The 248109-nt window shown below is 40.9% G+C and overlaps 5 protein-coding genes across 14 annotated transcripts in view; 1 reads left to right on the top strand and 4 right to left on the bottom strand.

The window, feature by feature from the left end:
• hivep2a (HIVEP zinc finger 2a) overlaps positions 1 to 27450 on the top strand; it is a 149560-nt gene extending 122110 nt beyond the window's left edge. For all 3 annotated transcript variants that reach the window (XM_075459596.1, XM_075459597.1, XM_075459598.1), the window contains 13 exons: positions 1 to 1097; positions 1665 to 3520; positions 4184 to 4444; positions 4647 to 4815; positions 5729 to 5816; positions 5904 to 7584; positions 7667 to 7824; positions 13602 to 13777; positions 14814 to 14915; positions 18781 to 19597; positions 20448 to 20553; positions 23510 to 23629; positions 24470 to 27450. The exon at positions 1 to 1097 is cut by the window's left edge and continues 228 nt beyond it. In XM_075459596.1, coding sequence (XP_075315711.1) covers positions 113 to 1097; positions 1665 to 3520; positions 4184 to 4444; positions 4647 to 4815; positions 5729 to 5816; positions 5904 to 7584; positions 7667 to 7824; positions 13602 to 13777; positions 14814 to 14915; positions 18781 to 19597; positions 20448 to 20553; positions 23510 to 23629; positions 24470 to 25105 — 7155 coding nt within the window. In that variant the 5' untranslated portion in view covers positions 1 to 112 and the 3' untranslated portion in view covers positions 25106 to 27450. The remainder of the gene's footprint in view (positions 1098 to 1664; positions 3521 to 4183; positions 4445 to 4646; positions 4816 to 5728; positions 5817 to 5903; positions 7585 to 7666; positions 7825 to 13601; positions 13778 to 14813; positions 14916 to 18780; positions 19598 to 20447; positions 20554 to 23509; positions 23630 to 24469) is intronic.
• Positions 27451 to 52982: 25532 nt separating this feature from the next.
• Positions 52983 to 64409, bottom strand: LOC142375637 (uncharacterized). Its single transcript, XM_075459781.1, has 13 exons — positions 64321 to 64409; positions 63956 to 64066; positions 63568 to 63678; positions 61035 to 61101; positions 60513 to 60735; positions 60168 to 60337; positions 58533 to 58963; positions 57840 to 58013; positions 56984 to 57157; positions 56012 to 56185; positions 55152 to 55325; positions 54925 to 54971; positions 52983 to 54777 (listed from the first exon to the last, which is right to left on the bottom strand). The coding sequence occupies exons 1-13, from the start codon at positions 64407 to 64409 to the stop codon at positions 54212 to 54214; spliced, it is 2511 nt and encodes an 836-aa protein (XP_075315896.1). The 3' UTR covers positions 52983 to 54211.
• Positions 64410 to 68651: 4242 nt separating this feature from the next.
• On the bottom strand, positions 68652 to 85616 carry LOC142375475 (protein NLRC3-like). Of its 2 annotated transcripts, XM_075459499.1 has the most exons (14): positions 85557 to 85616; positions 82100 to 82195; positions 81917 to 82009; positions 81551 to 81661; positions 81150 to 81260; positions 77055 to 77121; positions 76533 to 76755; positions 74543 to 76346; positions 74023 to 74196; positions 73212 to 73385; positions 72362 to 72535; positions 71311 to 71484; positions 71083 to 71129; positions 68652 to 70935 (listed from the first exon to the last, which is right to left on the bottom strand). In XM_075459499.1, exons 2-14 carry the CDS (start codon positions 82186 to 82188, stop codon positions 70370 to 70372), a joined length of 3807 nt encoding a protein of 1268 aa, XP_075315614.1. In that variant the 5' UTR covers positions 82189 to 82195; positions 85557 to 85616; the 3' UTR covers positions 68652 to 70369. The 2 variants fall into 2 exon arrangements, with proteins under 2 accessions (XP_075315614.1, XP_075315615.1); XM_075459500.1 differs by lacking the exons at positions 68652 to 70935; positions 71083 to 71129; positions 71311 to 71484; ... (1 more) ...; positions 73212 to 73385; positions 74023 to 74196 and having other exon boundaries at positions 74539 to 76346.
• Positions 85617 to 86642: 1026 nt separating this feature from the next.
• On the bottom strand, positions 86643 to 98104 carry e2f6 (E2F transcription factor 6). The gene is made up of 9 exons (XM_075459273.1): positions 97866 to 98104; positions 96731 to 97039; positions 96604 to 96647; positions 96461 to 96510; positions 95892 to 96078; positions 90958 to 91124; positions 89875 to 89990; positions 89541 to 89676; positions 86643 to 87107 (listed from the first exon to the last, which is right to left on the bottom strand). The coding sequence occupies exons 1-9, from the start codon at positions 97980 to 97982 to the stop codon at positions 87070 to 87072; spliced, it is 1164 nt and encodes a 387-aa protein (XP_075315388.1). The 5' UTR covers positions 97983 to 98104; the 3' UTR covers positions 86643 to 87069.
• A 784-nt stretch (positions 98105 to 98888) lies between these two features.
• Positions 98889 to 210290, bottom strand: myt1la (myelin transcription factor 1-like, a). Of its 7 annotated transcripts, none has more exons than XM_075459170.1 (25): positions 210210 to 210290; positions 179915 to 180020; positions 176605 to 176659; positions 174796 to 174829; positions 170744 to 170806; positions 152341 to 152849; positions 146627 to 147257; positions 144668 to 144778; positions 143099 to 143514; positions 138574 to 138708; positions 134696 to 134786; positions 130568 to 130681; positions 129011 to 129231; positions 127345 to 127625; positions 124748 to 124972; positions 119617 to 119768; positions 118367 to 118435; positions 116867 to 116929; positions 116425 to 116508; positions 113053 to 113274; positions 111778 to 111869; positions 111558 to 111661; positions 109573 to 109716; positions 107417 to 107479; positions 98889 to 102499 (listed from the first exon to the last, which is right to left on the bottom strand). In XM_075459170.1, exons 3-25 carry the CDS (start codon positions 176657 to 176659, stop codon positions 102359 to 102361), a joined length of 4020 nt encoding a protein of 1339 aa, XP_075315285.1. In that variant the 5' UTR covers positions 179915 to 180020; positions 210210 to 210290; the 3' UTR covers positions 98889 to 102358. The 7 variants fall into 7 exon arrangements, with proteins under 7 accessions (XP_075315285.1, XP_075315284.1, XP_075315288.1 ...); XM_075459169.1 differs by lacking the exon at positions 210210 to 210290 and adding an exon at positions 209893 to 210064; XM_075459173.1 differs by lacking the exon at positions 210210 to 210290 and adding an exon at positions 209893 to 210064 and having other exon boundaries at positions 119617 to 119741.
• Between the last annotated feature and the right edge of the window lie 37819 nt (positions 210291 to 248109).

Below are 248109 nucleotides of genomic sequence, written 5' to 3'. Positions count from 1 at the left end.
TCATGCTTGGTAGTTTTGGGACCTTGTAACCCTCCAGAACCTACCCTCCTAATCCCTCCCCATCGTGCCCTCTCTCCTCCCTCTTCTAAACTACAGAGGAGCTCCACTAAAAATGGAGTCGGCTGCTGCAGGGCAAAAGGGCTCAAATAAGGAACTGGGGAAGGAGAAGACGCCTCTGCAAAGAAAGTGGGCTTCTGAGCCTTCTGCAAACACCAAGCGAAGCACTTTTGCTGATCCAGAGGTTAAACACCGGGAGAGTTTGCCATGTGGTGCTACTGGGGGATCAGCACCCCAACAGAAGTACGCAGTCACAGGGAATTCTGCAAAGCTGCTATCTGGACCCTCTGCAGTTGGGGCCATAGGAGGTCCACCATCTCAAGACCCCCAAGGGCCCTTTGCACAGGGTTTTCCAAGGGGATACCCATACCAGCTGGGCCAGCCATATCCTCAACATCCCCAAACTGAGCGCTTTGTCTCAGGAGCCAAACCCCAGCCAGGCCTAGAGCCTCACGCCTGGCCATTTGCTGGCCAGTTGCCTTCAGATGACCTGTACCCCGTCGGACAACCGGGCCACACTCACGCACACGGGGCAGGGGCAGGGAGGTTTCCCCGGCAGAAATCTCCCAGTTTACCCAGCTCATTTGGACAGTATTCTCAGTCGAGCTCCGAGCGCGGAGAGGAGGGCTACGGCAAAAAAGAGCAAAAGCCAAAAAAGCCTGGGAAATACATCTGTCACTACTGTGGTCGAGCATGCGCCAAGCCCAGCGTACTGAAGAAGCACATCCGCTCACATACCGGAGAGCGGCCATATCCTTGCGTACCCTGTGGCTTTTCCTTCAAAACCAAGAGCAACCTTTACAAGCATCGCAAATCACACGCTCATGCCATCAAAGCTGGACTCGTCCCATTTTCATCGGAGCTGGCCGTCACCCGAAGTGGGGACATGGACCAGGCGTCCCCGGTGGGCGATGCGGAGGTGCCCTCGGATGGAGAGCAGAGCACAGACACAGATGAGGAAGGTGTGGATGGCTCCACCATGCTGACGGATAAGGACAGCCCCATCCCGCAGATCTCCTTTGAAGCCGACAAGAATGCAGGTAATTTCTCTTTTACAAGCCAGATTTTGAAAATCCTGAGAAAAAAAAAGTCAATTTTTTTTTATCAAAGACACCAATTCATGACATTTGGCTAATTTCAATAATCTATCACGGTAAACATATTATAGTGTTACAGTTTTTGGTGCAAAAACTACTGTTTGGTTTGGTTATTGTTGTTGTTGTGCGTTGCCCCTCTTCTCACTTGGTGTCTTATACTTTATATCCTTCTCACTATACTTTTATAGATATATATATTTTTTTATTTAGTCATTTATTATTATTATTATTAGTTAGTAGTAGTATTTTTATTAGAATTGGTATTATTGTTGTTGTTAATATACAATCATTGTAAATCTTAATAATTTTTTGAACATTACGGTCATTCTGCAGATGCTTTTATCCAAAGCCACTTACAATAAGTGTGTTCCACATCGGTAGGCAAAAGAACTTCAGGTCACATGAAATCATAAGTGCATTTTCTTCCAAAACCAAAACTAGTGCTAGAGTAAGTGTGGTAAGTTAGGTACCTGAATAAAGTATTTTTCTATTCTATTCTATTCTATACAGGTGGTGTCGAACCAGCATATGCCGACTCAGCTGAAGAACTCCCCCTTGGATCTATGAAAGTGCCTATCCTCATCTTTCCCAAGTCTGGGGGAGTCCCTCCCACAGGAATGGAGTGCCCCCCCTTTCATGACATTAAGGGGTCGCACCACATGTTGGCATCGCAGGCTGGTGGAAGAGCACATTCGCTGGATGAGTCCCCCACCATCAAACAACGTTTGGCCCTGAGGCTGAACGAGAAAAAAGGGCAGGACGCGGATCCCGGCATGTCCCAGTCCCTCAACCTCCTCAGTCCACATAGCAAAGGCAGCACGGACTCCGGCTACTTTTCACCGTTCGACAGTGCAGAGCTGCAGATCAGCACTCCGAATGCAAATGTCAAGACGTATGAAGAGATCATGTTCGGTCGGACTTGGTACAACCGACCCAGCTCCAGATCGAGACAACCCATCACAGTAGGCATTGCGGGCGCAGACCCCAACAGCCTAGCAAGCTTAATGCAACCAGGTGCTATTCCGGACATGGGAAAAATAGCTGAGGATCATGTCTCTTACAGGGGAAATCTAGGAATCTGTGGAGATGCCAAGCAGTATCCAACTGCCCCTTGTCAAAGCAGTACAGGACTTCTGGAGCCTCCGTCGGATTCTGGGCTTCTAATTAGGAGTAACTCAATGCCAACTCCATCCCCTCCTAACCTCAGCGCTCCTCCAGGAATTCGAGGCAGCGTGTCCTTCGATAACATGGCGGCACCAGACGAAGTGTTTTACCCACCAGGCCATCCCAGGCTCAAAAGACAGAGTGCATTTGAGCAATCGGTTAATGAAGCCCACGTAGGGGAGGCTGAGGGCTACGGACACATGACCAAGAATATAGCCCCATCTCTGGGTATGAAGATCGGTGAGCGCAGCCCGGGAGTCCCCGACCACGTTGCCTACAGCCCGTATGGTACTAAAGTTAGCATGTCGGAAATAGCCACAAGAAAAAGAAGGAAAGAGAAGAGTGTTGGGGATGATGAGGACAGTCCTGGGCATTGTGACAGTAGCTGTAGCGGCTCAGTTGAGATTATGGGGGATTTTGATGGGTCGAGAGCCACTCCGACAGGAAAAGGCTCTCTTCATAGTGCCCACAGCCAGTCTGACAGCTTTGATACTTGTGCCAGCATGTGCTCTGAGGACATTGCACTATATCCTGACTCTGAGAGCAGAAAGGCAGCTGGGAACGTCATATCAGTCATCCAGCACACCAACTCACTCAGCCGTCCAAATTCCTTTGACAAGTCGGAGTCCTTTGAACAGCCAGGATACCAGCCGTCGGACAAAGCCCCATCGAGTCAGTACTCCGAGCAGTCGGACACGGATATCTATGAAGATGCTCTAAGTCCAGAATCTGCCCTTCTGAGGACGGAGAGCATGGAGCAGCAGTTGCAAAGCGACAGCGACATGGCCTCCCTTTCATCCTCCTCAGCTGCAGCCTCACCTGGGCAGCCATATCACAAACTGGTCCGACAACCCAACATCCAGGTTCCTGAGATCAGGGTGACGGAAGAGCCAGACAAGCCCGAGAGAGATGCCGAAGCCCAAGTGACCAAGGAACCGGAAAAGCAGCTGCATGTTGAGGAGTTCCAACTGCCACAGAGGAGCGACACCCTCTCCCAGATGCCGACAGAAAAGCTCCCGCCGAAGAAGAAGAGGCTGCGCCTCGCCGACATGGAGCACTCATCTGGAGAGTCGAGCTTCGACTCAACCTGCACCAGCCTGTCTCGGAGTCCCAGTCAGGAGAGCAACCTTTCCCACTCCTCTTCCCTCTCCATGTCCTTCGACAGAGATGAAGCCGTCAAATCTTTTTCTCCGACCAAACAGGTACCCAGTTTTATGTTAATCCTCCAGCAGCTTACCTTTGAATCTATCAGAGGATGTCCTGTGCAATGTTCCCTCTACTTTTTCATGTGTCTGGGCTCCCTGAGCACACTGAGGACCACTGTGAGCAGCATCAGATGTGCACGCTGTGGCCACACACCTGTATCACACCTGTTCAAAACCTTGGATCATAGCCAGTTACATGGCTTATTAAAAGAATAAAATCACAGCATGGCTGCATAGCTAAGTAAACCGAATCGTATCATTGGCTGAACACCTGTCACTCACTGCGTTACATTGAAAAATGGTACAGAAAAACACATTATTGGTCTAATTAATTAGATTAGGTCTAGTATTAGATATTAATTAATAAGTTTATGGTGAATTTTATTTTATCCGCTGCATAGATTTTCTTGTGCGCTGAGAATGTGCGAGCAGCTTAGAGGGAACATTGGTCCTGTGCTAAATGATGAGGCATCCTTTGGGTTCTGTGAGGTCCTTGTGTGGAACAGCTTTGTAGCACAACATGTAGCAGATGTTAAATCAAATTAGGATCATTTTGTGGCTTATTAATTCATATTTATTTTGTCTGTAGCACGGCTGTGTTACCATGCAAAAAAACAGAATGTTCCGGAGCAAAATCCTGAAATGTTGTTTCTATACCAGGATGATTCGTTGGCCTCTGGTGGTGGAGCGAAGCCGTCCGAGTTTCTGACTGTGCCCGGCAGCGGCTACTCCAGCCACCATCAACAGAGGGAGATGAGGAGGTCTTCATCAGAACAGGCGCCATGCACGCTGCCCACAGAGTTGCCTGAAATGCGGAGCAAATCTTTTGACTATGGGAACTTGCCATCCTGCAGACAGGGGGAGCTCTACTCCAGTGCTTCTGCAAAGAAGGAACGAAGGCGTGGATTCCTTGTTCGACAGGTAGGACAAAGACACCATACAAGGTTATATTGTGCATTTGCACAGTAGGTAAAATAAGTGTTTAGGTGGAAAAGTATGTGTTGAAGCATCCTTGTTAATTCATCTAAATTTCTTTACAAAGTATCAGAATTACATTTTGGTTTTCTCCAAAAACCAATTCTGACAAACCCATTCTGCCTCCACACTTCTATACGTTTGGCAGGCTTCACTGAGTGTTTATCCAGAGGCAGTCCTTCAGGAGCCAGTCGGAGCTGAAATGTCAATTAAACAGGAGAGTTTGGAACACGGAGCATGGCCTGGTCCAACAGGATCCCCCCACAGCAGCAGCGACACTGCCAGCAGAACCAAGAGAGCTGGCAGTGGCACTGGTGGTAAGCCTCGCATCCCGACTGTAAAATCGTCTTCTCACATTGCAGTACTGTACGAACGTTTCGAGCCACCTCTCATTTCTTTATATTTTCCTCCAAGCACCCAGACTTTCTGAAGGGGTTTCTGAAAAGGTTTTCTTTGGACGTTTGCTGCTATTTTACTTATTTTCAGTCGGCTCCTTGTTCCTGACCATTTTAATAGAAATAATTCAACAATTATTGAAAAAAATAATAATTATGCACGTAACTCCAGTGTTGTCTATAATCTAACAGACAACTTAGCAAAGAAGCCGTTTTAAACTGGATCTTTAGGCACTTTGTTCCCAGCAGCCTGTCACAGAGACACATCATTTGTTCCCATTTCTTTAGCTGCATCTGTGAAAAACAGCTTCATAGTTTCAACTTTTTTGTACATTTATGTTAAAACTGCTTTCAGTTACCAAAAGAGTCAAATTAATATAAGAAATTCAGTTTAAAAAAATCCTAATCCCAAAAAAAAGAACGTTATCACGTCTAAAAGTAGGAAAAAAACAGAGAATTATAAGAATTATATGTTAAACAACATCAAGAAAAAGTAAAGAAGATTCAATTTAATTCAATATAATCTAATGACTAATTATGGAACAATTCATATAAATTAAATGATTAAACTGTTTTATGCCACCAGAAATGAATAATCTAGAAGCTCTTTGTGGGTTTTACACTGGAATTAAGATTTTAGTTGCAAAGATAACAGACAGAAAACAGGATTTTTGCAGCAACAAGGTGATTCCCAAAGAGCTGTTAGCTGAAAACTTGGCATATCTCAGAGTGGAGGACAAAAGAAGAAGTGTCAGGCCTAAAGAACTATCTACAGCAGATGAACAGGATCTGAAGGTGATGTCCTGAAAATATTTTCTCATGTTTTAATGCACAGGTGTAGGATCTTACCAACAGCACCACCAGCATATCCTCCAGCAGAGCATCAGTGAGGACAGCCTGCAAGATGAACCTCTCTATGGAAGGTAAGATGAATCTATCATCTTTAGACGTGTTACTTCCAATACTGTGATTTAAAAAAAGAAAAATTCACTCCACATCATTGTTCATAGATCCCAGCAGCATCGCCTCCAGACCCAGGGCTCCTCATCTGAGGGAGAACATCCAGGTCATGAGGCCATGAACAAGGATTTAATCCAACAGTACCACACCGGTGCCTCCTTTGGCTCCTTCTCGCAGCCAGGTCTGTTCTGGAGTCAGGAGCCCGCACAGACCCACAGACAGCAGCAGACCCTCCAGGCCCAACAGCAGCTCCAGAAACTGCACATCAGATCAGGCAGCCTGCCTGGACACCCGCCGCACAAACAGCTGCAGCAAAGCCACGATCCACAGCCGTACGATGGCAAACTAGAAAACCCAAGCTGTCAGATTTACGCCTCCTCTTTCCCATCTCGCGCCGCTCTTCTGTCCCAGCAACAGCAAAACTCCACGCTCCCCATGCTTCTGCAGCAGAATCAACCCATCTTTGCCACCCAGAACCTGGGCTCCCTGGGCTCCCAGGCCTCCTTCCCCGGCTTGATCGTTCCCGTGCGGATCCACACCCAGATGCCATCATTCGGCAGCGCTATGTACACGAGCGTCAGCCAGATGCCTTCCCACGGCGGTGCAGTGTTAGGGTTAGACAGCCCTGACAACAGCAACATGTCTCCTCCACTTGGAGCTGTGAGCATCAGCAAACCACCTGCAGGAGTCGGAGGAGGCATAAGCGGAACAGGTTTCAACTTGTCCCTCCTCCTGGGACAGACCGACGGCTCGTTGCTGCGCAACCCGCTCCGGAAGAGTCCAGATTCCCTGCCAGACCAACACCTGAACACGGGCATCCCCCTGTCACTCACCTCGGGCACCATTTCCACCACGGACGCTTCGGGATCTGGCATCGGAGGCGGCAAGCGCATGCTCTCCCCCGCCAGCTCACTGGAGCTCTTCATTGAGACCAAGACACAGAAAAGAGTGAAAGAAGAGAGGATGTATGGGCAGATTGTGAAGGAGATGAGCGCCGTGGAGCTGAGTGGAGCTGAAAGCGGCGCCAAGACGGAGCAGCAGGGAAGGGGTCAGAGGGTCCGTCTGAAGAGCGAAGGCTCCATGGACGAATCTGAGAGGATGTCCTCCTCTCCTCCACTCTCTGATTTCCCAGTTGCCACCAAGATTGCCATTCCTGTGCGTTCCTCAGCCCCCCACCTCTCCGATGTCACCCGCGCAGAGAGCTTCACGCCCCCTCTGCAGATAGTCACGGATCGTTCCCCGGTTTCAGGAGGCCGGGACTCCCCAGAAGAGCTCGACGTGGACGAAGCGGCCCCAGAACCCAACTCCAGCCCGGAGCCCATGCTCTCCTCCAATGAATTGGAGGACACCGACAGGAAGCCCGCGCAGGTACACCAGAGCGCAGGAATAACCGGGGCAGCTGGTCAGACCCTGCTTCTCACAAATGTGGCCGACGTCCAGCAGTTTTTCCAGTTCCCCAGCCTGCGCACCATAAGCAGAGTCAGCTGGTGTTTCCGAAACTACATCAAGCCCAACAGCACGCCGGCTGCTCAGCGCAGCTCCGTCTACAGTTCGTGGAGCGTCAGCTCGTACAACCCCAATCCTCTGAACCTCAGCACCAAGGCGGCGCTGGCTCTGCTCAGGTCTAAGCAGAGGAGGAACACCGATCTGATGTACACCATGGCAGCCATGTCCCCACACAGCTCAGGGAAACTGGTGTCATCTGTGGCCTGGAAGCTGAGGTTTGATCAGGTACGTGCTCAGGTTTTAAACGCAATCACGTGGCCCTCCGTGCAACTCTACTCGACTCATCCGTCTTCTTTCATCTCTGCAGCTGAAGCCGGAGCTGATGCCAGTCGATGTGAGTCATTTTGGGAGGAAGATGAAGGGAGTGGTGTCATGGGAGCGTTCAAAGGACGAGCAGGTGGAGAAGGAGGTCTCGGTCAAACAGCCCATCTCTGAACCGACACGCATCAAGATCTTCGAAGGCGGGTGCGTAAAGCGAAGCGACAGAAACAAACCACACACGGTTTATATTACATGTTAAAAGGTTTGCTTTTTACAGAACTTTAGTGAGATTTAAGTCTGTCAAAAGACAAAGTCACACTTAAAGGGATAGTTCGCCTCTTTTGACATGAAGCTGTGTAACATCCCATATCAGCAGCATCATTTCTGAACATCTTCTTCCCCCCTGCTGCGTCCTGTGAGCAGAGTTCCCTTTAAGTAGAAAACTGTGATTCAATATTTCAAAAGCTTAGTTTTTCCTCCAGATTTCTCAAAAATAAATAGAAGTGCATAAAGTCAAACGTGCCGACATGAAAACAAAGGACAACAACCGGAACATTATTGACTGAAATTGTGAGAAATGAAGTCAGACCGACACACCTGGATGATGCATTTGGAAGCAGAATCACGCCTGCATGAAGATGTTCAGCTGGACTGGCCAACGCATGCAGCTGATGCGCCATAGTTCCCATCCCAGAAGTAACCTGGTACACAGCAGAAGAACCGGCCACCAGAATAATCACAGAGGACACAGTGCATCTCATTTATTAAGATATATACACATGGTGCAAACTGTGCGGTTTCTTAATGAAAAACTTATATATAGAAACTCTACATTTAGTTTTCGACAAACTGACAACTTGGTCATGTTGACTTGTTGAAATCTGATGGTAGTTTATGTGTAAACTTGACCAGTCCCAGCTCCCCAGTTGGGATTGATGGTTTCCAGTCACTCAGATTAACACTACAGCTAGATCTTTAACAGGAATGGTTACACCCTTCCTTATGTGGCATCATTTGAAAAATAGGACAAAGGAAGAACTGGGATTGAGCTGGATTGAAAGCATACCTCTGCATCAGCACTGTTCTCAGAAGATGAATAGTTGGAATAGAAGCTGTGATTATGGTCACTTTAATGTTAAAACCAAAAATTTAGCGTCAAAAGAAGCCCGGCTTCACATGAAATATATCAGCAGAGCTTCAGAGTCGCAAAACAACAAGCTGTCTGATTACTTCTAGTTTTTTTCTTAATCCTAACAGCTGAATATTCAATAGAAATGAACACGGGCAGCCTTTGTATGAACTGTAAGGACATCTGTTTCATCACGGTTAGCCAGAAAAATCCTCTTAGATGTGAAAGAAAAGTCATCTTATCCTTTTACATCCTATGTTTGAGCTTAATTTGTGACTGAAAGTCAGGCCAAGAGCCCGAGTCTGGTAAGCCCATCACAGGCTAACGACTCGAGCTGCATCGCTGTAATTGGACGTCGGCCTTCATAATTCTCACTCAAGTTTATAGACTGATGTGAAGTGGGATCTGTCCCTCGTTAGTTGGACTTTAAAGGCTATTTCACAGTTTTTCACACAACAACGGCAGTGTTTTTGTGTTTTTTAAGCTGCTGAAAGTTTAAATTTAATCCTATAAGCTTACTTAATTACATGTGATGGTCTTTTAAGTCAAGATTGAAAACATAATGTGTCACACCCTGATGATGCTAAAGTCTTGTTTATGTACTGAGTTCATTTACTTCCATGCAGCCGATTTTCTTTGTGCAATAAGAAAAGATTTGAACAAAAAGAGCACAACGACCTGAAAACAGCACACTGGAAAAAATGCCCCTCAAAATAAATAAAAACATAACAAATACAAGACGTTTTTGCTTGAAATAAGCAAAAGTATCTGCCAATGGAACTAGTGAAAATCGGCTTGTCAAGATTTCTTGAAATAAAATGTGATATTTAGGACTTTTGAGATAAAAGTGATCTTGAAATTAGCTTAAAAACCTCTTCAAATGTAAAACAAAAAGCTTGTTTCAAATGATAGGTGACTTTTTCCAGATGTATTGTCTTCAAACAAGTCCCTATATCTGGCTGAAATGGTACATGTCAGGCAGTTGTGTCTTATATTAAGTGTAATGAGATATTTTGAATAGAAATGAGACAAATATACTTGGTAAGACTTTGATTTTTTTCCAGTGCAGCTAAACACTTTCTAGTTTACCAGCTGGGTAAATGGAACAAATATCCACAACCCTGAAAGCTGCAGGTTCATTTATCACCACTGGTTTCCAGTTAGCCGCTCCAGTACAAGTTATTTATCTGGGACCGAGCTTTAACACTTGATTTTGAATTGTTTTATTTGCTTGTTGAACACATTCATGATGAGCGAAATGCTCCTTTAACAGTCCCTGGATGCTTCCTCAGACTTTCATCCTACTTTTATCCATTTTCTACCTGCTTGAATGTAAAGATTACCATCTGATGCCAACAAAGAAAGATTTATATTACCTGCCAATACTGATCAGTTCCTGAGACATTTTAACTGACATAAAGCTGTATTTGTAGACATCTGGACGCGCTTTTTCCTAATTTTTAAAGGAAGAAAGTCCGGTTGTCACGAATCCTTTTTCATTTGTCGTCCGACCAGCTCTTTGTCGCCTCTGCTCTGAACTTAATTGACTTTTTTGCCACTGCTTCCTTTTTGCGAGCATTGTTCATTTGACCGATTCAAACTTGTTTCAATCAAATTTTCCTTTCTGGGATATCTAATAATTATAGATTAAGATTTGTAAAGTAACCTGCTTTAGAAGTGGGACAAAGCGCGCCCGTCTGAGTGGACACGCGGTTTTTTTAAACTACTCTGACGGGGGTTCATGCAGCCGGTTTTTACTGTGCGGTGAAAACATTTCAGGAGTTTGTTTTTTAATGTCATATGTGGACTGTGTCTATATGAACTCCTCACAGATCTGATAATAAAGCTCGTTTTCCACAGAGAAAGCCAGGGAATTTGCGCTAGCATGTATTTTTTTTCTTCTTCTGGTCAAACAAAAATTGTACGAGACTGTTCAAGCAAGAAATCCCCACATTGAGAGACATTCCTACGGCATCGAAATGTTTTATAGTCACAGCAGAGCTCGGAAGACCAAGGTTACTCAGTGGAACAGACACAGGCGCATACAGGGAGTTATTAAATGCAGCAGAGAGTGAAGTAATTCTCTTTTATCCCCAAAGGACACTTTAGAAGCAATAAGTGGATAAAAGCATATAATCGAGGCACACAGAAAAGGACACGCGTGCACTTTTCAGCGTGAAAATAGGCGCACAAAAGTCCTTCACACTAAACCTTAATATAAAAGAAAAAAAAGTATATATAGTAAATACACTGGAAAAAAAATCAAAGTCTTACCAAGTATATTCGTCTCATTTCTAGTCAAAATATCTCATTACACTTAATATAAGACACAACTGCCTAACAAGCACCATTTCAGCCAGATATAGGGACTTGTTTGAAGACAATACATCTGGAATATCTTGTTAAGTGAAAAAGTCTTGAAAACAAATTGTTTTGAGTCACATTTCACATGAAACAAGCTTTTTTTTTTACATTTGAAGAGGTTTTTAAGCTAATTTCAAGATCACTTTTATCTCAAAAATCACTTCTTATTTCAAGAAATCTTGACAAGCTGATTTTCACTAGTTCCATTGGCAGATTTATTTTTTTTTTTGCTTATTTCAAGCAAAAACGTCTTTTATTTGTTGTTTTTTTACTTATTTTTGGAGGGGCATTTTTTCCAGTGTAAGAAATCTTTTCGAATAAAAATGATCAATGTCGAGCAGGTTTCTGCAAACCAGCCAAAATGCAGCTCCTCAGTAGTTTGGAAAAAAGAATCTGCTTCATATTCTTACAGCGAATAACGTAAAATAAAAAAAAAAAATGCTCATCATAATTCATTTCCATAACTGGCCGCAGCTGTGTAAACGTCTCGACTCAGACGAGGTATTTCCCAAGCCGCGCCGCACATCAAAGACATTTCTCCTGCCCCGATTCAGACGGATTGTTTGATGTACCTGATATTTCAGCTCCTCCAACGCACGAGGCCCTGAACTACCATTTACCTCCAGCCGCTGCAGACGGGACAGGAAACGGCACGATTCCCCCGGCCGGTTTCATTATTCCATCTTCAGCTTCTTCCTTGACTCGTTAAAACAACATAAATGTTATGCTTCTGCAGCAAAGACGGAGAAAATTGAGCAGAATTTGAGTGACGGTTGGTGGTTATTTCTCTCCCCCCCCCCCCCCCCCATGACCGACGGACCTATGCAGACATGCACTGATCCTGCTGCCAAGCGTCTGCTGTTGTGGAATAGGAAAATCATGTCTGACTGTGAAGCTTAAAAAGAGTCTTGTAAAGGAATAAGTGGACTGTGGTCGTCTTATTTTAGAAGAGGAGGAGAAGCACAGAGATGATCCCAAGAGGAAGGAGGAGAATGGCTGCGCTGGTTTTAATTTGACCTTGACCAGGTCACAGGGAAAAACTATCTTCTCTGGTTTGTCTGTTTGATTCGAATGTTATTTTGAGGCTTGAACATACACTGGAAAAAATGCCCCTTCAAAAATAAGTAAGAAAAACAACAAATAAAAGACGTTTTTGCTTGAAATAAGCAAAAAAAATCTGCCAATGGAACTAGTGAAAATCGGCTTGTCAAGATTTCTTGAAATAAGATGTGATATTTAGGACTTTTGAGATAAAAGTGATCTTGAAATTAGCTTAAAAACCTCTTCAAATGTCAAAAAAAGCTTGTTTTATATGAAATGTGACTTTTTCATTTAACAAGATATTCCAGATGTATTGTATTAAAACAAGTCCCTATATCTGGCTGAAATGGTACTTGTTAGGCAGTTGTGTCTTATATTAAGTGTAATGAGATATTTTGACTAGAAATGAGACAAATATACTTGGTAAGACTTTGATTTTTTTCCTTTTTACACAGTTAACACACAGATGCTTTTAATCATTTTCACACTACAGACACTGGATCGAATGGCTTCAGACGGCACATTCATGCTAATTCTTCTGAGTTTTAAAGCTTTATTAGTTAAAACGTTTTCAGTTTGGTTATTCTTTCCATGCATCTGCCCTTCAGCCTGCAGTAACACAACAACCTCAGCTGTATTACACATAACCGTGTTTGATGAGATACCGATGCCCTTATTCTGCGTGGCACGTTTTATTGACCCACAACCTCTATTAGAATACATTTTCTTTACCCTCTGTTGTCATTGTATTTCCCATTAACATTTCCCTGCCCAGATTGATGTTGCACTCTGTGTGGGCACTTTCAGTTCTCCTTCCGTTTGGTGCGTTTAAGCAGAGAAAACCCAATTTCAGCTTTTATTTAAGCAGAACGTCTGCGTCAGCAGAGTCTGCGAGCTTCTGGGCTGCTGATCTTGACCTCTGACCTTTTCAGCAGAGGTAAGAGTTTCTATGACAACCATTGACCGTCCAACAAAGAAAGTAACCCTATCATCTCTGTACACTTACAGAGAATTCCCGGTGAGATATGACCTCACACTGGAAAAAATGCCCCTCCAAAAATAAGTAAAAAACAACAAATAAAAGACGTTTTTGCTTGAAATGAGCAAAAAAAATCTGCCAATGGAACTAGAGAAATCAGCTTGTCAAGATTTCTTGATATGAGATGTGATATTTAGGACTTTTGAGATAAAAGTGATCTTGAAATTAGCTTAAAAACCTCTTCAAATGTCAAAAAAAGCTTGTTTCATGTGAAATATGACTCAAAACAATTTGTTTTCAAGACTTTTTCATTTAACAAGATATTCCAGATGTATTGTCTTCAAACAAGTCCCTATATCTGGCTGAAATGGTGCTCGTGCACTTTTTGCTGCCTGTTTTAAAGAAGAAGCAAAGCGAAAAATGGAGAAAAAAAAAACTCACCATTCTGCATCGTTTTCTGTCTTCCAGGTACAAATCCAACGAGGACTACGTTTATGTTCGTGGTCGCGGTCGAGGGAAATACATCTGTGAGGAGTGCGGCATCCGCTGCAAGAAGCCCAGCATGCTGAAGAAACACATCCGAACACACACGGACGTCCGGCCGTTTGTCTGCAAGTTCTGCAACTTTGCATTCAAGACAAAAGGTACAACTGCTTTTTATCAAACTATAGACCCTTTGATGTTGCTCCACAATCGGCTGATAAAGACTCTTCGACAGAACAGCCTCTGGAATAAAAGTTTAAGCACATTTTTTAAGGCCTTAGTAGCTTTTAAAGTAATTTTTTGTACAAATAAAAAATGACTAGACTGGAGCTTCTCCTCACTCAGCTGAATAATTAAACCCTAAAATGTAGAAGTAAGCTGTTGAATGAATGAATAAGGCATCCAGAGAGGCTGTTCTCTGCGCCTGTGGGCAGACAGGAGCCTTTATCATGTCATAAATTAAAGTAGCCGATATCTGATCTTCCTGATACACTGGAAAAAATGCCCCTCCAAAAATAAGTAAGAAAAACAACAAATACGAGACGTTTTTGCTTGAAATAAGCAAAAAAAAAAAAAAAAATCTGCCAATGGAACTAGTGAAAATCGGCTTGTCAAGATTTCTTGAAATAAAATGTGATATTTGGGACTTTTGAGATAAAAGTGATCTTGAAATTAGCTTAAAAACCTCTTCAAATGAAAAAAAAAGCTTGTTTCATGTGAAATATGACTCAAAACAATTTGTTTTCAAGACTTTTTCATTTAACAAGATATTCCAGATGTATTGTCTTCAAACAAGTCCCTATATCTGGCTGAAATGGTACTTGTTAGGCAGTTGTGTCTTATATTAAGTGTAATGAGATACTTGGACTAGAAATGAGACAAATATACTTGGTAAGACTTTGATTTTTTTCCAGTGTAGCTTCTCAAACCAGTCAATGCAGTTGACACATCTGATTTTTTTTTTTTTTTTGGATTCTAACCAAAACGGAGGTCAGACCAGTTTGAGTCATTCAGCCGTTAAATTACATTACACAATAATAATATACAATTCTTAAAATATAATGCTGTGGTTTCACTCGCTCTTGAACCACTTTTTTTTCCTTCTTTATTCCGGCGTTGATGCAGCCAAACAAGCTCCGGTTTCCAGTAAGATGATCGCTGAGTCACTGAATTGTGTCTGTGTGTCTGTTTTTGAAGGAAACCTGACGAAGCACATGAAGTCTAAGGCTCATATGAAAAAGTGTCTGGAGCTGGGAGTCTCCATGTCCTCGGTTGAGGACACGGAGGCAGATGAAGGAGGTAAGGAAAGAAAAAAACACACACACACAGCCTGCCGAGAAATGAAGCCATCTTGTTTAGTGCTTTCTGTGGTTCTACAGGACTATTAGTGTAATGAAAAGCAGAGCTCATCCCCAGGGCCAGGACTCATGTTAAACAACCACTTCATCTTTAAAAAAAATAATAAAAAGAGACAGATAAAACCTCCGTCCACCCATCAGTTAAAATATCCCACAAATATCATCACCATCAGTTAAAGCCAAGTAATCCACCGTCCTATTCACGAGCCGATATGGAAATAATGAGAGAATTATTACAGGGGACGATGTTGTGGGCTGAGAGGGATGAAAATGATTCCCCATTAAATATTCACTAATGATAAATTCTCGTCAGCTGTCTCTCGAGGCTGTGACGGCTTCTGAACAGATGAGTGGATTTCGTTGTCCCGTTAATCTTCCCGTGACTTGATAATGAAGCTGGAAATTAGTGGGATTATTTTTACATCCTTTGAAGTTTTCTCCATTAACATCAACCGTGCCTGCGCCGCAACACAAGCGCGGTCGGTCATCGGATTACTTTACTCTGGCTAAAGAAAGAAAAAACCGGCTGCATCTATCCAATAGGGCTGGGCAACGATTAACATCTAATTAATCACATGATTTCCCTGATTAATCACGATTAATCACATTTGTACGCAGAATCCAAAAATGAATCCAAAAGTAGTGTATAGCTTTTAGCATTTAGCTTTATTTTAAATGTGCTGCCATATGAATGAAAGTGCCATAACATTTGTTGTGCAAACACACTTTTAACATCAGCATCTTTCTGTAGTTTTTATGTAGAAGCCTCGCTCCACTGTCTGTTTCCTTGAATGACTTGCTGCTATCAGTTGTGTGTTTTGCCTTTAAGTGATATTTTAGACTGGAACTACTACGCTGAGAAGACAATTCAACTTGGCAGTGTTTACAGATGACTTTGGTTCTGTCGACTCCGCCGTCTGGAAGAACTTTAAAATGAAAATGGCCGAGTAAAAGTTCCGTACCCTTCTCCACGTTTGGTGGATCCGCCGATTACTTTCTTTTCTGGTTCCGCAGCAACTGACTTTTACAAAATAATAATAATAATAGTCCTCGCTGCAGCTGGCCCCGGTTCGAGTCCGGCATTGGACGGCCCTGTGCTGCATGTCGTTCCCCCTCTCTCTGCCCCCTGCTTCCTGTCTCTCCGAACTTTCCTATCCATTAAAGGCACAAATACCCTAAAAAAAAAAAAATGTTTTTAAAAATTAAAAAAATAAAACATAAATAATATATAAAATATTATATTTTATAAATTATTTATACATTTTATAAATATATAAACATAAAATATTTATTGGCGTTATATAATTAATGTAATGTAATTACGAGTTAACTCGCCCAGCCCTACTATCCAAATAATGAAATATTAATTCTGTGTGCCGTAAAGCTCCATTGTTGCCCGAAACATCCAGGCGGTCACAACAAATACTCACTAAAACTTCAAATGTAGAATGAAATCTAGTAAAAACTACGGTACGGTGAAAGGGACAAAATTAACCCCTCTGACAATCTGGTTCAGGAGCTGGTAAGAGAGAAGCCAGCGGTGGGAGGAGGAAGAAGGCCACTTCTGATCGACCTAATGAAGTTAAATCCTCGTGTGCAGCGACAGTAATAAAGTTAAAGATTAAAAACTACACGATACTAAGAACTGAAGTGTTTTATTTATCCTCCGCACCACAAAAATGTGAGCTGGTTGCTCAGCTGAGGGACCAAAGACTGCAATTTAGGCCTCGGTCTCGGGAATATGTGGACCGATGTGAACTGTGGGCTGCTCTTAGTTGTGTCGTTGCCATTGTTGGTGCTTCAGCTTTGCAAAAATCAGTACGTAATAGATAATGAAAGTTGTTGAGTGAAGCTGTGGCTTTTGGCACTACCCAAATCGAGCTAAGTTTCGACCAATCGGCATTGGCTCAGCGCATAGCCTCATCTCTGGAACCTGAACGAGTGACGGATACCTCAGTGAAGCTATAAAACAGCCTTTAGTCTTTATTTTATCCTTCTAGGAGTAACCTTTAAAGATAAGGCTATGTGTTTGTGTGATCCATGACCAAAATTATCAGAACTGATAAACACATTATTGGTTAATCGTGGTTTTAATTGATCGTGAAATAGAATAGAAGAATATGTTGAATACCTCGTTTTTAAGAAGATGTGTGGCCAAATCTGTTGTAAAGTTGGTGGACTTTTGAATTATTGATGTAATTTAAATGTGTATTTTGGAGATTTGCTTGAATTAAAAAATATCATGGTAAAAATTAGGCTTTTTACATCTAAAATTAATGAAAAATAAGCGTTATGAAGGAATAAGTTGATAATTAGTTGCTTCACTTTCTTATTAGACCTAATCTTGAGCCTTCTTGGACATTTTTAGATTTAATTTGACTCAAATCCGATGGTCTCAGAGCCTTAAATGCACCGTAATGTGGTATGTTCCCGGCTTCCTTGACAACAGCAGCTAAAACGGGTTAAAAGGGCTCCAACCACTTTCTCTCGCTGTGAACAGGTGTTTAAAAAAAAACACCAGAGCTGTTAAAGTAGAGGAATTAAGCTATTACTTACCGGTATGGAACTGGTAGCTTGTAGTATTTTCCCACCAATCAGACCACCAAATTAAATTTTACTTCACTTGACCCCTGCTGTGTGTTTTGGCTCGACATTTAATTGGGACATGATCCCACACATGCACTGGGTTTTTGGGAAAGGGAGCGCTACAGTCAGTGAGTCAGACATAAACACTGGCGGTATAAAAAAAAAAAGTGTAGTATTTAAGAGACTAACGAGAAAAACAGCAGAGTGTTGCATCTCATTTCTGCTCATGCTCTAGTTTAAATATAAGTTATTTATCTGCGCTGCAGTTGGAGGATCCTAATTAATTTTATATTTATTTATTATATTATTATATTTATTCAGGAGTAATCTGAAACAGTTTTAGAAATCTCACCAGCTGCAGACTAAAGAGCAGACAAAACATGGTTTCCAATTTTTCAAATCTGAGGATAGTTTTCTCAGGTCTTCTTTTAGAAATGATATCAGATCTGAATGCAAAGAAGAATCCAAAGAGATGGTGACTAATTTGCATATTTATAAATGATAAGAAATTAAATTGTTTGTGGTATTATTATAGTTGTAAATAGTACTTCCTGCTAAAATGAATGGAATTTTACAATCTAAATGTAAAACTTTGTGATTGCACAAAGGCAACAATATGCATAAACTTCTCTTTTTGCCATATTAAGAAAATTGTGTGTACAGATGGTTATTTTCTATAAATCTATATAAATATGCACAAGCTTGATGCAAATGGGTGCAGGATTAATTATTCATTACATATTTAAAAAAAAAAAAAGAAATTTAGCAACAATTTGTTTTTATTTGGTGTCTCACGGACCAAATAAGACTTAAAAAAACTAATATTTGGGCTACTAAGGAGAGGGAAAATGGGTTCGCAGACCTACAGAAATAGGACGAACCCAGATTTTTACAGCATTGTGTGGAAGCCTAAAGCGGCATTTGAGCCAATCTTGTGCCAGAAAATCTGAATGATTTACCATATGGAAACAGTTTTATCGTGTTATCTGTCAATCATCTGCCTGGATGGTAAAATAAAGTCAGATTTAAAGTGTTGGTTACTTGCCAACATCAAGTGGTCTCAATTAGCTTTTGTTTTATTGGTGCGAGGTGGTGGGAATGAGGTTTTATTTCACATCTAAACTCCATGTTTGGTAAAACAAAAGGAAAAGACGTAGAATAAGGAAGCTTTCCCCGTGGCCCTCATCTTCTAACTCATTTTCTCTCTCCTCACCTTGAAGAAGAAGGCCAGAAATCCTCCGAGCAGACGGCCAGAGGCAGCATGGCAGAACACCAGTTCTCAGACGCAGACGACTCGGAGGGTGGCGAGGAAGATGGCGACGAGGTCGACGACGATGACGACGAGGAGGACGACTACGACGGCGACTCCACCCCTAAGACCCGTTCGCGCTCCACCAGCCCGCAGCCGTACATGTCCATCACAGCTGTGGCCGCCTCCCACTCTGCTCCTCACCTTTCTCACCACGCGGCGTCCGATGTTCTGGGACACTCCCACAAGCCACCTCTGTTTGGCTACTTCACCACCGTGCCGAGTATCCAGATCACGCCGCAGGCTCTGCCCAGCGACCCCGCCGAGAGGGAGCGCAGTCAGATGGAGTATCGGCAGCGTTGTCTGGGAAGCAGGCTGCTGGCTCCGCCTTCCTCCTCCTCCATGGACGAGGACTTCCCGGTCCCCTCCCCGGATCTCTCCTCCCCCTCCTCCCGTCTGTCCTCACCTGGGTTGGACCACGCCAGCTGCCCGTCTCCCATCTCCCCGTCCTCCTCGCCATCGGCCCGCCGTTACCTCTCCCCACGCCGCGACCTCTCGCCCCGGCGGGACATCTCTCCTCTGCGCCACATCTCTCCTAAGAGGGACCTGGGGGCCGTGGGGGGGTACCGCAGAGACCTCTCCCCCAGGACGGGCCACCTCTCCATGCTCTCCCCTCTGTCCCGGCCCACGTCTCCGGGAGGAAGAGACTACAAGCGAGACCTTTCACCACGAGGCCGCCACCGGATGATCCGAGCCGTGTCTCCTCGCCGAGGCCTCCATCATCAGAGGTGAGCTCCGGTCATGACTGTGGGCGTTTCTATGGCTTCATGCCGAGTTTTGCTCCACAGAAACCTGCATCCAGTTGGAGGATCCTTCTATTTAGAGAAGTAAACTGGATTTCTGCAACTATTTAGGGTCAAAAACATCCAGACTGAAGCTAATTGCTTTGTCCACAAACAATTTACAAGTCTGTTAACCTCTTATAATCAGAGATGGGACCAAGTCACACATGTGCAAGTCCCAAGTCTTAGCTTTCAAGTCTCAAGGAAGTCCTAAGTCATTTTTTTCTTGCTCAAGTCAAGTCACCTTATTATTGCAATTTTACCTGCAGAATCTGATCTTAATAAAGTGAAAACACAAAGATATAAGTAACTGTCAGTAAACATCATTGGCCAATGTGTCCAACCTGTCCACCCCGTATCATATCAAGCTAACGTTAGCTAACTACCGACTAGGCTAACAGGATAATATTAGCTAATTTGACGAGCACTTCCTGGTCAGAATGGATCTTCAAATGACGAACAAAGTTGGAAGTTATGCTAGATGCTTAACACTCAAGTCATTCAAGTCATCGTGTCTCAAGTCAAGTCAAGTGCCGAGTCTTTTATTTTTTATCAAGTCAAGTCACAAGTCATCAAAACAGCGACTCGAGGTGACTTGAGTCCCCATCTCTGCTTATAATCATGTACTGTAGGAAGAATCAGACCAAAGCAATTAAAAAAGGCAGCTCAACTAACTTTAAAAAGGTCCAATTCCCGATTTACTGGAACAGCAAAACTCACTCAGTTCAACTTGAATGAACTTTGTACGAGTGGAGAAGATTTAATGACACATTTCCCTCATATCTGTGACTCTCAGCCAGCAGAGCGGAGCACGAGGCCTGAGGGCGAGTCATCAGGCTGGAGCGTTGGGGCAGGGAGAGTTCCCCGGGGGACGACACCGAGTCGGAGCAGAAATGGAGACGGTAAGAGTCTGACCAGCTTTGGGTCTTTAAAGTTTTGTGTAAAGCTCCCACTCACATGTTCACACTGATGAATTCATGTTAATTTAATGAATTTTTTAAAGCTATATTGAGCTTTTTTTTGTTATTTTTGAAAAACAATTAAGCACCAAATTAAGAAATCTCACCAGCTGCAGACTAAAGAGCAGACAAAACATGGTTTCCAATTTTCAAATCTGAGGATAGTTTTCTCAGGTCTTCTTTTAGAAATTATATCAGATCTGAAAGCAAAGAAGAATCCAAAGAGATGGTGAATAATCTGCATATTTAGAAATTAAATTGTTTGTGGTATTATTATAGTTGTAAATGGTACTTCCTGCTAAAATGAATGGGATTTTACAATCTAACTGTAAAACTTTGGCAACAATAAGCATAAACTTCTCTTTTTGCCATATTAAGGAAATTGTGTGTACAGATGGTTATTTTCTATAAATCTATACAAACATGCACAAGACTGATACAAATGGATGCAGGATTAATTATTCATTGCATATTTGAAAAAAAAAAGACCGTTTGCGTCACAACAAGACGTAGAAATTTAGCAACAATTTGTTTTATTTTAGTCTCGACTCTGGAATGATGAACATGTAAAATAACTAAACCCAACAACTGTTGAGTCAGAGAATAGGACCTGACTAAATTAAAGGAATTTAATATTTGGGCTACTAAGGAGAGGGAAAAAAGGGTCGTAGACCTACAGGAATAGGACGAACAAAGAGTTTTACAGCATTGTGTGGGAGCCTAAAGCGGCAAATGAGCCAATCTTGTGCCAGAAAATCAGAATGCTTTACAAAATGTTCTTTTTTCTCATCAGAAAGGGTTTCCACAGCAATCACACATGACTGTGGCTTTTATAGCACTAACAATGTTTTTTAAAGGAAATATTACTATTTTATGTTATTCTAGTGAAATTGCATGTTTTGTTGTACGGAAAACAGTTTTTTTTGGAGCAATTTAGTCCATTTTGTGAGGTGGATGCAGGAAAAAACACACTTAATTTGTGCTCTGGACCCAGATCTTAAAAGTCTGTTCTGTCAAAGTTTGTTTTCCAGAAATCTTCACCAAAGTAGCACTTTTATTCCTTTTGTATGTTCTGAATAATTTACCTGAAGGGCTTCTTTACTGCAGTTTTGATAAGGTGGAGGATCAAGCTTTTTATATCTCACTGTATATCAAAGACACTCTGCGTCTCGTCTGCAGGAAGGACAGTTTTCTGGTGTGAATAAGGAATTATAAAAGGAGGTTAAGAAGAGGTTCTGTAAACCATGTTGGATTCAGTGCAGGGAACCTGAAGTACATGTGAGGATTGTGAAAGAGAAAGATGGAGAAAAGGCACAGGGGAATGGAACAAAACATCTGTCAGACAAAGCAGAAACACTTGGAGAGGATGAGGGAATAAAGACCGGCTCAGATGGACTGAGTGTAAGAGAAAAGGATGATTCAAGAAAGGGCTGCTGGGATTTGGTGGTAATGGGATCTTGGCTGGTGGTGATGTGGTTAATAACTCGGCTGTTTTTCTTCCTAAGAGCTTTTTTTTTTTTTATATAACTCTTGGTTCTACTGTGAGGCCACATTCAACAAAGCATGAAGCATTGAGCGAGACTCACGAGTGTTTACCCCCTTTTCCTGCACAAAAACTGGGATTTATAAAGAAAAAATGTAAATTTTTGGAGCAATTTCACCCTGATATGATGAAAAGCGACTCAATTTAAGACGAATAACGGTTTTTATGATGCACTCTTATTGGATTGTGGGTTGGTATGGAACAGTCCTGTGTAAGGATGGCTGCTCTGAGCTGCTAAAGGTTTTTTTTATTAACACATACCATCTGTGTTTCCCTCCTGATCATCTTCACACAAGGCTGCACGGCCCAGTATACATGTTACATGTTCATCCACTGCAGATTTAGCAGGAGTTGCCCGTCTCCCTCTTTTAGCCCCGATTCGTTTTTTGGCCCCTTGTTTGGAATATGACTTATTTTTTTACATCTGCAGGGTCCTTCGCTCCGAACTTGGAGCCGATGGCTTCTGCTACTTTTTTCCATTTAACCAAACTGAGACCTCTAAATGAAACAGATTTCCTTTTCTCTGCAATGAAGTTGCACTTCTGTACCGTTTCCATGAAAGGTGAATGGAAACAGTCAAATTTAATAAACGAAAAACATTTATACACTTGCTTGAGGGGGATTTTGCTTGTTTCAAGTTAGGCTCGATGAGTGTAAAGGGGGATGGAAACAACTATGCAAACACTGTCTGATCCGGCAGAAACCAAAACGACTGACTCACCAGCTGTTTCTCGTCCGAACCAACAAAAAAAAGTCACGTGTCGTCTTCCCAGATATTCTCAGAGATGAAAGTAATTCCTGAAGATGTGCCGTCTCCCTTTTTGTGGATTTGTTTCCAGCTAGGAAGAGTGTTGCCAGATCCTGTGAAAGAAACAAGCAACCAGGTTTAAAAAAAAGATAATTTTATCAACTTTATTTAATTCTAAGAATCTAAATCTGCAACATAAGGAGTTGCTGTACATTTTACAGCATTCAAACTACAGTGGGGTTGAATTAGGCCTGAAACAAACTGTTTGGTCCAGTATTTTGTTGGTTTTCATTATTTTTGAAGGAAAGGGGGCTAGACTAGATCGGGTTGCGATAGATTTCTTGTGCAAAATGCATCATTTTAAACAAGAACCAGGAAGCAACTAAAAAAAAAAGTTAAAAACAGTCCAAAAGTTGTTAAGAGATACAGCCGCATCGATTAAGTCAACTACTTCTTTTACTGAATTAAAACCAATAGCAAAGTCACCTAAATTCAAACCAGTCAACAGAAACTATAATTAAATTAAATTGAGCGACGGTTTAATCGGTTTAATACATTCGAGTCAATTCTCTCAGTGGTTAAGATTTTTTCTCCTCTTCTGCTTCCAGGAACAACCTCCTGGTTCTTCGTTGCCAGGGGAACGGGAGCAAGGCTTCGGCTGCGGGAACCAGCGCGGCCCACCCCATCAAGGCCTGTTCAGCCACCTTCCCCTCCATTCTCAGCTTCAGGTATTTTACTTCCCCCCCCCATCATGTTATCGATTTATTCCTCTAAATTTATCACATTTAATATACTTTTACCTTTTAAAAATTTGTCTGGTTTCTTTGTCATTTAATCAAGTTTCTGTAAATTTCAAGTAGGATTTTAGTCTAAAAGACGATTTACAGACAGTAAAACATCACTTACATTATCTTTCCCGACTTATTGGAGGAACAATTATGGAAATTACTTTGAATAAGTGATAATTGTCTCATTTACAGCTATTAAAAAAAGTTTAAAAGTCAACCAATTTCCTTAAAAGATCAAAACAATCTCCTGCTGGTGTCCTACATTTTAGCAGCTGTTACTGAAATAGGAGTGCATACATTTTGGGGGACTATTTTTGTTGGCGGACTTATACATATTGGCAGTCTTGTGAGCATTCCAGTTCAAATAAATATAGTAATATAGCTGCAAGCAGCAATGGGGGGGGGGGGGGGCTAGCAGCATTGCACAATAGGCAAGGCTCAGCTGCTCAGGAAGGCGTCATGAGTCCATGCACCAAGTTTGGCATCGATACATCAATGCATCGCAGAGATAAAGCCTAACGTAGAGAGTAGACTCTTGGGGCATGAAAATTCTTGAGGTTTACTTTGGCATGGTGCTGAATACGTGTGCCAAATTTCACAACTTTTTACCGTAGCGTTCATGGGGCTGCCATAGACTTCAATTACAGCGGAAACGGATCAATGATAATAGGATATATTACTATAATAATACTAACTTTGCCACAGATGACACATGGAGCAGTGCACCGATGGGATGTGTTTGTGATAACATGTGACTCGAAGTAAAACTTTGTCTTCCAGGTGCGTTCACCTTTCCCAATGATCCCTATCGGAGGGATCCAGATGGTACACTCCGTCCCCACCCCTCTGACCCAGCAGGGGGCGCATCTCGCCGCCACCCGCCTGTCACTGCAGAAGAGCGTGTCGGAGGACTCGGCCGGCAGCGAGGCCGCCGCCACCTCCTCGCATTTCACCTCCTTCCCCGAGAGGGAAGGACACAGAGGAGCTGTGGAGGAGAGGGCGAGGGAGGCGATGACCTCTCACCGGGAAGGGGGAGGAGCCAGGCACGAGCAGGAGGAGAGCATACAGACCTGCACCAAGGCCATCGCCTCGCTCTGCATCGACTCTGAGGAGTTCATCATCAGAGGGGATGAGGGGAGAGCTCCCTCCTCCTCTTCCTCCCCCGACTCCCATCAACAACGCTCAACACCCAGCGCCGTGTCATCGCCGCCGCCTCCCCTTTCCTCCCCATCTCCTCCTCAAGGTCCCGGGATTCAGCACTTTAGTGGCCTGGAGCGCAGGCCTCCCCACCCACCTTCACCCCACCCTCCCAGCCCCGGATCCGACGCCCTGCAGCCCCCAGCAGCCCCCAAGCCTGTCAAACAGGAAGGCGAGCAGGGGGCCCAAAGCACAAAAAGAAGCAAGGACGTGTCGTAGAACCCGAACACGGACAAACTATGGATGTCTGGTTTCTGGGAAAAATAGGAAGGGATGAAGTGCAACACCGAGAGGAAAAAGAAGACTTGCACACTTTACACGTTTCCTTGGATTTAAACGTTTCCTCTCGAAGAAAAACAGCTGGAACCTGAACAGGAATTCAGCGGTTTTTAACGTACATGCACAGCATGCCTGTTTGAACTGGGGCCTGCCCATCAGAGACTCTTATTTAAAGACATTAAACAGCATCTGCGTACACATGTACACGAGCCCGACCAAACTCCGGACTGATTTAAACGGTACATCAAAAAAGGAAAAAAAAACAAACAAAACAAAAGGACTTCTACGTGTGTGCCTTTTCTTTAATTGTTCTTATAAGCAAACAAAGCAGGAAGGTAAATGTAAATACAATACTATCACATTTTTGCGTATCAGCTTTGTAATAAATGCAACCCCCCCCCCTCCTCCTCCTGTTTTGTTGGTTTTTTTTGGACACCTTAAAAGTCGATGTGAAGTTATGGATATTACTATCACGTACGGTTGCACTAAAACATATTTTTATATGAGTGAAATTTCAAAAATGGCTTTTTTTTGTGTACAGCAGCAATTCTATAATACTATTTATTATTGTTACCATGTTTCATAAATTGTACATTTTTTTCTTAAATGTCGTGGATGCCTTTTTCTATGTGAAGCATGGGTTTTTGCTATTGCTTACAATAGGGCGAGGATATGTACACTGTAATATGGCTTTATATGTTAGACCTATTTATATACGTCTCTCCTTGGAGGTATATACACATAGATTTACTAGAATATTTACCCTGCATATGAATACATACAGTATATAGAATCTAACTATTTACCTATCTATCTGCACTTAACATGTAGAATGACATTCACATTAAGGTTTTTGGTAGTTTGCTTGTACATTTTCTCTGCTGCTCTTTGCCTGTCGCTGCTTGTGATTTTGTTTTATTTTTTTAAATACTTACATGGTATTATTTCTGGTTTTTGACTTTTATGAGGCGCAGATTTGCTCTCAGCATTAAGTGAATGAATAAGCCGTCTTGCACCGTGGCATTCTGCTTAAATGTTGTTTTTAAAAAACTCCACCCAGCCCTCACACACAAACACACACACACACACACACACACACACACACACACACACACACACACACTCCTGCTCTACAGCCACCTCCACCTCAAGATTTATAATGCTCAGAGTAAATGTAGCTCGACGTTCTTGAATGAGGCAACGGGAAAAACATTCCAGTTCATCTAAATATCCATTCACATACACCTTTCAGGCATGGATACACATCGTGGCCAAGGCAATCAACCCACCTGACACTCTTATTTGATGGCTTTTTGTTTCTGGGGACACATCCAAACTCAAATTATCTAACAATGCACCTTAAAGTCCCAGTAGTCCGATCAGGTTTTCTTTTTTTTTGTTGCAAGAAACGTCAAATGAGGCTCAAGTATTTAGGTGGAGAACTGATTTTTTTGCGCTTTAAAAGCCTAAAAAAACCCATTTAAATAGTAATAATAATCATGCTTTTAACGGTTGTGACATTGAGGCTCTGCACTGCTGTTTTTGGCCCTTCTGTGATTCCCTCCTGTCCTGCATATCCCTTTTTTTTGTAGCTAAGCAATATTTAGCCAAAACTCTGCTCACCAGCAGGGAGTGTATCTGTTGCAAGGCAACAATAGTGTACTTAAAAACCTTGAAATCAGGAGCAGAAGGGAGCAGTTGTGGTGATTTAAGTGGCAACTCTTTTCTCTTTCGGACAGTTTTGGGCTGAGTCGGGCAGGCTGCAATGAGAGTGTGTACGTCTGTATTCTGTATCGGTGTGTATTCGACAAATATATCCTCTTCTTACGACATTTTTCTATTTTGATCCTCCCTCTGTTATGTAAACCTATCATGACAACAATGATGTCTTTAAAAAAAAAAAATTTGTTTCTCTGAAAGCACAAGTCATTGCATAGAAATGATACAAAAAAAAAAAGTTAAAAAAAAAATAATGGTAAACGTGCATATAAAAGGGTAACTTTTGTGATGGTGTACTGTGGAATTAATACAAATATCATGTATGAACCAAGTTGCAACGAGGAATCGCAGTAGAAGTGAAAGAAATGGATTGTTGTTTCCAAATAAATATGAATATGTCTCCAATTCTTTTTTTCACTGTGTTACATGTTACCATCAAAATAATAATTGAATCTAGAGCTCGGGCCGTTATACAGTATGCATCCAGCAACAAGCAGCTGACCAACAGAACAAGTGTGAACACCTCAGTTCCATCCATTTCTGAGCTCCAGTCGGTTCATTCCTAAATGATCTTTTTTGTTTTCTCTTGTTTTTACCCCCTGTGATAAATTTATGGACGACCAAAACTGACAAAACCAAAAAAAGCCATCTAGAAATGCAGAAATAATTCTATAGAAATGTGCATTTCTAAAATTTTTTACCCATCGATTTATTAATTTCCTCATTTATCTATACCTATTTATGCATTTTCTTTATTTCTGTGTTTTTGTGTCTGTATGGTAATAGCACTGCTTACCTCTGGGACGTCCAGAGTCGGTCCTCCGGGGCCGCTGTCCTGCAGGTTTTAGATCTTTCCCTGCTTCAACACTCCTGAAAGTCAGATTAAATGGATCTCTTCAAAAGATTAAGTTCTTCAGCAACCTGCTAATGATGCATTGATCTGAATCAGGTGTGCTGAAGCAGGGAAACATCTAAAACCTGCAGGACAGCGGCCCTGGAGGACCGACTCCGGACATCTTTGGCTTACCTGAACCAACCAGAGGCAACTCTATTTCTGAATTCAGAATAAACTATCAAATTCTGCCAAACTTTCAGTCAGTAATGGTTTATACGTTCGCTAAAATTCATGAACTAAACCTGAAGAATGTAAACTGCCTCTCACGGTACATCTGCCAGCGGTCTTATTGGCCTATAATGATATAAGGCAGCTTGTTTTACATGGATTTATCATTTTAGACTTAGGTTAGGAACCCCCTCTTCATTATAAAAAAGTGTCCAAATAAAATAACTAAATGTAGAATTGCATCGATAAATGTGCATAGAAATAGATTTTAAAACATAGAATCGTCTGCAGTATCATATTTATTTCTGCATATGTTTTAGTTTTGGCAGTTTTGATCCTCCATATTAAGTTGCATTTTTAGCTTATTAGTCATAAAAGTGAAACAAAATGTTTGTTTTTTTACATCGAGTTCCGTTACTTCAACGCATCTTCCCGTCAGACATATTGACTATTTAAAAATAACTGTTTAAAAACTGAGCAGCTTCCTGTTAAACATGACAGCTTCTCAAAGGGAAACCATCTTTTTGAAAATCTAAAAGCTATTTTCCTTCGTATCGAGACATTTTCATGGCAGCCACTTGGATATTTTCCAGTCATTTCACTCTGTTGGAGACCGTCTGAAGCAAAAAAACATGTAGGAATCTGACTAATCATCATAATTATTTGATTATGACTATAGTAGGATTTTAATTCTGCCAACATGCAGCCTCAATTTGAGCACTTGCATCATTTTTTGGTGTTCTCGCTCCTACCGGCACCGATGTGAGACAGTTACACTGGAAAAAATGCCCCTCCAAAAATAAGTAAAAAAAATACAAATAAAAGACGTTTTTGCTTGAAAAAGGCAAAAAAAAAATCTGCCAATGGAACTAGTGAAAATCGGCTTGTAGAGTAGAGTAAGGTTGTCAAGATTTCTTGAAATAAAATGTGATATTTGGGACTTTTGAGTTAAAATTGATCTTGAAATTAGCTTAAAAACCTCTTCAAATGTAAAAAAAAGCTTGTTTCATATGAAATGTGACTCAAAACAATTTGTTTTCAAGACTTTTTCATTTAACAAGATATTCCAGATGTATTGCCTTCAAACAAGTCCCTATATCTGGCTGAAATGGTGCTTGTTAGGCAGTTGTGTCTTATATTAAGTGTAATGAGATATTTGGACTAGAAATGCTGCCAGATGAGAAATCTTTTGCCCCCAAACACAACAAACCATGTCTCCTCACGGTTCCTGCATATGGACAAGAGTCGCACTTGAATGCACAACAAAGATGACATTCAACTGCCAGCGTATGATCTAAACTGGCACAAGAGGATGTGGCAGCCTATGCTGGAAACTGGAAGTAAAGGGGGGAAACTACTCACATCAAGTCAGCTCCTTTTTAGGTCAATCTTTAGTATTCAGCAAGTTTACCGTGGTTAAATAACAGGTTATTTTGAGCATGAAAGCTCAGTAAATACGCGGTCCGACAGTGCCAGTGGTGTGGAGAACACCGGGGGGGTTTCACCACAATCCCAACCAACTGTCAGTTCGGTGCATCTGGGCCCGACGTCACTGTCAAAACATCTGGTAGCATGTGCCTCCGTGGGATTTATACTCAACAAAAGGCTTCCACAGGGGATCCACTTGTGTTTACTCACCATGGACTGAACCGGAGCCCCCCGTTCTCCTGATGTCAGGGAGATTCCAGGCTGAAGACACACCTGTTTTCAGCTGCATTTGAATAAAGCTCCAAATCTGAAGCTCGAGTTTCAAAACTTAATCACATTTTAACTCCTGATTTTATCTATTGTTCTTATTTCTTTCTTTTTCGTTTAAAACTTAAATCATGCTTTTTATTTCTACTGTTTTAATGTATCTGTAAAGCACTTTGAATCACCCTGTAGTTGAATTGTGCTGTACAGATAAAATTGCCTTGCCTTCACTGGAAAAAATGCCCCTCCAAAAATAAGTAAGTAAAACAACAAGTACAAGACGTTTTTGCTTGAAATAAGCAAAAAAATCTGCCAATGGAACTAGTGAAATTCGGCTTGTCAAGATTTCTTGAAATAAGATGTGATATTTAGGACTTTTGAGATAAAAGTGATCTTGAAATTAGCTTAAAAACCTCTTCAAATGTAAAAAAAAAGCTTGTTTCATATGAAATATGACTCAAAACAATTTGTTTTCAAGACATTTTCATTTAACAAGATATTCCAGATGTATTGTATTAAAACAAGTCCCTATATCTGGCTGAAATGGTGCTTGTTAGGCAGTTGTGTCTTATATTAAGTGTAATGAGATATTTGGACTAGAAATGAGACAAATATACTTGGTAAGACTTTGATTTTTTCCAGTGTTGCCTTGATGTGCATTCAGGAGACTGGATGATCCTGAAAGATGGAGGAGTGGGAATGATTTCCAATTGGCTGCAGAGAGGGAACAAGAAAGCGGAAGTTAGAGTAATTAAATGGATCCACTGTCACCCGATTTCCTGTTGCTTGTTGATCCCTCCTATGACGGTCATCTTCTACTTGCCCTTTGCCAGATAATCCATTATGTAACTTGTATTCCTACCACATTTTCTTTGGTTGGTTGGTTGTTCGATCTTTTCACTGCACTCTTAACCCCAAGCTCATACCTATATGCACTCCACTATTAGAAGTGACCAAGCAGAAACCACATTTGGATTCACCAGTGACACGAACACCGATTTCAACACAACAATATGTCCTGGAGAAAAAGTGGTTAAGCTCATTTCAAGATCACTTTTATATCAAAAGTCCCAAATATCACATCTTATTTCAAGAAATCTTGACAAGCCGATTTTCACTAGTTCCATTGGCAGATTTTTTTTACTTATTTCAAGCAAAAACGTCTTTTATTTGTTGTTTTTTTTACTTATTTTTGGAGGGGCATTTTTTCCAGTGCAGAACCAAAGTCATCTGTAAACACAGCCAAGTTGAATTGTCTTCTCAGCGTAGTAGTTCCAGTCTAAAATATCACTTAAAGGCAAAACACACAACTGATAGCAGCAAGTCATTCAAGGAAACAGACAGTGGAGCGAGGCTTCTACATAAAAACTACAGAAAGATGCTGATGTTAAAAGTGTGTTTGCACAACAAATGTTATGGCACTTTCATTCATATGGCAGCACATTTAAAATAAAGCTAAATGCTAAAAGCTATACACTACTTTTGGATTCATTTTTGGATTCTGCGTACAAATGCGATTAATCGTGATTAATCAGGGAAATCATGTGATTAATTAGATTAAACATTGTAATCGTTGCCCAGCCCTGGTTTTTACAGTTCCTGCTCTGAACGTTGTGTCTGTCATGTGACCGTTCTAACGAATTGAAATGAAACATTTCAAATTAAAGACAATAAAGCGCAGACTTTTCCCTCAGTGTCAGTTCCAGTCTTTTCACACATCAAAACTGACATTCTGCTGCTCGGCACGTCTTTCAGATTTGCTCACATTCTGTCTTGTGCCTCGGTGGATTCGACTGTCAATCAAACGTGTCCAAAGACGATCTGTCAGAGGCTTGAAGGCTACGGGATTATTTCTATTTTTTCCCTCTTCAAAAAAGGCAAATAAAAGCTCGACAGCAGAAGCAAAGAGCCTTATTATTTCAGCTGGGACGGTTATCTTGTTCTGAGTCATTACAGTAACATTAATATTGGTAATAATAAAATAAAGAATGGTGACGGCAGCTGTTCTAAAAGTCAACCCACCCGTCTGATTGAAAATACCTTTTGAATGAGGTCAGCTAATGCGTCCTTTGCACGTGTGACTTCAGCAGTATTCATGTCTTTATTCTGCCTTCACCCTCTTTTCCATCTTCCTCACATTTCTAATTTTAATGCAGTCCCTGTCATTAGCCATGTCCCACATATGTCTACCTGTCTACATCTTTCGGTGTGCTTTTTTTTCCTCATTGTTGACACAACTGGGTTGGTGTCACCTTACATTTATTCTGTCAGTCTGTCCACGTGTCGGTGAGTCCCGTGGCCTTTGATAGGAGATGATCAAGAGAGTTATTTTGGTCCTGATTAGCGTTTGGAGGAATCACTTTCATCACTGGTGTGTGAGGTGTGAGTGTGAGTGTGGTTTTCATGGTTCAGTGCTGCGAGCATATGGTGTCCCCCGGGACCCGAATGTGTTGATGTGAGTCTCTGTACGTGTCACTGCCTTTGTGTCTGTATTAGCGGGGCTGTCTGCATGTTGTTTGCATGGAGAGCTTTTCTTAAAAACATGGAAACATGTTTTATATTTTGTGCAAACAAGGCTTAAACAGCAACAAAGTCAGTCAGCATTTACACATCTATTCATGAGGCTGAAGGAAATTATCATCCGATTAAAGGGGAAGTTCGGGTTGTTTTTTTTTTTTTGTTTTTTTTTTTTTAAATCTGGGCCTTAATTCTGGCATAAAATACGTTCATCTACTCATTGATAACAGTTTGGTGAAAGTCGGCGTCCTTCGGAAGATATTTAGATCACTGGAGATCCGCGTATATCCATATGCACCGGAAAAAAATGCCCCTCCAAAATTAAGTAAAAAAACAACAAATACAAGACGTTTTTGCTTGAAATAAGCAAAAAAATCTGCCAATGGAACTAGTGAAAATCGGCTTGTCAAGATTTCTTGAAATAAAATGTGATATTTGAGACTTTTGAGATAAAAGTGATTTTGAAATTAGCTTAAAAACCTCTTCAAATGTAAAAAAAAAGCTTGTTTAAGGTCGTCTTTTAGTGCTCCGATTAGCTTTTTAGAATAGTTTTTTTTAGAATAAAATGAGTCGAGTGACTGCAAAAACAGTTGTCCCATGCAAAGATATATATATATATATATATATATATATATATGGGGTGTGATCTTGCGATATTAAACTCCGCGATATTTCTCGTCGCTTCAAAAATCTGTATCGTGAGTTTTTTTTTTTTTTGTTTGTTTTTTTTGCTTGATCACTTATTTATTTTCATTACACCAGAGACGGTGAAAACTAAGAAACTCTTTGATTAGGCCTACACTACAAAAAAAAAAAAAAAAAAAAAAAAAAAAAAAAAAAAACACCCAACAGGAAACAGGAAACGTGGACTTATCTGTCTCGCGAGATTTGTGATCCAGTAAGCAGCCAAAATGACGTCGGAAGATGCCCCCATTACTATTGAAGATGCCCCCGCCACTTTCAAATCCTTCGTTTGGAAGCATTTTGGCTACCCGGCAGTGAGCAACGCACTTCCGGTTATTTTCCCAAAATAAAATACCCGTTGCCTTTTATCATAGGGAAAAGCCATTACCATACAATTGGTGCTTTTGTTTTGAAAACAGGAAGTGAACCTACCCTCGTTGTAGCTAGCTTGAAACTGCCGTTTTGACAGGAAATGACGATCTGCGACGTCACGTTACGTTGCATCTTGGGTAGTTTGAGTATGAGTAGTAACCTCATGATGCATACCCAACATTTCAGAGAATCTAGTATCCGGGAAAAAAAGTCAGTATGAGTAGTAGAAGTATGCGGTTTCGAACACAGCCTGAGACTACAATTCACCCAGGCTCACCAGAACTGGGCAACAGAAGATCAGAAAAACGCTGCCTGGTCTGACAAATCTCGATTTCAGTCGCAGTCGATTTAGTGGCGGAACGGAAAAATGACATTTCCGCTGGTTCCGCTAACGGGTTCAATTAAATTTTGGGTAGATGCAGCTACCGGGTTCATTTGTTTAGTTATAACTAAATAACTGAAATTTACACCCTTTTTTTTACCCTTTTTACGCAAAATGAGCTTTGAAAGCACGTAGCGCTTATTGTTGAGGATGCGCACAAGGCATGCTCCAAACAAAGAGGCAGCCGGGATAAACACGTGCAATGTTCCCTCTAAGCTGCTCGCACAGTCTCAGCGCACAAGAAAATCTATGTAGCGCATAAAATAAAATTCACCATAAACGTATTAATTAATATCTAATACCAGACCTAATGTTTTTCTGTACCATTTTTCAATATAACACAGTGAGTGACAGGTGTTCAGCCAATGATACGATACGGTTTACTTACGCTATGCTGCCAATCAGAGCATTGATAGTGCAGGTTAGCTAGCTAACAACAGTGCGGCGGAGTTAGGAGTTAAGAGACGCCCCTTATCATGGCGAAACCAACGGGCGACACATCCACTCACCAAGCCAAAGTAAAAAAGAAATGCGGTTCTTTTAGGATGGAATGGCTGTCTGAGTGCAAATAGAAGAACAAGCGGTGAAACTGGGTGATATTTCTTCTTTTTCGAGTGAGAAAGATCTACTCTGCAAAACATGCAGGCTGCAAGCATGACTCTCACATATAACAGATAACATACTACACATCTCATGAACAACAAGATTTTTGTCTTTTTCATTTAAAGTGGGCCAAATCACTTATATTAAAAGTAAACTACTGAAAATTGCTGCTGTGATTTGATTCTTTTAATAAGCCGTGTAACCTGCTATGATCCAAGGTTTTGAACAGGTGTGATGCTGGTGTGTGGCCACAGCGTGCACATCTGTTGCTGCTCACAGTGTCCTCAGTGTGCTCAGGGAGCCCAGACACATGAAAAATTAGAGGGAACGTTGAACATGTGTATCCATGATCAAAAAGCAAGTATATTTCTGGCCTAAGAATGAATGAATAGAATCCTTAGACAACAAGCAACACTTTGCAGCCCTTTTTCTAGGTTTACATGAAGCTTGTGACACAGTGAATGTTAAAAGTTATTTAGACCTATTAGTGGAGGACTGTATGAGGGCTCAACGCTGGGACCACTGGAGGGTCTTAAACTTAAAACAAATTAACTGAAATTTACCCTTTTTATGCAAAATGAGCTTTTTACACATCATTAACGTGCGAACGTTCTATAATTATGTCAAATTTAACGCAGTGCAGCTGACCTTTAAATAACTCAGAAATTCATCAAACTTAAAAAAACTAACCATTTTCTGCTGTGGGGGGGTCACCACTTCTTCAATATATAATCTTGCTTTTCTTGTCATACACATTGTCCATTATGATTTGTTATAAAGCATTTAGCAGGCAATAATTACACCGAGCACATCATTTCACAACTGGGAGTTATTTTGCAAAGTCACGCTATCGCCGCCTCACTGTGAGAGCCACAGGCCAGCGGACACAGGACGGATCTGTGAGCGCACCCTGGGAAAGCTCTCATTTCTGTTTGTATGTCACCCAAATGGCTTGTTTACATGCCGTAATGGTTAGTAGTAAACAGCCTGTGGTGGGACTACCCGTGTGTGTGTGTGTGTGGGAGTGCGTGGGTGGGTGTGTGTGTGCAGAATGGGATACCACGTTTAGCTGCAGAGCTTTTCCCAGCTGTAATTAACTCTAAAGTAAAAGCAGGATTTTGTCCTCCAGCCAGGTTTTAGGAGATTTCTTAGGAAATGTTCGGGCTATAGATGTTTCACAATGAGCACGTGTTAGAAGACTTTTTGGAGAGCATTTTCTTCGAGTTCAGCACCCCGCTGGGATTTTATCTGGTCCCTCCACTTCCAAATATGGAATAATAATTCAAACTTTGACTTTGTTAAAGTCTGTAATTTCCAAATGCACAGCCTCATTTCAAAACCCCAGGACAGGGACATGTTTAACACCATGTTGCATCACCTCTTCCTGTGTTTGGGAGCTAAACTACTTTAGCTTGATGTCACATTTATGCTGCACAACAGTCAGAGATGTACGTCCAACCTCTGGAGGCCTCTAACTGTGCATCTGTAGAATATTAAAGTGTCTGTACTCGTTACATTTAGCCACACCATTCTGAATATAATTATCTATATATTCTGCACCTTACGCCTTCACAGAAGGCTCATTACTTTAGTTTGACTAAGAGTGTGCAGATCAGCAGAGATTTCCACTTTAAAGGGACAGTTCGCCTCTTCTGACATGAAGCTGTGTAACATCCCATATCAGCAGCATCATTTCTGAACATCTTCTTACCCCCTGCTGCGTCCTGTGAGCAGAGTTCCAGCCTCGTTTTGGTGTTGATGAAGGTAGTCCGGCTAGTTGGCTGGGGCTTAAAAAATAAAGCGTTTTGATTCTCAGAACAATATGCGTTCAACAGAGTAATACATTTGCATCACAAAATCGTTCTCCAGGAAAAAGTCAGACCTCACAATCGCTTGGCCCTATTTTCTCTCCCTTTGTATCACTGCCTGCTGTGCAGACCGAGCAGCAAACACCGTAACAGGCGCGGCAGGCAGTGATACGAAGGGAGAGAAAATAGGGCCAAGCGATTCTGAACCTCTCAGACCTCTCAGTTATTAAGCCATAACTCAGCAAGCTCAGAAGCAGTTACAGCAGTAAAACTTATCAAATAAATATATTTAAAATAAGCTAACCAATGAAACTTTTATAGACATGGTTTGCTATCATTTACAATGAATATTTCTTTTTATTTTGCCTCACTGTGAGTCTTAATGTCTGTGATAAAAGGAGGAGAAACAAGGATGAAAGTGAACCAGTCAAACTGCAGACGAAGCAGATTCAGGGTTCACAGACTTCTTACTTCATAGCTTTGAGCATGAAGTGAAAATGAATTGATCCTATGTTGCAAGGCTACAGTTCAGGTAAAGTTTCCCAGCTCGCTGCGTGTTAAAGTCTGCTCACTTTATAAGCTAAAAGCCTGGATTCTTTCATTCATCTCTGTTTTATGGCCCAGCTTCGGTGGCTTCTACTCCATCTTCCTGTCAGGCTTTGTCCCCAGGTCGGCCTTCAGCATTACTGACATACGACTTTGCTTCAGAGCCTCTCAGGGACGAGCTTTTCTTTTTGCATCTCACTCACGCTGAAAGGAAATGGAGATGGGAGTTTGAAAAGCGACCGAGAGGAGGTGAGCCCCACAAGGCCGAGCCAATGATGACTGAAGGATGCGTTTTGTGCCGAGGCTCTCTGATAAATGTTGAGTTGAAGAAATTTAATACGGTTTGTTCGCGCTACATCTGTTTAATGTGAGAGCAGACGCTTGGATCAGACTTAAACTTGCAACCTTCTTCGGTTACGTTGACAACTAAACTATCCTGAGAGTTTTTGGACATCGAGACTTCTCTTTCCTTTGCGTACGTGCACTAAAAATACAGTTAACAGACAAAAAAAGTCCATATTTGGAGGTTAAAGGCTAAACCGCCACCGTCATCCAGGAGTTGGCTCTCCCATCTGACCCAGAATATTACACACTGGCTCCTTTCAAACTCCACTCTGCTCACACCCCAACTGGTTAGTTGTAGGCATATAAAACACATTTTTAAAAGGTCGGGCATTAAAAACTCATAGGCTCAAACTTGTTGCTGGCACAAATGAATGAAAAACTCCCTGAAATACGTTATTCTGCTGGTGGGAAACAAATTAGATGTTTTTAGTTCAGCGACTGGGCCGACAAATCTCACACTTATGAAAAATAAGAAGCATTATGATGCGACAGTGTTGCGGTTACAGAGTTTGTTGGGTGTGAAGAAGGATCCCTTCCTGTTACCGTGCACATCTGTGAGTGCACGAGTGTGCAGATGGACGGACAAATCATAAGATATGCAAGGCTCTGTTGGGCCAAGTGCTTACACTGGAAAAAATCAAAGTCTTACCAAGTATATTTGTCTCATTTCTAATCAAAATATCTCATTACACTTAATATAAGACACAACTGCCAAACAAGTACTATTTCAGCCAGATATAGGGACTTGTTTGAAGGCAATACATCTGAAATATCTTGTTAAATGAAAAAGTCTTGAAAAAAATTGTTTGAGTCATATTTCACATGAAACAAGCTTTTTTTTTCATTTGAAGAGGTTTTTAAGCTAATTTCAAGATCACTTTTATCTCAAAAGTCCCAAATATCACATCTTATTTCAACAAATCTGGACAAGCCGATTTTCACTAGTTCCATTGGCAGATTTATTGTCTTTTATTTGTTGTTATTCTTACTTATTTTTGGAGGGGCATTTTTTCCAGAGTATGATGCTAATTTGTTGTGACTGTGCAGACTTATATTAAAATATATTGGCTGCATGTGTGGAAATCATTTTTTCACATGCAGATCTATAGAACAAGCATGTAGAGAACATGGTCCTCTAAGCCAATATAAAACTAAAACCTGGAGGTACATTTTTCTCTTTTAGCAAACAGGCCTGAGACATTATTGTAGTGGCTATTCGTCCTCTTGTGTCAATAATCAAAACTAAAAAAAAAATGTTAAAACCATAATAAACTAAATGAAATCAAACGGCCACTGAGACAGGGAGTGAATTTACGCAGGTAAAATGAGTCCATTGTCCAGGCAAAAAAAAAATGGTTTCTTTAACCACAAGCAAACCAACCAAGAACCATGGCCTTTGCCGCCTCTCTTGCCCTGGTAAAAAACTTTTAGCCCTCCCAGGTGCCTGCTCATCTAAATAAACTCCCAGTGCGCCCCAGCTAACCTTTCAAAATAAAAGCAGAATTAAATACCCAAATTAACTCAAACAATACTAAACATCATAAACAACCAAAAAAAGGTGTATTCCCCAAACTAAACCCCCAAAAGATAACTAAATAATAAGTAAGCCAAATATAAAAAATAACAAATAGCTCCTACATTTATAAAAGGACATATTTTAAAGGTCAGGAAAGATGCTTTATAGTTAAAAAACAATTACTTTTTGTAGTTTTCCTTGGCCTAGTTAGGAAAAATAAATACATAATCAACTAGATGAGGCTCAAAATAAGTTGTATAATTACAGTCTGATGTTTTCCTGACTTGTTTCCCTGATTAGATGCAGCTTTTTTTGTGCTAATGATGACGACTTGTGACGACCATAATACTAAATACAAGACAGCTGACCTCGTCAAATACACTTATAAGGAGGAGTTTGGCAGATGGGAACGTCTGGACTGTCATGCAACAGATGACTTTGTTTGACTTCCATTCTGCTCCTTCTTCGCCGTACTTTGACTCCTCTCTGTCCCCTCCAATGGGATTCATTGCTTTTCTACTTTGCTCTTAGCTGCGGATGGATCCTACTCTGCTGCGTTTTCCTCATGTGGACAGATGTTCATGTAGTTTTGCGACTCTGGGCTTAAAACATATGATACAACATACTTTGTTTTGGGCTCAAGAGCTGTCACATTAGCTTCCTTCACATGCAAAGAGGAGGAAAGAAAAACAACAAGAGGGATTGGGTTGTAGAATTCATCCATCCTTAATCCTTTTGGGACTTCTTGCCTTCAGTCAGAAGATAAGAACTAATAATCAGAACGGGGGATGTGTGACTGGTCTGATGACGCAATACAGACTGCTCATAGATGGATTGAAGTGGGAGGTTTTCAGTCCTCCAGGTCACCGGCTTGGCTGAGTTTATCAGAAACAGCAGCTAAGATTTGACTTATGCTGACAACACAGGAACATTAACACCAAAACAGTTGGCTGCAGAAATCCCAGAAGACTTCAGAAAAGACACGAGGCTCTGCTGCGTTTCTGTTGTAGCGAAACAACAAACCATCAAAAAGAAATCTTTACAAAAAGTGCCTCGGCTGCTTCTTTAGAAACATCAGTTTAAAACCATCTTAAAGATGTCTCGGGCTGCCAACGCTCACCTTCCCGTCTTCACGTTTCTTGAGTTGAATCCCAGTTAATGTGACTGTAAAAGCAATCGAGCATCACTTTGAATGCCGCGGCCCCTTTGAACCGCGGAACATAATCAGCTCTTTTGCGTTCATTAAGGATAGTTCGGTAAATCTTTTGCAAACGGAGATCATAAAGGAAGCATAAAAGCATTTAGAGAATCTGACCGGCTCATGTCGTGACTGCTATTCAGTCATTTCACTTAGTGAATGGAAGAAAATCTATTTGCCTTGAAATAGCCACTCAAGCCACTTTTATGGAAGCCCGTTTCCGCCACTTAATACAAGTACATTTTGAAATACTATATCATAATTAAGAGATACTAAGTCAAAGTCATAATTATGTATTGACTTAGTATCTCATAATTATTAGATAGGCTGTGTTCGAAACCGCATACTACATACTTCCATACTGCATACTCATCGATCAGACAGTATGCAGAGCATTTACCCACAATGCATTTCGCTCCTGCCCGAGCCGAAATCAGCCGGCCTGAAGCTGGTTTCGCTTAAGCTCTAAACTCTGTAAACTTTAGCAACATTTGAAACATTTTCAGGTGAGAAAGTAGTCGTTTAGATCCCCAACGTGTTGAAAACCTGACAAAATACCGGCTATTTACAATTTTGTTCCCACGAATTCGGCGCTACTAAAGCTAGCCGCAGTGAGCTAACGCACTTCCGGTTATTTTCACAAAATAAAATACCCATTGCCTTTTATCATAGGGAAAGCCATTAAGATACAATTGGTGCTTTTGTTTTGAAAACAGGAAGTGAACCTACCCTCGTTGTAGCTAGCTTGAAACTGCCGTTTTGACAGGAAATGACGATCGGCGACGTCACGTTACGTTGCATCTTGGGTAGTTTGAGTATGAGTAGTAACCTCATGATGCATACCCAACATTTCGGAGAATCTAGTATGCATCCGGGAACTTCTCGCTTACTCAAACTCGCATACTAACTCAAAAAGTTAGTATGAGTAGTAGGAGAAGTATGCGGTTTCGAACACAGCCATAGTATCTCATAATTTTGACTTAGTATCTCATAATTACGAGATAGTATCTCATAATTTCGACCAAAGTATCTCATGATTATGACTTAGTATCTCATTATTATGAGATAGTATTTCAAAATGTATTTTTATTAAGTGGCGGGAACAGGCTTCCATACCCTTTTCAGTGCTTCAATCTTATTAAACATCAAGTGAAAGCCAAACGAACCAGTAAGTGAAGACAAAAGACAAGTTTAACGGTTAAAAAGGGTAAAAAAAAAATGGTGAGAGAAACTCCAGTTTTCTGAAGGACAGCTCCACAAGCATCCTCAGACCTCAAAATGACTCATTTTCCACCAACGGATGCCCAAATTGCTGTCAGGGTATTCCTATAAGTGTCTGCTCTCATGTCAAAATGCACAAACACACAGAAAAAGTGTCAGTTTCACACAACCAGCTCTCGTCTGCGTCACTTTACGACACCGAGAAAACAAAATTGACAAACTCATAAAAGCAGAGCTCTGTAGCACCTCAGCATTTCCTTCTGAGTCTTCAGGAAGTCACTCACACACCTTTACCAACTGGGTAAAACAACCCAAACCTCTGACAAAATGTTACACAATTTATCAATTTGTGTCCACAGACACGATTTCTTTTCCATCTTTTCCTGCAACAACAAGCAAAATAAACAAACTAACTCCACAGAGAAACACAGGGTCACAGCATCCCATCAAATATTCACAAACTGACTGTTGAATCGCATTTAACAGGCGAAAAAGTCCCACATTTGCAGGCCGGGGGGGGTTAAAGGACGACATTTCACACGGCCGCCAAGTAGAAGAGCTAAGACCCAATCCTGTGGTGACCCCTCAGTCATAAAGACCAAGCAATAACCCAGCCCCATCATTTATTTTCAGCAAATCCAAGAATATTTTCATAGACCTTAACATCTACTTGTGTTTCAGATAATTTAACTGATTTATTGTCTGTGGGTCGGACCAAAAAAACTTCATCATTTTCCAATTCTTTTTCACACGAAAGACAAAAACGTGCATGTACGGATGAACAATTCAAATCATCTGCAAACGGCTAAACAATGCAGATCACGCCAAAGATAAATCAGAACCAACATTTCTGACCATTAACCCTCATACCTGATTTAAAACAACTTAATTTCTGAAAAGGGACATTTTGTCCCCTTTTAAAACGACCTAAAAACATCATGTTAATATTTTTTTCCACTTTTTTTTCATAGATCTTTTATTCCACTTCAGTTCTGATCATAACTACCAAGTTTTCAATTATTTTCAGAAATTTAACCCTTTAAACCCCGGCCCTTTTCAGAAATTAAGGAGGTTTTTTTTGTTTTTAAATCAGGCATAACAAAAAAAATTAAGAATCCCTAAAAATCAATGTTGTTGCTAATCATTGACATATCCCAGACCATAATTTTCCCTACCCAATAATTCCACTTTGCATTCCATATTTTAAAAAAACTGGCACCTAAAGGCTTAAAATCTGGGCTAAAAAGTTCAAATTGGCATCTAAAGGGTTAATTGTTTTTTAAATAATTGAAAACTTGGAGGTTATGATCAGAACTGAAGTGGAATAAAAGATTTATGGAAAAAAAAGTGGAAACAAATATTAATATATGATGTTTTTAGGTCATTTAAAAAAGGGGACAAAAATGTCTCTTTTCAGAAATGAAGGAGTTTTTTTTCTACACAATGAAAAATTGCATTGTATATGCACAACTGGACCAAATATGATGAGTATCACTATCTACAGTGTGAAATTAGAGGAGAAAGTACACCCCAAGTGGACAAAATCAAAGCCGGGGTGAGAAAGATTTACCTCTTTTCACCGCCGCAGTCAGAGCCGACCATGATACCAAAACCAGATTTCTAAACTTCTGGCTGAGTGGGGTGAAATTGAAATGCGAGTCAATTAAAGCAGCAGGTGTTTTCAATGGAGACGGACTCTGAGGTTATTGTTTGCCCCACTTAGCAACGGTAACCAAGGAGGACGGAGGAGAGGCCAGACATGACAAAAAAAGAGAAAATCTGCTCCTCTGAGCGATCCAGCATTTAAAATCTGCTCAGATCAATCTCACCCCCTCCACAAAAGCAGAAGGTCAGAGGAGGTTTGAAGTTTTTCCTCCCAGCAGGAGGCGGGAGACGTCACATCAAACAGCAGACTGGTGTTTCAGCTCATCACACATACTCCGGCGCCCGTGCACATGTGCAGTTTTTGGGCGTGTCCGTACAGGAACACAGCAATGGGTGGTCCGTGTGTGTGTGTGTTTTTTTTTTACTGGTGCATGTGCCTGGAAGTGCGTTTGTGTGGCATCTGTTCATCGGAGTAAACAACTTTCCATTTTTAGCTGCCAGGGAAACAAGGAAAGAGGTGGAATTAGAAATAAATGTGTGGTTAAATAGGAGAAAATAATACAAAATGAACCAAAGGTTTCGGCAGCAGTGATTCTAAAATGAACAAAATGTTGTTGTTTTTTTTTTGCACAGTATTTTTATTCGGTCTTTTTCCAAGTCGTGTAGGACATACAAGAGAAATGAGGATAATAGAAAAAATAATTAAATAATAGTAACAAAAAATAAGTATGCCTATATAAAAAATAAATTTAAAGAAAAATCATTAAAAAAAATAAATAAAATTAGCAAAACAACAGCACAAACTGAACTTCAAACTGTCACTTCAAGCAATGACAAACGTATTGCATCCCTAGTACTCTATTACGTGGACAAATTCTCAAAGAAGAGGTGAGTAGCCTGTTATGGGTCTTATTAATGATCATCGTACTGAGCTAGGTGATCTAAAAAAGGCTGCCACGTCTGGTAAAACTTCTTGGGGTTGTTTATCATGCTGTATCTAATTCTCTCCAACACAGAGGTAAGGTCTGAAGAGGGGTACGATTTCTGATTTCCATCAAAATCAATGAATTAGTCTTTAAAGGAAAGAGCAGAGGAGGTGAAATTAACCCAGAGAAAAAGGGGAAATGAAAGAAAAAGACCATGTCGTGCACAAGACAGTTAAATTAGAGACAAAGTGATGAAAGAAGGGAGGGAACCATCGTAGCCAAGGAAAAGATTAGGTGCAAACCAGGAGATTTAAGGTGAAAGACGAAACGATGAGCAGAAACGCAGCAAAGTCTCGATATCTGAAGAAAAGGTGGTTTCAGTCACTATAAAGAGACAAAGAGGCTGTGGGACCTTTTTCTTTTTTTTTCCTGGATCAAGACAAATGAGGAGAGAAAAGGAGGATGGAAGATGAGGGATTAGATGATCCTTCTTCCATAATGTGCAGAGCGAGATGAGAATAAAGGACAGCAGCACAGAAAAGACAAGATGGAGCACAGGAGCAGTCATAAAGCTTGATGCAATGATACTCGAGATGGATCAGAAAAAAGAAGAAGAAGAAGGTGATAGAAGTGGAGATATCTGCGATACAGGGAAGAAGAGGGGCTTACACACTGGAAAAAGGAGGAAAGGAAAGGAAACTGTATGTCACCGAAGAGAGAAAAATAAAACATTTGATGTGACGAGCTGAGAGGGAGTGAGGACAGGTGAAAGAAAGAAAGAAAGAAAGAAAGAAAGAAAGAAAGAGAAAATAGGGGTCAAATTCAGCAGAATGGTGAATAGAGACAATTCCACACGATAAAACATCTAAATTAACTGGATGAGGAAGACGTAGAATGGAAAATAAAGCCAAGGACACTCTTAACGTGTCCTTTGAGGAGACAGTTTCCAAAAGGGAAACCAGAAAAGAAGAGTTGAAATAAGATTGAAGAGGAGATTAAATTAGCTGAAAAACTATTTCAGGTGTTTGTCACAAATAAGACGAGAAGATAAAAATGACAGAGAGGGACAGAAAAGAACCACTGAAAAGGCAGGGAAATAACTGGTGTGGTCCAACAGAGGACCAAAAGAGCACAGGTATGCATCAGTAAGAAGATTAGATTTGTCAAAGACGACCAGAGAAGAAGAAAGAAAAAACAGAAAGTCTTCTTCCCCTTTATTCCACAAAAAATAAAAAATATTCCAATCTAATTTCCAATTTATAGAAGGATGAACAAATGGAAAGGCTTCATATTCAAGAAGAAAAAAACTATTTTATAATGATTAAAAAAAAAAGACGGAAGAGAAGCTAAATCTGAGAACAGTGACACACTGACCCCTGTTGGCCAGCTGAGGTACTGCATGCAGAGACGAAGGCATTTGGTAGAGATGACAAATGTTTTCCTTCCGTTTCCTGGAAGGACCTCAAGAAACTTGGAGCCCATGAAACACACTGAGTCAAGGGGATGCTGGGATTTATAAAAAGAAATCAGACATTATTCCGTGAGAGGGACCAAACCACACCTTAAAAATCCAAAACATGATGGCTCACTTTCAAACCAAGCCAAACACTTCCAGGTAGCAGCTGGCATCAGACCGCAGGGAAAACTGCTGATCGGCTGCTTTTACTTTTCCAGCTCTGGGTTGAACTGCACGGAAAACAAACAACAACCCTGAGAGTCAATTTTAATCTTTGCATCTCCGTTTTGTGCGAGTTGAACCGGTGCCAGATGTTGTTCACTGGAAAAAAAAATCAAAGTCTTACCAAGTATATTTGTCTCATTTTTAGTCCAAATATACACTTAATATAAGACACAACTGCCTAACAAGCACCATTTCAGCCAGATATAGGGACTTGTTTGAAGACAATACATCTGGAATATCTTGTTAAATGAAAAAGTCTTGAAAACAAATTGTTTTGAGTCACATATCATATGAAACAAGCTTTTTTTTTCATTTGAAGAGGTTTTTAAGCTAATTTCAAGATCACTTTTATCTCAAAAGTCCCAAATATCACATCTTATTTCAAGAAATCTTGACAAGCCGATTTTCACTAGTTCCATTGGCAGATTTTTTTGCTTATTTCAAGCAAAAACGTCTTTTATTTGTTGTTTTTTTTAACTTATTTTTGGAGGGGCATTTTTTCCAGTGTGTTCACTGGAACGTCCCATATTGTTTGTGGTGTGAGAACCACGGATCCACCTCAGCTGCAGAGATGATATTTTTGCTATTTATTGGCTGCACGTTGCCAAATGTTTGATCAAAACATGCTTCATCGTCTTAAACTCAAAGATCAAAGCTCCTCATTTGAGCAATTTAAACAGCAGTTATGTATGCGGCTTAAGTTGGAGGCCAGACTTTAACCAGATTTATTCTGCAACACTCAGAGGACTGAACGGCAGTTTTGCATATAAAACTATGGAGAATTACAAATGTGGTGGCATCTCACTTTTAAATGCATTCATAGCAGTGAAAGTGAAAGACCACCAAGTTAGGCAGTTGTGTCTTACATCAAGTGTAATGAGATACTCAATGAGAAAAATATACTTGGTAAGATTTAGATTTTTTCCAGTGTATTATTATTATTATTATTATTATAGACTTCCTTTGGAGCACCTAGGCCCATTTGAAACTAGTCGAGTGAATACAGACAGTGATTCGATCCTCAGTCGCATTATCTCCGTGTTATTCTGGTTTTTAGAAGCTTTCAGTCAGACTTAAATGTTTAGATGCATTTTAAAAGTTTGGTTTTGGCCAGACTAACAATAATTAGTTGGTTTTGTTGTCCTAGTGTCAATAAAATTAGATTTTATATACTTATATATTGACCTTGCCGGCTAGCTTTAGCTAGATGTAGTACATTCTTCTCCTGGTTACGTCAGATGGCAAGCATATTGGGCTTTTAATTCAATTTATTTTTGTTTGGAAGGAAAGATCTGATGATGGCTGATGCTAAACAGGATGTAGGTCAGTCCTTGTGGGTCTTTCCACTCCAGTCTCTGTACCACCTGCAGCCCTGCATGTTAGATCTGATGTCTTATTAGTCCTCACTGTGGGAATCCCTATATTTAGGCTTGGGCCGACCATGCAGAAAGCCTCGTCTGTTAGCTCTAATAGTCGGGGAGCCAAAGTCTCAAAAGCTCAATGAAATGGGTTGAACCTGACATGGTCTGCCATACTTTTTATTTGCGTTTTTTATGTTCACTTTGACCCTAAGAAGCAATAATCAGAGGGTCTGCACTGCCGGAAACATCGCGAAAACAAAATTGTGCCCATTTCAGTGTATGTACCCTTCATTTTTTGACAGAAAATGTTGGAAAATTTTGATTTTCCACAAATCCTCAGTGGGTTGGGTAAGCTGTCAATAAATGCATTCCAGATCCACAGAACACATGTGGAGACAACATCCAATGAAATTATAACTCTTAAAATACATTTCTACATGATTTTGGCTCGATTTAATGCAAAGAAATCAGGCGTTTTTTCACTTTTTTCCAATATTTTCATCTTTACTTCATTGGCAATCAATTATTCCCCCAAATTATGACATCAGTCAACATGCCATTCTGTTCACCAAACAGTATACTCATTCCACACAAAAAATTAGAAAAATCCATGTTGTCTCCACATGTGTTCTGTGCATCTGGAATGCATTTATTGATAGCTTACCCACTGAGGATTTGTGGAAAATTGTAATTTTCCAACATTTTCTATCAAAAAATGAAGGGTACATGCACTAAAATGGGCACAATTTTGTTTTCGCGATGTTTCCGGCAGAGCAGACCCTCTGATTATTGCTTCTTAGGGTCAAAGTGAACATAAAAAACACAAATAAAAAGTATGGCAGACCATGTCAGGTTCAACCCATTTTTAAGACTTTGGCTCCCTGGCTATAATGGAATTGACTGTTTTATAAGCAGCCTGGAACTGTAGTCATGCTCAAAACTGTCATTAATAGATGTTCAACTCCCCTGCACTCAAAATGTCCCCATATCCAGTGAAAAAGGCTGAGATGAGAATATTTTAAATGACGCCGATGAGGATCTAACTAACTTTGTGTTGATATACGTCGGGTATGATGCAAGTAAAACTGCCACAACTGAAGTGAAATGCATCTCTTCAGCCCACAGTCATTACCTTAATCTGTGTTCTTTGTTTACAGGCATCCAAAGAGTCCTAATGACGAGGTCTCTGGGATCCTCTCCACCTGGATGTCCCTCCAGGTGGCTGTGCATGTTGGCAGCTCCCCGATGTCCAGACTGTTCCTCACAGCCGATGTACTGTGGACGGTGCCAGTCCAAGCTCGCTGCCAAAAGCACACTCGTCACCCTCTGCAAAGGTTCTGTTTTATTTAAAGCTGTAAATGACATATGGCTGATGATCTAATCATCATGTAACACGCACTTCTGTCCAGTAAAAGATGCATGGAAATGAAGTGCCGTTTATTTATCTATTTTCTATCACAAATCCCAAACAAGGTTTTAATGAATCTACAGCCTCTTTAGAAGAATTCCATCCAGATTTGAGCAGTCTAACTATTGTAGTTTCCATACAGGACCTAGTTTAGGGCGATCAGAATGCAAAAAATGCAGTAAAATGACCATGTTCTGCATTTTCACAAATCAGAAAAAGGTTTCACAAATCCTAAACAAGGTATTAATGAATCTACAGCCTCTTTAGAAGAATTCCATCCAGATTTGAGCAGTCTAATTATTGTAGTTTCCATACAGGACCTAGTTTAGGGTGATCAAAATGCAAAAAAATGCAGTTTTGGAATCGGAAGCCAACTTCAGCGTCGTCTCAACAACAAAAACAACCTCCAGTGATATGAACTTTAATCACTTGAGACACATTTTCCTTCCTCCTCAGTTATTAGAAACCGCTAATGTAGCAAAGCTAATGTGCAAACACATCATTTAGCTGACCCTGCGATGGAGATTGTGAAGGTTCATCTCATATGGGTCTCAGCAATGAACTCTGCAATTAGTCTTCCAATCAAAATGATGTTTTTTTTTGTTCAAATCGTTAAAAACCACCAATACAGGCGTCTTCTAAACAATCAGCCCAACAGACGGCACAGACTCACATTTCCATTTTCACCTTTAAAAAGCCACAAAGTCCTCTAAGAGGAGGAAAGAAAGGGGGGTGGATGGCACGATTCTGTGCTTCAACACCCAGAAATAAGATGGCTTTCAGTCGATTATGACAAAAACTTCACTAAAACACTTTTATCACTTCCTGGTTCAGGCAATAAAACTACTTGTTTAAGTAAAACTATCAAAAATCAAAAATGGAACTAAAATACATTCTGAGTACTACACCGCCTCCTCTTTAACAAATGTTTTGACTCTGAATTTGTTGTCTGAGCCATTAGAAGTTGTTTTATTTAAATCTAATGGTACTATAGGCCGTCGTTGCCTGCAGATAATACTCGTAATTATTCCTTCAAATTTTGTGTATTAGTTGAGTTTATAAACTGCAGTCTTCTGTGGATATACTGTCTATGAGTTACTCTGATAAACAGTCAGACAGCTTATTCAGCCTGTGCCTTCACCAGTGACACAACCCACAATTCAGGCTGTGGAAACCCCGGTTTAACGCCATAAAGGACAGTTTTTATGTTCATCTGCTAAGCCTGAGAGACTGCTGTGGCTCAGGAGATTCAGGGGGTTATCCACTCACCTGAGGATCACGTTTGTATCTCATGCAGATGGGGTTTACCCGTCGAACCAGAAAAAAGGAGACTTTAATGTAGTGTTTTTTAGATTAAAACCCCAACCAGGTAGAATAGGAAATGGTCATATATGAAGCGCCGCCGTGTGTTAAATAGAATATCTGGCCGGCTAAAAGCCCCGTTCATCATAATATCAGAAAAATAATAAAGTCTCCACAGAGTGAGGCTGGTCCTGAATGTGTCGGGGGAGATTCGGGGAGGTGAAGATCAAACTGAGGCAAGAAGATTGTACAAAAGGAGGCTTACCTTTGCATCTGCAGCTCCGACCGATCCATGAGAATCCTCCTCTGTGGCCAAGCAGGTCAAAAGGTTAGTCGAGTCATCTTAATCCAAAATGTGTCGGACAGGAAAGACCATCAGCTCCAGCCATGTTGGATCAGTTTCTGCTCTAAACTCTTTGTTTTTATAGGTTTTATACGTGTTTTTTATGTTTTTGGAATAAAAAACGTCCATAAACTGTTTCAGGCTTTCAGTTATTTCCTTATTTTGTGGCTCTTTGCTCTCTTTCTGTCCTCTTCCCATGTCTTTGTTTGTGTTTTTCACCATGCTGCAGCTCACAGGTGTGTCTGATTTATCATCTCCCTCCAGGCCTGCCTGCCTGCCTGCCTGATAAAGGGCTATTCTGCGTTTTTTCCTGCTACAGCGTAAATCAAAGGAGAGTAAAACTAAATAGTGAAGTTGAATCTGAGGCCACAAACAACAATACTTATATTTTACGACATGTTTAAAGTATAAATGATGATATCAGGTGTTTAATCTCTGAACACATGAATTTTAGAACATCTTAATTTGTTTTTCTCCTTTAACAGCAGTGTTTCTGCTCCGTCTTCTTCACACATTATGACGAGAAGCTCCATAAACTACAGATAAAGAACACAAGTAGTCAAAAACTTAGATGTGGAAGAATAGTAAGAATCTTCCTTTATGCAACAGAAAAAGATAATAAGATCATTTAAAATGAAGGTCAGAACTGATTGGCTGATTTGTGCTGATTGCAAAGTGATTAAAGGGTTAAATTCAAGGAAAAGTTCTGATTACTTTCGATTCATTGGAATATATTTCGTGTTGAGCTCATGTGCATTTGTCCCCTGATAAAAACAGAAGCAGAGGGCATTTATTGCTAAATGAATGAATAAATAAACCTTCTTCATAGACCTCCGGATATTCAATATTTCTACCAAAATATGAACTGAAAGGTCACAAAATCTCATGAAATGAACCCAACAAGCTCAAGCACAAGACTGAGATTTTGCTTCTCTTTAAGATTATGTAGATTATGTATATATTACATAAATTAGGCCTTTTATTTTGAGGCGGGCTTCTCTTACATACAGCACAGGGACCACTTTGAGTGGAGAATGAAAGGATTATCGTGTGCATGTACAGCCTCAAAGAGGCCTAAGGTTCAGAGAGATTCTAAGCTGCTTTCTGCCTCGTAAAAATAATATTAGAAATGCGAAGGAGGTTTGCTTCAGACTTAAATCAAGTCGACATCGTTTGAAAATGACTTAACAAAACAGAGGCAACCTATCAGTGGAGATGTTTTACATGTTTTTGTCCTAACTGGAGAAAATGTGGAGAAATTCATTGAATGAAAGAACAGAGACGAACGACCGATGTTGTGGAGAGAAGCTGGTGGCATTTATAATCGATGACGCACAAGACTGACTCTTTTCTGTGTGTGTGTGTGTGTGTGTGTGTGTGTCTTATTCATAGTCCTGATTGGCGTCATCAGCTCTGAGCAACACGCTGCTGTTTCAGAAAGTCACACTGCGATGCAACATGTTAACCATCAGCACCGTCGTGGCTCGTGCCCAACTACACACCAGGCTGTGATAGTGCGTGTGCTTGTTTGTGTGTGTTGGTTCAATCCATGAATAAATGTCCTTCTCTGCAAACAAGATATTTACACCAACATAAATCAGTTAATTTGGGAATCAGATCAAAACCCATTGGTTAGCTTTTATCTTCTCTGATGTTTGATAAGTATTTAATTTAAATTCGGGGTATTTCTTTTGCTTTACTTGCTTCTTTCTGTTCAGTCATCAACATTAAAAGGTGGCTTTAAAATCTCTCATGGTCTCCTGTTCATACAGGCCAAGATCTCTTCCCGTTGTGCGTTTTCAGTTGAAGAGATGGGGACGAAATCCAGTAAAAAAGGAGGCTTCTACAATCACAATTAATACAACCAGCCCTCTATTTTCTTACTACTGCAGATCACCACAGAAACACAAGGGACGATGACTGTAACTCTGAAATGTTGCGTTTTCACTGACTCCAACGGTCTGATTTATATCTACACACCATCATAATGTGCAGAGCTGTACCTTGAAAATTGGTAACTTTTTATATCTACTTGTTTGTACTTTTAAAAGCAGCCTGAGTGACACAAATTTAAACAAATTTTTGGTACAGAAGTGTGTAAACTGTACAGCCATTTTAAAAACAGGTGGACCTGCATGTAAACGTGTGTTTAACAGGTAACAAGATTCACGTGCGCAGTTGGCCGTCCAACTGACTGCTCAACGTGGGTCTGATTTGTTTGCAGCTAGTTTTGTTTGTCCGACATAACAGAGCAACCAGAAATACTAAATACTAAATCACAATACTAACAAGTTGAAAAGGGGCGTATCAGAGTCGGACATATAAATTCATAAATTGTAGCCACACTATAACTGTAGCTCCTCTTCGCTGCGCACGTGAACGCTGGGACTGTATCCAGAGAGAGCCTTTAACATTTTTAGCTCCCAACCTTCACCTGCTCCTTTCAGAGCATTTAAAACAGCCAGCAGATCCCATGATGAGGAAATCTATTGAGGCAGCCACTGCAGTTATATGAGCCAAATGTGATCTCATAATATTTACTCGTACACAGAAATAAAAATGCAGTTATTCAGCATCTTACCGGGAGGTGTAGCTTTGTAGATTTAAGCCAATAAGGATTAAGTTAGAGTGAATAAATGTGAACTGTTATTGTATTGAATTAATTAATGTGTACATAAAGCTGTGGAGAGGAGGGCGTCTGGTTTGAGAACCTCAGGGTTGCATCTCTGCCTTTGCAGATGTGGTTCTGTTGGCCTCTTCACGACCTTCAGCTGCTCTGCAGCAGTTCGCAGTTGAGTGTCAAGCAGCCGGGATGAAAGTCAACTCTTCCAAATCCGAGGCCATGCGTCGTAACTTGAAAAAGGTGGAGTGCTCCCTCTGGGTCAGGGATTACACTCGCCTGCGAAGCTTTTCCCTGGTTGTAGCCTCAAACGAAGCATGGTTATTTTTTTGTGTATGTAGCTTAAAACCGAAGTGTTTTGTGCTTTTTCCAGCTTGAAGCCTAGATAAACGAAGCAGCGGGGTTTTTGTGAACCGTTATTAAAACGATATGACCAAAGACATGAACCTTAAAACAACCAGGAGAAATGCGTTGAATATGGGTGATTATATAAGAAACACTTAGTGAATTGAAAATAAAATATGGGGAATGGAGAGATACCGGATTTACTCAAATAGTCTAGTTTACTATTTAGGTCGGCATCGGGGAATTGTCCAGGTGTCGGAGTTGGTTTGGTTGCTGACCCACTCTGATGAGGTGAACTTAAATTCACAAAATATTAACATAAAATTGACAAGCTTAACGCTGGCTTTCCTGGTAAGAAAAGCTAACTATGTGATAACGTGTGCAGCAGCGGAGGTAAAAACGTGCAACGTAAAAAGACACGGACAAGATGAGGAATGAAAACACAAAAACGTATAACTTTCTACTACTTCATTCTGTTCCTTTGCTCGGATCTTCTTCCTCCTCATCTTTCTATCCTGTCATCTTTGTCAGTGAGGTTTGGGGAAGGGAGGACACGGATATTCAAAAAGCAAAGTAGATTTATTTAACAAAAACAAAGTATCAACAAAAGGCCGGATTCAAAAACCTGAACTGTGGAAAAATTATTTAACAAACACTTGGCATAACATGGAAACAGACTTAACTGTGGCGTGGCGTGGATGGTGACGGGGAAGGATCTCACAAAGACTGAAGGCAAACAGGGAACTTAAATACTGTGGGGAACTGATGAGTGCAGCTGATGGAAATGAGTGCAGGTGACGTGAATGAAACTAATTACAGGAAACTAAAACATGGGAAAACTAAGAACTAAACTAAGGCATGACTAAAACGTGATCTAAAACCAAACATGACCTAAAACATCAAACTCAAGACATGAGTCCATGGCGTGACAATCTTTCTATCTGTCTTAGTTATAAAAACTGAATCTAACTTTGGATCAAAGGTTCAGGGGTTTGACTCGCGGAGGCGGGGCATGACGTAGGCTTATGCTACACTTTCAGCCAATGATATGCCTGAAACTGTTGTGACGTCTGCCTGGGCGTGTTTGTAAGACGATCTAATTCTAACGTTTCTAACGCAACTCGATTTCTCCATTCCTGCGTTTCATAAAATATTTCTCTCAATAATTCTGAAAACACCACAATTTGTTAAGATATGAAGGTTCAAGATATAACATAGACTTATAATATATACATCAAATAACAACAAAACGTAACATAGGTCACGATTATGAGTCTCAAAATTCAGATGTATCTCTATAAAGTTATGGCATATGAATAACGAACCAAACAATATTATTTTCCTGTGTTAACCATGAAATACAAAAAAACACGACAGGAAACATCGGTTAACAGTTGCATTACTTGATATAAATGTCCAGTTTACTGACTTGCTTTGGATTTAACTATTTAATACTACAGACCACTAGAAGGCAATGTGGTTCCATAGGCAGGTTAGTCATTTTCCAGAATAATTATTTCTTCGTTATTCTTCAAAAGTTCAATGAGGTGTCCGACTCTCATCTGGCTGATGAGGGTAGATGCCACCTTTGATTTATTTTGCCCAGATAAGGTAGGGAGTGGGTTAGTCTGGGTTTTCTCCAATGTTCTCCTAAGAGGGTCCTTTGTTTGTTCAGCTTACTTCGCACTAATTTGGAGATTTTGAGTCAAAACTCTGAGATATCTTGGTTTCCTGGGTGAACTGTCACTTAAAGAGCTGCATTCACTCAGCAGTCTGAGGACAGTCTTTCTTACATCTTACAAAGAGACACGGAGGAGTTGAATCCCAATCCAAAGCAGAGGTGAAGGGGTTCAGTGAATGTGTCCCGGTAGGTGTAGAGTGGGAGAAGCTGGCCATGAGAGACTTGGTAGAAGGAAATAATGCCAGCAGGAAAGTCCACATAGACTGCGACTCTGTCAGACATAGATGATGCAGAGAATGGAAGCTGTACCACTTTCCTCTGGTTCCAGACAAAGTAGCCCCTTTTACAGCACTGCAGACTCCAGGACTGAGTACCTGGTTGAAAGTAATTGCGTTGTCCCAAGAACTCAGCAGCTCTCATTGTTTTAGTCCACTCTTTTCTTCTTCTCCACTCTATACTTGCATTACTCAGTGTTATGAGCACATCTCCCTTCCACTCAACCTCCCAGTAACAGTGAGCAGGCAGATGATCTGTGCATAGAACCTGACTGTAATCAGATGATACTGACATTCTCATTTTCTGTGTCGGGCCCAGGGATCTCACTTTAGTGTTCTTATCAGACAGCCGGAGGTCGCTGTGTGCTGTATGAGGGTCCAGATGGAGCTCACAAGCATCTGATTAAGAAAATATGGCAAAACAGAAGAGGCTTCATTTAGTTATAATGTTATATGTATTAGTTAATAAAGACATTTTCTGTTATTAAATGTAACTATAATATATTTTTTAGGTGTTTCTTTCTACATATTACTAAACACACTTACACTTTTTTGGGCCAGGTTTCAGTCTCTGCTCTCCATCATGGTCGGTCCTGTACGAATAAAACACAAGACCACATTTACCTTTATTTCTAGTAACTTATTTACATTCGAGAAGTGCAGCTTGATTGGAAACGGGTCAAGAACTTCTGCATCTTTTAATCAACCAACAACTACAGCGGCTTAATATGAACTTATCTGTCCCAGCCTGTCAGTATGTGAGTCTGACTAACCTGAGTTTTTCCAGTTTACAGGACGGATCGTCTATCCTAGCTGACAGCAGCTTCACCCCCGAGTTACTGAGATGATTGTAGCTCAAGTCCAGTTCTCTCAGGTGGAAGGGGTTAGATGTCAGAGCGGAAGCCAGAGAAGCACAGCCAACCTGTGTGACCTGACAGCCTGATAAACTACAAACACACACACACACACACACACACACTTTACCACGTTCTACTGTGAAATAAATATTAGTTTTTGAGATTTGCAAATCATTGCATTCTTATTTCACTTACATTTCACAAAGTGCCACAACATTTTTGCAGACAAGTTTGTAGTTAGAATTTAATTTCATTGCAGACGGTATGATTGAATCCCAATCCAAAGCAGGGGTTCAGGGAATGTGTTGTGGTACCTTCATACACCTTCATACTTAATACTCAGACCAGTATGAAGTTTGTTGGTTTCATTCCAGGTGTGAAGTTAGACAAATGTCGCAGAACAGTTCAAATTTAGATTCCTACCCGCTTGATACCCGAAGTTCTCAGCCAGGATTCAAACCAGGAACCCTCTTGCTGTGAGGCGATAATGCTAACCACTACACCACCGAACAGCCAGTTGAGTAAATAATTGGAAACAAGCTAGTTTTTTTTTTTTTTTTTAAGTTGCTAAAATATCTTTCATCAGATAAAACAGCATGTTCTCATAAAGAATTAAAACCCTGTAGAGAAAAAAGTGTTTGCAGTCCAACTAAAGAGCTCACAATCCCTGTTTTATTGATACTTTTAATGTGTTCCCTTTAACCCTCTGAGGTCTATGATCACACCGGCGTGATCAGATCCCATGACGTCAGAGGGTTAAACCTCTAATTCCTCACCTGAGATTTTCCAGAGCACAGTTCAGACTCTGCAGGCCTGAAGACAGCAGCTTCACTCCTGAGTCCTGCAGGTCATTATTACTCAGGTTCAGCTCTCTAAGACAAGAAGACGGGGAGCTGAGAACCGAGGCCAGGGCTTCACAGCTTCTCTCTGACAGATTACAACCACTCAGCCTATAGACAATAAAACATCTTCTCATCAGACAATGTTTACAGATTTGTAAAACTTTATTCAAGCTGGAAATAAGAATCTTGAGATTTAAAATCTCTTTTTCCAAGAGTGTCCAGAAAAACAAATTTTGCATTGCATAAGGTGTGCCGAGTAGTACTAACAGCTTGCTGTAGCTGACATAGAGCCTGATTAGATGTGGATGCATCACAGTTCATCAAAGTATCCTCAGCAGAAAAGATGATTTTGGTATTTGACATTCATCAACCATGGCTGTTAATATGTAAAAGGAAAAGAAGTGGCCCCACGATCAGCCCCTGGGGAACACCTTTGGATACACTAAAGTAGTTAGATATGATACCTTCTGGCTTCCCACATTTAGTACAGTTACATGTACAGTTGAGCTGAGTCCTGACTACAGCTCGACAATTTAATTAGACCATCGTCCTTTTATCAGTATACATGTATGGAGCGGAATCAAGTTATTGACCGAAGTTAGTCTGACGCCATGATGCTGTGGACTGTGAGAAAACCTTTAAGACATTTTGCTGCTTCTAACCTTCTCTGTGGCAGATCGTCATTAATATACGTCCAGCTGAAGTCACTGCACAGATGTTGACTTTAAGTTAGTTAATGGTAATTTTGTGAGATGATGCCAAGTCTGCTTTTCTGGGAATTAGGCTGTTTCAATGTACGCTTCACCTTTACTGTTTTGATAAAAAGATAGAACTTTGTGATTGTGCAGACTGCCTAATTGAATGCCCGATGGAGTCCAGCTGAGTTTATACATGTTAATTCCTCACCTGAGAGTTTTCAGAGCACAGTTCAGACTCTGCAGGCCTGAAGACAGCAGCTTTCCTCCTGAGTCCTGCAGGTCATTATAACTCAGGTTCAGCTTTCTAAGACAAGAAGACTGGGAGCTGAGAACCGAGGCCAGGGCTTCACAGCTTCTCTCTGACAGCTTACAATCACTCAGCCTATAGACAAAAAAACATCTTATCATCAGACAATGTTTACAGATTTGTAAAACTTTATTCAAGCTGGAAATAAGAATCTTGAGATTTAAAATCTCTTTTTCCAAGAGTGTCCAGAAAAATAACTTTTGCATTGCATAAGGTGTGCCGAGTAGTACTAACAGCTTGCTGTAGCTGACATGGAGCCTGATTAGATGTGGATGCATCACAGTTCATCAAAGTATCCTCAGCAGAAAAGATGATTTTGGTATTTGACATTTATTAATCATGACTGTTAATATGTAAAAGGAAAAGGAGTGGCCCCACGATCAGCCCCTGGGGAACACCTTTGGATACACTAAAGTAGTTAGACACGAGTTGCCCAATTGAGTCCAGCTGAGTGTGTACATGCAGGAGTGATGGGATTCACAACCACATTATCTGGGTGAAGTCGTCCAGTTGGGAGAAGTTCAATTTTATACAACTTTGGTTGGACTTACATGTTTATATGCACTTCAAAAGTTTGGTTTTGGTCAGACGAACACTATTTTTGTCATGTACACAGGTTTACTAGGGTCTGCCAGATAGTTCATTCTGAAACCAACAACATGTTAAAATCATCCAACGCGTAATGTAAAACATATAAAACATAAGCATAAAGAAACATAAAAAAAGAAGCATCGCTGACAAACTGTTAATTCCTCACCTGAGAGTTTCCAGAGCACAGTTCAGACTCTGCAGTCCTGAAGACAGCAGCTTCCCTCCTGAGTCCTGCAGGTCATTATTACTCAGGTCCAGCTCTCTAGGACAAGAAGACTGGGAGCTGAGAACCGAGGCCAGGGCTTCACAGCTTCTCTCTGACAGATTACAACCACTCAGCCTTTAAAGAAGTGAGGACAATAAAACATTTTCATTATGTGGAATGTAACTTTTTGCATGTAAGTTTTTGCCTGTGGATGCTAGTGTGTATTTGCTTGCCAAATGTTTGACTGACAGTGAATGTTATTGTGAACTCTTTTAAAACTCATCTGACAACTTGTGGGTCTCCTCAGAGGCCATATTTTCAAAGAACTTTGTGACTGAGACAGCTGTTGTTCTGTATTAAATGTTTGGCTTAGGTCTTTATGTGGGAGGGTCTGTCAGGTGTTGATCAGGTCTATATAACCCGGTTCTCCCTGCAGGAGGCGGACCTTTGGCAAGGGTGGTTTTTTTTCTGTTTGAATTTGTGCTTCCCAACTCTGACACACTTCATTCCCATCCACACCCTACACCACGCCATAGTTTTATCCTTCGATAATGAAAATTTGGTGAACGTAATAATCATTTCAAATGGCTGATATAATCGGTGTGGCTTAAGACTTTTGTATATTATAAGTTATAAGGAAACTCTTTAACTTACAGAGAGGTTTTGGAGGTTTTCACAAGCGGCAGCATCCTAAGAAGCACTTCTTCAGAGGCAGCATATTTCTTAAGGACAAACACATCCAGATCTTTTTCAGATGACAGTAACATAAAGACCAGAGCTGACCACTGGGCAGGGGAGAGATTCTGTTTGGTGAATCTTCCTGAATTTAAGGACTTCTGGATCTCCTCGATGAGAGAGTGATCCTTTAGCTCGTTCAGACAGTGGAACAAGTTCATGCTACTCTCTGGAGGAAGATCTTCACTGATCTTTGCCTTGATGTACTTCACTGTTGTTTCATGATTGGTTTCAGACCAGTTTCTCTTCTTTTTTTTCACTGTCACCAGGTGGTGTAGAGGACTCTCAGTGGATTGGTGTGAAAGCCCCAGGAGAAAGCGCAGGAACATGTCCAGGTGTCCATTTGGACTCTGTAAAGCCCTGTTCACAGCACTTTGGTGTAGATGCACCAAGTCTTTGTTTAGTTTGGGCAATGAGAGGGGTTTCTGTGGCTCTGCCAGCAGATTAACACCAAAGTTGATGAAGGTCAGATGGACATGAAGAGCAGCCAGAAACTCCTGAACACTCAGATGGACGAAGCAGAACACCCTGTCCAGGTACAGCCCTCTCTCCTCTCTAAAGATCTGTGTGAACACTCCTGAGTACACCGAGGCTGCTGTGATATCGATGCCACACTCTGTCAGGTCGGATTCATAGAAGATCAGGTTTCCTTTCTGCAGCTGCTCAAAAGCCAGTTTTCCCAGACTCAATCATCTTCCTGCTCTCTGGACTCCAGTGTGGATCTGTCTCAGCTCCTCCATCATACTTGAGTTTATTCACTTTTGTCTGAACCACCAGGAATTGGATGTACATGTCAGTCAGGGTCTTAGGAACTTCCCCTCCCTCTGTGGATTTCAACACATCCTCCAGAACTGTAGCAGTGATCCAGCAGAAGACCGGGATGTGGCACATGATGTGGAGGCTCCTTGTTGTCTTGACGTGGGAGATGATCCTGCTGGCCTGCTCCTCGTCTCTGAATCTCTTCCTGAAGTACTCCTCCTTCTGTGGGTCAGCAAATCCTCTGACCTCCGTCACCATGCCAACACAGTCAGCAGGGATCTGACTGGCTGCTGCAGGTCGTGTGGTTATCCAGAGGCGAGCAGAGGGAAGCAGCTCCCCCCTGATGAGGTTTGTCAGCAGCACATCCACTGAGGTGGACTCTGTAGCATCAGTCAGGAGCTCATTGTTGTGGAAGTCCAGAGGAAGTCGACACTCATCCAGACCGTCAAAGATGAACATAACCTGGAACTCCTCAAAAATAAAGGTTCCTGCTCGTTTGGTTTCATTAAAGAAGTGATGAACAAGCTCAACCAAGCTGAACTTTTTCTCTTTCAGCACATTCAACTCTCTGAAAGTGAATGGGAACATGAACTGGATGCCCTGGTTGGTTTTGCCTTCAGCCCAGTCCAGAGTGAACTTCTGTGTTAGGACCGTTTTCCCAATGCCAGCCACCCCTGTTGTTAGCACTGTTCTGACTGGTTGATCTCTGTGGGCTGCTGGTTTAAAGATGCTCTCACACTTGATAGTTTTTTCCAGCCCAGCTGGCTTCCTGGATGCCGTTTCAATCTGTCTGACCTCGTGTTCATCATTGACTGCTCCAGTCCCTCCCTCCGTGATGTAGAGCTCTGTATAGATCTGATTCAGAAATGATGGGTTTCCCGCTTTAGGAATCCCTTCAAACACAAGCTGGAACTTCTTCTTGAGATTTGATTTAAGTTTATGCTGGCACAATCCAGAGTAAGTTCCTGGATAAACAAATGACAGATTAAATCAAATAGTAAATGCTGGAAGCAATAAAAGTTTACTGTTTCCCCCTTTGTTAAATTCTATGTATTCAGATTATCTGTGTAAAGCTCATAAGAAGTCATAGTGTTGATACATACTATATATGTTATATATAAGTGTTTTAAAGCCTCTTACTGCTCTGCAGATCATCAGCCAGCTTCTCTTGCTTTATTCTTCTCAGGTGGTGCAGGGTAATCTTCAGCAATGCCTGTCTGAGGCTCCACTTCTCCTCCCTCTTCCCATCATCAACCTCCTCATCTTTCCACAGGCTCTTCGTGGATTCTTGGTCAGAACTCAAACAACTCTGGAACATCTTCAGCTCAGCCTTCACTGAAGTGAAAATGTTCTCCTCCAGCAGCTGTAATGAAACAAAACAGCTTCTAAACATCCCGTCTGTGTACTGTAGCTTTTCCTTTAAACCTAAAGCATAATCAGTGGAGCATAAAGGCCGATGAAGGTAACACCCACATTCTGTCTATTATAACTTAACTGATTCTGGCTCTGTGTGTGTTAATAAATGGTGTGAGACCCTGATAAATATTAGTTAAATAGCTCCACGCTCACAGCCAGTGTGTGTAGTCTCATAGGACCAGGATGATAGTTAATTATCGGGTTTGTGACTTTTCATTTTGTAGCTGGGCTTTAATGTTTACTCACCATAAAGACAGAGTCCAGGTCTCTGTGCTGCTCCTGAGAAGACCTATCCCTGGCAACTTCCTGAAGTCTTTGGAGAAACCAGGAGAGTTAATGTTAATTTTACAACTTTTATTTATTTTTCAGAGTGGGGGTGTCAAACTCAAATACACAGCGGGCGAAAATTAGAAACTTGGAGTTGCAGGCCAGCGACTACAACTGAGGAAGTTTTTCGATGAACGATTAACCTTTTCATAGGCCATCCATCCATCCATCATCTTCCGCTTCAACGGGGATCGGGTCGCGAGGCAGCAGCTTGAGCAGAGATACCCAGACGTCCCTGTCCTCGGCCACTTCCTCCAGCTCCTCTGGGGGGACCCCGAGGCGTTCCCAGGCCAGCCGAGAGACATAGTCTCTTCAACATGTCCTGGGTCTTCCCCGGGGTCTCCTCCCACTTGGAGTCGTCCAGGAGGCATCCTCACCAGATGCCCGAGCCCCTCATCTGCCTCCTCTCGATGCGGAGGAGCAGCAGTTCTACTCCGAGCCCCTCCCGGATGACCGAGCTTCTTACCCTATCTGTAAGGGAGAGCCCAGAGACCCTGTGGAGGAAACTCATTTTGGCCACTTGTATTCGCTATCTCGTTCTTTCGGTCACTACCCACAGCTCGAGACCATAGGTGAGGGTAGGAACGTAGATTGACCGGTAAATTCTTCCCCACGAAGGGCTCGTGCAGAGCCCGCATCACTGCAGGGTGATGCCCATTTTAAAGAGGGGGACCACCCCAATCTGCCAGTCCAGAGGAACTGTCCCCGCGATGCTGCAGAGGCGTGTCAACCAAGACAGCCCTACAACATCCAGAGCCTTGAGGAATTCCGGACGGACCTCATCCACCCCCGGGGCCTTGCCACCGAGGAGCTTTTTGACCACCTCGGCAACCTCAGCCTCAACCTCTTCGAGGCCATCCAGAAGTCTTCTCCATGGCCTCACTGAAGTCCTCCTAAGCCCAAGTTTTTGCCTCAGCAACTGCCGACGCTGCGTTCTGCTTGGCCTGTCGGTACCAATCAGCTGCTTCCAGACTCCCACTGGCCTAAAAGGCCCGATAGGACTCCTTCTTCAGCTTATCGGCATCCCTCACTGCTGGTGTCTACCAGCGGGTTCAGGGGTTGCCACCAGGACAACCTTATGGCCACAGCTCCGGTCGGCCGCCTCAACAATGGAGGCACGGAACATGGCCCATTCGGACTCAATGTCCCCTACTCCCCCGGGACATGGTTGAAGCTCTGTCGGAAGTGGGATTTAAAGCTCCTTCTGACAGGGGATTCCACCAGACATTCCCAGCAGACCCTCACAATACGTTTGGGGCTGCCAGGTCTTATCGGCTTCCTCCCCCACCAGCGGAGCCAACTCACCACCAGGTGGTGATCAGTTGACAGCTCCGCCCCTCTCTTCACCCGAGTGTCCAGGACAAACGGCCTCAAGTCCAACGATATAACCACAAAGTCGATCATCGAGCTGCGGTCTAGGGTGTCCTGGTTCCAAGTGCAAATTTGCACACCCTTATGCCTGAACATGCCGTTCTTTATGGACAGTCCATGACGAGCACAGAAGTCCAACAACAGAACACTCTGATTCAGATCGGGGGGGCCATTCCTCCCAATCACGCCCTTCCAGGTCTTACTGTCATTGCCCACGTGAGCATTGAAGTCCCCCAGCAGGACGAGGGAATCTCCTGCAGGAGCACTCTCCAGTGCCTCCTCCAGGGACTCCCAAAAGGGTGGGTACTCTGAACTGCTGTTTGGTGCATTAGCACAAACAACAGTCAGGACCCGTCCCCCCACCCTAAGGCGGAGGGAGGCTACCCTCTCGTCCACTGGGGTTAACCCCAATGTACAGGAGCACAGCCAGGGATCAATAAGTATGCCCACACCTGCTCTGCGCCTCTCACCATGGGCAACTCGAGAGTGAAAGAGAGTCCAACCCCTCTCAAGGAGACTGGTTCCTGAGCCCAAGCCATGCGTCACAGTGAGTCTGACTATATCTAGCCGGAACCGCTCAGCCTTGTGCACCAGCTCAGGCTCCTTCCCCAACAGAAAGGGGACGTTCCACGTCCCAAGAGCCAATTTCAGTAGCCGAGGATCAGACCACCAAGGTCCCTGCCTTCGGCTGCTACCCAGCTCGCATTGGACCCGAGCCCCTTGGCCCCTCCCACGAGAGGTGAGCCCATCGAAAGAGGGACCCAAATCGCATTTTTTATGTTGATATACTCTATTTGTTTGGGGTTTTGTCCTTTAAAATCAGTCCACCAGTATGTTTACATCCCAACAAGAGGAATAAATACTTTGGGTGTTCCTGGCAGCTATAAATCCCTCTCACATTCCCACTTTGGTCTGTCTGACCATTTTCCTGCTTTTACAACCAACTTCCTGTCTGTTTATGTTTAAAAACCTTCTCATGTTGACTAGGGGGTCCAGATCTACTTTTTTCTAATATTATCTTATGTCATGATTAATGAAACTTGGTGTAACAAGTTACAAGACTAAAATTATGTTTACTTACTCTGTTTCTGAGGGGTTTTGTCCTTTAAAATCAGGTGGTTCAAACATGGACCCATCACTCCTCATGGACACACAGCTGGGTACAGGAGAGTCTGGCCTCTGCTTCTCTGGGCTTCAACACAACACACACAGATCATGAATTTTACGATGATGATAGAATTAACTGAATAAAGAGGTGGTGGTGTCTAATGACAGTTAAATCATCAGCTACACAGTAGTTCTAACTAAAGTTCACCAGTATGTTTACATCCCAACTAGAGGAAGAGATACTTTGGCAATAAATCCCGCTCACATTCCCACTTTGGCCTGTCTGACCATTTTCCTGCTTTTACATCCAACTTCCTTTCTGTTTAGGTTTAAATAGTTTATTTTTCTATACTACGACTTACTCTGTTTCTGAGGGGTTTTGTCCTTTAAAATTAGGTGGATTGTACATGGACCCATCACTCCTCATGGACACACAGCTGGGTACAAGATGGTCTGGCCTCTGCTTCTCTGGGCTTCAACACAACACACAGAGCATGAATTTTATGATGATAATAGAATTAACTGAATAAAGATGTGGAGGTGTCTAATGAAAGTTAAATCATCAACTTCACAGTAGTTCTAACTAAAGTCCACCAGTATGTTTACATCCCAACAAGAGGAAGAGATACTTCAACACATACAGAGTATTCATTATTATGATGATAAAGTGATCTGAGTTTTGAAGTCTTTAATGAAGATCAGTCATGGACTGAGATAAAATCCTTACCTCTGAACTTTGTTCTTTATTTCATATTTCCCACTCAGAGTCGTATCAGAGGGAGGGAGTCCTCCCTCTGATTCCTTAAACCGATTCATAACAGAACTGGTAACAAAAGAAAGTAAAATAAGTTGTTAAATACCAGGAAATAAAAATCCAAACAGAAAACTATAACTGGAACCTAAACAAACGATAATCTAACTATAAAAAATTATGTCCTCCAGCCTGGAAGACTACTAAGGTAATTTAGTAAATAAAACCAAAGTCACTCAGAAATATTTAATCTGTTTGATTAATTTCAGCCCTGAAAATAAAAACGTATTTAAGCTCGAAGAAAGATTGGGGTTTGGGTCAAAATAGCCGATTATCGTTACAACAACAAACATGTTGTTCAGGTTGGGAAACATGTTTAAAAGAATAAATGACCCGTCTACTCATCTCCTCCCTACACAGAGTCAATGGGCCTTGTGCAAGAAGTTTGCTTGACTAATTGTCAGGGTTTGGAAAATTGAGACAGAGGAGGAGGAGGACCCAGATGCAGACACGGGACCGGAGCCAGGAGGAAACTTAAAGGGTTTATTATAAATATAAATGAAAATCACAGCCACTGCTGGAGAACCACAAAACTAAACTAGAAAAACAACAACACCTAAAGAAGAAACAACGAAAACTTAACTGTACCAAAAACAAGGAAGCTGAATCTATGGATGGGAAATATCATGGATAGTTTGACGGAGGACCTGAGACTGACTGAAAAGAACTGGAAGACTAAATACTGTGGGGAGAGTGATTAGTGAGTGGGTACAGCTGAGGATGATTGATACAGGTTAAGGGAGTGGAGCTGATGACCGGCAGGAGGGAACTGAGGAAAGGCAAGGAAATGGGAAGGCTAGACAAATAGGAAAACTAAACAGACAAACCAGAAAAATACAAGGTCAATGGGAATTGTAACCAGCGGCTGACTTATGCCTTTGCGTGTCAGGCTCTTGGAAGAGAGCGTGTGTTCCGAGACAAAGGTAGATATCCTTGCGGACACAGACGAACGGCTGACATCATGATTTAGATTGCCAAGAACTGTGCTGCTGCAAACATGCAGCTTGCTCGAGCCCCAACTCCAGAGAGAAACACGCCGACCAAACCCAATTCCACCACACGTCCAGGTCCTCACCACCCTTGGATTTTTGGGAGATTGGAGACAGATCGGGTGTCTCCCAGTCCTCTGTTTGTCATGCTCACTGAGCTGAAGGCCAGGTGTGTGTGTCTCGATACACACACTCTGCTTTTTGCACAGTATGAGGGTCTCCCACTACCTGAACCAGCCCAGGCAGACAACATGCCAGAAGACCCCCCTCATGGACCGCCCCATCAAAGAGCCTTCATGATGAGGCAACAACTGATTGCACGGCTTTAGTTGTAGCCATCGAACACCTGGCCATGGTGAAACAATTTTTTAAGCCATTTTCATATCAAACAATTTCTTCAGGGCTCTCAAGTCTCATGCATTGAGCGTGACAGTCACGCTTTTCGGTCTTTTGTCACGCACTCCCGCCACACAATGTATTTCTCACACTGAAAAAAAAGTGATGAGATAAATTTCTCAGGCGCGCCGCTATCGCTGGCAGGAAACAAGCATGTCTCCCATGAGTCTGAGCAGAGCGGTTAATAATAACAACAACATTCATAATAATATTATTCCCTTTAGCACGTCCCGTAATTCCACTGCTAAAAAATGACAGATTTTCTGAAAGCAGAACTTCAATCTCAGAGCACGTAAAGTTGTTCTTTTTGTGCCTTGATGCCATTCTCATGACTCAACACTCAACACTTCCTGGCACAGGAGAGAGGAAGCGTAGCCTTATATGGTATTATTTTGGGCGTGGAGTATGAAAATTTACTATCCTCGTGCACGTGAACTTAAATACGCACGAATGCTTTGAATGCTTCAAAGTTTAGAAAAGTAATTCGAAAATGCTCTTGAATGAGGCCCAATAACTTTACCCTCGGCTCGTATCTCCTTTGCTGCTGTTCTAATCACCCTGAATTGTCAGGTGCATCTGAGTCTTGTTTACTGTACATTCTGGATTTTCTGTTGCCTGGGCTCCTAGCAGGCCCAAAATGAATACACTCCACTTTAAACACATGCTTGCTGAAATACAGTTTTAAGATTCGGTTGAAAGTGAATCTAGATAACAGTCATTTCAGTCTTAATTAGGCATCTGTTTTTTTTTTTATCTGGGGGGAATGAGGGTAGAATGTCAACTTCGATTTATTGGTCCAGATAAGATAGGGAATTGATTAGTCTCCCATTTCTCCAAGAATGGTTCTTTGTTTATTCAGAAGTTTGTTCTCTCAATTTTATGGCAGATGTCTGTCTCTAAACCCACTCCCAAATGCTTTCACAGGTCGAAAAATGTCGTAAATTAGGCGATCTCTGTTTTATCAGAATCTCTGCTTCTGCTGCTAAAGACTTCACAGGGTTGTGGACAATCTTCACCAGCTTTGAGACGACTATACTATTTGGTACAGCCCCCTTTGTACACTGGACTTCCCCTGTGGGTCAGTGAGTTCAACAGAAACCTGCTATCTACTTATTTTTATTCTCAATGATCTTTTTACATTGAGACAAATGTATCCATGTGTTTCTTTCAGCTATTTTAACGGCTGTGGGAGTGGTGAGCAAAATCTGGTATGGACCTTCCCACTTGGGCGATTGCCAATGTTTCTTCTTTATACTCCTTATGAAATCTCCTGGTTCAACCAGCTGTGCTTCCTGCTGGGAGACAGAGGAACTCTGATCAGTTTTTTATTTTTATTTCTAGCGTTGGTCTCATATAATCAGCTAGATTACTCTCGTCATTTAATTCCCATGTATTTTGAAAATGAGGAATTCTATATGGCCTGCCAAACAGAGTTTCATAAGGTGTCAGTCTTGAGGAGCTAGTTATGTTTATATACATTTTCACCAGGTCCAAACACTGATAATGGTCTTCCTGTTTCCTCCATACATTTCTTTAGTCTGTTTTTAATTGTTCATTTCATCCTTTCTAATAATACCACACTTTGTGGATGGTACGCGCAGTGGTGTTTTAGGTCCTATTCACAATCTTGTTCACAAAATGAGTTCCATTATCACTGTATATTCTTTCAGGAATTCCATACCTAGGAATTATGTCCCTGCAAAGTGCTTTTGCCACTGTTAGTGCATCTGGATTCTTCGTTGGAAAGAGTTCTATCCATTTTGAAAATGCATCTATGATGACTAAACAAAACCTTTTTCCCTCCCTTCTGTTTAGTTCAATAAAATCCATATGATTTACTTGGAAGAGGAATTTAGGTTCTGGAAAGCGCCCTTGGCGTGGCCTTATATTACCCTGAAGATAATGCTTCGCGCATGTCAAACACGCTCTACAAAAAGTTTTTGAATAAGTATTAAATCCATAGGTAGTATAATGTTGATGTACCTGTCCTACCATCCCTCCTTTTGAGACATGCCTTACGCCATGGCTCAATATTGCAGCCCATCTGTATAGATTTTTTGGTAGGATAGGTTTATTTTCGGGTCATACATAGATGTCATTTTTCAGTGTAGCTCCCTTTTTTATCCAGCCATCTATTTCTGACTGTGGGCTTTTGCTGTTGCATATCTTTCAAAACTTCTGCTTGGAGTGGTACTCCTGGAGTTACATTAATTATTTCAATGTTCCCTGCTGCTGCTGCTTTAGCCGTTTCATCAGCGAATGCATTTCCTTTTGAGACAAAATCTGTGCTAGATGTATGCGCAGTGCATTTGCATATTGCTATTTTTTGTGGTAACATTACAGCTTCAATAGGTTGGTTAATAGTTCTGCATGTGTCACAGGTTTTCTGCTATGTTAACACTGAGGTCATGAAATGACCCTTGCAGTCTACCATTTGAACAAAAGGTCTGATGTAGGCTCTCACAACATCCCTGTGACAATCTGGTATATGTGTATATTTTCCCAATACTGACTGTTCTCATCTACTGGCACTGACTGATATCCACCACTGTGAACACTGTTGCATCTGCTCTGAGTGAATTCAGCAAAGTGTGAGGATCTGGAACACAGGGAGCTCTTTGCATCACAGCATGATTTACAGCCTGTAGGTCCTGCACATCCTCCACCCTGTGGATGGGGCCTGCTTTTTTACTGGGAATATTGGTGTATTACACGGTGAATCATTACACGGAACTATGACACCTGCTTTTATTAAATCTTCAAAACCTGGTTTTATCACTTTCCTCACTTGAAGCTCAAAACCGAAGTGTTTTGTGCTTTTTCCTGCTTGAAGCCTAAATAAACAAAGCAGCGGGGGTTTTTGATAACTGTTTATTAAAACGATATGACCAACAATATGACCATTGGTTGCTGACCAACTCTGATGAGGTAAACTTAAATTTACAAAATATTAACAAAAAATTGACAAGCTTAACGCTGGTTTTCCTGGTAAGAAAAGCTAAACTACGGTAAAAACGTGCAAGGTAAAAAGACATGGATGAGATGAGGAATGAAAACACAAAAACGTATAACTTTCTACTACTTCATTCTGTTTCATTCTTTTCTTGGAACTTCTTCTTCCTCCTCATCTTTCTATCTGTCTTAGTTATAAAAACTGAATCTAACTTTGGATCGCGGGATCCGGGGTTTGACTTGCGGAGGCGGGGCATCACGTAGGCTTACGCTACTCTTTCAGCCAATGATATGCCTGAAACTGTTGTGACGTCTGCCTGGGCGTGTTTGTAAGACGATCTAATTCTAACGTTTCTAATGAAACTCGATTTCTCCATTCCTCCTCATAAAACATTTCTCTCGATAATTCTGAAAACACCACAATTTGTTAAGATATGAAGGTTAAAGATATAACATAGACTTATGATATAAAGACAACAAATAACAACAGAACATAGGAAAAGATTATGAGTCTCAAAATTCAGATGGATATCTGTAAAGTTATGGTATATGAATAACGAACCAAACAATGTTATTTTCCTGTGTTAACCATGAAATACAAAAAAACACGACAGGAAACATCGGTTAACAGTTGCATTACTTGATATAAATGTCCAGTTTACTGACTTGATTTAGATTTAATTATTCAATACTACAGACCACTAGAGGGCAATGTGATTCCATAGGCAGGTTAGTCATTTTCCAGAATAATTATTATTTCTTTGTTATTCTTCCAGGTACGATCGTGTAAAAGGTCTTAAAATGCAGGTCGTGATTTCACTGAGAACCTCAAAAAACTTGTACAAAGATAGGAAACACATTTAATACAGTTTTAAGATTCGCCTGAAAGTGAATCTGAGTAAAGTAATTGTTAGAGTTCAATGAGGTGTCCGACTCTCATCTGGCTGATGAGGGTAGATATCACCTTTGATTTACTTTGTCCAGATAAGGTAGGGAGTGGGCTAGTCTGGGTTTTCTCCAATGTTCTCCTAAGAGGGTCCTTTGTTTGTTCAGCTTACTTAGCACTTAGTTATTAATGTTTTCCCATAGGTTTATGGACGCGGGTCTATGGAAAGAGGAACTCCTAAATACTTTCATAGGCCAAAGGTTGTTGTAAATTAGACGATCTCAGTCTCTTCCTTTGTGTAGAAGTCCCCATCTGATACCTACATAGAAAACATCCCCAACAGGATTGTTGGAGCCTTCCAAAGGTTTAAGTTTGTCTTAAATTCCACACTTGAGTTCACTACATTATGCTCAGCTGCTCCTTTCTGTAAACGGTGAACTCTTTCTGAGCCGGTGTGGTCAGGTTATTGGACTTAAAGCTATAGACTCTGAAAAAGCTTCAGTGGACAAGGACTGAAAACAAGGAGTATACAAGGCTGACTGTGTGATCTTTGTAGTACATACGTTTGCTTGGGTATACTTCAGGAGCGTAAACTTTGATTACTGCTTAACAATGACTATTTGAAGTAAATGAGTAAAACTTTTCAAGGGATTTTGAGTCAAAACTCTGAGATATCTTGGTTTCCTGGGTGAACTGTCACTGAAAGAGCTGCATTCACTCAGCAGTCTGAGGACAGTCTTTCTTACATCTTACAAAGAGACACGGAGGAGTTGAATCCCAATCCAAAGCAGAGGTGAAGGGGTTCAGTGAATGTGTCCCGGTAGGTGTAGAGTGGGAGAAGCTGGCCATGAGAGACTTGGTAGAAGGAAATGATGCCAGCAGGAAAGTCCACATAGACTGCGACTCTGTCAGACATAGATGATGCAGAGAATGGAAGCTGTACCAATTGAATCTGGTTCCAGACAAAGTAGCCCCTTTTACAGCACTGCAGACTCCAGGACTGAGTATCTGTTTGAAAGTAATTGCGTTGTCCCAAGAACTGAGGATGTCTCACTGTTTTAGTCCACTCTTTTCTTCTTCTCCACTCTCTACTTGCATAACTCAGTGTTATGAGCACATCTCCCTTCCACTCAACCTCCCAGTAACAGTGAGCAGGGAGAGGATCTGTGCACAGAACCTGACTGTAATCAGATGATACTGACATTCTCATTTTCTGTGTCGGGCCCAGGGATCTCACTTTAGTGTTGTCATCAGACAGCCGGAGGTCGCGGTATGCTGTATGAGGGTCCAGATGGAGCTCACAAGCATCTGATTAAGAAAATATGGCAAAACAGAAGAGGCTTCATTTAGTTATAATGTTATATGTATTAGTTAATAAAGACATTTTCTGTTATTAAATGTAACTATAATATATTTTTTAGGTGTTTCTTTCTAAATATTACTAAACACACTTACACTTTTTTGGGCCAGGTTTCAGTCTGTGCTCTCCATCAGGATCGGTCCTGTACGAATAAAACACAAGACCATATTTACCTTTATTTCTCGTAACTTATTTACATTCGAGAAGTGCAGCTTGATTGGAAACAAGGTTAAGAACTTCTGCATCTTTTAATCAACCATCAACTACAGCGGCTTAATATGAACTTATCTGTCCCAGCCTGTCAGTATGTGAGTCTGACTAACCTGAGTTTGTGCAGTTTACAGGACGGATCGTCTATCCTAGCTGACAGCAGCTTCACCCCCGAGTCACTGAGATGATTGTAGCTCAGGTCCAGTTCTCTCAGGTGGAAGGGGTTAGATGTCAGAGCGGAAGCCAGAGAAGCACAGCCAACCTGTGTGACCTGACAGCCTGATAAACTACAAACAAACACACACATACATACTTTACCACGTTCTACTGTGAAATAAATATTAGTTTTTGAGATTTGCAAATCATTACATTCTTTTTTCACTTACATTTCACAAAGTGTCACAACATTTTTGCAGTCAAGTTTGTAGTTAGACTTTAATTTCATTGCAGACGGTATGATTGAATCCCAATCCAAAGCAGGGGTTCAGGGAATGTGTTGTGGTACCTTCATACACCTTCAAACTTCATACTCAGACAGTATGAAGTTTGTTGGTTTCATTCCAGGTGTGAAGTTAGACAAATGTCGCAGAACAGTTCAAATTTAGAGTGCTGTGATCTGTGACTTAGCTACCACGTGTACCTTTGTCAGTTCTCAGTTACACTTATTCATCCATTTTCTGTACCGGCTTAATCCAACTCAGGGTCATGGGGGGGCTGGAGCCTATTCCACCCGTCATTTGGCCAGAGGAGGGGTACACCCTGGATACTCACTCCTTGGGTCAATTTAGAATCCCCGATTAACCTGACCTGCATGTTTTTGAGTGGTGGGAGAAAGCTGGAGAGAACCCACACATACACAGGAAGAACATGCAAACTCCACAGAAAGCTGTGTAGAGTTAGCATGGAGCTTGAATATTTAGAATCAGGAACCCTCTTGCTGTGAGGCGACGGTGCTAACATCTACACCACCGAGCAGCCCTCAGTTATTAGGGTCTCTCAATTGAGTAAATAATTGGAAATGAGCTTGTTCTTTTTCAAAAGCTGCTAAAATCACTTTCATCAGATAAAACTTTTAATGTGTTCTCTTTAACCCTCTGAGGTCTATGATCACACTGGCGTGATCAGATCCCATGACGTCAGAGGGTTAAACCTCTAATTCCTCACCTGAGATTTTCCAGAGCACAGTTCAGACTCTGCAGGCCTGAAGACAGCAGCTTCACTCCTGAGTCCTGCAGGTCATTATAACTCAGGTCCAGCTCTCTAAGACAAGAAGACTGGGAGCTGAGAACCGAGGCCAGGGCTTCACAGCTTCTCTCTGACAGCTTACAATCACTCAGCCTATAGACAATAAAACATCTTCTAATCAGACCATGTTTACAATTTTGTAAAACTTTATTCAAGCTGGAAATAAGAATCTTGAGATTTAAAATCTCTTTTTCCAAGAGTGTCCAGAAAAATAAGTTTTGCATTGCATAAGGTGTGCTGAGTAGTACTAACAGCTTGCTGTAGCTGACATAGAGCCTGATTAGATGTGGATGCATCACAGTTCATCAAAGTATCCTCAGCAGAAAAGATGATTTTGGTATTTGACATTTATCAACCATGACTGTTAATATGGAAAAGGAGTGGCCCCACGATCAGCCCCTGGGGAACACCTTTGGATACACTAAAGTAGTTAGACACGAGTTGCCCAACTGAGTCCAGCTGAGTGTGTACATGCAGGAGTGATGGGATTCACAACCACATTATCTGGGTGATGTCGTCCAGTTGGGAGAAGTTCAATTTTATACAACTTTGGTTGGACTCACATGTTTATATGCACTTTAAAAGTTTGGTTTTGGTCAGACGAACACTATTTTTGTCATGTACACAGGTTTACAGGAGTCTGCCAGATAGTTCATTCTGAAACAAACAACATGTTAAAACCATCCAACACGTAATGTAAAACATGTAAAACATAAGCATAAAGAAACATAAAAAAAGAAGCATCGCTACCAAAGTGTTAATTCCTCACCAGAGATTTTCCAGAGCACAGTTCAGACTCTGCAGTCCTGAAGACAGCAGCTTCCCTCCTGAGTCCAGCAGGTCATTATTACTCAGGTTCAGTTCTCTAAGACAAGAAGACTGGGAGCTGAGAACCGAGGCCAGGGCTTCACAGCTTCTCTCTGACAGCTTACAACCACTCAGCCTATAGACAATAAAACATCTTCTCATCAGACCATGTTTACAGATTTGTAAAACTTTATTCAAACTGGAAATAAAAATCTTGAGATTTAAAATCTCTTTTTCCAAGAGTGTCCAGAAAAATAAGTTTTGCATTGCATACGGTGTACAACTTGCTGTAGCTGACATCGCAGTTCATCAAAGTATCCTTCAGTAGAAAAGATGATTTTGGTATTTGACATTTATCAACCATGACTGTTAATATGTAAAAGGAAAAGGAGTGGCCCCACGATCAGCCCCTGGGGAACACCTTTGGAAACACTAAAGTAGTTGGACACGAGTTGCCCAACTGAGTCCAGCTGAGTGTGTACATGCAGGAGTGATGGGATTCACAACCACATTATCTGGGTGAATTAGTCCAGTTGGGAGAAGTTCAATTTTATACAACTTCGGTTGGACTCACATGTTTATATGCACTTCAAAAGTTTGGTTTTGGTCAGACGAACACTATTTTTGTCATGTACACAGGTTTACAAGAGTCTGCCAGATAGTTAATTCTGAAACAAACAACATGTTAAAACCAACCAACACGTAATGTAAAACATGTAAAACATAAGCATAAAGAAATAAAAAGCATTGCTGACAAACTGTTAATTCCTCACCAGAGAGTTTCCAGAGCACAGTTCAGACTCTGCAGTCCTGAAGACAGCAGCTTCCCTCCTGAGTCCTGCAGGTCATTATAACTCAGGTCCAGCTCTCTAAGACAAGAAGACTGGGAGCTGAGAACCGAGGCCAGGGCTTCACAGCTTCTCTCTGACAGGTCACAACCACTCAGCCTTTAAAGAAGTGAGGACAATAAAACATTTTCATTATGTGGAATGTAACTTTTTGCCTGTGGATTCTGGTGTGTATTTGCTTGCCAAATGTTTGACTGACAGTGAATGTGATTGTGAACTCTTCTTAACCCTTTGTGCGGTCTTAACATTGTGTTTACTCTCCTTGTCCTACGGGTCAAAAATGACCCGCCCTACCAAAGCCCCAAAATAAAGCAACTTAATTGAATTTTAAATCCAAAATCAAATTTGGTGAACGTAATAATCATTTCAAATGACTGATATAATCGGTGTGGCTCAAGACTTTTGTACAGTACTGTATCAGTGTTCAGTAAACTTTTTAACTTACAGAGAGGTTTTGGAGGTTTTCACAAGCGGCAGCATCCTAAGAAGCATTTCTTCAGAGGCAGCATAGTCCTTCAGGACAAACACATCCAGATTTTCTCCAGATGACAGTAACATAAAGACCAGAGCTGACCACTGGGCAGGGGAGAGATTCTGTTCTGTGAGTCTTCCTGAATTTAAGTACAGCCGGATGTCCTCGATGAGAGAGTGATCCTTTAGCTCGTTCAGACAGTGGAACAAGTTCATGCTACTCTCTGGAGGAAGATCTTCACTGATCTTTCCCTTGATGTACTTCACCGTTTCATGATTGGTTCCAGACCAGTTTCTCTTCTTTTTTTTCACTGTCACCAGGTGGTGTAGAGGACTCTCAGTGGATTGGTGTGAAAGCCCCAGGAGAAAGCGCAGGAACATGTCCAGGTGTCCATTTGGACTCTGTAAAGCCCTGTTCACAGCACTTTGGTGTAGATGCACCAAGTCTTTGTTTAGTCTGGGAAATGAGAGGAGTTTCTGTGGCTCTGCCAGCAGATTAACACCAGAGTTGATGAAGGTCAGATGGACATGAAGAGCAGCCAGAAACTCCTGAACACTCAGATGGATGAAGCAGAACACCTTCTCCTGGTACAGCCCACTCTCCTCTTTAAAGATCTGTGTGAACACTCCTGAGTACACTGAGGCTGCTGTGATATCGATGCCACACTCTGTCAGGTCGGATTCATAGAAGATCAGGTTTCCTTTCTGCAGCTGCTCAAAAGCCAGTTTTCCCAGAGACTCAATCATCTTCCTGCTCTCTGGACTCCAGTGTGGATCTGTCTCAGCTCCTCCATCATACTTGAGTTTCTTCACTTTTGTCTGAACCACCACAAAGTGGATGTACATGTCAGTCAGGGTCTTGGGAACTTCCCCTCCCCCTGTGGATTTCAACACATCCTCCAGAACTGTAGCAGTGATCCAGCAGAAGACTGGGATGTGGCACATGATGTGGAGGCTCCTTGTTGTCTTGACGTGGGAGATGATCTTTCTGGCCTGCTTCTTATTTCTGAATCTCTTCCTGAAGTACTCCTCCTTCTGTGGGTCAGCAAATCCTCTGACCTCCGTCACCATGCCGACACACTCATTAGGGATCTGATTGGCTGCTGCAGGTCGTGTGGTTATCCAGAGGCGAGCAGAGGGAAGCAGCTTCCCCCTGATGAGGTTTGTCAGCAGCACATCCACTGAGGTGGGCTCTGTAGCATCAGTCAGGGGCTCATTGTTGTGGAAGTCCAGAGGAAGTCGACACTCATCCAGGCCGTCAAAGATGAACACAACCTGGAACTCCTCAAAAATAAAGGTTCCTGCTCGTTTGGTTTCATTAAAGAAGTGATGAACAAGCTCCATCAAGCTGAATTTTTTCTCTTTCAGCACATTTAACTCTCTGAAAGTGAATGGGAACATGAACTGGATGCCCTGGTTGGTTTTGCCTTCAGCCCAGTCCATAGTGAACTTCTGTGTTAGGACCGTTTTCCCAATGCCAGCCACCCCTGTTGTTAGCACAGTTCTGACTGGTTGATCTCTGTGGGCTGCTGGTTTAAAGATGCTCTCACACTTGATAGTTTTTTCCAGCCCAGCTGGCTTCCTGGATGCTGTTTCAATCTGTCTGACCTCGTGTTCATCATTGACCGCTCCAGTCCCTCCCTCCGTGATGTAGAGCTCTGTGAATATCTGATTCAGAAATGATGGGTTTCCTGCTTTAGGAATCCCTTCAAACACACGCCGGAACTTCTTCTTGAGATTTGATTTAAGTTTATGCTGGCACAATCCAGAGTAAGTTCCTGGATAAACAAATGACAGATTAAATCAAATGTAGATGCAACAGTAAATGCTGGAAGCAATAAAAGTTTACCGTTTCCCCCTTTGTTAAATTCTATGTATTCAGATTATCTGTGTAAAGCTCATAAGAAGTCATAGTGTTGATACATACTATATATGTTATATTCAAGTGTTTAAAAGCCTCTTACTGCTCTTCAGTTCATCAGCCAGCTTCTCTTGCTTTATTCTTCTCAGGTGGTGCAGGGTAATCTTCAGCAATGCCTGTCTGAGGCTCCACTTCTCCTCCCTCTTTCCATCATCAACCTCCTCATCCTCCCACTGGCTCTTCGTGGATTCTTGGTCAGAACTCAAACAACTCTGGAACATCTTGAGCTCAGCCTTCACTGAAGTGAAAATGTTCTCCTCCAGCAGCTGTAATGAAACAAAACAGCTTCTAAACATCCCGTCTGTGTACTGTAGCTTTTCCTTTAAACCTAAAGCATAATGAGTGGAGCATAAAGGCCGATGAAGGTAACACCCACATTCTGTCTATTATAACTTAACTGAGTCTGGCTCTGTGTGTGTTAATAAATGGTGTGAGACTCTGATAAATATTAGTTAAATAGCTCCACGCTCACAGCCAGTGTGTGTCGTCTCATAGGACCAGGATGATAGTTAATTATCGGGTTTGTGACTTTTCATTTTGTAGCTGAGTTTTAACGTTTACTCACCATAAAGACAGAGTCCAAGTCTCTGTGCTGCTCCTGAGAAGACCCATCCCTGGCAACTTCCTGAAGTCTATGGAGAAACCAGGAGAGTTAATGTTAATTTCACAATCTTTATTTATTTTTCAGAACGGGGGTGTCAAACTCAAATACACAGCGGGCGAAAATTAGAAACTTGGACAGAGTTGCAGGCCAGCGACTGCAACTGAGGAATTTTTTCGATGAACGATGAACCTTTTCATATGCCATCCATCCATCATCTTCCACTTCTTCAGGGATCGGGTCGCGGGGGCAACAGCTTGAGCAGAGAAACTCAGACGTCCCTGTCCCCGGTCACTTCCTCCAGCTCTTCTGGGGGGACCCCGAGGCGTTCCCAGGCCAGTCGAGAGACATAGTCTCTCCAACGTGTTCCCCGGGGTCTCCTCCCAGGGAAAGGTCCCAGTACCAGGACGCATCCGAACCAGATGCCCGAGCCACCTCATCTGACTCCTCTCGATGAGGAGAAGCGGTTCTATTCCGAGCCCCTCCCGGATGACCGAGCTTCTCACCCTATCTCTAAGGGAGAGCCCAGACACCCTGCAGAGGAAGCCCATTTTGGCCGCTTGTATTCGCAATCTTGTTCTTTCGGTCACTACCCACAGCTCGTGACCATAGGTGAGGGTAGGAACATAGATTGACCGGTAAATCAAGAGCTTGGCCTTCTGGCTCAGCTCCTTCTTCACCACGACGGGCCGGTGCAGAGCCCGCATCACTTCAGACGCCGCACCGATCCGCCTGTCAATCTCCTGCTCCATTCATCCCTCACTCGTGAACAAGACCCCGAGATACTTGAACTCCTCCACTTGGGGAAGGATCTCATTCCCGACCCGGAGAGGGCATTCCACCCTTTTCGGGCTGAGGACCATGGTCTCAGATTTGGTGGTACTGGTTCTCATTCCAGCCGCTTCACACTCGGCTGCGAACCGCTCCAGTGAGAGCTGAAGGTCATGGCCCGACGACGCTAACAGAACCGCATCGTCCGCAAAAAGTAGAGACCCAATATAGAGGTCGTCAAAACGGACTCCCTCAATGCCCTGGCTACACCTGGAAATTCTGTCCATAAAAATTATGAACAGAATCGGTGAGAAAGCACAACCCTCACCGGAAACACGTCCGACAATGCAGATCGCCCCTTCCGCACTCCATACTCCAGAAGCACCCCCCACAGGAATCCCCCCAAGGGACACGGTTGAACGCCTTCTCTGAGTACACAAAAGATCCTGAGCGGACAGGTAGACAGCAGGACCCTGATGAGGGGTTAGAGCTGGTCCACTGTTCCATGGCCAGGACAAAAACCACACTGCACCTCCTGAATCCGAGATTCGACTATGCAACAGATCATCCTCTCCAGTACCCCCGGATAGACCTGACCAGGGAGCATGAGGAGTGTGATCCCCCTATAGTTGGAACACACCCTCGGGTCCCCCTTTTTAAAGAGGGGGACCACCAACCCGATATGCTAGTCCAGAGGCACTGTCCCCGATGTCCATGCGATACTGCAGAGGCGTGTCAACCAAGACAGCCCTACAACATCCAGAGCCATGAGAAACTCCATACGGACCTCATCCACCTTGCCACCAAGGAGCTTTTTAACCACCACGGCAAACTCAGCCTCAGAAATGGGAGGCCCCACATCCGAGCTCCCCGACTCTGCTTGGCATGTCAGTACCCATCAGCTGCTTCCAGAGTCCCACTGGCCAAAAAGGCCCGATAGGACTCCTTCTTCAACTTGACGGCTTACCTCACCACTGGGGTCCACCAGCGGGTTCGGGGGTTGTCGCCATAACAGGCACTGACCACCTTACGGCCACAGCTCTGGTAAGCCACCTCAACAATGGAGGCACGGAACATGGCCCATTCTGACTCAATGTCCCCTACCTCCCCGGGACGTTCCCAACAGACCCTCACAATACGTTTGGGCCTGCCAGGTCTGACCGGCTTCCTCCCCCACCAGCGAAGCCAACTCACCACCAGGCGGTGATCAGTTGACAGCTCCGCCCCTCTCTTCACCAGAGTGTCCAGGACATACGGCCGCAAGTCCAACGAAACAACCACAAAGTCGATTATCGAACTGCGGCCTGGGGTGTCCTGTTGCCAAGTGCACATTTGGACACCCTTATGCCTGAACATGGTGTTCATTATGGACAGTCCATGACGAGCACAGAAGTCCAATAACTAGTGATGCCCCGATCGATCGGCTGCCGATCATGATCGGCCGATAATGCCCAAAAATAGCCTGATCGGCGATCGGAAAAATATGCCGATCAAAAAACCGATCACGTGACGTAAATTACTAGCGACCACTTTCTAATGTGGTACGTAACGTGTGTACAGAACCAAACAGGCAAAACCTCTACAGTGCATCTCGACAACATGACCTCTCCTGTCTGGAATTTCTTCAAAGTGTGTCAGAAAGATGTGAAACTTACTGCGGTCACGCCATCTGCGCTTCGGAGAGGCATGGTCGCGCTAGGAGGCCTGTTTACATTGCGTCGTACGGTAAAGTGTGTGAGCGGATTTATGGTGCATTCAAGTGCACCTCGTAAACTCAGAAATCTATATCGAAGTTGATTTTTCATTTGTTGGAATACATACACCTGTCATTACTTGGTTGCTTTTTTACTACATTCTTTTTAATGATTAAAACAAAATGATAGAACAAAATTATTGAAGCATATTCAGAATCAAACCCATTTCTGCATAGTCAGATTTGAAAACTTCTACATGTCCCCTGCTAACTCTGTGGTGATTTTCAAGTCATTTCACTGCATCATTGTTTAATAATCTGATGTTGAAATCATACCCAATGGATGATGTATATGGGCAGATTAAAATATTAAAGCAATACTATGTAACATTTCTACCTTAAAATGACAGCTTGAAAAAAATTGTGCGGCTAGAATGAGTTTTAATATTACAATCGGCCTGTCTCCTGTGCCCTTCGGGGGTCTGAGATGGAAAAACTGAGCTATGTAACTTTGCTGGACCGGCCCGGGAGCTGAGCAGAAGTACTTCCACTTGCTTTCTGGCACACCTACCGCAAAAACAAATTGACCCCTCTCACGCTCCCAGGTACATTTGATTACTCTAACCTTCTTTGTCGACATAGCTTGCACCTTCTGACTCCTCGCCGGTTCGTCAACAAACGTGAAACGTGAAAGCGAAAGGGTGTTGTATTTACAACAGTGTAACCGTACATTACCTCCAAGCCTGTAGGGGGAGCTCCATAATGGGAGCATGAGAACTCTCCAGTGCCTCCTCCAAGGACTCCCAAAAGGGGGGATACTCTGAACTGCTGTTTGGTGCATTAGCACAAACAACAGTCAGGACCCGTCCCCCCACCCAAAGGCGAAGGGAGGCTACCCTCTCGTCCACCAGGGTAAACCCCAATGTACAGGTGCACAGCCGGGGGGGGGATAAGTATGCTCTGCGCCTCTCACCACGGGCAACTCCAGAGTGGAAGAGAGTCCAACCCCTCTCAAGGAGACTGGTTCCACGTCCCAAGAGCAAGCTTCAGTAGCCGGGGATCAGACCGCCAGGCCCCTACCGGGGGAGGCCCCGGTGATCCGTGTCTGGGCAAAGTAAGACGTTGTCCAACCTTGTTTTTCGTCATGGGGGGTCTTATGAGCTGTTCTTTGTCTGGTCCCTCATCTCGGATCGGTTTGCCTTTAGTGACCCTACCAGGGGCTTAAAGCCCCGGGTAACATAGCTCCCAGACTCATTGGGGCACGCACCCCCCCCCCCCCCCCCCCCTCCTCCCCACCACGGTAAGGTGATAGCTCATGGGTTTCATATGGTTCATCCAATTATTAGCGTTCAGCTTGTAAAACAAATTGATATTTCTGCTTTGTTTTAAGACCTGTTTATTTACTTTGACCTTTAAATTTCAATTTTATTGAATGATTTAATCATTTATAATTAGCTTATTGATATCTCTACTCTTGTTTTCCTCGCTTCACTTCGGCATCATAAGGCATTATGATAGGGAACTTTCATAATGTTCCTTTTAAGATGAGGGAACTTTCAAGACATGAATTTTGCTTCCAAATTATGCCGACTTACTCTGTTTCTGAGGGGTTTTGTCCTTTAAAATTAGGTGGATTGTACATGGACCCATCACTCCTCATGGACACACAGCTGGGTACAGGATGGTCTGGCCTCTGCTTCTCTGGGCTTCAACACAACACACACAGAGCATGAATTTTATGCTGATGATAGAGTTAACTGAATAAAGATGTGGTGGTGTCTAATGACAGTTAAATCATCAGCTTCACAATAGTTCTAACTAAAGTCCACCAGTATGTTTACATCCCAACAAGAGGAAGAAATACTTTGGGTGTTCCTGGCAGCTATAAATCCCTCTCACATTCCCACTTTGGTCTGTCCGACCATTTTCCTGCTTTTACATCCAACTTCCTGTCTGTTTAGGTTTAAATAGTATATTTTTCTATAATACGACTTACTCTGTTTCTGAGGGGTTTTGTCCTTTAAAATCAGGTGGTTTGAACATGGACCCATCACTCCTCATGGACACACAGCTGGGTACAGGATGGTCTGGCCTCTGCTTCTCTGGGCTTCAACACAACACACACAGATCATGAATTTTATGGTGATGATAGAGTTAACTGAATAAAGTGGTGGTGGTGTCTAATAACAGTTAAATCATCAGCTTCACAGTTGTTCTAACTAAAGTCCACCAGTATGTTTATATCCCAACAAGAGGAAGAAATACTTTGTCTATAAATCCCTCTCACATTCCCACTTTGGTCTGTCTGACCATTTTCCTGCTTTTATATCCTCATCTTCCTGTATGTTTATGTTTTAAATACCTCCTCATGTTGACTAGGGGTTCAAACATGGACCCATCACTCCTCATGGACACACAGCTGGGTACAGAAGAGTCTGGCCTCTGCTTCTCTGGGCTTCAACACATGCAGAGCATTCATTGTTATGATGATAACGTGATCTGAGTTAAATGAAGATCAGTCTTGGACTGAGATAAAAATCCTTACCTCTGAACTTTGTTCTTTCTTTCATGTTTCCCACTCAGAGTCGTATCAGAGGGAGGGAGTCCTCCTTCTGTTTCCTCAAACCGATTCATAACAAAACTGGTAACAAAAGAAAGTAAAATAAGTTGTTAAATACCAGGAAATAAAAATCCAATCAGAAACATAAAATTGGAACTTAAACAAACAATAACCTAACTATAAAAAATGATGTCCTCCAGCCTGGAAGACTACTAAGGTCAAATAAAACCCAAAATCAATCAGAAATATTTTATTTTATCCCTGGAAATAAAACGTATTTAATCTCGAAGAAAGAAAGTCAGAAGTCTGCAAAACAACACGTGAATATAAGTTATCCCCATTCTTCTGCGCCGCATGAAGCTGTAACAACTCAGTTTTACTGGTTATCTCTGTCACGCCCAGGGACTCGTTTTTAGTTTTCATGTTTTAGGTTATGCTTTTGTTTTCAGTCCATGTTTAGTTTTTAGTCATGCCTTAGTTTCCCTGCACTCTGTTCATTAGGTTCACTCAATTCACCTGCGTTATTCCCCACCAGCTGCACCTAGTCACTAATCACTGTCCCTATTTAGTTCCCTGCCTCCCGTGTCAGTTTGCCGGATCTTTGTTGTTGTCATGTTTGCCATCCATGCACGATTCCTGCTCACTCCATGTTCCTAGATTGCACGAAGCTAAGTATTTATTTATTCCATGCCATGTCCTTTTGTTTGTTTTGTGTATAGCTACGTTTTTCTCCAGCTCAGCCGCGTTTTATGTTGATTATGTTTGTTTAATAAACCAAGCCTTTGCTTATTGAAAGTCCGCATCCGTGTCCTCCATCCTCACACAAACCTGACAATCTCCACATCGCGCAGTTACAAAGTAGTTCCTCATTATTTAAAAAAGAAAATAAAAAGACGTTTGAAAGTTTGTTTTGTGTCTACCGTTTTCTCCTGTAACAGAGGTTAATGGCCATCTGGGTCATGTAACTGGGTATTCAGTAATTCACTTATTACACTTCACAATATTAATAGAATGTTATTAGAATATATAACATTAGACTTGTAAACACACAGATATAAAAGAATTGAGTAAATCAATATGTAAATGGGTCCAACAGTCCAGGGGGCTACATTTTCAATGATAAATAATGGTATAGAAGCAAAGAACAGGTTGGAGCGTAGAAGCATTAAGCCATCATACATTAAGGTGTATTTACGGAGATTTATTGTTTCAAAATGAATTTGAAGTGCAAACTAAACTAACAGCTGTTGTATTTGCAAATTAAATTCAATTAAAATACTGGAGTAAAGTAATGAATGTTTAGAGTAGGCCAATAATGTTTTAACGTCAAGTCTCCATTGAGTATCTGTAGAATAACCCTATAAGTGGTCGTAACGTTTAAATATTTAACGTTTAAAAATACGTGCTTCCGGTACACTCGCTTTTATTTTGAAAGGCTTCGAATCTACTTCCGGTCCCCGCAGTGCAGGAGACCTGACAGTGCAGACTCTCTTGGATTATTTTCATGAGTTAATAAACATTGACATTCACGTGATTTTCAGTCAGATCAGAAATGTAAACACGTTGGAAACTTTCAATAAACTAAAGTTTCAACATTCCTCAAGCTATACAGATCTGACAGTAATTACTTTCTAAATAAGATGCGTTTTTCTTTTAATGTAAAAAAAAACACGACTTGCTGCTGCTATCTTTTACCTGTGCTGGATTATGGAGATCTTTTACACACCAATGCTTCCGCTAAATGTCTGTATGTGGTTGGCAGGTCCAGACATCCCAAGTCTCCCGGAAGTTCCGGGAGTCTCCCTGATATTGATAGCTAGTTAATCACGGATGCCCGCGAGTCGGATAAAATATCCCGGATTTTAGACTATTCGAGGGAGTTTTTTTTTTTTTTTTTCAATGCGAGTGAGAGCGTGCAGGCAACACAATAACTCTTGCACCATGCGCGTTTCGACTGCGCAGGCACGAGAGAGAGGCGTGTGGGGACAGGTGTGAAACCTGTGCGTATCTGTCCAAAGCGATGCTCTGTTCAACGAGCGTTCAGGGCGACTGCTGGTCAGAGGGCGCGCTGATTGGTTTAGTCAGCAAAATAAGCCAATAATGTTCAGTGTGGGAGGGCTTCGATTTACTCTCTGATAGTCACCTAAGTTACCACTCAAAACTGTGCATCCTGCCAAATGGCAGAGGGTGAATCCTCGAGTAAAAAACGAAAATGTAAGACTCATTTTACAGCTGAATATACTAAAGTATATCCATGTGTAGAGAAGGTGAAGAATGATGACACCGTGGCGAGGTGCACTGTATGCAACAGTGACTTCAGTATTGCCCACGGCGGACTTAATGACTGTAAAACATGTGGAGGTAGGTGAACGCGCCATCATCTGCATTTTATTTCTGTAGGTTAAATGCTATATATGTTATAAAATAAAGCAAAACGTATCAAATACTTATTTAAAGTATCAATACACATTTAGTTACTAAATTGTTTAGGCCTATATCTAACTAGCCAGCTACAGTATAACTAGGCCTATCTATATCCAGCCTGTCTAAGCTTTTTAAAAAATCCCCAATTTAATATGTTGATAAATAGGCAAAATTAGAGACCCCCAAAATTAAATAGGCGCGGGAGGGTGGGAGGGGGTGTTCGATAAGCATCTCCCTGAAATTAGTTTTTGGAACTTGGGATGTCTGCAGGTCTATCAGGCCTCTGAGGTTCATTAACACGCACATACAAACCGCATGAAACTCTATTTTAATTACATGTCAGGAAACCAAATGGGTCAAAGTGCCTGACTAGATCGATCCGTTTTTCCAACGTCCCACTTTCCTTTTTAAGATAACTTAGTTAACACGTTCTGGATCCTGTTTGAGAACTATTGTGAACTTAATAAGAGAGTTTTTTTCACGCATTTCAGAAACGGAAACTTACCAGCGTCCAGCTTTTGCCCCCGGAATATAAAGTGAAAGTAAGCAACAAAGCAGAATTTAAATAAAGTTATAGAGGGCAATTAAATAAAATAAAAAATCCAGCTATGCATTTTCTATACCCGCTTAATCCGTTGGTCAAATTGGGTCGTGGGGGGCCTGGAGCCAATCCCAGCGGTCAATGGGCGAGACGCGGCGCGCACCCTGGACAGGCCGCCAGTCCATCACAGGGCCACACAGAGACACACATGCACATACATGCTCATACTCACTAGGGACAATTTAGAGACACCAATTAACCTAACGTGCATGTTTTTGGACAGTGGGAGGAAGCAGGAGTACCCAGAGAGAACCCACGCACACCCGGGGAGAACATGCGCTCAGAGAGGCCCCAGCCGGGAACTGAACCTGGAACCCTCTCGCTGTGAAGCGACGGTGCCCAAGACCACCGTGCAGGGACTTCAAAAATAATTACATCATTTCAATATTAAACGATTCGTAGTTGTATAAAACTGACCTTGTGTTGGGCAAACTGCGCCACAGATGGTTGTTGTGAACCTCACTGCGAAACCGGGCGTTACCCAATCAGGAAGTAAGACAAGTTAAAGGAAAAGTCTGTAGCTTTTAAGAAGTCAAAGGTCGTTAAGTAAAGTTAAAGATCACTGCTTCTTATGTTTTTTGTGTTTTATACCTGAAAAACTTTATAAATAAAGTGTTAAAAAAAAAAAAGATCACTGCTTCTTCTGGTTTTAGGTGGAAATAATCCTGGAAGCCCTAAAAGCTGGAAAAAAAAAACATGCAAATTCTGTCAGCTGTTAATCAAAGGCTCATCAAAAGCGTTATGAGCTTAAAGGGGAAAGATTAAAAGTGGAAGAAATGTGGATCCATGACATCAAAGCAAAGCTGTGTAAAACGTAAATAAAAACTAAATGCTGAGATTCATTTTTATTCACAAGAGAACACAGAAAGCAGAAAGGTTAAAATGTGCTGAAAATACCGGCTCATCTTGAATCCGACAGCAGCAACACACTGTAGGATCTGGAACAGGTTTCCCACCGTGCAGCATCCCCTCTTCTTTTAACAGCATCTGTAAACATCTGGAACTGAGGAGACCAGCTGCTGGACCTCTGGGAGAGGAATGCTGTCCCACTCCTGTCTGATAGAGGACTCTAGCTGCTCAGCAGTCCTGGGTCTTCCACTACGAAGCCGTGCTGCTGGAACAGATGCAGGATGTGGTTCAACATCGTCCTGCTGAAATATGCAAGGCCTTCCCCGAAGAAGACGTCGCCTGGATGGGAGCAGATGTTGCTCTAAAACCTGTGTATACCCTTCAGCACTGATGGAGCCAGATGTGCAGGTTTCCAGTTCCATAGATTCTCCCACACAGAGGATCATTATCCTGTAAATGCTCCAAAATTTCTGGTTATTTGCAGATTGTTGTGCTTCTGAGAGACTCTAGCTCTCTCAGGTGCTCTTTTTTAAAATTTTATTTAATTCCCAACCATGTTACTGACCCGTATCCAGCCGTTTCTTCACAGTTCACTTATTTTCCAGCTCATATTTAGTTGAGAAACAGAAAAATGTCACTTAATAACACATGAACTTTGTGCATTTTTGTATTTATTTTTCATTAATTTTACATGATAGAAGTTTATTCCTATTACAAAGTTAATCCAGTAAACAAAGAGTCAAATATTTAACGGCAATTCTAAGTCAGCACATGACTATGATCCAACTTCTCCTTCTCTGAGGCGTAACAGTTTATTCCTCTTCTACAAAAATAAAGCTCCAAGCATCCCCGTCGACCCGTCCTCATCGTTAAGTGGAGGGCTGAAAAGTCGGTCCAAAGGAAAATAATGTAGTGTTCTTCGTGTTGCCCTCGCTGTCAAACTCAAGGATCCATTTCAAGAGTTTCAGCTGCCACAAAAAAGAAAAACTCAGACATTTTCTGCAACACCCGGCGGCCCATCTTGTGGGCTTTTTGTGTCCAAACGGAGGACAGCTGGCGCCTCCTGGTGGTCAGCTGCCGGCTATGCGCTCTGGATGGCGCTCTGTACGCCGGAGGACTCTGCAGCAACAGGGACACCGTGAAATGACAACGATTAATCAACTAAAAGTTGGAGTAAATCACACATGTCAGGACCTTGGCCCATCAGGAAACAGTGTCAGACCAGAGAACATCGATTTGTAGTTCTTTATTGACCCCGTTGTTAAAAAGGTTTGCTCAGGCTGAAATAACTCCAAAGTTTTAAATAAGAACGCAGAGAAAACAGGTGCAAAACTATGACCAGAAACCTGGATACCCTCATAACCTGCTCGATGAATGTTGCAACACATTTAATGTTTGTGGTGTAAATGTAAATGTACTTTATTTCTACAGCCCTTTGCAGACGATCCTTACGGTGTACCAAAGTGCTTTACAGCAGGAAATAAATAAAGAGAAGAAGTAATAAAAAAATAAAAACAATAAAAGAACAGTGAAAGCAATAAAATATAACAAAATCGAATAAGATAAAAGTGTCATCATACTACTGGGTATTAAAGCCATCCTAAATAAGCAGGTTTTTAGCCTGGATCTGAAGAGGCCCAGGTCAGAAATAAGACTCAGCTGGACGGGGGGCTTATTCCAGAGCCTGGGGGCAGCTTTGGGAAAAGGCTCTCTCACCCCAGGGTTTGTATTCTGACCTGGGCACTTCCAGCAGAAACTGATCTGTTGACCTCAGAGCTCTACCAGGACTGTTGAAAGCTCAGATAAATACGACGGGGCGAGGCCGCTAAGAGCTTTAAAAACCAACATTAAAAGTTTAAAATCAGTTCTCTAAAGGACAGGAAGCCGATGGAGGGAGTTAAGAACAGGAGTGATGTGCACACGTCTGTTGGTGTTGGTTAAAGACGGGCAGCAGCGTTCTGCACCAGCTGAAGGCGGCTGAGAGAAGACTGGGAGACGCCCACATAAAGAGCATTAAAACAGTCTGACCTTCAACTTATCAGGGCATGGATGGCTTTCTCAAGGTCATGAGGACTTTAAAACATTTTAATTTTGATAGGAGACTAACCCTGGTGAACATAATAAACATTTCAGCTGCTAAACGTGAGCATGTGCAGCGTTTTCACTGTGATCCTGTCGACTTTTAGCCTGGGAATTCCCATGCTGCTTTGCGCGCGATTTCATTCACACTGCAAAGACGTTACCGTTCGATGCAGCCTTAGAAAGTGTTTTAAGTAGCTTAGAACGCAAGTTTACTTTTATTTTACTTTTTTTTCTTCTTCTTCCTCGTCGAATTTCTGTCGCTCTACATACATCATCTGGTATAAGTGATACAATTGGCTATGAATCGCGCGCAAAGCAGCATGGGAAGAACCAGACGTCATTTGATAGACATTCGTAGCGCCCAATAAACGGCTCTAGGCATTCGTAAACCACGCCTCAAATACGAGAAAATGCACACCTAGTTCCCAGACCACCATCTCATCCAGATGTGGACGCGTCAGCCAGGCTAGTCGACTTTAGCATTTAGCTCCAACTCATGTGATGCTTTCGGGATTTAAACACTGAGCATGTGAAGTCCGTATGAGAGGGATTTAAACTCTGACAACATTTAAATCCAGGCTGAAAACAGTTCTATTTAGCTGTGCATATGACACTTCACTTTTAAATTAATTAATTAATGATTATTTTTTATGTTTTTTTTTTAAAAATGTTATTCTTTTTAATGATTTTATTGCCTTCTTGTGATTTTATGTAGCTGTAAAACACTTTGAATTACCTTGTGTACGAATTGTGCTCTACAAATAAAATTGCCTTGCCTATACAAAGTGCACTTGAATTGAAGTCCAGCATAGTGGTTAGTGCTTTTCAAAGTGACGCAGACCCACAATCAGTGCTTCAGATATTCACTTTTTATGGAGGATCTTTGTTATTCTGGCTCATTCTGCTTATTATTATGAGTTATTATTATTCTGGTTATTCTGAGTCATTTTTAGGGATTGCTAAAAATGAGGAGAAGTTGGAGCAACTCAGGGCCGCAGCTTTGAGGAAAAAAAAACGACACAGCAGAACGGTGGGAAACGGCTTCAGACTATTTCAATACAAATATTAGGTTTTATACTTAAATATGGCTGATTTACCACCCAGCCAACCTTTAAAGTGCAACCAGGAGACATATATTAGCTTTAGTATCTTTACAGATATTAGCTTAGCATCAACTTTTAATAATGGAGCGTGTCCTTTATTTAATTCGTTAGGGGAGGAGTCTGTAATTGTGGTTATTTGAGCTCCAAACGGATGGAAACGCTCATCTTTAGCTGCTCACTGAACTCGTGTTCACAGCAAATATTCCGACTGTGTGGAGATCCTTTTTTCAGCTCTAATTTACACTCTTCTTCTTCTTTATCTTCATAATATCCAGGCGAGCTCCCATCATAGATGCTCTGGCTTGAGTAAACGGGGAAGTTAACGTGTAATTTGTCAGGTGTGATGGCGGCCTTGGTTCGTGGTTACCTGTGTGAAGCACGGCTGTCTCTATCCGACTCTCCTCCAACGTTAGGAAGCAGCTGCTCGTCTCTGCTGTCCCGATATCACACGTCACGACCGTGATGGGACCCATGCTGCCCTTCAGATGCACCTGGATGCTATCCTGCATTCACACACACAACACAGGTCATCCTGATGCTGATGAACTTACTGAGTGACTCACCTACAGGATCAAAGCTTCTCAATGTCACAAATGTTACTATGTGATATAAAAACTACTAAAATAAAACCCTGGATCTGCTCAGAATGAACCACATCCCCCTGAAAGCCAACATATTCTTTGGTCTTTTGCTGTTTTCACCTCTTTAGGAGCTGGGACCTCCAGCTTCGTTTCCTCCGGAGCTTTGACGACGATCACCGTCTGCTCCTGGAAGGCTTTGAGCCGGCCGACGTCCTCGTGCGTCACATAAGCCAGCGTATGGGAGAGGTTAAAGAAAGCAGCGTTTCCAGTTACTTCAGGCCTCCTGCGTTAATCCGACTGTTTACAACATGGCTGCCACCCTGTAGCCGTCTTTGTTTTCATTCGTGTTGCACAAAACGTTTAAAAATGGGAAATGAAACACCTTTATCCTATTAGGCAACAGAAAGGATGCACTGTGAGCTGGGGATGGACTCAGCTTGTGCAGAACTTAAAGGGATAGTTCGCCTCTTTTGACATGAAGCTGTGTAACATCCCATATCAGCAACATCATTTATGAACATCTTCTTACCCCCTGCTGCGTCCTGTGAGCAGAGTTCCAGCCTTGTTTTGGTGTTGATGAAGGTAGTCCGGCTATTTGGCTGGGGTTTAAAAAATAAAGCGTTTTGCTTCTCAAAACAATATGCGTTCAACAGAGTAATACATTTGCATCACAAAATGGTTCTCCAGGAAAAAGTCAGACCTCACAATCGCTTGGCGCTATTTTCTCTCCCTTCGTATCACTGCCTGCTGTGCAGACCGAAGTGCAGGCCGAGCAGCAAACACCGTAACAGGCGCGGCTGTCAGCAGGCAGCAGCACGCAGTGATACGAAGGGAGAGAAAATAGGGCCAAGAGATTGTGAGGTCTGACTTTTTTTTAAACCCCAGCCAACTAGCCGGACTACCTTCATCAACACCAAAACGAGGCTGGAACTCTGCTCACAGGACGCAGCAGGGGGTAAGAAGATGTTCATAAATGATGTTGCTGATATGGGATGTCATACAGCTTCATGTCAAAAGAGGCGAACTATCCCTTTAAGAATCTTTTGAAGAGATCAGGTGTGTTGAAGCAGGGAAACATCTAAAGCCTGCAGGACAGCGGCCCCCCAGGACCAACTTTGGACATCCCTGATATAAGGAAACATATTCCAAAAGCCAGGACGGTCAGCAGTGACCTCTGACCTCTGACCTCTGAGAAAGGATATGCAGAGTTCTGCAGGTTGTCCGTCATGTCGAAGAGCTGCCGTGCGCAGCTTTTGATGAGAGTGTCCAGCGTGTCCTCCACCAGCTTCAGGTTGTCCATCTCCCCCTGGAACTTGCTCTGCGCCTGGAACGTGTTCTTCCCCATGAAGCTGGAGGGCGGACAGCTTCCTCTGGACAGACCACAGTCAGAGAGCAGAGAGTCAAAAGTTTATTAGAGAAAACGCTTTAAAGTCCTTTAACCCTTTGTTGACGGCCCATGTAAATTTGGTTCGATATCGAACCATGACGTCTTCGCCGTGTTGGAATCACGCATTCAACCTCACCGATGAAAAAAAACTATATAGATATGTTGTCAACACCCAGCCAATCACTGTCAAGTAGTTGAGTTCGTTTTGATAGCCTATTGGCTGAGTTATGTCATTTTACATCTTGTGATCTTCCCGCCCTAAGAAAGGTGCGCGTGAATCGCCAGGTGAATCGCTTTTGTCTCATTTCGCGGCTGCACACTGAATGAACATGTCAGACCGTAGGCGTCCTCAAGTGCGTTTTTCAGCTGCTGAGGTGGCAGAAATGTGTTGTCAACACACAAAAGATGACAATAGCGATGAAGACAGTGAAATCGGGGGAATATCTAGTGGAGAAGAGTACGAGTTGGACCGTGAACTGAATGAAGACTTTCATGACGACGACAACGATACGTGAGTAAACAAATAAAGTTCTTGAAACTCAAGATTGTATTTTAGACTACTTACAGCTTCATAAAACATTATATTTTCGAGGGATAACACTCAGAGTAGACTGTGCCTTTTGTATAATGTGTTTTTTGTCTGTCACAACTAAAATAAATCGTGCCTGCCACTGCCAGGTGTTTTTTTTTTTTTTTTTTTTAAATCGGGCTTTATCTCTCGTGGGGTGAAATTGGCCCTTTGCCAACATTGTAGCGTTGTTAGCATATTCTATGGGCATGTTCTGGATGAAGAGCTGAATATAGGATTGAAGGAATAAATAAATTTCAGTGTTACTCGTTCTGTTTAGTTCCAGAAATGTCTATTTTTGCTCCCTATAAGAAAGTAATGGCATATAAGAAAGTAATGGCATGCCTAGTAAGTAGCAACCTCTGACTGAAAGTAGCCTTGAGCTAGGTTTTGAACAACTTGTAATTTTTGTTCTCAACTTCTAGACAGAAAGTAGCCTAATGACATTTAGTAAGTAAGCAACCTTTCTAGTACAACTTTTCTGACTGAACTTAGCTTTGACCTAGGTTGTGAACAACTTACTTTTTTTTGTTATCTCAACTTCTAGAAAGAAAATAATGACATGTAGACAGTGGCCACTTTTTTGCTAAAACCTTTTCTGACTGGAATTAGCCTTGACCTAGGTTGTGAACAACTTACTTTTTTTTTTTATCTCAACTTCTAGAAAGAAAATAATGACATGTAGACAGTGGCCACTTTTTTGCTAAAACCTTTTCTGACTGGAATTATCCTTGACCTAGGTTGTGAACAACTTGTATTGTTTTTTTTTTAATCTCAACTTTTAGAACTCAACATTCTCCTGGTTCTGCCACCGACTCAGAGGAGGATGAGCCTGAGCCTGAGCCTGAACCTGAAAGGGAGGCACCAGAAGAAATGCCAGAGCGACCGCGCGCAGGGAGAGGACGAGGGAGAGGGAGAGGGAGAGCTGCACATCGAGTGAATCAACCTGTTGTCCAGACATCTAGCTATGATGATCCAGACATCCCCAACCAGTTGCCATCTTTCCGTCCTGTACGCCAGCCTGGTGTTCACCTAGATGTACCAGTAACACGAGGTACCATGACCAAAGCCATAGATTTTTTTAAACTTTTTTTTACCGATGCCCTCCTGCTACAAATCTGCACCTACACAAATGCTTATGCCTGGGAGGAAATCCTCAGAAAGCCCTATTATGGTGGCACAGATGGTACATGGAAAGAAACCAGTCCAGATGAATTGGCACGACTGATGGCCCTTGTAATGTTTTGTGGCCTTGTCCCACTTAGTTCTTTTTACAGATACTGGAGCACCAAAACCCTGTACCATGGCCTGTGGGCACGCAGCATAATGTCAAGAGACCGGTTCAAAGCATTGATGGCAATGCTCCATGTTGTAGATCATGGTGCTGAAGATGAGCGTGATAAACTGCGTAAAATCACTGGCCTGTTAGAGACTTTCAAGGTAACGTGTAAAGCACTTTACCAACCATTCCAGCATGTTGCTGTGGATGAAAGAATGGTGAAATCAAAACATAGGTCTGGTATTCGACAGTACATAAAGAACAAACCAACAAAGTGGGGAATTAAGCTCTGGGTGTTAGCTGACAGTTTGAATGGCTATACTTATGACTTTGACGTTTACACTGGCCGAAATGTTAATGCTGCACCTAGTGAGAATGGTTTAGGGTATGATGTAGTGATGAGACTCACTAGCTCTCTTGCACACCAGGGGTATCATGTGTACTTTGACAACTTTTACACATCACCAAAACTAATAAAGGACTTGTTTCAGCTCCAGATGCCTTCTTGTGGGACTGCAGCTGAAAACAGAAAAGGTTTCCCTGACTCGGTAAAGAAAGGGAAGGAGTGGGTGAAAGGGAAAGATAGGGGAGCTATGAGGTGGGTCCGCGATAACTGTTGTTTGGCATTGCAGTGGAAGGACAATAGGCCTGTCACCCTTCTGTCATCTATCCACTCAGCAAATGAGTTCCTGCATGTGCAAAGGAGAGAAAAAATTGCACACAGGTGGCATTGTGTTAGAGTGAAACAACCCAAGGCTATACATGACTACAATTTTTTCATGAATGGGGTTGACCGGTCTGACCAGCTTATTGGGCAGAGCACAGCCTTGAGAAAGTGCATGCGATGGTGGAAGACTCTCTTCTTCCATATGATGGATATTGCTGTCGTAAACAGCTTCATATTGTTCCAGATTCACCGGGCTGCAAACCCTGATGTAGCTGCGCTCAAGCGACCACAAGAGTATTCTGTGACCGAATTCAGAGAGGAGCTTGTCCGGCAGCTGGCTGGCCTTGAGGAGTATGGAGAGCCCCCAGTTTATGGTTCTGTACAAAACCCTGGGGAATTTGTCTCTGATCACATTCCTTCTGTCTCTGATACAAAGAGAAATTGTAGAGTCTGCTATGACACCAGCAAACAAGCACTCAAGGTTGTTACAAAATGTGATGCCCCTCAATGCCAGGTCTACTTGCACATAACTCAAGACAAGAATTGTTTTAAAGTATGGCATACAAAGAATTATCAACATAGAAAGAGCAATAAAAACAAAAATGAATTGTGAACACAGAAATTGATTAGTTTTGTTTCTTGATTTTTGTTGATTTATCTTGTCATAATTGTTCATTGACTGCACTTTACATGATTGTTCATCATAAATTAGAAACACTTTCTTATTTGATTGTTGATTGACCATTGCTGTTGATTGATTTTTGTATTGTTTGTTAAATATAAATAAGAAGAACGTTTTGGTACTGTTTATAGTGATTGATAAGAAAGTATTGTTTATTGCACATGAAAACAGGAGGCACTTCCCATTACCATTGATCTGACATTGAGTGTTCATTTACTATTGATTGTTTATTGGAAATGCACTTACTAATGAATTTACATTTATTATTAGATTTTATTGATTGACTGTTCATTACATGCCTTTTCATCCTAAATAAGAAGCACTTTTTTTGTTGATAGTTGACTTTTTGTCCATTGCTGCTTATGTTTATTGATTGTTATTGAGTTGCCACATCTAAAAAAAAATAACTGAAGCAATATGTTTTGTAATAACTTATGTTTGCAAATAAATCAACTAAATACCATCAAAATTGATGTTGGGTGTTTTGGTGGTTTACAAGAAAAGTTCAAATGTACATTTTTGGGTTTTTTAGGTGTAAATTTTCAGGGGTCACTAAAAGGTTAACACTTTCTTTTCCAGAAGCATTTGTATTACCTGTCCTAAAGTATAATGAAACATACCATATATAGCTCTGTCTCATGGATATGTGGCCAAAATAACTTATTTTGACCATTCTGTCTGGATTTTGAGGTCAAATGTCAAATTGGGCAGTGAAGACATTCTACTCTGTAAAGATTCTATAATTTTCTGCAAACGTACAGGACATAATGAATTGACCATAACTTTTGAGCAGAAAATGATAAATTGATTCTGTTTTTTTCATTGAGTAGGGGACAACTTTGCTAGTCTGTCATATACTCTAAGTTTTTCCCTATCTACAACAGAAATTAGGGAAAAAATAAGATTTCTGTTGAAATCTGTCATTTTTGTGATTTTTTTTTCGGATTAATTTTGAGCATATTTATAAAAATAATTATGCTACCTTTACACATAATTATTTATGTTTTATACCATTTTAAAGTGCTCTTTCTTCTGATTACAATGGTGTGTATATTTCATCTCTGCCATGTAGTATGGCCACACAGTAAGGTTATTTGTGCCATGAGGTCCTCAAGTGTGGAAAAAATGGAATGTTCGGGGCAGTCAACAAAGGGTTAAAGTCGCTCAATGAGAAATGAGAAACTTTGCTTTCTGCAGCATGAAAGAAAGCGTCAGGTGAAAAATCAACTTTAATTATCCGCAGGGATGTTTAAACTGTCTGAATGTAGCTGGAAACATCTGTACTGCAAACACTTTATTGTCTGATATAATCAACTCATCTATTCTATAGCTGAAATTCAGGTTTAATCCCAGCACAACTCTGTCCCCTGCTGACATGAACTGGTACCTGCATGTCTGACCAACAGACAGGATGTTTCCATCCGTTTACAGATGTATTACAGATGTGGAACACATCAGTATTTCTTTTTACTGGACCTTTTTGGGGAAGAAATAAGCATAAACACCTCAACATGAAGGGAAACACGCACATCTGAGGATCATCTGTTAACTTACATCCACTTGAACTTGTTGGACGACTTTTTCTCGAGGAGCCTGATGCCTTCCAACACGTTGGTGATGTCATAGACTCGCCGCCTGCGGGTCTGCATGCTCGTGGTGACGTGCCGGATGTCCAGCGAGTTGTCCGGCGCCTTCAGGAACAACTCCAGGAAACGCTTCGTCAGCATTCCCAGGGACACATCTGAGTGCAACAAAACGCTCAGTTAGAGGCCGAGGCTGAAATAAAACGCTTTATATAATAAATCGAAATAATTAAATAAAACGTTTGTTTACACATCTAAAATAGGAAGGTAAAAACAATAAATCGTGGCTAATATTCTTAAATATTTTAGGCCGAGGCTGAAATAAAACGCTGTTTGTTTACATATCTAAAATATAAAACCATTCATTTAAGAGGTAAAAACAATAAATCATGGCTAATATTCTTATAATAAATGCTGGAAATTCTGTCCATGTAGTTGTGAGTAGGACTGAATCTCAGAACAACTTTTTGTATTTCATATTTCTATTATTTTGAGACTCATAAAACTATATTTAGAAGGAAAACAAAACAAAACACAAACCTTCTCTGCAGTGTTTTTTGGCTGGAATTAGATTCTGCCACCGATGCCCCCTGCAGGAGGAAACAAAGAGAGCAAGAAAGATATCTCACAGCATCCAGGATTCATCTTTATTCACGTTTCACCCATGAATAAAACTTACTTACAGACTCTTCTTCTTGGCTCCTGAAGCCACTTTAGCGCCTGGAGACTGGAGGATGGATAAAAACGGAGCATGTCAGAGCCATCGCAGTACAGAATAAACAGACGTAGTCATGGTAACGGTTTTCTGACCCGTTCTGGGGGATCCAGTTGAGGGATTTCAGGGGCAGATATCTTTGTATTGAAAGGGACGCCATATCCACCTTCATCCTCAAAGTCCTCATCCCCAGCAGCGGCCCACTGATCCTCCTCCTCAGACGACTCGGCTCCCCAGGGGTTGATCATGCCCAGCGGTCCGTCCAGGCAGGGGGGCATGATGGGAATGGCGTCGTTGTTGACCCCGTTTTTGGAGACGTCCTCTGGCAGGAAGTGGTCCTCACAGATTAGATGTTGCTCCGTGGCGTCCTGCTTGTCCGTCTCCCTCAGAGCTGCCAGCCATACCTGGACAGAGTCTCCAAGGTTACTGCTGGTCTTCATTTTTATTTTATTTATTTTTTTAAACCTGGACCTTATTTCTAGTTGATAGGGCTGGGCAAGTTGACTCGTTATCATTTTAAATGACCAAAGAGCAGTCTGTGTAGGAATATGAATCAAAATAAAATATATTTTGTGTTACAGACCTGATTATCAGGACCATTTTTCAATTAAGAAATTAAAACATTTTAGGTGACCATGTTAAATAACGTAAACATGCTCATGGTCTCAGTGCTTGCAGGTATTTCACAGTGTGGTGTTTTTTAGTGACGAGTAGCCACACAAAAAGATTTCTTCCACCACAGGGCATCTGCAACTACCAGAAGAGTGGCGCACCCACCCCATCAGCATGTTTAACCAAGAGGTTTTCCATATATAAAACCCAGGTGTGTTGTTAGCCACTAGGCTCCTCAGCTTGGAGATTTGTGTTTAATTTCTTAAAGACTACAGGACTTTTTGAAAGGATTTAGTTTATTTTTTATTGAGTGAATTGTTTATTTATTTGTCTATTTATTTTATTTTATTTTGTCACTCCTTCGTCAACGCTCCACACCCGCAGTTACATAATTGTACCGTTGGTGGCGGTAATGCAACATTACGGATGCTAACCGCCAATAAATTACAAGAAGAAGAAGAAGAAGCCACTGGGCTAACACAGTTAGCATGTTCCTTTAACGCCAGGTAAGACAGCGACGTCATGCTATCATCATCAGTCTGCAGTGAAACAGGTAAACTGTGGACGGCATCATAATGGAGTATGTAGTTTGTACATTTAAGGACAATATGTTCCTACCTTGACTCGCTCGGGGTCTCTGGGGAAGTTAAAAAACCTCTTCGGGGGTCTGTTTAAGGTTCCCCGGCTGGAGCTCAACATCCGGTTCGGACATCCAGAGACGACACACTTCACCATGGTAACCGTCTCCTATCAGCCCAAAACCAAATCGACCAGGGCTTACCGTTCATCCGAAACCCGTTTAGAACCGCCGCGATTCAGGTGAAACCGCCACACGCCAGCGTTCGGTTTGTTTATGTTACACCGGAAGTGGATTTTCTTTCACCCGGAAGTAAAACAATGGAGGGAAACGAAATTGGCGCCAATTTCGTGTGGCCTCTACTTACGAAAATACTGGCACGAGAAAACTACTTAAAATATTATTTTGTTCATTTAAAAATAGCTTTACATTTTAGAAATTTTATTTAAAAAAAAAGCAGAATTTCTTAAATTTTAGTAAAAGAAAAAAAATGAATAATTTATGCGTATTAAATTAGAAAATTATTATTAAATAAATAAAAAATGTTTACAATGAAATTCTACTTTTTTTTAAAATTTAATAACAATGATGATGTACCTAGTAAATTACAGATAAATAACGTAAATAGGAAGCATTTCTTTTCTCTGCTTTTGTGGAGCAAAATCTTTAATGTTTCCATGCAAAATTAACAAATTCCAGATTCAGAGCTTTCTAAAAATGTTATACTCTTATGGGTGAGAATTACCTGTGCAGTGGCAATTATTACTTAAACATCAAGCCAATGTACAGACTCAGTTTTAATTTGATAGTATTCACGTTCAGATTGGAGGAATGGTCTAGAAATTCCAGCTTTAAATTTGAGAACCCTCTTTTATTCATAGTCTCAAATGCAATTGGACATTTTTCATATTGTGGATATAAAACAAGCCACTTTTAGGCAAAAACAAATCCACAAGGGAGATCGACTGTTAGTTTTAAAGTTAAAACACTGCCTTGATTACTTCCGGTCATTTCTGACACACGGCCCATGACTAATCACCAGTTTTCAAAGGAACAGGTCATAATCAGTGTCGCAACACAAGATTTATTCAGAGCAAGAGATGCCAACACCAGCATGATAAAAAATTGTACAAACTTCACAAGTCAAATTAAAATTTCACGTAGCAACTCGTGACCTTAAACATACAGCAAAAATATTAACAAAATCCCATGCCATGTGGTAAGAAACATTGCTGAAAGTTTGCGATTAACAGAGAAAAAGGGGCCAAAGGAGAGAAAATGAATGTTGTATAAAAACCCCTCATCAGTGCACAGCCGAAAAGAAACATTTTCACAAATATTCATATGGATTTCTTTTGCTTTCTAGCATGACACATGTTAGTGTTGAGGTTCTCTATGTAAATACTTACAGTTTAGCTTTTACATCTGATATTACAATATCTAGGCTATTGGTTGTCTTTAAGTGGCAGAATTGTGCTTTAACTCCCATCTCCTCTGTTATCAGTTAGAGTAACTGACTAAATAAAAATACAAGCGGTCAGTCTATCTAAAGCTGTAGTTCACTGGCAGGAAGCTGCAGACAAAACGCTCCGAACAGAGATGTGAGGTCAATGAATGACACTTTGCAGTGAAAGTCCAAAAGAAGAAACATCTCTAAAGGAAAACTCCCCCCTTTTTTTTTTTGTTAGCAGTTTGGTGTTTGCTTCTCCTTCCTGTGGAAAATTAGACTGAAGCCGAGAATGGTTTAAAAAATATAAAGCGACAGGATCCCATTCAGAGTGTTTATGCCTTCTTAAATATTAAGTACTTTTTAATAAATGATTTGGGCCACATTTACCAAATAAATAAATAAATAAATAAATAGCGTCTTTGGGATAAGTTTGAGATTCCTACTTGAGTTTAAAGGGTCCGTTCAGTAAAATTAGAGAAGTATATATTATTCCACTTTTACACTGCAGGTAGGTACAGTGAAGGGATGCAACCCTGCTCTGTACCTTTACCCCAACCACAACCATTTTATGTCATTTTAATACCACAAAAAGATACACAAACCGTGTAAAATGCAAGTTTTTTCACAGTTTTACAACAAAATATGTCATAGTCCTGTTGGTCCACAGTCCAAATAAAGCATTTTTAAGTTTTTGTAGCTGACAGTATTCTTTAGGTTAGCGTCTGATGCTGATCTGCTGTCACTGATGTGTTTAAATGTGCTGCTGACTTTCTTTTGTTCTCTTTTTCAAATCTTTTACCTTTAGGAAAACTGAACAGCTTCTTCCAGATAAATAAGCTAAAAAAAAGGCTGAAAAATGGTAGAATTACAGCATTTCCTGGGCTGCAAAACGTAACAAGTCTCTGTTTTCCTTTGACAGTTGAGACATCCTTTTGAAACCGTCACAGATATGATACAGTTAACTATTAGATGTTCAGAAAAACACTTTTTAAGGAGTTAGGAGTGGGGGTGGAACTTGGCGTTACACCACAAACTGTCATGGAAGAGAACCAAGTTTGAGGCTCATCTTTCCAATATCATCCAACAAGTTTTCCCCTTTCAACCTGCTGTGAGTCACAGCCGGTTTGTTTGGCATAAAAGTCACAAATATGGTTTGCATCCAATAGAAAACTACAGCCAATTAAAATTAAAATACAATCTCACTATTTCCGCACCTGTTTTGTTGGACTATTTTCTTTTGGTCGTGTGGACAAACACACGTTAATGTTGGCTTGCCTCTAAAATGCTCAGAAATACTGTTAATATGTAGTGAGATGCATGTTTATTATAAAAATGTTCCCAAAAGGAACCCATAAAACCATTTCCTTTGTGCTCGCTGTCACGGTTGCATTTCTACTCTCCAGTTGGAATAACTTTGGGGACGGAAATGAGCGATTTTCCTCTCTTTGACTCTTGAAATGAAAGTTGAGCAAAGAGAGTTTACAAAGCCTTGAAAAGTAGCCAAAGGAACTAACACGGGAGCGTGTTCGTGTTTAAAACACCTCTGAATACTTGCGAAGGAAACACAGAAAGGCGGAGTGCAGGCGTGAGGAAGTTGGCGATGTAGAGAGAACAGAGAGGGAGTTTCCCTTTTCAGTTACAAATGAACCAGAAGAATTTTCTCCTGGTTGCTTTCAAAGAGGCGTCGCCAGAACAAAGTCAGCTTAAACAAACTCACTGTACAATTTTTGCTTCATTTAACCACGTGATGATACTTAAACATACTCCAATAAAGTGCATGCATGATTGACTGTGTTCAGAAAACTTTCCATCAGAACTGTAACTTCAGACTCGCTGTCGTCAAAAAGCAGATTCAGTGCACAGACGTGGCTTTTTTACGACTGGTTTCCACTCGTCCTCTCGACAACATAGATCATTTTTATAAAAGGCAGTTCCACTGTGGCTCAGATGCATGACTGGAAAGACGTTTTCTGGAGAATGAGTGCAATATACAATGGGAATGTTTGACCCTGTGTGCCCAGTGAAGCCATCAGAGAGAAAAACGTATCTACAGATCATTCTGCCCGCTAAGTGCCTCTTAATCAAAAACATCAAAACATGGAAACAAAGGTGTCCCTGTGCAAAGTCGTACATGACAGAACCAAAGTCCTCTCACCCGTGTCAGAATCCCAAAACATGACTGTAGTAAAAGGTCTATACAAAACGCAATACATTTATAGTTAGTAAAAAGATCTATCGGCTTTCTGCTAGTTTAATTCATAAGAAATTGCATATACCCAAACATTTTTCTCATATAGATAGCATTCCATATCTAAACAACAATTTATTATTATCATACCAATATTGCTGACACGCTGTACTATTAGTCGAGGTCGATGACTTTAAAATAAACTCACAATGGCGGATTGTCTTCTACAGTTTCTGCAGCCATTGGTCTTTCCACTTCAAAAGAAAAAGCGGAACCGAACGCAAAACACAACTCTGAGAGGGGGACGTGATGGGATCTGCACCAGAAAGTTTCCGTGTCATGATGTTTGAAATCTTCGTGCTTATAGCATTGGTTCTTTTCATAGATTTCATCTAAAGATTTACAATAAAATTAGTGTCCACTTTCAGACATTTAAAAAGAAGAAAAGCCTGCTTCACAGCTTCGTGGGAAAAGCCTCTCAGAAACGTTCCACTTGCTGCTCGGCTCCCAGTTAAACCCGTGATGCCCAGTCTCTCTTTTTTTTTTTCTTCATGTATGTAAATCACATTTAAATAAGAAATGATTCAAGCTTACAATAAATAAATACATACATTTACACTAGAATGTGCATACATTAGCAGCTATAAACAGTACATCACATTATATTAGGTCATATGAAAATGTACAAAACGTGAATGTTTGATTAAAAGTTTTCCAAAGCAAAGCAACAACAATCAACATAAAAAAAAGAGACACCGATGGAGTTGAGAGCAGAAGAATAAAAGAAGAATGATAGATTACAGCAGCAAAAGAACAACCCATCGCCCTCTTTTTCACTTTTTTTCCTCTCCGTCGTTGTTTTTGCTTTGCATTTGCTGTTGGGGCCCCGGCCAGCGCTACACCTGGATGCCCTGAACGGCCTGCTTAATGTTCTCCAGCAGGGCCTTGTTCTCCGGGCTCTGGTACTGGTCCTGGTGGGTGTACATGTCTGTCAGTGTACTCACATAAGTGTCAAAGTTCTGTTCGTTCATTGGCTCCTGTGAGAGGGGAGAAACCCGTGAAAAGACAGTGAGGTGAGGCGGACATTTGCTGTAAACTTTGTGGGAAAAGGTTTGGAAAACAGGCGGGAGGTAAAGCAAGGCTCAAGGTTTCACCGAAACGATCCCTTTTTCTTCGATTCTTAAAGGGACAGTTCGCCTCTTTTGACATGAAGCTGTATAACATCCCATATCAGCAACATCATTTATGAACATCTTCTTCCCCCCTGCTGCGTCCTGTGAGCAGAGTTCCAGCCTCGTTTTGGTGTTGATGAAGGTAGTCCGGCTAGTTGGCTGGGGTTTAAAAAATAAAGCCTTTTGCTTCTCAGAACAATATGCGTTCAACAGAGTAATACATTTGCATCACAAAATGGTTCTCCAGGAAAAAGTCAAACCTCACAATCTCTTGGCCCTATTTTCTCTCCCTTCGTATCACTGCCGCCTGCCGACAGCCGCGCCTGTTACGGTGTTTGCTGCTCGGTCTGCGCAGCAGGCAGTGATACGAAGGGAGAGAAAATAGGGCCAAGAGATTGTGAGGTCTGACTTTTTCTTTTCTTTCCTTTCCTTTCCTTCTCTTTCCTTTTGTTTCCATTTTGTTTAGTTTCATTTCGTTTCCTTTTGTTTCCTTTCCTTTCCTTCTTTTTCCCTTTCCTTTCCTTCTCTTTCCTTTTGTTTCCTTTCCTTCTCTTCTCTTTCCTTTCCTTTCCTTCTTTTTCCCTTTCCTTTCCTTTCCTTCTCTTTCCTTTTGTTTCCTTTTCTTTCCTTTCCTTTCCTTCTCTTTCCTTTCATTTCGTTTCCTTTTGTTTCCTTTCCTTTCCTTCTCTTTCCTTTTGTTTCCATTTTGTTTAGTTTCATTTCGTTTCCTTTTGTTTCCTTTCCTTTCCTTCTCTTTCTTTCCTTCTTTTTCCCTTTCCTTCTTTCATTTCGTTTCCTTTTGTTTCCTTTCCTTCTTTCCTTCTTTTTCCCTTTCCTTTCCTTCTTTTTCCCTTTCCTTTCCTTTCCTTCTCTTTGCTTTTGTTTCCTTTCCATTTGTTTCCTTTCTTTTCCTTGTCTTGTCTTTCCTTTTCTTTTGTTTATGTGCTGTGTAAACCGTGCAGACCCCAAACACTGTAACAGGCGCGGCTGTCGGCAGGCGGCAGCAGGCAGTGATCCGAAGGGAGAGAAAATAGGGCCAAGAGATTGTGAGGTCTGACTTTTCCCTGGAGAACCATTTTGTGATGCAAATGTATTACTCTGTTGAACGCATATTGTTCTGAGAAGCAAAACGCTTTATTTTTTAAACCCCAGCCAACTAGCCGGACTACCTTCATCAGCACCAAAACGAGGCTGGAACTCTGCTCACAGGACGCAGCAGGGGGTAAGAAGATGTTCAGAAATGATGTTGCTGATATGGGATGTTACACAGCTTCATGTCAAAAGAGGCGAACTGTCCCTTTAACATTCCACCTTAAAACAGACTACTCTATGAAATGCAACTCTGGAGCATGCAAAAATCAGGAGAGGGATGGTTAGCTGATGGGGAGATGGAAGGTTAATGTTTTGCATACGAAGACAAAATCAAGATGTTAAAAACTAATCATGGGCAGATGGAAGAGACCCAACTGGAAATGCATCTCGGCCGACTGGGACTTCTGGATGTTCAAACATATCTCAGAGACGGAGCGGCTTTGTCAACAGAAATCTTGGTTGGGTTAAACTTCAGTTAGCGAAGCCAACAGGCAACTCAGTTACCGGAAGGGAAACATATACTCTCTGGAAACCTCTCAGTTTCTCAGCAAATGGACCAGAGAGTGGATGTTTGGAGGTTCTAAATAACTGGTGAGACCTTGTGCTGCACAGGTAGTTTTGACTCCTTTTTTTAGACTGTTTTGAAGGGACACATGAGAGCTTTTAGTCACGAAAACAGCTTTGAGCCACTCCAGAAAAAAAGCCAATAGGTGTAGAAATGCAATATGCAAACATAAATAGAAATATAGTATATAAGGGAAGTCTGTACAACTTTAACGAGATTAAAGTGAATATCTGCTCTGAGCTCCTTTCTCCTCCAGCACAGCCTGAACCCTCTCAGACGAGCTTTCTGTCCTTTCTTTAAGGAGTCTTCAGGAATAGTTCTCCAGGCTTCTTGAAGGACATCCCAAAGCTCTTCTTTGGATGTGGGCTGCCTTTTGTTGCGTTCTCTGCCAACATGATCCCACACTGCTTCAGTAATGTTGAGCTCCGGGCTCTGGGGAGGATTCATCCCTCCATCAGACCTGCTGCCGCTGATTTTCAGCCCACTTCTTGTGTCCTTTGGCACAGCTCAGCCTTTTCTCCCTGTTTCCCTTCCTTAAGAACAGCTTCTTGACAGCCACCCTTCCATGGAGCCCATTTCTGATCAGGCTTGGGCCAACAGCAGATGGATCAGCTGAAGGTCCAGATGCATCTCTCAGCTCCTGTGTCAGGTCTTTGCTGGATGTTTTCCTCTTTCTTAAGGACATCACTTTCAGATCCTGTTCATCTGCTGTAGATAGTTCTTTAGGCCTGACACTTCTTCTTCTGTCCTCCACTTGTCCAGTTTCCTCAAATGTTTTAAGGACACACTGCACACCATGCTGAGATATGCCAAGTTTTCAGCTAACAGCTCTTTGGGAATCACCTTGTTGCTGCAGAAATCCTGTTTTCTGTCTGTCAGACTGTGTTATCTTTGCTGTTTTTCACACATGCAGCTAAAGAAATGGGAACAAATCTTAATTCCAGTCTAAAACCCACAAAGAGCTTCTAGATTATTCATTTCTGGTGGCATAAAACAGTTTAATCATTTAATTTATATGAATTGTTCCATAATTAGTAATTAGATTATATCTTATATTCCTTTTTAAGCTTTAAATTTAATCTTATTTACTTTTTCTTGATGTTGTATAACATATAATTCTTATTATTGTCTGTTTTTTTTTCCCACTTTTCTACTTTTAGATTAGGATTTTTTTAAACTGAATTTCTTATATTAATTTGACTCTTTTGGTAACTGAAAGCAGTTTTAATGTAAATGTACAAAAAAGTTGAAACTATGAAGCTGTTTTTCATAGATGCAACTAAAGAAATGGGAACAAATGATGTGTCTCTGTGACAGGCTGCTGGGAACAAAGTGCCTAAAGATCCAGTTTAAAACGGCTTCTTTGCTCAGTTATCTGTTCTGTGTGGACACAACACTGGTTCATCCCTTGAGTTAGGAGCCTTTGTTTTTTCTGCTTGGGTGACCACATTCCTCTGAAAATTGTCAGATAGAACCGGACTGAAAATGAGTGACAAAGCAGGTAATTTCCCAAGAATAACTCTTCAGATCTTCAGAAAGCCTGGAGAACTATTGCTTAAGACAACCTTGAAAGATTTGCACGAAAGTCTGGCTGCTTGGAAGTAAAATCTAAAGAAATTAGGGCTGGACATACACTTCTGTACATACTTATGATGTACTTAGTTGCTAAGTCCATTTTGTTTTTGGTGGAAATATGTCAAATTAAGAACATCAAGTTAATCACTTACCACACAAACCCAAACTGGGATTAACTTCAACGTCCCACCAGCTGCCACATTTAGCTAATGAAGACAAACTGTTGGGTCTCTGACCAAATATGTATTATTATTGTGCAGATGGTACATGCTAAAGAGAGAGAAAACAGAACACAAGATGAAAATGTGCTGCTGTTAGCCAGCGTTAGCTCATTATGCTAAAGTTTGGTTCGAGTCGACCCTGCCAGGCAACCAAAGCTCCAGAATCGTGTCATGCTCCAAACTTAACCCGCTGAAGTTTGCAGAAACTCAACATCCTAGGTCTCCAGAAATGTAAAATGTCAGTATTTTATTCAAGCAACTGGGCTGTTTAACAACAGATTGACTGACAGCTCGTGATTTCTGCTTGTTTGAAGGAATATACAGTAGCTGTGTGAGAGGACATCGTGTTTTTTAGCCCAGTTTTAAGGAAATAGAACCAAATTTCATGATTGTGCACCTAAAAAAACTGAGGCAGTTGGTTTAATTTTATGAAACACACTGAAAAAAAGACAGTGGACATGACATTAAACATTGATCTCTGCCTCCTGTGGTGTCCAATCACCTCCATTAATCAGCAGTTGTGACCGAGTAGACAAAGCTTTTTAAGCAGGGGACTTGAACCCTCGAAGGTTTTTCCAATCTTTCTCTCCTTCCTCGTATGTATCTCTTTGATTTCTCTGCAGAATTTTGCTCATTGCATCCAACCATCTGCAGATTAACTCAACCAATCAGATCATTTCTGATCCCAGAGCAGCCCCACAGCCGGAATTTTTACGTTAACTCGCATTTTTGCTTAAATTTACAATTTTAAACTTTAGGTTTCAAATTGTTGTTTTTTTCAATTTTTTCTCTCCATTTTCCCCATTTTTTTTTTCCTATTTTTTTTCAATTTCTTTTCAAATTCGAATATTTTTTTCAAAATTTAAAAAAAATTCCTTTTTTTTTCGAATTGTTGTTTTTTCATTTTTTTTCTTCAATTTTTTTTCCTTTTTCCCCCATTATTTTTTTCAAATTTCAAATATTTTTTAATTAAAAAAAAATTAAATTCAAATTCTTTTCAATTTTTTCAAATTTCTTTTCAAATTTCAAATATATTTTTTTAAATTAATTTTTTTTTCAAATTGTTGTTTTTTTCCCCAATTTTTTTTCAAATTTTAAATATTTTTTAATTAAAAAAAATAATAATAATTAGCAGAAGTCAATTCCTACATTGAAAGGAGAATTCAGCTTGAGTTTACCGACTTCTTTTTGGTTATTTATCCCTAAAAGACATCAGAAAGGGATCATCTAAATGCCTGAGACAACCGGGAGCTAAAGGAGTTAAAGAAGGGGGGGGATGACAGTGCAGAAGAGAAGGATAATTGGATAAAGGATAAATGGATCTCTTACTCTGGGAGGCATCTGTAAACAGCAGTTATGCTTTACTGGGGCCTCTTTCTGTGGCAGCGGTCTCTACAGGAGAGGGTGCACAGAGAAGTCTATTAGCCCGCTGGACACACAGCAGTGGTCACAAGGCTTCATAAACTACACCGAGGCAAGAAAAACACACAACGCCCGCCTTAGCAAGTCCTTTCTCCTCCAGCTCTGTTCCCACTGCGGCTCAAAGGATCCAGTTTGATGCTTTTAATGAGATTTTTTTTTTTTATCTCATGCCTTTAGCCCAACTCCAACGGAAACATGCTTATTACGCAGCTTCTTTTCTAAAGCTGACGACAGATGTGGATCCTGTGGTGCAAACAGAGCTGATGAGTCAGTGTTTTCGGGGGTAAAATTCCACAAAATTCCTTGTTAAGGCGGAAGTTTTCTTACAGTGTGATATGAAGCGCTCGTTAAAGGAAGAAGAGAGTCCAGTTATCAGTAAACTCGTGTCTATTCTACTCGAAGAGAGATTATCCAATTAGCCCCGGCTTTCTTCCGACACTGAGACGATGTGACATCAAAACAGCCTCAAAACTCGACCAATTAAACAACGGGGCCGTTTCTTTAGGTGAACATCTGTGAGACGTCGAAAAGCACAGAAGAAGAAGAAGAAGAAGAAGAAGCACAGCATGGTCTGCTTTGTAAAACAGAAGGTGACGAACAGAAAGAAGCAGATGAGGAGAAAACCTGAGTGTTGCTACAGAAAGACTCAGATGAGGTCAAAACTTCCCCTTCCCACAAAAAACATTCAGTTTACCACATTAAATATGACTGGATGAGGAAAAATTAGGAACATTACGATGAAAATACTTCATTTTCAGCTTCTTAGTCAAGAAAATATCTAATTTATAACATAATCTTGGTGGTTTGTTTTTAAGAATTCTAAGAAATTTAATGAAATTAATGTGAATTTAATTTAATTTTCATCATTTTAGCCTGAATCATTTATCATTTTCACTGCATTTGATCTAAATAGACAATAGATGTGTCATTAAAATAAAATCAAATCACAGAGGCTGATAGAGGAATGGAAGGATATAGTTAACGAAGTATACTTAAGTGAAAAAATTACTTTTTCACTTCGCCTTCAAATGAACAGATTTATTGAGTTGTGGTCAGAATGCACTGGAAAAAATGCCCCTCCAAAAATAAGTAAAAAAACAACAAATACGAGATGTTTTTGCTTGAAATAAGCAAAAAATCTGCCAATGGAACTAGTGAAAATCGGCTTGTCAAGATTTCTTGAAATAAGATGTGATATTTAGGACTTTTGAGATAAAAGTGATCTTGAAATTAGCTTAAAAACCTCTTCAAATGAAAAAAAAAAGCTTGTTTCATATGATATGTGACTCAAAACAATTTGTTTTCAAGACTTTTTCACTTAACAAGATATTCCAGATGTATTGTATTCAAACAAGTCCCTATATCTGGCTGAAATGGTACTTGTTAGGCAGTTGTGTCTTATATTAAGTGTAATGAGATATTTTGACTAGAAATGAGACAAATATACTTGGTAAGACTTTGATTTTTCCCAATGTGGGTCTCCTATGTACAATAGTCACAGCCAGATTTCGTGGAGTTAACAAACTGATAGATTTGTTTTTTTGTGGTGGTGTTTTGTCTTTTTGCTTGTTTTATGTATTTAGTTAGTTCTTGGGATTTATTTGTTTTGTTTCAGTCTCTCATAATCTGATACACGGCTCTACTGTTTATTTTATTTAATATTTTATTTAATTGTTTAAAGAATCCCAGATGTTGATGTCCCAATATACCATGTACATTTCTGTTACATCCCTCTGTTCTTTTTATTTTAATAAAAAAAAGAAAATGGAAATAAAATGGCTGAAATGAGGAAATGACCCTTTTCCTCCCAGAGACCAGCGCTAACAGCTATAATCTTAAGCTAGCTGTGCTGATTCATGTTTATTCTGGAACTAAGTCCCTTATACGTGTCTTTGAACTGTTCATATCAGGTAGCAAGTCTTAAAATATGTCATTTATTGCAGCTGCAAAGTGAAATGAAAGATTAGACTCCAGAAGCAAAGATTTAAAAATGACAGATTCTGAGCTATGCTTGGTTTTTCGTGGGGATCTAATCAGTGTAACCAGTGATCTGTCGTGCTTACCATGTGTGGAAGCTGGATGTTAGCCAGGCTGTTGATGAGCGACTGGCTGAGGTTGGCCAGCTCGTGCAGCAGGGAGTCGTTCTGCTGCTCGATCACCTTGTTCTCCTCCTCGATGGACTTCAGGTTGCTCTCCATGGTGGTGATCTACCGCAGGAGAAAAGGTCAAAGGTCACCCTGATGTCACAGGTTTGGCTGCTTTTAATCACACTGGAAAAAATCTAAATCTTACCAAGTATATTTGTCTCATTGAGTATCTCATTACACTTAATATAAGACACAACTGCCTAACAAGTACCATTTCAGCCAGATATAGGGACTTGTTTTAACACAATACATCTGGAATATCTTGTTAAATGAAAAAGTCTTGAAAACAAATTGTTTTGAGTCATATTTCACATGAAACAAGCTTTTATTGACATTTGAAGAGGTTTTTAAGCTAATTTCAAGATCACTTTTAACTCAAAAGTCCCAAATATCACATTTTATTTCAAGATATCTTGACAAACCGATTTTCACTAGTTCCATTGGCAGTTTTATTTGCTCATTTCAAGCAAAAACGTCTTGTATTTGTTGTTTTTTTACTTATTTTTGGAGGGGCATTTTTTCCAGTGCACGCCACCGTTCCTGCTTCACTGTTACTTTTTTGCCAGTCCAATCTCTTAACTTCAAATGTCCCAGACGGAACAGCCAATATTTCTGGGCTTCCAGGGTTGCCAGCAAAGCCATTACAGATAATCAGGGGCCAGAATCCTCTGAGTCACTGAATGCAAAATATGTCTCCAGAGTTATCAAAACACTGAATCATCCAGAGATACGTTTCAAGAGTCTGTTTCATTAACCTGTAGGCAACCAAAGTCCTTTAAAATGTGACTGTAACTACAGTTATGCTGCAAACAAGTGGAACAAACTGCCAGTGGAGATTAAACTTTCACCAAATGTAGACATTTTTAAATCCAGGTTAAAAACATTTCTGTTCTCATGTGTCTATGCAGGAAATCTGCACGATATCTTTGAATTTATCTGGACTGTTGCTTGTTTTTAAATTCATTTAAATGATTTTATTTGTTTCTCTTTATGTTCTTTTATGTATTTTAATGCTTCTTCCACTCCCTGCTGCAATGCTTTTATTTTATGTGAAGCACTTTGAATTGTTTTGTACATGAAATGTGCTATAAATGTACAATTTACAAATAAATTTGATTTGATTTTGATTTTGATAATATATTAAGAGTACGAGTTAAGATTAGCTTCTAATATAACTTTTCGTTCTAAATCTGTCGTGTTGCCACAGCAACATCATCAGCAAATGATTAATACAGCATCACACAAACCTGAATTTTCATTGTTTTACTAAAATCCTCACTATCGTTTGTGTAGGAGCTATTTCTCTATTTTCAGTTAAGTCTTAGAATTTAGATTTATTTTATATTATTTGCTTAGGTTTTGGTTGATAATTAGTATTTGTTTAATTTTAGTTGTTTAGGATAAATTGGTTTGTATTTAATTTAATTAATTTTTTGTTTGGGAAATGGGCGTTTCACACATAAATACTTGGGTTTTAGGGAGCTCTGGGCGCACTTGGGTGGTCACATGGTTTTTTTAATCAGTCGTCAGCCAATCAGTGGGTGAACAGGTGAGGAAAGCAGGCAGAAAGTGCGGGAATCAGAGCAGGAGAGGCAGGAAGGGATCCTGTGAAGCTCGCCATGTTTGCTTTTGCCTGCAAACTTGGAATAAATCCATGATGAACTACATTTTAAATGTTTTGGGACTTTTGTACTGGTTTAAACCAGAAACCCTGAGTGCGTCAAGTGACTATTTGAGTTTTGTTTAATTTTAGTTTGGTCACCTTTAAGTCAAAAGTTTTTTTTTTTCTATTATTTTCATAGACAAATAGTCACTACAGTTTGTATGAATCTAGTTAATAAATGATATTTTAGTCCCGCGAACGAACGTTTTCTGATGCTAACGTAAAGCAGGAGTCTTACTTGTGTCCTCAGTTTTATCATGTCCGACTCCACTTGATTGTTGGACTCGTTCAGATCTTTGATTTCTTCATCCAGCTGTTTAATCTCTTCATCGTTTTCAATGCCTGAAAAAAGAAAACATCACAGCAACCTCCTTCAGTTCAACATTGAATCTGTTTAAAAAAGCGTAGCTGAAGCTTTAGCTTCTGGAGTGTTTAATCTTAGCTTTCTGAGCTCTGACCTTTACTTGCTCTCTGCTTGATTGTCAGCATTTCCACGCCACTGATCCTGGCCTTCTTCATGGCCGAGGTGGCACGTGGACAACCGGAGAGGCTGCAATGGATGAACACATGATGAGAAAATCTGGATTGTGATTACAAGTATGCAGCGAATCCATGCAAATGAAGTCTCATCACTGGCTGCCTGCTTTGGAAAATATCCAGCAGAATTAGCAGCATGTTAGCAATTAGCTCTCCCAGAAAGCCTCAGATCAGCTGGAACACTCAGTGTGTTTAAGTCCAGGCTGAAGACACACCTATTTTCAGCTGAATAAAGCTCCAAATCTGAAGCTTGAGTTTCAAAACTTAATCACATTTTAACTCCTGATTTTATAGAATAGAAAAATACTTTATTCATCCCCCGATGGGGGAAATTCAAATTAGTCAAGTAGCTCAATTTTTTTTAAATATTTACAATTATTATATTAACAATAACAATACCAATTCTAGTAAAAAAAAAAATACTACTACTAACTAATAATAATGATAAATTACTAAATAAACAAATAAATGAAAAAAAAATGTTTTTTAAAATTTTTTAAAAATTTTAAATTTTAATTTTAAAAGATTATCTGATTCTATCTATTGTGTAGTGGCTATTTGTCTTCTTGTATCAATAATCAAAAATAAAAAAATGTCAAATCCATAATAAACTAAATTAAATCAAATGGCCACTGAGACAGGGAGTGAATTTACGCAGGTAAAATGAGTCCATTCTCCAGGCAAAAAAATTGGTTTCTTTAGGTTTATTTCTCCAACCACAAGCAAACAAACAAAGAACAATGGGCCTTTGCCGCCTCTCTTGCCCTGGTAAAAAACTATTTGCCCTCCCAGGTGACTGCTCACCTAAATAAACTCTCCCAGTGCGCCCCAGCTAACCCGTGCTTTCAAAATAAAAGCATAATTAAATACCCAAATTAACTCAAACAATACTAAATATCATAAACAACCAAAAAAGGTGTATTCCCCAAACTAAACCCCCAAAAGATAACTAAAATATAAGTGAGCCAAATATAAAAAATAACAAATAGCTCCTACATATTGTTCTTATTTCTTTCTTTTTTGTTTAAAACTTAAATCATGCTTTTTATTTCTACTGTTTTAATGTATCTGTAGAGCACTTTGAATCGCCTTGTTGTTGAATTGTGAAAATAATGCCGTTTAACTTAAGTCTGGAGCTTCGGAAGCTTTTCGTTGACTCTTTAAGTGTTTGAAATAAGACAGGAGAGGCCGCTCACCTGCGGTGGGTCAGAAAGCTTCCACTGACGTGTCCTGAGCCATCGCAGCCTGGAGTCGGGCAGGTCATGCCGTCGGTTTTGCCAGATTTCCACGCGAACTGTGAGCCATTGACGTAGCTGTCCTTCTGCCTCTTGGCTGCCAGAGGGCAGCCTGACGCACTGCGATGAGAGGCGTACTTCCCCGTCACGTGACCCTGTCCATCACAACCTGGGACTGGACACCTGAGGGAAGGAACCATCATTTCTCTGATATTCAGATCCCAAGCAGAGCTCACAGAGCCGCCGCTCTTTGGCAGCCATGTTGGAGGTCCTGAGCTCTTAAACAGCTGGTTGGCTGTGTTCGAAACTACTACATACTACATACTTCCATACTACATACTACATACTGCATACTCATCGATCAGACAGTATGCAGAGCGTTTACCCACAATGCATTTCGCTCCTGCCCGAGCCGAAATCAGCCGGCCTGAAGCTGATTTCCCTTAAGCTCTAAACTCTGTAAACTTTAGCAACATTTGAAACATTTTCAGGTGAGAAAGTAGTCGTTTAGATCCCCAACGTGTTGAAAACCTGACAAAATACCGACTGTTTACAATTTTGTTCCCACGAATTCGGCGCTACTAAAGCTAGCCGCAGTGAGCAACGCACTTTCTGTTATTTTCACAAAATAAAATACCCGTTGCCTTTTATCATAGGGAAAGCCATTAGGATACAATTGGTGCTTTTGTTTTGAAAACAGGAAGTGAACCTACCCTCGTTGTAGCTAGCTTGAAACTCGACGTCACGTTACGTTGCATCTTGGGTAGTTTGAGTATGAGTAGTAACCTCATGATGCATACCCAACATTTCAGAGAATCTAGTATGCATCCGGGAAAAAAGTTAGGAGTAGTAGGAGTAGTATGCGGTTTCGAACACAGCCTCAGTGTTTTTCCGGTTATTGGGCTAAAGCACGACCAAGTCCTTTAAAAGTTTCCAAAGTGTACTTTAGGACTCCTTTGATGGAGGGCTTGAGGACTTCCCGACCATCACTGACCTTCTCCTCTCTCCACAGGCATCTGATCCACTGCAGAGTGACACCGAGCAGGACAAACATTGCTCACTCTGTGGATGACACCTCAGCTCCCAGACAATCTCCAAACCCCCTTCACAGTGACATTTGCACTGATTGGAACGAGCCGTGCGCTGTGCGCTGTGCCCCAGCCGAGCTGAGGTTGAGCTAATTATGATTCCACTGTTAATGATGACGGAGGGTGGAGCAGCGAGGGCAGCGGCCGCCGGCTCAGACTGACAACAGCTGAACTTTGGATTATTCGTGTGTTCAAAGCGGCCTGATGTCGCAGCTCTGTTTAAACACAAACGTTAAATACTCACTACTCTCAACCTTTATTGAACCTGTTCAGCTGGGAGCTCGGGGTGAAGAGCAGAGCCGCACAAAAGCACCTCTAAATTAAAAAGGTCAGCATTTTCAGAGATAATAGATGGACTTATCTGTTCCCAGCAAAACTTTTCGACATCACACTCCAGTCCCTTGTTAGGATTATTCAAAAAACGCCCTGATTTGTTAACCCCGTTTCCAGAAAAGTTGGAAAGTTTTCAACAACTTAAATCTCTAATATGAGCCAAAAACAAGTCCAAAGAAATGATCTTCAGTGTGTTTACGGTAGGGATGGGAATCGAAAACCGGTTCTTGTTGAGAACCGGTTCCCAGTGTTTCAATTCCTTGGAATCGTTTGGCGATTTTGCAAACGATTCCCTTATCGATTCCAGTGGGCGCGAATGACGTCACCACGCAACGTTGCGTGGTGAGTCCAGCTCAGCCAGCAGTCAACAGTAAACATGGCGCCCAAGCGGTACAAACACTCGACAGTTTGATTACACATCCCTAAAAAAGACGACAACAGGGCAACTTGCAAAGTGAATATTTCACCAAAGGGAGGAAATACTACCAACATGCAATAACTATGAATGAATGATTAAGGTCGGTGATTCTGAACCCAGCAGCGTTAGCAACGCTAGCAACGTTAGCATGTCCTCGGCTAACACTGCAGGTCACTAACTAACAAACACTGCCTATCATGTTAGCACCATTTGCCTCATTATAAAAGCTGCTGTTAGTAACGGTTAAGGTTAAATGAATGCCTTCTCAGGCATTACATTTAGATGAAATCATGAGAGACAGAGCCTGACTGGCTCAGAGCCAGAGGCTGGTGGTACTACCCCCAGTTCACCTCTACCTCCAGCTTCTCCTTTCACCAGAGCAGGAAGAGTTAAATTACCCAGGCCAGGATAGACCAATGTGGACCTCACCGTTGTTGGGTTTGTAAGGTCATGACTCGTGTTACTTCTTAACTAAACAAAGTTGATGCTAATCGACCGGTTTGTTGTCCTTTTTCTCCAAATGAGAATCGATAAGGGAACCGATAAAGAACCGAATCGTTAAGCAGAATCGAAAATGGAATTGGAATCGTAAAAATCTTATCAATTCCCATCCCTAGTATACAGACTATCGTATTTAGTAAATGTAAACAAATCAAAAATTTTTAAAAACACACTTATTTGGGCCGATACGAGACCTCCTTCTGCACGACTTCCAACATCAGGCAACAACAACCAGGGACTGCTGAGCAGCTGAAACCTGGGATTCAGCAGGAATGGACCCAGATTCCTCTGAAAAACTGCAACAATCAGTGTCCTCAGTTCCCAAACGCTAAAAAGCGTCATTAAAGGAAGCTGATGGGAAACATGACTCCAGAACAACTCGTACTGAGAGTCTTGCTGCAGCAAACTCAAGTTTTGTTCACCAGAGATGAGATTTCTTGATGATTTCTTGCTGTTTTCAGTGATGTAAAACTGCAGTTTGTAGGAGTTGAGTTATTCTAAAAGGGCTCTGATATGATCCAGACCTTTGAAGGATTCTGGCTCGTATCAGACCGAGTTTCAGTGTGTGGTTATTTCCGGAGCTCATCAGTTATCTGACGGCTTTATTAAACGTTGACATCATCAAACATGTGAATCTCAGACAGTTTGCTTTAAAAACGGCTTCAGCGGTTAATCAGAATTGTTAAAGAGTTCTTTCATGTTGATTAACTAATTGACTCATTAAATTTTGGAGTTGGGTTTGTAATAGAAAATCACTGAAGCTCATATTATGTGTTGATAAAAGATCTGCTGATTGCAGATCCAATTCAAACACTGTCATTTAGTTCATTACCATAAAATAATTAGTTTGCCTTAATTAGCTGGATTTATATTCTCAAATGAACAGTGTTGAGTTTTCTTTATAAAAACAACACTCACATGAGAGGCCGTTTGGGTTTAACATGCCGCTCACAGATTGGATATTACAGCTGTGACCAAGCTGAAAGCTCTTACTTGATTGGCTCCTGGTCATCTTTGTCCTCTTTGCTGTGGAGGATTTTGATGCCGCTTTTCTTGGCCCGTGGACAGCCGGACAAACTGCGGGACAGGAGAGACACTTTAAAGACTTTAAAGACTTTTACAGCAAGATGATTTCACCTTTTTGAATTTTCAATGACCAAATGAAGTTTTAACAAATCATAAAATGTGTTTTAAAGACTCTGTACCCTCTTTAGAATAATTATATCCAGATTTGAGCAGTGTAACTAATGTAGTTTCCATACAGGACCTAGTTTGGGGCGATCAAAATGCAAAAAATGCAGTGAAATGGCCCTTTATGCCCATCCATTTAATTTGTGAATCGGATGCCAACTTCAGCGTCGTGTCTATGGGCTTGATGTGGCGCTCATGTAACACCCCCACATTTAAAAATCACTGCTCCAGCCCTGGTCTGTACCTTCTGTGGGAGGCGTAGTTTCCGGTGATGTGTCCGGATCCGTCACAGCCGGGGGTCGGACACCTGAGGGGACAAGAAGTAGGACGGTGGGACAAAGAACTCATTTAGTGGGGTTACATGGCACTGAAAGGATCGGATTATTGGCTAAATTACAATCAGACTGAGTTATTAAAGGGTAATTATCCTTGGATATCTGGCAGTGAATGAATGGGATCAGAGGCACAAAGCGTGTCATACCCCGGTATGATAGGTGGCGCTGTACCCATTCCAGCTGTTGCTAATAGAGCCACTTCCTGTTGACCTCTTCACCACCAACAACAACAACAAACTCAGGCGTTGGAGAAAGATGGAGAACGCAGAGCAAGGCTGTCTTCGAAACCGCCTACTTCTCCTACTACTCCCACTACTCATACTAACTTTAACTTTTTTAAATTTGAAAATGTTTCAAATGTTGCTAAAGTTTACAGAGTTTAGAGCTTAAGGGAAATCAGCTTCAGGCCGGCTGATTTCGGCTCGGGCAGGAGCGAAATGGAATTAAATTTCTTGATGTCTACATGAACTTAATAACTCAGTCTGATTGTAGTTTAGCCAATAATCCGATCCTTTTCAGTGCCATGTGACCCCCCTGATTGTCTTGGTAAGCTTCCTGATAAAGACTGGATTGGAGCAGATGTTTCTCTAAAACCTGTACAGCATTGATGGAGCCTTTTCCAGATGTTAAACATGTCAGTTCCAAAGGAACTAATGCACCTTCTAAAGCATGAATACTTACTTCTTAAGCGTCTGGATATACAGTTTGGTAATGAACTGTCATCCAGAATTTACAGACTATTTATTGTTAGAAACTGACTCTAACAAAGTCATTAAAATATGCAGTTTTAATGTGATTAATGTGAGGTCAGGTACGTGTTTGAACTATTTATTCTTGTCTTTTTTTTTATCTTTAAATCGACTGAGAAACTTTACTAAAGTTAGAAGCATAGAATAGTTAGAAAACCTCCACAGTTCCATGGCAACAAGCAGTCGAGCGTCTTATTGATGGTCGGGTCAAATGGGCAACTTAATTAGCTAAATTAAGTTTAAAAAATTTAAAACATGTGGAGCATGCGCAGAACGCAAAGTCTGATTCAACACGTGCTTCAAACAGGTTTAGTGTGACTTTCAACCCAGTTATCTCGGGGTCTGAATCCGATCCAGTTCTTAGTCAGATTAAGGTGTTTACATTAACTTAATAACTCTTTTTTATTTTTTTTATTATTATTTATTTATTTATGTATTTATTTTTTAATATTTTTTTATTTTTTAATATTTTTTTATTTTTTAATATGTTTTAATATTTTTTTAATGTTTTAATTGTTTTAATTTGTAATTTTTTTAATTATTATGATTTTTTTTCCATTTTTTTAAAAACTCAGTCCGATTGTAATTTAGCCAATAATCCGATCCTTTCAGGGCCATGTGACCCCACTGAGTGTTCAGCTGCTGATGGTGGAGACTCACTTGAGTTCTTGCGAGTTGGTCGTCATCATACCGCGGATGTTCTTGTCGGCCAGCTGACAACTTGACAAACTGCGGGACGGAGAGATGCAGAATTATTGCAACGCCACCAGCCTTTTTCCTCCATTTTTGTTTCTTGAGGTCTTAATTAAAAAGAATGCAGAACACAATGATGAGCCCGAGGCTGCTGAATAAAGTAAAACTTCAAAGTTGTTGAAGGAAAAGTGCAAATCAAGATGAAGTGAAGCGCATCCAAATGAAGTCTTCATGAAACGTGCTTCTTTCATGGAACTAATTCCCAGCCTGAAGTTTATTTGTTCAAAATAATTCACTAAATAATTTAGAGAAAGCTTTTCTGGAGGGTTTTTCCATCATCTCTCTGTGTAATCTGTGTTTAAGTCTCCAGAAAAAGAAAGAAAAGGGAAGAAAAAGACGTTCCCCAGACTTATGTTCCCTCACAGCAAATTAAATCTGCGTGTGGTGACTCTATTTGGTTGATTAGGTCATTAAAACGTCTCCTCAGTCAGAGGTTGGTTTTTATCTTACTGAGGTTTTCACGTGAGGCTTTTTTCATGCAAACAGGTAATCTGAACAGTTCCCAGAGCTTTGCTGTGGGCAGAAGATGGAGATGAAGTTTGTGGGATGCTGATCTCCAACAGCAAGCAGAGGAGATGTTGTTGGTCAGCTTCTTTCCCACATCTCCCTCCTCTTAAAGCTGATATTTTTGTTTTAACCTCACATCAACGTGTTCTTCTTCTTGGTTTTAAATGCGAGCTGCTCGTTTAAACTGCAGTAACGCTGTGACTGAGTCTGCACTGGAATTAAAATCAAAGTCTTACCAAGTATATTTGTCTCATTGAGTATCTCATTACACTTAATATAAGACACAACTGCCTAACAAGTACCATTTCAGCCAGATATAGGGACTTGTTTTAATACAATACATCTGGAATATCTTGTTAAATGAAAAAGTCTTGAAAACAAATTGTTTTGAGTCACATATCATATGAAACAAGCTTTTTTTTTTTACATTTGAAGAGGTTTTAAGCTAATTTCAAGATCACTTTTATTTCAAAAGTCCCAAATATCACATTTTATTTCAAGAAATGTTGACAAGCCGATTTTCACTAGTTCCATTGGCAGATTTTTTTGCTCATTTCAAGCAAAAACGTCTTGTATTTGTTGTTTTCTTGCTTATTTTTGGAGGGGCATTTTTTCCCAGTGTGGGAGGAGGTGCAGTGTGATGGCCTTACGTGACGAGCTCTTTCTTGCTCTCCTTGCAGGGCGGGTATTTGTGGTGTTTGGGGCTGGGCATGGTCACCTCGGCCGGGTAACGCTGCTCGTCCATCAGCTCCTGGAAGGGATCCAGCTCGTCGCTCTGGTGTAGGGATGAGAAATAAGCCGACTACAACATGTCGTTAAAAGCTCAACGTTGGCACGATGAAACAAATTTCCATTTGAGACACGGACAAATTTAAAGAATATATATCTATTTGGGCTGGGCAACGATTAAAATGTTTAATCTAATTAATCACATGATTTCCCTGATTAATCACGATTAATCGCATTTGTACGCAGAATCCAAAAATGAATTCAAAAGTAGCGTATAGCCTTTAGCATTTAGCTTTATTTTAAATGTGCTGCCATATGAATGAAAGTGCCATAACATTTGTTGTGCAAACACACTTTTAACATCAGCATCTTTCTGTAGTTTTTATGTAGAAGCCTCGCTCCACTGTCTGTTTCCTTGAATGACTTGCTGCTATCAGTTGTGTGTTTTGCCTTTAAGTGATATTTTAGACTGGAACTACTACGCTGAGAAGACAATTCAACTTGGCAGTGTTTACAGATGACTTTGGTTCTGTCCACTCCGCCGTCTGGAAGAACTTTAACATGAAAATGGCCGAGTAAAAGTTCCGTACCCTTCTCCGTGTTTGGTGGATCCGCCGATTACTTTCTTTTCCAACAGACTTTTATAATAAAATTAAAACTCAGTCTTACCAAGTATATTTGTCTCACTGAGTATCTCATTACACTTAATATAAGACACAACTGCCTAACAAGTACCATTTCAGCCAGATATAGGGACTTGTTTGAAGACAATACATCTGGAATATCATAATTAATCATCTTAATCTTATTTTTGGAGGGGCATTTTTTCCAGTGTATATTTTTTATCTTTGCATAACTAATCTATGTGCAACGTTTATCACTTCAAATTCTTGCCTTTCCACCTTGAAACATCACTTAAAAACCCCTGTTTAAAGGGTGAGCAACTCCGGTGAACTCCTCAGTGAAATCAGCACAAATGAAGCCATTCGATATCTTTGTGTTGCAGCTGCGAACACAAAGTTTTGGAGCACTGCAGCCTGTCCACACATCGCACCTCTTCCGGTGGCAGAAATCGCTCTGGACCGTCTGGAGAAAATCCCATCAGCTCCCCGAGCTCCAGGCTCCGGCCTCCTCTGCAGCGTCGTGCTTCATTAACGAACGCAATTACTCTCCTGATTAAAACCTTTCACTCCAGCGCTCTAAATCCAACAAGGCAAATGTAGCAATTTGCTGCATGGATTGCTCTGTGTGATATCAGATCTGCGAGGACTTAAAGTGTGCAGATGATCTATCATGTTTTACTTGTGTATTAGTGCTGTAATTCAGTATTTTAATGCACCGGGCTCGAGCTGTTGAAGCGTTCACTCAGAGAGCGATGCAGTGCTGCTTCTGTCCACACGAGGGCGCACTGAGCCCGCTGGAGAGCATCGGCCCCGCCAAACAGGCTCACTTATCGCAGGACTTTGAAATTAAAATGTCAACTTTTTAGCTCAGTTGTCAAACCTAATCCGACTTCCACGTGTTTAGATTGATTGCAGCTTCCTAGTGCAGCATACAGAATATTCATCTTAATAAACACCTGTCACTATACTTATAATTCAGTATAAAATTGTTCTTCTGCTTTTTTGCATTTGATACAAAGACTGAGAAATGTGTCAGAGCATTCAGTATTAATCCCTTTAGCTTTTGCAGTTGTCAGGGGTGCAAACACAATTAAGTTGATTAAATGTGTTTAACATGTTATATTATCTGGCAAACCAGCGACAGAACCCCCACACTGGAAAAAAATCAAAGTCTTACCAAGTATATTTGTCTCATTTCTAGTCAAAATATCTCATTACACTTAATATCAGACACAACTGCCTAACAAGCACCATTTCAGCCAGATATAGGGACTTGTTTTAATACAATACATCTGAAATATCTTGTTAAATGAAAAAGTCTTGAAAACAAATAGTTTTGAGTCGGATTTCACATGAAACAAGCTTTCTTTTTTTACATTTGAAGAGGTTTTTAAGCTAATTTCAAGATCACTTTTATCTCAAAAGTCCTAAATATCACATCTTATTTCAAGAAATCTCAACAAGCCGATTTTCACTAGTTCCATTGGCAGATTTTTTTGCTTATTTCAAGCAAAAACGTCTTTTATTTGTTGTTTTTTTACTTATTTTTAGAGCGGCATTTTTTCCAGTGCATCCTGTTATAGTATCACACTAAAAATACTATCATACAGTTATTTAGATGTTTATTGCACTGAGGCTATTACAGATCTAATTTAAAAAAAAAAGAAAAAGAAAAATCGGCTTGTGTCAAAGCCCTTAAGCAGTAAAAAAAAGTTCAAATGTTGTCAGATTTTCCATTTTCAGGAGGTGACTTAAGCTTCCGTGGGGAAAGTTAACCGAACCCGAGCTTAAAGTTGAACTGTTTCTGTGTCACGGCTCCAGGGTAAACTATGAAAACAGAGCTCGTGTGGTGAGGTTCGGTTTTGGCAGGCTGCATCACTCTGTGTCACTCCAGCGCCTTGGGTTGGAGAGGCTGCACATGCACCCATGCTAAACCTTGCCAAACTTTTTTCTTATGCATGTAAAGTGATGCAAAAATGACGCATACCACCAGCGAGCAGCAGCGGGCTCTCGTAAAGTAAGTCTGCAAACGTCCCTGTGACGCTTTAACGCTACGCACCGGAGAACAAGCATCTTTAAAGGGCTTAAAAACTCTAATAATCTCTTAATCTACGCGTGCGCCCTATAATAAACTGAGTTATTTAAATCTCTCAATTTCATGCTTTGAGTCATCCTTCCTTTGCATGGTTAGGGAACAAGCTGCCTAAATGAAGTGTTTAAAGCCCTTAATCATGACTGTTAGTGCAGTGTGTGCAGCATGAGCGACACTCAGAGCTCCGGCGTGGCCTAAAAATGTTCCTCATTCGGTGTGTTTCTCACCTTAATCTTCAATTTAACCTTTTTCTGCTCCTATATCGCTACACATTAGGATAATCGAGCCTGTTGTAGAAGATAAATGATCCCAAAATGGATCTTAATTCTCTGAATGATGCCTTTTTAAATGTTCAAATTCTGCACCGAGTCCACAGACTTCTGCACTGTCTCTGGTAGACTGGTGACACTTTCTGTTGTGGGTTTGTGAATCTTAACATTTGCTCAATAAATTCCAGGAAGTTTTCTTTGATAATGTGGAAGTAACTAAAGATTAAACGGACGTCGTTTCCATCAATTCATTTCAATCCATCCCAAGAAGTGTGGCTCTTATTGCACAGCATGTCAGTGAAACATGATGAAATATGCAAAAAGACAAGATAAATTAGCATTTTAGAGTTTAAAAGTTAATTAAATGTGTATATATATCTATATATATATAGATATATATACAGTAGTTAGACCAGTCAAAGCCATACGATTTGCAATAAGTTATTTCATTCTTCGTCTTTTCTGCAAACTCACAACCGAAATACACTGGAAAAAATCAAAGTCTTAACAAGTATATTTGTCTCATTTCTAGTCAAAATATCTCATTACAGTTAATATAAGACACAACTGCCTAACAAGTTCCATTTCAGCCAGATATAGGGACTTGTTTGAAGACAATACATCTGGAATATCTTGTTAAGTGAAAAAGTCTTGAAAACAAATTGTTTTGAGTCACATATCACATGAAACAAGCTTTTTTTTTACATTTGAAGAGGTTTTTAAGCTAATTTCAAGATGACTTTTAACTCAAAAGTCCTAAATATCACATTTTATTTCAAGAAATCTTGACAAGCCGATTTTCACTAGTTCCATTGGCAGATTTATTTTGCTTATTTCAAGCAAAAACGTCTCTTATTTGTTGGTTTTTTTACTTAATTTTGGAGGGGCTTTAAACACTGAACCCTAACTTAACTCTCCTGCTCCTTCAAGTTCTGAGGTCTTTATTTTTATCGAAGAAAAGCATGTAAAACAGGTATTTGTACTGTCCATGTATGTCTGAAAGGTTTCTGCAGTCCTGTTGGCTGCAGTATCATTATTAAAAATGTGTTTCCTCAGATGAACAGAAGCTTAAATCAGGTTTAACCCTCATACCTGATTTAAAACACAACTTCATTTCTGAAAAGGGACATTTTTGTCCCCTTTTAAAACGACCTAAAAACATCACATGTTATTATTTTTTTCCGCTTTTTTTTCCGTAGATCTTTTATTCCACTTCAGTTCTGATCATAACTACCAAGTTTTCAATTATTTTCAAAAATTTAACCCTTTAAATACCGGTTTATATGATGTAAAAGCCAATTTCTGTAAAAAAAAAAAAAACACACAAAAACTGCTATATTTTCAATATATTGAATGCAAAGTGCAATTATTGAGTAGGGATAATTATGGTCTGGGATATGTCAATGATCAGCAACAACATTGATTTTTAGGGATTTTTAATTTTTTTGTTATGCCTGATTTAAAAAAAAAAAAAAACTCCTTAATTTCTGAAAAGGGATATTTTTGTCCCCTTCTAAAATGATCCCCAAAATACCATATGTTAATATTTTTTTTCAGAAATCTTTTCTTCCACTTCAGTTCTGATCATAACCACCAAGTTTTCAATTATTTTAAAAAAATTACCCCTTTAAATACTAGTGTATATGAGGTAAACACCAATTTCTGTTAAAAAAACACACACAAAAACTGCTGAATTTTCAATGTATGCAATGCAAAGTGAAATATTCTATGGGGGATTATTAGGTCTGAGATATGTCATTGATGAGCCACAACATCAGTTTTTACAGCTTTTTAGTTTTTCTGCAGTGGCAGATTACAGAAACGGCTCCCATAGACATCCATTATAATGAATACAGCATTAGACTATGCTGGAGTGGACAAAAATGTCCCCTATCAGGGATTAAATTTAAATGGACACATAGTCGTAGCTTCCATGTGCACACATGTTGACAATGAAGTTCACAAAACCTGGTTCAACAGGTGTGACGTCAAAGCTTTTTAATTTCTAATTCTGGTGATTCCACGTGTTTCTTCGATGTAAAACCCGGGACACGGACTTTCCAGTTACCTCTTTGGGGTCCTGTTCGTCTCCCAGCCGCTTCATCTTGGTGTAATCGACGGGCAGGTCCCAGCAGTCGGTGTCACTCAGCTGGTAGCAGCGGCTGCTGAGCAGAGCCTGCCGCTGGGGCGACATCGGCTGCAGGGGGGTCAACACCGTGCCGCTGCCCTCCGGACCGCCGGGCTGACCGGCAACGTCCACCACACTGCTGTCGTCCAGATCGCCAACTGGACTCTAATGGGGAGACGGGTGATTATTGCCCCTCCATTTTAGATCCTGGCCTGTGACGCTGACATCTAGCCCCACAGGATTTTATTCGCTCTTATTTGAATGTTTGATATGAACTAATCTCAGACTTCTGATCTTTACGCAGTTTGACGAGTTTTAGCTGCCAAATTCAGATTTTTTCTGTTGATTGCTTCAATCGACGATCTGCTGATCTGCTGTACCTGATCTATTGGACCCGTCACCATTGGACCTGGCTTTGAAAAATGTTCCGATGTCATTGCAAATTAGTTTGATATTGATTGATAAAATCTAGACACGTGAATGTGTACAGCTTTGCTCTTTTATGCTCAACTTTCGGTTCCTTTCTTTTATATCCAAGCTAAACTGCATCTAAAATGTCCCCAACTGGGGTCAGTTTTGGGAATATGAAGCAGAGTTCTTGTGTTTATCTTGGTTAGTAGATCATATGTTGGGATGTTGCTGCTATAGGCGACAACTAAATCTGAATCTGAATGTATCATCATGTTATCTGGAGTCCCACAGGGGTTGATCCTTGGACCACTTTTTTTCCCCTCAACATCACAGCTTCTCAGTTTTTTTTAAAAGCGACACGGTTTTATTTTGTCAATGCTTCGAGCAGATGAATGACTAAATGCAGTTCGATTTATTCCGGTTAAATAAAGACAAGATGGAAATCACATCAAGCACGGAAGAGAGAATAAAAGTTACTCGAAGTTTAACTTCAGAGCTGCAAAGTTTTGCAGAGCTGAGCTTTAGCAGCCTCTGAATTATATTACCCCAAAGAAACAACAAAAATTTGAGGCTTGTTTAGATTTAGACTCATTTAGATTCATGTCTTTACCTCCAGCACTTTTGGGAAGATCTGTGAAAGTCCTCTTAAAAAACCTGATGAAGACAACTTCACTGTAGATCACTACCGATAAATAAGAAACTCCTTTTCTGTATTACCCAGCAGACTTTAAAGCAGAGCTGTTTTCTAAAAAAATATATCAATTTCTGGGCAAAATGCACAACTACAGAGTATACTACGTATAATCCGGGGTAGAACCTGCAGACAGATCCAGGGTGGAAACGATCTAAACCAAGTCGTCTTTAATCTCTTCTGTATCTTCATATTTGGTGCAACCAGCAGTTTATTACTGCACTGTTACCTTGTTTTATGCTTTGTTCTAAATGTTGATTTTATTTAATAGGGAACCGAGCAGTGAGACTGCAAGGACCCTATTGTATCTGTAAGGTTTCTTCTTTCTTTCTTTCTTTCTTCTTATTCTTTGCAAAAAGTGCTCGAAAACTCAGGAAATTTTGCGAGCGCCACCTGCCAGTCGACGACATGAAAGAATCTAAACTTTATATTTTTGGGAGTCGCTCATTGACTCTGTAGCGCCCCCTACAATGCTTAGAAATGGTCCCCGCATTGGGGTTAGTTTCGCGTGAGGTGACAAAATTCGGTAAACTCATTCATCATGCCCAGACGCACAAAAATGTCTCATGCCGCCATGGTCCCACATCCACAGGACGGCGGCCATTTTGGATGGAAAGTGCGTTTTCGTGCCATTTTTGCCTGATTCCACGCCTTGTATATGATCAAACTCGTCCTACATATTTAATGCTACAGACTTCAAACTTGGCCAGGTTACTCTTAAGACATGGGGGGGAAAAAATCATAGGGAAACTTTTTCAAATCTTAAAGGGCGTGGCCATGGCGACGCCTCAAAGTTCGATGACTCGCCATCACTCGCCACTAAAAATAAAGTCGCTTATAACTCCCACATACATTATCCAATCTGTCCCAAACTTCATACGGTGATAGCTGGACCCAGCCTGAACGCGCACATATAACATAGTGACATCCACCTATAGCGCCACCTGCTGGTGGTCTGAAACGTCTTTTTTTTTTGCCACCTCGCATTTGATCAAACTTCTTCTCCAGATTTAATGGTAACAGCTTCAAACTTGGCTAGGTTACTCTTAAGACATGGGGGGAAAAGATCATGGAGAAACTTTTCCAATCTCTGAACGGTGTGGGCGTGGCCAGGCGGTGAAAATCGTGTGATGGCGTTTGTGGTTTGAAAGCCTTATCATCACAACGTCATGAAACTTGGCACACACGTCCACTCTGTCGACCTCGTCCGTATCTAAAGGGTATCGTGTGTGGGTGGAGATAAATGGCTCAGTGGCGCCCCCTAGAAATATTCAAAAAACCCTCCGCATTGGGGTTATTATGTGCATCTTGGTCCCGCATACAGCTGCTTGCAGCTTTGTAGTTTATAATTGACTTTGCTTTAGTTGCGCTACAAAAACAAAAAGCCTTATTTTTTCCACTCCAGTCATCATGCACGACCCATTTCTCAGATTACCTGTGTCAGCAGGTCCTGAGGTTTCCCTCCCAGAGCGTGCGGGAGCTCCCGGCACCTCGTAGACAGGTTGAGGATGGCCGTGGCCGCCATGTGGGCCGCCTCCATGTCGTGGGTGTAGTCAAAGCTGCTCTTACTGCAGGTGCTGCTGGCACTGCTGCCTCCTTCACCCCCTCCCCCGCCTCCTCCTCCACCTCCTCCACAGCTCAGGCCGCTGCTGCTGCTGGGAGCGTAGCTGCTGGTCGTACTGCTGGCCGGGCTCGACGTCTTACAGTAGCGCTTTACTGCAGGGATGCACACACACACACACACACACACACACACACACACACACACGGGTGATTGGTTAGACTGATGCTGGCATTTGGCCACAATGAGCAGCAGATGGGTTTTTACGGAGGATCTAAATTACAGAAAAGACATTCTGTTGCATGTAAAAATATCCGGGAAATGGACCAACTGATTGAGGGAAAGAGAAGGAGGCACAGACTGAAACTTGGACAGGTTAGAGATTGAAAACAACAGTGAAATCATCAATTAGATGGGACATATCCTAAATCTGTTTAGGCTGAAATCGGACGACTTTAAACGAGATTGGGAATCACTCACTGGCTCGCCAAGAGAGTATTAATCCACAGCTGAAAATAGTCCCTGCGCTCCCTCCTGTCTGAGGATGTTTCTAAAAGCTCCAGTGACCAGATGTCGAATGCAATTACTGATACTTTTCCAATGAAACTTCATATTAAAACAACGTGCAGCACTCATGTCTTCAATAGGAACAAATGGCCTCGTCATGGAGACCCACAAGATGAAGAGAACGCAGAGATGTGTGATTTTCTTTGGTCTTTAGGGAAGCTGTTTCTATTAAAAAGGCATGACCAAAGTCAATAAATACAAGAGAGAAAAAGCTGATTAAGTGCTGTATGGACAAAGCAGAAGCAAGACGGCGATTGTGTGCTGGTGTGATGGTGAATCTGGGCTCGGTGTGGAGCGATGCTGATGAAGGGAAGCGTGGTAGAAAGGAGGGAGGGAGGGAGTCGTGACAGAGGGGAGCGCAGACACCTCGTCTGAAAACCTCCCTCCTGCCTGCATCTCACTAATGGCTCCCAGCCAAAGAAACAGGGCTCGCCTCCATTATCTCTCACAATCCATCCATCTGCATCCTCTCTCTCTCTCTCCTTCCATCCATCCATCCCTCCATCCTCTGCTCAGACGAGCAGGCTCTTAGTTTGGCATTTCCATTATTCTGCTTCCACTCCTGCCATGTGGAGAAGCCAAAAAAACGCCAGTGTTTTTAGTGCTACCACAAAGGGGGATATATGCTTTACTAAGCATTTACGTATGAGTGATTAAATGCATTTTATCATTAGGCATGAAATGTTCTCCTCAGGATGGGAAAATGAATAAGAGTCCCCTAACAGAGGAACCATCTTGCAGGCTTTGTTCCCTTCAACAGGAGAAATGACTGACAGAAAGTCCAATTCTGTCTAGTTTTCAGCTAAATGCCAACATGACAGGCCAGTTTCTTCCAGGTACTTTTTGATAATTGTTTTGTGGCTTGTTCACTGCCCACTTTGGTATTTCAGCTCCCAGAAAGAAGCAAAAAAAGAGAGCAGCAAAGGTTTAAACAACAGAGTGTGAATTTAAGATAAAACGTCAGTTCGTTTACCGTCAAATCCTTTCGGAGAGGTGTCACGCCCATGGAGGGATTTGGTTGTTGGGCCTCTTTTCCCGTATCCGCCATGTTGGCCATCGTAGCTGCTGTAGTCATAGCTGGTCTTGGAGTATTTTTCCAGCTCCTTTGTTAGATTGGACCGCGGCGTGCTGGTTGGAACGTTGTTTTTGTAGCCGTACTGAGGAATTTCCAGTTGCTTGACGAAACACATCGGCCTGAAAGGCAGGGGAAACAGACTGGGATTGCATATGGGTACGTCACCATTTAGGATCCCTGATTTCAGTATCAAGGATGAAGAAAATGTTCATGTCTATCTGCACCAGAGCTCTACTTGCATGTAAAAACCAAACAAAAAAAAAGATGCAGAGATGCAAGATGGAGATTGTTTGCACCATTTGGCATCCCTGCTTTATGTTTTTAGAACTTAAAGGGACAGTTCGCCTCTTTTGACATGAAGCTGAATGACATCCCATATTAGCAACATCATTTATGAACATCTTCTTACCCCCTGCTGCGTCCTGTGAGCCGAAGAAGATGTTCATAAATGATGTTGCTGATATGGGATGTCATACAGCTTCATGTCAAAAGAGGCGAACTATCCCTTTAAGAGACATTTCGATGCTGTTTGACTTCCTGAGTTCAACCATCTTCAGTGCGACATTTGACATTCATAGTGTGGCTTAACACCGTTTCAGAACAAATGTCGGCTTCCCCAAACTACCTAGCCTAGAAATCTAGACGCCCCTAGCGACCGCTAATTGAATTTGCTCCCGGGCTAGTCTAGTCACTTGTGGTCGTTTTGCGAGGCTGCAAATCGAAACTTAATCGGGCCAATCAAATCGTGAAGAGCGGGGTCGGAGGCCGGGCTACCTAGTGACGACAGAGGTGCGACGTTTCAGTGTGTAGTTCCAGAGAGAGGTAAACAATGGCTGCGCCCAGCGAACAGTCTTTCGAGTTGTCTTTTGCAGCGACTCTAGAAAATTTAGATCTACAGTTTTCTTTGCGAGACGAACAGATAACTGCACTTAAGTTTTTTGTTTTTTTTTAAAAAGGACGTTTTCGGAGTTTTGCCCACCGGGTATGGTAAAAGTTTAATTTACCAGCTTGCTTCGTTGGTCCGTCGCACTGACTACGTAATCCTTCTTCATCGCTCTGATTGGTTGTTGCGCCATCCTATTGCGTGGCGTTGAGTGCAGAGGCAACTTAACAGACAACCGTTTATCCCGCCCACACTGCTATCCAGCTTCACTAGACACTTGTACAGCTTTTTGCTGTACGGGTCTGGCTTGCTAGGCTACAAACTACCCTGAAGTGTGTTTGAAATTCTTTGGACCATTTGGCATCCAACAGATGGAATCTGAAGACAACACCCAAACTCTATTAAACAAGTTTTAAAGTTTTCAACCATCAGCATTCTAGTTTCAGTTCATATCGGTTATCCAATAAGAATGGAGGACTATATATTGGTCTTGATTTAAAGAGACAGAATTAATCTTCCACAGCGTTTTGTCCTCTGGAGAAAGGTTTCCGACACCATTCAGTGGGCGGTACCTGAGGACGCGGTCCGATGTCTGGTTGGTCTTGCTGCCGCTGTCAGTCGAAGAATGGCTCTTCTCGTGGACTTTCGCCATCTTCTCTGCAGCAGCGATGGGACAACCGGACAGACTGAAGGGGGCGGGAGGGGACAGACGGAACAAGGCCCGGTTAGATTCTGCACGAATCCCACAGAATCAGATTCACAACAGTTATGAATGAATTAAGGATTCTAAAATAACCCACTTTATGAGGACTGTGGCTGATTTTAGTTGATGAATTTAGCAGCCTAATGTCTCCACAGACTGGAGGTCTTATTGTCATTGGAAGGATTGTTTGGGTTCCCAGCTGACTGACCCATAGGGTAAGGAATGGATTGATTAACTGAATAACCGGTTTATCAACTCATGGTTTGACTGACTTACCTGCTGGCTGATACACGAACAGGGGAAAGGTTTAACTGGCGTACCAGCTCAGTGGTTTACAGACTGAATTTGGATCACAGCACGAACTGACTGACTTGTTTTACTGTTGACTGGTTCAGCGTCTGGTTTAAATGGTTTACAGGCTGAAGTTTTGCTCGACTTGTTGCCTAACAGGAGGTTCCTCTGCCTGACTCCTAACACTAGACCAAAGGGGAGGGACTACGATCGGCATTTCCCCTGGTTTTTGCACGGATAAGTTTCACCTTTTTTCTTTTGGGATGAAGGCGCACTGGAAAAAATGCCCCTCCAAAAATAAGTAAAAAAAACAACAAATAAAAGACGTTTTTGCTTGAAATAAGCAAAAAAATCTGCCAATGGAACTAGTGAAAATCGGCTTGTCAAGATTTCTTGAAATAAGATGTGATATTTGGGACTTTTGAGATAAAAGTGATCTTGAAATTAGCTTAAAAACCTCTTCAAATGAAAAAAAAAAAGCTTGTTTCATATGATATGTGACTCAAAACAATTTGTTTTCAAGACTTTTTCACTTAACAAGATATTCCAGATGTATTGTCTTAAAACAAGTCCCTATATCTGGCTGAAATGGTGCTTGTTAGGCAGTTGTGTCTTATATTAAGTGTAATGAGATAGTCAATGAGACAAATATACTTGGTAAGATTTAGATTTTTTCCAGTGTGTAATGGCTGTCCATGCAAAATGGAACGTTACGGCCATGGAGAGGATTTTGTAGCTAGGCCCTAATGTTTTGTTTCATTCCCAGTAAGGTCTAACCTCCTGAGAACACCGTTCAGATCACACAAAGTTGCTGCTTTCCATTTCTAAATCGAATGAACAACTGAATATCAGATTAAATTGCATTTATTTTGTAGCGGCGTTAGTCCTAAGTGACATGGCTGCTTTCAAACCTTCACAAGGAAAAAAAAGGGGCCAAATCAATTTTGAAATGTCACTTAAAATGTGCGAGTCGCTCGCACTCATCTGATGTGAATTTCTCATCAAGGAAAAGCTGACCGGCTGGAACGGTTTGCATTCAGCACAATAAATTCCTGCTTTCCCTCCTCTCTGTCACTCTGGGCACTCCCTAATTGCCTCGCACACAGAGGGAATGAAGCATCGTTAGGACAAACACACACACGCTTGTTTGAAATGATGATGGGAGCGTGTGAGAAGTGTGTGACAGACCAACACAGCAGAGGCTGCTGCTGATGCTGCTGCTGTGAAGTCGTTTCCATGGTGACTGCCAGACATGAAAGCTGTGTGAACTGGTAGCTAACACGAGCTAAGCTAGCTAGCTGGTGTTTTGCTTTGTTTCCTCTCCCAGAGGAGCTGTGCTACATAACACACCCTGCAGCCACCTCTGTGTGTGCGTGCTCTCCGTCTGCCAAAGAATGTGCGCCGCTGTCTGTGAGCTAATTCGTGTCTGACGTTGTAAATGTGTGCGCCAGCAAGGCTAAAGCAGTGTTTTAGTGTGAGGAAATAAGCACGATGCTTTATCGCTTGATATAATTCAGCAGTGTGTGTGTGTGTGTGTGTGTGTGTGTGTGTGTTTAACGCTCTGCCTGCTAAACAGCTGATGTAACACACACCTTCAGCTCTTCCTTGAACATTTAACTTGAAACAACTTTAGATTTTGTTTGTGGACACACAGAAAATGTGTTTTTTTGGATCCCTTGTCAACATAAAGTCCCACAAATCTATCATAATATTCCAATTCTGTCCAGTAAAAACAGATAAAAACAACTCTTACAACCAGAAAACACATTTTTTCACATTGTAAATGAAAGGGTATATTATTTTTCCTGGATTTTTCCTTTTATTTGTTTTTTTTGTATCACTTGTCAACATGAAGTCCCACAAATCTATCATAATATTCCAACTCTGTCCAGTAAAAACAGATAAAACAAACTCTTACAACCAGAAAACACAATTTATCACATTGTTTCCTGGATTTTTCTTTTCTTTCAGAGTAGAATATAGATTTCTGTTCGTGTAAACGGTATGTAAAGTAGATGTAAAGGCCCTTCAAAAAGAAAATACAGTTCCTGAGCTATTTGAGAAAGCTCACAGGCTATCTAGTTCAGGCGTTTTTCTTCCTTCACTTGATGTTACATTACCGTGAAACACATTTGCATAATGCCTGCCTAGTGGTCAGCTTAATGCACATCAGTCAAAGAACAAGCAGCTGCTTTGTATGCTGCCTTTTTAGATCAATCACCCGGCTGATCAGAGCAAAACTGGCCTTCTGGAAGGTGGCCGCGAGGAGACGGGAGCTTAAATGAATAATCAACCAAGAGGAAGAAGTGATTCTGCAATGTGCAGTAAAATTATAAAGTCTTTAAAAGGTACATAGAATGGGCCCTTCAAAACTACAAGATCAATTAAAATCGCTGGAGCACTTTAGGCTTGAGACAATAACATGACGTTTGACTTTATCCCACATTACAAGGCACTCGAGTTGGACTCTCATAGCCTCAAATATTATCTCATATTTCACATTCAGGACTTGAAATTAGGGCTGGGCGCGTTAACTCGTTATTATCGTGTTAACTAATCGTTAACTATCGCTAATTATTTAACGCCGATAAATATTTTATCGCGCATTAATGCAGGTTTTTCATTTTTTGAAATCATTATTTTGGGGCTTTTGTGCCTTTAATGGATAGGAAAGTTCAGAGAGACAGGAAGCAAGGGGCAGAGAGAGGGGGAACGACACGCAGCACAGGGCCTATAGCCTCCTGTACATGGGGCACCTGCTTAACCCACTACGCCACGGACCACCCCTGTTTTATTATTTATTTTATTATTGTAAAAGTCTGTTGCTGTCTGCTGTGGAACCGGAAAAGAAAGTAATCGGCGGATCCACCAAACATGGAGAAGGGTACGGAACTTTTACTCGGCCATTTTCATGTTAAAGTTCTTCCAGACGGCGGAGTCGACAGAACCAAAGTCATCTGTAAACTCTGCCGAGTTGAATTGTCTTCTCAGCGTAGTAGTTCCAGTCTAAAATATCACTTAAAGGCAAAACACACAACTGATAGCAGCAAGTCATTCAAGGAAACAGACAGTGGAGCGAGGCTTCTACATAAAAACTACAGAAAGATGCTGATGTTAAAAGTGTGTTTGCACAACATATGTTATGGCACTTTCATTCATATGGCAGCACATTTAAAATAAAGCTAAATGCTAAAGGCTATACACTACTTTTGGATTCATTTTTGGATTTTGCGTACAAATGCGATTAATCGTGATTAATCAGGGAAATCATGTGATTAATTAGATTAAACATTTTAATCGTTGCCCAGCCCTAGTAGAAATATGTAGGATGCTCATTTTTTAAGTTTATCTGCCCACAAGCATTCAAGATTTTAGCATCCGTCCGTCCATTAGTGAACCCTGTTTACCACTGAGAGGGAGCCAGTCTCAGCACAACATACCGAGTGAGTGGCAGAGCTGATTTAAATAACAACACAGACAACCACTCATAGCCACAGGCAATTTAGAGATGCCCGTTAACCACCAACTAAGCCTCCAACTGCACAGGACTCCAGTGCAGATATAAGGAAACACTTTAGATGTGAGCTGAGCATTAGTTTGATGTGAAACTTTCCTCCTAAAACAACACAGACGATAAATCGGCCACATTCAAACGCCGCAGGTGCGACTGGGCCGACAGCGTTCCAGTTGAAGGCTACTCACTCACCTGCGGTGCGAGTTCCTGTTGCTATTGACATGACCCCGTCCAGAGCAGCCAGGAGTAGGGCACTTTAAAACATTTTCATACATGGCAAGGACTTTGACAGACAGGAAAAGGTGAGAAAGACAGCGAAGGTTAAGAGCAGACAAGAGAGTTAACGGGCTTGACTGTTAAGCATGCAGAGATTACAGCCGCATGACTGACAGCGGGCCGAAGTTTTCACAAAATGAGCACGAACACAAAGCATTCAGCAGGTGTCACACCGTGAGAGGATTGTGTGTCAGCAGCAGGAAATATGCATGCATATATTCACTCGTTTATTTCTCCATATAAAACTTTATAGAGATATTTTTCCAAAGCCTAACTCCTGTACTTTCCTGTTGCCAAAACCTAAACAAGTAATTTCCTGAAGCTAAGTTAGCGGCTAAGCTGAAATTAAAACTAAAGAAGAAATAAGGAGGGCATGTTCTAAGGTTCCTCTCCAACGTGAGTCCCATGTTTACAGGTCCCGTAACGATCCTCCACCTCGCCGCCGGCCAGCGGTGGAGCAGTGATTTTAAATGTGGGGGTGTTACATGAGTGCCACATCAAGCCCATAGACAAGACGCTGAAGTTGGCATCCGATTCGTGAATTAAATGGATGGGCATAAAGGGCCATTTTACTGCATTTTTTTGCATTTTGATCACCCTAAACTAGATCCTGTATGGAAACTACAATAGTTACACTGCTCAAATCTGGATGGAATTATTCTAAAGAAGCTGTAGATTCATTAAAACCTTGTTTGGGATTTGTGAAACCTTTTTCTGATTTGTAAAAATGCAGAACAGGGCCATTTTACTGCTTTTTGATCACAGTAAACTAGGTCCTGTATGGAAACTACAATAGTTACACTGCTCAAATCCGGATAGAATTATTCTAAAGAGGGTACAGGGTCTTTAAAACACATTTTATGATTTGTTAAAACTTTATTTGGTCATTGAAAATTCAAAAAGGTGTCGAAAACTGACACAGAGGTCCGCTGACAACATGTCAGCTTGTGATGAGTTGAACGGAAAAAGTTCCTCCCAGCAGGAAACATTTAGTCATGAATAAAAATCACACGTTTAAGGGTTAAAGCTCTTGTTTTCCTGCCGTGGACACACAATTCTCATTTGATCACAGCGGCCGTTTCGTGGAGTTTCATGAGGTGGATGCAGAGGGTTGCCATGCAGTGTTCACATCTGTTCATGTGCAAATGGACTAATAGCAAAAGTAGGAAAAGAGTTTTTCCTTCAGAGCCACGGACAGATCCAGAGATGTGCATATTGAACAAGGCTTCGCATGCATGCCTACACACCCAGATCGTTAATTCTGTAATTTCAGAGTTGCAGGAATAATTTAGTTTTAATATTTCACCTAATTATGAACTTCTTGTAACTTTTTTTTCCCATGTAATGAACCCGTTCTTTGCCTCGGTCGATTATGCGGCTCTGCGAATCGTAATTCATCAAAATATTTTTTCAATATTTACAAAATAATTTCCACTTTTATTAAAAAGTTTGGACTTAATGAGTTTTTGTTAAAAATTAACAATTGTCCTCTGAACTTTTTGGAAAAGTTACGAAATCCCAATTATTGTAATTAAATGCAGCAGATCTGCAGCTTTAAGGCAAACATAAAACACAACTTTACAATACTTTTAATTTGTTTTCCACTTATGTCTGACATAAATTAACTGAGCGGGATGAATTGTTTTTTCATTCTGAAGTAACATTTAACCTCTGAGGTCAGTGAGGACGATTAAAACGGGTTTGTATGTGGTTGTTTTGTGAGATCAAACCGATTCTTTCTGCTGTTCGAGGCATCGGGCAGTGTGACGTGCAGCGAGGAGGAAGAAAAGTAAAAGAGGAAAGAAAAAGAAAGCAAAGGAAGGAGGTGTTTCTGGTAGCACTTATTGTTCTCGTTTGGCTTCTCTGATGCCGTTCAAACCCAGGAAATCGTCACACTTCCAGCACAACATTCACAAACGTGGAGTCATGCAGGCCAGATGCAGGACAGATGCTGTGGTGGACGGCCAACATGCTCAACAATACCCAAATTTCACAACAGCCCAATCCATCCAACAAGCCATTTAAAGTTTTTTTTTTCATTCTTTGAATCATTTTCTTCTTCAATCGTAGAAGATAAAAATATTCTGATCCGTAAATTCACCTAATTTGGCCTGAGTCGTGAGGTCATGACCCCCGTGTGTTTGTGTTCGACTATGATGTCAGAGAACAACCTGGCAGAGCGCACGTTGTACTCATTTCTCAAAGGCAGAAATAATCTGATTTGCTTTATTTACGGTCACACTAAAGCTTAGCGCAAACCCGAATTTCAGTTTTTTAAGGAGCTACCACAGACTCATCTGAAGAGAGAGTACATCCTGTTCAAATTATTGGGTCCTAAAATTAGGCGAATGCAACCTCAGATGAACAACAACACATAAGATATTACAGTGTTACATTACTTATTGAACTAAAACTAAGTGAACCCCTGATCCAGTCTAGAACACTTTGGTATCCACAGGAGTTGATGGTGGACTCAGTGACTGCAGGGTGCCCAGGTCCTGTGGCTGCAGAACCAGCCCAGATCATCAGCCCTCCACCACCGTGCTTGACAGCTGGTGTGAGGTGTTTGTGCTGATATGCTGTGTTTGGTTTCCTCCAAACGTGCTGCTGTGCATTCTGAGCAAACATCTCCACTTTGGTCTGCTCTGTCCAAAGGACATTGTTCCAGAAGTCTTGTGGTTTGTTCAGATGCAGCTTTGCAAACCTAAGCTGTGCTGCCATGTTCTTTTTAGAGAGAAGAGGCTTTCTCCTGCAGCCCTTCCACACAAGCCACACCTGTTCAGTCTGTTTCTAACTGTGCTGTCATGACCTTTAACCTTTAACATGCTGACTGAGGCCTGCAGAGTCTGAGATGGGTGGACTTGTTGACTAAATAATGATGTAATATGTCATGTGTTGTTCATCTGAGGTAGTGTTTACCTAATCTTAAAATCTGGGAGGGTTTGTTCTCATGTTCTGGTTTGTAAACCCTCAGAAATGTACTTACTTTTCCACATGAATGTGTGGGAGATGAGGTTACAGAGTGCACAAAGTCACCAACACGCTTTATTCTCAGGAGTGTTAGGATTAAAGGAACGTCTCTGGTGCTTCTTTTTGGGCTAAAGTTGCTACTTACTGGCACTCTGAACTCTAAACTCTGTCAGACACACGCTCCTTTTCATCGGTGTAACAGCAGGATAGATCGCTGCAGATTCTCAGTCATCCGGGTCATGTAAATCCTAAGAGCTCGATAATGGCAGCTGGACTTCTTTCTCTCGGTGCTTGAATCTTTTTCTTAGGTTCAAGCCTGAAGGAAAATGAGTCCAGTTGCCCTTTCTTCGAGCTTTTAGGAACGTGACAGCAGCTGAACATGTGGGTGTCGGGTCTGAATGAGCACTCGGCTGCTTCTTTGTCCCCGTTTCAGATCTTTCTAGTTCAGACCTACTCACATTTGTGGATTAAAAGCGAACTCCTGTTCAGTTTAGTCTACTAATTTTCCTCTAAAACTTAGTTATTTTAGTCAGCTTGCTGAACTTTGTAAGTAATTATCTTTATTTAAGTTTCCCTTCCTGGTATTTAGACAGTTTTGTCAGTTAAACACAGCGGTGCAGAGAAAATACGAGGCTCCTCCAGCCAAGGTTTAACTCTATTAATAAGATGATTTCTGCCTCCACAGCTCCAGCTCGGTGGATTCATTAAAACCACGACCTACGGCCTCAGAAAGAAGCCCCGTTCGAGCAGAAATGACTTGTCAGACTGGTCATGAAGCAGGGTGCATTGGCGGTGCAGCGTAACATCCAAGCAGTGGAACCTACTCTCAGGCGGGACACGGTCTTTGTGGGGACACCCAGACAGGCTGCGGTGATGAGGGTACAGACCGGTCACATGACCGGTACCATCACAGCCCGGAGTCGGACACTTACTCTCCTTCTTGTCACCTCTGGAGGAGTCTGGAAAAGAAATGGGACAACAAAAATGAGACAGAGGTGGTCCTGTCTCCAAGTGAAAGCCTTCTTCATATGGCTGCAACCTGCAAATCTGATTTACTGCGATGACTTACATTCGTTTCATTATGAAAGAGTGTTGTTTTCTTCAATTTGAGAGCAGGACCTCTTGTTTTTATACTTCTCTTCCTTAAAGTCCTTTGCTTGCGTGCAGATGGGCCCGACTTCAGCTCAAAACTACGTCCTCACACTCAGATACAACCGTTTGCACATATTTCTGTCACGTTCGTGGGGTTTTCCCCATGTTTTTAATTGGGCTGGGCGAGTTTACTCGTTATCATCGCGTTAATTTGTTAATTATGTAACGCTGATAAATATTTTATCACGCATTAACGCAGGTTTTATTATTGTTGTATATGATTTAGCGGTGCATATGACACCTGAAAGTATTTTATCTGCACTCTTCACTTTCAAATTAATTAATTAATGATTATTATTATTATTTTTTTTATTTTTTTTTTTAATGATTTTATTGCCTTCTTGTGATTTTATGTAGCTGTAAAGAACTTTGAATTACCTTGTGTACAAATTGTGCTCTTGTAAAAGTCTGTTGCTCACAGGCTTTTAATTTTGTAAAAGTCTGCTGCTCACAGGCTTTTATTTTGTAAAAGTCTGTTGCTCACAGGCTTTTATTTTGTAAAAGTCTGCTGCTGTCTGCTGTGGAACAGGAAAAGAAAGTAATCGGCGGATCCACCAAACATGGAGAAGGGTACGGAACTTTTACTCGGCCATTTTCATTTTAAAGTTCTTCCAGACGGCGGAGTCGACAGAACCAAAGTCATCTGTAAACACTGCCAAGTTGAATTGTCTTCTCAGCGTAGTAGTTCCAGTCTAAAATATCACTTAAAGGCAAAACACACAACTGATAGCAGCAAGTCATTCAAGGAAACAGACAATGGAGCGAGGCTTCTACATAAAAACTACAGAAAGATGCTGATGTTAAAAGTGTGTTTGCACAACAAATGTTATGGCACTTTCATTCATATGGCAGCACATTTAAAATAAAACTAAATGCTAAAAGCTATACACTACTTTTGGATTCATGTTTGGATTCTGCATACAAATGCGATTAATCGTGATTAATTAGATTAAACATTTTAATCGTTGCCCAGCCCTAGTTTTTAGTTCTATGTTTTATCATGTTTTAGGTTGTTTCATGTCTTGGGCTGTGTTCGAAACCGCATACTACATACTTCTTACTCATCGATCAGACAGTAGGCAGAGCGTTTACCCACAATGCATTTCGCTCCTGCCCGAGCTGAAATCAGCCGGCCTGAAGCTGATTTCTCTTAAGCTCTAAACTCTGTAAACTTTAGCAACATTTGAAACATTTTCAGGTGAGAAAGTAGTCGTTTAGATCCCCAACGTGTTGAAAACCTGACAAAATACCGGCTGTTTACAATTTTGTTCCCACGAATTCGGCGCTACTAAAGCTAGCCGCAGTGAGCAACGCACTTCCTGTTATTTTCACAAAATAAAATACCCGTTGCCTTTTATCATAGGGAAAGCCATTACCATACAATTGGTGCTTTTGTTTTGAAAACAGGAAGTGAACCTACCCTCGTTGTAGCTAGCTTGAAACTGCCGTTTTGACAGGAAATGACGATCGGCGACGTCACGTTACGTTGCATCTTGGGTAGTTTGAGTGAGTAGTAACCTCATGATGCATACCCAACATTTCAGAGAATCTAGTATGCATCCGGGAACTTCTCGCTTACTCAAACTCGCATACTAACTCAAAAAGTTAGTATGAGTAGTAGGAGAAGTATGCGGTTTCGAACACAGCCTCAGTTTCCAGGTTTCCCCATTAGTTTTGTGAAATCCTTTCTCTGTTTTTCACCCCCACGCCATGTTATGTCAAGTCTTTTGTTTTATTTTTTGGTCACATTCTTATTCATGTTTTGTCATCCGCCTTTTGTTAACCTTGTTTGTGAATAAACCAAGTTTGCTTTAACACCTCTGGAGTCCGCATCCGTGTCCTGCCAAACCCGTTCCTGCCAATTTCCTTCAATTTTTCCACTTTACCTTCAGTCGAACTCGTTTAGCGATGGGCTAAAGTTTTCACGGTAAAACAAAGTCTTTCTCCTACACTGATATCGAGCATTTATTGTGAAAATTACAACTGGTGTGGACAAGATTCCCAGAGCTATGCGGGTTGTTTTTATGTAAAATGACATCTGCGGGATGGATGCGTCACTAGTTACTGACAGAGCCTCAAACACAAACCTTCTCCCCCCAACAAGAAATCAGTTAACACAATTTCAGGCCGAATAAGTGTGCACTGCAAAAAGTGAAATCTAAGTAAAAAGAAATATCTTAGCTCAAAGGGATAAATGCTTATTTTTTGTCCAATAAGATAGTTCTTCTTAGTAAGCAGTTTTTATGTTAGACTGTTTCACTTGTTTTAATTGTTTCTGTCCTTAATGATCTAAATAAGATATTACAGCGTGTTACTGAGATGTTATGACCTGTTTTGAGTAAGTACATGCTTGAAGCTGGAATATCAACAGTTTCCAAGCTGGTTTCAAGAAATATAAGGCCCAGTGCATACCACTATGTCAAGATAATGGCTCTAGCATTTACTTAATTCAAGAATATTTTTCAATATATTGAGAAAATAGGCCACGTGTATTCAATTAGATTTAAGAAAAATGTACTTGTTATTAGTTAAATTACAGTAATTCTAAGGTATTTGTGGGTTAATTGAGATTAGATATTTTTACTTGTTTTGAAAAATCTTGACAAGCCACATTTTCTTGTTCCACTGGCAGATAATTTTGCTATTTTTAAGCAAAATACACGTAATTTTTGTACTTTTTTTTTCTTGTTTTTGAAAGCTGGCTTTTTGCAGAGCGGCAACACAAAATTGCACAAGTACACCGTCTCTGCAGAGATTCAGACGCATCATAACGAAAGCCTTCCAGTGGACTAATAACTTCTCCCGGCCGGGCTCTGCACTAATGAAACAGTCTGCAGCCCATCCGACACCGTTGTGAGGAAGATAACTGCGCAGAACTGACTCCCTCCCGATGGCGCTTGGTTGCATTTGACTGGATTTGGAGAAATAGGCCGCGGATAGCGTCCCCCAGATGAGATTTGCTCTCCTAACAGGCCGTGCAGATTGCCATTACTCATGCCTGACAAGTTGGGCCGTCTGATGTTCCCACACCGGCCTATTTTAACAGCATAAGCTGTTGTCAGTGGAAAAACCATGCTTCTGCAAAAAAAAAAAAATAACCGATGTTGGTCCTGAACACAGAAATGAGTGCCCATTACCTCAGCTGCGTTCATATTACAGCATCCTGGAAATAACACAATGTGGGTTTAACAGGTCTGAAGAGCTCAGGGGTCAGAAAACTCATTGAATCCGGCGATGTTAACAGAGATGTTCCAATCAGGGAGGAAAAAGGAAAACATTAAACTGACAATTTTTTTTTGTTTGTTTGTTTTTCCCCTGCTACAGCTCTGAGAGCCTCAGGCCGCTTCGATATTGAGGGTAACGGTGAGTCAAGCAGACACGATAAACTCCTTCCCTGCTGACCTGGGGTTAGATTTGTTGAGTAAAAGCTATTCCAGGTCAGATCTGATGAGAAAAGGTGCCACAAACCGGCAGAGTTCAGAGAAGAAACAAGATCTTGGCTTCTCTGTGAATGCACTTCGAACATGAATAATTTGAGGAACATTTGCTGTGGAGAGCAAACACTCTTCATCTTTTTAAGTTTATTATTAAAGAGCGGACTAACAACAATCCTTTTCTAAAACACTTGGAAAAAAAGTGCTAATATTCACAAAGTTTATGGCAACAACTGAACTAAATTAGCTCCCTAAAGTCCAGGCTTCTCGGTACACTGGAAAAAATGCCCCTTCAAAAATAAGTAAAAAAACAACAAATACAAGATGTTTTTGCTTGAAATAAGCAAAAAATCTTCCAATGGAACTAGTGAAAATCGGCTTGTCAAGATTTCTTGAAATAAAATGTGATATTTAGGACTTTTGAGTTAAAAGTGATCTTGAAATTAGCTTAAAAACCTCTTCAAATGAAAAAAAAAAAGATTGTTTAATGTGAAATATGACTCAAAACAATTTGTTTTCAAGACTTTTTCACATAACAAGTCCCTATATCTGGCTGAAATAGTACTTATTAGGCAGTTGTGTCTTATATTAAGTGTAATGAGATATTTTGACTAGAAATGAGACAAATATACTTGGTAAGACTTTGATTTTTTCCAGTGCACACACAGACAGAACAGCCAAAGAGACGAGACATGCTTCACACGAGGCCAGCGAGCAGAGGAAGTTATCGTACGTGGCTTCAACAGGGGCTTTTCCAACCTACCTTTAGGGTAGTACACCCTCTTCAGCCCATCCTGCTGCATTCTGGACTTTCGCTCCTCAGCGGCACTGCTCAGCCTGGGGCTGTGCTCGCCGTGGCCACGGTGATGGTGGTGATCCCGACGGGGTAACGCGTGCTCCGAGGCCATCCGGTCTCTCATGACCTTTGCCCGCTCTGACTCTAAGGCGATGGCCTTCTCCAGCAGCGTCAGGTTTCCCTTGGCCATGTCGAAGGTCTCGTCGGAGTGGTCGGACGCCACTGAGGTGGTGTCTTCGTCCCCCTCCTGGCTGCAGCTGGTGGGGTAGCCTCTGGACGCCGGGCTCAGCTGCTCCTCCAGCTTCATCAGGTTCACCATGTCGGAGTAGCTGCGCTCCAGAGACCTGGGCTCCTCCTGCGCGCCCTGCTGGCAGCCGTCGTACCTGAGACGGGAGAAGCAGGAAGGTAAGATGTTCTCAACTAAGATTTCAGATTGGATTAAAATAGGGCTGGGCGAGTTAACTCGTTATTATCGCGTTAACTCGCTAAGTATTTAACGCCGATAAATATTTTATCGCACATTAACGCAGGTTTTATATTTTTTTTAAATAAAAAAAAAAAAAAAATATATATATATATATATATATATATATATATAGTTCAGAGAGACAGGGCTCCTGCTAAACCCACTACGCCACAGACCACCCATTGTTTTAATTTATTTATTAATTTAAGTTTTAATTTAATTAAATTAATTTTATTTTATTTTAAAAGTCTGTTGGAAAAGAAAGTAATCGGCGGATCCACCAAACACGGAGAAGGGTACGGAACTTTTACTCGGCCATTTTCATGTTAAAGTTCTTCCAGACGGCGGAGTCGACAGAACCAAAGTCATCTGTAAACACTGCCAAGTTGAATTGTCTTCTCAGCGTAGTAGTTCCAGTCTAAAATATCACTTAAAGGCAAAACACACAACTGATAGCAGCAAGTCATTCAAGGAAACAGACAGTGGAGCGAGGCTTCTACATAAAAACTACAGAAAGATGCTGATGTTAAAAGTGTGTTTGCACAACAAATGTTATGGCACTTTCATTCATATGGCAGCACATTTAAAATAAAGCTAAATGCTAAAAGCTATACACTACTTTTGGATTCATTTTTGGATTCTGCGTACAAATGCGATTAATCGCGATTAATCAGGGAAATCATGTAATTAACTAGATTAAAAACTTTAATCGTTGCCCTAGATTAAAACAATCTTTGCTGTATTCGCTGTCGTGTTGCACCAAATGTGTTTGTTAGTCCAAATTTTTAGACAACCAGGCAAATGAAGCAGAATCTCAGTCTCAAACTAAAAAAAAGCTCAAACTGAGCCCATGCACAGCTTTCCTAAGTGTGATCGCTCCCAACTACAAAGCAGGGACTCCCATCTGCTAGCATGCTCGCGCAGCCATACCGGCTGCCACAACGCACTTCTCATTGGGACAAACTTCATAAAGCAGTTCAAGAATCATTTCGAATAAACCTGTAAGTTGGAGAAGAAATCTGTGTCTATAAACTAGAAATTCTGACTTGTATTCAATGCAAGCACCGCACCTGTTTTTGTCCCTGCTTCCCTCGCCCTGAACAGATACGAATGTTGTGGAAAGGGCTGGAGTTTGGGCCCAGAGTTGGGCCGACTGACGATGGAATCTTCCGTGTTGATGGCTGCCAGGCGCCACGATGGTAGGTCATCATCATCGTGTGGGGAAATAAAGAGAAAGTTGGCATTTTTAAAAGCAACAATGTGCATCCCACAACCTTAACCCGATTAAAAACTTTCAGTTTCTGCAAACCGAGATGCATGCAATCCAAAAGTTCTTTCATTGGAACCAGAGTTTTGTCTTTAAAACCCGAGTCATTTCACACACTGATTCAATCCTGTTAAAACCAAGAGAAACAAATTGTTGTAACAAATTGTAACAAAAAGAAATAAATGATTTATTTTATTTATTTTAAATCATCTTAAAGACTCTTTTAAAGAAAATATTAAATAAAATATGAATCAAAATGTATAATTCGGAAATGAACAAATTAAAATGATTAAAATAGACCCACTGGTGATTAGGTTGTTTTTTTTAAATAAAGAAAGGAAAAAAATGATAATAATTGTACTCCTTACCCCACCCCCCTTTAAGGACTACGGATGGAAAATAGCACCTCTGCTAAATCCGATGTAACCATCTTGTTGTTGTTGTTCATGAAATGGCAATGATTCATGGTATTACATGCTGTCCTTTAAATAAACTCATTCATTCTTTCATTCTTTCATTCATTCATTCATCATCAATAAATAAGGAGTTGATGGGCATCAAGGGGAGCTTTACATTCATAAAGCTTCCCTTCCCGAATGTGTTTGGCATAAACGGTATTCAGATTACAATTCTGCTGCCATAATGCTTGACAGGACAAGGGGTTAAAAAATAAATTCATTTAAAAATGAAAAAAAACAAAGAAACCGCTGCTTTGTGTGATTCTTTTAGTTTTAGTCTAACTTCAACTCAGCAAAATATTCCGTAAGTTTTTCTGTGATTGGTTGAACCAAAGAGAAACGTATCAAAACTGGTAAAATCCCAATGAAATAAACAGCGGTTCGTAACGTTGGCCTTTAAAAATGAAACGACTGAAAGTCCAGCCCAGGTTTTACTGAATCTGCATGCAAATGAAGGGTTATATAATGTAATTTAACATCATTTTAACTCATCTACCAGCCTCCAGCTGGCTGTTATGTCACTTCAACGTTCATATCTGTAGTCCAAACGTAACTAGAAGTTAAGTCAATGAATGTATGTATGTAGATATGTCGTCCTGCAGGGGGTTCCCCGATCCTTTTAAACCTCAGAAAGCCTGAAGAACCGTTGGCTCCAACACTGAATTTTGACTGAAGCTGGGCTGATTTGCCCCAGAAATGTTTCTATTATATGTATCTGTGGTTTGCAAACAGCATCTGAAGGTTTGAGTTTGGTCTTTGCTTTGGAGACACGGTGCTCTCTGATTGTTCTTAGTCTTAACCTTTATCACATTTTAGTTAGTTATCACATTAATCTGGCTTTAAAAAACAAATCTAGAGAAAAAAAAGCTGCAACTCTTGGACTGAGTAGAGACTGGAAAAAATGCCCCTCCAAAAATAAGTAAAAAAACAACAAATACAAGATGTTTTTGCTTGAAATAAGCAAAAAAAATCTGCCAATGGAACTAGTGAAAATCGGTTTGTCAAGATTTCTTGAAATAAGATGTGATATTTAGAACTTTTGAGATAAAAGTGATCTTGAAATTAACTTAAAAACCTCTTCAAATGTAAAAAAAAGCTTGTTTCATGTGAAATATGACTCAGAACAATTTGTTTTCAAGACTTTTTCATTTAACAAGATATTCCAGATGTATTGTATTAAAACAAGTCCCTATATCTGGCTGAAATGGTACTTGTTAGGCAGTTGTGTCTTATATTAAGTGTAATGAGATACGAAATGAGACAAATATACTTGGTAAGATTCAGATTTTTTCCAGTGCACGCACCTGTTTAGGTGGTGCATCACCTGCTGGTCTGCTGGGTTTTGGAGTTGGTGGTGCAGAGCGTGGAGGACGGGGCGATCAGACGGCGGCGTCTCGCTCAGCTTCCGAGCCAAATCGAAGCACTGGTTCCTCAGACACTCCAGACTGCTGAGACACACCTCCTCCCCGCTCTCCTCCCCGTGAGCCCTGAGCCCCATGGCGTGCGTGCCGTTCACATGGATCCCATCATCCACCATGGTGCTGTCTGGGTAACCATCTTCGGGCAGCATGGTTCCATGACCCTGTGCCAGGAGCTTCAGGGAGTCCACGGTCTCCCTGACCACGTCGCTGTCCAGGTCCACGCTCAGCTCGCCCTTCCTATCACCCTGCTCGCTGCCGTCGTCCTCGTCATCGTCGTCGTCCTCCCCCGCGCTGTTGGACGAGTTGCTGTTCATCTCGGACTCGGTCGTGGCCTGGTACGCAGCGTCCTCCGCGATCTTGCCGAGATTGAGCAGCGACTTGGCGACCAGCTCGTCGTAGTTCTCGTAATCTTCGCCGGTGCCATTACCGGCGCCGAGGGCGCAGCTGTTGTTGTTGTCGTCCTTCTGAATTGGAATGAGCTTTGATTGTCCGTTGGGTCTGTAGTGGTTCTCTGCTGTCATGACAAAACGCACATTAAGTCGTTTTTTTTTTACACATCAGCAAAGTTTCAGGCAATATTTTGCACATAAACAACATAAAAAGTACGTGACTGGTCAAAAATATACTGGAAATAATTAGGGCTGGGCGATTTAACTCGTTATTATCGCGTTAACTCGTTAATTATTTAACGCCGATAAATATTTTATCACGCATTAACGCAGGTTTTATTATTTTTTTTATTATCTTTTTTAATTAAAAACATTTTTTGGGGGGGCTTTTGTGCCTTTAATGGATAGGAAAGTTCAGAGAGACAGGAAGCAGGGGGCAGAGAGAGGGGGAACAACACGCAGAACAGGGCCGTCCGATGCAGGACTCGAACCGGTGCAATCTGTTGGTTTCCTTAGCTAGGAAATTGTTTTTGAATTGGCTCTATATGAACGAATTGGATTATTTTATAAATAAATATGATTACAATTAATTGAATTCCAATTGGCTTGAATTGGACTTCATTATTTAAGTGCCTTGAGATGACATGTGTTGTATTTGGCGTTATATAAATAAAAATTAATTGAATTAAATTGAACCGGGGCCAGCTGCACCGAGGACTATAGTCTCTGTACATGGGGCGCCTGCTCAGCCCACTACGCCACAAACCACCCCTGTTTTAATCTTTATTTAATTATTGTAAAAGTCTGTTGCTCACAGGCTTTTATTTTGTAAAAGTCTGCTGCTGTCTGCTGTGGAACAGGAAAAGAAAGTAATCGGCGGATCCACCAAACATGGAGAAGGGTACGGAACTTTTACTCGGCCATTTTCATTTTAAAGTTCTTCCAGACGGCGGAGTTGACAGAACCAAAGTCATCTGTAAACACTGCCAAGTTGAATTGTCTTCTCAGCGTAGTAGTTCCAGTCTAAAATATCACTTAAAGGCAAAACACACAACTGATAGCAGCAAGTCATTCAAGGAAACAGACAGTGGAGCGAGGCTTCTACATAAAAACTACAGAAAGATGCTGATGTTAAAAGTGTGTTTGCACAACAAATGTTATGGCACTTTCATTCATATGGCAGCACATTTAAAATAAAGCTAAATGCTAAAAGCTATACACTACTTTTGGATTAATTTTTGGATTCTGCGTACAAATGCGATTAATCGTGATTAATCAGGGAAATCATGTGATTAATTAGATTAAACATTTTAATTGTTGCCCAGCCCTATAAATAATATAACTGTGTTTAAAACCCAGCAGAGGAGGCAGAGATGAAGCTTTCATAGCCTCCAATTCTCTCATCGATGCTCAGAAACCCAGTTTTTTTTCTTACATATTCTCGAGCACATTAGCTGCTTTTCTCCTAATTATGAAGCGCTGTTTACTCTCAGAAAACACACAACCCAGAGCAGTGCACAGCAGCACTCCCCTCGCTGAGCCTCGCTGTTGATTTTGGGGACAGAGACGGCAAATGAGAGCAGAGAAATTGAAAAGGGAGGCGTGCGAGGTGCTCTGATTCAGGAGCCATAAATATCCTCAGGAGGAGAAACCAAGGCTGAGCGCATGTGACACGTCTGCCGAGACACGAAGGCTAACGGGGGAGGGAGGGAGGGGAGGCTGCGAGTTAATAACTCAGCAGAGCTTCTCTCCTGATTATTTGTGAAGCGCTGTCAGAAGCGACAGAGGACATGGAGGGTGCATGGAGGGCGCTGAGGGACGGTGCAGAGCCCCCAGCCTGTGTCCGTCCGCTCCTGCTGCAGGTGCAAACTGCACCAGGGGTGAACATCCATTTAGCCCAGAACTGGGCGTGAATATGAAACATTACTGGGGTTTATCCATCTGTTTTTTTCTCTCACTGAAATAGCTTTTTTGGCCCCTTTTACATAGCGAAGGTCTGCTTTTGTGGAAAAGTTCCACAGCTGGCTGAGCTGCAACCCTCACAGGATGTATCTGGCATTTGTCCCACAAGACTGAGAGAATACCCCGAGCCAAAAAAAGACCAAATATGTTCCAAATATAACAACGTGTAGAAGTCGCATCTTTGATAGTTGCAATAGCCACATGCGGACCTCCACGAATTTCTTTCTAATAGCTGCCCTTCCCCAGGGGAACTGTTTCAGTCTGCATTCCCACATGAGTCGGACCTGATAGGGACTGATGCGACAGCGATGTGTTACTTTAGAGTGCAGGGGTGGCCAACCGGTCAGAGACTAAGAGCCGCATTTTTTACTGTGTTACCACAAAGAGCCACATTATTTTGAAAAATTACCGAATTCTCTCCGTTACATCCGTCTGTTCTGGTCACGTGATGCATCAACGCTGATATTAAACCCATGAACCGAGCAAAATTAGTCAAAAACAGGCGTGTTTGGAAAGCTTCTTCCCAGCGAGGAGACAGAAGAAGAGGCTGTGACCACTAAGAAAAAGAAAGCTGCATTTTGAAGTCATGTTTAAGCGTTACCATAGCGACCAGAGAGCGTAAGGAGGCATGAGAGGATGTTACGTCAGGAGGACTCTGCTAATATAGCTACATACAAGTACACAGTGGATTCAAGTTTATTATTATATTTACTAAATACCACAGAGTCTGTGTTGGTCGAATCATTTTATTTTGTAGTATTTATCCGCCACACCTGAAAGGCCGGGCCGTGAAAATATTGTCTGACATAAAACCGGTCCATGGAGCAAAAAAGGTTGGAGCTGAAATGGTTCCAGGAACTGAGGGCCGTGGTCCCGAGTTCCTGTATGTGCGAATGTGGGGAAAAAAACGGTTCCTGAAAAGGTTACAGGAACTGCAGAAGGTTCCTGCAGTGGGAATGCGGCTTATATGACCATCGTAGGGTCTGCAGACGAAGGTCGGGGGCAGTGTTTCTTCAGTAGCTCATCTAAATAACATTCCTAATAATCATCCAGCTCTGCATCAGTGGCACCTTCACACAGATGAAGCCCCCCCTGCCATGGACCCTGATGCTCCCCCACACCCTCACAGACGCTGGCTTTAAACCTTTCTCTGAGAACAGCCTGGATGCTCTTTCTCAGCAGTTTTTCCCAGAAGCAGCTGAAACGTGGACTCATCTACGGAAGCCCAGAGCGGACGATGAGTACGGAAGCCCTAAATGGCCATAGATACATACATTTTATTCCATCCGTTTTCCCGTCATAACGAGATAATTAATTTGAGAAAACAAAGATCGTTTTCTCGGGATAACGAGTTAATTTACAGATGGTTCCTCGAGGCCACTTTTTCTCCCCAGTCCGCCCCTGTTTATGTGTGTTTATGTATTTCTGGCAAAGGTTTTTACCCATCTTTACCCCCTTTCATTGGAAACTGAATAAAGTAGCCGGAGACACCTCAGTAATCCTGCTGATACAGTCGACTTCATCAGTGACCAGCTGAGGGGACCAAGCCGTCTCCATGGTTACCGAATGATGCACGAGAGGTGCCGTTATCGTTTTCTGGAGATAACGAGATAAATAACTCGTTATCTCGAGAAAACGAAATGCTCGTCACACCAGCGGGATTTGCTTTGTGCATTTTCAGAAACGCTCCACATAGGCGACTTTATTCAGTTTTCAATGAAAGGGGGGTAAAAATGGGTAAAAACCTTTGCCAGAAATACATATAAACACATATAAACAGGGGCGGACTGGGGAGACAAAGTGGCCTCGAGAACCATCTGTAAATTAACTCATTATCTCGAGAAAACAATGATGGTTTTCTCGAGATCTCGAATTAAATATCTCGTTATCACGGGAAAACGGAGGAAAATTATGTCGTTATCACGGGAAAATGGATGGAATGAAATGTATGTATCTATGGCCGTTTAGGGCTTCCGTACTCATCTGCCCACAGAACACGTGTCCACTGTCTTTCTGTCCATCTGAGCTGAGCTGGAGTCCACAGAACTGGGCCGTGTTCATGCACAGAGCTGATATATGGCTTCCTGCTGGTGTGCTGCAGCTTCAGCTCACATTTCTGGTGGACCGTGTTGAGTGGAAATGGTTCTCCCAGCTCCTCCTGAGCCCGTGTGGCTGTATGGATCATGGCGGCATGATGACGGTTTCTCATGCAGTGCTGCCTGAGGGCTCCCAGCTCGCCTTTCCACACAGACTTTCACCACATTCTGATGCAGACTCCTTCTTTGTAAAGAAATCTGATATGCTGTCATCTATTTCTAACGTTAAGATGTGTTCAGACACCTGATGCAGCGGATTAAAGATGATCCAGAAAATTTATTTTGAACGAGCTTCTTCCTATACTAACGATATTACTTCAGTATAATGAGAATTTGCCCTGAAAATGGTGCTTTTTGGCTGTTTTATAAACCAACAAGAACCTTTTAAGCTTCTGCTTGCCACTCCCCTACAGCTGTGTGATGTAACACCACTGTCATAAAAACAAATCTACGTGTGAACCCTGCACACGTACAGCCATACACGTGAATTTGATGTCACATTCAATAGACTGTACAGCAGTACAGCGGGTGTGGGGCCGGAAAGCAAAGTTGCGAACTGCGGTATCTCAGATCCCGGGAGCTCCAGGGCAGTTTCAGGCTCAGGAATGTGGCTAACAAATGCCATTGTACCTCAAAGCTAGCCAAAAGCGCATCATTTTAAGGTTCACAAACTTGTTGGTGCACCTCTTGGTGTTGTTTCAAGCTTTTCGTGTCATTTCACACTTTATCTCTGATGCCGTTTTAGTCTGACAGCAGAAAAACATCAATGTTTTCAGCTCAGAGACTACAAAATTAGCCCTTCAGCTTCAGAAAGTAAAGAGTTGTTCTTCAGGTTGAGTCATTTCATTCTTGGCCTCCCGAGTCCTGAGCTGTGTTGTATAAATTTGAATTTAATTACATGTCTGAGCAGACTTTTTCATTAATTTATGTGTTCATTTTAAATAGTTTCAATAACGAATTTAAATGAAAAAAAATAAATTATATCAAAGTTATAAAAAAATATAAAAAGCCAGTCAAATCTCTTTTAATCTTTACTTCTTAAACATCAAACTTAGTGATATTTGATGAGTCATATTGCTTTGGAGGATGTTTTATGCAGCTTTTCTCACAGCCTCAGTTTTAGCATCAAAGTAAGAAACATCAAACTCACCCTGCTGGCGAGTCGGTCCCAACTCTTCCTCCTCCTCCTCCTCCTCCTGCTCGTCTTCCTCTCCTTCATCGTCCTGCTCCTCCTCGTCATCCCCGTCGTCCTCTTCCTCTTCCATCCCCTCCCCCTCCGCTTGCCTGCCTCCTATTGCTGCATCTCTTCTCGCCACCTCTATCTCCTCTTCCTCTTCTTCCTCCTCCTCCTCCTCTTCTTCCTCTCCCTGCTCCTCGTTGTCCTCTGAGAACTCGTCCTCCACCTCCCCATCTTCGTCCTCATCTCCCTCTCTCTCCCCATCCTCATCCTCCTCGTCCTCCTCTACTACCTCCCCTTGCTCCTTCCCCTGCTGCCCAGCCTCCAAAGCTTCACTCTGGTAGCCGGTGAAGGCCCCGGCGTCCTCCTCCTCCTCTTCCTCACCGGGGCAGGAGGTGAGGATAGGCCTCCTCTTGGCAGCTGGCTCCAGTGGCTGTTTGTCCAGAGCCTTCCTCTTCTTGGCCAGCGGACATCCATAGACACTGATGTGGGACAGAAGGCACATTAGTAATAATTATTAATTAATAATTTGATTCTGCTCGGCCCAAACTTCTCTTTCTGATGCTGACTGTAACCAAGTCTCACACTAGGGTTCTGGTTTGATCCAACAGAGCCAGAACACATTTTGATCAGAAAAGAGTCTTTTAGACCCATATTAATGGCTGACTTTACTATTATAAAGAAACATTTACACCAACTCAACTTTATTTATAAAGCCCTTTAACACAGCCGTGGCTGAAACAAAGTGCTGTACATGAGTAACAACACGAAATATAAGGCATAAAACATAAGAACAATGTAAAAACAATAATAAACAATAACAATGTTAAAACAATAAAACAATAACAGAAACAGAGTCTCATGCTGGGTTAAAAGCCAGGGAATAAAAATGGGTTTTAAGACGGGTTAGAGTAACAATATTTTGGATGTGCCAGAATTAGGGCTGGGCGAGTTAGCTCGCTATTATCGCGTTAACTTGTTAATTATTTAACGCCCGATAAATATTTTATCGCGCATTAACGGAGGTTTTAATTTTATTATTGTAAAAGTCTGTTGCTCACAGGCTTTTATTTTGTAAAAGTCTGCTGCTCACAGGCTTTTATTTTGTAAAAGTCTGCTGCTGTCTGCTGTGGAACAGGAAAAGAAAGTAATCTGCGGATCCACCAAACATGGAGAAGGGTACGGAACTTTTACTCGGCCATTTTCATTTTAAAGTTCTTCCAGACGGCGGAGTCGACAGAACCAAAGTCATCTGTAAACACTGCCAAGAGACTCCGGTTCTTTTCACAGATGTTTATTAACACCACAACAACACCGTAGAACTAAATGTACAAGTCAACAAAATAAAAGACAACATTAGTTGTTGTAATCATTAAAGAAATAGCATTCTTAGCATTGTCGCTGGTACCAATAAATAATCATTTATTGGTCATTCCCCAGAGGCAATCTTCACGGTCAGAACTAGGATTCTTTAACTTCCACTTCTCCTCTGCATCACATTCACACAGTTACAGCAAACACCACGAAGCATGGAGGAATAAAATAAAGATAAACTAGCAGGTAACATCACCGCTACAGGTGTGAAGCTAACGGAGCTAACCGGCGCTACTTCCTGTTTTACTTGTTTCAACATAAAAGCACCTATTTCAAAATAAAACATTTTAAAAACTCCTGCATTTACAGCCAAGTTGAATTGTCTTCTCAGCGTAGTAGTTCCAGTCTAAAATATCACTTAAAGGCAAAACACACAACTGATAGCAGCAAGTCATTCAAGGAAACAGACAGTGGAGCGAGGCTTCTACATAAAAACTACAGAAAGATGCTGATGTTAAAAGTGTGTTTGCACAACAAATGTTATGGCACTTTCATTCATATGGCAGCACATTTAAAATAAAGCTAAATGCTAAAAGCTATACGCTACTTTTGGATTCATTTTTGGATTTTGCGTACAAATGCGATTAATCGTGATTAATCAGGGAAATCGTGTGATTAACTAGATTAAAAATGTTAATCGTTGCCCAGCCCTAGCCAGAATACAACCACATGGGAATCTTTACAGGAATTGTAAGGCTGCAGAGGGACTGTTTGCACTGCTGAGGCTTCACAAATAATGTTAATCACTAGTAAATTTCAGCTGTAGCAGAAGCCAATCACTGGCAAACATCATCTTAAGACTGTCTTTTACACATAATACATCATTAAACATCTTAACAAAAGACCAATGCCAGTTGGGTCATTAGTGCAGCTTATGGACGCAGGGTCTGAACCACTATTAAAATTAAGTTGGACTCCGACCTGCTTGCAGTCTGATCAGGGTAAAAAGTAACGAGAGTCACTACGTATGAACCGCCCGGTTTAAGCACCCATGATTCCTCACTGTTTAACTAACCGTAGAAACAGGAGAAAAATTATTCTGAGAGAGACTTAAATGTTGAGAGCAAAGGTTCTCGCGTGTGAAAACCACAACATTTCCCATCAGAGTAAAACTAAGCTTATCGGTGTGAACGTTGCAGCATGAATGTTTAATAATCCCAACGGTCTCTCAAATATTCATCCTGCTGTGGTGCTGCAATGCAACAAAACTGGAGAAACAATAAAACATTTCAGAAAACAGAGCAAACCAAAAAAAATAAAAATCACACCTACGAAAGCAAAAAGCTTGAGGTCGGAGTTTTCAGTGTGAGCAAAGGTTAACCCGCTACATCACCATGGTAACCCGTGATGAACGCATAAACCGGCTGTGGAGCGGTTTGTGTTCAGAGATTCAGATTAAATCCTTTTAATCACTCCACAGATTATTTCTCTGATGAAATCCCAGAATGCAAAAATCAGACTTTTGTCAGGCAGAACCGTTGATCTGTGTAAATATCTGACATTAGAACCACAGCGAGAGGGCTCGATTGACCTTCAATGAAAGTCATGTTGAGAAATAACCGTATAGATAGATAGATAGATAGATAGATAGATAGATAGATAGATAGATAGATAGATAGATAGATAGATAGATAGATAGATAGATAGATAGATAGATAGATAGATAGATAGATAGATAGATAGATGTTGGAATTGACCTGAGATAAGATGTAAATTTAAATGTGTACAGAGAAATTAAGGAAATTAAGTTTAACATTTGTAGCTAAATTAAACTTTAACAGAGGAATTAACCATTTGTATAGAATTAAAAATGTTTAGAGGAATTAAACATTTGTATCTATAATATATATAGGACTGTGTTAAGTTAACCCGTGCTAATTGTCTATAGAAAAACTATTTAAAAACTTGTAATTCATCAGTAAACATCGCTGCTTTTTTTTGCCGGGAAGAGTTTCGCATTCATCACATCCATCTTTTCCAACAAGCTGCTCTTCTAAGGAATGAAGAGTCAGGTGGGTGGTGCACTATGAGTAGAATAAACGTCAAATGATGCATAAAACACTCCTTTTCATGTGAGTGCGCGCGGAGCCTGAGGAGGAAAGCCTCCGCGAACAAAGAAAGATCAGAGCCGCCGATGCAGACGCTGTTATGTCTGAGAGGAGCTCTTAATTTATCTTGAGCCAGCTAACACAAAGAGAGCCGGAGCCGAACAGCTTTGTTGCCCTAAAAACAAATATTTAGTTTCAGAGTCGTGTCGTTCTTCTAAAAAATGTCCAGAAATGTGACTCAAGGGCTTTTTGTGTGAGGTCAAAGGTCACGGTGCTGCAGCTCCCCACAGCGTGCGCTACGGCACTGCTGCTGATTTCCATTTGCTCTCACTGAGGAGGAAAATTAGCCGCCGGAAAACCAAAAAGCTTATTCAGCCAGGGCCACAATTACGCAAATCCCATAATAGTCATTAACTGTTGGGAAAATTCCACTTTAATTGCTCCAAAGCGGGGAGTGCAATTACACACAGCTTTAATGTAAATTTTAGGGAATCAATTAGTCCGTTTCTATATGAAAGAGTTTATTTCGTGTTTGGAAAGTGAGACCGAGGAGGGTGACTCTGCCTCTGGAGTTTAAAGGACAAACCCGCTAAATGAGAACAGACCGCTGATCCGCCCGGAGACACCGTCACGTATTTCTGGAACATTTTCACACATAATCAAACATTTCTACGAATCTACTCAAAGCACTCAAGTGCAACCAGTTGAAGTAAGAAATATTTGTATTTATCTTTGTATGTATATCTGTGGTGTTTCTGGGATCCATCACAGCTCTCAGTGTGGATGATTTAAAGTGAGGACTTGTGGTTTGCCACTTGTTGACTTCTCTCCTGCTTACTGAGAATAGATCTCATTGCTACCAAGCAACAGACGGTAATCACCACAAAGCAAACGTTGCAAAATATTCTTCTCTTCATGCCTTGTGATCTCTCTCAGAGTGGAGCACATCACGGTGATAATAGAGAGATTAAACAGTAGTTATCAACAGTAGGAAGTCAGTTTAATCATCTAAACTTGTTGTTCTGTCTTATTTTGTAATCTGGAAACGAAGCAAATCGATCCACGAACGGTGAATACAGACAAAAGATACTTTTATCGTCGACTTTCTTTTCTGTGCATCTGATAAAATATAACTAAAGACACACAAAATGTCTGTTACACTGCTTTTTTTTGGGAGAACTATTCTCTATTGAAACATATTTTAACAGAAGAAGAAGAACCTTTGATCACTGAGTCCTAAATTTCACCTGAGAAACATCCCAGTTGATCAACCCCTCGTTCCTTTATCACTTTTTCTTCCGAGCTGCCAGACTAATCTTTTAAAGTGGTCCTGAGCAATTGTTCTGCAGGTTTTCTGAAGGTCTTTCAAAGTTTTTCTTTGGACTTTGGCTGCCTTTTCACCATTTTTATGTCCAGTCCTTGTACCTGAGCATTTTCAGATGAGTCATTCAATGACCTATGATTCATTTGAGCTAAAAAACGACTCCTAAATCAAGGGATGAACCAGTGTTGGGTTTTAAATTGGATCTTTAAGCACTTTGTTCCAAGCAGCCTGTCACAGAGAAACATCATTTGTTCCCATTTCTTTAGTTGCATCTGTGAAAAACAGCTTCATAGTTTAAACTTGTTTGTACATTTACGTTTAAAACTGCTTTCAGTTACCAAAAGAGTCAAACTAATATAAGAAATTCAGTTTAAAAAACAATCCTAATCAGAAAAAAATGAACGTTATCACGTCTAAAACTAGAAAAGTAGGAAAAAAAACAGACAATAATAAGAATGATATGTTAAACGACATCAAGAAAAAGTAAATGAGATTCAATTTAAAGCTTAAAAAGGAATATAAGATAATCTAATGACTAATTATGGAACAATTCACATAAATTAAATGATTAAACTGTTTTATGCCACCAGAAATGAATCATTTAGAAGCTCTTTGTGGGTTTTAGACTGGAATTAAGATTTGTTCCCATTTCTTTAGCTGCATGTGTGGCAAACCATCTGTTGTCTCATTACTAGTCCAAATATCTCATTACACTTAATATAAGACACAACTGCCTAACAAGTACCATTTCAGCCAGATATAGGGACTTGTTTGAAGACAATACATCTTGAATATCTTCTTAAATGAAAAAGTCTTGAAAACAAATTGTTTTGAGTCACATATCATATGAAAAAAGCTTTTTTGACATTTGAAGAGGTTTTTAAGCTAATTTCAAGACTTTTTATTTCAAAAGTCCTAAATATCACATCTTATTTCAAGAAATCTTGACAAGCCGATTTTCACTAGTTCCATTGGCAGATTTTTTTGCTTATTTCAAGCAAAAACATCTTGTTTTTGTTGTTTTTTTACTTATTTTTGAAGGGGCATTTTTTCCAGTGTGTCCCTTTTTCCCTGACGTACTGACCTCAGACCCGTGTTGACAATCTCAGCCCATTGCTTCTGACTGTGGGTTCTGTTTGTTTGAACTGTCCGAGCGATGTAAAAGCTTAGCTCTGTCAGTGGAAAAAACAAGACGTACCGTCTGCTGTGAGAGGAGTCATGAGAGGGTACGGCTGCTGCAGAAAAAAGCAGATAGATACCCGGGGTCTGCACCTCCGAGCGAGATTGGTTCATTATCCGGTTGTTTGGGCTCAGCTGCTCCAGGTCACACAAAATAAGGAGTCATCATTCTTCCAAGGACACATGATTTCCCCCATAAAGGGACAAACAATAGGAAGTAAAAATCACACTTAACGCTGGTATTAAGAGGAGTGAGAGCGCAACGCAACAAAAATTGAATTTGCAGTAAAATCAACCTGTTGTGCAGAGTTTTTTTTATAAGAAAAAGGGACTCAGACAAGAGTAATTTAACCCAGAAATGTAGATTTAAGATGAAGCATTTAAGCTAATCTATTTATAGAAATCAGATTTAGCGCAGTACTCAGAACTGTGTTTGAATTACAGCGTTTTTATCCAGGAATAAGCCATTTTCTTTCCAAAGACGCCGCAGATTGTCCCCCTTACTGGCTGATAATCGTCCAGTTTGAAAAGATGCCGAAAAGGCAGCGACTCGCTCCATCTGGTGAAAATTTTGGGTTAAATTTTGTCTAATTCAAAATTCCCGTTTAGCCAAGATTTTTACAGTGGCGACATTCGAAACTTTGGACTCAAACTCGAGGCTCTCAGCTCCCTACGGAGCTTCCTGGTGCTCACACTCTGCCTTCATCTTGTTACTGCGTCATTACCCGGAAGTGAAGCTGGATTCTTGCGAGATTTGCGAGATAACAAGACAGAATCAGTCCTGACGGGTTCGATCTATCTGTGGCCAAACGTTAAGATCATCACCCCAGCAGCTGTAAGCGGCTTCTATGCACAAACACCGGTGGGAGTTTGGTCCTGATGGTTACAGCTAGATCATCTGTTAAAGCAACGGTCATTATTTTTGTGCCAGCGTTTTCCTTTTTTTACACAATTTCTATGTTTAAACAGATGACTCTTTGCAGCAAACCATCTGCCGCGTCAGGTTAATCGAATAAACAGGCTGAAATATAAGGACGGCTGCCATTATGCAGCATTTAGTTGGCCATCATCAGCATATATTCCAAAGAAAAATAGGAGTCTAACACGAGAAACACGCAGGCTGAAAGTAATCTGGTATATTACAAAATAATGCAAATAATGTATAGAGCTAAATCAAAGTTACTCCCAGTCAGCATAAAAAGGTTTTTCTCATCTAAAGATTTGAGCAGTGTAACTATTGTAGTTTCCATACAGGACCTAATTTAGTGTGATCAAAATGCAGTAAAATGGCCCTGTTCTGCATTTTCACAAATCAGAAAAAGGTTTCACAAATCCCAAACAAGGTTTTAATGAATCTATAGCCTCTTTAGAATAATTATATCCAGATTTGAGCAGTGTAACAGTTGTAGTTTCCATACAGGACCTAGTTTAGGGCGATGAAAATGCAAAAAATGCAGTGAAATGGCCCTTTATGCCCATCCATTTAATTCACGAATCGGATGCTAACTTCAGCGTCGTGTCTCTGGGCTTGATGTGGCGCTCATGTAACACCCCCACATTTAAAATCACTGCTCCACCCCTGGACATGAGGAGGACATTCTGTACAGTAAATGCAATCTCTCCAGTGACAAAGATCCAGGGATTAGCCCCTCCCACCGGCGCCTCCGACCTTCCAATGACCGTTCGTGTCCGACTAAAACACGAGCAACACACTGAACGTGGACGTCTCTCCATAAAACATGCATGAAGATGTCGACAAATGTTTTCTTGCTGGTGAAACAGAGTCGGGAAGTCTTTGGATCAAAGCAGCAGAACGAGCGAAAAGCTGAAATAATACTCCCGTGCAGCATGGAGTTTAAACAGCAAATGCTTCATAAACAGAAAAAAATCTGTGTTCAGACAATAAATGTTAAACGACTTGGACTGTTCTGGATGCTCAGCTTTTTATGGCTGGTATCTGAACAAAGAGCGGGAGCTCAGACCTTCTGGTTAGGCCTTTTTATTCCTCACGCAGCGCTGCAGTCAGTAATCCTCCAGGCAACGCACACACTCCTCCTCAGATGATCCCTCCATCTTCCACCTTATAGGCTGAAAGTCTGCCAGCTCGTCTTTCTGTGCGGGTACGACCTCAGCCACCTTGCTGTCTCCCGCCAATTAAAATTCCAGTGGTAATTAAAGCAGATCAGAAACCAGGGAATGCTGCAGACGAGGGCGAGAGACTACGCATGGTAATTATGTGAACACAGAGAGAGAGTGAGGGTGGGTTCACACATTTTCTCCTCTCAACTAAACCGTCTGATTCCATTCACTGCGATTGATTGGATTCCGTCGCACTGATCAATAATTTATCGGCCGTCGACGTGAAGATCTTAAGCATTGTTTCAACACGTGTGTCGGTATGTTCGCCCACATCAGATATTCTTTTTGATTATGCTGTAACAACGGCTTCTACGGTGAGCACTGATTTATTGTTTGGTACCTCGCTGTCAATCAAAATCACCCAGATGTTCCAGTCTTTGCTGCTCGTTTTTATCTCTAAAGGGACACCTGGGTGATTCAGAACAGGCTGAGATCATTTTGAGCACATCGTTGGGATAGTTTGACGCAGATTTTTATTACATGGACTCATTTATCGTCTTAAAAATGACATATTTGATTATTTAGTGTCCCTAACAACAGTTTTTTTCAGGCTCAATATGGAGAACCTGTGGCTCATTTTTGTTTCTACAAGCAAACATGGAAGTTGTACTGTCATGACCTTTAACCTTTGACATGCTAGCTGAGGCCTGCAGAGTCTGAGATGTAGCTCTTGGGTTTCTGACCTTGGGGTGACCTTTAACCTTTAACATGCTGACTGAGGCCTGCAGAGTCTGAGATGTAGCTCTTTGGGTTTCTGACCTTGGGGTGACCTTTAACCTTTAACATGCTAACTGAGGCCTGCAGAGTCTGAGATGTGGCTCTTTGGGTTTCTGACCTTGGGGTGACCTTTAACCTTTAACATGCTCACTGAGGCCCGCAGAGTCTGAGATGTAGCTCTTTGGGTTTCTGACCTTGGGGTGACCTTTAACCTTTAACATGCTGACTGAGGCCTGCAGAGTCTGAGATGTGGCTCTTGGGTTTCTGACCTTGGGGTGACCTTTAACCTTTAACATGCTGACTGAGGCCTGCAGAGTCTGAGATGTAGCTCTTTGGGTTTCTGACCTTGGGGTGACCTTTAACCTTTAACATGCTGACTGAGGCCTGCAGAGTCTGAGATGTAGCTCTTGGGTTTCTGACCTTGGGGTTACCTTTAACCTTTAACATGCTAACTGAGGCCTGCAGAGTCTGAGATGTAGCTCTTTGGGTTTCTGACCTTGGGGTGACCTTTAACCTTTAACATGCTGACTGAGGCCTGCAGAGTCTAAGATGTAGCTCTTGGGTTTCTGACCTTGGGGTGACCTTTAACCTTTAACATGCTAACTGAGGCCTGCAGAGTCTGAGATGTAGCTCTTGGGTTTCTGACCTTGGGGTGACCTTGCTGGGACGTCCACTCCTGGGCAGATTGACAGCTGTCCTGAATGTTTTCCACTTGTGAATAATCTTTCTCTCTGTAGAACGATGGACTCTGGATAGTTAGGAAACGGCCTCATAACCCTTCCCAGGTTGATGGGCAGCAACAGCTGCTGATGTCTTTCCTCCTTGGCATCGTGTTAACACACACCTGGATGCTGCAGAACTTCTGCTTTTATAGAGCTGCTCACACTGACTGATGAGCATCTGATCAGCAGCACCCGGCTGCTACTTACTTAAAAGTTTTTCACACAGTTTCCAAAGTTACAAAGAAAGTCGGATCATAAATCAACACATCACCGAGGCTGCAGCATGACTTCTGTTGCTACGGTTACCTGCAGTTTAATATAGGCTACCCTGGGTATCTAATTAAACCAGAAATACATCCGAGGCTAACAACCATCAGACACTCAGAAATAGCAATCTTCTTTAATAGTGAGCGGTGTCGTCTTTATTCGACCAAAAATGGTGAAATGTTCATTTCAAATAATTTAACCTGTCTTAAATTTTTTTTGTTGGTTATTTTTGTTTATTTGGTCATTTATTATTATTATTAATTAGTTGTAGTATTTTTTTTTACTAGAATTTGTATTATTATTATTGTTGTTGTTAATACAATAATTGTAAATATTTAAAAAAAAATGTTGAGCTACTTGACTAATTAGAATTTCCCCCATTGGGGGATGAATAAAGTATTTTTTCTATTCTAAATAAACATAATTAGTAATAAGCATATAGGCAGAACTATTTACTTACTCTGCATGATCTGTGAAATGAGATCACTTCTATGAATAGCTGCTGTGTTATAATTACTTCTAGGTATGCGTGGCAAGGTGGGAACATTGCCCCTGGTGATGCCACATGCCGACAGTCATCGCCATGGCAACACTTTGGTGGCAAAGGTGGTGGGGATATATTTATATGAGACTGAATGGTGGCAGTGATACAAGCGGCAGGGAGGGGGGGGGGGGGGGCAATGTGGGCGACACAACGTTCACATCCTATACTAGCGGTTGCCATGGGAGACGGGCTGGATCCCTCCTGGTCCTCATACTGCAGCATCCACACGGTGCTGTCGCCATGGTGACATCCTCCAGAGAGAAGCGGTGGGGATATATGTGTGTGTGTGTGTGTGGGGGGGGGGGTTAAAGAGAGAGACAAAGGAAGGAACAGAACAAGTGTCTCCTCCCAAACTCATTCAGCACCTCACGGTTAGTTATCGATCCAGCAGGACGGAGAATCACAGCTTCTGAAAAAGTTATCCAGGGATTTATCTTGTCTGGGCTGGATTATTGTAACTCACTCCTCTCTGGTACCACCTCTCCCTCTCCTGCCTCCGACTGGTCCTCTGTAACAGAGGATGTCGCGTTACCGCAGTCCCGGCTGCCCTGAAGACTTCACTGATCATTTTTAAAGCCCACGTGGGTCTGTCCCCTAACTGTTAATCCAGAAATGTTGACCCACTAGGAGGCCACCTCGCTGCCTGAGATCCTCGGGCGGGGCCTTCCTGGCACTTCCCCCTGACTTTGGAACGACCTGCCAAAAGGAAATAAGGCTTCGCAGAATCACTGACCTCTCAAAAACCCGTTTTTATAGATCGGCTTTCACGTGACCTCGTCCTACGTTCATCTACTTTGATTATCTTTAATATTTTAAACTTTTAAGCCCTCATCAATGTTGTGCTTTTACACCCTGTTGTCTGTTTCTTTGGCTCACAGTTTTCCTCCACCTGGTCTGTCAAAGCACTAAACTATGAATAAAGTTATTGATTTCACACCAAACTTTAAGAAACAGCAGCATCGTGGCCACATTTAACAATAACATTTATCTATCTGTGGATCTAAATCTAATGCTCGACAATTAGAATTATATTCCGAGTGTGTGCAAACCTTTTCTTTTATGTCTTTTATCTTAATTAGGGCAGGTGATACAGACAAAAAAAACAAACATTTAACCTTTTTTGCTGCTTTTTTACAGTTTATTTAACGGTTTAGCTAATGTTAGAGTGATGCAGTTGTCATTTGACTTCTTTGTGACTTTATTGATGGAGATAAAAACATCCCCATGTTTTTCTCATGGTTACAACCATCCATCCCACAGATGCAGCTCTTTAAAGGGACAGTTCGCCTCTTGACATGAAGCTGTATGACATCCCATATTAGCAACATCATTTATGAACATTTTGACAAAAGTAGTCCGGCTAGTTGGCTGGGGTTTAAAAAATAAAGCGTCTTGCTTCTCAAAACAATATGCGTTCAACAGAGTAATACATTTGCATCACAAAATGGTTCTCCAAGAAAAAGTCAGACCTCACAATCGCTTGGCCCTATTTTCTCTCCCTTCGTATCACTGCCTGCTGCCGCCTGCCAACAGCCGCGCAGTGATACGGTGTTTGCTGCTCGGTCTGCACAGCAGGCAGTGATACGAAGAGAGAGAAAATAGGGCCAAGCGATTGTGAGGTCTGACTTTTTCCTGGAGAACCATTTTGTGATGCAAATGTATTACTCTGTTGAACGCATATTGTTCTGAGAAGCAAAACGCTTTATTTTTTTAAACCCCAGCCAACTAGCCGGAACTACTTTCATCAAAATGTTCATAAATGATGTTGCTAGTATGGGATGTCATACAGCTTCATGTCAAAAGAGGCGAACTGTCCCTTTAAGATGCAAAACACGTTGTCTATCAGATCTATTGGGTTTATTTCCCACGCCTGACATGAGTGGCCACGTTTAACGGTGCTTCCTGCTAGGTACAACAAGGTCGTTCACTTAATTATTAACAGAAACTGAGAAAAAACTGTCCCGAGCCTCTGAAGTGTTGTTCGCCGTAATCAAACAGGCAGAAGCTGCCTTCTTCTTCTCTGCTGCGTCTCTGTGGAATCAGGAGTTTGAGTGGTCTCCACTCCTGTGATCAGCTGATGATTAACTGATTGAGTAATTGAGCTGTCGTTTCAGACAGCCCATTCCTCTCGTTCAGAGTTTAACTACGTGTGACCGCGTCTGTCTTTCTGTTGCTTCACCAATCTGTAAGCCTGGCCGTTTATCACAACTTATCCAGGCATTGTTACTGTTTTCCCCTGAAGTTAAGAGGAGATATTAAAACTTTCCTTTGCAACAGTCACAAATGTGATACAGCACAACTATAACATGCTTCAAAAGTGCTTTTAAGGAGGTAGAAGGAGGTGGACGGTGATGTTAAACCAAGTTTCAGTCCCATCCGACCCCTTATTGTCCCATAAGTTGTCACTTTGTTGTAAGTTGTGGTTGGTTTTAGTTAGAAATACAAATGTTTAGGTTCAGATATCCATAAAACTTGGTTAGGGTTTAGGGATGCAATAAATTAATAGGCTTAAATATGAATAAATGCACAGCTACAGGTTTACAACATGCAGCCAGGGTACAAAAACGTTGGACAAACGTTCCTCTTTCGGATCGTCTTGTGAGACTGTGAATCTCAGTGCGAAAGTGAATATCTGACACTGCTAATAAAGTTTCCTCAGAGAGGATGCCATGCATCCTCAGAATTACCTTGTGCCTCTCCAAAGCTGAAATTGCATTGCAGGCTTTAACAGTTAAATTAAGGTATTTATGTTTCGGTGAACTTGTCTTCGTAGACTTTGTTCATTTGATTTACTTTTCCAGTCAAGAGTAAACAGCTCAGAGTCTTTTCATATTAAAAATGTGCAGCATTCAAGTGCTTTTACTCTCGCGGTGAGAATTACGACCAGTTAGACTCTTCATTTATTCATGTTTTTTTCATCTCTGCTGCACTGAAAACACACAAAGAAAACACTCTGAGGGACAGTCTGGAGGGATCTCTTTCAAATGCCACAGTCATTTACAGGATTTTGCTCAGGCAAGGTGGCTGCTGGGAAAATTCTCTGAGAAAAACGCTCAAATCAAAGGATTCACGTCCAATTGTTGGGATGAGTACCATAAAAACATTCAAAAATAATGCTCACAGGCTCTTACAGTGAGCGCGCCATTATCCATGTGAGCTGCTTTGAGACTTTCTTGTAGTCAATCCAGGAAATGTACGTATTTACGCCATGTTTTTAGTTCTGTGTTTTATCCTGTTTTAGTTTATCTCATGCCTTGGTGTTTAGTTCCTGTTTACACTGGAAAAAAATGCCCCTCCAAAAATAAGTAAGAAAAACAACAAATACAAGACGTTTTTGCTTGAAATAAGCAAAATAAATCTGCTAGTGAAAATTGGCTCGTCAAGATTTCTTGAAATAAGATGTGATATTTAGGACTTTTGAGATAAAAGTGATCTTGAAATTAGCTTAAAAACCTCTTCAAATGTAAAAAAAAAAGCTTGTTTCATATGATATGTGACTCAAAACAATTTGTTTTCAAGACTTTTTCATTTAACAAGATATTCCAGATGTATTGTATTAAAACAAGTCCCTATATCTGGCTGAAATGGTACTTGTTAGGCAGTTGTGTCTTATATTAAGTGTAATGAGATATTTGGACTAGAAATAAGACAAATATACTTGGTAAGACTTTGATTTTTTCCAGTAGTCCTTAGTTTTCGGTCATGTCTTTAGTTTTCTAGCTAATGTTTAGTTTTAATTTTCCTAATCTTCAAGTCCAGTTTTTAGTTTTCCCATGTTTCCCACCAGTTTCTGTTGCTCATCCATCACCTTCATTCATTTCACCTGTAGTTTTCTCAGCTGCACTCACTCACCTATCACCCAGTCAGTATTTAGTTTCCGGGCTGTGTTTGAAACCGCATACTACATACTGATCGATCAGACAGTATGCAGAGCGTTTACCCACAATGCATTTTGCTCCTGCTCGAGCCGAAATCATCCGGCCTGAAGCTGATTTCCCTTAAGCTCTAAACTCTGTAAACTTTAGCAACATTTGAAACATTTTCAGGTGAGAAAGTAGTCGTTTAGATCCCCAACGTGTTGAAAACCTGACAAACTACCGGCTGTTTACAATTTTATTCCCACGAATTCGGCGCTACTAAAGCTAGCCGTAGTGAGCAACGCACTTCCGGTTATTTTCACAAAATAAAATACCCGTTGCCTTTTATCATAGGGAAAGCCATTACCATACAATTGGTGCTTTTGTTTTGAAAACAGGAAGTGAACCTACCCTCGTTGTAGCTAGCTTGAAACTGCCGTTTTGACAGGAAATGACGATCGGTGACGTCACGTTACGTTGCATCTTGGGTAGTTTGAGTATGAGTAGTAACCTCATGATGCATACCCAACATTTCGGAGAATCTAGTATGCATCCGGGAAAAAAGTTAGTAGGAGTAGTAGGAGTAGTATGCGGTTTCGAACACAGCCCAGGTTTCCCCATGCACTTGGTCAGATCCTGTTACCGTCTTCAAGCTAAGCTAAGCTAAGCTAAGTTCTTTCAAGTAATAGCAAACCAAGTCATGTTCTTTGTTTTGTTTTATCCGCTGTGATGCCTGACAGGTGCGTCCGTGTTGGACAGTTATTGGTCGGTAGTTGGATGGAACAACCCTTCTTCAGAGGATCTTTCATCATCAGGAGTGTCCGACCTTGGGTTAACTGGTACCCAGAGATCTTTGTCTCATCACAAGTTTACTTAATAATCATTTACTTTAATCACTGATTGATTTATTTCTCTTTTATGTTTTATTCTCATCTTTTGTATGAGCTCCTTCTTTGTCTCTTAAAAACATACCCAAGGACTTTCTGAGCTTTTCATTTTGTGGAACAACACCTACTTGTAAGTAACTACAATCACATCATACCAAACAGAAATTCTGCTCGGCCTTTGGAACGACCCCCCCGATACCGGGGCAATAAAATATGCATGTGCAAAGAGGGCATTTAAACGTTTTAAATCACTTCTAAGGATCATCTTCTTGGTTAGAACTCTTATCTTAGCGTTTGACTCCGCACGCAAACGATTCCCAAATGTCTCCGGACCATCCAGCTGCCCTGCCAGTGATTCACCACCGTGCCCTTCTCATTATCTCTCTGTTCCTACCAGCGTTCAAAACCACCGCTGTCCTCAACCGTGCAACCTCTGCACACCAGCCTCCCACACACCAGCGCCGCTTACAACAAAACCAAAGAGATACTCCAGAATGCTCTCAGATGCTTTGATTTCTACGCTTATGTGCGAGTCCAAGTTAAATTTTTTCTTTGTGTGAAAACCTCTCAAAGGTCCACGTCTGCTTCACTGCGGCTGCAGCACATCCTCTTTGAAATATTCTCCACCTCTTTGTGTGTTTTTTAAGTTTTTAAGAGGATTTGTGCAGGAAAAGTTTGTTTGTTTTTCCTAAAGGGAAATAAGCTAATCAATACATTTGCATCAGATGAAAAAACAAACAAAAATAACTTATTTTGGCGAGTTTTTACTTATTTTAAGAAACCTAAACTTACTTTGCAGAGTTTTATCTGCTGCTGACAACAGTAAAGTTAACAGCACTGGGAAAAATCTAAATCTTACCAAGTATATTTGTCTCACTGAGTATCTCATTACACTTAATATGAGACACAACTGCCTAACAAGTACCATTTCAGCCAGATATAGGGACTTGTTTTAAGACAATACATCTGGAATATCTTGTTAAGTGAAAAAGTCTTGAAAACAAATTGTTTTGAGTCACATATCATATGAAACAAGCTCTTTTTTTTCATTTTGAAGAGGTTTTTAAGCTAATTTCAAGATCACTTTTATCTCAAAAGTCCCAAATATCACATTTCATTTCAAGAAATCTTGACAAGCCGATTTTCACTAGTTCCATTGGCAGATTTTTTTGCTTATTTCAAGCAAAAATGTCTCGTTTTTGATGTTTTTCTTACTTATTTTTGGAGGGGCATTTTTTCCAGTGAGTTAAGGATTTTTAAACAACGTAATCACTCATTTCCACATCTGTCTGAGGCAGAAAGCAGCTGTTCTGCAGCCCGATGCATCTCCACACTGGACCAGATTGGGTTTCTATCTGCCACCTTGTCACAGACGGAGGAATTTATAGAGATGAAGGCTGCAACCTTCCTGTGGAGGAGGTCTGAAACGGTGACATGAGCTAATTTAGCGTTGGCAGGATTTCTGTTCTCTGATGCTGATTGAGACGTTTGCAGCCTGTTGGCAGAGGCACAGAAAGCCCGACGCCTTCATGGTTTTCTCAGTCCACCAAGAAAATTCTGTGTATTTTTCACATAATCTGAGATCATTGTTTCCACTGACATCGTCTCTTTGAATGTCCAGTTGCATTGTCAGTGAAGTTAATCAAAATCCCTTTTTAATAACTCACAAAGGACTCATTTTCTTCCTTTTAAGTTGTCATTATTTTGTCTGCTTTGGTGTTTTTCTCCTTAAATTGACGGCGTCTGAATCTTAGGGTGAATAAAGCTGAAATATCTGTTTTTCTAAACAAACTGGATCATAAAAATCCTTTAATTAAATCAGTATTTAATACTAACTGTTAATTCTCACTTTATTTGTCTGGTTTTTATTCCTTTTTGAACAGCTCCTCACAAAACTTCTGCTTCATAAGCCTCCTCTTTAATTTGATGATGAAACCGAGCAATAGTGCAGTGGAGAAAGTGACTCTTTACACTGGCTTTCAGTAAGATTTAGAAATTAATGTGTTATTATTAGGGCTGGGCAACGATTAAAATGTTTAATCTAATTAATCACATGATTTCCCTGATTAATCGCGATTAATCTCATTTGTACGCAGAATCCAAAAATGAATCCAAAAGTAGTGTATAGCTTTTAGCATTTAGCTTTATTTTAAATGTGCTGCCATATGAATGAAAGTGCCATAACATTTGTTGTGCAAACACACTTTTAACATCAGCATCTTTCTGTAGTTTTTATGTAGAAGCCTCGCTCCACTGTCTGTTTCCTTGAATGACTTGCTGCTATCAGTTGTGTGTTTTGCCTTTAAGTGATATTTTAGACTGGAACTACTACGCTGAGAAGACAATTCAACTTGGCAGTGTTTACAGATGACTTTGGTTCTGTCGACTCCGCCGTCTGGAAGAACTTTAACATGAAAATGGCCGAGTAAAAGTTCCGTACCCTTCTCCATGTTTGGTGGATCCGCCGATTACTTTCTTTTCTGGTTCCACAGCAGACAGCAGCAGACTTTTACAAAATAAAAGCCTGTGGGCAACAGACTTTTACAAAATAAAAGCCTGTGAGCAACAGACTTTTACAAAGTAAAAGCCTGTGAGCAACAGACTTTTTACAAAGTAAAAGCCTGTGAGCAACAGACTTTTACAAAATAAAAGCCTGTGAGCAACAGACTTTTACAAAGTAAAAGCCTGTGAGCAAATACATTTTTTTATTTTTAAATAAAAAAAAATAAAACCCGCGTTAATGCGCGATAAAATATTTATCGGCATTAAATAATCAACGAGTTAACGTGATAATAATGAGTAAACTCGCCCAGCCCTAGTTATTTTTAAGAAAACGTGTCATACATCCTCCCATCTAACTGATATCTGGTACATCTTGGCAGGCAGGATACTCTTATTATTGTAAGGTGCCTTGTATGAGCTGCTGTGAGATCAATCAGTCGATCACTGTCCTCAGAGCTTTTGTTTTACATGACGATTCTGTGACAGAACAGATAATTATTGCGGATTGAAACAAGCAAGGCTCACTTCTCCTTCTCTTTCATGCTTTAGTCTTACAACACTGGGGTATTTTTCTGTTTCCATTCATGTTGGCATGGCTCAGCAATGTATGGCTCATTAACAAAACATCCTCAGACCTCAACTTTTATCTATTTCACATAAAAAAAAAAAAAAAGGTCACAGAAATGAGGTGGTGTGAGCAGGAAACAGATGGCAGCAGCAACAGAGCAGATCCTCAGTGTCAGATGAGTGTTATAAAACCTAAAAACCCATGATGGTGATGATGATAAGAAGTTCATTATGTCGAGCAGCTCATACCTGCGGTGTCGGGCGTACTTCCCACTGACATGACCGCTGCCGTCACAGCCTGGGGTCGGACAGCTGAGGAGGAAACGCACACCGTCAGAACAACCAACACGGGCACTTCTGTCTGCATTAACTCTGCATTCACACCTTTCTACACCTCCACCAGGAAGGAAGATGCTGACGTACAACAGCCTCGTTCACTTTAAAGGGACAGTTCGCCTCTTCTGACATGAAGCTGTATGACATCCCATATCAGCAACATCATTTCTGAACATCTTCTTACCCCCTGCTGCGTCCTGTGAGCAGAGTTCCAGCCTCGTTTTGGTGTTGATGAAGGTAGTCCGGCTAGTTGGCTGGGGTTTAAAAAATAAAGCGTTTTGCTTCTCAAAATAATATGCGTTCAAAAGAGTAATACATTTAATCTCACCTTCAGTGAGTTTACATATGTGTATGTGGTGTTGTGTGTGTTTTTTGGTTGTATTTTTTCTTATGTTCTTCTGCTTAGTCGAGTGTGTTTTTATTTCTATGTCACTGCATGTCTTGTTTCCTGTAATATCCTTACGGGCCCAACCTTAGCATTCGGACTGAAATGATGGACTCTAAAGGACTATATGCAGTTATTCACATGTACCAGAGCTTGTTATGAATGTACCAAGTAACCGTCTACCCCCCCTCCCCCCCATAAAAGCAATAAAACAGTTGATCACAAAAAAAAGAGTATTACATTTGCATCACAAAATCGTTCTCCAGGAAAAAGTCAGACCTCAAAATCGCTTGGCCCTATTTTCTCTCCCTTCGTATCACTGCCTGCTGCCGACAGCCGACAGCCGCGCCTGTTACGGTGTTTGCTGCTCGGTCTGCACAGCAGGCAGTGATACGAAGGGAGAGAAAATAAGGCCAAGAGATTGTGAGGTTTGACTTTTTCCTGGAGAACCATTTTGTGATGCAAATGTATTACTCTGTTGAACGCATATTGTTCTGAGAAGCAAAACGCTTTATTTTTTAAACCCCAGCCAACTAGCCGGACTACCTTCATCAACACCAAAACGAGGCTGGAACTCTGCTCACAGGACGCAGCAGGGGGTAAGAAGATGTTCAGAAATGATGCTGCTGATATGGGATGCTACACAGCTTCATGTCAAAAGAGGCGAACTGTCCCTTTAATGCAGCAGAGGTGCAGGAATACAAGAAGACTTTCTGCTAAATAACTCATTCGGTTGGTGCCACCATCAGCAGCAGGTTTTTGTGTTTGTTGCATCGCGGCTGGAGCTCTGAGTCACACTGCTGCAGCTCTCTCAGCCAGACTGTCAGCCAACACATGCCGCCTGGCTCCAGGGACTCCACACCCGCGACCTCTGACCCCACGCAGCAGAGCTCCACCTACCCTCCACCCACCCAACATCACCTGATCTATACACTTCGTTTCTGCAGGCTAAAATGAGAAGCCACACGAAGATGGAGGTGAAGATCACGAGCACGGGGAGCCAGAGGAGGAGGAGAGTGAAGTGGAGGAGGTTAAAGAAGTGGAAGGGCTTCCAAAATGGAAGGAGGGAAGGAAAAGGGAGATACAGAATCAGAAAGAGGAAGGTGAACAGGACAACGGCAGAGGAGAGTGGAACGAGGGAAAAAGAAACTGAAAAGACGAGGAAGAGCAAAGGATTGGAAGAACGGGAGGAAAAGAAGAGGGAGAAATGATGAAGAGAATGATACCTTGCTCAAGGTGAGGCAGCTCATCAATCAGTGTGGGCACAGAAACTGATAGCATTATGATATTGATCCAACCACAGCTCGAATGTGTGAATATGTTGGCACCTCTGAGACAAAGTCAAACAAACGTGGTCAAATTTCCATGAAATTCAGGAGAAACTTAAAGTCCTTACTCATCCAAATCGTTTTCTATCTATTGATCTCTGACTTTACAAACAGGAAACAGAATAACGAGACCAACACACTCGCAGCAAACTAAAACCCCCTGAGACTCCTCAAACGTGGCCCCCCATGTCTCCGATCACCATCGAGGATGTGGACAACATGTCCGGCGTGAAAGGCATCTAACGTTTTCTGATGACAACTGACACTGAAACTGGCGAGTGCAAAACAAAAGTTGAGAAATGAGTAAAACTAAATCAGATCGGAGCTGAAATCTGAGTGAAAGTTTAAGACATGAACACATGTTATAACCTATATAACACATGTTTAACCTACATAACACATGCTATAACTATATAACACATGTTATAACCTACATAACACATGTTATAACACATGTTATAACCTATATAACACATGTTATAACCTACATAACACATGTTATAACCTACATAACACATGTTATAACCTATATAACACATGTTTAACCTACATAACACATGCTATAACTATATAACACATGTTATAACCTACATAACACATGTTATAACCTACATAACACATGTTATAACCTATATAACACATGTTTAACCTACATAACACATGCTATAACTATATAACACATGTTATAACCTACATAACACATGTTATAACCTACATAACACGTTATAACCTACATAACACATGTTATAACCTACACAACACATGTTATAATCTACACAACACACGTTATAACCTATATAACACATGTTATAACCTATATATCACATGTTATAACCTACACAACACATGTTATAACCTATATAACACGTTATAACCTATATATCACATGTTATAACCAACATAACACATGTTATAACCTATATAACACATGTTATAACCTACACAACACATGTTATAACCTACACAACACATGTTATAACCTATATAACACATGTTATAACCTACATAACACATGTTATAACCTATATAACACATGTTATAACCTACATAACACATGTTATAACCTATATAACACATGTTATAACCTATATAACACGTTATAACCTACATAACACATGTTATTACCTACATAACACATGTTATAACCTACACAACACATGTTATTACCTACATAACACATGTTATTACCTACATAACACATGTTATAACCTCCCTTCTAACCTACAGGTGGTAACATTATCAGGGAGCTTCAGCTTTCTGAACTCAGGCTTTGGCCAGAAACATTTCAGGCATTCCACGATTTCAATCAGCATTTGTCCTGCCAATGTGTCCGTCATATATTCATATTTCCTCCATACAAGTGGACGAACATCAGCCTCAGCGGACCATAAATGTCCTCATCTTATAAGTCGCTGCACAATTCACTGAAGATTCACTGACTTGACATCATTGATTTGTGCATTTAGTAGTAATAAAGTCATGGAAGGATATTATTTGGCACCCAAGACCACAATGGCAAAATAATCCATGTTTTTACAATCATATGCCAACAGATTATTCCAAAACAGCTGAGCAGAAATAGAATGAATCCTGATTTACCATCTGAATCCTTACCATGATCAGCCATTAGACTTAAATCCTGGCAGAACGAGGCTCGCACGGCGCAGACAGGACACGTTGTTTACAGTAAAGCACTGACCCGGATCAAACCAGGATCAACTATAATCTGCTGCACACACCAGTATTTGTCAGTTTTACTAAATGAGATTAAGTGAAGCAGAAACTCCGCCTCCACGCACACACAGGTAGACGCGGTGCTCAGCATCTAATGTGGCAGCTGCAGCTTGCCTTGTTTCTCCAGACAGGACGGAAACCGTTTTACTGAATTATTGGCCAAAATGGCCAATTTTTAATTTAACATGCCGCTGTGTGACGTTACACCGCCCATATACTACGTGTCACACTAAAATAACTTCAGCTCAAACATCCACAGCTGATATCAGTCCAGATAACAGCATCTCATGCTCACATTCCAGCTGTTTTCCTGGAGAAAACTCTGGTTTAACCTTTACTTTCACCAGCCACGGCGGGTTTAACTGCTGCATAGTGATTAGAAAGGACAGTTTGTCAGTATCATTACCCCCCGGGATGGATTCAGTGTTGTGCTGTTATGTAGTGGTGAAATGAAAAAATAACAGTGCAGCACAATGATGAATGCAGTGTGGAGCGTGGATCAGAGGAGGCTTACCTACCTGAATAACTCCTGCGTTACAGCCTCCACAGCGGCTTCAGACAGAGACACAACACAAAGATTAATGCTTGTAGCCAGCCAGTAATAATAAACACATTACAGCGGTGGTGCCTGCATACACAGTCTGCAGCTTAATGTCACGCTCTGAGGGTTTGCTTGTGTTTTTTTGTTTGTCTTCTGTATGCGTGAGCCAGACTTTCCTGTTTTATTCCCGTTTTCCTTTGTTCATTCCCAGTCAGTTTCTGGCTTTCTTCCCAATCCAATTTTATTTATAAAGCACTTTTACAACAACCTCAGTTGACCAAAGTGCTGTACAAAAAATAAAAACGAAGAAATTAAAAGAATAAAATACAAGAATAAATTAAAAGCTATAGAATTTAAAACAATAATGATACTAAAAATAGTAACTTCACATAACTGGTCAGCATTTATTAAATTTGTATTATCCTCCTCAGTATATGCACTGCTTGCTTCTGATCATTGTCCTTTCTGCCATGTTTTTTGATGCATTTTGAACTCTGGCTTTGTGGATTTTTTGTCTCTCTGGGGGTTATCTGCATTGCAGTATTCTGGGCTTGTTAATTTGTTTAAAGGGAAGTTAAAGTTTTTCCATTTTGTTCCACACCGCCTGCCTCCGGCGCATATGCCTGCGCTCAGGTTTTCCAGTGAACTACTTGTGACACTTAAAGCAGAACTTGGAAGGCTTTTCAAGGCTTGAATTAATGGATCCAGCTTGAAGGTTCCTCAGCCTCCCTCTCTGCACCATTTACAAACCCTCCCTCCCTCCCTTTCTACAATGTGACATCTCAGGTTGACAAAAATACGTTTATGGTTATTGTCAACAATTAAAAAGAAGGCTCAGATGAGGTTTACAGAGCCAGTAAGCAAGGATGAAGCAAGCTGTGCTTCCATTAAGCTTATTTTCTTTGTGCATTTGGAAGTATGGCATCACAGAAGGTTCAGTCGCGCATGGAAACACTCTTCAGACTAACCTTGGGGTTAGTTTTGAAAGCAGTCTTACTATTTTCCAAGAAGAAACAAATCATTTTCATCGTTATGACAGAATAAATACTAAACAGCCAGTGCAAAATTTCCTTTTCTACATTTTTCTCACATATATGGCAGCTGGTTTTGTTGTTTCATTCTCTTTGACGTTCGGTTTAGTGTACAGGATTACATCTACTCTGTTTTTTACAGTTATGTGTGACATAGCTTGTAACCAAACAGTTTATTTAAGATATGCAAACATTACTAATTCACTTGGTGATCATTGCTACAGCGCATTTGTAAAAAGATTTGATTGTCATGATACACTGGAAAAAATGCCCCTCCAAAAATAAGCAAAAAACAACAAATAAAAGACGTTTTTGCTTGAAATAAGCAAAAAAATCTGCCAATGGAACTAGTGAAAATCTGCTTGTCAAGATTTCTTGAAATAAAATGTGATATTTAGGACTTTTGAGATAAAAGTGATATTGAAATTAGCTTAAAAACCTCTTCAAATGTAAAAAAAAAGCTTGTTTCATGTGAAATATGACTCAAAACAAGATGTTTTCAAGACTTTTTCATTTAACAAGATATTCCAGATGTATTGTATTAAAACAAGTCCCTATATCTGGCTGAAAAGGTACTTGTTAGGCAGTGTTGTCTTAAATTAAGTGTAATGTCATGTTTCTGGTATTTTCTGCGAGGGACACACAACTACCTGAAAACTTGCCACATTATCGTGAATAAAATGTTCATTTTGAGACAGGAGCAGTGGCCAAAAATGGTTGACGCATCGGATATTTTATTGGCACATTTCTCATACCTCTGACTCCTTTGGACCGTGTTCGATGGCGTTTTTCAACCGCATTAATCTCCATCTGAAAAAAAGAAACCGTGTAACCAAATGAATATATTTAGATAAATAAAACAAACTGGATAATGCAACATTCACACCATATTTGAGTGATAATTCCAAACTGAAAATATCAAATCAAATCAAATTTATTTGTAGCACATTTCATGAACAAAACAGTTCAAAGTGCTTCACATAAAATAAAAGCATTGCAGCAGGGAGTGGAAGAAGGATTAAAAATACATAAAAGAATATAAAGAGAAACAAATAAAATCATTAAATAGTGTAATAGTGTAATGCTAAAGCTTTCTAAAGCTCCGATATATTCAACTCGGCACTAAATAGTACCAGGACAGAGCAAATGAGGATAACTCAGGTCAGCAAAGTCAACGGTTAGGTTTAGTTTTAGTTTTATACTGAAAAAAAAAAAGCACAGAATTCGGATCATTCACAGGAATATTTCTGATAACATGGAAGCAGTGGAAATCCTCAACATGCCAGGCTTTTAAATCATTATCTTAACTCCCAAATGACTTAAATGCAGCATAAAAAAAATTAAATCACTTAGAAACTGCTTAGCAACCACCACCCGAAACCAGTCTGCTGCAGGCTTACATGGGTGCTTAAGATTCTGTGTTATTTGTTAATCCAAACCTTTATTTTATATATATATATATATATATATATATATATATATACACGTTCTCCTGGAAATATTTCCTTGACACTGATTCATCCTAACAGCTGAGGCATTCCTCGTCCTTAAGGCTGGAAATTCAGAGGTCTAACAGTCATGACTTCTTTGATGCGCACGCTGCAAAATCAATAAAACAAGACTTAATTTTCTCCCGAAGCGTGTTCATCTTGTCGAGTGAATTGGTGCAAAAAGCCGAATGCTCGGTGCCACTGGACTGATTAATCTGCAGTGGCTCCCTGCTGGACGTTTTTCCACCTCTGTTTTATAGTTTCTGCATGAAGAGCGTCTCTGTCCTGTACACTGAAAAAAGTCACTTTTTGGTGAAATACACTCTATTAGAGTAATAATTTGTATTTTTAAGTAACTGTCATAATTTCTGCCTTGTAAGATTCAGTAAGAACTCGAGCTTCTTAAGTAAAATTAAACATTTTATTAACATAATACATGAATTATGGGGGAAGAGTAAGTTTTACTTAGGTTTCCTCATATAATTTACATGTTTAATAGTTGTATGTACATAAACCTAGAAATACTACATAAACTTTACTCTGAAAGTGGATCGTTAAAATCTACTAAGTTACTTAATAACAGCAAATACTACAGATATATAACATTTAGGCAAGGCAAGTTTATCTGTACGGCACAATTCAACTACAGGGCGATTCAAAGTGCTTTACAGAGACATTAAAACAGTAGAAATAAAAAGCACGATTTAAATTTTAAACAAAAAAGAAAGAAATAAGAACAATAGATCAAATCAGTAGTTAAAATGTGATTAAGTTTGAAGCTCATTTACTTAAAATTATGTTGAGTATGAGTAAAAAGATGTTCCTGCCTATGAAAAACAAGTAGACTTTACTTCATTTGTTTAAATAAATATAACTTAAAACTTAGATGTAATTTAGTAAATGTTACTTAATATCTTCAAAACTGTTGTGTTTTATGGTAAGTAAAATTTACTTGATATTGCAGCATTAAATATTAGTTAAATCATCTGAGTGCAAATACTTACGAAGGGTTTTTTAAGTAAATCTTACGAGTTGTTTTTTTTCAGTGTGTGATGTTTGGATGAGGATCTTGTATCCACTTGTTGGTCTCACTGTGGAGTGATTGAACTTCACTGGAGTGAACTTGAATCTGCTCCCTCTCCTTCTCTCTAATATGCCGTTTATGTGTGTGTGTGTTGCATCCTAATTGCAGAACTGGAGACAGGTGTGCCAGAGGCTGTTCCACCAGCTATTCTTCCTCCCACTGTTACTACAAAAAGTGCCTGGTTCTGCCACAACTCCACACAGGTTGGCAGCACCGGTTTCCTTCCCTTTCAGGTGTATTCCCTGGCCTGTCTGACGCCTTCTTCTGCAAATCAACACGCATTCTGTTCTCTGACAGCCAGGTTAAAACCTCGCTGCTTCGGCCCAATTCATTTGCGAACAATAAACGGTTTAAATCTCAGCCCTGGCTGCCCAGCTTCTGTGTCAACCTCAGGGTTTCTGGTTGATCTGGGAGTAAATGTGTCTGCAAGGTTTGCTATATTAATGTAAAACACATCAGTCGGTTCCTTTATTTCCTGCAATTGAGTAGGACAAAAAGGAACTATTGTGCTTTAATGTGTAACACAAACCTGCAATAGCTTAGTTAAGATGCTAAATCAAGTTAGCAACACTGACAACTACACTGGAAAAAATGCCCCTCCAAAAATAAGTAAAAAACAACAAGTAAAAGACGTTTTTGCTTGAAATAAGCAAAAAAATCTTCCAATGGAACAAGTGAAAATCGGCTTGTCAAGATTTCTCTAAATAAAATGTGATATTTGGGACTTTTGAGATAAAAGTGATCTTGAAATTAGCTTAGAAACCTCTTCAAATGTAAAAAAAAGCTTGTTTCATATGATATGTGACTCAAAACAATTTGTTTTCAAGACTTTTTCATTTAACAAGATATTCCAGATGTATTGTCTTCAAACAAGTCCCTATATCTGGCTGAAATGGAACTTGTTAGGCAGTTGTGTCTTATATTAAGTGTAATGAGATATTTGGACTAGAAATGAGACAAATATACTTGGTAAGACTTTGATTTTTTCCAGTGTAGCTTCTTCTTTCTTTCTTTTTAAAGATATATTTATTGGTTTTTCAGGTTACTATAACAACATCCAACAATTTAAACATCCAAAACATAAGGCAGTAAAGAAAATGATAATTAAATGATTAAAAAAGATACATTAAACCGCAGTAATTAGTCAGCAAATTACTGTGCAATGAATATGAAATAACTAGCTTCTTCTACTGGAAATAGTTTAACAAATAGAAACAAACGAGCTACTTACTTTTAGTGTTAATTTCTTTGCTAGTTTATTTACACATTAAAACCAAAAGGTCCTTGTTTTGGCATTTCGTATTAGTTATGAATGAAGAACAGTTAAAGAACAGGTTGCTTTGCACTCCAGTTGAGTGGATGTGCTTCATTTCTGTGTTGAATTAAGAAGAGTTGAGTTGCACTTGATCACTTTTAGAAACACATCGAACGTTGGAGCAAAAACAAATCTAAATCACTGAAAAACACCAGTAAATGTAGCTGAAATCCCACCTGGTCTTAGCTTGGCGTCGCACCCCGTCAATCTGCTGCTGCTCCCGTAGATGAAGGACTCTTTGCACCCGACAGAATTTCAGAGGCCGTCTCCCAGAGTCATGATCTGCAACAGACACAACAACTCATCAGCTGTGCTGGAAGCTGCTGTTTGCACAGCGCACGTCTCTCAGCTCCGACCTCCTGACCGCCGGTGGACACTTAACGAAATATCATCGTCTGAGTGAAATGTTTAATTATGATATTTTAATGACATTTCAACTCTTTAGAGACTCCTGCCAAATACCATCTACACATTTTACTGATATTTTCAAATGTTAATGCATGCTGTCGATGAGGTATTTCCCCGGAGAGGTCTTACAGACTTCATGCAACATCACCTGCAAGTGATGCCTGATAAGACATCTGATAAGACATTCTAACATTTTAGCAGATTTTATAGAGAAAATAGCAGGAAGCAACACTGAAAACATCAAATAGTGGGAATTTATTCTGGGTAATCTGAGTTGAAACCAACTTGTTGCACTGGAAAAAAGGCCCCTCCAAAAAAAAGGAAAAAAACAACAAATAAAAGACGTTTTTGCTTGAAATAAGCAAAATAAATCTGCCAATGGAACTAGTGAAAATCGGCTTGTCAAGATTTCTTGAAATAAAATGTGATATTTAGGACTTTTGAGTAAAAGTGATCTTGAAATTAGCTTAAAAACCTCTTCAAATGTAAAAAAAAGCTTCTTTCATGTGAAATATGAGTCAAAACAATTTGTTTTCAAGACTTACTTAAGACTTAAGACTTTCACTTAACAAGATATTCCAGATGTATTGTATTAAAACAAGTCCCTATATCTGGCTGAAATAGTACTTGTTAGGCAGTTGTGTCTTATATCAAGTGTAATGAGATACTCAATGAGACAAATATACTTGGTAAGATTTAGATTTTTCCATAAGCAAAATAACAAGTACCTGTGTGATAAATTTAATTCATCTTTAATGCAAAAAGTCCAGCATCTAATGTCCAATTTATTCAGACATCAGAATAACATGAAACACGCCAGCTTGAATCACTGGTATAAAAGAACGAGTGTCTGTATTAGTTTTTAAAAAGGCCTGAAATCTTTGCTAATAGATTTAATTTGGACTCCACAGGGTATCTCAGCAGAACATTTAGTCACCACATAAACAGAAACACAAGACTGTTCGTTACAGGCCTCAGTCAGTGGGGTCACATGGCTCTGAAAGGATCAGATTATTGGCTAAATTACAATAAGAATGAGTTATTAATGGGTAATTCTCCTTGGATATGTGGCGGTGAATGAATGGGATCAGAGGCACAAAGCGTGTCATACCCCGGTATGATAGGTGGCGCTGTACCCATTCCAGCTGTTGCTAATAGAGCCACTTCCTGTTGACCTCTTCACCACCAACAACAACAACAAACTCAGGCATTGGAGAAAGATGGAGAACGCAGAGCCAGATGAAGCTACGTCCCTCTACATTTGGTCTGTGATGAGCTGCTTAATTTGTTGTTAATCTCATGAGAGTGTGTATATTTGTCTCATTTCTTGTCAAAATATCTCATTACAGTTAATTTCTTGTCAAATTAAGGTGTTTACATGCACTTAATAACCCAATCTTATTGTAATTTAGCCAATAATCCGATCGTTTCAGTGCCATGTGACCCCACTGAGTCAAGCCAGTTTGATCACATGTGCAGTGGGAGAAGAAACAACACACCAAACACTTTGAGATACATGTAAATTATTGTATAATACACTTCAACTCTTAGGGACATTCAGAATATGGTAAAGATGAGAAGAAGTCTGCTTGGGACGAGCAGCTAAACTCTGTGAATATGCAAAGAAGATAATCTCATCAATAAAATGTGTCATATTGCATCGTGAGACTGATGGCTGTAAATAAAATTCACGTTAAGCTCACTACGCAACAGTTTATGCATGTATCAGATGACTAAAATGCAAACAAAAAACAGTTTAAATATCACAGAAATACAATTTTGGGCTGAAATAATCAAAGCGAAACTCTCTCAGGGAGCAACAGGACAGTAAGTGAAACAGGAAAGAACCAACAGTTTGCAGCAGCTCCTGAGCTGCACTGCAGCTCGCGGGGTTGCAGCGTTAATATAAATGTAAATTCTGGACAGGCTCGCCTGAACCCCCCCCGACCAACTCCCAATCCGTTTCCAGAATGTACCGAGGCCGGGTGCATCTGAGGCCGCCACTTGACTGAGTGTGCTACAGCGCGCTCTACATCACACAGCAGCGTTCCCCCCCGCTGCTCTGAAGAGGAAGGAAAAATCCTCCACCTCTCTGACAGCGTTACAGCAGAGTGGGCTACGTGTTCAGTGGGCCTGCATCCCTGTCTGTGTGTTAGCTTTAGCTTTAGCTTTAGCTAGCTTCTGGTCCCAATGTTTCAGGCTGTGAGGACAAAGATGTTTTCAGTGGTTTCTACATTCTTTAAAAGGGTTATTGTGTTTGGTAACATTTGTAAAGTAAGGACAAGATGTCTTGAAAGAGCCAAAATGTAGTTTTTACAGTCAAAGGCTGCAATCGAGCTACAATTTTACTGTTTCTTTCAGATTTTAGGCTGTTGCAGTGCTGGACTAACCTGAACTGCTGAGGCAAAAAGGGTAAAAATGTATGTGATTCACTGACTGTGTGTGAGTGAGTGTGTGTGTGTGTGTGTCACAGAGGCCTATATGGCTGGATAGGCGCTGTGCGAAGACGTGCTGCTTAGTATTCAGTCCCACACTCTGCCTGTCTGGTACAATATGATGCAGAGAACCTCCTATACCGAGTCACACTCCGGTGTAGACAGTGCAGCTTCGCCAACACACAGAAACAAACACACTGATGCCGGATATTCATCTAAATCTAACCCATTTTGGTGTTTTGGAATAGAATCGTTCACTTTGCAGCTTTCCTGTGAACACAGTCTATTGTTCTACTGCAGCAGGATGGCGGCTGCAGCGCCCCCTGTAGGTCAAACTCGACTCATAAGAAACACTTTAAATCTTCTCTAATGACTTCAACTCCAACCAAATCTGGTGAGAGTGGTCAGTGGGAGGTAATGCGTGACGTTACAGTGATAAGGAACCAATAACATCCCATAATTTACTCTCTCTCCATGGAGACCCTGGAAGAGTTGCAGCATCGCAGAGGTTAAAAACATGTTGAGCTTCTACAGAAATAACCAGGATGCGTCAGTGCTGTTGCTTTGGTTTCCAACACGTTTACATAGATGCAGAATAATGAGCAACAGATCTGACTGTCAGTCATCTTTACATTAACACGCCTGCAGTGGATTCATGCAAAAGACAAAAAAACACATCCCACCAGCTCATAGAGCTTTTCATCCAGCACAGTTAGCCCTACCATTCAGGCACAGAAACTGTTTAACCTCAGTCTGTCCCCAATCTCTGTGGCGGGATCTCAGAGCTCCTCTTTCTCTGACCCCGCTAAGTCAGGACTGGAAGCACCACCAAACTTAAACAATTGCTTTCACTCCACTGCAACCGTTGGCTGTGTTCGAAACCGCATACTACATACTACATACTACATACTACATACTACATACTACATACTTCCATACTACATTCTACATACTGCATACTAAATACTTCCATACTGCATACTGCATACTTCCATACAACATACTTCCATACTACATACTACATACTGCATACTAAATACTTCCATACTTCCATACTGCATACTGCATACTACATACTACATACTTCCATACTACATACTACATACTGCATACTACATACTGCATACTGCATACTGATCGATCAGACAGTATGCAGAGCGTTTACCCACAATGCATTTCGCTCCTGCCCGAGCCGAAATCAGCCGGCCTGAACCTGATTTCTCTTAAGCTCTAAAACTCTGTAAACTTTAGCAACATTTGAAACATTTTCAGGTGAGAAAGTAGTCGTTTAGATCCCCAACGTGTTGAAAACCTGACAAAATACCGGCTATTTACAATTTTGTTCCCACGAACTCGGCGCTACTAAAGCTAGCCGCAGTGAGCTAACGCACTTCCTGTTATTTTCACAAAATATAATACCCGTTGCCTTTTATCATAGGGAAAGCCATTACCATACAATTGGTGCTTTTGTTTTGAAAACAGGAAGTGAACCTACCCTCGTTGTAGCTAGCTTGAAACTGCCGTTTTGACAGGAAATGACGATCGGCGACGTCACATTACGTTGCATCTTGGGTAGTTTGAGTATGAGTAGTAACCTCATGATGCATACCCAACATTTAGGAGAATCTAGTATGCATCCGCGAACTTCTCGCTTACTCAAACTCGCATACTAACTCAAAAAGTTAGTAGGAGAAGTAGGAGAAGTAGGAGAAGTAGAAGTATGCGGTTTCGAACACAGCCTGAGACTACAATCCACCCAGGCTCACCAGTACTGGGCAACAGAAGATTGGAAAAACGCTGCCTGGTCTGACGAATCTCGATTTCAGTCGCAGTCGATTTAGTGGCGGAACGGAAAAATGACATTTCCGCTAGTTCCGCTGACGGGTTAAATTAAATTTTGGGTATTTTGCAGCTAAAATAACTGAAATTTACCCCTCAATTTACACTTTTTACGCAAAAAGAGCTTTGCAAGCGCTAATTTTTGAGGATGCGCACAAGGGATGCTCCAAACAAAGAGGCAGCCGGGATAAACACGTGTCTCCATGATCAAAAGCAAGTATATTTCTGGCCTAAGAATGAATGAATAGAATCCTTGGACAACAAGCAACACTTTGTCAAAGAGCCTTCAGAAGCCTACTTCCACGGTTTCTTCACAGCTTCCATCAAAAGGCCGACTAAACACTTCCTTCTTCCCACAGTTTCAACATAAGAACTTAACTCCACAAACAGCTCTACACTATGAGTTTATTCGATTAGAACGCCCTGCATAAGCATCATTTCATATTCTTGTGAATAGATTGTGACTGTTTTTGCTTATTGCATTCATGGAAACACATGAATCTTTTACTTTCTGCTTCTGCTTAGACGGACGAGTTGAGAAGACTTTTCTGTGTGACGGTGCCTTGGTTTCATCTTGGAATGAACTGTTTTTACTCAGTCTGTCTCACACAGAGTGGACTCTGTGGCCATCTCACCCATTTACTTGTTAAATGTCTTGACTGTAATTTGTTACATAGCTGGAGTCGCTCATGGCTAACAGAAAGATTTGTGCAGTAAGCTATGAATAGTCCATCTATTTCCCTCTCACATCATGCAGGCGTCAGCTCTCCTGCCTTCAGTAACCTGCAGATAAAGCAGCCTACTTACAACCCTTAACCTTGGAGTTTCAGCGTTCAGGTTCGTCTCTACAAATATCTACGTGATCCATCAGAACTAAGGCTGGGCAACGATTAAAATGTTTAATCTAATTAATCACATGATTTCCCTGATTAATCACGATTAATCGCATTTGTACGCAGAATCCAAAAATGAATCCAAAAGTAGCGTATAGCTTTTAGCATTTAGCTTTATTTTAAATGTGCTGCCATATGAATGAAAGTGCCATAACATTTGTTGTGCAAACACACTTTTAACATCAGCATCTTTCTGTAGTTTTTATGTAGAAGCCTCGCTCCACTGTCTGTTTCCTTGAATGACTTGCTGCTATCAGTTGTGTGTTTTGGCTTTAAGTGATATTTTAGACTGGAACTACTACGCTGAGAAGACAGTTCAACTTGGCAGTGTTTACAGATGACTTTGGTTCTGTCCACTCCGCCGTCTGGAAGAACTTTAAAATGAAAATGGCCGAGTAAAAGTTCCGTACCCTTCTCCATGTTTGGTGAATCCGCCGATTACTTTCTTTTCCTGTTCCACAGCAGACAGCAGCAGACTTTTACAAAATAAAAGCCTGTGAGCAGCAGACTTTTACAAAATAAAAGCCTGTGAGCAGCAGACTTTTACAAAATAAAAGCCTGTGAGCAACAGACCTTTACAAAATAAAAGCCTGTGAGCAACAGACTTTTACAGAATAAAAGCCTGTGAGCAACATACTTTTACAAAATAAAATCCTGTGAGCAACAGACTTTTAAAAAATAAAATAAATAATAAAACAGGGGTTCTGCGTGTTGTTCCCCCTCTCTCTGCCCCCTGCTTACTGTCTCTCTGAACTTTCCTATCCATTAAAGGCGCCAAATATTTTATTTATTTATTTATTTTCAAATAAAAATACTAAAAGCTGCGTTAATGTGTGATAAAATATTTATCGGCGTTAAATAATTAACGAGTTAACTCGCCCGGCCCTAATCAGAACCAATGTGAATGTTACAAACACTTCACAAACTGCCTAAAAGTGACACCGAGATGTTGAAACTATGTCGTTACGTTTGAACGCATTCGCAGCTTTACCTGCAGAAGACAACCGTTAGTGTTGGGCTGCTGGTGCAGCGCCACCGTAGAAGCTGCCGTCAGCCTCCTTCACATATTGTTTGCGCCTTGTATGTGGAAAAAAAAAAGATGTCCTCATTAACCTGCAGCTGCATCTGCCTGATTCACATACGCCAAACAGAAGTGGCACAGTCGCACATCGCTGCGTCTTTACACACCTCAAGCTGGCGTCTTCGCATCAGTTGAGTGATGACAGCGCCGTTTGTTAGAGTGATGAGTTCCCCGATGCCAACTCGTTGTGCGTAACAACACACGAGGCAGGATTGTTTCACCTCAGCTGGTGAGACATATCAGATCAACTTTGAATGAATAAAGAATAAAAAAGGCAAATTCAGGCTAATTCTTCTTCCTAATTTACATTTGAGTTGATAAACCCGAATGAGACAGGCCGCATGCAGCGTGCACAACTGATAAAAAGTCAGTTAACGTCTGATTTGGGTGTTGAGACTTACACAAAGACGCTGGAACCACAGAAGGATCATCCCCTTCTATGGAAAACATGCTCGTCAGATAGAACGGCTGCTTGCACTGGAAAAAATGCCCCTCCAAAAATAAGTTAAAAAAACAACAAATAAAAGACGTTTTTGCTTGAAATAAGCAAAAAAATCTGCTATTGGAACTAGTGAAAATCGGCTTGTCAAGATTTCTTGAAATAAGATGTGATATTTAGGACTTTTGAGTTAAAAGTGATCTTGAAATTAGCTTACAAACCTCTTCAAATTAAAAAAAAAGCTTGTTTCGTGTGAAATATGACTCAAAACAAGATGTTTTCAAGACTTTTTCATTTAACATGATATTCAAGATGTATTGTATTAAAACAAGTCCCTATATCTGGCTGAAATAGTACTTGTTAGGCAGTTGTGTCTTATATCAAGTGTAATGAGATACTCAATGAGACAAATATACTTGGTAAGATTTAGATTTTTTCCAGTGTGGCTGTTAACAGATTTATAAAAATATAATATACAAAACAAAGACGGCTAAGTTAATGTATTTATCCACAGAAAACAAAAGAAGATTCTTTAATTCAATAATTCACACATGCACGGTATCTGGGGGCCGTGTCGTTATATTGCAGATTGCAGATCTCCCAAAGGAGATCGATGAGCCTGTGGTCTCCAAATTAAGCTTTTAAATGGTCTGGTGTTGACGAGGCCTCAACCCTTTCAAAGTCCTGGTCTTGTCTCTGGCCTTAGTGTCCACTTTGTCTCGTTTGGTGGTCTTTAATTTGTTTATTTGGAGCAGCTACTTATGCTGGTTTAGGGAATTTTGTAGGAACGTCTGAAGAGGAAAGTGAGTTATAGCTGAAACCATTCTGCTGTGCACTGGTAGCTAAATGTGGCTGTAACTGCCAGGTCTATATCTCTCCTCTGTTATACTTTCTGTCACAATAAAGGCAAACGATTATTATATCGTTAAAATCTATAAAAGGTTTTCTACGAGATTATTACCACCTAAGAATTGGATCCTTTATTTCCGCCCACGGCTCAGATTAGTCTGCGAGGGCATTTCTCAGCATAAAATTCATTATATCGGAACTCTTGGGAATTAAAAAAAAAACTGACCAAACAACCAGAGGATATGAATTACATCCTCAAAAAATTGAGGGCAAATCTTTTCATTTACTGGTGGATCTATAATCCAGCCCTCACCTGCAGCCATGCACACTGGAAAAAATGCCCCTCCAAAAATAAGTAAAAAAAACAACAAATAAAAGACGTTTTTGGTTGAAATAAGCAAAAAATCTGCCAATGGAACTAGTGAATATCAGCTTGTCAAGATTTCTTGAAATAAGATGTGATATTTAGGACATTTGAGATAAAAGTGATCTTGAAATTAGCTTAAAAACCTCTTCAAATGTGAATAAAAGCTTGTTTCATATGAAATCCGACTCAAAACTATTTGTTTTCAAGGCTTTTTCACTTATCAAGATATTCCAGATGTATTGTATTAAAACAAGTCCCTATATCTGGCTGAAATGGTACTTGTTAGGCAGTTGTGTCTTATATTAAGTGTAATGAGATACTCAATTAGACAAATATACTTGGTAAGACTTTGATTTTTTCCAGTGCAGACAGTCAAACCAGGACTGTCAGAGGTAGGATGACTGGGCTCGTCCCTGGAAATGGGATGAGGAGCCCACATCCTAAAGGATCCCAAAGTAAAGTCACTTGTCCATTACATTTAAGAGGAGCCAGATGATCAGGCACATCCGACTGATAAGAAACCCAGACCCAGAACATGCTGGAGAGATTACACAGTGTGTCTAATCTCAACAGGAGGAGCTGGGACACAATGCCAGGAGGGCCGACAACTGGTCTCTTTCCGGTTAAACAACAGAAAATAGATGTTTGGGCACAAAAAAAAAACCCCAACAGCAGGAACACACACCTTCATATCTAAAAAAGACTGAAAGTCACCTGTCCAAGCGGTAGGAAACTGCTGCACACTGGAAAAAATCTAAATCTTACCAAGTATATTTGTCTCATTTCTAGTCACAATATCTCATTACACTTAATATAAGACACAACTGCCTAACAAGTACCATTTCAGCCAGATATAGGGACTTGTTTGAAGACAATACATCTGGAATATCTTGTTAAGTGAAAAAGTCTTGAAAACATCTTGTTTTGAGTCATATTTCATATGAAACAAGCTCTTTTTTTATCATTTGAAGAGGTTTTTAAGCTAATTTCAAGATCACTTTTATCTCAAAAGTCCTAAATATCACATCTTATTTCAAGAAATCTTGACAAGCCGATTTTCACTAGTTCCATTGGCAGATTTTTTTGCTTATTTCAAGCAAAAACGTCTTTTATTTGTTGTTTTTCTTACTTATTTTTGGAGGGGCATTTTTTCCAGTGCAGTGTCAGGTCTGGAGAGTTCGCTGCACAGATCCAAACACGGGAACTCACGGGCAAATGTTTGTGAGCACAAATAAACCGACACACACACACTCACAGAGCTGCCAGGTAAGGTGTGTGTTTGTGCAGGAGACAGACAGCCGCTCCGAGTTTTATGAGCGCAGAGAACTTTTATCTAACCCAACAAATAGAAACACCTGGTGTGTGATGCGATGCTGCAGTGCACAAACCAAACAACAAAGACAAGAGGGAGAGGAGCCGCGCTGCTTTGGCTTCGTCAGAGCTCATTTTCACAAATTTCAGGACACAGACTCCTACTGTTACTCACAATAAATGTAAACTTATCAAGAATTATAGCCACAGATATGTGGAAATGTAACCAATTCTGGATGTACTGCTGTATTTTTTATTATTTTATCAGAAAGGCCTGATGGAGGAGCCATACTGAGATCTACAGATCCACACCAGAATGTGTTTGTCAAACATTTACAATGCCGTAAATACTGCAAACAAACCTCACAAGGAGATAAAAGTTCTTTTTTTTCCACTTATACAATCAATATTTTGTGAGGGAACTCTCAGAGCTGTACTTATAGTAAAAAATACTCAAAATATGTCATTTTGAATATTACTGAAGCCAAAATATCAATGTAAATGATGTAAACTGGCTAAAAATGAAGGTTTAGTGATACTCAAAATATGCAACTGCTTTGTTTTAAGATTATAAATTCACTCTGTGTTACTTCTGTGTGGAAATTCGCCCCCGTTACCATGGTTATCTGCTGTTTTTCTTACTTTAGTTTGGGTGAAAAGTAGCACGAAACACTCAAATCTGTCGAAGAAATGAAAAAGATGGAGTGGGAAAAGGAGCAAGAAGGAGAACCTTTGTGGGAGAAATTCATTCGTTGTGCCAAGGAGTGCTTAAATCCACAGATTCCTGCGCATTTACTTTAAAAGTCACATATCCGGGAAAGGTTTAGGAAGGGTTAGAAGTTTCAGAATGTCTCAACACATGAATTAATTTAATCTAGGGCTGGGCAACGATTAAAATGTAAATCTAATTAATACAGAGATCTACAGATCCACACCAGAATGTGTTGGTCAAACATTTAAAATGCCGTAAATACTGCAAACAAACCTCACAAGGACATAAAAGTTCTTTTTTTCCACGTATACAATCAATATTTTGGGCTGAAATATTCAAAGCTAAACTCCACAAGTTGTAGGTGGGAGCGCTTCGGTGCCAAAAGCAACACAAAAGTGAGAAAAGCATCGAGTTTAACCCCCCTATTCATGCCTTTTTCTAAAAAAACAAACAAACATGGAATAATTTCCTTTGTAAGACTTACAGTGTAAACAGAGGGCAGCATATGATTAAGCAATTATTGTTGCAACAAACTCACATTCATCTAAATCTAACCCATTTTGGTGTTTTGGAATAGAAACGTTCACTTTGCAGCTTTCCTGTGAACACAGTCTATTGTTCTACTGCAGCAGGGTGGCGGCTGCAGCGCCCCCTGTAGGTCAAACTCAACTCATAAGAAACACTTTCAATCTACTCAAAGTGTTAGCAATCAATAACTTTTCATCCAACACAGTTAGCCCTGCCATTCAGGCACAGAAACTGTTTAACCTCAGTCTGTCCCCAATCTCTGTGGCGGGATCTCAGAGCTCCTCTTTCTCTGACCCCGCTAAGTCAGGACTGGAAACACCACCAAACATAAACAATTGCTTTCACTCCACTGCAACCGTTGTGATCATTTTCACCAGAAGCGCCATGATATGGTGCAGCCGCTGCACACCAGCAGACCATAATAAACGCCTGCAGTTAGTCAAAGAGCCTTCAGAAGCCTGCAGAACCCCAGCAGAGACCCGGTGTGGTCTGAGACTACAATCCACCCAGGCTCACCAGAACTGGGCAACAAACGATTGGAAAAACGTATATGAGACCCCTGTGGGGGCTCTCAATGAAACAAAATAACTGAAATTTACACCCTTTTTTAGCCCTTTTTACGCAAAATGAGCTTTGCAAGCGCTAATTGTTGAGGTTGCGCCCAAGGGATGCTCCAAGCAAAGAGGCAGCCGGGATAAACACGTGTATCCATGATCAAAAGTATATTTCTGGCCTAAGAATGAATGAACAGAATCTTTGGACAACAAGCAACACTTTGCAGCCCTTTTTCTAGGTTTGCATGAAGCTGGAGTTGTTTTAATAGAGAATTCCCCTTTAGCGCGACTATAACTGCAGTAACTTTTCTTGCAAACTAAGGCTGTGTTCGAAACCGCATACTTCTCCTACTACTCCTACTACTCATACTAACTCTTTGAGTTAGTAAGCCAGAAGTTCCCGGATGCATACTAGATTCTCCGAAATGTTGGGTATGCATCATGAGGTTACTACTCATACTCAAACTACCCAAGATGCAACGTAACGTGACGTCGCCGATCGTCATTTCCTGTCAAAACGGCAGTTTCAAGCTAGCTACAACGAGGGTAGGTTCACTTCCTGTTTTCAAAACAAAAGCACCAATTGTATGGTAATGGCTTTCCCTATGATAAAAGGCAACGGGTATTTTATTTTTGTGAAAATAACCGGAAGTGCGTTGCTCACTGCGGCTAGCTTTAGTAGCGCTGAATTCGTGGGAACAAAATTGTAAACAGCCGATATTTTGGCAAGGCAAGGCAAGGGAATTTTATTTATAGAGCACAATTCGTACACAAGGTAATTCAAAGTGCTTTACAGCTACATAAAATCACAAGAAGGCAATACAATCATTAAAAAATAAATAAATAAATAAATAAATATAAATAAATAAATAAATAAATAAAATAAAAAATAAAAAAACCATTAAAAATAATCATTAATTAATTAATTAAAATTAATTTTGTCAGGTTTTCAACACGTTGGGGATCTAAACGACTACTTTCTCGCCTGAAAATGTTTCAAATGTTGCTAAAGTTTACAGAGTTTAGAGCTTAAGAGAAATCAGCTTCAGGCCGGCTGATTTCGGCTCGGGCAGGAGCAAAATGCATTGTGGGTAAAGGCTCTGCATACTGTCTGATCGATGAGTATGCAGTATGGAAGTATGCAGTATGTAGTATGCGGTTTCGAACACAGCCTAAGTTATGAACTTGTAATCATAATCTACTTTAGATAACATGTAGTAAGTACAGTAAGTACTCTTATACGTGCTGTACAGCAGGCAGCATGTTGGTGGTAGCAGCTGCTGAAAATGTGATAGAATAGATCTCACTGATGTGCAAACAGTACCGCACTGCAGGCTTTACAGTCACTGGAGTAAACACAGACACCAAATTCATTTTCTTTAAATGGCAGCAGCTTACTCTGGTGTAAAAGGCCTTGACTCCCTCTTGTGCATCGCCCTCGGTCCCCGGTTGCCAAGGAAACTGGACTGATCGGGTGATTAGCTGCATCAATTAACCTCTGACCAATCGCAGAGAGCGGCTGAAGAACAGCAGCACAACGTGATCTGCAGATACGACTGCGGCTTTTCAGATGTCGGAACGCCGAGATACAACAAACAGGATCGATGGAGTTTCAGTGGAAGTCAGTGAGGAAGTGGAGAGGGAACTCTCAGAGCTGTACTTATAGTACAAACACTCAAAATAAGTCATTCTGAATATTACTGAAGCAAAATTATCAATGTAAATGATGTAAACTGGCTAAAAATGAAGGTTTAGTGATACTCAAAGTATGCAACTGCTTTGTTTTAAGATTATAAATTCACTCTGTGTTACCACTGTGTGGAGATTCGCCCCCGTTACCATGGTTATCTGCTGTTTTTCTTACTTTAGTTTGGGTGAAAAGTAGCACGAAACACTCAAATCTGTCGAAGAAATGAAAAGATGGAGTGGGAAAAGGAGCAAGAAGGAGAACCTTTGTGGGAGATATTCATTCGTTGTGCGAAGGAGTGCTTAAATCCACAGATTTCTGCGCGTTTAATTTAAAAGTTACATATCTGGGAAAAGTTTACGAAGTTTAGAAGTTTCAGAACGTCTCAACAAATGAATTAATTTAATCTAGGGCTGGGCAACGATTAAAATGTTTAATCTAATTAATCACATGATTTCCCTGATTAATCACGATTAATCACATTTGTACGCAGAATCCAAAAGTGAATCCAAAAGTAGTGTATAGCTTTTAGCATTTAGCTTTATTTTAAATGTGCTGCCATATGAATGAAAGTGCCATAACATTTGTTGTGCAAACACACTTTTAACATCAGCATCTTTCTGTAGTTTTTATGTAGAAGCCTCGCTCCACTGTCTGTTTCCTTGAATGACTTGCTGCTATCAGTTGTGTGTTTTGCCTTTAAGTGATATTTTAGACTGGGACGGCCCTGTGCTGCATGTTGTTCCCCCTTTCTCTGCCCCCTGCTTCCTGTCTCTCTGAACTTTCCTATCCATTAAAGGCACAAAAGCCCAAAATAAAAATAAATATAAATAAATAAATAAATAAATAATACATATATATATATATATATATATATATATATATATATATATTTTTTTTTTAATTGTTTTTGTTTAATTAAAAAATAATAATAAAACCTGCGTTAATGCGCGATAAAATATTTATCGGCGTTAAATAATTAACGAGTTAACGCGATAATAACGAGCCCAGCCCCAATTTAATCTAAAAGAAATTATATGTTACATACTTTATGAGCATTTCACATGTTTTGTGTATAAAAATTGAATGCAACCACAGAAGAAGCTGCAGCTTTAGCCAGAATGCAATAATTTCCTTCTAAAATGACGTGAAGCAGAAGACTGAATTAGCTCCGGTTACCTAAAATCCGAACCTTCTGTGAGTACAGAGTATAAAACCACTTTCAAACAATGTGTTTCCAGTCTGGGTTTTTAAAGCGCTGCAGTTGGTATGTGTGCATTGTTTACAGTGAAAAGTGGAAACTGGGGGAAGTAATCAAAATAAGAAATTCACACTTGTTTTTTTTCCTAACTGGACAGACACATGAGGGTGTTTCACACACAGGCCTGATGTCCTGCAGGCTTTGCTGGCTGTAATGAACCCGGCTACACTTCATGCGCTCCCTGTAAATGTGACAATGTGGAGAGCCCATGGTTTGGATTTTTCACACCTCCCCGCCTAATGACCAGGTCTGTGGTGTCATGTCAGCACTTCAGAGGAGATAAAACTCCTCCTAAGCCCTCGGACTATCTTCTGTCAGAGGGTATTCACTTCAGAACCCAGCTGCTGTGGATGTCTGCGCACAGTTTAAACACTGAATTTGGCTTTTCGTGACGGTTTAAACCCGCAGTTGTCACTGACTGACAGGACAGATTTCTGTTTCTGTTGTTGCTGTGAAAAACAGTCACATGTGAAGGTCACAAAATGCTAAAAGGGTAGCCAAGGCTAACCAAGGCCAGCGTGTGTTCTGAAATAAGTATGTTCACTGGAAAAAATGCCCCTCCAAAAATAAGTAAAAAATTTGCTTGAAATAAGCAAAAAAATCTGCCAATGGAACTAGTGAAAATCGGCTTGTCAAGATTTCTTGAAATAAGATGTGATATTTAGGACTTTTGAGATAAAAGTGATCTTGAAATTAGCTTAAAAACCTCTTCAAATGAAAAAAAAAGCTTGTTTCATGTGAAATATGACTCAAAACAATTTGTTTTCAAGACTTTTTCATTTAACAAGATATTCCAGATGTATTGTATTAAAACAAGTCCCTATATCTGGCTGAAATAGCACTTGTTAGGCAGTTGTGTCTTATATTAAGTGTAATGAGATACTCAATGAGAAAAATATACTTGGTAAGATTTAGATTTTTTCCAGTGTTGTGCTGCTGCTTTCTTCTTCATTTTAAGACATCTCTTAAAGGTAAAGCCTCGTTAACTTCTCTGCTTTGATTGGTTGGCTTCATCCCAAATAAGGTTTACGGAAATTCAAAAAATTTTACGTCATTCTACATGAAATCAGTACTGTATTTAAAGTAGGCCTGGGCAACGATTAAAATGTTTAATCTAATTAATCACATGATTTCCCTGATTAATCACGATTAATCGCATTTGTACGCAGAATCCAAAAATGAATCCAAAAGTAGTGTATAGCTTTTAGCATTTAGTTTTATTTTAAATGTGCTGCCATATGAATGAAAGTGCCATAACATTTGTTGTGCAAACACACTTTTAACATCAGCATCTTTCTGTAGTTTTTATGTAGAAGCCTCGCTCCACTGTCTGTTTCCTTGAATGACTTGCTGCTATCAGTTGTGTGTTTTGCCTTTAAGTGATATTTTAGACTGGAACTACTACGCTGAGAAGACAATTCAACTTGGCAGAGTTTACAGATGACTTTGGTTCTGTCGACTCCGCCGTCTGGAAGAACTTTAACATGAAAATGGCCGAGTAAAAGTTCCGTACCCTTCTCCATGTTTGGTGGATCCGCCGATTACTTTCTTTTCCTGTTCCACAGCAGACAGCAACAGACTTTTACAAAATAAAAGCCTGTGAGCAGCAGACTTTTACAAAATAAAAGCCTGTGAGCAGCAGACTTTTACAGAATAAAAGCCTGTGAGCAACAGACTTTTACAGAATAAAAGCCTGTGAGCAACAGACTTTTACAATAATAAAACCTGCGGAAACCTCTGTTGAACACATATTGTTTTGAGAAGCAAAACGCTTTATTTTTTAAACCCCAGCCAACTAGCCGGACTACCTTCATCAACACCAAAACGAGGCTGGAACTCTGCTCACAGGACGCAGCAGGGGGTAAGAAGATGTTCAGAAATGATGTTGCTAATATGGGATGTCATACAGTTTCATGTCAAAAGAGGCGAACTATCCCTTTAAATAATTAACAAGTTAACGCGATAATAACGAGTTAACTCGCCCAGCCCTAATTTAAATGGCTTCCAAACTCTCACAATTTATTGGATTTACATGCCAGATACAACTTTCTAAGCAGTTTTTACCCTTTTATGTTTTTTTTGTCTATATTGGCAGAGAAGTTCATCAAAAACAGTAATATCTGTTAAAGATGTGAGAAGTTGGGTCAAGAAAGGGAGTTAGATGGTGGATCTTTTTGGGAGAAATTGAACTGTAGGACCAACAATGGCCTAAAATGCTTAGACGCATACACTGGACTGGATTACTAACACTGACGCACTACTTCCGCTGACATTTCTGCACATTGTAATCCATCTTTTTTTGGATTTTTGCAGATTTATATGCCAGATACTGCTGTATATGACTCAAGACATGTTACATAAAGATACCTAAAGGGTGACTGCGTCTAATAAGAGCCATAATTGTGGGTTTGGACGTGGTATAAGATGCCTTAATATAGCTCCTGCTCAAAATGTTTTGGTTTTGAGTCGTTTAAGATGGTGAAACATTTGCTCCTCTCACGCTCCCCTAAAGCTTTAAGGAAGCCTTCTGATTCTACTTAGAGAGCTCTGACTGCTGTCTACTGCAGGCAAGACACCGACTACTCATACAAAACATACCCAGAGGTGGGTAGTAACGAGTTACATTTACTTGAGTAAGGAGTAGTTTTAAATCTCTATACTTTTTACTTTTACTTGAGTAGACGTGTGCAGCAGAAACTGTCCTCTTACTCCGCTACATTAGGCTACAATGAGCTGGTTACTTTTCTTCTTACCTCTTTGGTATTCTACGCCTCATTATTTTTATCCCCCCGCGTACGCCTCATTTTAATGTTTTATTCTGACAGAGAGAGAGACTTCCGCCAAAGGCTCTACCACCTGACTGTGTTCCACCAATCAGACGCAGCCGTGCAGTCTGGTCACGTGACCGTACTCAATCTCAGCGGCGGGACGGGTTAGCTTTAGCATTAGCAGTCGTAGCAAACAAACAAAGAAACAGATGAAAAATGTCAGAACCAACGGTGGGAAATGAAGACGCAGACGAGGCCTCATACTGAAAGCATGTTTACCTTACAAAGAGTGAGAAACAGCAGCTACATTATGTGTCTTCTGTGTCAACCAAAACAAACGCACATTTCAGCAGAAACTCAACATCTAACTTGAGGAAACATGTAGCGCTAAGTTTCCTAAACTCGTTTTTTCCCCCATGGATAGGTGAATGTTTGTTTTTTAGGTTACATGTGGGTTACAGATGTTTTAAACATTTCCTAAGTCTCTTTTATTTTTTATTGAAGTACTTGAATTTACCTGGATTATTTTAATTTAACCTATTTTGTAATTAATTAATTCATTTTAATTTATTTTATCAATTGGATGAACTCTAATTTGCCTAGAGATAATTATTTAGTATTTTTGTCTGTCTGATTGAATGCTTGTGTTAACAAATAAATCAGACGTTACTCAACAGTTACTCAGTACTTGAGTAGTTTTTTCACCGAGCACTTTTTTACTCTTACTCAAGTAATTATTTGGATGACTACTTTTTACTTTTACTTGAGTACAATTTGTTCCCGTCCACATAGGAGGTGGGTCTTAAAAGGCACAACTATAGGAGATAAAGAGGAAGTAGAGATGGTAGAGATGGAGCAGTTTAGTCCCAGATTGAATGTTCAGGATGCTCACTAGTGACGTTTTAGAAGTTTTGAACAAAAGTGTCGGGCCGAAATGTTAAAAACATAGAAATGAATAAAGCAAAAATAATTATTTTTCCTATATTAATTGTTTGACGCCAACTTTTAAATCACATATATCTCAATCCCTTTTCCTGTGGATGCGGGAGGCTCTGTCCCCTAGCAACAGGGAACTTTGGCTCTTCTTCTTTGAATTCAGTCAAAAGAAATTTTTTTTTAATTGAACATTCATAACCTTATTAACATCAAATCTAATTTGGAAATTAAATATGTGGGCACTTTTCGAATTAGAACTGGATGAACTTTGGAAATTGGATAAAACAACCAACACTAAACTCACCAGCGTTTTCTTAAAATTAAGTTAAAAGCAAAGAACAATCTTTGTTTTTTGGCTATTTTCACTGGAAAAAATCTAAATCTTACCAAGTATATTTGTCTCATTGAGTATCTCATTACACTCGATATAAGACACAACTGCCTAACAAGCACCATTTCAGCCAGATATAGGGACTTGTTTGAAGACAATACATCTGGAATATCTTGTTAAATGAAAAAGTGTTGAAAACATCTTGTTTTGAGTCATATTTCACATGAAACAAGCTTTTTTTTTTCATTTGAAGAGGTTTTTAAGCTAATTTCAAGATCACTTTTATCTCAAAAGTCCTAAATATCACATTTTATTTCAAGAAATCTTGACAAACCGATTTTCACTAGTTCTATTGGCAGATTTTTTCGCTTATTTCAACCAAAAACGTCTTTTATTTGTTGTCTTTTTACTTATTTTTGGAGGGGCAATTTTTCCAGTGTTTGCCCCATTTTGAAGATGATCTCGATCTACGGTATACTAACAAACCTAAAAACAAATATCATAATAACATTGACTTGTTCTTGCAGGACATGCAGTGACTGGTGGCCCCCAATCAGACAGCAAACAGGCTCAAATAACCACTGAAAATCTCTGATTTTTCCATCTACACATCAGCACAGTAAACTGAGTTTCTATCTGGATTCAAATCAGCGTATGACAGCTCATACGTACAACAACTAAGTACTTTTTAAAGGTGCAGTATGCAACCTTAGACAAGCTCTGGGTGTCACACCAAAGCAGCGCTAACGGGTTGCTGCCGAACAGAACAAAGCAGCTCGGATTACAGCACACACAGAGGGAGAATGACTTTTTCGTGTAATGAATATTGAAAATATTTCAAAAGTTGTAGTTTATGGCTTGTCAAAGGAGGTCTTTTATGCTTTTATTGTGTTTTTAGAAGAAGGGGCAGCTGTTCTAGATGTAGCTTTAAGGATCTAAAGCAACTTTTTGAGAGGATGGGCTTAACTGTGACAGGCACACTCGAAAAAATGCCCCTCCAAAAATAAGTTAAAAAAACAACAAATACAAGACGTTTTTGCTTGAAATAAGCAAAAAAAATCTGCCAGTAGAACTAGTGAAAATCGGCTTGTCCAGATTTCTTGAAATAAGACGTGATATTTAGGACTTTTGAGATAAAAGTGATCTTGAAATTAGCTTAAAAACCTCTTCAAATGTAAAAAAAAGCTTAAGATGTGATATTTTAGTTAGGTTCACTGTGTACAAAAATGTACTTTAGTGGGAATTTTTGGGGGATTTGTTGACCTATACGTTTTTGGAATCTGCAGACCTTGGGGATTCCAAAAACCAATGTTGCCACTTGAACAGACACCTGTATGGCGGCCATTTTGGAATTTCAAAACGGGCGCCATAAAAGAACAGAATTTCAGCTACCTTGGCATCTAAACAACCTAAAAACTCAATTTAACATGCCAATCCTGTTTTATTTAGGACTTTTGAGATAAAAGTGATATTGAAATTAGCTTAAAAACCTGTTCAAATGAAAAAAAAAAGCTTGTTTCATATGATATCCGACTCAAAACAATTTGTTTTCAAGACTTTTTCATTTAAAGGGGAACTCCGGGGCATTTGAAGCGTGTTTCCATTGCTAGAGGTTGTCAAATAATGATAGTAGGACACAGAGAGGTGCGTATCTGCGCTCCCTGTGTGGAGATCGCTCTGTCCGCACAGCATGTCATGAGAGGCTAATACGTGGTGGCTAAGGGGCAAGCGCTAACCCTTCCACGTAAAACAACAACTTGCACACTGCAGAAACGTCACACCACTTTATAACCCATCCGACAATAAAGTCACAAGCCTTACCATCAAAACCATATGCATGGTTCTCACATTACTGGCATGGGGACGTTACAAAACAACTTTATAAACAGCATATAACTCACCGGCTGGTTGTAGGCTCGCGCATGTGAAAGCCCAAATGAGTCGATGGACGATAATCCCATATACAAAACAATTATATTCTCTAGAAAAACTACGTTCAAGTATTTAAAACATTACAAGAATATTACTGGGCATGTATTGTTGTAATGTTTTAAACATTTGAACGCAGTTTTTCTAGAGAAGATAATTGTTTTGTATATGGGATTATTCTCCATCGACTCTTTTGGGCTTTCACATGCGCGAGCCTACAACCAGCCGGTGAGTTACATGCTGTTTATAAAGTTGTTTTGTAACGTCCCCATGCCAGTAATGTGAGAACCATGGATATGGTTTTGATGGTAAGGCTTGTGACTTTATTGTCGGATGGTTTATAAAGTGGTGTGACGTTTCTGCAGTGTGCAAGTTGTTGTTTTACGTGGAAGGGTTAGCGCTTGCCCCTTAGCCACCACGTATTAGCCTCGCATGACATGCTGTGCGGACAGAGCGATCTCCACACAGGGAGCGCAGATTTGCACCTGTCTGTGTCCTACTATCATTATTTGACAACCTCTAGCAATGGAAACACGCTTCAAATGCCTCGGAGTTCCCCTTTAACAAGATATTCCAGATGTATTGTCTTCAAACAAGTCCCTATATCTGGCTGAAATGGTGCTTGTTAGGCAATTGTGTCTTATATTAAGTGTAATGAGATATTTTGACTAGAAATGAGACAAATATACTTGGTAAGACTTTGATTTTTTCCAGTGCAGGGTGGGAAGCTGAGAAAAGATGTGGACGTTTTTCTGTTTTTTTCCTGGTAGGTCCATACATTGCTGCCATGAACTGAATTAAATCCCTGAGAACTGAATGTTAGAGAGGGTTAAAACAGCAGAATACAAAAAGGATCAGACAGCAGTTATGACTGCAGAGCTTCTACATAATCAAGCTTCCAGCATCCAAACTTTTACAGCGGCACTGGAAAAAATGCCCCTCCAAAAATAAGTAAAAAAAACAACAAATAAAACGTTTTGCTTGAAATAAGCAAATAAATCTGCCAATGGAACTAGTGAAAATCGGCTTGTCAAGATTTCTTGAAATAAAATGTGATATTTGGGACTTTTGAGTTAAAAGTGATCTTGAAATTAGCTTAAAAACCTCTTCAAATGTAAAAAAAAAAGCTTGTTTCATATGAAATATGACTCAAAACAATTTGTTTTCAAGACTTTTTCACTTAACAAGATATTCCAGATGTATTGTATTAAAACAAGTCCCTATATCTGGCTGAAATGGTACTTGTTAGGCAGTTGTGTCTTATATTAAGTGTAATGAGATACTCAACGAGAAAAATATACTTGGTAAGATTTTGATTTTTTCCAGTGTGAATGATTCTGTCGTGACACTTTCTGACGCTCCATCTGACTCACATCAAGTCAGTTTACTGCACTCCCTCTAACAACAGAAAGACGTCTGCTCTAAAGAACATAAGGGGTTTAAAGTCAAGTTAATTACTGTTTGAAACACCAGTTCACAATACCAAGATTTAATCAATCCGTCCAGTTGCCCCCCATCATCACACCATCACTCACTCCTGAGAGGAGTGACTGACAGGATGAGGAGTGGATGTGGTCAGTGTGTGAAGCTTTAACGATCTGTAACGAGCTCAGAAAGCAGGTCGAGACTGTCTTCAGCCATCCGCAATCATTCTTCCTGCCTGAATTAGTGTGGAAAAAGAAAACATGCAGCCAAATCATTTATGATTATGCAAATCATTTCTACCTTTTCATGGCTGACAGACCTGAAATAAGATATTTAACAGCGGATTTTGTGAGTGGCTGCATGCTGATGTGGTGGTCAGGACTGCAGCAGGAGCTCTTCTGCATGGAGTTTATATGTTCTCCCCCCCCCCACCGTCCAAAAACATGCATGTTAGGTTACACTGGAAAAAAATGCCCCTCCAAAAATAAGTAAAAAAACAACAAAAACAAGACGTTTTTGCTTGAAATAAGCAAATAAATCTGCCAATGGAACTAGTGAAAATCGGCTTGTCAAGATTTCTTGAAATAAGATGTGATATTTAGGACTTTTGAGTTAAAAGTGATCTTGAAATTAGCTTACAAACCTCTTCAAATGAAAAAAAAAGCTTGTTTCATATGAAATGTGACTCAAAACAATTTGTTTTCAAGACTTTTTCATTTAACAAGATATTCCAGATGTATTGTATTAAAACAAGTCCCTATATCTGGCTGAAATGGTGCTTGTTAGGCAGTTGTGTCTTATATTAAGTGTAATGAGATACTCAATGAGACAAATATACTTGGTAAGATTTAGATTTTTTCCAGTGTGATTGGTGATTCTAAATAGGCCTTTCGCCCCATGGCAGCTGGGATAGGCTCCAGCCTTCCCGTGACCCTGCATTGGATGAAGCAGAGATAGAAAATTAATGGATTTTGTGTGTTTTTACTCAGTGACTGAATTTAGCTCAACAAGTTTACAAGTGACTGTGTGGATGTTGGAGGTCAGAAGTCACATCAGATGGAGCAAATTAAACAGGACTCCCACACTGGAAAAAAATTCAAAGTCTTACCAAGTATATTTGTCTCATTTCTAGTCAAAATATCTCATTACACTTAATATAAGACACAACTGCCTAACAAGCACTATTTCAGCCAGATATAGGGACTTGTTTGAAGACAATACATCTGGAATATCTTGTTAGGTGAAAAAGTCTTGAAAACAAATTGTTTTTAGTCATATTTCACATGAAACAAGCTTATTTTTTAACATTTGAAGAGATTTTTAATCTAATTTCAAGATCACTTTTATCTCAAAAGTCCTAAATATCACATTTTATTTCAAGAAATCTTGACAAGCCGATTTTCACTAGTTCCATTGGCAGATTTTTTTGCTTATTTCAAGCAAAAACGTCTTTTATTTGTTGTTTTTTTGCTTATTTTTGGAGGGGCATTTTTGTCCAGTGCAGCTCCAGACTGGATTCCACAGAAACCAGCTGACAGTCTGTAATTAGCATGAATGGTTCCTCTTTCTCACACACAGCATAAAGAACAGGATCCACCAATGATGACTCACTAAAATTTGTGATTCATTATCTTGTGTGGCGTTCTGTGTGGTTTCCACACTATGAGTCATTCAGAGCTCCACAATAGGCTGCGTATGATGCCTTCTGAAATGCGTGTCTGAGCACCGCTGGCCTCCATTGATCAGAAAGTGATAATCAGATTGATGGCCGTCTTGGAAGCAGCTCAGATTTAATAAAGTACAGACAGACAGACGCAGGTCAGGACCGGCTCGCTGTTGTGTGTCTCAACAGCATGACATCATGGAGGAACACTGTCTGTTCCGATGTTAAAATCCGAAGTTTGCCCTCCACACCAGCCTGATGTTAAAGCTGTCGTCGGCCCCTTTCAGCCTGCAGAAATCTTCACGCCGTGACGGGTGAATTTGCCCAATCACTGGTCTTACCAGCCAGAGGCTTCGCTATTGACTGCTCCACAGAGACGGACACAATCCAAGCACTGAAAACAGCTACCGATGTGGAAAAACAGGCCAAAAAAAGATAAATTAAATGTGTTCACTGGAAAAAATGCCCCTCCAAAAATAAGTAAAAAAACAACAAATACAAGACGTTTTTGCTTGAAATAAGCAAAAAATCTGCCAATGGAACTAGTGAAAATCGGCTTGTCAAGATTTCTTGAAATAAGATGTGATATTTAGAACTTTTGAGATAAAAGTAATCTTGAAATTAGCTTAAAAACCTCTTCAAATGTAAAAAAAAAAGCTTGTTTCATGTGATATGTGACTCAAAACAATTTGTTTTCAAGACTTTTTCATTTAACAAGATATTCCAGATGTATTGTCTTCAAACAAGTCCCTATATCTGGCTGAAATGGTACTTGTTAGGCAGTTGTGTCTGATATTAAGTGTAATGAGATACTCAATGAGACAAATATACTTGGTAAGACTTTGATTTTTTCCAGTGTTAAAGCATCTGCAACACTGGAATAAATCTAAATCTTACCAATTATATTTTTCTCATTGAGTATCTCATTACACATTCTTATTTCAAGCAAAAACGTCTTGTATTTGTTGTTTTTTTACTTAATTTTGGAGGACAGTTCTGGCCTCAACACTGTCTCACAAATCCTTAAAGAGATTATTGCACTTTTACACGGTTAAACCATTAATTAACATTCTTATATGTTTTTTTTTTTAAATTTTTCTGGTTTTTCACAAGCTTTAACTGGATTTTTCGAGTAACCCCTGAAGTTTGACAGTATAAAACAATCACTGCCATTCCATAAAGTCCCTACTGTAGTGAATAGACTTGGATTTAGCAAGGAACCAGATTTTGGCACAACACTGGCTTGTTAAACAGCAGATTTTACACACTACAGACCAACGTTTTAATCAAACTAGACCAAAGCTTGCACAGGTCATGGAGGACATTTCTCCTGAGACGGCGCTCCTGTCCCAAGCTTGTTAAATGTCACATAGCACGACATGCCTTCACTCACATTTGATTTTTTTTAATCTAATTTATTTCCTATATCAATGAGTCTGGAACAACCTGATTGCAATGATTGAAGCTTGTCCAATTCATTAAACCAGACATGTGATGATCCTTTCCAGTCATCTGTTTCTTACTTCTTTATTAGCTTTGCACACTTCACAACTCCAAAGAGTCTGTAATTATTTCAGAACGAGGGAGAACTTTCCTCTGAGGGAATTAGATTCAGTTCAGCTTTATTTATATATCACCAAATCGCAGCAAATGTCATCTCAAGGCGCTCGAAACAAACTGGCCAAATCAAACCAATTAGTTGCCGGATCGCTGAAAAAAAAGCCGAGAAAGAGTCGGAAGCTCCTGATAAAACAAGTTCCCTTTGCATAAAGATACCGAAACGTGCACAAACCTTTTTTATTATTAGCTTTGGGACAGCTTTTAGGCTGATAATAGACTGTTTTAACACTGCAGATAAGCCAGACAACATGGAAAAACACGGGTTCTGCAATGCAGAAGCAGCAGTTAAACGAACAGATGTCAGACACTAATGGACATCTTGTAGCTAATCAGAATTGAGTATTCACCCTGCCCATCATCTAATAATATACTGTAATAAATAGTGTGCATGACAGTTAAGCAAGTGGCAACCGTGCAAGTTGAAGTGTAAAGGATGAGCACTCACAGTGCAGCGGTATCAACTTCCAAGATATTCTGGCTTCACCTTCGTACAATGAGCTGTCATGGTGATGTATTGTCCATTGTTACGTGCATTATTTTGTTTTGGTTTCAGGATCTATTCATGCAGAGACTGAATTAAATGTCCTCCTAATGTCGAGGCTGCAGGTTGAACAAACAAAGAGATCGGAAGCAATTAGCTCTGCTCTCTAAGAGCGATTAAGAAGTTTCACACGGATCCGTTTCCAGACAAAAATAAGATCCAAAGACAGTCTGAGTTGCTGCTGTTGTCACAACCAAAAGAAATCTGATTGACACGCGTGTGTGACAATGTTTCATCATCAGAATGTAGAACAGCCAGATTGGTCCACAGTGCAAAACATAGCAGCTTCATTACAAACACACGCCCACACACATATGTATGTAAATGCTGTTCATAACTTGCATGTTTGCATCTCATTTTCATACATTAAACTAGTCGAATAATCTCATGACTTTGCTGCTGTACTGACTGAGAAAGATCAGGAGCATCAGAGCTCTGAATGACAGTCAGATTGGCTTCCACACTGGAAAAAATGCCCCTCCAAAAATAAGTAAGAAAAACAACAAATACAAGATGTTTTTGCTTGAAATAAGCAAAAAAATCTGCCAATGGAACTAGTGAAAATCGGCTTGTCAAGATTTCTTGAAATAAGATGTGATATTTAGGACTTTTGAGATAAAAGTGATCTTGAAATTAGCTTAAAAACCTCTTCAAATCTCAAAAAAAGCTTGTTTCATGTGAAATATGACTCAAAACAATTTGTTTTCAAGACTTTTTCATTTAACAAGATATTCCAGATGTATTGTCTTCTAACAAGTCCCTATATCTGGCTGAAATAGTACTTGTTAGGCAGTTGTGTCTTATATTAAGTGTAATGAGATATTTGGACTAGAAATGAGACAAATATACTTGGTAAGACTTTGATTTTTTCCAGTGTGAAAACAGCTCCTACATCAAATCTGCCAGAGAAATACACTGGAAAAAATGCCCCTCCAAAAATAAGTAAACAAAAACAACAAATAAAAGACGTTTTTGCTTGAAATAAGCAAAAACATCTGCCAATGGAACTAGTGAAAATCGGTTTGTCAAGATTTCTTGAAATAAAATGTGATATTTAGGACTTTTGAGTTAAAAGTGATCTTGAAATTAGCTTAAAAACCTCTTCAAATGTAAAATAAAAGCTTGTTTCATGTGAAATATGACTCAAAACAATTTGTTTTCAAGACTTTTTCACTTAACAAGATATTCCAGATGTATTGTCTTCTAACAAGTCCCTATATCTGGCTGAAATGGTACTTGTTAGAGAATTGTGTCTTATATTAAGTGTAATGAGATACTCAATGGGACAAATATACTTGTTAAGATTTAGATTGTTTCCAGTGCAGGCTTCAGAGAAACTACATTTTACTGAACGTTGCAGCTCGTTCAGCCCTGAGAACTTCACCTCGTCTGGTTTCATTCTGTGACTGAGCTTCAATTGGAAGAGACCCACAGGTGTGAATGGACAATTCCATCTGTGACTAGCAAGCTAAGGCTGGTCAAGTGCGAGCTGAATCTGTGTTTAATATCATTTGTCACACACAGAAGTGGTGTGAGGCCTTGGAGATGAGAGAGGTTTATTATTATCGCCCGGCTGTGGTGTTCCTGTCTCTGACTGTGGACAGGATATGAAAGCTTTTACTTTCATCACCTCTCAGCCCAGTTCTCCTGCTCGCTTTGTTTACACAGCAAAATGGGCAGGAGAGCAATCGACCGCGGTTCATGCAGAGCCGCAAAAGCAGGTTCAACAGAACCACAGGCAACACAAACATAACTGGACGGGTTGCCACTCGTTCTGCATGTCAGCACTGACATTAAGTTTTTTTAGGGAGTTTGTTTCACCTCGTCTAACACAAGCATAGGTAGTTTTTATTCCGTTAAAATGATCGATCAAACATCGCATCTAAAGTCTGATCATGCACTGGAAAAAATGCCCCTCCAAAAATAAGTAAAAAAAAAACAAATACGAGATGTTTTTGCTTGAAATAAGCAAAAAAATCTGCCAATGGAACTAGTGAAAATCGGCTTGTCAAGATTTCTTGAAATAAAATGTGATATTTAGGACTTTTGAGATAAAAGTGATCTTGAAATTAGCTTAAAAACCTCTTCAAATGAAAAAAAAAAGCTTGTTTCATATGAAATATGACTCAAAACAAGATGTTTTCAAGACTTTTTCACTTAACAAGATATTCCAGATGTATTGTATTAAAATAAGTCCCTATATCTGGCTGAAATGGTACTTGTTAGGCAGTTGTGTCTTATATCGAGTGTAATGAGATACTCAATGAGACAAATATACTTGGTAGGATTTAGATTTTTTCCAGTGTAATATTTCTTCCGGTCTTCACACGTTGATAACATAGAAAAAAATAAAGCCAAGAAAAGAAGAAACACAAACAAAAAGCAGGAGTTTGCTGAAATTATGCCCCAAATGAAACAATATTTCCTTCTATCCTCGCCTGCCTTTCCTGAAGCTAAAGGAGAACCGCAGAAAGTTCAAAGAAATCCTCCAGCAAAGTTTCAATCATTAATTCAGAAGCTCATCGGGACAGGCAGGCCTACACCGAGAAGTCTGAGCCCGAGTGTCAGCTCTGACCCTGAATGCTCCAGACAGCGCCTCCTCTGCGGTCCTGGAGCCCGGGTCCACCTGAGGACAGGGTCTGAGTTCCAGAGAGACGGATTCACCTCCAACTGTTGCTGCCTTGGTGTTAAGTTCTGAAATATTTGGACTGCAAACACGTTGTTTTAGTTGTTTTATCCGGGATGGAGCCGCCTGAAAGGTGTCACGACCACACGATCCTCCCTCAGAGCAGGAGGACACGATGCACCGAACACACTTTAATCTGTGAACAGCCGTCGCTGTGCAGGTGCACACCCTCATTCATTTTGCCTCCACATTTCCCCCGGTTCACATCCAGACTCAAAGCTTCTGTATCAGGTAGTTTTAGATTTAGGTTTTTTCCACTTTATTACTGATAAATTCAGCTGCATTTGAATAAAGCTCAAAACTTAATCACATTTTAACTACTAATTTTATCTATTGTTCTTATTTCTTTCTTTTTTGTTTAAAATTTAAATCATGCTTTTTATTTCTACTGTTTTAATGTATCTGTAAAGCACTTTGAATCGCCCTGTAGTTGAAATGTGCCTTACAAATAAACTTGCCTTGCCTTGAAACTCTTAAAACGAGCCCATTACAACACATGCGAGCACGTTTCTCTCAGACCAGATCTACGTTTGTGTGCTCCTCTCTTTCAAGCCCGATGACACATTTTGCACGCTGGCATAGTTTTCAAGACATGCAATGCAAGATTTTATCTTAAACTATTGTTTACTCAAAAGCTAAAGGTTCAATCTGTCATTTCTATGTCTCAGTATGCATCAGAAGCTGAGAAATATACAATAGATTAAGGTGCATGTGGCCATTTCTCTTGCTTTTTCATTAGAGTCGGTCTAAAGTCTCAGATGGATGTTTTCAGACACTTAACAGCTTTTAGAGTATTTTTTTATTAATGAATCCTTCAGTCTTAGAGGGTTAGATGCCACCTAAGTTAAAGTGCACCTCTTATAGAGAACATATAGGGACCCAGTTAAGTTTTAAGGGTTGAAGTATTCTTTGGCTAAAGTGCAGTTGAACCTTAAAGCTATATTTCCAAAGTTATTTTTCATTAGTCAAAGGCTTTTAACGAAATAACTCAAGGATATTTATGGAGTTTATAGAGGTGAGAGCATAGAGGAGCACAAAGTAAAGCAATTCTAGATCAATTTCAACAAAACATGATCCGGATCCGCACGTGAAATTAGCCGATTTGTGTTTCACCCACAAACAGGCAAACAGCGCCGGTCACACCAGCTCTTTAAGTAGAGGTGATGAACCTCCTGATGACAATAAAGGGCATAAAGTCAATAAAATGGTCAGAACTGCCTGGACTGAAAGTCAGCGTGGAACTATTACAGCAATATTACCCAAAACCCTGTAGGAACATCAAATATTGCACTCTGTGGTCTCAGCCTGAATAATCATATCATAGCCAAGTCTACTGAGGTTTCAGAACAATGCAGGCTTCATGGCACCCAGCAGAAACATTAGGTAAATATTACAGGGATGTTACAGGGCACCAGGTGTCACTGACACTTCAAAGCAACGATTAAACATGATAAGAAACATATCCAAAGGTGCAATAAGGTCACTGCAGTCTGAGCAAAAGCTTGCTGCAAGAATATCAGAAGAATGCAAAGAAAAAAAGCGTGTGAATGAGACTAAATACAAGACATAACAGTGAAGGAAGAACTCAACAAAGGCACACTGAGGTGAAGGCAGAGACGCCGCTGCACAAAACGACGAAAACACGAACATGTTAGAGGAGACAACCACTAAAACTGAGCTTTAAAACAACAGACACCCCGCAGCAGACGATGTGCGCGTAAAAGGCGCATACAGACGCACTGTCACAGTCCGGGGAAAGCATCGGAGTCTAACAGAGGACTGTCACCAGCTCTGAAAAGCACACCAGCGTGACCACCAGCTGAACGAGTCTGTGGAAGGAGCAGCAGCCTGGCAACGTTTCAGAAAAACACGAGACGGACAGAAAACATACTGAAATGGCGAAGATGGAGACTCCTCTACCTCTGATTCCTCCTCTCCTCTTCCTCTCTGCTCTGAAAGTCTGCAGCCTCCTTCTCTCCCCTCAGTGCCTTTCAAGGTCTCTCTGCCACTCTCTCTCTCTTTTGTCGCTGTGATAACTGGCCATGCCTTCACTGGCGGAGAGGAGGAGGGAGGGAGGGAGGGAGGGGAGGAGGATGGGAGGAGGATGGGAGGGAGGGAGGGGGAGACGGGAGACAGACAGCAGGGAGAAGACGGGGATGATGATGAGGATGGTGCAGCAGCAAACCAAGAAGAAGACGGTTGCTTTACCTCTCCCGTTCTCTCCATCCTGCTCTTCCTTCTCCTCTTTTTCTTTCTTTTGGCGAGGACGCGCACGCAGAGCCGGCGACGCGCCCGGCGGAGAGGCGGCGCGCTGGGGGGCGCGCATGCAGGCTCCCAAGGATGGCAACGCATTCATCATCCCCCCCCCACCCCACCTATCTTTCTCTCCTTTTTCTGAATTAATTTAAAGCGTGTAGACTATGCGTGTGCTGCGCGTGCGTGTGCGCGTGCTGCGTGTGCGTCTTGCAGGGTAGAAGAAGAAGACAACACACACACACACACACACACACAACAGTCTCTCCATAGGCGCTGAAATATGTCAGAGAAGCTCTTTTTGTTCAGCTCTGTGTGGCTTATTAATAGCAGCTCTGATTGCAGCACCCTCCGTTTGTCTATAAATATGTTGCATATTGATAATAAAACATTAATGTTTTACAGTTATTACGTGTTCAAACAGTCAAACTAAAAGGTTCCCCGCACTGAATTATAAAGCCATGAAGACGAGCTGCATCCATTTGGATATTTCATTATCGATCCTGTGGCAGAAAGAGGTTTATTGTATAATAATTAAGACACGATAATAAAGGGCTTTCTTATGCCATGGGTGAGACTTTCCAAAAAAAAATACAACAACGATTTATATTAGATACTTCAGACTATCTTTTATGCATTTGCCAAACAAACGTGATCAGTTTTCTGCTGTATTCTTGAACATATATAATCTGTAATTGTTATTATGATTACAATTAATTGAATTCTAATTGGCTTGAATTGGACTTTATTATTTAAGTGCCTTGAGATGACATTTGTTGTATTTGGCGCTTTATAAATCAAAATGAACTGAAGTGAAAAAATGATTGGCTCAGTACAGAATATTAAGGGAAATCAAATCAAATTTATTTGTATAGAACATTTCATGTACAAAACAATTCAAAGTGCTTCAGATAAAATAAAAGCATTGCAGCAGGGAGTGTAAGAAGCATTAAAAATACATAAAATAATATAAAGAGAAACAAATAAAATCATTTAAATGAATCTAAAAACAAGCAACAGTCCAGATAAATTAAAAGATATCCTGCATTAAGGGAAAAAGAAGCTCAGTGGACAAAGTGTTGGGAAGCTGGAAGTGCAGCAGAGAGAAAGACGTGGTTAGAATCTCCACAAATTGCCATGAATGCAAATGTGTTGTGGTTGTATCCTGGCAACAGCTGAGCTGATGACACGACCCGCAGCGTCGGCAGGTAACACAGGTGAACTCTTCTCTATTATGATTCAGTATCTGGGGTGTAGAAGCGCTCCTTAAGTAAGTAAAGCGACTGATTACACCATCTGTTGTTAAGCCCAAAAAATCCTGCAATCGTCCAATAAGCCGTTTGTTCAGACCCACAGATGCACCTGAAAGGGGCTTCCTCCAACTGCCGCCCCTCCAGGCGGGATTTTAACTGCTCATGCTTAAAACTTTCTGGCATCAGAGCAAATATGATTCTCAAATGTTTGCTTTAACGAGCCGGGACACTTTTAGTTGCGGGACTCAGATCTGACGAACAACTTCTAAGTCACGTTCACAGAAACATTACAGAGCCTTTCTGTGAGGAGTTTGTGTTTGTTTAGCTCCACAGGCCGAAAATATGCACATCAGGTTGACTGTGTTTTCCCAATTGGCCATGACCACTCTGAACATTATAAAGTAAGTAAGTAAGTAAGCTTTATTTGTACAGCGCCTTTCACAGACCAGGGTCACAAAGCGCTTTACAGGTACAACAGAAACAGTTGGGAAGTACATTAAATTACAAGTTTAAAAGGCAACTCAGTGACAATCATAGCAGCCCAGCTAGCCTAGCAAGCCAGACCCCTACAGCAAAAAGCTGTACAGGGGTCTAGTGACGCTGGATAGCAGTGTGGGCGGGATAAACGGTTGTCTGTTAAGTTGCCTCTGCACTCAATAGGATGGCGCAACAACCAATCAGAGCGATGAAGAAGGATTACGTAGCCATGCGTCGTCCCACCAACGGAGCAAGCTGGTAAATTAAACTTTTACTGTACCCGGTGGGCAAAACTCCGAAAACCTCCTTTTTTTTCAAGAAAAACTTAAGTGCAGTTCTCTCTGGAACTACACACTGAAACGTCGCACCTCTGTCGCCACTAGGTAGCCCGGCCTCCGACCCCGCTCCTCACGATTTGATTGGCCTGATTAAGTTTCGATTTTCAGCCTCGCAGAACGACCACAACTGACTAGACTAGCCCAGGAGCAAATTCAATTTGCGGTCGCTAGGGGCGTCTAGATTTCTAGGCTACAGCCATAAGACAGTTAAAGGGATAATCCGGAGTAAAATGCACTTTAGATCAATTTACGGGATGTTGGGAGTACATACGTTGAGTTGACATCAAAATCATGTCATTCGGATGTGTTTTGAGAATTTTCATTTGACCGTTTTTAGCCAAAAGTCGTTAGCCTGGAAGTCAGAGGGGCATATCATTTCACTGCTACAAAACGCTATTTTCATACCTCTTCTACAGCTCCAAACAACATAACACTTACGTGGTAGTGAGTAGAGGGTCCCTAAAGCCAAACCGAAGTGTCCCGAGGTCTTCATGTGGTCGGATAGAGAGTCCAGAATGAATTTAATCAAGCCAGTACCTTTCCGGAAATGTGTCTGCTGCAGCTGCCGCTACAGACCGTGGTGAAGTTGGTTTGATATTGGTTTGAAAAAAAAGACACCTTATTTCCTTATTGTGAATATCTGTCGAATATCCAGGCTAACGACTTTTGGCTAAAAACGGTCAAATAGAAATTCTCAAAACACATCCGAATGACATGATTTTGATGTCAACTCAACGTATGTACTCCCAACATCCCGTAAATTGATCTAAAGTGCATTTTAATCTGGATTATCAATAACAAGTGTTTCTGTTTTGTCCACATTTAGCTGCAAGGTGTTATCATTTAGCCATTGTTTTTATCTCCACCAAACAATGAACTAAGGACTTTAGCCTCTGGAGCTCAGTTGGCTTGAAAGAGCAGTAAAGCTGGATATCATCAGCAAATATGTGGTACGAAACATCAGAAAATCTCTGGATGATTTTTCCCAAAGGGATCAAATACAGCAAAAAGCAGGTATGTAAAATAAATTATCATCGTTAATTCTCCACATAGCTCAGTCCATTTCCTTTCCTATAGAAGCTCCCTTTAAAAAACTCCTCCTGAGGTTTCCCCCATCGGTCCCAGACCAGTTGGGAAACAAGTTCCTTCTATAAGACCGCAGGAACACTTTGCTTGTCTTGTAGACAGCACTGGAAAAAATGCCCCTCCAAAAATAAGTAAAAAAACAACAAATAAAAGACGTTTTTGCTTGAAATAAGCAAATAAATCTGCCAATGGAACTAGTGAAAATCGGCTTGTCAAGATTTCTTGAAATAAGATGTGATATTTAGGACTTTTGAGTTAAAAGTGATCTTGAAATTAGATTAAAAACCTGTTCAAATGAAAAAAAAAAAACTTGTTTCATGTGAAATATGACTCAAAACAATTTGTTTTCAAGACTTTTTCACTTAACAAGATATTCAAGATGTATTGTATTAAAACAAGTCCCTATATCTGGCTGAAATAGAACTTGTTAGGCAATTGTGTCTTATATTAAGTGTAATGAGATACTCAATGAGACAAATATACTTGGTAAGATTTAGATTTTTTCCAGTGTGCTATCAGTCTGGTCAATATCACGCTCGTTTCACCAAGACCCTGAGATCCCTGAACTCCTTCAAGGGAATATAATCTCTGGCACTCCATCTTTTTTCCAGGACAGAACTGTGGCTTCAGATTTGGAGGAACTGAATCTCATTCCGGCTTCATCACACTCGACTGCAGACCGCTGAAGGGCCTCCTGCGACGGTGCTGGAGGGGCAGCATCATCTGCAACAAGCACAGAAATTACCCGCTGATGTGGGTGCTGCATGCTTTGTTGCCGTCACAGTGACATTAAGGTCTCATATTTCAATAATCACTATATAAAACAAACAAGTCGTATAAAAATATGTGCAATTTCCTGTCAAAATTGCTCCAAATTGTCTTGAAAATGAACAGAAATACAGTAATGTGTCACGATGTTGGCAGAGAATAGGTTAGGGACACAGACGGTGACCAAAGTCTTTTCTTTAAATTAGGGCTGGGCAACGATTAAAATGTTTAATCTAATTAATCGCATGATTTCCCTGATTAATCACGATTAATCTCATTTGTACGCAGAATCCAAAAATGAATCCAAAAGTAGCGTATAGCTTTTAGCATTTAGCTTTATTTTAAATGTGCTGCCATATGAATGAAAGTGCCATAACATTTGTTGTGCAAACACACTTTTAACATCAGCATCTTTCTGTAGTTTTTATGTAGAAGCCTCGCTCCACTGTCTGTTTCCTTGAATGACTTGCTGCTTTGGTTCTGTCGACTCCGCCGTCTGGAAGAACTTTAACATGAAAATGGCCGAGTAAAAGTTCCGTACCCTTCTCCATGTTTGGTGGATCCGCCGATTACTTTCTTTTCCTTTTCCACAGCAGACAGCAACAGACTTTTACAAAATAAAAGCCTGAAAAATATGTCTGAAAAAATTTTAATAAAAAAAAAAAAAACTGCGTTAACCTTGTAGCACCCAAGCATGTGAATAATCATTAAAAAAATCATTTTGGCTCTTCTTGCATCTTTTTGGGTGGGAATAAACCAATATTTCTGGAATTTTTGGAATTGGGCTATTTTTGATCATTTTAAGCAATGTTGCATATTTGCAACTGTGGGCTTTCCTGATTAATTTTGTTCACAAAACCAAGTCATTCTCTGCAGATCGTTTGGCAAAAAAGGTATAGTGAAAGCAGAGGTGCACCTTGTCAACAGGCAACTGCTTGGAGCCCCGAGCCACTAGGGGGCCCCCGAGAGCTGAGGTGCATTCAATCAAAGATTGTCTAGTTACTTTATAAACTGTCTCAAACAGTGGCGAACGTTCGTGGTGAACATGTTTTCTTTGAACAGTTAAATTTAAATGATTTAGTCAAAGATAGTCTCGTTTACATGCCATTCTATAATTCCATAATTGCATTGTTGACTTCGTCAAACTCACGTCGAGTTCCACTGTAGGCTATGTTCGCGGAGAACTAGCCCCTCAGAGTGTTTGCGATTGTTGGCAACGTTCGCCGGAAATTCAAGGCTAGTGGAAAATAAAAACCATACTTCTGAAATCTATATCATGAACAGCTTTACTTATCACAAAGAATCTTTAAATGAACACAATTATTATTGGATGGCCAGCTACACCCGGTATATAAATAGCAACAGGCGAATATCAAGTGCCAACATAGTCTTTTTTAGTGATTTATTTATTCTTTACATGTATTTTTTAAAAATAACAATGTTTTTCATGTTTGGAACATGTTTGGAATAAAAAGAGGTTTTATTTCATACATTTTTCGTTGGTGTCAGACGTTTTGGTGACGAACACTGGTCGGTAGGGCCCCCAAGGATTCTTTTTTGCTTGGGGCCCCCACAGACTCTAGAATCACCACTGAGTGAAAGTTCACCAGTAACTGCTGCTACCACAATAAAATGTATATAATAGACCTTTATTGACCATTCTTAATACAAAGTGCGGGAACGCAACCATCATAAACTTTCCATTCAACAACAAATCAAACAGATTTCACAGATCTTTGTTGTGAAAAAGTGAAGCACATATAAAATGCAAAAAATGTAATGTAAATAAATAATGTAAATAAATAAAAAGCTTGTTACATATCTGCAACTGTGGGTGCTACAAGGTTAATGTGCGATAAAATATTTATCGGCGTTAAATAATTATTATCGCGAGTTAACGCGATAATAACGAGTCAACTCGCCCAGCCCTACTTTAAACCAACCGAAAACATGGCAGAGCCAGAAAAATAGTCAGTTAAACTAGGGAAACAACAGACTAACTAAAACAACCAGCGGGGAGATGAGCAGGCACAAAGGGAACTGAGCTACGGACACGATCAATGACTGACGAGGCCTGAGATTAACTGAGGAGCAGATATTCTGAGGGGAACTCATGAGAAAGGTCATTCCGGTTTGCTTTCCTCCCTCCTTGATGACGGCTTTGCCATGTTGGTCTCAGCCTTGTGTCTTCGTCAAACTCAAGGCTCGGGCTGTCAGCTGGTAGCAGTGCTTAAAGCAGCAGTGCGTGGCCGACGAATGTGGCAAACCGACTGACGTGTTCATTCATTTGAACTCGGGAGCACACCAAGGCCGCATGTGCCACTGCTTCCTTTCTACAAATCTGCTCATCTTCTTACTCCCTCTCTGATCATTCCCTCCACTCACCCCGTCATCTATCTGTTTTACCCACCTTTTCCCCTCCCTTTCACACTGTTCCTCACCTTCAAACATCTTGCTTTTCATAGCTTTCCCTCCTTGGTGACTTGCATCCCGCTCTCCACTCCGTTGCTCCATCTTCCCTCCATCCCTGTCCTCCTCCACGTCTCTCTGATCTCTCCTTCCTCCCTCGCTCTGACAGACGACCGGAGTGAACCGAGGACAGACAGGCAGCGAGCGCGGCAGAGCGGGCCTCGTTTGAACAGGCTGACCTAGTTAGACTCCCCCCTCAATAAAACATCCAGGCTGAGAAAAGAAACACACAGGTCTGTCTCCGAGTCTCCGGACTACTCTCTCCACCTGCGCTTCATCCGCAGGGGCCAGGTTTTCATTCAAGATTTAAAATCTGGAAACTTTGAGATGTATTTTTCTGCTGAGTGAAACTAAGAAAATGTCTGGAAAACTTTGGCAGAACCTGCACGGCTGTTTCCAGGGGAAACTAAAAAAAAAAAAAAGCCTGGACACATGTCTGTTGTTGCCATGGTTTGTGACTTATAAGGAGGACCACTCCGTGACCCACTGTGTGTCTCAGGCAGTGTTGCTCAAGTTACTTTTAAAAAGTAATTAGTTACAGTTACTAGTTACTGCTCCCAAAAAGTAATTGAGTTAGTAACTCAGTTACCACATTGTAAAAGGAATTAGTTACTCAGCAAAGTAACTGTGGCGTTATTTTTTATGTTCTATAACGCTGTTACGTTCTATAACATCTTTAACATCAAATATGTTTATATTAACTGATTGAAGAATAAAAACACTATATACTGTAATTTAGAACATTTAGAACATTATTTGAACTCAATAGATTGCAGCCTGCCATATGATGCCTTTGGGCTTGGGGTTGGGTTAGCTAGCTGCATTTGGGCTTGGGGTTGGGTTAGCTAGCTGCATTTGGGCTTGGGGTTGGGTTAGCTAGCTGCCTTTGGGCTTGGGGTTGGGTTAGCTAGCTGCCTTTGGGCTTGGGGTTGGGTTAGCTAGCTGCATTTGGGCTTGGGGTTGGGTTAGCTAGCTGCATTTGGGCTTGGGGTTGGGTTAGCTAGCTGCATTTGGGCTTGGGGTTGGGTTAGCTAGCTGCCTTTGGGCTTGGGGTTGGGTTAGCTAGCTGCCTTTGGGCTTGGGGTTGGGTTAGCTAGCTGCATTTGGGGTTGGGTTAGGTAGCTGCCTTTGGGCCTGGGTTTGGGTTAGCTAGCTGCCTGTGGGCTTGGGGTTGGGTTAGCTAGCTGCCATTGGGCTTAGGGTTGGGTTAGCAGCTGCAGAAGCAACAAGTGCTTCATATTCGCATGGGTTGATGTAAGGTGCTTCATAAGATTTGAGTAACTTGAGGCAGACGTGGATAAAGTTTTTTTTCCCTGGGCATAGCGTGTATGTTACATACACATTCTTGCCTTTTATCTCCACGACTGAGAAGTAGTGCCGGTACTTCCAGTTAGAGAACACTACCTTTGAACTTCCCTGGCTCGTCGCCATTTTCTCTGTCTCGTGTGTGTTTAGTCGTCAGCGTGTGCAGTGAGACAGCGTGAGCAGGGCATCCAGTGTTGCCAAAAAGAAATCACAAGAAGTCGCTATTGGCTCTCTGAAAAGTCGCTAGAAGTCGCTAGATTGCGTCATGACGTCATAAGTGACGTAACCGTGCCCATTTTATATATTTTCGCTCCTACCCAAGCCAAAATCAGCCGGCCTGAAGCTGATTTCAGCTCTAAACTCTGTAAACTTTAGCAACATTTGAAACTTTTCAGGCCAGAAAGTAGTCGTTTAGATTCCCAATGTGTTAAAAACCTGACAAAATACCGGCTATTTACAATTTTGTTCCGACAAATTCGGCGCTACTAAAGCTAGCCGCAGTGAGCAACGCACTTCCGGTTATTTTGACAAAATAAAATACCCGTTGCCTTTTATCATAGGGAAAGCCATTACGATAAAAATGTGCTTTTGTTTTGGAAACAGGAAGTGAACCTACCCTCGTTGTAGCTAGCTTGAAACTGCCGTTTTGACAGGAAATGACGGTATGCCGGGTTGCCGCCGTCCTGCAGTGCTTCTGTCTCAGCTTGTATGGTGTTGTGGAGCAACTGATTTGTCACTCACAAAACAAGTTAAATTGTCGCTAGATTCAGCCAGATTGAGCCCGGAAGTCGCTAAGTCGCTAGATTATTTTTTTTGTCGCCAGAGATGGCCAAAAGTCGCTAAATCTAGCGACAAAGTCGCTAAATTGGCAACACTAAGGGCATCCGCCCACACAGCCAATCATCATCGCATTTGCAACGGTGTCATCATCCCCACCCCTGCTCTCTCCAGGCAGCTGATGTGTAGCCGAAAGCCTACAACCTAATTGTAGTAACGCGCCACTTTATATTCTCAGTAACGATAACGGCGTTATACTTAAACACCGTTACTCCCAACACTGGTCTCAGGTAAGCGAAAGCCGACCCGGTCTCTAACGTTACAGCGTTACGGTCGGCTAAAGGTTCGGCCTTCATCTCAGAAATAACTGGATGCCAGAATCTGCTGAACTGGAACCGTCCACTTGGATTGCAGAAGACATGAATGAGCTTGGCAGACATCTTCTGTTAGAAACAGAGGCTCTATCTCTTCTGCTTTAAATACCATTTTATTTTGTTTTGCTCCTCTTGGGTCAGTCTGTAATTTGAAGGTCTTGTGCTCTGGTTTATGTAACACCAGTTGCTCTTGTTTCCTGTTTTATTTTGGAGGGATTGGCCTCCTGTTCAGTTACTTCCTGTTCTTGTTTCACAGCAGGGTTTCAGCTGCTTCATGTTGTTTGTCATTATCTTTACACCAGGTTTTCCTCCGTTCTTTGTAGGATCCTTGTTATTTTTTAGTTTATTCCCTGTGTTTTTGGTTGTGGTTGTGGCCCTTAAGTCACATCATAAGTCATCACCTCCTTCAGGGGTCCAGCTCCTTGCTTTTCTTTATCCAGAGGAAGATCCCTGTCATCGTTTGCTGCTTTAGTTCCGTTGTCCTCGCTAGTTTTTCTCTCTCTGGACAATTAACTGGATTTATGTCTGTGGATAACCTGTTGTATATCTAAAACAGAGCTCTTTTGTTTCTTCATCTACTGCCTCCTGCTCAGTCCTCTGTTTGGATCTGCTGAAAGCAGAGCAGAGAGGTGTACGGCACCACAAAACAAGTTCAACACAGCCAGGATTTCTTCGCCTTAACCAAAACCTGCACTGATTTTTTTAGTAACTCAGGATTTCCACCTCAGGCTCTGTGCATGCTCGGATAAAAAGGAACTTTTCACAGTTCATTTGATGATTCTTTCCCCTCAAAATGCACAAATAAAAATCAAATGATTACAAAATAACAGTTGCTGCAATCAATAAGAATTAAGGAACTGCTGTTGGAAAACTGTTAGTAAGTTAACACGCCTGCTGTTTACATGAGAGCTGCACATAAAGCTTTTAAACTTTTTTCCTGATAAGCAGTGCAGAAATGATAATAATAATATAAGTTCCATTTCTCATAATAATGTAGAAATCATATAAGTCACTGACCAAAGGAAAGATCAGGGTTATTGGTAGTATATTTTTGAGAAATATGGCCCTAGACTTTGTTTTCTAATCTGTTTTATACATATATATATACACATATATACTACATATATATATATATATATATACATACATACATACTACATATACATATATATATATATATATATATATATATATATATATATATATATATATATATATAGGCTGTATCCCAGTGTAGCAGCCCTGGTCCTAAAGGCACACAGCCCTGCATGTTTTCCATGTGTCCGTGCTCCAACATGCCTGATTTAAATAAATGTGTCAGCTCTTTAGCAGGTTGATTCAGGTTCACTTGAATCAGGTGTAGTGGAGCAGGGAAACATGGAAAACATGCAAGCGTGCCTTGAGGACCAGGGTTGAGAAACACAGCCGGAGTCCGTTCTTGTTCACCTACTCAGTCCTACTGGATGCACAGTTCCCATGCTAATGCAGCACTTAACCTACATTTTGTTTGGGTCTTTGGTGGCACCAAAAGCTTGCATAATTAACGCATTCCTTCAGCTCAGAGTCGTCATCACGAGTTGTTAGTTTAACCCTGAAATCTGCTCAAAAAGGGGCTGATTTTTAGTCAAGATTCAAATCCACGAGGAGGCAAATAGCACAGAAAAGAAAACTCATCATTACTGGGAAATTTGGCACTTAAAATCCACTAACTGCCTATTAAGATAATGATTGAATTTGAGTTTTTCTGCCATTTTGCATATTTAACAATTCGAATATTGAGTGATTTTTTTTTAACTATGTTACGATAACATCTACATAAATCACCCATTAAAGGAGAATTCCGGCATTTTTACAAACATATCCCATCTGTTGGAGACCAAGGAAAGTTTGCCAAAGGGAAAAACGCGAGAAATGTTCATGCCCGCTGCGCAAAGTTGTCCGATTGCGCTGATTTCCATGAAAGCGGGCTCTATCGGGCAAGCTTTTAACCTTTCCTGAGGCTCTTAACGTGTATCAAAATACTTTTTACCGAATTGGCCGTGGTGTCAGTAGCAATACAATTCAACCCAGGGGCTAACCATACCATTAGCTAGCACAGACATTATACATTTTAAGATTTCAAAAACAGCGCACCTACCTCTTAATTTGTGCGCACGCCTGTGGAACACGGAAGCTGAGAAAGGTACAATCGGACAACTTTGCGCAGCGGGCATGAAAATTTCTCGCGTTTTTCTCTTTGGCCAACTTTCCTTGGTCTCCAACAGATGGGATATGTTTGTAAAAATGCCGGAATTCTCCTTTAATACTTCTGCTTGACATTTAAATGTTGTTTCAGACAATTCTGACAGTTTAATTCAAAACTGAGAAACTGAGAAACACTTTTCATGGAAGTTGGTGAAGAATTCTGCTCAAAAAACATCGAATAACCGTGTGTGGCATGGAGTTTTCAGTCTCTTCTGTGCAGCAGAGTCAGCATCAGCAGGCCGTTGTGTAACCTTTGCTACCCAAAAAAAAGAAAGAAAATCCAAAGCCATTAATATTACATGGCGGACACCCCTGTGTTTCAGCTGGAAGCCTCCGTGAGAGTGTTAATATTAGATAGAAAATAAAATACAAACACAGACTCACTGATAAAAAAGCAGCGAGGCACAAAGCAAAGTGAGAGCGTGAAACCGTTTCCAAAGCTCTGAGTGTTCCCAGGAGCACAGGGGCTCAGCCTAATAGTGAATTAGAGAAAGATTTGAATCACCAGGACTCTTCCTGGGATTTATCATCCAAACTGAGTCACCAGACAAGCGCTGCTTCAGCGAGGGAGGAGACCGAAGACCCCAACGCTCTATTTAAGGCTGCGGCCAGCTAAAATTGTTCCATTTTAATGCCCACACAAAAAGGCTGTAGTATGTTTTGGTTTACTTTTTTTACAATTTCTCAGTTTCTGCCCAACTAAACTAAACCACAATGTTCTTAAAATGAGACATGGTTGCAGCTTTTCTGGTTTTATCCATCCTGAAATGCCTGAGTTTTATGGCTTTTATGGGTTTAGGCGTCATAATTGTGGATTTGATTGTTCATTAAGTTATACTGATGTAGATATAACCCACGTAACCTGAGAACCTGCTGCACTCAGCAGCCAGTTTTCAGTCAAGAATCTCACGGAGCATCAGGAAAAATATCTCCAAACTCTGTTTGTTGAGCATGGTAGTGGCAGTATCATGCTGTGAGGTTGCCTCTTCACATCAGAGACGGGGAGACTGGTCAGAATAACTGCAGGCCGGTCCTGTAAGGAAGCTCTGACTCAAGAATCCTGCAGGATGCACTGCCTTATGGCGCTTTTCCACTAGCTCGGCACGGCTCGGTTTGGTTGTGTTTCCATGACAAACGAGTATACTTCGTGCCTCCTGGACGTGGGCGGGGTCGTCGTAACACGGCTGCGCGTGTTGCTGCTCACCCTGCGGCTTTTTGTCACACAGAAGGCAAGAGAAGAGAGCCAGAGAAGACTCCTGGCCGCCAGACAAAACGGTATTGAAAAGTACCGGAGAGTTTTGTTACGAGCTTCAAAAAGACGACGTTTGGAGGTAAGCTAACGATTGCTAACGCTAGCTTTTGTTATCCGCGTTATGACGCTTCCAGTGACGACACTCATCGCCCAATCAGTGGAAGGCAGTCGGCTGACGTCATGTTTTAGTAACGCTTCGGCCCGCTTGGAACCGGGGCTGAGGTGGTACGGAAAATCGTCCCGGTTGCAGGTACGGCGTGCTGGTGGAAACACGCAATAACGCGCCGAGCCGAGCCGAAGCGAGCTGGTGGAAAAACGCCATTAGAGACCCACAAAAGATCAGTTTACATCCAAATTTCAAGCAAATTTGAGGAAGCTTTTGGACGTGTTGCTAAATAGATAATCCACATCATTCATTATCTGGTTTGAAGCAAAGCTGAAACAGACGGTCGAGGAAGAAAACACAAACAAAACCAGTGTTTTAGCTGCTTTGATCATTCATTCATGTCAACAATTGGCTGTGTTTAATCTTCAGAAGCAGAACCAGCTGACTGGTCATGGGAGTTAAACCTATTTTTGTTTCCATCCCTTCCTATTTCCATTGATTCCTCACCAAATTAGGATAAAACTACCTCCAATGAGCGTTAAACTTTTCTTTAATTTAGCTTTTTTTCGTTCATTCGAGGGGTCCGAGTACGAATACAAACAAAAGAAAGCAGCTTCTTTTATTGTTCTCGCCTTATTATGCGTCTCTGAATGCAGACTGAACATACAGGACAGTTTTAACCATCAAAACGAGATGACAGCAGCGTGTGCAGGAAGTGAAGGAGACCGAACGCAGAAATGACAGAATATTAAGGAAGGTGACCTTGTCTTCCTCATCAGTGGCTGCAGTGCAGTTTCTGCTCATAACTCTGACAGTGAAAGCTTGCGAGCTTGTAGCTGTTTCTGCTGTGAAAGATCACAGAAACTTGAGCAACTTTCAAACCTCCGCAGAGTGTTTTTTTTTGTCTGAAAACACACGCACAGATCCGACATCCTCGCACTGATCTGAGCTGGTTAATCAGATCTCTGTCCTTGCAACCTGTTTGGATCTGAACCAACAGACATGCGCTGGCGACTTCTCTAGATGAATTCAGAAACACACCCCCCCCCTTCTTTCTGTATAGGTCTGCAGTGTGTAGGTGTGCAGCAGTGTGTAATAGGTTTTTCAGTGCAGCTCTGCAGCCTCCGCTGGGCTCAGTGGGAGAAAGTCAATTACAGCAGGGCTGAGCCTGGCCTGCGGGGGGGCGTATGGGAGGCAGATAAGAACATAAAGATGGCTGCTGACGAGCTCTCCCCCGGCTGCATGTATGGGCGGCGAGCGCTGCACTTTGCCCTGCTGCATCTTTACCAGACACTGAGCAAGAAAGCTGCAGCAGACTCTCTGAAAGCTGCAGCAGAGGACGCCAGGTCCGTTTCCAAGTCGAGTCGATTCAGGGAATCTGTGAGAAATGTGGTGTTGAGACATAAAACACCGACAAACTCACAGGTATCATCATATCTTTGAACTTATCTGGACTGATAACTGTTTCTCTTTATATTCTTTTATGTATTTTAATGCTTCTTCCACTCCCTGCTGCAATGCTTTTATTTTATGTGAAGCACTTTGAATTGTTTTGTACATGAAATGTGCTATATAAATAAATTTGATTTGATTTAATCAGAAAATACGGCTAAACTGTGAAAAGGGTAAGTAATAATTCTTCAGTTAAATGGCTCATTTGTTACATATTTTAGTTATTGTCATACATGTGGAGCTGGTAAATGTCAGACGATCAATACATGCATAAGAGTTAGAAAAGAAGAAAAAAGCTTGTTTCATATTTTTACAAGCCCCCTTTTAGTCTTTTTTTTTTATTTGTAAAAATAAAAACATAGATGCAGAAAGATGAGAAAGATGCAGCAGAGTACACAAGGTCTGTTTCCAAGTCAAGTCGATTCATGGAATTTGTGAGAAAGGTAATGTTGGAATAGAATAGAAAAATACTTTATTCATCCCCCAATGGGGGGAATTCAAATTAGTCAATGATTGTATATTAACAACAACAATAATAATACCAATTCTAATAAAAAACTACTACTAACTAATAATAATAATAATAAATGACTAAATTTTTTTTTAATTTAATTGTTTAATTAAAAAATAATTCAAATAAATAAAAATTTTAAAAAAATTTTTAAAAAGTTGTTGAGAGAACAAACACCAACAAAGTCACAGGTATCATCAGAAAATACGGTTAAACTGGTTAAAGAAATAATTCTTCAGTTAAATGGTTCATTTCAGCCCTTGAGGCTGACAAATGTTACAAATTTGAGTTATTGTCATACATGTGGAGCAGGTATAAAGTAAATGCCAGAAGAGCAATCCATGCATAAGAGTTATTTGTGTGTGCTATCATTAATCATTGGCATTTTTTAATGAAATGAAGGCATATTAAATGTTTCTTTTTGCAGAACTTCTAACTATTTAAAAGTGACTAGAAGCCCCGATCAGTTAATTACATTGGTTACCCAGTTATAGCACAAACTTCGGGAGGGATTTAAACATTTCTGAAGGCAGAGCGCACCTCCCCATGGCAACAGTATTCTCTGATGGCAGGATCCAGCTCCAGCAACATCATGCTGATCCCAGAGAAGACAAAGGATCTGATCGATCCACCGCAGCATCCAGAGGACAGTCCCAGCCATCCCTAAATGTTCTGTAAAAATTTAACCGGTCTGATTGGTTTTAGCAGCACCATCAAACAGGTAGTTTTTATGTTGTGGCTGACAGCTGTGCTGCACTGGAAAAAATCTAAATCTTACCAAGTATATTTGTCTCGTTGAGTATCTCATTACACGTAATATCAGACACAACTGCCTAACAAGTACTATTTCAGCCAGATATAGGGACTTGTTTTAATACAATACATCTGGAATATCTTGTTAAATGAAAAAGTCTTGAAAACAAATTGTTTTGAGTCACATATCATATGAAACAAGCTTTTTTTTTTTTACATTTGAAGAGGTTTTTAAGCTAATTTCAAGATCACTTTTAACTCAAAAGTCCTAAATATCACATCTTATTTCAAGAAATCTTGACAAGCTGATTTTCACTAGTTCTATTGGCAGATTTTTTTGCTTATTTCAAGCAAAAACGTCTTTTATTTGCTGTTTTTTTACTTATTTTTGGAGATGAAACCGCCAGTAAAGGACACCGATTGGTCCAAATGTCTTGTATTACTGCCATTAAGCATGCAAAGTGGAGCAGCTGACTGTATTCCACACAGGAGAGCCCCTTGGTTGTTGTTTTGTGTGATTCCTGATGTCTCCGGTCTGTTTATGGATAAAATAACTTAAAATAGAGTCTAAAAAAAGAGGGAATGCAAATCTAAACCAAACCAGGGACAGCTTTCAGACATCCAGGTAGCATGTAAGCTTTGATTCATCACATGGTTTCCACGTCTCCATCCCCAGCAGTCCGCAGCAGTTATGAAAAACAAACCGTTTTAGGGTTTTGAGGGATTCACTCAGGGCTGTTTTGAAAGGAAGTAGGAGGAGCTTTGTTCTGGAGTTGTAATCCTCTGTCAGACCCCAGCAGGCTGTGCTGGATGCCATCAGAACAGCGAACAACAGGCCCCCCCCCCCCCCCCCAACGGCTAAAAATGAGCTGAACCTCATCGCACAGCAGAAGATTGAGGTGATAATTATGTCACCATCCCTAAGTCACATAATGCTTTCAGCTTGCTGAAGTATTTTTTATGTAAATAGTGATTATGTAGCAGCTTTGAGCTCAGACAGGCACCTCTTTCCTTTAAGGGCTGCTTGTAAATCAGGTCCCAGGGTTAACGTTATAATTGTGTGTAGGGTGCAGTTATATAAGGTGCGGTTTGACACTTAGGTGAGAGGGCTATACCGTGTTTTCTGCCAGCGTGAGGGTCCTCACATGGATGGAAACACAACGCTGTGTGTGTGTTTGTGTGTCTCAGAGCTTAAAGCTGCTCTCTGCACAGGATTAGCGGTCTTGTGATTCAGAGAGAACGAGTGTCAGATTGATGCTCTCTTTCTCTGCAGAGGCTAATAGGCTCCGCTGGTTTTCCTCCTGCAGGGAGCTGATTACAGCATAATACCTCATATACCCCCCCCATTCACCTCCTATTATGCCAACATACCCTCAAATACACCCCAGCATGCTGCACCTCCCAACCTGTATGCACCTCCGACGGACCCGGGAGCCCTGCTGCTGGCGGCAGAGCGCACATTACACCTGCTTCCCTGACATTTTAACATCATTCCAGAGTAAAAAAAGTTGGATGTGATAATATTTAGCAGTTATTTTCGTCTGCAAACAGATCAGAAGCGGCCATGACGTGACTTTTGTGTCTGTAGGCGCATCCTGATGAGCCTTACTGTAACAGTTCCAGAAACACAACACTGAGTCACAATATTCACTGGAAAAAATGCCCCTCCAAAGTAAAAGTAAAGTAAAAAAACAACAAATACGAGACGTTTTTGCTTGAAATAAGCAAAAAAATCTGCCAATGGAACTAGTGAAAATCGGCTTGTCAAGATTTCTTGAAATAAGATGTGATATTTAGGACTTTTGAGATAAAAGTGATCTTGAAATTAGCTTAAAAACCTCTTCAAATGAAAAAAAAAAAACTTGTTTCATATGATATGTGACTCAAAACCATTTGTTTTCAAGACTTTTTCATTTAACAAGATATTCCAGATGTATTGTCTTCAAACAAGTCCCTATATCTGGCTGAAATGGTGCTTGTTAGGCAGTTGTGTCTTGTATTAAGTGTAATGAGATATTTGGACTAGAAATGAGACAAATATACTTGGTAAGACTTCGATTTTTTCCAGTGTTGCACCGGGCGATACGTTGCTTCATTATCACAAACGCACTCTGTGGTTTAGCTTTGACATCTTGCTGCCCCAAATGCCCCCCCCCCCCCCCCCCCCCCAGAGCATCAAACATGGATTAATCCACAGCTGAAATTGTCAGCCACACAGTTCCATCATCTGCTAAAGCAGCGATACTCACTATTTATTTCACAAGAGCCACATTGGCAGCAAAATCAAGGGAAGAGCCACTTTTACCACAATTACTAAAGTCCCCATTTGCAAATATGCATTAAATACTTAATACTACAAAAATGCAAACTTAATAAAAATACCTAATACTGTGCAGTATTCGCTGTGTGTTATTTGAAAAAATGTATTGTTATTGTTTGCATATTGTTATAAGCTACTATGCGAGTGCGAGCCGCCAATTAAAGTTTGAGGAGCCGCACAATGAGTATCTCTGTGCCAAATGAATCCATTCGCACCTTTAAATTCTGCCCACTTCTTGTTTATGTTGTTTAAGTTTTGGTCCAGGGATGAAAAGCGAATCCTCCATCAATGCTGGGGAAGCCGAGGACAATCAGGAGGACGATGGCAGCGAGGGTGAATAGAGAGCTGACCCGGATAGCGATGAGGTCAGGGAGAGAAGGGACTTCCTGAAAGTCCTGGCGCAGGGTCGTGACATCATGCTGCCTGAAGATGGATGCCCTGAGATGGAGTAATGTTTGATTAAACCGCAGTTTAAAACCATTTCTTTAAATGCATCTAAAGCCACAAGAATAGGAAAGGCAAGTTTATCTGTGCAGCACAATTCAACTGCAAGGCGATTCAAAGTGCTTTACAGATACATTAAAACAGTAGAAATAAAAAGCATGATTTAAGTTTTAAACAAAAAAGAAAGAAATAAGAACAATAGATAGAATCAGATAAAATCAGTAGTTAAATTCAAGTTTAAATTAAATTTAAAGTAGTCTATTCACCCTTGCTGCCAATAAAGCGCATTTGTTGGGATCTATTTTCAGTGGCGGATTATTCCAACAGTGCTTCTGCTCTCAGGGGGTTGCCAGTTTGGGTGTGAAGAAAAAGGGACTTTAGGACTGAGAATGGTTTATAAATGACTTCGAACTGTGTCTGTGATATATTTGTGTTAGAATTGATTTTTAGTGAGTGTGTTTGGGAGGGTGTGGATGCGCACGAGTGTCTGATTGAAAAAATAAAAAGTGGCACTGTATCAAGGCAACAACAGCCAGCTGTAGTAGTCAACCCACGGAGCTATTATGAGGCTGAATGCTCCTCAGAGGAATTATTCCGGCTCAGTTGTGCTGAATGAACGCATCAGACAGCAACGACTGTGTGTTGTGGTTGGGTTGGACAACACTGCAGCTCCATGGCAAGCACAGAACTGCATGCAAGTGATCACATGTGTGTGTCCAGACACCGCCATCCTATTAAAACGGGTTGCTATGGTAACAACTTGGGCATCAACACCTACTCAGCTATGATGGTGATGTACCCGAGGTGGGTAGGTTCTCTCCTTTGTCCTCCTAGGTCCAGTCCAGAGTCCAGACTAAACAAACTAAACATTAAATCCAGGTTAAAAACATTTCTGTTCTCATGTGTCTCTGCATGAAATCTGCACGATATCTTTGAACTTATCTGGACTGTTGCTTGTTTTTAAATTCATTTAAATGAATTTATTTGCTTCTCTTTATGTATTTTTAATGCTTCTCCCACTCGCTGCTGCAATGCTTTTATTTTATGTAAAGCACTTTGAATTGTTTTGTACATGATTTGATCCTACCCGTGACCCAGAAATTGATCTCACCGAACCATCTCGAGGGTTGTGTGAAGAGATTTAATGGAGCCTAGCGAGTCCCGCATCGGACGGCCCTGTGCTGCATGTTGTTCCCCCTCTCTCTGGCCCTCCTTCCTGTCTCTCTCCAACTGTCCTCTCAATTAAAGGCATAAAAAGCCCAAAAAATTATTTAAAAAAAATAATAATAATGTGGCTGAATACAGAGATCAGTGGGAGCTACAAGTATGTTTGCGTACTTATATCCAATATAAAGAGGATCATTTGGACTTCTCCAGGTGGGTATGCTTCTGAAAACAACTCTCCTGTTATTAAGCACTTTCATGTGAAAGGATAAAAAGATAAAACTGTGTTTCTTTAACCCGTGTTGGTTTTTCAACCATTTCTTCCACACTAGGAACTGGTTCAACCAATGAGAGTTGTTGTTGTTGTAACGTAACACAGCTGCACACCAGCTGCAGAGCTGCTCAATCATTCAGTCAAACACAGAATTTTACAACAAAACAGCAACGATCACCACCTCAAAGACGGATGAGTGGAAGAAAGAGGAGTTCAGCTATGAAAATGGCCGGGCAGCGATCCCTCCTCAAATCTTCATCATTTGTTCTCTCCTTCCCACTCCTCTTCTATCTTCTTTTCTTTCCTCACCCCTCTTATTTCCTCTCTGCCACCTCCTTCTCTCCCTCTTCTCCTCTCTGTCAGAGACTTTCACCTGTGGTTTCTCAGCCTTCTCGGCACCTCAGGCACGCGAATCTCCCGCTAACGCTTCCTCCGTAACACAGACGCACACTCAAATCCACGTTTGAATCCAGTTATCTAACGTTATGGAGGCCTGTCAGGTTTCAGTGGGATGTGTGTTCAATGCTCAGATGGGGAGGTCTGGGAATTCAGTGTATGTGCGTGCGTGTGCGTGTAAATTATTCATCACCCTTGAAATGCAAACGACAGCCAAAGCAAAGGAGCCGCCATGCTATGTAGGTCATTTCCTATCTCACACAGCCTCTGTACAGGAGCAGAGAGAGAAAAGGAGGGCTGGGTGGATGGGAGTGAAGTCACTACTCGATGAATCGCCAATCAGAGACGCACGCAACCACCACAGATGCACTGGAAAAAATGCCCCTCCAAAAATAAGTAAGAAAAACAACAAATACAAGACGTTTTTGCTTGAAATAAGCAAAAAAAATCTGCCAATGGAACTAGTGAAAATCGGCTTGTCAAGATTTCTTGAAATAAGATGTGATATTTAGGACTTTTGAGTTAAAAGTGATCTTGAAATTAGCTTAAAAACCTCTTCAAATGAAAAAAAGAAAGCTTGTTTCAAATGAAATGTGACTCAAAACAATTTCTTTTCAAGACTTTTTCATTAACAAGATATTCCAGATGTATTGTATTAAAACAAGTCCCTATATCTGGCTGAAATGGTACTTGTTAGGCAGTTGTGTCTTATATTAAGTGTAATGAGATATTTTGACTTGAAATGAGACAGATATACTTGGTAAGACTTTGATTTTTTCCAGTGTAGTGTTACACTGGAAAAAATGCCCATCCAAAAGTAAGTAAGAAAAACAACAAATAAAAGACGTTTTTGCTTGAAATAAGCAAAATAAATCTGCCAATGGAACTAGTGAAAATTGGCTTGTCAAGATTTCTTGAAATAAGATGTGATATTTAGGACTTTTGAGATAAAAGTAATCTTGAAATTAGCTTAAAAACCTCTTCAAATGTAAAAAAAAAAGCTTGTTTCATATGATATGTGACTCAAAACAATTTGTTTTCAAGAATTTTTCATTTAACAAGATATTCCAGAGGTCCGTTTCACGTAGCAGGTTTAGTGAAAACTCTGAGTTTATTAACCCTGAAATGAGGGAAACTCTGAGTTTTCCGTTTCACAAAGGGAGGTAACTCAACCCCGAGAAAGAGGGGTAACTCTAGCCTGTTTCACAAAGAGCGGTAACTTAACTTCACGGTCAGTTACCGGAGTAACAGACTCTCTGAACCTAACCTGGTCGGGACCAGGTTTTATTCAAGAAACCTTGAGTTTCTTTCTGTCTCCGCCCTCTTTCAGCCACACACGACATTTGATTTCCTCATTCAGTCAGTCAGCAGAGCGAGTTCTTCTACTTCTAGAAGTCCATTAGGCACAGTAGGAGGCGACTTTTTTCACGAACATGTCCTTTTGACAACGATCCCGTGGATGAAGGTGCAGCATTATTGCGCAGAGAAATAAATATTCGTCGGAGATGGTTATCAGACCGCGCATAGATTTTTGCATTTACAGACAATTATCTTTTTGAGCGGCACCATCAGAATGTGTTGGGACAAAAGAAAAAAAAGACAAATAAATATTTGTATGAATAGGCTTAAAAAATACATATATAGGCCTATTATATTTTATAAAGGCACTCGTGTCTTGGGGATGGATTCCCTCAGCCACTGCCCTCCCGTTAGAGGTGGTGGCCACCACCCGTTTTACGGGCATCTGCCTTCTTTCTGTTGGCTCAGTAGAAGTCTGTGTTAGTTTAAATAGGCTTAATTATTTAACAGAACATGATATAGATGATGACTCTAAATTGTCCTTCGGAGTGACTGTGAGTGTGTATGGTTGTTTGTCTCGTTTGTCTCTGTGTGGCCCTGTGATGGACTGGCGGCCTGTCCAGGGTGTACCCCGCCTCTTGCCCATTGACCGCTGGGATAGGCTCCAGCCCCCCCGCGACCCGACTGACGGATTCAGCGGTGTAAAATAATGGATGGATGGATGATATAGATGAGAAGACATAGTTTATGTGTGTGAAAACAGCATTATGTTGGGAATAAAATAACTGCACAGTCAAATAGCCACTTAATATTTACTTTACAGTGTAAAACATGATCAGAATGAGGTACCTCCATGCCGAGGTCTCACCTGTTTGAACAATGTTTTTATATTTCATCTTAAACTGCTGCCAAGTGCGCTTCTCCCCCGCGGGAATGCACCTAAATGAAATAAATGAATGGGCTACCATTCAAGCAGTTTCCCTGTAATATTATTGTGATTGCAAAGGACTACATTTAAACGTACACTTTTGCTGCTGCAACGGTGTTGCACTTATTTCTAAAAACGTATTGAAACTCGCCGTATGAGCGCATTAAGATTTCCAATTCGAGGTTGGTGAAAAACGTAGCCCCTCCTCTTCCCCGTTGCCAAGGTGACTCGTCGAATCGGGGCTCCATTGATGCTGGCTTTTTAAAGTTGTGGTGCACGCGCTAAACTCAAGGTCCTACTCAGAGTTGATTAACCTCACTCAAATCAGCGTTTGTGGAACCGAAAACTCAGAGTTTTCTATCTCAGTGTAGATCAACTCAGAGATCAGGAATAGACTCAGAGTTGGTTGAACCTGCTACGTGAAACGGACCCCAGATGTATTGTCTTCAAACAAGTCCCTATATCTGGCTGAAATAGTACTTGTTAGGCAGTTGTGTCTTATATTAAGTGTAATGAGATACTCAATGAGACAAATATACTTGGTAAGATTTAGATTTTTTCTAGTGTTCTTTAAAACAACGACTCTGAAACTCACCCGTGTGCTTGTTTCAGTGTTCGATACGTTTGCTTTACTGGGAAAAAGGTGAGATTCACATCGTGTAACTGATCTTGTGGTTCTTTAATGCATTCTGAGAGCAGCATCGCAGGGAAACAACAACTCAGCCTCTTTACAGGTGGTGGAAGAGCTCCGTTGAACCAAAGAAAAGGTTATAAAACTGTGAAATGGACACTTTTCTTTTCTTTCAAAGTTCCCCGTTGGCCATCGATTAGGTCGGATGACACAAACTTTCCCCTGTAGATGGAAAAATGAAGGTCTTCGTGGTCCTTGGACTCTCTCTGAAGAGAAAGATATTTGTTTCTTCTGTTGCCCTCGTGTTTCAGGACTTTAACACTTTCATGGGCTCGTTGCTCTCTTCAGACGTAGTTCATTCTCACTCAAAAAAACAACTCATGAAATTTACTTAAAAAACACTTTGTAAGTATTTGCACTCAAATGATTTAAGTAATATTTAATGCTGCAATATCAAGTAAATTTTACTTCCCATAAAACACAACAGTTTTGAAGATATTAAGTAACATTTACTTAATTACATCTAAGTTTTAAGTTATATTTATTTACACAAATTAAGTAAAGTCTACTTGTTTTTCATAGGCAGGAACATCATTTTACTCAAAATTTTAAGTAAATTTTATATATCTGTAGTATTTGCTGTTATGAAGTAACTTAGTAGATGTTAACGATACACTTTCAGAGTAAAGTTTATGTAGTATTTCTAGGTTTATGTACATACAACTATTAAACATTTAAATTGTATGAGGAAACCTAAGTAAAACTTACTCTTCCCCCATAATTCATGTATTACGTTAATAAAATGTTTCATTTTACTTAAGAAGCTCGAGTTCTTACTGAATCTTAAAAATACAAGGTAGAAAGTTACTCTAATAGAGTTTACTTCAGCAAAAAGTCACTTTTTTCAGTGTGTTTAGACCAACAAAACCACTTTTAAAAACCTTGCACAAGCCTAATACAACTCAAAATTGTATTGAGAGCACATTTTACCAAAGCAAGACTGGCAAAAATCTTCCCAAATGTGGACCCCTCTTGCCCCCGTTGTAAAGGCCAACCAGCAGATCATGTACACACGTTTTGGTCCTGCCCCAAGTTAAACACGTTCTGGACCAACATGTTTAATTCCTACAGCAAAATGTGTCAAAAAGTTATCATCCCAAACCCCATATGTGCTCTGTTTGGATGCACCCCTGAAATCCGTGGCTGTAGGAGTTATTCTTTCTTTCTTCTTATTCTTTGCAAAAGGTACTCGAAAACTCATGAAATTTGAAATTTTGCGAGCGCCACCTGCCAGTCGACGACATGAAAGAATCTAATTTTTATATTTTTGGGAGTCGCTCATTGGCTCTGTAGCGCCCCCTACGATGCTTAAAAATGGTCCCCGCATAGGGTTAGTTTCGCGTGGGACGACGAAATTCGGTACACTCATTCATCATGCCCAGACGCACAAAAAAGTCTCATGCCGCCATGGTCCCACGTCCACAGGAAGGCGGCCATTTTGGAAGAAAGGTGGTAAATAAAGTTTTGGTGCCATTTTTGCCCAATTCCACGCCTTGCATATGATCGAACTCGTCCTACAGATTTAATGCTACAGGCTTCAAACTTAGCCAGGTTACTCTTAAGACATGGGGGGGGGGGAATTCAAGGAGAAAGTTTTTCAAACATCAAAGGGCGTGGCCGTGGCAACGCCTGAAAGTTCAATGACTCGCCATAAAAAATGAAGTCGCTTATAACTCCCACATACATTATCCAATCTGTCCCAAACTTCATACGGTGAATGCTGGACCCAGCCTGAACGCGCACATATAACATAGTGACATCCACCTATAGCGCCACCTGCTGGTGGTTGGAAACGTCTTTTTTTCCACACCTTGCATTTGATCTAACCTATTCCTACAGATTTAATGGTAACAGCTCCAAACTTGGCCAGGTTACTCTTAAGACATGGGGGAAAAAACTCATGGAGAAACTTTTTCCAAATTCTGAACGGTGTGGGCGTGGCCAGGCGGTGAAAATCGTGTGATAGCGTTTGTGGTTTGAAAGCCTTATCACAAAGTTGGCACACACGTCCACCCTGACGACCTCGTACGTATGTAAAGGGTATCGTCTGTGGGCGGATCAAAATGGCTCAGTGGCGCCCCCTAGAAATGTTCAAAAACCCCTCCGCATTGGGGTTATTATGTGCTCGTACCTATGCAAAGGGTATCGTGCGTGTGGGCAGAGCTGCGCGACTTCCCCAACGTGCGCACAGGCTCGGTCCCGCTCAAGGCTGCTTGCAGCTTTAATTAATTATATAACTGTATATATGTGGCACAAAGCCCACGATTCAAGCATAGACAGCAACAATGAAAGCAGAAAGCTTTGCTTTATAGAATAAAATGGTACCTCCTTACCTTTTCTGTTTTCAGCGGCCGTTTTTCCGCTGCAACGAGTTCATCTGCAGGTAACACGGAAAACATTTTACATACAAAACAAGCAGCATATATAGTTGGCTTTCACTCAATAATAAGATGAGTCAGGACAAGGTTCATGAAGGTCACAGAGTGGGGATGACGAGAGTAAAAGGGCTGGAACCATTTCAGCAGACGCTTTGTGCGTCAGTGGCCATGTGCTAATGGACAGAAAACCTTAAACTCTTCAACTCAAACCTTAAAAAAAAAGAGTTCACATGAGCAGCAGATAAGCTTTTCCATTCATTTTACACAGAATAATCTCACTAATTACTTGTGTCTGCGATGCATCCCCTTTACATAATTCTAAATTACATCCATATCCCTCAAAACATGCAGCTTTAACCTCTCTCTTACCCCAAATAAGTGTGCTTTCTTTTTACAGCAACCTTACTGTTCTGCCCTTATCTCAACCGGAGCCAGCCAGGTCATGTGACAGAAAAAGCAACAAAAACAAGCACAAAACGGATCATAATGGGCTAACCTGGCAACTCGGAAGCCTTGGATGGGGTAGTAAAGCAGCAGTGAGTGAAAAGATGCCTGAAAAAACTAATTTAAGTAAGATTCAGCATCATCTACATGGTTTAATTTGATTATTTCTTATGTTATTTGGGTTAAGGTGATCAGAAAAGGCCTTCAGAGTAACACTAAACCTATAAACAAAGCCAATGTCCAGCTTGTGATCAATCCCTCTTCACAATTAAATTAATTCATTTTGATTTACATAGCAAAATTGCAACAAATGTCATCTAAAGGCACTATAAGAAGTTGTTTTTTTACTTTTATCGCTTGTTTTTTTATGTTCTGAGTGACATAAAAACTATTTTTTCTTTGTATTTCAGTACCCGATGCTGCAGAAGCTGCATTATTATGAAGATGTGGAAGTTCCTGCCCATTAAATGACACACAAAGACGGATCAACACATCCAAAAAATTGTTGGTTTTAAATAAAACATCATCTGTGATAATTACACGCTGCCACAGATGTTACCTGAACACAGTTTGATTAAAGCTTTACCAGTTAATTCATCTCATGTGGAAACTGGTTCAGTTGCTGTAGAAACTAGTTTGAATCTTGCTCGTATTTTATGGACAAAGGAAGGAACTTGAACACTATCCAGGAGCTCTGAGAGGAACGAGTGATGTTTCAAAGCATCATAAAACTTTACATTATCAATATTAAATCGTCTCTCCTGAGATAAAACTGACATGTTTGACCCCTTTTTCTCTATCCGTCTCTCCTTGATGGAAGGAGAATTCTCATTCGTCTCCTTAGCAGGTGGAGGCATGTCTGTTGTCACCGTGGAAACAGGCAGCCATTTTGGATTCTCACAGGGAAGCTGATGGCGTAAATGCTGCTGCCATCAATCACCCGGCGGTTCCCCGTGGTGACTGGGCTTCTGAGGCGAGCTGCAAGGAGAGCACGAGACTTTCCACCAACCGTAGAGAGAGCTTTTCATCCCTGTTCACGCTCACGGGTCTGAGTGAGCAACCTTTTCATTCAATGGGCCCATCGACCTCGTTTTCAGCTGCAGTAAGTAACAGTAAGTAACCGTTTACAGCACACAGGCTCTAATTAACCTATTGTGCACGATCTACTCAGCACAGAGCAACGACAGACAGTAAAGAGGCAAATCGATGACCAGAACGGAACATTTCGCAGCTGAAGAGTAAAACAAATATTCCTCAAGAACAAAAAAAAAGGAGCCAAAAGAAGAGTGAATAGTGCTTTCAGTCCAATTCACAAGCCAATGTGTCTGCTGGGTGCACAAATAGGCAGCTAGAGACGATTCCTCCCGAGGAAAGTAGCAAAAAGCCTCAGTTTCCTTCATCGGGATGTTGACGTCTGCCCTCAATTTCTTAGGGGAAGTCAGTTAATCTTCAGTAAATGATCTCCACACCTATAAGCATAAACATGTCTTTACTATAATAAAGGTAAAGCTAAAAAAAAACATACAAATCTGTCAATTATCTTCGTCTTTTGTCTGTTTTTCCATCCTGTATTCTGGGTGTGTGGCGTCCCTAACTGTGTTTTTATTCTATTTAGAATAAAAATCAAATCAAATTTATTTATATAGCACATTTCATGTACAAAACAGTTCAAAGTGCTTCACATAAAATAAAAGCATTGCAGCAGGGAGTGGAAGAAGAATTAAAATACATAAAAGAATATAAAGAGAAACAAATAAAATCATTTAAATGAATTTAAAAACAGGCAACAGTCTAGATAAGTTAAAAGATAGCGTGCAGATTTCATGCATAGACACATGAGAACAGAAATGTCTTTAACCTGGATTTAAAAATGTCTCCATTTGGTGAAAGTTTAATCTCCACTGGCAGTTTGTTCCACTTGTTTGCAGCATAACAGCTAAATGCTGCTTCTCCATGTTTAGTCTGGACTCTGGACTGGACCAGCTGACCTGAGTCCTTGGATCTAAGAGCTCTGCTGGCTTTATATTCTCTGAACAGATCACAGATATAAACCATCAGCAGGCTTTTAAAATCTATTAAAAAAAAAGGTTTGAAATCAAAACCAAGAAACACAAACACTAACCCATAAAACTCCGTATCTACGCTGTCTTTTTCAGAAGTATATACATCTATAAATATATATACAGTACATAAATATTTCAGATTCTGTCAGAAATGAACATACTTTTGGAAACTTTGAGAGTTTTCTCTTGGTTTTTGCCTCTGAGGAAGTCTGGAAGCCTCCCTCTCAGCCACACACCCCTGAGCTCTCCTGATTATTAATGGTGGCTGTAGGAGGAAAAAGACTTCAAACTCTACTTCCAGCTAAAAAAAAAAAGTACTTTCACCCCCTAAAAAAAAAAGAAATGTCTGGTCTGTTTTACAGTAAATCTTTCCAAAGATTTGGCTACCAGGAGTGTTCATCATAGAGATGCTTGTAAATTGAAATTACTCATCACGTTGGTTCGCCGTTCAACCTGAATGTTAAACAGAAATCTAGAATCCAAAGACGGATTTATATTGTTCCCTTGCTTGATGATGTTTCCACGCTCAGGATTCCAGCAAAGCAAAATATCACAGCACAAAAACAATCAAAAACCAAAGTTATTACTTGGTTACAGTCCTTGGAAAATCTATAAAAGTCTGTTTTGATGAGTGTTTTTGAGATTCTCAGCAGCACAACGAGCCCCGTGCAGTCTGCTGATCGTTTCTTTTCAGGGTTATTACTGAGATTCTGGCTCCATGTGATGTTAAAACTTCATTTCAGAAAGGTGAGATAACTAATCTGACCCAAAACAAGCAGTCCAGCAAAAATCAGAAGACCCATGTGTGCTTTTATTTTATGATTAAGACATCATTAAGCTAAAAAAAACAGCTGTTTTTTTGTTACAAAAACATCTACATAACGTTATTAATCCTTTCTACGCAGTAGCTGCAAACTGAACCTGACACGAAGCTCCCGTTCCCCCCCGAAGCAAGTGATGTGAAACACTTGATGCTGAGTGAGGAAATGAGCCAAAAACAAGCTAATTTATGTAGAAATATGCAGTCGTTCGCTAGCCTGGGGTAGACCCCAGAGGGCTTTACTTTGGCTCCCTGCAATCAAGTGATACAGCACGAGCAGACGGCTGACTGCTCTGCATAGTTAGTGGTGCCATTTGGTCAAATTAAGATGGCATTTCCCACAGCCTCCTGCTCCTCGCTGACGAGGATAGAGAAATTCCAACATATCTGCCTCTAATTATTGCACTTTGCGTGATGAAACTCACAGCCACCTGTCTAAATGTGCGGCTGAAGATGCTTTCTGTGGAGGATTCAGGTTTCAGTGTTTGGGATTCAGGCGTTCTGCCTCTGCTGCCGGCTGCCTCGCTGGATCTCAGCCTGCTGCAGACCTGAGCAGCATATTAACAGCCAGCAGGCAGCCCACAGTAACAGTGTCCCATTTCCAACAGGCAGCACTGAGGATCGGCGTATCCGAATAATAAAGTACATCTGCACAAGTGTGATACTTAAACACAATGGCGAGGCACTCGTATTCAATTATTTCCATTTTACACCACTTTGATGCTGCGCGTCGGGGGGCTAATGTTGCATTCTTAATCAAAGGTATGACTTTGCATATCAATATTTTAAATGTGAAACATCTTAACGGTGCAAAGTGTGGGGAAATATCACAATTCTTGGATAAGATGGGACAAAATATGCATTTTGAAGCCTAATATCTATGTAAGAGGCCTGATATTGACCTGATATTTCATTTGAGAAGCTTATCTTTTTCGACTGGGAGCTTGTTTATATGGTTTGAAACCAGTACCTAGTGGCCAACGGTGGTATTGCACATTCGAGCAAGAAATTCTTGATCAAATTGGGTTTAAACAGTCGTGTTCTCCATCTTAGTGAACATAACTGTTTGTTCTTTAATATTTCTTCCCTTCAGGTCAAAATCTAATGTCCAAATACCTGAAAACCTTTTGACATTTGCTTTGTTTTTTTTTATTAATTGATTATTGTGCTCATTAGTCATTTAATTTATCATTTCACACCTTGTGAGGTGGGTAGAGTAGCCAAAAATTGTACTCAAGTAAAAGTAAAAAGTATTCATCCCAATAATTACTTGAGTAAGAGTAAAAAAGGTGAAAAAACTACTCCAGTACTGAGTAACTGTTGAGTAACGTCTGATTTATTTGTTAACACAAGCATTCAATCAGACAGACAAAAATACTAAATAATCATCTTTAGGCAAATTAGAGTTCATCCAATTGATAAAATGAATTAAAATTAATTAATTCATTACAAAATAGGGCTCGGGCACACGCGTTGCATTCTGGGATATGGTCGCCATATTGGAGGCTCAATCTATCGTAAACAAACCGAGGCAAGACAGAGATCAAGGAACAAATAGTGAGAGAAAAGTGAGAGAAAAGCATGTTAAAATGGAAGAAAGGATGTGGGATATACCGGGATACATTACAGAAGGAAGCCAGAGATCGGTACATGCAGAAGATTGGCGTTATAAACGGACTGGACCCTTATGAAATACCGAGCAAGGAATGGATTGTCGACGAAGATTTACTGCCTAAGTTCACCCTTTCGGACATAATTGCGTATATAGTATGTGGTGCCAGTGCTTATACTTTGCAACAGTTTCAATTCTAATGACACTTTTGTCATGTTACTCTACTTGTAAATAAATAATGAAACACACACTTGGCTGTATCTCAAAGCATATTTATTTCAGACGACTTCAACTTTGCACAACCCTCCTGCTCATGGTGGTCAGAGTACAACATACAGACACAATCTTGTCAAAGAATGTTTTGTCTTCACCTTCGCATGGCAAAACTATGTTGATAGGTACTTTTACTGACAAAAAGGTGTATTGTTTCTGACAGTTCCAATCGCCCTTCCATGTGAATTTGGAGATGGGCAATTTCCCTTGTATTTTCCACATTAAATTAAGATTAAGATTAAGATCAGATTTATTGTCATGTATACATGCGTACACACGAAATTTGTCCTCCGCTTTTAACCCATTGAGACATCCCTTGCTTCCCACTGACAGTGTCCTGTTGTGAAGGCGGGGATCTTTACCTCAGCACACACAAGTCTGTAACTTACCAGAATGAAAATGCAGAGAACACACTCTCATCGACACCGGGATTGAGTGGAAAGTTATGCTTGGTCGTCTTACAGCAGCGATCCATGCTAGTCGACGACGCTTTGTTATCTCGGACACTTGGGCTCCGTGGGTGCGCCTCCAAGCAGGAAACCGGTAAAAAGATAAACCATTTACGATTCCCCCCCCCATTCCTGTCACGACTTACGCTATTGCAACCCACGACACAGCAACGTGCGACCATAGTGGCAAAGACAATAAGTAAAATAGATAAACCAACGAAGAAAGTTCCGAGACCAGCGGGAGTACGTCTGCGCGCAGTGGAAAACAATGTAAACAAAACAGTTCTGAGCCTCCAGTATGGCCGCCGCTCACGTAGTGACGTCACGTGCCCGAGCCCTATAGCTTAAATTAAAATAATCCAGGTAAATTCAAGAACTACAATAAAAAATAAAAGAGACTTAGGAAATGTTTAAAACATATGTAACCCATATGTAACCTAAAAAACAAACATTCACCTATCCATGGGGGGAAAAACGAGTTTAGGAAACTTAGCGCTACATGTTTCCTCAAGTTAGATGTTGAGTTTCTGCTGAAATGTGCGTTTGTTTTGGTTGCCACAGAAGACACATAATGTAGCTGCTGTTTCTCACTCTTTGTAAGGTAAACATGCTTTCAGTATGAGGCCTCGTCTGCGTCTTCATTTCCCACCGTTGGTTCTGACATTTTTCATCTGTTTCTTTCTTTGTTTGCTACGACTGCTAATGCTAAAGCTAACCCGTCCCGCCGCTGAGATCGAGTACGGTCACGTGACCAGACCGCACGGCTGCGTCTGATTGGTGGAACACAGTCAGGTGGTAGAGCCTTTGGCGGAAGTCTCTCTCTCTGTCAGAATAAAACATTAAAATGAGGCGTACGCGGGGGGATAAAAATAATGAGGCGTAGAATACCAAAGAGGTAAGAAGAAAAGTAACCAGCTCATTGTAGCCTAATGTAGCGGAGTAAGAGGACAGTTTCTGCTGCACACATCTACTCAAGTAAAGTAAAAAGTATAGAGATTTAAAACTACTCCTAGAAGTATATCTGTTTCACAAGTTTGAAGCTAAACTAATTATAAAGTGTGATCAGCCATTTATCTGAGAGAGTACGAGCAGACATGTCCAACGGGTCCATTACTGTTGGTGTTCTCTCATAAGGACAGATGGCCCGCTGACTCCTCTCTCCACCTCTCACATTTGACCCTAAAAAAAACTAAAAAACCCGGCTGCCTTTGCCAATAAACGTGTGATTAAGACTGAAGCAACTCCAGTTGCTCTCGTTTATGAGGGGGCTCATCGTATTCGTTTGCAATTGGTGTCTCGGGGTGAAAAAGCCATAAGCGCCCGACCACAAACTGCGTGACCTAAACCTCAGCACGCAGCGAGGAACACGGAAAGTAATTAGAGAACAATTAAGTGAAATAACGGCGGTCTCGTTTTTGTTTTTAAAACCTGGAACTATTCCCCACCTTCATATCTCTTATGAGAACCGAGTCTGCCAGTTTGGGAGGCAGAGCCTTCAGTTATCAGTCTCCTCTCTGTGGAACCAGCTGCCAGTTTGGGAGGCAGAGCCTTCAGTTATCAGGCCCCTCTCTGTGGAACCAGCTGCCAGTTTGGGAGGCAGAGCCTTCAGTTATCAGGCTCCTCTCTGTGGAACCAGCTGCCAGTTTGGGAGGCAGAGCCTTCAGTTATCAGGCCCCTCTCTGTGGAACCGAGTCTGCCAGTTTGGGAGGCAGAGCCTTCAGTTATCAGGCCCCTCTCTGTGGAACCAGCTGCCAGTTTGTGAGGCAGAGCCTTCAGTTATCAGGCCCCTCTCTGTGGAACCAGCTGCCAGTTTGGGAGGCAGAGCCTTCAGTTATCAGGCCCCTCTCTGTGGAACCAGCTGCCAGTTTGGGAGGCAGAGCCTTCAGTTATCAGGCCCCTCTCTGTGGAACCAGCTGCCAGTTTGGGAGGCAGAGCCTTCAGTTATCAGGCCCCTCTCTGTGGAACCAGCTGCCAGTTTGGGAGGCAGAGCCTTCAGTTATCAGGCCCCTCTCTGTGGAACCGAGTCTGCCAGTTTGGGAGGCAGAGCCTTCAGTTATCAGGCCCCTCTCTGTGGGACCAGCTGCCAGTTTGGGAGGCAGAGCCTTCAGTTATCAGGCCCCTCTCTGTGGAACCAGCTGCCAGTTTGGGAGGCAGAGCCTTCAGTTATCAGGCCCCTCTCTGAGGAACCAGCTGCCAGTTTGGGAGGCAGAGCCTTCAGTTATCAGGCCCCTCTCTGTGGAACCAGCTGCCAGTTTGGGAGGCAGAGCCTTCAGTTATCAGGCCCCTCTCTGTGGAACCAGCTGCCAGTTTGTGAGGCAGAGCCTTCAGTTATCAGGCCCCTCTCTGTGGAACCAGCTGCCAGTTTGGGAGGCAGAGCCTTCAGTTATCAGGCCCCTCTCTGTGGAACCAGCTGCCAGTTTGGGAGGCAGAGCCTTCAGTTATCAGGCCCCTCTCTGTGGAACCGAGTCTGCCAGTTTGGGAGGCAGAGCCTTCAGTTATCAGGCCCCTCTCTGTGGAACCAGCTGCCAGTTTGTGAGGCAGAGCCTTCAGTTATCAGGCCCCTCTCTGTGGAACCAGCTGCCAGTTTGGGAGGCAGAGCCTTCAGTTATCAGGCCCCTCTCTGTGGAACCAGCTAACAGTTTGGGAGGCAGAGCCTTCAGTTATCAGGCCTCTCTCTGTGGAACCAGCTGCCAGTTTGGGAGGCAGAGCCTTCAGTTATCAGGCCCCTCTCTGTGGAACCAGCTAACAGTTTGGGAGGCAGAGCCTTCAGTTATCAGGCCCCTCTCTGTGGAACCAGCTGCCAGTTTGGGAGGCAGAGCCTTCAGTTATCAGGCCCCTCTCTTGTGGAATAAGCTGCCAGTTTGGGAGGCAGAGCCTTCAGTTATCAGGCCCCTCTCTTGTGGAATAAGCTGCCAATTTATGTCCGGGAAGCAGACACCCTTTCCACTTTTAAGACCAGGCTTAAAACTTTCCTTTCTGATAAAGCTTATAGTTAGGGATGGCTCAGGTGGTCCTGAAACATCCCATAGTTAAGCAGCTATAGGCCCAGACTGCTGGGGGGCCTCATCTGTCACACCTTTCCTCACTTTACTCTCTTTTTCCCCCGGTTAATTCCTCAAATGTGACATTATTGCTGTCATTAATTTGTGTTCCCCTGTTCCAACAGATATCCTTTGAATGGTGTTACAGTGGTTTTTTCCCCTCTTTTCTGTCCTCTCTAACCCCAGCTGGTGGAGGCGGATGGCCACCCTTCCTGGTTCTGGTTCTGCCAGAGGTTTCTACCTGTTCAAAGGGAGTCGTTCCTCTCCACAGTCGCCTCAGGCACGCTCAGGCCGGGAGATTGGACCGAAGACAAGTTTCTGTGCAATCTGTTAGTTTCCTTAGCTAGGAAACTGTTTTTGAATTGGCTCTATATGAATGAATTGGATTAATTTATAAACAATTATGATTACAATGAATTGAATTCCAATTGGCTTGAATTGGACTTTATTATTTAAGTGCCTTGAGATGACATTTGTTGTATTTGGCGCTTTATAAATAAAACTGAATTGAATTGACTTCTGCACGATCTGCACACGTCACATATTTTAGCTGAAAATGCATCAACTTGACTCTTGAAACATCCCAGTTTGACCTGACTTAATAAAAGCTGCTCGCGGTAACAAAGTCACCTGCAACTGTAGAACCAGATCGTGTGATTACTGCGATCTGAAGGCATGTTTTACAGTTTAACCTCCAGCTCGTGATGCTCCACTTATCACGGATCTCACTCACTCCCTTATTTTTCATCATGGCAGTCGTTTTCCATGTCACTCTTCCTTTCAGACCTTCCGTTCCACCTTCCCACTCGTCTCCCTCTATCTCTGCATCTTTTTTTTGTTTCCTCAACCGTCCCCCCCCCCTTTGTCGTCTCTTCTTTATTCTCCCCGTGTTTTTCATCTGCTCAGTTCTCCCCCTTCTCCCACCCCACTCGTCTTCTTTTCTTTCCATCACGTACGTCCTCTTTTTCGTCTCCCTCCTCCTGTTTCCTGCATTTTGAAACATCAGCGCTCACAGCGTGCCGTCGAACCACCCGCAGATCCTACCCACAATTCACCTCTCCTCGTAATGAGGACGCCGGGTGCTGGCGGTGCCGAGTTCAAACGCTGAAAGCAGCAATTAGAAAAAGCTCATGAGTCAGAATTGGTGAGGAGGTGAAAGTGGGAATGTGGTGTCTGATGCTGCAGTCTGACGAGTATTTTCCTGATATAAAGGTTGTTTTTTTTCCCCTCGGATTCTTCTACTGCTGTTCAGAGTGTTTGTCATGTTTAAAATTCCCTCTGATTCACACGATGCAGCACGGTGGTGATACAGGGAGAGACTCTGCATAGATTTCAGAAAGCAGAGATGGTGTGACACTTAACGCGGTGCATTTATTGTCCATTAAAGCAGCGTGTGGCCACAGGCTGTGAGGACATCTGCAGCCGCTCCGCCTGGCTGTGGTAAGCTGCAGCGGTGAAAAACGCTCCCTACTCTGCCTTTGGCTGCATTCGCGGTTCAATCTACAGCACTCTCTGGCACTCTGCTACAATTTGAGCCCGTGGTTCTTCTGTGACGAATGGCACCAATTACACCACAGCAGTTCAAGAATGCAGCCAGCACAATTCACGGCATGCACGCAGCCGGTGCTGTACGTGGTTAGTGTTGCACCCATTACAGACAGAACAGTAGCTCTGGAAGCCGGAGCTCCATCTGTAACCCGTCTTCAGCCTTGGCAGCTGCTGTCTGGGACAAAGCTCGGTGAAATTGCTCATCCGGTTATCTCTCCAGTGACTCAGCTCAGGGTGCTGTGGCCACAACCAGCAGCAGCCCGCCACCATACATAATGTATTAATAGAGCCGGGCTTTAATCTGCAGGGAGGGGAAACACAAGCCTTATTGTCAGGTGATGCACACCAGGTGACGGGCCACAGCTGCACTGCTCGACCTGGTGCACAAACCGGGACCCTGGAGGTATTCTGCGGTCTGTAAAATGATGCATCACTCTCTGTGGGGGCGTGCATTATTTAGCATCGGATGAAATGGGGTTTTTAAAAGAATTTGTATATCAACAGATGTGAAGCTGATAGGCGGGAAGGCCGGGGGCGGACTGGGGCAAAAAAAGTTGCCCGGGAATTTGCTACCAGACTGGCCCACTCATATGTTGATTGTGGGAGACAAAAAAATAAGCATGTAAACATTATTGAAGAGATAATGACACATAATTTCATATTTAATTTTAATTATCTTTTTATTGGTAGCAGGACAAGGAAGAATTTCACTGCACACTGTACTGTGTATGATTGTGTATGTGACAAATTTATCTAAACGGTAGGTTTGAGGTGCTGCCTCAGGATTTTTAAACGATTAAGAGAAGAGGAAATGAGATAAACATCGATAATTGTACTGGACGAAATTATTTTGGGGCTTTAATGTAAAAAAAAAGAACCTTTAGTTAAAACCACAGGGTTCAAAATGGTGTGTGACACTTCATCCTGATCCCAGAAACTGACTTATAGATCAATTTTGTGAGCAGTAAAGACATTTTTGTTTGTGCTAAGCATCTCGATTTCCGTCTCACTCCTCCTGAGTGCTGCCCTGATTGATCGTAAAGCGCTACCAATGAGCAGGCTCACTTCTGAGCATCAGCATTCACGAGGCGCCTTCCACCTCAGGAGCATTTACGGTTAAACGTGGGCGTGTGAAAGGCAGGATGTTATGCCAATACTTTAATACGCATGCTTTAATAGTTCTGGTTATTTTCAGTCCACACCATTTCTCTGCTTTTGCACCTTTAACAAGCACTCTATACACCTTTTTATAGCTTAAACCCTTCTTTTGGAGGGATGGGCTCCAGAAAGAGGAATCAGAGACAGAGTTGTGTCGCCACAGGAGCAGGAGGCTCTCGTTTGGTGCCGATCCAACACGTCATTTCAGGACAAACGCACATAAACTGCAGGGCACGATGCTGGAAGTGATATAGTGTGGTTTGGGGTTGCCTCAGGGTCTTGAAATCTTGCCACTATTGATTCCACTATGAATACTGTGCCATGAATACATGAGGTTGTCTGTTAGAGAGTTAAAGCCGAAGCACGGGCGAGCTTTTTAACCCTCCTGTTGTCAAAAGTGAGCCACTACCATGTTTATCTGTAGAAAAAATACCTTAAACTATCTTTTTCCAACTTGAAATTGAAAAGTAAAGGTCTGACTTTTTCCTGGAGAACCATTTTGTGATGCAAATGTATTACTCAGTTGAACGCATATTGTTCTGAGAAGCAAGACGCTTTATTTTTTAAACCCCAGCCAACTAGCCGGACTACCTTCATCAGCACCAAAACGAGGCTGGAACTCTGCTCACAGGACGCAGCAGGGGGTAAGAAGATGTTCAGAAATGATGTTGCTAATATGGGATGTCATACAGCTTCATGTCAAAAGAGGCGAACTGTCCCTTTAAAATCCCCTTTAAAGGTTGAGAAGTACCAAAGCATTAATAACACACTGATCTAAAACTCTTATTTCAGTTTAAAAACACCAAACAGGACCACACGTGAACTGAATCAGTCAAACTGCTGCTCGCCGGTGTTCGTGTTACTCGGCTGCCGCTCACGTCCGATTTTAAAAATTTACACTGATTTATGTTTGCTAATTACTACCTCTCGTCATCATTTTCGCACGGAAAACACTTGCACTGCAACACAGTCAGAGAAGGGGAGTGTTTCTTCACTGTGCAGTGCACGATCTGAAGCAAAACAGATCGTTTTTACAACCTCTAACAGCCGCCTTTATGCTCAGATGTGTACAGTATGACAGACAGTAGCATTTTCTGTGAGTTTACCTCAGATGACGGATGTGTGCACGCACAGCTGAGCAGGAGCTCACAAACAGATGCAGAATGGGTGTCTCTCCTCTGGAGCTCCATCTGTGTAATGACATCTCACGCTTGGTTAGGGCTCTGCAGCATAATTAGAGCTCTGGCAGCTGATGGATGGCACTGCAGCACCTCCACCCTGGCAACCTTGGCCTCACCTCAGCTGGGCTTATTCTGCACAACAGTACAGGTCCCCTGCCTCTGCAAAAAGGACTTCTGTGAACCAAAGCAAACTGCACTCGTTTTGTC

The sequence above is a fragment of the Odontesthes bonariensis genome, chromosome 24, assembly GCF_027942865.1.
Source record: "Odontesthes bonariensis isolate fOdoBon6 chromosome 24, fOdoBon6.hap1, whole genome shotgun sequence".
Lineage (NCBI taxonomy): Eukaryota > Metazoa > Chordata > Actinopteri > Atheriniformes > Atherinopsidae > Odontesthes > Odontesthes bonariensis.
The sequence above is the reverse complement of the archived record's forward strand: the minus strand, read 5'-3'. Positions and strand labels throughout refer to the sequence as shown.

What these genes read in the sequence shown, in the direction of transcription:
- LOC142375475 (XM_075459499.1), bottom strand. Translation starts at nt 82,188, where the DNA reads ATGAATCGGTTTGAGGAAACAGAAGGAGGACTCCCTCCCTCTGATACG. An exon ending in CAAAACCCCTCAGAAACAGA is followed by an intron (nt 81,261 to 81,550) that starts GTAAGTCGTATT and finishes GTTGTGTTGAAG; the next exon opens with CCCAGAGAAGCAGAGGCCAG. An exon ending in GAAACCTGGCCCAAAAAAGT is followed by an intron (nt 70,936 to 71,082) that starts GTAAGTGTGTTT and finishes TTTCTTAATCAG; the next exon opens with ATGCTTGTGAGCTCCATCTG.
- e2f6 (XM_075459273.1), bottom strand. Translation starts at nt 97,982, where the DNA reads ATGGTGAAGTGTGTCGTCTCTGGATGTCCGAACCGGATGTTGAGCTCC. An exon ending in GAGACCCCGAGCGAGTCAAG is followed by an intron (nt 97,040 to 97,865) that starts GTAGGAACATAT and finishes GACTCTGTCCAG; the next exon opens with GTATGGCTGGCAGCTCTGAG. An exon ending in TCCAACAAGTTCAAGTGGAT is followed by an intron (nt 91,125 to 95,891) that starts GTAAGTTAACAG and finishes TGGTCTGTCCAG; the next exon opens with AGGAAGCTGTCCGCCCTCCA.
- myt1la (XM_075459170.1), bottom strand. Translation starts at nt 176,659, where the DNA reads ATGGAGATTAATGCGGTTGAAAAACGCCATCGAACACGGTCCAAAGGA. An exon ending in GGGACCGACTCGCCAGCAGG is followed by an intron (nt 147,258 to 152,340) that starts GTGAGTTTGATG and finishes TTGTCATGACAG; the next exon opens with CAGAGAACCACTACAGACCC. An exon ending in GAGGGTGTACTACCCTAAAG is followed by an intron (nt 138,709 to 143,098) that starts GTAGGTTGGAAA and finishes TTTCTTTTCCAG; the next exon opens with ACTCCTCCAGAGGTGACAAG.
- LOC142375637 (XM_075459781.1), bottom strand. Translation starts at nt 64,409, where the DNA reads ATGAATCGGTTTAAGGAATCAGAGGGAGGACTCCCTCCCTCTGATACG. An exon ending in AAAACCTCCAAAACCTCTCT is followed by an intron (nt 58,014 to 58,532) that starts GTAAGTTAAAGA and finishes ACTTCTTTAAAG; the next exon opens with GCTGAGTGGTTGTAATCTGT. An exon ending in TGTGCTCTGGAAACTCTCAG is followed by an intron (nt 57,158 to 57,839) that starts GTGAGGAATTAA and finishes TTTTGTCTATAG; the next exon opens with GCTGAGTGATTGTAAGCTGT.